Source organism: Panicum virgatum, chromosome 9K, assembly GCF_016808335.1.
Source record: "Panicum virgatum strain AP13 chromosome 9K, P.virgatum_v5, whole genome shotgun sequence".
Lineage (NCBI taxonomy): Eukaryota > Viridiplantae > Streptophyta > Magnoliopsida > Poales > Poaceae > Panicum > Panicum virgatum.
Genome location: NC_053144.1, coordinates 7266956 through 7533490, shown reverse-complemented (window position 1 = coordinate 7533490; position 266535 = coordinate 7266956). Strand labels below are relative to the sequence as shown.

Genomic DNA, 266535 nt, shown 5'->3' with positions numbered 1-266535 from the left:
ACCCCATCTGTCTATATATTAATACAGCCAAGCAAAAAGAAGAAGAAAAGGAGAGAGAAAAGATTCGTCTCATCCCAGTTCCTTGCCTGGTCAGCTTGGTACCTAACCTGAGCCTGTGGGTTATGGCAATGCTGGGCATTACCTGAAAGGAGAGATGTGCCGAACCGTAAGTCCGTAACCACCAGCTTTCGAATTCGGCGTTGTATGGATTTGGAGAGTTACCCAGTGGGCCAGTCAAGACCCAAGAGTGCATTTTGGCAACGATCATCATGCTCCACTAGACGACCAGTCAGAGGATCGGAGCTGCACAGCACAGAGCAACCTGAAGAGGCCAACGCCTGGCGTCGCACTCGCACGCCAGGAAGATGCGTCGAACTGTCGAAGACCAGCGCAGACGCGAGACAGCCACGCGTGTTGGTCCCTCTCACTCTCTGCAATCGCCGGCCGCGCCGATAAGCATCGACGGTGAACGGGGCACCACGCGACACGGCGGCGAGTCGATCGGCGACAACCGGCTGCGGCCACGACCACGCCGACGGCTCCATCGTTTACATCGCTCACACGAGCGGCGCGCTACAAGAACCGGACGCTGCCGGGTGCGAGCAAACCGGACCGGCCGCCGCCTGTGCCATTATTGATTTATATCTCACAAAAGTTCAGTTCTTGTTTCTCTGCATGCATCCCTACACCGTTGTTATCTCTTGCCCTGAAATGTTGAACAATCTGAAGACACGCACTTGGCAAATACCACTTCCTCAGATTCAGTACTTCAGTTCAGACCCTACAATTCGAACTTCAGTTTTTTTTTAAAAAAAAACTAATTAAGTTTCTGGTTCAGGTTCTTATAATGGCCAGATAGCAACAGAAGAAACTACAACAGTAACGGTGCTTTGAGACAGAAGAAGTGGAGAAATGGATCTTATGAAATTTGACGACTGTGAAAATGGAAAAAACTTATGATTCTCGGTTGACACCTGGTGGGATACAGAAACCATTTCCTGAAAAAAAAATATAACGATGATAGTGCCTACTATTTATATTAAGCAAGCGTACGTCTTGAAAGCAATAAAAGAAACCAAGAACAATCCAACAAAGGTGATTCAGAGGAAACAGCTCGTGCAGCTACCATCGTAACCCTAGAAGAGCATTACGTAGAGTTCAATGCAGATGCAGTACCACTTGATTTTTCAGGTCCTCAAAATGTGAATTTTCCATTTTATATGCACATAACAATCTGTGTTTGATGACTGTTTATATAGATCAAATGAATGGTTAGAGAAGTATATTTATCGCTAGACACAATATTAACTAAGCTAATCTAAATTGCACACCAGCCGAGAAGATGGTGTTGGTAACCATGGACAAAAGATGAACATGGTCACAAGGCAAGCATGGAGAACATTAAAATTATAGTTAATAGTTTCAATCCCAAGCTAACTGGTACAAGACAACTGATAAGCAAAGTATGAGGCCACCAGATGTTAAACATAAGACATTATTAGATCAAGATACAAATCCTTAAGTACTAGGTCTGACCAGATCAGTCACAACTGATCCTGAAGCACACATATTGTTGATGTCCAATCACACACCAATTCAGAACTTAAGCATGCAACTGTCGTTGCTACATCATTGATAGTGGCCATCACTTGCCAACAACCATTACCGCCATCAGTTGCTACCCAAAATTTGCCAAAGACCCATAGTAGCGAACAATTCAGGAACACATTTTACAACCATAGTACTAAGCTAGATCCCAATATTTTCTGCTGCTAAAGCTCACCTAAACCCTATAGCTAGATCCACATGATACTCCACTGACCATGATCAGGTCATTTGCGAATGAGGCGGACAAGTGACTCTTCATACCACCCGAGATTATGTAGTTCGCCTTCCATGTGCATAGCCTTCTGAAACTGACACAACATCTTAGGCACTATGACACTATACATGTGCTCCGCTTGATCTGCGACTACTGCCTGTTGTGGTGGCGGTGGTTGAGTTCCTGCTGTCCCAGCCGCCACGAGCTTCTTTGATGCTGCAAGCTTCTCTGAAGCTGCTATCGCTGCCACTAAACCTACTTGCCGACTCCAAATGTCAACAGAGTCATCTTTTACAAAATGAGCCTGGCCATGGTTGAGATTCTTCTTAGATCTGTCAATCCTGTTCTTCATGCCACACTGAATCTTGTTTATGATTCTTCTGTACTTTACATTGTCCAGAGCCTGAATTATCATCAGCCGGTTATACATCACAACAAACACAGAATATTTCATTGCTTCATTGTCATGGCAAATATGGAACTTAATCAGAAAATATTTTTTGCGCTTGAAGTTCCTCATCAGCGATATTAGGTTCTCGGTGTCAACAGGCAGTCCAACTAGTAAACCATCAAAATATACAGCGTGCTCGATCATATTGGCCCCTGCTTCCATGTCCTTCCACCTCATCTGCCCTCCGAGCTTCTTCAACTTATTCATGAGGTGTATTTCTCCTTTAAGAGCACCGAGACGAGTAATACCAAAATCTGAAGCATCAAATTGCCCATCCAGTGTCCAACCATGGTTATGGAGATCACATAGCCAATGCACAATGGCAGTGGTGGTGTGTCTAGCAGGATCAGAGGATTTGACATACTTCCTGGTATCACCTGGTATGGAAATTTCCATCACAGGTACTTTGGAAGCGACAAATGATAGCAACTTCTCACGCTTTTCGATTCTGGGAACAATAAAAAATAATACCCTGATATCAGCCTGCGCAATAGATCACCATAAGAAATATATGGAGGATCATACATTCATACTTACTGGGATAATCTGAGTAGCAGCAGGACGAACTGGAAGAATCTGAGTAGCAGCAGGACCAATTGGAGAACATGGCAACACCTAAAATAAATGGAAGCACAGTTTAATGTGAATTTCATAACAGAATCCCCCCCCCCCCTCTTCGTAATTTGATTTTGAATAGTGTAACCTGTACAATTAAATAAAATTAACAAGAAATTTCGGTGTTCATACGACATTACTGTGATGAACTTCAAGACCGCAACTTTTTTTTCTCCCTCTTAATTTAAGATTCAATTCAACCTAACAAGCGGACTAAGGGAATACTGTAACCAATTAACACTAAAACCTACTCGAATCGCCTAGTAGTACAACAGTACACTTAAATAAAATTAACAGATATGGCTGGTATCGATCGACATTACCACCGAGGGGGCCCTCAAGCCACAGCCACGCCTGCGCTTGAACCGACCGCGCTGCGGCGAGGACGTCATTCTCCCGAAAACGAGACGGCGGGGAAGGGAGAAGGGGCTGCGATGGTAGGTACGGCGGCAGAGGGATTGGGAAGCGTGGGTGCCTGCGGTAGAGACGGCGACGGCTGAGCGCGGCGCGACCTAATTACCGTAGTATGGCTCCCCAGGACTGGCGGCGAGGAGAGAGGAAGGGGAGTGGTGGGTTTAATGGGCCGGTATTCAGGAGATGCGTATCCACCAGTGGCCACAGGCCGGCCCACGGTGTTTCGCGCACGTGAGGTGTACAAACGAAAAATCAAATCGGCTAGAAGAGAACTTTTTCATTGTTTTCAGTAATGTTCGTATTAAAAATGCTTGATTTAAGTGAAAAAATGGCTAAAACACTAACCGATAGCTCTTCTGGTCATAGCAACTGTTGTTTTTGCCAGCGGTCGCTAGCCCAGTTGGGTGGGCGACGCGCTCGGCATCGTGCCGGCCGCAGCTCGAGTCCCCGTGGGGGCAGAATTGTTGGCCACAGCACAGGTCTAAGGCCGGTGGCGTAGTTTAACTGTAGTTTAACTGCGCGTTGAAAAAAATCTCCTTGCCCACTCCACTTTAAAGCACAGGTCTAAGGCCGGTGGTGTAGTTTAACTGCGCGTTGAAAAAAATCTGCTTGCCCACTCACTCCACTTTAAAGCACAGGTCTAAGGCCGGTGTTGAAAAAAATCTCCTTGTCCACTCCACTTTAAAGCACATGTCCCTTGCCCACTCCACTTTAAAGCACAGGTCTAAGGCCGGTGGTGTAGTTTAACTGCGCGCCGGTGGTGTAGTTTAACTGCCCACTCCACTTTAAAGCACAGGTCTAAGGCCGGTGGTGTAGTTTAACTGCGCGCCGGTGGTGTAGTTTAACTGCGCGTTGAAAAAAATCTGCTTGCCCACTCACTCCACTTTAAAGCACAGGTCTAAGGCCGGTGTTGAAAAAAATCTCCATGTCCACTCCACTTTAAAGCACATGTCTAAGGCCGGTGGCGTAGTTTAACTGTAGTTTAACTGCGCGTTGAAAAAAATCTCCTTGCCCACTCCACTTTAAAGCACAGGTCTAAGGCCGGTGGCGTAGTTTAACTGCGCGTTGAAAAAAATCTCCTTGCCCACTCACTCCACTTTCCTTGCCCACTCCACTTTAAAGCACAGGTCTAAGGCCGGTGACGTAGTTTAACTGCGCGTTGAAAAAAATCTCCTTGCCCACTCCACTTTAAAGCACACTGTAGTTTAACTGCGCGTTGAAAAAAATCTCATTGCCCACTCTACTTTAAAGCATAGGTCTAAGGCCGGTGGCGTAGTTTAACTGCGCGTTGAAAAAAATCTCCTTGCCCACTCCACTTTAAAGCACAGGTCTAAGGCCGGTGGCGTAGTTTAACTGCGCGTTGAAAAAATCTCCTTGCCCACTCCACTTTAAAGCACAGGTTTAAGATCGGTCCAGTCTCACACGGGCTGCGGTGCCGCTGTGTATGGCTGGAGTGGGGGTTCGGAAATTTTCTCGACCTACATGAGAAGTTGTTTTCTATCTTAATCACAATGCCTTCGGAGCGGTCTTTCCCGGCAGGTCGAGTTTTTGCAACTGTTGTTTTTGTTTTGAGAAAATCTACAACAGTACTACGTTGTAGACATAACAGTTGCCGGATGACACCATCCGACATGCCGTGTCTTCGCGTGTAAACCCACCTTCCTATACATCATCAATTTGGTTGACAGTACGGTTGGTTCCGGCCCAATAAGGGCTTTGCTTACAGTTGCCGATAGTACATCAAGACATGTGGTCGGACCCTAGTACCCTAGGGCTCACCGAACAAACGAGTGCAACACATCAAACAAACACCACTGCAATGCCAAGCACATTGAGCTTGGTTTCTTCTTGAGTCCTTGTGAAGGGCTCGGTCTAGGACATTGCCATCTATATCCTGCTAACCAATCAGCATTCAGTAAAAGCTTCCCTGCAGCGTGGCAACAGGTGCATTCAGTAGTATATGAATATGATGCAAGGGTACAGTGTGCTCACCTGATTAACTTCTGGTTTTGTCGTCGCTGACAGTACGTAGTGGCACCTTGGGCGGACATCGACGTGCCCAGAGGGAAAGAGTGAAACTGTCACAGCATGATCTAACACCACCGCCCAAAAATAAGCCTCAGCTAGCGCAGCAACCTCGCCATGCCATGCCACGGCATCGCTTTAGTTTGCGCCCCCCACACGAGTTAGATCATGCTGGCAGCTTCACTCTATCTCTTGGGCACTCACCCCCCCCCCCCCCCCCCCCCCTAGAAGAGCACGCGGGAGGGAGAGCTCGAGAGATCCTCCCATGGCGCAGCAGCTCATACAGGCAGAGAGAGGATCCCACCACATGGCCGCCCGCCCGCCCGCCTGTTATAAATAGAGCCGGATCGCCGGGCGGGCAGGGATCCGGCACATGGGGGTGGCCGAGGCTCGCGGTCAAGAGGGCGCGCGCCCCTAAACAATGCTCGCCCTGTCTGACGGTGACCCTGCCGCCGCTGCGAGCGCGAGGGGGATCCGAGACGCACGCGATGCCATTGCCAGCCAGCGATGCGGCCGGCGGCGAACTGGCGGCCGGCCGCGCGGGCGGCCAATCGGCGCGGGGTCAAACGGGAGGCCGGCACATGCGCGCGCCAGGAGGAGCGCGGCCCTGTGTCGTGGCGCGACGCGGGGGAGGCGAACATGGCCTTGCCTGCCGCGGGGGATTAACTGCCCCGGCTTTGTCCTCGCCTGCAAACAAATTCCGTCTCGAGAAGCCAAACCGCGAGTTTTTAAAAACGGCGTGGACTGAAGTGGAGGGATTGCTCCATGCAGAGATGCACGATAGTCCAAGATCAGGCCTCTGCGCCTCTGCAGACCGGAGGTGCTGCTTAAAACATATTCCAGTGTTCAACCAAAGCAAAATAAAGGGTTGTCGCTCAAGGATGATAAATAATACACAACGCCAGAGTCTTTCAGATCCCTGAACTAAGTCGTATCAAGACAATCGTGTAACGCTCAACTCAAGTCCAACTTCTCATCGGCTGAAAAAAAAAACAAAGAACTGCAATGGACGTCTCGTGTTTCAGTTTCAATGCAATGGATGGTGACAATCTCACAACGCCTATAGACAATCAACACTGGTATAAAATTGTAGAGCACAGCCTGACTGCAAGATAGTAAAAGTTCCCCAACAGCTGACGCCGAAAATGGCGTGTGAAGATCAAAACAAATAACCTCACGAAACAGTAACTCAACTCAGCAGTCTATTGTTACATACACGGACGACCGGTCATCGGTGGACTTACAGTTGTACAAATAAATAAACAAATAAATGAAAATGCACATACAGAAGGCTGATGCAGCAGTCTAGCAGACAAATGCCTTGGACCTAAATTAATAACTCAAGACACCATCAAATGACGATAATAATAATGATATGGAAAAAAATGGACACATACAATGATACAAGATCAGATGACTAGAACAGGTGAACCCGTGCCGCTACAAAACTGACCGGCTCTGGAGGAGCTCTGGCGACCAAAGTTGCTGGTTTGGTCCACTCTTCATGTTCAGCCTGCCAGCCACCTGAACAGAAACTAACGGAGCAGCAAAGTGGCCATTGTGCTGGTTAGAGCTTGATGGTCAGATCAAATGGCCTGCGGAAAGCACCCACATTGGCTTGTCCCATTTGTTGCTCTGGTTGACTACATCATCCAGTAGATTTTGGTTCAAGATCCAAAGTGTCACCTCATGTCATAACATGTGGGTAAGGAGCACAGTGAGTTGTAAATTTGCTCAGTTTTGGGGCGCATGGATGCAGTCCCTCTGGTACACTGGTAGAAGAGATCTATCAGACGTCTCAGTTTATCTGCATGTGCATCAGATGTGATCCCTAACTTCAGCCTCGTAACTGGCTCATCCATTGTCCAGAAGGCTTCTAGTTCCTGAGTTAGCCTTGGCCTTTGTTTCTTCCTCTGAAGAGATAGTTTAGGAAGATGGTTATACATTCATATGCAATCACTAGAGCAACTACATAAACAGTACTTTGCTGCTGATGTAAAGGGGCCTTACCATTATGAGATCATATATTTCCGAGTCAGGAAGTCCCTGGTAGGGTATCCGAAGTGTAAGCAACTCCAATAAAAAGCATCCGAATGACCAGATATCTACTTCCTGCATCCAAGAAATATTTAATCAGACAACTGAGCATCTTGGGGATTTGGAAGAGATGGGGTAGATCTGTAGATGTTTGACTAGCATACTATTGCAGGTACCTAGGGGGATATGTATTAACACTAACACTGTTACTCAATTCAAATGGACCTCAATTTACTAAATTGAAGTGGATTTAGCAACGGAATCCAATAGATATGCATATACACAGGCTACCAGGAACAAACAAATGCATAATAGTTCCAATGGTCAGAGTAATGCCTGACGTATAAATAGATGTGCCCACAAGATGTATGCAAAATTTGCTACTGCAAGTTAATTGATTCTCAGTTTAGAACATATTTAAAATTGAAGCCACGTTGAAGACATTGGTATACTCAACTAAAGCATATCCATGATACATGCTGTAGAGAACACAAATATCAATAAAGTTCCCCAACAAATATGTTGAACGATTGAATAAATATTATGAATAAAAAAAAAGAATTACAAATTCTTACCAGTCCATAATGGTGCTTTTCATGCATGGCCTTAAGAACCTCTGGAGCCATCCAACAAGGTGTCCCGACACAAACATTAGGTGGATGCGTACCAAGGTGAGATATACAGCATGTATGGGACAAAGAATGCAAAGGAATGGATCTATCAAAATCAGAAAGTTTGACAACAGGTGCGCCAGCATTCCTCTTAGAATCCAGGTCAACCAAAATATTCTCACTTTTTATGTCCCGGTGAATAATAAGCTTTTTGTGCATCTCCAATAATGCACAAGAAACTTCCCGAGCAATGTAAAATGCCAGATCAATGGGTACATACTTCTTGCCCTCCTTCAGTAGCTTTGTCAAATAGCCCTAATGAGAAAATAACAGGTTCAATACCAAAGCTTATCTTAACTGATATGTTGAAAAAAAATACAGTTTCATCTGCAAGACAAATGATTCACCTTGAGAGAACCTCCATTGACATACTCCATTAATACTATTGATTGCAATATCCGGTATTCTTTATCACCATCGACTTGAACCCATTTAGATGAAAGTTGATGTCCATATATGTCCACTATGGACCTGTGCTTCCTTAATGCACCCAGCATTCTTACTTCCCCCAGAAGCTTGTATTCAAAAAGTTTAACTTCATCATTTGAGGCACTGCGAGTATCAAGATATCTTATCTGCAATTGAAAACAAAGTTAAATAACAAGACCAAACAAAATAATATCAAATAGAAGGCACCAAAGAATAAAGGTGAAAGAAAAACCTTTGCTGCAGCATCAACAGCACCAATTTTACAGTGATAGACAGTACAAGAAGCTGTAACTTCAATTTCTTTGCATGATGAGACAGATGGGAAAGAACACCGAGGAGTATAGCCCTCATCATCAAGTGCAATCTGAAGTCGACTGAGCGGTACATACCTGAAACCACATGAAGATAATGGGTTAATCAAACATAGGGTGATGATCTTGGATTCAGAAAGAACCTGCGTGTAGCATGTAATACTTGTGCTCAACGCCTCCCTGAAACAGCATGACTAATATGCATGCAACACTAGATCAGCAGACAAGATCCCCTACCACCAGGTGAACAAAATAATAAAGGATTAAAAGAGTATCTACAAGCCACTGCCAAATGAAGAATTGAAAATGTAAAATGGGCTCAGTCCCTGCCACAAAATGAATATACAGTAACTGAATGAAAACTCTGCAGGCAGACAAACAGCTGGACAGGTAAAATTTTGAATATACCCAGTGTTTTAAAGGCAACAGCTTAGCGTACAGGTGGACCCAGATCGCCTTGGGTAATAGCCACGCCTTGTCGCCTAGGCGTACCCAGCTCACCTTGGGTCAGCTTTAAATCACCGAATATACCATTCTTTTAAAGACAGGACTGCCACTCTCGTCATTTAAATCACCAGTTAAGCCACTTAAAATATATAAACCTAAAAACTGGAAATTAACTGCTTTAGAAATATGTATAATGTGGAATTTTGTACCCAAATGTAAGGCATCCTAAGGTCTCCTAAGTATAATCTCTTGGGCCCACCGGAATTAATTGAGGGAGAGAGATTGGGCCCAAGAGACCTTAGGATGCCTTACATTTGGGTACAAATTTTAAACTCTCTAATGCCTTACATTTCAGGACGGAGGGAGTGCACTTATTGCATGATGCATTCAATATAAATACAACAGATAAAAAAATGGGGGAAAATGGAAGCTACCATGATGGGTGCTTACACAGATTAAGAACAGAAAATCGCAAGATGCTCACCTGCAGAAGTACTCTGGATCCGTCTCTTCCTTTATGTTGGTGGGGTAACAAGCATCAACAATCATCCTTACCCAGCCATTCCCTTTCCTAACAGGAACAACGTTCCAAGCATGGGGGGTGTAGTCAAGATGGCCCCTCACAAGCTCGCAAGGAATCGGAGGATCCGCCCGGTCACACAAATACTGCAAATAATAGGGTTGCAATGTTCAAACCTCAGTGCAAATGAAAAATGAAACTTTGTACAGGGAGCGGGGAACTACCTTCATTAGGACAGCTCGGTGCCTACAAACGCCAAATTGCAGTGCCCCTATAGGTACAATACCCGAATTTCTTCTTTCCTTGATGATATGTATTGATCTATTACACAGACCAGTAAAATCACAGTGCCCAGACAGGGTATTGGACTGCTTACAGGCTTCATTGTTGTCGCACATGTTCCCAGCAGAACAAGTACAAACAAAAGGCTGTTCCTTCCTCAAGCTAACTATTGCTCTCCGGGTTCTCCCAAGAGAGGCGCTTCGGTCACAACCACCAAAGCAGTCAGAAACAAACAAAGCCAGCACTGATGCTCTCAGTAAATCATGGCCTGCATCTTCATCCATTTCAAAAGAGCATGGCCTTCTCAAATTAGATAGCAGTAATTGTGCTGAAGAAGCAATCACATCCAATTCTTCATCTTGTTCTCTAAGTAAAGCAAAAGAATATTAGAACATACAGCAAGAGAAAATCTGCCATACATATGAAGGGGCACTTACCTGTCCAAGAGAATAACTTCACGTGCATATAACCCAAGACTCCTTTCATACTCCTCTAATGACATGAAGGGCATATCTCGGCCTGCATCATAAAAGCCATCTGGTAGATGGTCATCTATGCTGCAAAATGATTCCACACTGTACTTATATGAAAGTTTTGAGCGCTCATCAATTGCTCGAGGGCATTTGCTCGGTTTAGGATTGTTGTCCATATCAGGGTGCCTTTTAGACTTTGAAGCAAACTTGGATGTCACTGAAGAGTTCCCTTGAGGGATCTCAACATCATGGGCAGATGAAGCTGTATCATCTAGTTCATTTTCAACATTGCCAATCCTGCCTCTGATGAAACAAGTAGGCTCAGCACTAATACAAGAATTGTCATCATGGTGAACTCTCATATTGAACCGAGGTTCCTCCTCATCATAGTGGTCCTGTAACATCATGCCACTATCTTTTGCAAGCCCATCCAATTCATCATCAACTATCGAAGATACATCTTCAGATATAGAACTCGTTTCTTTCAACGAATCCTGTACAGATGTTTCTTCATCATCATTTAAACTAGGAGGGCATTCATCTTCAGCCATGTTCACAGCCATTTCATCTATGTATTTTTCATTCAGCTTGCTCCTGCTTGACTCAAGACGCTCCTGGCGAGCTTGTTGTTGCCAGCAATCACGTCTCCTCCAGCCCTTCTTCATTTTCTGTGGGGCATGGTGTTTTAAATTTGGGGAAGCTTCTGGTTGCAAGCATAAAAGCGCAGCGTCGGAAGAACGACTTGAAATTATTGATTCTGCTAATCTGTTCGTGCTTGCTACACCTGAGTACTTCAGCTTACCACCCTTCATGCCATTCTCAACATTTCCCCTCATGTCACAGCATATCCATGAGGGAATTACATAAGAATGGGAGAGCCTATTAAACTTGAAACAGAAATTAAAGTGTTACTCTATATATTGAATTTATAAATACATCCATGATATATTAAATAGCATCAGAGAGTAAGTATAACATCACTAGTCTTAAGCTTAGCTATTACTAAAGCAAGCAATGATCCCTTGGTTCGTCAATCGGAGTCCTAATCGGAATCCAGGTGACCGTATGTTAAGGGTCCAAAACCATTTAGAATTAACGTTTGGCTAGTAGAATAGAAAAAACTGAAGCCCTCGACCGACAAGTACTATAATATTATAAAATACATATGGTGTATAATATATAAATTTTTATATGCTAATCAATATATTCATATAGCTTCCCGTAGCAACACAAGGGTATTTGCTAGAATAAACAAAAGAGCCCCCTCCCACTGCCCAGAAAACCAAGCACCCTACCATGGTTTATTTGGGGGCTAAGTACCTCCTTGGACACATTTCCCCATATATTTTCATTTGGGCTTAATGGATAGCACAAAATATGTGTAACCCACTATTGCTAAACCACAGAACAACCAATTCAGCAAAAACATGACATTTTATTCATGACTCATGAAAATAGACTTAATAAATGGATAATATACCTGAAGGTTTAAATACTGCAGTGTAAGCATAGAAACAAGTTTAACCGATCCAAGAGAAGTCAATCTGTTGTTTGATAAGTCGAGGCTTTCAAGACATCTCAAAGAGGAGATTCCTGATGGTACATTCACCAACTTATTATTGGTCACTTTGAGGAACTTCAGCGCACTCAACTCAATTATACAGTTAGGTAAGTTCTTCAGTTTGTTGAAAGAAAGGTCAAGTTCTTGGAGCTTCCTGAGGGAGCCAATCTCAGGAGGGAGGTACCTGAACATTGTGGAAAGAAAGATACAATGTCATTTCCTTCAGTTGTCTGAGAAGGATAAAATAATTAACTCAATATAACATAGGAAAGAAGTCATAACTAGAACTATTATTAGGCCCTGCTCTTCCTTATCAACAGTCTGTTCAGAGTAACCAGATGCTATGCATCAATCATCAATTCATCATAACTGAACTTATCTTGCTTACAATGTTTTACAGTCGTCTAGTCGGACCTAGTTGACATGGCACCGATAAGGTGATTAGTCGAGATTAGTCGTCGATCAGGCCGATTAGTCGAGCCTAGTCGAGCCTAGTCGTCTGTATAGTCGTCCTATCATGCTAGGACCGATATGATATGTATACTATACATTACATAGTGTATATCAAGCATGAACACCGCAATGATGGTCAGTTGGTCACTCACTTGTGAGATTTGGGTGACAGCGGGTCTGAGGCACATGCATTTGTGCATATATATACCTAAAACCTAATGGGCCTAATGCCAGCCCAGCAGCCCAACCACAGTTGACACGGCCCATTACTGCAAATCTGATCGTTTTCCTACCTAGTCGAACGACTAATCGGACGACTAGAATTCTAGTCGCTCATACCTAGTCGTTGCTCCTTATCGGTGCCAAGGGAACAATAAGCCTGACTAATCGCGACTAATCGCGATTAGTCGGACGACTGTAAAACATTGCTTGCTTATTTATTCACTAACAGTCTACAAACAAGGAAATCCACATGCTGTTAACTTTAACACAGGTTATTTAAGGGAAACATGAAAACTACTTAAATATCGAAATATTTATATTAAATTAAAGGGATAATCAAGCAGATAATAAAGTTTAGGTAAAATCTAAAACGGTTACTATGCTAGTTATGGCAAACAACCAAAATAGTAGTTCACACGAGTGAATTCTGTGAATCCAGTCAGCTACTCCAATCATTAAAACACATACTTCTGGCAACACCAGAGTCACAAAAAACATCGACTCGACTATGACCACTGATTTGTAACCAGATGAAATTTGTAGACGAACTCACCTATATAATAGGCACAAGAATCAGCACTGGAGCTTCACAGAATCAGCAGTTTGGCAAAACCAATTCTATCATTGTGTTCATATCACATAGCACTGGTGCTCATTTATCGAAGGTGCTGTGGTGCTGCCTAACAGGGATGAAACACCATTGTGTTCATAACACGCGGCATTGGTGTCCAATTAGTAAAAGGTGCTGCCTAACTGGCTCAAAACATCATCATTTACGCTCCAGAAACTAATAAGACTCTAACCTATATCCACATTCCATAAACAGATGAAACTTCACGGAGACATTTGATGGTACTTCCAGCAATTCAGAAATTTAAAGGTTCCACATTGCCTATGCTCCCATTATATTTTTCAACATTAAGGGAAATTATGGTGTAACTCAGCAAGAAACCATCTAAACCGAACTCCATCAAGTCTCCAACACAGCCAATGGGTGCTCCACCACCACTAGCGCAAAGAGGCACAACAAATAATTCACACGCACCCTACTGCATTTCAAACAAGAATAGCAGCTAGCTGCAATTCGGTAATTTTCTACTGTGATAAATTGAACAGTAGGCAGATGAATTAAAAAAACTGAAACGTGGTAAACATTGCAAGTACTATGACAAAAGCAAAGTCACAAACCATATGATCAATGATCATTCACTCTACCTAAATGAACACTTGGCAAAAGCAATCATGGTTAGCACTTAGCAGAAGGTACCTAGCATGGCAAATTCAGCCTACCCAACAGTCATTACTAATCATTGTTACCCATCCAAGCATTGCCATTTACACCATTTCCCCTAACTCGTCATGCTACTCAATAGAATACTACAAAAAAACAGCAGAGAAAAATATAAAGCAACCACATGTAAACTTGAAATCACTGGGAACGAACTGCAGCATTTACGCATATGGTAATAAAAACCATTGAGCCAGTAAACACCACGCAGGAACTGGGAATTTGAGTTAGTGGCACGTACCTAATCGAGAAGTGGCATATGGTCAGCTTGGTAAGGCACTTGAGCCCGGCAACCTCGGCCAGTATGGAGCACGAGGACGGCCTTGGCGGCACCATTGAGAGCTCGAGCTCCTTGAGCGCCCGCATCCGGCGGAGCGGCGCCCCTGAGACCCTGGGGGCCGACACCTTGACCTGCAGGCTCTCGAGCCCATCCAGCTCGCCGCTGGCGTCCGTGGGGAGCACCTCGACATCGTTGCCGAAGAACTTGAGCGACCTGAGGCCGCCTCCGCCGCCTATGGAGCGCGGGACGAGGTTGAACGTGTTGCGGTAGATGTATATCTCGCGGCCGCCGCCGGCGGGGGACGCGGGGAGGGTGGCGAGGTCCCAGACGTTGCCTGCGACGTCGGCGGCGTCGGATCTGCGGGCGGGGAGGTCCTCGGCGTCGGGCACGGAGAAGGCTGGGGCCATGGGGCGCCGCCGAACGGCGGCGGCGGGGTTTTGGGCGGCGGAGCCTAGGGTTTCGTACGGGGGAGGAGAGAAAGGGGGAGGAGAGAGAGAGAGACAGAAACGGTGGTGGGAATAAAAAGTTTTGTTTGTACAAAAAAAAAAGGAAGGGGAGAGTGCGCGGTGGGGACTGGGGGACACGACACGCGACTGCACGAGCCCGAGAAGACGGAGCAACTAAGCCCCGTTTGGTAGGGCTTCAGCTCTTCCAAAAACAGCTCCGGCTCTGACTCCTCAGATGGAGCGGCTTTTCTGGTGGAGTTGGAGCCGTTTTAGAAAATGTTTGGCAAAACAGCTTCACTTGTTAGATTGATGTATAAGCCGCGTGAAGTCACGATTTCATGGCTTCACCTTGCCTGTGTAAGCCGCCGACGGCTTCAGAACCGGCTTCACACGTAAAGCCGGTCCTGAAACAAACGTTTGGGAGGGCTTCACCTGAAGCCGCTCGTGAAGCCGCCGGTGAAGCCCTCCCAAACGGGGCCTAAGCTGCTGGGGACTCGGCGCCACGCGTTTGGCTCGGCCGAGTTTTCACGGTTCGGAATGGGCTGGTCGGTTCGGAATAGGCCTACCAGGGCGGGTTTTTTATTTTTATATTTTTTAAAAAGGTTTTTTACATAAATATATTTTCGATTTCATATTTTACAGTTTTATACCCCTATCGCCAGGCAGGGGGCCTAACGCCTGGCGGGGGGCGGCAGGGACCTACATGTAAATAAATTTTTTTTTTGCGCGGAGGCCCCTGGCGGGAGCCTGCCGCCCTCCGGCCGGGCGACCTGCCGCTCGATGGAGGGGCGGCCGGCAGCCCGCCCGCCCGGCAGAGGGGCGGTAGGCAGCCCCCAAAATATAAAAGCCGAGCTCATTCTCTCGCACCATCATTTCCTGTCCACGAAATACAATGAACGAAATTTAAATTGAACGTTAAACAAGATACCACATAAGATATTAAATTGAAGGTTTCATTCATTACAACCAAATTCTATAGAAATACGCACTGCCAACTAATTAAACAAGATATTTAGGCATACTACATACACAATATACTTAGTTTCGTATAAACAAATACATTGGAATGTGTGTCGTGCACAACTACATGCGGCGAATTCTTGTAGGTGAAGCCGACCCATCCGTTGGATTCCCGGAAGATCCAGCCTCGGCAGCAGCAGTGGGTACTGAAAGCTGTGGGCACTTCTTGTAAGTGTGACCATCCGCTCCACACAAGTTGCAACGTTTTTTCTTCATTCCAGCCTCGGACTCGTCCATTCCGTTCCGGATACGACGTGTCTGCCGTCGGCCTATGCCCCTCTTCGTAGCTAGATCAGGGATGAGCATTGGATGGAGATTTTTTTGAGTAAATGGGCCTAGAATACTGATGCCGTATATCACATGACACCAAGTCTGCGCTGCGGCTTCTTTTGTGAAATATTGAGAAACATATGACGCAGCATCTAACCCAGATACAGAACAAGCCGCGATGACATGGGAGCATGGTAAGTGATGCACCTTTGGCTTCTGGCATCGGCAGGACACCCTCCCGTCAATGGTTATCAAGACTTCTTGAATTATCCTTTGTCTGCGGACACCCTGTCCGGTCCTGTCCCTGCATAATACCTCAAATCTTTGATCCTTTGTGCCCATCGATATGACTGACTGAAATCGAGCCTTTTCAATTTTTTTCTGCATATACTCATTGACCCTTCTGCAAAAACGCCCTCCTGGATCATGAAGTAAGGAAGCGGCTGATGCGTACCGCTCCCTAAAATACCTTATATATCCATACATGATGAACTCAACAATGTCAACAAGAGGAAATCCACGAACACGACGCATTACCATATTGTAACACTCAACATGGTTGGTCGTCTCGATTCCGTAATGCCTCTTATCTGTGTCATACAGAAGTGACCACTTCTCTTTAGGCGCACCATCAATCCACTGTGAAAATGGCTTAGCATGTCCAACTACTGAATCTGTATAACGTCTCCTGCTGGATGATGAGGTCTGGCTCTTAAGCAATTCGGCGCTCATATCATCAATTATACCCCCACAAAGCATCGAACTTCCTCTGCTGATTCTGAGCGCACAATCGCTTGAACAAATTCATCAGATCCTTGTTCTTGAACCGCTCATAAAAATTTGTAACCATATGCTTCACACACCACCTACTGACAATATTTGGCCATATAGGAGGTGAAAATGGACTACCTTCTTGTAGCTGCCTTATAGCTGCAAGGAGATCTGCATGTCTATCACTGATAAGGCAAACATTAGGCCTTCCAACAACAACATGACTCTTCAGACGTTCAAGAAACCAGTACCAGCTTTTTGTATTCTCATTCTCAACAAAGGCAAAGGCGATGGGAACTATCTGCTTGTTGCAATCAATTTCGATTGCCGTCAATATTGTTCTCTTATATTTCCCTGTCAGGAAAGTGCCGTCAATACACAGAACAGGAAGGCAGTAAATGAATGCCTTCACACATGCTCCAATGCAGAAGAAAGCTCGCAGCAGAATGCTTGGCCCCCCTAACAAGCTCGGTACACTGTATGTATCAAAAGCACTTTCAGAATTTCTGTGCATAATTGCTTCAAGCATAAGAGGTAGGTTGTCATATGATGCTTCATAAGTGCCAAACCTCATCTCAAATACCTTTTGTTTAGCCCGCCAAACCTTTGCATAGCTGATCACATACTGGAAATTCTGTTCAATTTCCCTAATTATCAATGCAGACTCGTAATCCATTTTGTCGAGAATCACCATGTCGGTACCCAACGACTGGGGTACCCCTTCTTGCTGTATCTAGGCAAGAGTCTTGTAGTTATCCTTGACTACGTCCAAACAGCCGGACCCCTGTGGTCCGGAGTGCTGATCTCTCGGCGACGGTTCCGGACCTGCCTCACGACTGGGAAAGGTCCGGGAACGACGCGTGTCCCGGAAGAGGCGGACAGCCCGAACAGCCGGGGCTCCGGACCTCCCGAGGGATCCGGACCCCCGCGGAAGTCCCGGACCCCTCATAGGGTCCCGGACCCCTTGTATGGTAACCGTACCACTCGCTAAGGGAAAAAGTCGACGCCCTGCCTCGGGGTGGTCCGGAGCGACACGTGTCTACAAGCACGATATTTCAAGGCCGCTTGGTCTCCATACTAAGCCTCGTCCACCACTGCATTTATTGTGGTAGGTGGACACCCGCATTGATGCGGTGGAAGCCAAGGCGATTCTTTGATCAGGAGGCACTATTGATCGCGTGTTACCAAGATAGTGGAGCCGCAGGCGGCGCCCACGCCGCGCCTGCCAAGTCTGCCATAACAGATGGATACGACGGCTCGGCTTCACCCATTATGACGCCTACATAATAGCCTCCACAGGCTACGCCGCAAGCTACGCTCCCCCAACGGACACCTTGGTGACGGGACAAGAGAAGACCACTGTAGCGCTAGCAGAGCGTATCGGAGGAAAGATCCGTAACCACTGTACCCATCTGAATACTCTGCGTAGTATGCTGCGCAGTCACGTTGGGCCCACCCGTCGGGGCCCCAACGTCCTATGTATCCGCCCCCTTGGTCTATAAAAGGGGGCGCCCGCTAGAAGGAAGACTCAGGCTGGGGAGAACCAAGGCCCGGCAGAGGATAGACTCATACTCAACAGAGATCAAAACTTCTCCCAGTGGACGTAGGGTATTACGCTCCGGCGGCCCGAACCACTCTAGATCGTGTGTTCTTGTGTGCACGCCTCAGAGCTAGATCAGCCCAATCGCCTAGTACCTCCCCGAGTACTCCCTCTCTGGGAATAGGCGGGTGCGCTCCGCCACCCGGCTGTGGGTACCCTAGAAATCCCGCGACATTTGGCGCCGTCCGTGGGGAGGAACAGGCGCTGGCTGGATCTTCAGGCTTCTGGGGTCGTGTTCATCCTCTGCAACGACGGACAAGAAGATGAAGAGAGGCATGGTGGCACCAACGCCGCATGCTGTGGCACTGGGACGCCAGCGTCCTCGGTGCGACGGTGCACGGCAGCGGCGCCTGCTGTGCGTCGCCACTGCGACGCCTCAGAGCCGGCACGATGGTGCGCGGGGGCGACCCCTGTCGCGTGCCGCCCCGCATCATCCCAGTGTCGGCTCAAGGTTTTCTCTCAACATGGAGCCCGGAGCCGACGGCCATCCCGGAGGAAGTTGGCCGTGTCGTCCTGCCGTCGCCAGCACCGGAGATCCGCCTCAGCGTAGCTCGGTGCTGCTGCAGACAAGGCCCCGCCGCCAGGCGCGGGGGCCCCTGGCGCTAGCACCAAGGACAAGCCGGCAAGCGACCGCACCTCTCCGCGCTCCACGTCCGGTCCTTCTGCTGCGCAAGGGCGTCTTGTTTCCATCGGCAGACGACGACGGCGGTAGGAGGGCCTCTCCCACTCAAAGCCAAAGAATTTGTCTCATGCTACCTAAGCATATGACAGCTCTTAGGCAAGGAGTGGCTCCCCGAGCTCCCGAGGTGATGCTGGATGATGCAGTTCAGGCACATCTAGGGCGCCTTCGCCTCCGATGACTATGAAGAATTCAGGAGTGGCCGTACCACTTTCAACCGGAGAAGAACACGCCGTATAGCATGCAGCCGTAGGTTACTCCTAAGAAAAGATTAAGAGAGTCCTCCTTTGTAATAACGTGGCGCCTATGTGTGTGTCCAGAGCGGTCAAGGTCTGACCTTGTAAACCCGTCCTCTGGACCTATCACACAAACAGGCAAAAAGCGGTCCGGAGCGGTGGAGGTCCGACCTCGTAATACCGACCTCTGATGTATACCGTGATAACCACACTAATAAAGGAGAGTTATTTTCTTAATCTTGTCTCGCCACCACTCTAATTACATTCATTCGTTCTGATTGGCTAACCGTCTCTTCCCCCCAAACAGAGTCTTTTCTTTTGTTAGTGATCCAAGTTAAGTTGCCGGCCTGAGGTCAGGTGAGGACGCCCCTTCTAGCTGGAAGGCAGTCCGGACCCCTAAGGACCTGCTCTGGAGAAGTGGTACTCGTATCCTGGGGTAGAGGAGCTCCGCGTAGCTTAGCCTGGTAATGTACCCTAAGGTTACGTACTTCACTACCTTGTTACAAGTACTCTAGTATCCGAGACTGCTGTCTTTAGAGGTCCCAGGCTCCCTTCTAGTATAAGGCTTGGTTTCTTGCACCTTACTGTGAGGTCCGGTGACATTTTCCTTTGGTTCGTCAGCAATAATCCAAGTCCACTCCGGTGGCCCGCTCCGGCGGAGACCGCTCGCCACGGTCGACTCAAGTCCACTCCGGTGGCCCGCTCCGGCGGAGACCGCTCGCCACGGTCGACTCAAGTCCACTCCGGTGGCCCGCTCCGGCGGAGACCGCTCGCCACGGTCCTCAAGAGCCAGGTCCAGGAGGTGGTGTTGCTCCCTGAGCGGTCCGAGGTCTGTGTAGCCGCTTAGCTTGGTTCCGTACCCTAAGCCTACACCTTCATCGCCCTGCGGAGAGCACTCTAGAGCCTAAACCTGGCAACCGGTGTACCGGCCTCAGGGGTCCGGAGCACCCGCTCTTTGTATGAGCACACCAGCGTAGTCAGGTTGCGTAGAAACACATCACGATAGTGGCCCCACCCGCGGGTTCGTACCTCTCCCCAGGACTGGGGTACCCCTTCTTGCTGTATCTAGGCAAGAGTCTTGTAGTTATCCTTGACTACGTCCAAACAGCCGGACCCCTGTGGTCCGGAGTGCTGATCTCTCGGCGACGGTTCCGGACCTGCCTCACGACTGGGAAAGGTCCGGGAACGACGCGTGTCCCGGAAGAGGCGGGCAGCCCGAACAGCCGGGGCTCCGGACCTCCCGAGGGATCCGGACCCCCGCGGAAGTCCCGGACCCCTCATAGGGTCCCGGACCCCTTGTATGGTAACCGTACCACTCGCTAAGGGAAAAAGTCGACGCCCTGCCTCGGGGTGGTCCGGAGCGACACGTGTCTACAAGCACGATATTTCAAGGCCGCTTGGTCTCCATACTAAGCCTCGTCCACCACTGCATTTATTGTGGTAGGTGGACAACCGCATTGATGCGGTGGAAGCCAAGGCGATTCTTTGACCAGGAGGCACTATTGATCGCGTGTTACCAAGATAGTGGAGCCGCAGGCGGCGCCCGCGCCGCGCCTGCCAAGTCTGCCATAACAGATGGATACGACGGCTCGGCTTCACCCATTATGACGCCTACATAATAGCCTCCACAGGCTACGCCGCAAGCTACGCTCCCCCAACGGACACCTTGGTGACGGGACAAGAGAAGACCACTGTAGCGCTAGCAGAGCGTATCGGAGGAAAGATCCGTAACCACTGTACCCATCTGAATACTCTGCGTAGTATGCTGCGCAGTCACGTTGGGCCCACCCGTCGGGGCCCCAACGTCCTATGTATCCGCCCCCTTGGTCTATAAAAGGGGGCGCCCGCTAGAAGGAAGACTCAGGCTGGGGAGAACCAAGGCCCGGCAGAGGATAGACTCATACTCAACAGAGATCAAAACTTCTCCTAGTGGACGTAGGGTATTACGCTCCGGCGGCCCGAACCACTCTAGATCGTGTGTTCTTGTGTGCACGCCTCAGAGCTAGATCAGCCCAATCGCCTAGTACCTCCCCGAGTACTCCCTCTCTGGGAATAGGCGGGTGCGCTCCGCCACCCGGCTGTGGGTACCCTAGAAATCCCGCGACACACCACATACATCTTCTTAGCCACGAAAGTTAATGTGATATTACGATGATGTCCCACAACACCTGTCAATCTATAAGTATGTGGTGTAACAATTGAACATTCCCAGTGTGTCTTGAGCTTTCCCTTGTAGGCATGCACTCGCCATGTACAGTCTCTATCTGCACACATCACCTCGTATTCTTTGCTGCTAGACTTCAGTACTCTGAATTCCTTCCTCAGAGATACAGCCCAGAGCTTCACAGCATCCTTCACATCCTCAATGATACGATACTTTGCCCTTTGTACAACCTCATTCACTCTGTATTCAAACTCCGAACTCCTATTATCTTGTACCACTGGATTCCCAAAACCCTCTTCACGTCATTTATCTAGCACTGGGAAGCGCTCATCATCCTCATCGTCCGATGAGTCCCCACATTGCTCCATTATTCGCGCATCCTGGTCTGCTTTCTCCATGTCCTCCACAATTCCAGGTATTCGCTCGCCTTCATCTGCTAAACCTTGTGGTTCTGGTTCTGGTTCTGGAGCTTGCACGTTCTCTTCTTCTTTATCCTCTTCCATCTCTTCATTTCAGTCAGATGTTGTGTGTGTTGACCCTTCACCTAAATCACCGGCCTTCTGGTGAATCTGAATTATCATTGCGAGAGGTCACTCACTTTCAAGAGCTGCGTGCATGTAATGTTGATATTCTTCCGTACTACTTATAGGCGTCAACTCCCAGAAATCCCCATTAGTTTCCCAAGAAGTCAAGGTATGAACCGTAAGCAAATGGGTCTTTGGATTCACATTGAACTTTCTGTGAAGACATTTCTGTATGGATTCAAAACTCCTCTCTAGTGGTTTATCTAGACTGCACTGTCTTCTTTCTAATGCTGATAGATTTACTCCATAGGAATCATGAGTAATTCTATAGAAGTCACCGTAATGAACTTGAAACGCCACCTTGCTCGACATATCTGGCCATCCAAAGACTTTATTTTAATTAATCCAATATCTAGAAACATGGTATGGCTTTAATTATAACCACTAATACGAACTCTAAGTGCTTGCAATAATAAAAAATACTAATCATAGAATTAAACATACAAAAAAATTTCAATGAGAAAGTTGAGAAATATTAGTTACCTGCGGTTCGAATCCAAAATCCGGCAGGGCTTCGCCGGTGGAATTACCTCCCTCACCCCTCCTCTCTCCCTCTCCCCTCTCTGGATCTCGTGGGCAGAAAATGAGGGTGCGAGGGAAGGGGCTCAGCTTTTATATTTGGGGGGAGCCTGCCGCCCTCCTGCCGGGCGGGCGGGCGGGCTGCCTGCCGCCCCTCCACCGGGCGGCAGGTGCCTGCCGCCCCGAGGGGGGGCGGTAGGCTCCCGCCAGGGGCCTCCGCGCAAAAAAAATATATTTATTTACATGTAAGTCCCTGCCGTCCCCCGCCACCCTCCTGCCGGGCGGTAGGGGTACAAAACTGTAAAATGTGAAACCGAAAATATATTTATGTAAAAAATGTTTTAAAAAAATATAAAAATAAAAAAGCCGCCCTACCAGGAAATGTATGAATTTGGCGCCAAGCCCAATATTCGTAATGGCCCTCGGCCCCCGGACCAAATTAGGCAGCCCATCGCTGGATTGATTTTTTTTTTTTGCCGGGATCAAGATCCACGACAGCAGGTTTGTTTTTTCACTGCTGTTTTTTTTTCTTTTAGGTAAACCAAGAAATGTCGTGATGCCAACAGTGTGTACAGAACCAACAGTAACACTTCCAACGTGTTGTAACGGAGACACATGTTCAGGTAACGAATGCCGCATGTAGAGAGAGATGTGATAAAAATGCCCCCAGAGTACCAGCATCACGAAGGTAAAAACACGCAGCTTTGCAAAATCACAGTACCAAATGGAGCCTCTTATTCAGCTTTATTGAAACATGGGAGATAGATTTTGCAGATACATCTACCACCACCTGGGACACTCCGTATGATTAGTATCAGCACCAAGACAACGTAGATAAAACGCGATCTGAGGGTCTCACAGCGTTCAACAAATGCGTAAGAGACGTAGCAGAACTCAGCGTCTCAGCGGTTCATCAGATACACCGACGACATCCCAAAGATGCCGGGGAAAGACGATGGAAGAAGCCGGCGGTCAGAACTGGTTCGACCAGTCAGCGGCGCTGCCGACGCGGGGGATGCTGGCGTCCTGCTTCTTCTTGGCCTCACTGTCGACCTTGAAGGTGGAGCCGCACATCTGGCCCTGGCTGTCCACGCGCGGCACGGCCTTGACCTCGTGCAGTGGGTGCTCGTAGCTCTGCAGCCCGCCGGAGGTGGTGTAGAAGCAACCTAAGAGTACGGACATGGACGATGAGTTGGTGATCACGGAGGCGTCACATTGCAGAGTTCAACCGAACTCTCATTTCTGAAGGTGCGAGCATGAATGGATCAAATGCTGTTCTGGTGTTGTAGTTACCTTTGGGGAATGGCGCAAACGAGTTGCCGCAGCCGGTCTTGAGTAGCCCAGCATCGTCAGAGAATACGAGGTGGTCCTCAGAGTCGACGCCCCAGAAGAAGGGAATGCTGCCATCAGCATCCTGCATTCGGGCAATTGCAACTCAAGGATCAAGTCACTGGCAACGATGCAGCAAATGTATGGTTCAAGAAGAAGAGATGGTTGGATTGCAAAGGCGAACTTACAGCGGCAACGAAGGTGGACTTTGACAGCGTGTCGTACAAGATGAACGCGAACTTTCCACTTAGATCTCTCACGACCTGGCTGGCAGGGACGGGACCCCTGTCCCTCAGGGTTCTGTAGGCCTCGATGAGGATGGTCACCTCGTTCGCAGTCTTGCTCAGGCCGTAGTGCTGCTTCAGGTTTGCAATGTTCTCAATGTGCCCTTGGAACAGGCAGAAGATGTCATTCACAGCACCAAACAACCTGGACAGGATAACAAGACAGAGAGTCAAGTAAATCAGTAAATGTAATTAAAGAAATTATGTGACAGATAGTACCAGATAACAAAAGAATTATTGGGATCAATCACGATTCAAGACAAGTGCATTTTTAATGATCTTGTCCAAAAGAAATTCTATTTTCTCGAAAGGTCCAAAAGAAATTCTAGGGGATGCAGTTGATGAAATTCCTATACAAGCCTGAATGAAACCCTTATTTTTCCCATAGTTTTGACTTCCATCACTACACCAAAGCATGACGCTCAAAAAACAACAGGCTTATGTTATTTTTCATATTGTACATGCCCATATAAGTCATTCCTATTTTGTATCTGAAAAGCTATGCGGGCTAATGATAGGATAGCCAAGTAGAATGCACTTTGAGTTAGTTTAAAGGGACTCAACCCCCAACCTGTCCACTATCATTTTTCATTTGCTGGAGAAGACGTGTTACTACCTAATAAGAAACATTACCAGTCGCCATCAACCCCGTTTGAGCTGACAAGGAACAAATGCTTACAAATGTCAATTTGACATGTAATTCACTTGTGTCAACAAGACATAGGCATGGTATTGGCCATCCTACCTCAGCAATACCTATTTGTTATATGTTTTGAATACTATGACAGATACGATGTTAAAATAGCAGATGTAACACATAGAAACAGTGCAAAAGAAAGATATAGAAACACAGAAGGTTCAACCAAAGTTCCCATACACATACCCAACCCACCCCCACCCCACAATAATTAACTTGTTTATCTTTACATTGGATAACAATCATACATGCCTGATAAGATGATTGGACTCTAAAATCATATTTATTTTTTAATAAACCAGTCTCATAATTCACTGCTAACAGTTTGAACTAAAGGGCTCAGGATAATTTTTTTGAAGGCTTGGCTCAGGATAATATAAACATCAATCTCTCAGCAACTTTAAAAAGAAGAACTATTTACTAGAAGTACAGACATCCTAAATGTGTAAATGGTCATATGATGTGACTGTGAATACACTGAGAATTAGGGAATTTTTTCTTCCTTGTCTCGTTGCTGCAAGCTGGATTGTTCAACTTCATCTCAGGAAACTAATATCATTCCTTAATTGGTTCCAAGTGTTACGTTGAAAATCCAATCTAGCACAGCCAATTTTACCTGATAAACATCACTATGTAAATGAAAGCAGACTTAAAATACAGCTATAAATAAGGCGTAGGTGGGTATGAATAAGGAAAAACTTGATGCAAAACCTGGCATTGAGCTAATTTTTCTATGCACAGAATCAACTAACTCAACTGGCCAAATATTTTTATAATCATAAACAGACAATACATCAAACGAAGAAACTAACTCTGCCACAATCTTATTCTTTTTCTTGAGTTTACTAAATTTCGCTTGATTTAAATCACAAGAAAGGACCAAACGAACAAACCACTGTGTTCATCACAGACGGTGCTGATTTGCTCAGGGGAAAAAGAACAAAAAACCTGCTGACTCGACCAACATTTTTATCAGATCTAGCCACAAGCGCTGACCTTCCATTGCGGCGTAAAACACTCCAGATTTACCCGAGAAACGCTAGAGTTAAACAATATATAACCCTCACGAAAACAAAATCTAAACATAAGTATCCATCGTCTGTTACATCCTTGCTAAGAGGAAGTGCAAACCAACTTGAACCCCGCCACACCACAAAAACACGCACACGAATAAATCTCCTCTGGAATCTGCACCGAAAGCACCAACAGGACTGATCGAAGCCCCCATATCGTTAGCTAGCCACAAGCAACCACGGCAAAACAAGATCTCCAAACATTCCAACTGAAACCTGAAAAATTTCCAACCCGTTCCAACCTCTGCGAAGCGGCCACACATCACCGAATCTCGGGGCGAAGTACACAAACACCGCATTTCCGCATCACCGAAGGCATCACAATTCACAAGCACATACTTCGGCAAGGACGCGAGCACGGGCTGGGTGGGCACAGCACCTGGGGACGAGGGGGCTCTGGTTGGCCGCCGAGTATGCCAGCGCGCCGGAGGGGCCCAGGCTGACGGTGACGGCGCCGTCGTGCGCGGCGGAGAAGCCCTTCATCAGCGCGCCCACGCCGCCGGCCGCGGCAGCGGTAGCGCCGGCCACCGGCGGGCTGCGGAGGCCCTCCGGGCACTTGGCCACCGTGGGATCGAACACCGCCAGCATCTTCGCCCCCGTCCGATGCGACCTCTCCCTCCTCTCCTCGCTTTCCGTGCGCTGTCCTCTTCCGAGTTCCGATACTCTTTCTTGCTCGTCTGTTGCTGGACACGGAAACGCAAACGCTGAATACCACAAGCGCCCACCAGTCAACATATATAGAACTTTTCGTGTCCCCATTTTGCCCTTCGGTCGGTTGGTGGGATATTTTGTTTCTTGTTTTTTTTTCTTTTGCAGAAAAAATAGTTTCTTTCATTTCCAGGGGGCATGAGTGACTGCAGAATGTATTTTTATTCAATTTTTTGCAAGAGTACCTACCACAGACTCCAGCAATTTGGTCTCGAGGAATTTGGACAGGCCGAATCGTGAGATGCAAAAGTGGTGGCAACTCATTGTAGAATCCGGCTAATTTGCATTAGAAATGCCCATGTAATGGGACGGTTTCCGACCAATCACATTTCAGGGTAGTTTGGTCAATTAGCTGGAACAAATGGTCCATTGTGCTTATCCGGTTATGCTTTCTATATTCCACGATATGCTGATGTGTCAAATCGTACTATAACCACTATTATCCTACTACTAAAGTCTCATTAGCACATGCAGAGATATAACCACCGTCTCATTCATCGTGCCCCTCAGGTCTCGACACCGTCCATTCGATCGATGCATTTCTGATTTCCCCCAGTTGATTTCCTCGACTAGTCCTACCTCTATCACAGGCTAAACCAGAGCTCTGATAAATTTTGCCAGATTTTTACATGGGAACGCGGTGTATGATTCTCGTGTTTGTCCTTATCCGGTTATAAACGTTCAACATCCCACCGCACGCTGACGTGGAGATGGGGAAGGCGACCGACGCGCTGTCCTGTATTCTTGTGGATAGAATTACCTTTTTTTTCTCGGTCAATGGCCATCAAAATCGCAGAGGCATGTGCGGATGTCGGGATGTGCCGCTGTTGAAGCGGACTAGCTTGGCCATCGCGCCTGGTGCCTCTACCACCTGTCCACAGCTGATAGGAACTGCCATTCTGCCAGTGAAAGATCGTCGTGTTTGGTATACGAACTAGATCCATTCGTCATTTCGCCCCTCGCGACAACATTAGGTTAATAAATGAATAAGCATAGGATCATGTGATCGTGAATCCTAGCGATGATACGACTGCCAATCCCAGTCAGTCAGATCCAATGTAGCCGGTCTAGATGAACCCCGGGAAGCGCGGATCTCTATGGGACGCGCCGAATGACCTCGGGAAAGTACCTTGGCCGATTGACAAAAATCCCTTTGTTAATCCGTGGACGATTGCCTGCGCGACGAAAATTTCCCACTGATCAGCAGCAGCTGCTCCAAATTGTACTCCCAACGGAACTACGAATCGGGCGCATCGCTTTGTTCAACAAAACTCTTTGCGTGCAATGTATGTGCAGGTCCAAATGACCTGATCGAACACAAGGGTGCTAAAATTACACCCAGTCAAAGAATGGACAACACCACTTCAAGGAGGAGAGGAGAGAGAATGAACCTAACACCCCTTTCCTTCGCTTCCGCAACCCCAAGCAAGACATCGTGACAATACATCATCATCGTCCGCCTCAACCGGCACCACCAAAATTACCCTGTACAAACTTTACAAACACTGGCACCTACAACCCCCCACATGAATCCTTTTCTCCTCAAAAAACAAGAAGAGAAGGTACAGCCATCTCATAATTCACAGTATATGATTATGATGCCAGCGCAGCGACGCCTCAATGGCCTCACCCATTCATCCTTTCAGTGTGTCTCTGTTGCACTTCCCTCTAGCCCGAGTCAATTGTATGGCCGGGTCATGGGCATCCAAGGAAACCTTCATATACCATCATGGTAGGGGCACGCCGATCTGAGCTCTTTTCTCAATGCACGTCTATACCCATTCATTTCTGGATGAGAAAGAAATCAGGGATATAATTTAATCAGCGCTTTCAATATGTGCAGATGAATCCTATATTTGTCTGTCGCTATGAACCCTTAAAACTGTCGTCTTTCAATGACCAGGAAAGTAAGTGACCTCCGGCATCACCACTCAGAAGCTGTTTCAGGTCTGGTGGTATGCAAAGGGCAGTGACAGGGTGCTTGTGTGACTTGAGCACTTTCTGCAGAAGTAGTCTATACTCTGGTGTTTGGCCATTCAGGCTAAGCCCGCCAGAAGTGACTGCAGGCGATTTGCTCTTGCTATTTACTGCCTCATCAGACGAGCAGTGCACCATTTTCCATACCTTAACAGCGCCACTTTGATGACCTGTCACATACCAGTTTGTGTCTTGCCAGTCTGAGTGTGTCGTGCTTGCCACAGATAAGATGAGGTCAGAAGGAAGCTGGGATGTGTTCACCACAGCAAGGCAGTCCCCATTGATGCTCCAAACAGCAAAAAGAACACCAGCACCAGTCAGAATCTCACCAGTGAGGTTGTTCACATGTAGGGCAGATACTGATGCTGGGAACCTTGGTAGCTGCTTCACAAATACCAAGCTTGTCAGGTCCCACAAAATCACAGAACAGTCATCAGAGCCTGACACAATTAATGAGTAAGGCTGGCTGACATAGACACAAGTTATCTTGCCCGTGTGAGCACACAAAGCCTTCTCCATTCTCAGGAGACGGCGTATGCCATCCTTAACAAATCTCCACACTGCAACAACTCCGTCATCACCACCTGTGGTGAGAATATTGCCATCATGGCTCACTCCAGTGCACTGGATTTGACTACCACCATGAAGGTTTTCATGTGTGGACAAAAGTCTATCCTGATCATATGTTAATATTCTCAAGCTGCGGTCAGGGAATCCCCAGGAAATGTATTCACTGTAAGTTACTGGCTTGAGCAAGCTGTTAGCTGCGGCAATTAGGATCTTATCGTTGTAGGAGACAATTTGGGACACTGAAGATGCTGTCTTGCGAATCTCTTGTTGTGTAAGATAGGAGCTGTACCGTAGAGGATGAGGAGGGACTTTCCTGTCAGTCCGTCTCTGTGGATGTGGTTTTTGGAATAACTGTTTTGGGGTCTGACCAAAATGGTTGATTTGTGCCAATATTGAAGCCTTCATGGTAGGATCTGATACTGCATCTATGTCGACACTCCCTTCATATGTGTAGTGATAGAAGACATTGACAGCATCTTCAGCTGCCTGCCATATATAAAAATAAAATAATATAAAAATCATGTCAGTAAACAAGTGATACTATCAAATGAACAACAATGACATGCCCTACAGAAATACCCTCTGTTTCACGTTACAAGACACTATGTGCTTGCAAAAACCAAAAAGTAGAGAAAACTCCCAACATGATATGCAGTAAACATTGATCAAAATTGCATCTCAGAGCCCATGCAAAGTAAACTAGGGATCATATAATATGAAGCAGATTGATTGATTAACTCATTATTCCTGCTCAAGACCCCAGATTGGAAACAAAACTAGGCACACTTTAAGAAAGGTCAGAGGGCACACAATTAGATATGTATTGTGCTCACCAATCCTGCGTGTTCAAGATGATACAAAAAAGAGAAGATGCTGTCCTTGTTTCGAAACAAAACATATTTGTGATGTGATGATTAGAGAGAGTAACAGCAAAACCACTAGGGACAAAATTCAAATGCAGAAACCAGAGATGCTTAATACCTTTCCTCTCTGCTTATATCCAAAAATAAGGTCAATCCAATGATGTAGATTCTCAGATACATAATCTGACTCCAATGCTTCCCGATGCTTCCTAATGAATTCTCTGACACTGCCTTTAGCCCAAGGTGGCAGAACAACATCGCCAACCTGAAAGCATCATTAAAGAAGTTACATGCTTACCTCCAACCAACCTGAGCTTTCCGGAATCGTTACATCTAATCTAGTGCAAAGATTAGGGCATGCAATTTTGTGAAAGTATACCTTCTCTCCTGATTGCTTCTCGCCCAGGTCCAGATTAAACCGGTTTTCCAAAAATTCAGGCAAATAATAGAACTCAGGGATCAGTTCTTTCACATCTGATGTGTTGCTTTTGCCAGCAGCGCTTACCCATGTATCTTTCACACTGTTGAATAAACGGTCTGCATGGTCAAATTGTCCACCCTGCAATTTCTGATTTTCTGTGCTAAAAGGAGGCAACCTTAAGAGATAGAAAAGGACAATCCCAGCACTTGAATAATGAGAACCATAATGAAACTTTGGTACATCTGGATCATCCCAGCTATCATATCTGAAAGGAACCAAAGAATGAATTTCAGTCGAGAGTTGGACAGACGCTAGCGTTTAGCAAAGTTGAAAATGCTTGTTTTTAATGAAAGAGAAACAAAAGTATACAAATTGATGCTAGATGAACCAACCTCTTCCGGAATTCCTCTTCTCCTTCCTCTGTTTGACATCCCATAGGTTTATCAAGCTTGCGAAATGTCTGTGGATTCCTTAGATCTAAAGTATCGCTCTCATAATCTGCAAGAACCCATGGAAATACTGGGTACTGTGTGAGATCACTGTAACCTCGACCGGCCAGTGTATTTAGATGCATGAGATATTGGAAGTTTGTAATTTCTCCACTCTGCCATCTTTTAGAAAATGATTTTGCCATGACTTTAAAAAGACGGCTCCCCTCACCAGTGTCCTGTTTTGAGGATGCCGATATGGTTGTGTCCAACCTGTGGAAAGGCATGTTTTCTTCAATTATTAATAAAGTCCTCATGCTCAAGAAATCTAATGTTAAGTAATAGCAATAAAAATACAACTGCAAATAGTTCACTGAAAATGCAGAAGATCAAGGAAACCTCTTCATTATTAACTGCATGGGACATGCAGAAGAACAGATAGCAAACAAAAAAATCTAGTATCACTGAATTAGATCTTATTATGGTGTTGTTCCAAAAGTAACAACACTGTGATAATGAAAAGCATAATTCATATGTAGTTTTTTGGTGAAAATAGGCAGCCAGTTTCTAGCAAATCAAGACTCATAATTCTAATAAAGAAAACTAGCAAGCAAGGCAAAAAAACACACAAGCTGAAAATCAAGTCATGAACCTTTGGGAAGTAGGAATATACTCGTCATTTACAAACTGTCCTAAATGCCAGAACTTATGACAACAACTGACAAAAAAGTAACTTCACTCGCATTGAAGCATGAATTATAATTCCTCTGGACCCCTACTCTGGAGCATGATGTCATGAATTGCTACCTATTATCTTTCATGCCATTATAGTTCTATAGATAGCCAATTGATTGTTCTGAATTCATTTTAATTCTTGTAGAAAGTGTTATCAAATCTTACTGCCATGCATTCACATGGTATCTTATTGAGCATGTGTAACTGCAACAGATTAAGAATACGTACATGCTATTCCGCGGGAGATTCATGGCAACCAGATTTTTGAAAACTTCTTCCCTCTCCTTCTTGTGGAAAACTAGAAGCTCATTGCAACCATCCATGCTGAAAATTTCTATTGCAACAGGACGGAGCTGGTAATCACGTTTTAGTAGCTCGTGAACACTATCAAGCTTCCACATATGCCATGGATGAGGCAGGTTGCTGCTGCTGCAAAGATTCTCCTTACCCCAAGCACCTCCATTATATGCCCATGCTCTGCCACCAAGTAAGACATTTGCTGTCGCACCCCACGTGGAAGGTGATTTCAGGTGAGATTCACTGCTTCCCATTATATCCTTGTTCACACCTAAAGCTTGATCAATGACAGAGAGCTCATCCTCACTGCCCTTTTCACAAATGCAATTGGAATCATCAATGTAGAAGTTCTCGATAATGTATAAGCAAAGTTCTCCAATTAGAAATATTCCGTCATGCTTATCAAGACCTGCAACCCGTTCACAGTTGTATTTATGCCTTATTTTCTCATAGGGTTCCAGATAAGGTCTGATAAGATATTCACCATTGTCAAACAACTCCTTTTCTGATTTATCCTCCGAAGTTCTCGTATCAGTACCCTTTACTGAAGGTGCCCTCCTTGGCGAACTAAGTTCAGATTTTCCATGGTGACTCTCTGTCATGTGAAAAGAAAGGGAACTTGATTTTGCTCCAAATTCTGTAGCAGAATGAAGGCTCTGTTCATTAATGCTGCTTTTGTCATCAGCCCAGCCAATCGGAGCTGAAATTGTGCTTCCTCCTTTGAATATGTCATCATCATCCTTGAATGATGCAAATTCAGCAGCATCAAGATCCTTCTGCTCAGTGTCATAAGGCAAAAGATTCAAGCCTGACATTGTATCTGACCCAGATGTCATCAACAAATCTGCATCCTCTCTACTGGTCATCTTAGCATCATCCGATCCAAGGTTGCTGGTTAGAACATTCTGAATAGTATCTATCTTAAATTTTGAGTGTTCAAGTTTCTTCCGCATTCTATATGGTCCTTCAACAGCACATAGCTGCCATGCAGGTTCTGTGGATGATTGCCGCATGGGGAAAATACCTCTCTCATGAACAAGTTCTTGGAGCTGGCTTTGCCACTCGCTTTCTCCATGCAATATCCATCCGTATTTATCTTGACGAATTGCTCTTAGCTCTGTAGACATCACATCACGAACCAAATCAAGATTATACCTCCGCTCATTTATCTGTTCCCAGTGCCTGACATCTAGTTTTGCAGATTCCCGAGATTTCCGTCCCATCTCTTTCTTGCGCCTGACTTCCATTCCTTTTATTCGTACACCAGGAAATTTTGCTGAGCCCGTAATATATTGAACCCACATTATTAGTGCACACTGGTCCAACACTTTACTTATTGTCTGCTGAGAACTCTGGAGCCATTCAAAAAACATTGAGGTACTTCCAGTGAGCAATTTGTCAAGTCCTCCATGAAGGATGTCCAGTTGCTGCCCTTGGTTAGGCTTGCAAACTAGCAGGTCCTCAAGAGATTGGCGACGATGCACCACCAAGTATTTAAGTAAATCAACCGCCAAGTTTTGAGCAGTCGATCTCTTGTCATGGAGAAGTGCCATTAAATTTATGCAGAAACAACACATTAGATCAGTATCAACATTGCTTGGGCAGATCACCAGTCTCTTATTGGCAATTAGAAGCTGAAGAACTGTACAAATATTGACAGAAAAATCTTCCTGATTATGTTTAGAAGCTAAACTCCTCCCAGTTTCTGTTAGGAATGCAAGATTTGCAAGTAGATCATCTTCCCCCATACTTTTAAGGAATGTTGGGAGGAAACAGAACATTATCATCCGGTTTGTGTTCTTCAATATGGCATGGATGTAGGGATCGAGTTGCCTGCTTCCTCGAGCAATGGACAAAATACCTTTACCTGGAGGCACAGCATCTTCGATACGGCCATCTTTGTTAGCAAGCTGCAACATGGACATTAAGAATTCTAGTGTCTGTAGTACCCTGAGTGGGGTTGGAAAGCAGCCCATGTACACGCGGTCAACTATCATCCAGCAAAGTGGATCCAAATTAACAGACCAGCGGCTTTTGTCAAGTTTCTTCCCATCTTCTTCATCATCAAGCAAGAGCTTTCTTTCAAGGAAGTTCATTAATCTGCTTAGGCACAAACCTTGAAAAACAAGAGCAGAGTCGATATCAACAAATAAGGGTACGGACTCCAGAAGGGTCTCAATAAAAAGTGCTGCTTTAAACTGATCTGAGATAATGTCAGCAAGGATTTGAGCAACAAAATCTAGAACAGCAGTTGCTCCTGCAGAGCATGGGCCACCCCCATAACCTAAATCATCTATGTCAAGCAAAAGCTTGGAACTGATTGGGAAAAGGGTATTCACGGCAGGCGAACTCTGAATACTGCTCTTCGGATCTGGGGATGAGTCCAGGTCTATCCCGGATATAGATGAAGCCATGGATGGAGATGCTGTCAGGTGTCTACCATCACTATACGATCCTGCACTGCCAGGCCAAGATGTGAATGGAGCTATTGGAGATGTAGAAGGGGTACTGGCTGCTCTGTGGGTTGATCTCTCGGATAAAACAGGGGATCCAACATTATTCATGGAAACCGAGTTGGGTGAATCAGTTACTTGGTGGGATTCAGCAATACCATTTGAACTGGGTGCTGTGATCCGTCCTTGATCATGAGTATTATTAAACATTTGGGTTGCTTCACCATTTAAAATCTTAGTACTGAGCTCCTGATTCGAAGAATCATCTCCTTTTACTTCAGCAGTTTCAAAGGAGTTTGGCATGCTGGTACTTTCTGAACTGGAACTCTTCTGCTCCTGAGGAAAACTTGTAACACTCATCGTTTTGGCAGATTGTTCCTGTTCCTGTGGTAAACTTGGAAAGGCGTCCTTTGAACTTCCATTGTCATCGTCATGAACATTCTTCTCATCGGTTGCAGCAGTTGTAAGATCTTTTGCCATCCTCAGGGCACAATCAGACCTACATAACCAAAACAAGGCTTGATATAAACGTCTATGCGCTAAATGACATGATATATTGCTGTGGGAAAAAAATAGTAGCATGATATATGCGCATTGACACATTGTACAAACCTTACACAAGAGAAATATAAATCAATACAGTTCTCTAGGAAATCATGTCGCCTGCAAACAGCAGAGAATGGTGGGCACATCTTTGCCAGATCAACCATGAACCTCAATATTGAAGTAGCAACAGCAGGTGCTGCTGCTTCACCACCCATTAACCTTGCTGCATATGTCTTATGCATCAGAGCTTCTCCTTGAAGGTCACCTCCCATGTCTGATGTGGACTCATCGAGATCAGCAACCAAGGTTCCATTAAGATGTGAAAGATTGTGATTCTCATGTGCAAGCATAGATTTCATTATCAAGGAATCAAATGTAGCTTTTGCCATTGCAATTATAGTATCCAATAGATCCACAAACTTCAATTCTCCGTAGTTTCCATCACTAGGCATGAGAGCATGGAAATCAAGCATGCGGACCTCTGGTACTCGAGGATAAACAGGCTTCCCGAACACCAAACAAAACAATATATAGTATATTTCTGGAGAATCGTGAAAGCTTGGAAGCACATGATTCAACCCTTGAAAACCCCCACTTGCACGAAACTTCAGAGCAAATGTAGTTGATGACGTAAGGCAAACTCCTAAAAGAGTTGTAATCCATCTCATACTAGTTGGATGTACAGCTTCATCAAGGAAATATGTGACCAGTCTGGACGAGACAACTTTATGCCATTGTTCCATCAATTCTTCAGCATTTATGGTTACTTGTAGATCAATAAGCATTTCCAATAACATGTTCCTCACAATAACATGCTTTCCCATAGCCTCCCGCACAATCTGGCGGTTTGGTGTAAGCTCTGGAGGATCAAATGTCATTATTATGAATCTAACAACAAGTTCCAGCTCAGAAGCTAGAAAACCATCCTCCAGGATGACACCTAGTAGCACAACTAGCTTCTCCAGCACAGGAATTTCAACATCACCACGTTGTAAAGTAACAAGAAGATGCTGAACAAGATTAATCCGGCGCAGTATTGTAAGGTTGTGATTTCGGAACCAATGCATGGATACCATCCTCTCGAGAAATCCAAGAAGAGTTATTTGCACAGATATAGGAGCAGCAACCCATATAGTCCAGTCCAAGAGAACGTGTTCAACCATATCAGCATTTGACAAGACTATGAATTCAGAAGTCTCGCCAGCTATGTCAGCATTTTCCAGCTCAGACAAGTGGCTAAATGAATCCTTTTGTACTGAAAAGTCATCTAGATCCCCATGAGATCCACCAGAAGACACATCATCGCCAAACTTGGGTAAGGTAAGATCATCAAGGCTGGCGTCCGGGGACATCCCAGATGCATAGCTTGCTGTTCGATTTATCTTTGATTTCTGCGGCTCAGGAAAGGAAGCCTCACATGCAGCAATACGGAAGAAGATATCAAGAGATTGCATATCAAATAGTGACATTCTCCTATGCAAAAAAAGTGCAAGAAGATGATAACCCCTCAAGGCCTGCATGTTTTTTACATTTTGATGGCTCTGCTGAAGAGATAATGCAAGCAGCTCCAGTGCCATATGCAGCATGTCCCTAGATTCAGCAGCTTCAACAAGAGCAAGCACAACAGGGATCCCACCAACTGTTTGAACAGTGTCACCAATTGTGCACTGATTGCAGATGTAAACAGCACCACTTAGACGTCCATATCTTGGTATACCTGTCCATATGAGCAGCTCATTGAATTATGGCATATTCCAATTTAAAGAAAAAGTTAAATCAAATAGCTAGACGACATTACACACCTCCTATTGGGGACGCAGCAGCAGAAGTTGGATCAACAAGGTTCAGCAACGAAAGGGTCCCAGATGCTCGAAAAGCATCTGATGAAGTTCCATCGAATGCAAATATTAGCTTCCTTCCAGATAATTGTAAGGAGAGATTTCTTAACCGTTCCATGTCCCAAACAATTCCACTGCTCTCAAGTCTAGAGTTTCCTTGTTTCATCGAACTGTCAACACGCTGGCTACTTGAAGATGTGGGTACCTCCACTTCTAATGAATCCAGGATTGCCATTACCTCTCCACCACAGGCCCAATTTGGGACAAATCTCAGAAGATCAGTGTCTTGGAACAACCCTCGATACCCTTGTCCAAGAATGTACATGAAACAAATGCTCCCGGGTGTCAAGACCTCCTCAAAAAGATAACAACACCGGAGCCGCCATGACAAGTCAGAAACTTTCCCACGAATAGTAGGTGTGCCAAGTGTTACTTGCAAAGATTTACCAAATGGGGATGGTGAATATCCAAGCTTCCCGGTGTGCCTCAGCTTTCCATCAAGATACAGGCTAGCCACACTTGCTTGGAAAAGGCCAGCTAGTGCATTTGGTTTACTATGGACAACAGCAAGATGATGCCATTTTCCTTCTTCCATTTCAATGCCAGGAAATGATAATGAACTTGAATTGCCCGTAGATATAGTAAAAACGCCATTATCATTAAGATAAAGTTCAGCATACAGAGTGTTGGCATCATCCACTGCACCCACAGAAAATATACGCATAACATGCCCACTCCTTTTACCATAGGCCCCTTTAGATGTTTTCTCTGCTTCCTTCGGCTGGCATTTAAAGAAGTTCTGAAATTGGAACCAGCAAACAAAAGAGTACCCAGAAACAGGCGGCCATGTTCTTTCTCCTAATGAAACTTGAATAGATGCGTGACCGGCTTTGCTCATGTCCATTTCAATAAAAGGAGCTAGAGACATGTTTCCTTCTCTGACGTCTTCCATTTGAATTAATTTGTCCATCATATTAACAAAAAGATGACCAGAACGCTTCACTTTCAGCTGAAGAATATATCTCACAAGAAGCCTTAGCTCAGAGGAGGACAACCTGGAACATAAAAGAGTAATCATGTACCACAAAACAAGAAGACGAAATTGTTGCAATGAAAATGTAATGGATGTAACTGACCTGTAGGCACCTAGAAGTTCAACAATTCTCAAGGCATGATTAAGAATAGGAGAGGAACCCTCCAAAAATGGGCTGATTGTCTCAAGTAGCAGGCCAACACATCCTATGTAATGAAAGAGTAACAAAAATATAAGGTGTCCTTGTCAAAATGAGTCAAAAGAAAAGGGTAACCAGAGTATTTTTTGCACATACCAACAGAAGTTAAATTCTCCTGGTTGAAGGGGCCAGCATTTGCTAGCTTCTCAATGAATCTCAGCAACTCAAGTTGAACTTTAGGTGTAAATACCAGCAAAGAACGGATCAACACAACTACTGCACTAGCATTGTACACGCGCTCCTTGTCAAGCCTTGAAAGTCCAAATGATGCTGCAGACAAGAAGCTCGATTCATCCTCTGAGGTTTCAGATGAAATGCACTCTACCTGCAGGTTACTCGTGGGTGGAAGGACAATCTCAAGTGCAAGCTCAAGCAAAAGCAAAATAACTTGTTTTTCACAATCCACACAGAGCAGCCCAGACTCAGAGACGAGATCATAGAAAGTGTTTGACGAAAGGATTGTATGCAGTTTTATCCTATTAACAAAATTGTTGCATACAGCAGCTGTCATTGCTCGCAATAGAAAACCAAAGATCTTCATATGAGTATGTAAAGATGATTCAGTCTCTTCATTTTCGCTGTCATTCTGGAAACTATGCAGCGTTGTCAATAGCAGGGAAAATCCAGTGGCTTCTCCAAAAATTCTTTGTGCTGAACTATTCGCCCCAAGAATGCGCCACAAAGCACCAAATGTATCACACTTTGCATCATTATCAAGCTTGAATTGAGAACCTGATGACGTTGATACCATCCCACTCTTCAAGATTTCAATCAGTGATCCTATTTCTTCTGGATGAGCCTGAAAACAGAGTATTCATATGTAAAGTTTAAGTCAAGTTCACATGCATGCCACTACTGCTGCTAAAAAACTCATTAGGCGTGATTAGAAATATACGGTGAGCACAGGAAAATGAAGTCTGTCGACTTGAACATGCGCTCCACCAAGACTCGTAAATTAGGAAATTTAAAATATAGGCCCCTAAACTAAAAAAGTTTCAGAAGAAAATTGGTATGTTGTTTTCATGGGATAGTCAGCTACAAACACAAACCTGAAGAGAATCTTCAATTATCAGGCATGACAATAGTCGTAATACACCAGATCTGTGGCTTTCGGATACCAAGAAAGGAAGAATGATGTTGACACCATTGGATGATCGGAATGATTGCTGGTTAGGCTCAGCTCTTTTCAGCAGATAAAAAAGACAATCCCATGCAACAATAATTGTTCCTTCATCTTCAAACATGGGAAATTTTGCGGAACTAGAAGCCATTAACTTTGGCGAAAGAATTGCATCTTTGTTGTTCACCGTCTTCTGAAAATTACTTGCATTAGACATCCTCTCTGTAGAGTCATTGGCCTTTTTGTGCTGCTCATCTCCAAAGAAAAGCTTGTTTTGCTTCAAGTCATCTAACAGTACCCCCAAGACACCAACTTCTCTGAGAACTTTCTTGTACTGCTGATCAAAGGAGAGGAGCTTTACAAAGAACGAAAGCACCATATGCTTAAGACTGGTAGAAATTGGTTGTTGCAATAAGCAACAGAGTGACAATAACTCCTGCTCCGGAATGCAGTTTACGACCGTGACAGCATATTCCAAAAATTTTAAAATGACCTCTTGTAGTGCTGCAGGGAAGCTGCCCATGTTTAGGATAAAAAGAGGAACAGTACGAAGTTGTTGGCACAGCTTGTAGTTTTCAAGATGGCTCGAGAAAATCTTGAACATTCTATTGAGAACTTCAGCTTGCACTTCCAAGTTGTCAGCCTTCAGAAAAATATCTTGCAGCATCTGAATGGCATCAAGATCTTTTACCTTGGGGCTACTAACTTCCATCACCTCATCAAATTTGTCAGCAGATGGAGTTCGGCTTCTGTTGTGCCCTGTTCCTTTCGTGTGAGAAGATTTCAAACTTTTACCACCACCATTTTCAGAGGGTCCAATTTGTGACAAATTTACTAGAACATCAAGCAACCTAGACAACTGAGGTGAAAGGTCACATGAGAATACATCTTGTTCTAATCTGTGAGAAGGATCAAATCCATGCACTCCAGTTACTAACTTGGATGAGGATTGGAGAGTCTGGTTTTTGTGTAAGCTACAAAGTGTAAGAGCAAATTGAACAAGGAACTGGTAACCATGAGCATTGTGTATGTCTTCCCTGAGCCTTATGGACCCAGACTCTGCAAAGTAAACCAAATATTAAAATATTAGCCCAAGACAAGAGTTATAATTCAATTTGCACAGCAACAAAGCATTTAGTCCCAAGCAAATCAGGATAGAGTGGGAACCCAACCAGAACATAGACCAAAAAGGGTATTTAATTTGTAAACATTGAAAAATATTGAATTCAAAGCATCTCCTCTGAGAAGAAATACATCTGAGTGGCAAAGTTTGTCAGTACTTACCAGGCCTGTAAGACAACTCAACACATTCCAGTAACAAATCCACAATGCCCATGGTGTAAGCAGCATCACCACTTTGAGGATTGAAATCCTTCACGGCCATAAGAAGTACTTTAATCTAAAAGACATGATGGAGATGGGTCAATGAGATTGAACAGAAATATACGCACAAGAATAAATGCTTTCCAAGAAATAATACAAGGAAAGCTGCCACAAGATGGCATCCCAACACTCCAATGGGAAGGGGTCAAATGCTCAATCCTGGCATGATGCCAGCACCAACCTAAAAAAAAGATTGGAAAAAGGAGAGAAAACAGAACTTTGGTGGCCCAGTTACAAAGGTTTAGCTGGGGGTCCAAAAATGATCGCCCCGAAGTCTGAAAGAATGCCTAATGAAATACTAAGATGCTTCAATGAAGCTTTCCTGCTCTTTAAGAGTCTACTGTCATAACAATAAGAGATAACAGCTAGACATTTTAGTTCTGTGTGATGATCAAATAACTAAGGATGCAATGCTACGTGTTGTTACTCTCGTGCCAATAGATCAAACTAAACCCAAGAACAGGACAGCATTCATCGACAATAAAGAACAGATAGATAATGTACCAATTGGTGCTTCCTGATGTACTTGGCAGAAGCCCCATTGTCATTTGCAAGAAGAAGACCAAGAACCTGTTCAGTTATGAACATAACATATTTAGGAACTGTGATGCAGCAGAAACATGACCCTTCAAAACATGATGGTATCTCATCTCAAATTACCTGCATCGCATGGCGATGAAGCTGAATTGTGTGAAGGGGAACAATACCATCCCTGAATTGGGAAAATACAGTGAGTGAACCATTTGCAACCATGTGGAAGAGAACTTGTAAGGCATCATCTTCAATTAAACTTGGTGCAGCAGATTGATGGCTCGCAAGTGCTTTCATTATATGTATTACGCTCCCCTCAATCTCCATACAACAGAAACAAGAAGAGAAATCAAAACCCATTTTGACAAGGATAAAATGAGGGCAAGACATATAGTCACCGTATAATGCATATGAACATGAAGCAAAAGACTTGTAATAATACAGATGGATATAGTTCAATGGTGAAACACAAAGCTCAGCCAACCCTATGTTAAACAATTTATGATTTTGTGTATCTCAACAATAAAGTCTTGCAAAGTAAGTCCTGTTACCATGAGAACCAGAAGAGTGGCATTACCTCAAGCCGCCGTGATTGTGTAGGATCCAAATTTTTGCTTTTCTCAATTTTTGATCCTGCTTCGTGAACAGGAGAGGTACTTGGGGAGTACTCACTGGGACTCAATAGAGAATTGAGGATATATATAAGGCAGCACAAAATACCAGAGTCCAACAGAGGCTGCTTATCATTAGTCTGTAACCAATAAATTAAACATGACAAGAGATGCTTGTTAGCTTTAAACATTTCATAGTTGTGTTTCATATTGGATACATAACAGTTTCAAAAAAAAATATTGGATACAGAATATAAGACACAGTGAGCAAGTCCGTATAGTAGCTAAGTACATTTTTATCCATGAGCCACGTGACACCCACCCCCAATACTACCCATTGCATGCATTAATTTGTGAAGTACTACAGACGTTGCATTGAAAGAAAATATAATATATGAACAACAAACTCTGTTTTGATCACATTATAGCAATTGTACTAACCTCTGTCACAAGTACTTCGACTGCATACAACAGGTTTGATCCTGGACATATACCAAGCTGGATTTGTGGAAAGAAAATTGTTATAGGAGAGGGTATTGCCACATGGAATCCGGAAATTGCACCATATAAACAAATACAAGAACATACCTCTGTGATTTCTGAAAAAAATCCAATAACATCAGCAACATGCAGTGCTCTTCCTTTGCTGTGGATTCTTAGTTTCTCCACATCGGTAACAAAAGCTCTTCCAATAACAAAAGAAAAAACATGTGCTTCTACTAACCTGTAGAAATTATGAAGGAAAGAAACAAATGGCCAATATTCAGTTTTTTACATAGACAGTAGATACAAACTCACCAAAATAAGTGCAATGTAACAACATAAATTATTGAAGTAGTGTGTGCAATTGTAAAGAGTCATACTTTGCAACTAATTGCACTACACTAGAATGCTGCTTGACTAGCCTACAGAAGACATCTACAGCCAAATTTAAGGCCCTTTCTTTCGCCTGCAGCAGGAAAAAAAAAACAGAACACAATGTCAAGGTAAGAACCAGCTCACAAGGGGTGATTATTGATTTATGGTGAGAAAAATAAAAACAAGTGTTATTGTACCTTTTCAGAGCTGGAAGAGCGAAATTCCTCCCAGAACCTCCTGAAGTCTGATTCCAATTCATTTTTCCCCCTGAGTACAAGAGAAGGAATGTTAAGATGGAAAACATGGAGAAATTTTGCAGCATGTGATTTACTTGAAACATTAGAATCAAAATCCTAATAAATATTTGAAATGAAGAATGCAAATTCTTGATTTGATTGCTGTAAGCTAGAATACAAGAACATAACTATGGAGCATATATTGCCATGTGAGAGTGCATATAGTACCATGGGATCCACATATCCATACACGTACATGAATTAGCTTGCAGAGATTGGCAGCAAACTAAAAAAGTAAACTAGAAACCTATCGTATAAGAGGTACAACTTCTGTTATCAGGCCCAAATGCTGTACCCTTTCCAAGAGAATATAGCTGATAACATAGTACGTGTTCCTCTATCGAGCGATTATAGAGTTAGTTCAGGAAATGGATAGTACAGTGGCAAGTGCATGAATGATCAAGTGTCATGGTGTTTCACAAAGCACTGCAGCATTGCCAATAAGAAAATGAACAATCAGGAATCGTAATTTCTGAACCAAAAATTAAGCATGTATGGCTTATAAACCTCCATTCCACAGTAAACTAGATAATTTATTATATACATATGATCTCTATGAAATGGGTCCAAAGCAGCTAATCATGTAACTACACACTGATAACGTAGCAACCCTCGTCAGCCATTGTCCAGCCAATACGAGTACCTGTGCAGCAGGAGGTCGTGGAGAATGCTAACCATTATCTTCGCATATCAATATGTGGATCCCATGTTATCGAGCATCGCCTAAGAAGAGTGACAAGTGTGACCCAAAACCAATTTGAGTTCATGCCTGGAAGGTCAACCATGGAGGCGATTTTCTTAATACGACAAATGATGGAGAGATATAGGGAGCAGAAGAAGGACTTGCACATGGTCTTCATTGACCTCGAGAAGGCATATGACAAAGTACCGAGAAATATCATGTGGTGGGCCTTGGAGAAGCACAAAGTCCCAACTAAGTACATTACCCTCATTAAGGATATGTACAAGGATGCGACGACGTTTGTCCGGACATGTGATGGCAACACCACTGACTTTCCTATTAACATAGGCCTACACCAGGGGTCAGCATTGAGCCCTTATTTATTTGCTTTAGTGATGGATGAGATCACAAGGGATATATAAGGTGAGATCCCTTGGTGTATGCTCTTTGCTGATGATGTGGTGCTAGTTGACGAGAATAGGGCAGGGGTTAATAGGAAGTTAGAGCTGTGGAGACGTATGTTAGAGTCGAAAGGGTTCAGACTTAGTAGGACCAAGACCGAGTACATGATGTGCGATTTCAGCGCGACTAGGCATGAGGGGGGAGACGTTAGTCTAGATGGGCAAGTGGTGGTCCAGAAGGATACTTTTCGGTATTTAGTATCGGTGCTACAAAAGGATGGCGACATTAATGAAGATGTTAGGCATAGAATTTTAGCTGGCTGGTTGAAATGGCGGCAAGCTTCTACCATCCTTTGTGACAAGAGGGTGCCACAAAAGCTAAAAGGCAAATTCTATAGGACAGCAATTCATCCGACGATGTTATACGGTGCTGAATGTTGGCCTACAAAAAGGCGACATGTCCAGCAACTGAGTGTAGCAGAGATGCGGATGTTGCGGTGGTTTTGCGGGCACACAAGAAGGGATAGAGTCTGGAACGAAGTTATTCGGGATATGGTCGGGGTGGCACCAATTGAGGAGAAACTTACCCAGCATCGGCTGAGATGGTTTGGACATGTCCAACGAAGGCCTCCTGAGGCGCCGGTGCGTAATGGGGTTCTTGAGCGGGTCGATAATGTAAAGAGGGGTAGAGGTAGACCTAAACTGACGTGAGATGAGTCGGTTAAGAGAGACATTAAGGATTGGAATATCTCTAAAGAGATAGCTTTGAATAGGAGCGCTTGGAGACTAGCTATCAATGTGCCTGAACATTGAACTTATTTCTTTCGGGTTTCATCTCTAGCCTACCACAACTTGCTTGGGAAAAAAGGCTATGTTGTTGTTGTTGTAGTAGTAATAACAACTATGATCCTAGCAGGACATTCATTATAAGTATCTAGCTAGCTAGCACATGAAATCTAACAAAAAAATAAAGAAGGCATAAGTATTCCCTAGCTGTGCAGTAACTCAAGAAAAAACATAGAGCACAGTCAATCAAACTTCACAACACCTTTGAAAGGTAGCTGCCACAATAATCCTACAGCATCCCACTCCAAACATCAAACGGCAAATCAAGCGACTTATCAAGTTAACCCCAGTCGTGATGACTAAAAATTGCACTTTCTCTACTACGATAAATGCAAAAAAACCAGAGTTCTGTTGTTCTGCAAAAGCACATGCAAAAGAAGAAACCAAAAAGGACAAAGACCATAGCCTTCAGACATAGAAATCCTACCACTGACTATGCAGCTAACGACTCACGCAACCACCGTCCTAGAACGGCATCATTCCTTGCGAAGGCACCGTCATAGTCTGCCATCGGCACAAGAGCAATACAAAAAAAAAAGAAAGAAAAAATTACAGCTCTATCGCCAAGCTCAGAGCTAAAAAGCCATTCAAGCGTATTAATCCTACAGGTCAAAACGTCAATATGACGCATAATCCCGCATCTACCAACCAAATCACCAAACAGGAACCAAGTACGCGCAGATGAAACGGAAAAGCAAGCATCTGAGATCGAACGTTCCCCGAATCCAAATCTGATCGCCATTGCTAAACCCGGAAAGCTAGAGCAACGGGATCGCATCGGAGCTGGCTATGCATCGCCGGATTCGATTCAGGCAACCCGAGACCAGTTGGGCGTTTGAATCGGCTAGCGGGACACACCTGGCTGGGGACGCGGCGGCGGAGGGCGAGCTCCCGGCCGCCGCGTCGAAGCCGCCCTCGTCCCCGCCGGTGGAGGCGGAGCTGAGCCTCGGGGTGGCGAGGTCCTGGTCCGCCTGCTGGCGATGAAGCGGCGACCCCGGCGGCGGCGGGGGCGGGGGCGGGGGCTGCTGCTCCTGCTGCTGGCCGGCGGCGAAGACAACCTTACTGAGCAATGAGGACCATTTCATGGTGCCGACCCCTCATCCGGCGCGCAGATCCCGGCCGGATCCTGCCGATTCGCCGGAATTCCGACGCGATTCCCCGCCTCCCCTTGTTTCTCCGAATAAAATTTTATTCACGTTGTTCCTCGCCTCCGCCTCCCGCTCGTCGCCTCCGACCTCCTATTTTTGCTGTCGTCTGTTGCTTGTGTTTTCTCTGCCTCGCTCGTTTCCTTTTTTGTTTCCTCTTTTTCACCCACGCGCCTCTACGCCTTCTCTCTCACCTCTCTTCAACCTCGCCGCGACGCCGCCTCTCTTCTCTGCGTGCTCTGCTCCGTCTATTCGGGTTTGCAACCTGTGAGCGTGTCCTCTGGTTGTTGCTTTGTTGCCTGGTTGCTTGCTATGCTTTCCTTGGACTTTTTTTATTTCTTTTCTCTTTTTTATTATTTATTTTAAGTTTGTTTCTTGTAGATAACATCGTAACAACAATACTATTACCTTGTCCGACTACTGAGGCTGTGTTTAGTTTCCCCAAAATTTTCAAATTTTCCGTCACATCGAAACATTAAATATTGCAAATGATGCATGCATAAAATACTAATTATGGGTAAACAAAATAATTTATTGCACAGTTTGAATGTACGTTACGAGATGAATCTTTTGAGCCTAGTTAGTCCATGATAGGACAATATTTACCACATACAAATAAAAAGTGCTACAATATTTTTCAGTTTCACTTTTCGCAAACTTTTCGCATCTAAACACAGTCTGACTTTTTTTTGGTGAGTGTTTACTTTTTATCTTTACGACTTTGCTACGGTAGAGCTATATTGCTCCTGGCTCCAACCGTGACGTTTTTACCCCTTTGGTGCGAGTGTCATGTTAGGTGTTCGCTGTAAGGTGGAAAATTAGGAATGGTCGCATTGGCAAATAAAATAAAAGATAATTGTTGATGGATAAAGTAGTTTGTTTACCTTTTGGTTTTCTAAATGCTACGTTTTTTTTCAAAGAACTTTGGTTGATATATCTGGTCGATGTAGAGCATCACTTATAAAAATGATACTTAAAAATAGTTTGAAGTGACTCAAACATAGCTTCTTCAACACAGTTATCTGGTGTTGGCACCGAAGTTGAAAAGAAATAAGGGCGCATAGACCCGTTTCTTTTCACCAGTCTTAATATAGATAGAGTTATCGAATGATGGGAATAAGGAAGCAAGAGATTTCTCACCAATTCTACCTTACTTTTAGGTTAATCATCAGCACTCATTTTGATCTCAAACCTAGATTGGATGTCATTACTCTTCTATCTAAATCTGTGACACTTGAGTAGTGGTGACGTGGATCGCCGAAGAAGAAACGAGGTTGTTCCATGCACTCCCCCAAAAGGAAAAATCAAGCAGTGGATGGTTCTAAAGCTATAAGTGGGGTTGGAGCGGCAAAATCAATTTCTAGTATCAGCATAACATGTGTGGAACTAGGTAGTAATAGTATGGAGGGGTTCGAAGTGGTGCCAAACCCTATTCCAGCACGACGGAGAGGCGAGGAGTAGTTTTGGAGCTGTGGCTGCTGTGCTGAATGCGGCGCTGACTATACATTGAGGTATAAGAAATATAAGGTAGTCGCTCCTTTTAGGTAAATAATAAGATCAATATTTTTAGGTAAATGTTCCAATGTGCTTCCCTTTCCTCTTAATATCTTGATGAATCTATCGTATGCGTAAAAGGATCCTTTTCGAAATATGAGACATCAACCCACTTATAAGAATTCTATATGAAGAAACAAACATGTGGCATGTGTGATTCTTGGGTTACCAATATTAATTATACTGTAAGAAGGTTTTAAAAGGTTTTAAAGTTTGTGTACACGTCATCCAATTCAAATATATCACATCCCTTGCGAGCATAAAATTTCCCATTACCTATGCAATATCTCTATCATTGCCACTAAAATTAACTCAATTATGATGGTGAATAAAAGATCAAATTGGTTATGTATATGTTTCTTCTTTTACTAATAGAGTAATGATTTCGGTGGCAGTGGTTCTTAATATTTATTTATTCCACTAACAGATAAGAATCTATTTTTATTCGAGTAGAGGAAGGACATACACCACTAGAAATGTAATTGATTGTTTTGGTGGCAGATTAGTTATTTCAGTAACTTTGGATGGCATGTAGGGATTCATTCCAAATATTCACTCACATTCGAGTGACGCCATCACAAGAAAATCCATTTGATATGCAACTAGTAGAAAGTTGGATATCATTTAAAGAAAAGTTGGACATCCGTCACTAGAAAAAAAAGCATTGATTGTTAGGGATTATCCTTAAATTCTGTCAAAACTCTCTGTGACGAACTCGTCGCTAGCTCGCACGTTCGCCGAGAGAGCTCGCTCTCACGCGCGCTCTGCCCGAGCGTCTGTCGTCCGTCTCAATCTCCTGCCCAAATCGCCAGCCCGTTGCGGGTGGCCTAAGAGCGAGGGCAATGATTCTGCCGGCTAGCCAGCGAAATAAAGCTCCAGCGTGGCTAGGTAGCAGCGTTGGGAGCTGCGCAGCAGCACATGACCTCTGCAACGCATACAACTAATGGGATAGCTGTTCGCCCGCTTCAAGCCAGCGTCTCGCCAGACGCTTAGGCTGCCCGCATTGGGCTCTGTAAGCGATACGCAACGCAGCTTACAGAGCCGATTTAGAGAGAAAAACGCTGCAGCGGGGCGCGCTACCTCGCTCTCTATGGTTGCGGGCGAGACTCCGCTCTCCAAACCCAGCGCAGATAGCGGCCGCGCGCTACGCCGCCACCGTGGCGCGGGTCCCACACCGTCCCGCGGCCTCGCTGCGTCCGCCCCGCTCGCCGCACCACCGCGGCCGCCCCTGCTCGCCGAGCCGCGCGAGCTCGGTCCGCACGCCGGGCCGCGCGAAGGTCGCCCCGCCGCGGGCCTCCACCGCCGCCGCCCCTGTTCGAGCTCGCGCCGTCCCGCCCCGAGCCGCCATGGCCCCGCATGGAAGGGGGGAGGCGCCGCAGAGGAAGGAGAGAAGGTGACGAGGGCGGAGAGAGTGCGGGGCAGGGGAGGAGAGGGAAGGCCCGGCCGCGGCGAGCTCGGCCGCCGCCCTGCGCGGAGCTCCCCGGCGCCGAATCCGGGCCGCCGAGCTCGAGCCGTGCCGTCCAAGCAGGCGAGCTCGAGGGCCACTGCAGCTCGGCCGCGAGGAGGAGTCGCGGCGAGGTGGGCGCCATGGCCCCGCGCGGGAGGGAGGGCGCGCGCCACCGTGGGGGAGCTCGCCAGGGAGGGAGAGGGAGGGAGGGAGGCCGCCGCCCTGCCTCGCCGCGCAGGCCCGCCCCGGGCCGAGCAACCCCGCCGCCGGGGGCAGGGGTAGGGACGGGCGTCCGCCCCCCGCGCGCGGAGCGCGGCCAGAGATGAGGAGGCGGCGGCCGCGAGGAGTGGGGCGCAGGCGCGGAGGAGGACGCGTCGGCGAGGCAGCCCGCCTGCGCCGCCGAGCTCGCCTGCGGCACCGTCCCGCCCGCCCGCCCGAGCGAGCCGCGTCCAGCACGCGAGTTGAGGGAGCAGAAGGGGAGGCTGCGGCGTGGACTGCCCCCTTCGCCGGCCTGCTGGCCACGCCGCCGCGGCCGTCGGGCGCCCCGTTCCCCCCGTTGCTGCCCCGCCGCCTTCGCGGAGCTCGCCGCCGCTCCGGGAGCCCTGGAGGCCGCCATGGCCGCGGCCTCGCCCTGCAGTGGCCGCGCGCTCCTCCGCCGCGGGGGGCCGTGGCGAGGGAGGGAGGAGGGCCGCCGGCGGGTGAGCAGCAGGGGGCCCTCCGAGCTCTGCCAGCCACGGGCGCGGGGAGGGCCGCCGGGGAAGGCCGGCGCCGCCCACTCGCCGCGGAGGAGAAGCAGGGGAGGAGAGAGACATGGGGAGAGGGAGTGGATGGGTGGGAGATAAGGTTGGGTGGGTCCCACTCGTCAGGGATAGTAGAAGAGGTGGGTGGAATAGATTTGAGTAGAAAATGTAGATGACTAGGATATAGAGAGTGAGATATAGAGAGTGAACGAGCGCGGAGAAACTGAACGTAGAGTAGAGAATCTCGATTACCAGGATGGAATATTCTTTTTAGAGAGTGAATTTAGAGAGTGACGAGTGCGGAGAGCCTTACTCGGCATTCTCTCTTATTTTCTTCCTCTGCCGGCAGGGATTCAGCCGGTTTGCAGCTATCCACGATACTTGCTCTAAAGACTATGGCGGGCTTCGTTAAAGTACCGGACTAAAACAAGCGCCTAGAGGGGCGTGGCGAGCCATGCTGTGGCGTGGCGGACGTTGGCCGCCAACCAAACACCCCCAATGAGAAATTGAGAAGCATTGCATGGGCATTCTTTGTGCTAGGGAGTGCTAGAAAACTTTGACCGCTAATTACGGTGTTAAATAAAGTCAGTTTACAAAACCAACTCAACGATCCCTGCGCTAGGAACCCTGAAGAATCTAATGAGACTTTTGACCGCGTGATTAGAGGATGATTATTGTAGCTAATTATTAATTAATTACCGTCATTAGATTCGTCGCGAAAAGTTATACTCATTCCTAAAAAGATTTTTGCAAATAGACTTCATTTAGTATTCTATGCATGCGAAATTTTTTTCTGAGCTTGTGGGCGCTAGCAAGTCTAGTGTGAACCCAACCGGGGCCCATTTGGCTTTGCTACGAGAAGCAAAAAGTTCGGCCGCCCGGAGCCCCGGGCGTCCTGTCCCGGTCCCTGCAGCTCACCATGTCGGACCGTCCGGTCTGTCCCACGTGGCGCCCCAGGGTCAGACGTGCGGGCCTCTCCCTCGCACACCGCCAAACGGGCCCCACCCCGAGCCACCCGCTCCTTGGCTTCACCACCATCGGCGCAGCGGCGCGGGCAGGACCCGCTCCTCCCCGCCCCCACCAAATCTTATCCGCCCCGCCGCGCGCCCGCGCCCGCCCGCGAATCTCAAAGCGCACGGTGGCGGCGCTCCCCCACGGCCGAGGCCGGGCGCGCGTGTTCCGCGGCGACGCAGGGGATCGGGATGCGGGGATCCCCGTCGCTCGCGCGTGACGTCGCAGGCGTGGAGACGAAGGGTGGCGGTGGGTCCCTCGCTGGTCCGTGTCATCAGTGTCACGCGGAGGTGGCCAAGCCGCTCCCCCTGATTTTTGAATTGGAAGTTTGGGGCTTGGATTATTATTAAGCCAGGGGAGAGGCTGCCGATTAGTCGGTAAATTACTCCCAGCCGGCGGTCGCCGTCGCCGCCGGGCGACTCCGGCAAACATGGACAGCGATGTCTCGTAACATGCACTGATCCCGTCCTCCGTGGCTCCGTGCTGCCTCGATGCCATGTTCGTCTCCTTTTGTTTACCAAGTAGTACGGGCAAAAAGGCATTTTACTCTTTTTTTTGCGAAACAAAAAGGCCTTTTACTTGTACGCGTTACCTCCATTCCTAATTTGAATTCGAGTACTTTTACCCACGCAGTGTCAATTTTAAATTGACGGTCGCGGCGCACATGGCGGCAATAATTTTGCAGTGACGGCGAAGCGAGTACTCGTCTCCGACCCACGAGCACGCACGGCGGCCCCGGCAGGTCCGGTCCGGTCTGGTCGAGCATAATCTGGCTATAGGCTAGTGTAGCTGCTACCGCGACCAACATGATCCGCGGCCTGCTCTGTTAAGAGGCCGCAATGATTCCGGGGCCGTGACCGGTGACCCCGCCCGAGCCCCCCGACCGGAAATCCGTGTGAACCCACGGTGCGCGCGCACGCAGGCCAGCGACGACGCCGCCGGCTGGTGCGGACGACGCGCGTGGACGTACTCCAATGCCCGCGCCGCGGACGCAAGACGGCGACGGAGCCCGAATTCTATTTGCAACCTGGCTGGTCGATCGCGTAGGCACGGCCCCAGCATATCCGATCGATCCAGGCCAGTTCCTCGTTACGAGCCTTTGACACGGTCCTTGGATGGATCGAGCCCCGGCCGATCGGCTACACAAGCAGCAAGGCCTTTTCTTACTCGTTTGGGTGGGGTACATGGGATCCGACGACATGCGTGCAGCCGTGCAGGCCACATCTTCAGGGGAGCGTTTCGGGGCCGGCGATTTTCCCGAGAGTTGTCTGAGCGATTAGGAAAATGGAGGAGAGGGATCCGGGTCGCGACAAGGATCTAGCGAGCTCGCCTTTCGCCCGGTACGTGCGCGCACGGACCGTGTCCGGCGCCCCGCTCGCGCGCGCATGATGAAATGCGCATGCCCGGCCACTTCGGAAGTTCAGAGACATGATTTATTGCTGTCAGGTTTTAGAGCTTGAAGTTTTTTTTAAAAAAAAATATCAGCATGCATAGTCAACCCATAATGATGGATAAGCTGTCGATGCCAGACCAGGGTTTAATTATCCGACCGGTGACCGGTAACTGCCGGCCTCCGGTTCCGGTATACCGGTCCGGTTTGGCCGGTTACCGGTCGGAACCGGTCAAATCCAAATTTGAATTCAAACTTCCCAGTTCAACCGGTTCCGACCGGTATACCGGCCGGTTTGGCTGGTAACCGGCCGGTTTGACTGGTAACCGGTCAAATTCAATTTTTTTTCTTTTTTAGTTTAAATTCAAATGCCGCAAAGTATACTAAATAAATGTTTGTATAACATATTTTAGTCTAAATGAACCCTCCAACTCTCTTTTGTACTATTTTTACATTGTATTTGTATACTTTTGTATGCACGTTTTTTTGTTTAACTTCAAATCCCCGCAAACTATACTAAATGAACGATTTTTTGAGAAAATTTGACACCATTAGATTCATCGCACCTTGAAATATTTTTAGAATTTTTTTTGGAAATTTTTCATTTTATTGAATTCAAATTTAAATTTTGAATTTGGACCGGTTTCATACCGGACCAAACCGGAACCGGTCCGGACCGGTTTGACCGGTTACCGATCAAACCGGACTGGTTACCGACGGTTTGGTTAACCCTGTGTGCCAGACAGTCTAGGAACAAAGGACGGACGCTCAGCTCTTCTGATCGAGCTTGGGCATTTCTACTAGTACTCTAGTCACTATGCACCCTGGAGAGGGAGCGACGAGAGCGCTCCAGCTCTCCGCGGGCGACACGTGCCCGCAAGAGGCAAAACCGACGCGGGCCGTCGATTTGCAGCTCCCGCCTTCGCTGCGTGCCGCACCGCCTTGCCTGCTTGTGGGGCCTACCGGGGGCGAGGCATGGATTTGCCGCCGCCGCCAGTCTGCCGTGCCGCGAGAGCGAGAGAGAGAGGAAGGGAGAGCTCCGCCCGCGCCAGGGCAAGAGCAGAGCCGAGGAGCCGCGCCGAGGACGTGCCTCCGTTGCTCCCCCGCCGCCACCGCCCGCCGCTGGATGCCTCCACCGCCGGCCGCGCCGTGCCGCCCGAGCTCCGCCCGCAGGGGAAGGGGGAGGCAGGGAAGGAGAGGAACGCCGGACGCCGCCGCAGATCCACGCCGTGGAGCGAGGCCCGCCGCGCGCCGACCCGCCCCGTCGCAGCTCCGTTCGCCGCCGCAGCTCCGCACGCCTTCGCCGTGGCCGCGGCGCCCTCCCCGCCGCCTTCCCCTGCTCGCCATGCTGCCGCGAAGCACGCCGCGCCCGGCCGGCCCGGCTCGCCACGCCGTGCACGGCCGCCGGCTCGCCGCACCGCCGCAGCCCGCCCGCGCGCGTGCACCGCAGCAGGCAGGGACGGGCAGTGACCACCGGCGGCCCGTGCGTGCCTGCCTGGGCCGGGACGGGTGGCCGGCCGGAAGCCCGCGCACGGAGCGCCGCCTTGCTTCCGTGGCCACCCCACCGCGGCCCGCACGCCAGGGCCGCCGTAGGCGAGGGGCCGTGGCCGAGCTCGAGGGGGGCAGTGGCCTCCACCGTCATGGCCCCGTCGGAGGAGCTGGCCGAGAGGGGCCGCGCCCGCCATGCGCGCGAGGTGAAGGACGGCGCTGCTTGTCCCACGCAGGGATGCAGGAGAAGGGGCGCGGGGGTGCGGAGAGGGAGGAGGGGGCGAAGGAGGAAGGCTGGTGCAAGATGCAGGGGCGGCGGGGCGGCGGGGAATGCAGGGGAGGGCGAACGACGGAGGTAGGGAGGCAGCAGAGAGAGAATGGGGAAGGGAGGGGGCCAGCGCAATTAACGAAATCAATGATCGATCTCAGTTGCTCTCCTCACCTATACGGACCCACAAGCAATTAATGCCACCTTCCCCATCCGCTTATCTCAAGCGTTGTATTCCTTTTTCTTTTTCCTACCGCTAATTTCCGCATCTCTATCTCTCTGATTCTCCACATGCTGGAGGATGCGGCAGCTTCTCTTTCTCTTTTTTTCACCTTTATGTTGTGTTTCCGAGATATTCTTTAAGCAAATATTTTGCAAAAGTATGCTGAAAATTTATCTCCATAATTTGTATTTTCTACAATCTATGTGGCAAACTTATGCATCAAAATTATGTGAGAAATTTTTATAATAACTTTTACATGAAAGTTAGGTCCAAGATTATCCTTTACCAAGTAGGCTGCAAAAAGTTATACGTAAAAATTGTATGTGCTGTGAAAGTTGTGTTCAAAAATTATCCTATAAAAAGTTGATTGGAAAAAATTATGGGTAAAAGTTATGCACATCATAAAACATGTGCTAAAAAATTATCATCTGATATTTATGCTGGAAAATATGATCTAATAGTTATATGGAAGAAGTTATATATACATAAGTTATAACTTTCTGAAAATAGAAAGTGGTGGATAAAAAACTTTTGCAAATAAGGAAAATCCAACTATTTGAAATTGAGCGCTCGGAGCTCTCCTGGCGCGAGCTCGCCGATTAGCACACGCCGGGGGCCAGTGGGGTGGGGGGTTAAAAAAACTGACATGTGAGCCCTACACCTGGTTGTTGATATAGAGGATGGGATAGAGAATGAACGGATGCAGTAAAACTGGACGTAGAAATTTAGATGACCAGGAATATATATTCCTTTTAAAGGGTGAATTTAGATTGTGATGAGTGCGCACATCCAACTCTGTATGCCCCTGTTGACATGGCACTGCCCCCCTGGTCCCCTCCTTGGGCCCATTTCTTCAAAAAAATTTGCCAAACATGTATTTATTTATTTTTATTCTTACTCCTATACACCGTGGGATTGGTGGCCTGTGAGTGCTTGGAGATTGTGGACGTGACATGTGTCCGGAGAACAATCAGTCCATTGCCCATACGTGGAGACAATCAGCCCAATCCCCCGGTGGGAGGAAGCCCGACGCGAGGCATAGATTTGGCATTCGCTCCTTTCGGCCTATACGCAACAATCAGTCAATTGCCACGCCCTTCAGCGTACCTTTTTTCCTGCTCTATATGCATAGGTAACCCTCAAAGCATTAACCATTTTGCTACACATTTTCAAGTGGGCGTGGCGTAGCGCGCGGTTGACCTAGTACAAGTACAGTCTGCGTACGATTCATGCTGCGTCAGAGCGGAGCACATCCTGGCCCAGTGGCCTGGACCGGCAAGTAGGCACGAGGCAGCGGCGTGCGGCGTGAGCTCGGATTCGGCTCCACCGCTCCAGCCAGACCTGTTCGCCTCACGGCACCTCGCCAGGTCGCCGCCGGGAAACATCGTTGCGCGCGGCGTTCGCGTTCAGAATCCCAGATCCCGGAAGCTGCTGAACCCAGCGGCGTCAGGCGTGGATGAAATCTCGTGCGTCTGAACGACTGAATCCACGTGCATCCGCACGGCGGATTCATTCCAAAAGATGTCTACCTGACAAGAGCAATATTGCTGCCACGTTTTACCCAGAAGAATCTGTCAAATACTGGATGAGCATGCGCCGACGTGCAACATCGTCGTGCTTATTCGTCTGGACCGGTTCCAAATTTGACCCTTCGTGGTAGATCACCAGCAGGTTCTAGTAAAAGACTGAAAGTTGAACTGATACACCAACACCACCTCTGAAGAAGGCCTGAACCAGGGGGTAGTTAGACATGGAGCAAATCATCACGGCCATTTGCTTTCGTTGATGAGCACGGCAGCGTGCGCTGAACCATAGCAGCCGCACAATTTTTCACAATTTAGAGTGTAACTTTTTTCCGTGCCTTGGAAAGTTGGACAAGGCGACCGAGGCGCAAATTTTGGGCATGAAGCATGTGTCTTTTTTTTTCTTTCCAGGTGCAGGAAGGACTCGAGATACTAACCGCAAAAATCACATGTGCAATATCATATATATACTTTTATGTTGTTTAATGTGCAGATATTGGAGAAGTTCCTATCACAATTTATAGACATGCTCTGAATTTGTAGGTTGATGATACTATTAATTCATTAGGGGGTTTTTCAAGAATTGACAATTCAGATGCACATGCCTTGGGTATATTGACATGCGGGACCGGTCTGGCCAGTCGGACTCCAATAATCACTGTCACCTCCAGGTACAATGCTGAGTACATCTGTGCATGCAACTTTGCCATGGGCACTATAGCAGTTTTCCTTTTATATTGTGCTCCAATATAGTAAGAGTTAGTACTATGCCTCTGTTCGCTGTGCTGTGGCTGGTGCTGATTTGTTGTAAGAGAAAAGTACTGCTGACTGGCTGGTGGCTGCTGACTGATGCTGGTTTAATATGAGAGAAAAATACTGTTGGCTAGAAGCAGCAAATAGAGTCATGTTTAGTTAGACATGTTAAAGGTTGGTGCATCCATCACCATTTGCGCTATTCCAAGGTCCCACCACGGAAGTGGAGCTATGCTTTTCCCCACTGGCTTCAGCATCGATTGGGGATGAACGATGATGATGCATGACAGGAGCCAGAAAAAGTCCGGCCGGGAAGTTTTCGACGGGGGCGGAAGTCGCGGAAAATAAAGCGAGACAGCCAAATGGCAAAGTCAAGGCCACTCTGACCAATCCGGGTGGATCTGCACTGAACTATCTGACAATCTGCGTTGACCAACCACAATGTATATAGACTAAGTAGTTTATATTGACAGCTTTTGTGTAAATAGTCTATTGTTATTGTTGTTGCCACAATGTATATGCATCTGTCATGATGGAATCTGGAGTGAGAGAGAAGGAGGCGGAAGAGAGAATAATATTTGTTTATTTCTTATGGGTAGTACATAGCACTATGAGTACCTTTTGTTATGGACTGCTATATTGACCACTTCTACAATGTTTCAGCTAGTTTTTAATAAATATTTTAATACTATGGGCTGTCCTATGGCAAACATTGTGGTTGCTCGGCCTTTGTTTTTTCGGCATCCTCCAATAGTGACAAGTGAGCTAAGATTAAAGTATAATATTTTATCTAGGTGGAACAGAAAGAAATAAAAACTATTTACTAATCAAGAGTGAGGTGGTGGAGTACCTGCATCATCTTAGTGTCGGAAACTGGCCGCATGGGTGAAATTACACGTATATCTGGCGCCTATCCCGCAAAAGGACGCACGTGCATGAACATTTAAGTTTTGATTTTGTAAGCCAAATAATCCATCAAAACAATTGGTTACATATCTTTAATCCAAGGCATCAACAAACCATTAGATGAATTAGATCCGCGATGAAGCCTCATGTCATCACTAGCCTCAATTTCTCTTCGCAAAAGTGTGACAGGCGCTTAAAATAATTTTTTTTGAAAGACCCAGGCGCTTAATAAAATAATTCGTTTGTTACTTTGCAGCCTTTCAAGCCTATCGTTTACTGCAACTACCAGTACATCATGCTTAACCGACCTGTTGAAGTCCTTGTGCGTAGATCGACGGGCCAAACATTCTTCCCCAAGCAACGTCGTCACAGGATTTGGAACCTGCTGTCCGTGGTCGTTGATAGCACACCGATATCTACGCATGTGATCACCGTTAGGTGGGTGAACACGAGGGGAGAGCGATCTCCGTGGCGACACGTCGGGCGTTCTGGAGATCTTTTTCCTTTTGTCCGTTCAAGTGTTGTTGTTGGAAAATGATCACAGGAGGTCGGCTCCCCAAGGCCTCGCGTATCATCTAGATGGCTTTCTTAATCAAGCAATCAATTGCATCATTCCTCTGAGGCTCTAACTACTGGGTACTGAAAAACCCATGAAAAGAATTGCCTTTTATTCGATGTTTCTCTACAAATATCTCTGTCTCAGTTATTTTCCAAAGAAAAGGGGATTGATTTTCAAAAAAAAAGAAAGAAAAGAAAAGGGGATCATTCCATTATACAAATATATCTGTCTCAGTTTTTCCCCCAAAGAAAATGATTCCATGAATGTTTTAGTAATAAAATAAATGTGTGTACATGCATATGACATGTACAGTACCAGTACAGTCCAATCATGATCGACATGGAGAGAAGTGGTCGAGTGGAGGAGCTGTAACTGTAAGGCTCTCCGCACTCGTCGTACTCCAAATTCACTCTCTAAATAGAATATTCTATTTTAGTCATCAATATTCTCTTATCTATATTCAGTTTCTTCGCACTCATCCATTCTCTATATCACTCTCTATACTAACTACCAGCCGCGGGATCCACACGTCAGATTTTTTATCTCTTTCTTTTTACCCTTTCCATTCTCTCTCTCCTCCTCCCATTCTCTCTCCTCTCCCCGCGCGCATCTGGACCTCGGTGCCCCGGCGACCTCGCGGCGGCACAGGGCCCCTACCCCCCAGCGACGCCCGCCCTGCCCCCCGGCGAGCGGCCTGGCCTCCCTCGCATCCCATGGCCGGCGAGCGGCCTGGCCTCCCTCGCCGAGCGGCCACGGTGCGCGCGGGCTCCGCTCTTCTCGGCCTCCACGCCTCCACCCAGGCGGCAGAGGAGCCATGGCAGGGCGGTCAGTGCGCCGCGCGGCAGAGCGACCGCGGCGAGGCGGGGCCATCGCCGGCGCTCCTCCTCCCACTCCCGCTCCGGCGACCAGATCCAGGCGCCGCCAGTGGAGGGGCCACGGTGGGCGGAACGGCCGCGGCGTGCACGAGCCGCGACGGCGGGCGGGCCGAGCGGCCACGAGGCTCCTCTCCTGTCTTGCGCCCGGCCTCGAGCTCCGTGGCCGGGGCTCTCGCCGCGGGGCGCCCCTCCCCTGGCGAGCAGGCGGGCGGCGCGGCCGGCCGAGCGGGGCCTCCCCTGTGAGCGGTGTCGGCCCGCGCCGCCCCTCCCCTGCGAGCTCCGCGGCCAGGGGCAAGCTGCAGCATGGAGCTCGCGGCGCTCGCCATGGCCATGCCCCCTCCTTCTCCATTCCTCTCCCATGGCGCCATGGCGGCCTCGGCTGGTGCGGCGAGCGGCCCGGGCAGGCTCGCGGCAAGGCGGGCCTGCTCGAGCTCGGAGGCCATGGCGGGCCTTGAGCTCGGGCCGCGGCGGCACCCTCGAGCTGTGGCCGCGCGCGCGAGGAACGGCCCCGGCCCCGGCCCCGGCGGGGACCAGGGGCACGGCGCCGTGGAGGAGTAGCTGGGGCCGGATCCGCGTGGGCCCGCGGTCCGGCTCGAGCTCGGCGGCGGCCATGGCCCTCAAGCTCCGAAGACGGCCGAGACAGGAAGGCCCTCCTCCCTCCCATGGCGGACATCGACCTCCCGGTCACGGCGGAGGCCCGCGCGCGATGGTGCAGCCATTGCGCGCGTTCGCCCCGGCTCGTGCCGCCGGCGGGTGGGCCGGCGACCTCGAGCTCCGCCTCGCCACCTCTCTCTGTTTTTCTCCGTCCTGCTCTCTCTCTATCTCTCCCTGCTCGGGTGGTTGGAAGGAATGGCGTGAGGTGCCGGGGCCCGCACCACGTCGGTGCGTTGCGGACGAGCGCTACCTGTGCTCGATTTGGCGAGCGGAGTCTCACCCGCAACGATACAGAGCGATGTAGCGCGCCCCGCTGCAGCTTCTTTCTCTGTAAATAGGTAATGCACAGTAGTGGAGTACCGCATACAGAGCCCCGCTGCGAGCAGCCTAAGGCGCTGCATCTCGAGGGCGAAAAAGGGGCAGCCTTGTCATGGAGCGTTTGTCTCTCGATACCGGTCAACAGTGTTTCGTATACGTTGAGCAGCACCTTCACTCCGTTCGCTGTGCTGTGGCTGGTGGCTGGTGCTAATTTAATATGAGAGAAAAATACTGCTGGCTGGCTGGTGCTGGTTTGGTGTGAGAGAAAAATAGTGTTGGCTGAATACGTCTCATCTTTTGACTGGGGCGTGCTAACGATCGATCATGAACAGTTGCTGCTGTAGCCTTTAGAGCTAGACAGTTGGCCGGTACTGCACAGAGATTGGGTCAAAAGGTGTGGTTTGGATAAACTGAATCGATCAGCTGGAGAAAGCAAACAAAAAAAGAAAAGGAAAGGAAAATCTTTTTGTTTGGCCAAAAAACGTTTTCAAATTAGGAACTTTGGAACAAACTTTTCTTGCTAATAGATTGCGTGCCATTTGCCAGACCCGTAAAACTACTATCATGAGGCACTAAACGAGCCATATAAGGATAAAATAGTCTTGTTATGGAGCAGTGTTTATCCTGGACCCGATCGAAATCTAAGCTCGGTCAATGGGGTGCTTGCAGCGCGAGCTAGCACCTCGTCACGCTTGACCGGAGCATGGTCTGATCATGATGGACTGACTCTTGCTTTGATGCCTGCGGAGTTAGTATCGCACACGCGCGTGTCCACAGATCGGGTCAGAGCTCACGAATAACCGGACGCTTTGGATACTATGTAAACCGGGTCAATCGGACAGGAGGCAAGATATAACAATTCTTTTCAAAAAAAATTACCCGAAACGCCGGTTGGCTTGAAACTTTTCATCAAATATAAAATCTTCCAGAGGACGCTGGAGTGACTTTTCTTGCTTAATCTGTCCCCCACGATGAATGTTCTGGCAAATAGATGTTTGTAGACGTGAAAACTAGTTTTTCTAGCGCTAATTTAGCAAGACTCATCGCCCGTTTTGTGGGCTGCTAGAAGCTAAAGCGCTCGAAATAACCATGGGCTGCGAGTGGAGCTGGCCTGATTAACGGCCCACGAGATGTTTCCTTCACGTAACGGCCCATGAGTATTTGCTCACGTAACGGCCCGTCGTTGCAGCGTTGCTCCAACCCTGCCTCAGTGGCCTCGCCGCCATTTGACCACTTGTCTTTTTCTTTTTTTCGGGAAGACCACTTGTTTTCTCGTGGGAGACGCGTACATCGGTAGTACATGCGACTTCTTCCTCTATTTTCTTTTGCTGCAATCGATTCATATTTCATTACGATTTTGTCTACAAGAGTTGTAGCAGTACTAGGATTTGGGGCTAATCATAATTTAGGGAGTTATATCGTCCGATTGGTATCGCCAAAAAAACCCGCATCCCGCTAGCCCCCCCTCTCCGTCCGATTGGTATCCACAAACTGAACCGCAACCCCGCTAACTCCCAGTTGTCCCGTTGCGTCCCGCCGATCTCCTCGTCTTCTTTCGTCTTCCTCGAGCCCTAAAACCCCAATGGACACCACCATCTTCTCCAGGAAGCTGAAGCGGCACAAGGGCGGGAGAGCCGATCACGGTGGCGCCGAGGGGCGAAGCGTAGAGGGATCGGACCTGATCAGCCGCCTCCCGGACTGCATCATCTTCTGTAGGAAGCCGAAGCGCAGGAGGGGCGGCGGAGCCGATCGTGGCGGCGCCGAGGATTGCAGCGCCAAGGAGGGGCCGGATCTGATCAGCCGCCTCCCGGACTGCATCCTCGGCACCATCGTCTCCCTCCTGGACACCGAGGAGGGCGCCCGCACAGCCATCCTCTCCCGCCGCTGGCGCCACATCTGGCGCTCGGCGGCGCCGCTCAACCTCGACGACTGCCTCCAGGACTTCTACATGGACTCCCAACGCGCCCAGGTCATCTCCCACATCCTCGCTACTCACCGTGGTCCCGCTCGGCGCCTCGCCTTGAGATTCCACGGAACTCCCCGCGCTCTCAGTCACTACGACGATTGGTTCCCCCTTCCGATATTCGACGGGCTGCAGGAACTGGTCCTCCGCTTCCCTCTCGCCGTCGACCACCCCAAAATGTCCGCCTCTGCGCTGCGCTTCGCCTCGCTCCGCGTGCTGGATATCTATAACTGTACCTTCCCGGTGAGCGGCACCGCGCCCTCCTTCCCCTGCCTGGCCTACCTCTCTCTCCGTCAGGTAGGCATCACCGAGGAGTTCCTCCAAGGCATGATCTCTAATAGCCCTGGGATTGATGCTATGGTGCTGGACACTAATTTTGGCCACCGCCGGCTGTGCCTCTCCATGCCGAGGCTGAGGTACCTGACCGTGTCGGTCAGGTGCTTTGATAGGAGGGAGGAGGTTGAGCTGGATGATCTCGTCATCCAGGATGCTTCAAGCCTGGAACGGCTATTGCTGCATGAGGCGAATTATGGTCCATCTGTGAGGATCACTGGGGCGACAAAACTCAAGATGCTAGGATACCTTGGAACTGGCTTTCCCATTATTCAGCTTGGCGATTCAATCTTCAAGGTAAGATCTATGCGTATTTTCCCTGCAAGTTCTTGAATAAAAAAAGGGGCAACAGTGGCAGATTGATTCGATGATGCAACATTTCAAATGGCACAGATTTAGAAAAGTAGGACGCATCCATTATAATTTGTAATGTAAATGCATGAATTTCGTTGTAGTCGAACTATATCATTAAACCTTTGTAGTTGAGCATATCATTAAACTTTGCAAATGGCATGTCACAAGTTATGCCACTACAATTATATTTCAAGTACTCTTCCCAGGAAGTATACACCAGTTCGTGTGAAACATGTTTAATGCAGGGCATGGTTCCTGTCAGCTTGGTGGAGCAGTTCTCCACTGTGACAATATTAGCATTAGAGATGCCTGAACCGAAGTTGACGGTTGTTCTCGACTACTTAAGATGTTTTCCTTGCCTGGAGAAGCTCAACATCAAGGTGCCCGTTGCAAAGTCATTTGTGCATAGTTTTGCTGTTTGATTCTATTATTTGCTGGCTTTCTAATATATATATATATATCTCATTTTTAGTTTAATGTGAACATATGGACGAGTTTGGAGCCTGGTCTGCCCAATGATCCATTTGCTCCTATCAAGTGCCTTGACCACAGCCTGGAGACCATTTTGCTGCAATCATATGATGGACTGAAGACACATGTTGAATTCACCAAGTTTTTCGTCAAGAGAGCAAAGGTCCTTAGGGTCATGAAGTTCTGTTGCAGAAGATTGTGTACAACAAGATGGATTCAAAACCAGCATAGGCGGCTCAATTTGGAGAGAAGAGCTTCAAGGCGTGCTCGGTTTGCTTTTGTAAGTCAGTGCGACTTGCCCCTAACTTTTTGGTTGGATGAGGGCTTCTCTAGAGATGATCCCTTCATAGAAACCATTGGATGAGGGCTTCCAATGGAAAGCAATGATTGGCGAGTTCTCCATTCCATTACATGAAGCAGTGAGGATTCTGGAATGCAGAGCATGAAATCACCATGAAGATGATGTTTAAAATCTTTATTTATGTAGTCATGCAGTTCTAAGATGGGTTGATTTAAGTTGTGTTAGGCCGTTAAATCTATTTATGCAGTGTGGGTGTGTATGGACGTGAGTGTGGTGTGCGTGTGGTAACTGTGTTCGTTTCTGGGATGTTTTGTACTTGGTACATGTGCTTTTATTATCATTTGTTAGACCCTGGCTCCATACATCCTGTAATCTCCTGTTACGAGGCATGATCAGGGGCCATTTGGTTCCCTTCTGGAATTGTTCTAAAAGAGAATCTTGCATGCACGGAGTACTGAATGATGTCTATTTGCAAAACCTTTTTATAGATGGGTGCACTTTGCGCGATGAATCTAATGAGTCAAATTAATCCATGATTGGCTAACTATCCTCTAATGATGCATCTTAGAAAATCTAATTGTCTATTTGCAAAGCCTGGAACGGCTATTGCTGCATGAGGAGAATTATGGTCCATCGGTGAGGATCACTGGGGCGACAAAACTCAAGATGCTAGGATACCTTGGAACTGGCTTTCCCGTTATTCAGTTTGGTGATTCAATCTTCAAGGTAAGATCTACGCGTAATTTCCCTGCCAGTGGCAGATTGATTCGATGAAGCAACATTTCCAAATGGCACAGATTTAGAAAATGAGTAGGATGCATCCATTAGTATTTGTAACGTAAATGCATGAATTTCGTTGGAGGCGAACCATATCATTAAACCTTTGTAGTCGAACATATCATTAAATTTTGTAAATGACATGTCACAACTTATGCCACTACTCTTACATTTCCTGATACACCAGTTCATGTGAAACATATTTGATGCAGAGCATGGTTCCTGTCAGTTTGGTGGATCAGTTCTCCACTGTGACAATATTAGCATTAGAAATGCCTGAACCGAATTTGAAGGTTGTCATTGACTACTTAAGATGTTTTCCTTGCCTGGAGAAGCTCAACATCAAGGTGCTTGTTGCAAAGTCATTTGTGCATAGTTTTGCTGTTTGGTTTTATTATACACTGGCTTTTTAATATATTTGTCTCATTTTCAGTTTAATGTGAACATATGGACGAGTTTGGAGCCTGGTCTGCACAGGGATCCATTTGCTTCTATCAAGTGCCTTGACCACAGCCTGGAGACCATTGTGCTGCAATCATATGATGGACTGAAGACACATGTTGAATTTGCCAAGTTTTTTGTCATGGGAGCAAAGGTCCTTAGTGTCATGAAGTTCTGTTGCCGCAGAGTGTGTACAACAAGATGGATTCAAAACCAGCAGACTGCTCAATTTGGAGAGAAGAGCTTCAAGGCGTGCTCGGTTTGCTTTTGTAAGTGAGTACGACTTGCCCCTAATTTTTTGGTTGGATGAGGGCTTCTCTAGAGATGATCCCTTCATAGAAACCATGTGATCGGTGTCCAATCAAAAGCATTGATTGGCGAGTTCTCCATTCGATTACATGAAGTAGTAATGATTCTGGAACGCAGAGCATGCCATCACCATGAAGATGATATCGAAAACCTTTACTTATGGAGTCATGCAGTTGTAAGATGAGTTGATTTGAGTCGTGTTAGGCCCTTAAACCGATTTCAATGTGGGTGCGTATGGACACGAGTGTAATGTGCGTGTGGTAAGAACCTGTGTTTGTTTCTGGGGTGTTTTGTACTCGTTACATATGCTTTTGTTGTCATTTGTTAGACCCTGGTTACATACATCCTGTAATCTCCTGTTTCGAGGCATGATCAGTAGCTGAAAAACTCGTGACAGGGTGCTTCTGGCTTCCAACTTTTGAGTGCATTTGATTGCGTAAAACTCGTCAGAGTCCACAGCGGCTACTTAAAACATTTCTTGGTTATACTTATGAGATAAAAACCAGCTTAAAATGGTTAAAACTAAAACTATTAGTTTTATGAGAATCACTTCTATCTAGTTTCGCAAAACCAGTTATCTCCTATCCCTAATGCCCTATCCATGCTCTGAACAAAGTGACAAACACAGCTATCTGTCATCCGATTCTGACAGACGGCAAGCTTGAAACCGGGGACAGACGGCGGCGAACGTCTGCTCAGGGGGCGTTATCTTCGCCCCTCGGCACAGGGCAGACCTAGCTGACCCCATCTACATCCCGGCCGGGGATAGGCTGTTCGCTCTAGTTTCTGGCTCCTTCGAGCTGCTCAGGCCGCCGCCACTGGAACACCCTGGTGTTTCACCTTGACACGGCGGCGCCGCACTTTGTGTGGAAACGACTCGGCAAGTGGGTGCTACCTTTCAATGGCTGCTCGCACTTTGATTGCGAGCTGGACGAATTTGTTGGTCTTTCCCAATGACGGAGACACCCTCGGCCACCTCTGCTCCTCCGACATGGCCAGTTCTGACGACACCGGCGAGGGGCGTTGTCCAGCCCGGCGTGGAAGCTCGGCAAAGAGAAGCTGTTCAGTGAAGACCCGGCCGAGAAGCACGAAGGTGCCACCCTCCTCTACATGGGAGGCAAGAGCAGATTCTGCCTCGTCCAGTGCATCTCCATCGACGATGACTGCGTCGATGAGGAGGTGCAGGAGCAACAGGTGCCCATCCCACGGCGTCATCTACTTCGATTGACCACGTTTTCTCTCAAATATGACAAGAATGGAGACATAACAACCGGCAAGAGCCGCCGGGTTCGATACTACAAAGTGCTTAAAGCATCTACTGGGTTCCTGCTCAAAAATCCGATGGCGTTCTGGCTGTAGTATCATGCCCCATTGTAATATGAAATTTCATAATTTTGTCGTTCAAGTGTGAACTATTGCATTCAATGTATCAGCCAAGATTGTGCAGATGCATTTGTGATGACATTTTACAGCACTTCGATCTTTGGAACAATATGGACTGAATGTTACTAGCTACATATGCAAAATGTCTCTTTTAACCATCTTGATCCGTAGAGCATGCTTTTGTTTATCTTATTTGATTAGCCTAAATACCTGCTATCTTCACACATTGTTCTCTGAACATTGGCTCTGAATGTGTGTGTTCTTGATGGTTATATTCTGAATATGTTTGTTCTCAATGGTTTAATTTGTGAATGCTCACATTGCTGTGCAGCCTGTGCTGAATTCAGATTTGGATCCAAAGAGTTTTTGTTTAGCTGAGTTGTCAGATCTGGGTTTGATTGATTTTAATTTTACAACGGATCTGATTTCGAATTGCAGGGATCAAAGGTGCGCAGCAGCACCTTCAGAAGAAACCAAGGAAGAAACAGGACACCTTTACCTGCTCTTTGAAGGATTGGTTGTGGCCTTGTGGTTGTGGGGATGCAACATCCGCAAGGTAAACTTGTCCGACTCCGATTCCGACTAGATCGGCGCCGCCGCGCCGCGTGCCGTATCAGGCGAGGGCGCTGTGCCAAGATGCTTGTTTCATTTGACGACGTTCTCTCAGCTATGACAAGAATGGAGACCTGATAGACTGGCAAGAACTGGTACGACGTGCCTAATAAAGCATCGACAGGGTTCCTCCTTGAGAGTCCTGTGGCATTTTAGCTGTAAATTAAATGCTAAATCATCTCCTGATAATGGGTTCCTACGTTTCTTTCAGATGTGAATGTGTTGCTTTTTTAGACTTTAATGTGTACATTGTGATTCATGAATGCGATTGATGCTTCACTATGTTTTCATGTGTGCTCAGTTTGCAGCGACAACTAGGGCCCAAGCATCAGCCATGACAATTTTTTCTGAAGGTAAGGAGCTTCTCTAATTTAACTTATACAGCAAGCTTAAGTTGCAAACACTAATGCATCGGGGGAGGTGCTCTAGCCAGCCAGCATAAGCTAATCTTTTTAATCTTTTTTTCTTTTGCGTGGTGTTATTTGGACATGTTATCTGCTCAAATTCTCTGGACAGTCTGGCTGTCTGTGTGTTCTGAATGTATGCAGGTCGTTGGCCATGAAAGCAGCCAGATGAGATATACACTTGAAAAGAAAGAAGATGATATGCCTCCGCATCAAATCAGTTCTTTATGTATTTAAGCTTTGTCGTTAAACATCAGGGTTTTCTACAGTTACAACGGCTCACTTGCTGAACAAAATTGTGAACATCTGAATGTTGTTCAGTGCTCAGCTCATTTTGTTTGAGAGTACAGTTACTTCAGTCGAGTGATTTTGGTTTGGGATTCAATCGATTTTTTTACCAATCTAATCATGCCACGTAGGGGGGTAAATAGAGTGATAATCAAACAAGATTCAGTTGATTCAACCAGCGTCAACTAGAAAATTGATACTACTTGCTAGCGGCGGACGGCAGACTGCACAGCCGAGCAGTAATGGCTGAGCAGCGAAAGGGTCTCGTTGTATTAGCTGAGAGGTTGGAATACAACTTTTTTTTTTTTTGAGGGGAGGTTGGAATATAACTGATGTGCTGAGGATTAACTTATGAGCCAGCTGCAACAACAGCAACAGCAACAAAAATACAAAGAAAGGCCACAGATAAAACAACAACTGTAGCCTTCAAAGATCTCAATCATGACAGGAAAAAATAACAATCGAGAATGGGCCGTCCCTTGTCTTATTGGGCTGCATTGCGCAATCATTTCAATTTTTCTGTCGAGACAAGAGAAGGCTGGACCGGTTCCCACCACAGTCCACAAACCATTAAACCGGGCCATCTTGCAGAAGATTCAGCGAGCGCGACGGGCCGATGGCTCCCATCCTCGCGCTCCCCCGCCGCTCGCCTCGCCAGTCGTTTTTTATTGTGGTCCCCAAGTTTTTTCTTCCCTTACATTTTTCACGCCAATTTTTAGCCACTTAACCCCTCCACGTATCTATATATTTCCACGTCGCCTCGGCTCCACCTTCCCCTTCCTCCCGTCCTCTTGTATGTTCAGCCTGGCGCCAAGCTTCCGGCCGCTGCCCTTCGGGAGGTAAAGCCTGCTGCTCCGTCTCCCTCTCCCTCTCGCTCGTGATTGGATCGTTTCAGTTAGGGCCTGGGACCTTGTTTATGTAGGTGGGTTCCTTGTTTGGGTTAGGGTTTGTGAGCTACAATCTTCGGTTTTGTTTGGTTGGGTTGGCTATTGCCATTTTTTGATTTACCAGTACTGACTGTTTCCCCCTTGCCAACCATGAATTGCTTCTGTATGCGCACACGCAAATTTTCAGGGCTAATATGTAATGCAGTGATGGTCCTCTGATATGAAGTACTGCCTAGTGAAATAATCCTAATGCGCAGATATGGAGTATTCTTTATTTTTAATCTTTTTATTGACTATTTGTGGGTTGTTAAAGGCAATTATCTTGTATCAAAGATATTCAAAAGTTTATTTTGAAATCGTGATTAGGCATGATAGTTCGTTGTTTGAACTTGGTTTGTGAAACAATTGCCGCAACATTTTGTAACATACCTTGTTCTTGCCAAGTCACATGGATCTTTTGGTTAAATTATTTTGAGTGTTACTGGTGGCGTCATAACACTTCCCACTTGGTCCGTTCTTCACCAATATATTCCATTATCATTGCCTTTTTCCCTCAAACTTAATAAGATGTGTGAGAAATATTACCTATATATGCCATCGAGAAATAGTACCTTCATCAATATATTCCTTTGATCTTTTTTGTTTTTTGGACACATAACTCATATACCACTAAAGACTGGGCACCTAGCTGATTGCTGCTGCTATTATAGCATAATTTGAGAAAGAAGATTCAGTAACTGATTGAAACATACTCTGTAGCAGGTTGAATCGCCTGCACTTCTGAAGTCCTCTCCTATTTTTTTAGAAATGTGCTGATCACTTGGAGTCTGATGAGCACTCAGTCATGCTGATGCTACGTGGAACAGTTCCATTTGTGAGGCCCGGTACTTGCTGGGACCTAAAAAAACAGTGTGAAAAGAGTGTTTCTGTTTTACGTTGTAAATTAGGATGCAGTGTGGTTTACAATTCAGTGGAAGGTCATCATCAACAGAAGCCACACATTGTTCATAGCTTTACTAGAGTGAGCCATCACCTGTGTAAAAGCTTAAAAGAAAGAACTACAAGGCACTGGCTGGTATTCATTGTCCTCCATTTCATGATTTCGGTCGCTACTTCTTTTTCCTCTTAAGCATTTTGTTGTATGCAGCATCAATTCCATGTTAATGCTTCATCAGATGATGACTTCCGCTCGACACGTAATATAGCAATCAGTCTATTCAAGCGGTACAAGAATGTTATTGATCGAGGAAGTGGAGATAACCTAAAAGTATGGATTCTTGTTGGAATCTTCACAGTACTTATTTGCATATGTTTATATGCACTAACAGTTACTGTGACTATCAATGTTATCAGGAATTCATCAGTGCTGGAGTTAATGCATATACCCTAGGGTGTACGGATGAGGGGCTTAGAAAGGAACTTATGGATATAGAATATTCTAGTCTTGAGATTGAAGGCTTAGGGTCCTGTGGTGGAAACAGATTGAAGTTCAAAGTCCACTCGTTTGAGGTCAGCATACTCCAATTAATATGAATTGCATCATTTAATTTACCATCGTTGTTTAATATAGTCTACTGTCTGCCTGTTTGTCTTACATTTACACTGTATGCTTTATAGTCAAGCCAAGCAGTTTTGCTTTGATCTTGTTACTTCAACAAAAACTGTGCTTTTATTCGTTCACGCAATATCTTTATTTTTGTTAATTTTTCAAATCAGTAGATGAAGTCCACTAGTTCTCATTGGCAAGATATGAAGCTTGATATAAGGTATCATGGAGTCCAGTAGAGAGCATGTTTATCATGTAAATTTACCCCACAAGATCTTCTGTAGTGTCATTATTTGCCTCCGTGACACTATTTTATGCAGATTCGTGAATGCATTCTGTGGCTCAGTATAGTATTCATCACAATACTCTGCACACCGCAACCAACAGTTATCAGGTGGTCTCCTACCCCGCCTGTGTCAGCTGACGTGTTGCATCAGTGGAAAGGATTTTGTGCTCTAATCGCAAATGCTTACTATGTCAAAGGAATGGCATGGTAAGAGCAGTTCCGGTCAGCAGCGTTCTTCTTATATCTCAGAATCTCATACATGTCACTAAAACTGATGCTGCAGGTTACCGGTGAAAATCTTGCAGATGGAACAGATGGCTGTCACAGGAACTTCAGAGAAACCATCAGTAGTTGCTAGCCGGATGCAGTTAGTTTTCAGCACATTAGAGGTTTGTAGCAGTGTTGCCAACATGTGCACCTAGCTTAAAGTTGAAATTCTCATTGTCACTGATTTTGTGGATTCACTATGCAGGAAGTTAGCCCACAGTGGCCAAGAGTTTGATTAAGTGAAAGCAATTCGATCAAACAAAGGTCTTCAGTTTTATCCTGACTAAACGAATGTCCCCGTCCAAGTTTAATGGTGTAAAGAATGATAGTGCTCCATGTTCGTTTGAACTCAAATGTCAAAACACACGGATGCACATCAAAGAAAAATGTTCATGTACTTATTGTAAAGTATTCGATAATACAAGTACGGAAACTTCTATCTTCATCTACATATTATAAATATCCCTTGCTGCTGTAGAAGAGGTAGAGTGAACACTGACGTATTAGTATTACCTGTTAGTGCCGTGTGCCCGTGTGTTACGTGCCTGTCCACTTTGGATTCGAGTTGCGTGAATTCTCCCCTCAAAATATACCAATCATTTTGCAGCAACATTTTGTCTAGTTGAAAGTGTGATTAGTTTATGGAGAAAATAAACCGTCCTGTGCATGTTTACAGTTGGTGGTCTCGTCCGGATTTAGCAGTATAAAGTCTTCCGACATTAATTTCTCTTTAAATAATGTACTATGATAATCAATATTTCTGATCTGAGATGTGAACAGAGCCACCCTCCTATTGTAAGGAAAGATTAATTATGGATCACAGAATGACATAGAATCAGGATCTGTACCAGGACAACAGGTTTCACGACAATCCTCTGAAGATTAATTATGGATCTATGTTCAAAACAAATGCACTTCACATCTCACAAGAGTTGCTAAAAGTACATGATAGATTAAAAAGTTTTGCTTATAGACTAAAAAAAGAAGAAAAGAGGGTGCAGAGCTATAATTTGTCAAACTGACAGAAAATGTTTTCCCGTTCCAACCATTAGCTGCTTCCATTGACGCCTTCAAAGTAGAGTTGTATCCTACACTCTGTTGTATGCCACATTTTTACTGAACAAGCGGCGGATGTAGACGACTTGCAATGCGCTAGCTGCCATGAAAGCTAGGTACTCCGCCATTGTGTAGAACATCACACGATTTCGCGTGCTCTCGTTTGCTGGATCCAATCGAGTCAGGAAATTAACTTCGCGTTGTCATAAATGGTAACAATAAGCAAGTGAGAAGACAAAGAGAAGAAAATATATATTCACCATATCCTATCCTCTGCTATGTAAATAGTGGTTTGTTACCTAGATTTTATCAATATCTCAGCAGAAGGCATGTTGTTGGCTTTGAACTAAAAAGGAAAACTAAAGAGGCGGGCAAAACAGAACATGTTGAATAGTTTCTCTAAGCAAAGATTATCACCTCTCCACACTGAGGAATGCATTGATTGAGGAAAAGTAAGCTCAATACCAAGTCAAAGATATTAGTTGTGCTCTAATGTATTAAAAAATGTCAGCATGAATGTGTTCTAACTTCTAACTGCCCTAGGGCCCTTTCTTTCTGTTAGCACTGCTGTTATTTTTTAAAAGAGAAAAAACATAAACTCTATAATGAGCTGCTAAACATTTCAGAGTTGTAATAAGAGCACATGCAAGTCCATTGAGCTTACTGTGTCGGTGACGAGCTTCACGTGCTTTTAGGTACTTCTGCTCAGCAGTGACGGATTCCAATGCTTCCTTCAGCTCCGCAATTTTAACGTTAATAGGGTCCAAGTGCTCTGCAACAGAAATGAAACATTGCTTATATTGCAGTGCTAACATGTTAAAACTGAATGAATGACACATAGCTCTGAACTAAAGGTCACAGAGCCAATCAGATTGATAGCTGTCCAAAATTTGCAAATTGGTTTAATTTTCACAGAATATGCAAGCGCTGAGAAGTTTGTGATACAAAGGCAGTACACTAACCATCTTTTGCCAGATTGTGTTCATTGGGTATGTGCCCAACATGAATGTAGAAAGAAACAGTTTCAGGTGCCCCATATGGGTTATGGAAGCAAAACTTGTACATGCCACCCCTTGGAGCTTTAAACTCAAATTTATCACCAGATTTCCCCTTCAACGTATGTACAGTGTTGCCACCTGGTGAAGTTACCTGCATTCGTCGAAGCGAAAAAATAATATAGAGCATCAAAAGAGATGGCCAAGAGATCACTTGTGTAATAGAAATAAGTAATTCATTACCCACACATTACAGTGCAGTATAGCACAATGGAAATACTATGTGCTAATGCCATATCAGTTTTAGAAGCACGAATAGTATTATTAAGCACCATGAAGACACGAGCATAACAAAATAACCAATTGAAAGTGGATGAGTAAGATCAATCAGACATTCCCAAAAGTAACAAACATCATTTGCCTTGTTAGGAGTAAGGGGCAACAGGTAGCTGACTGTATATGGCATAGAGCCAACCTGCAGCTCAGCCACAGGAGCACTCCAAGATAAAACCAGGGCAACAAATGTCTACACTGGTCCTACAATTAATGAAACACATTCGAAAACCACATGAGGTTTCATTCGGTGGAGTTGATAGAGTTTACTGAGACTGTGAGATATTAAAACCTCGGTGATTTGATTTCATCTATGAAACTAACATTAAGGTTAAACAACTTCAATTTTCCTCGCATAAATCATGTGCATGAATGATCAACTTTAGTTAGTATTGTACCAATTCAATTAGCTTTTGTCATGCAATCAGATTTTCAAATAATTTTACTGAATAGTGAGTATCTTCCACGGAAACAATATACTACTTTGCTGAACTGAAAATTGAAGAGATAAATGGTTTCCTCTTCTACTCAAGGCATTTTAAGAACTTTTCAGTGGTAAGTTTGCGAAAGCAGTGCACAGAAGGATACATCTGGAACCTCAACAATAGAAGGACCAGATGGCCAAATATGGGCAAATGAAAAGGGATAGGGGAAAACTCCAAATTTTTAGTATAGTGCCATGAAACTACTGCTAGCAGGGAAAAAAAATAGTCCAAAGCTTGCTTGTAAATGAAGAGAATCAAGAGCTGACCCTTTATCTGTTAATAAAGTATAGAAATACCTTGCTTGTATGGAAGGTAAAACTAATCAGATTAAGTGGGCAGGAAGTATACAAATCAATTTGCAGTATCTGCACAATGTCTACTCAATCGAATCATAAGAAATAGATAGGAAATGATAAATTTATTAGCATGAATTGCCGCAGACACAATCAAGAAGCAGAACGCACAGACAGAGCCAAGGAATCCCCAGCTGACAATGGAACTGTAAATAGGCCTTCTGCTTGATGCTTTCAACAGGGCAGACGTGAAATTGGCATAAAATTTTACCAAACAACCAACAATCCGAACCGATATTGTGCACTCTCAGGTCACAATACAGCTGCAGTAGACCATACAACTAAACGGTGGCAATCCCCTGAAATTCCCCCCAAAAGGTCTGAATTTTGCACCAAATCAACTCCTAAGCAGTGAGCACTCCTAATTCATCAAGCTAAACTATAACAACAATATGCCAGTGATAAGGAAATACTCTAGATCGCCAAAGTTTGTACGGAAACTAAGAGATCGCGTGAGGGGATGACGACTGACGAAGCCTCCCGATCCCCAATTAAACCCACCGGATGGGCAGATCCCTACAAAAACCAACCCATAAACCCATCCGAATCACGGTCCTCCTATCCAATCTAACCGCGCAGGAGCTGAGGGCGCTAGGGGGGCGAGGGGATCGGGCGGGTACCGTGAGGTCGATGCCGGGGTGGTCGGAGCTCCAGAAGATGTCGTGGTCGACGACGACGAAGTTCCCGGACACGGTGTCGCCCTCGTAGGGCACGAACTCGTGGATGCACTCGGTGTCGGTCACGGTCACCGACAGCGCGTCCGCCCGCCGCGCCGCCGCCAGGACCGCCGCCAGCGCCACTACCAGCAGCGCCGCTGGGCGCCACCTCGCCATCGCTAATCTCCTAGCAGCACCACTGCTCTCGGCGTGGGGATCAGGCCTCGGGCCTCTCGGCGGGGGAGGCGACGGCGAGCTCCGCGCGTGCACGGCGGGGCGGTGAGGGGGAAGCCGGGACGCGACGGGTTCACGGGAGCGGAGATGGCGACGGGGAGGCGGTGCCGTGGTTTTGCAATAAAGGACCCTGCGAATCGCGTAATCGCGCGAGCTCGAAACGGGTTCGTGCCCGCCTGCGTGCCCATGTGGGTGCGATTGGCTGCCCATGTCCTGACGTGGCACGGGTCATGGGCCGTGCTCGAGCCGGGGTCAACACAGAGAAGGCGCAGTAAATTGCAATGGGCCCATCGTGTTCAGACTTGGGCCGAATTTTGAGTCCGGGCTTCATCGAAGCCTATGTTTCCCCTTCATCCGACGGCGATCCGGTTGCACGAGATGACGAGAGAGAATCACGTGGTGAGCGTCTGCAACTCTGCATCTCCACCTCCAGCCTCCAGCAGACTCTGAAAATGAGTGTCTTGGCTTCCCGTAAAGAATACGTGAATAATTTTGAGTTTTTGTACTCTAGAAATTTCGTTATTATTTGATAATTAATATTCAATTATAGACTAATTAAGTTTAAAAGATTCGTCTCGCCGTTTATAGTTAAACTGTGTAATGTGTTATTTTTTAACTGCATTAAATGTTCTATGCATATGTCTGAAGATTCGATGTGATAAGTACTATTGAAAAAATTTCAGAAACTAAACATGGCCGCAATAGCTAGTTGCATGTGCTCTCTTCCGCTGCTGGAATTTTTTTTAAAAAAAATCTTCCGGTGCAGAAATGATGCTTTTGCATACTGCCTGCATCATTGTACCTGACCTTATCAGATGCTGGACTTTGTCACACTGCTTGGTCTACCCGCAAAAAGAAAAGAAAGATTATTTTGGTCCATGCAGCATCATAGTTTATTTTGGTCTACCCGCAAAAAGAAAAGAAATATTATTTTGGTCATTGGCCTTGGCTCATTGCAAAATACAGTAATAACATGGTAATGTACGTGATCTTTGATCTCAAAGTTGCTTTCTTTAAGGAACAGAGAAAACAGATGTCCTGCTGAAAACCATGGAGCTCAATGGTAATAGCTAGTACTAGCTACGTAGTCTGCTGATGTGAAAGTGAGAGATGAAAGAAAAGACTATTTTATACTGTTGGACCCACACGCTCCTCTCACATATTCTTGGACAACGTGAAATAGACTAACTATTTACTCGTCGCCAGTAACTACTTTTTTTTCTATTTTTTTATTACCACGTCAGATCTAGCTAATTAAATAGCTAGTCATTGCGGACGCTCTTATTATCGATGAGACATGATCCTTCATTCCTTGGTGCGCAAAAAACTGTCAGCAGTTGGAGGAACATCAGAACGAGACAAGACAGACATCCTTTCAGACAGGCAACGGGTGTGTTCAGACAGGCAACGGGTGTGTTTAGTTCCACCCGGTAAACGCAAAAAAGCTGTAAACGCATTAAAGTGAAAAGAAATTTTACTAATTTGAAGTCCTAAATGAAGTCTATTTATAAAACTTTTTGCATGGATGGGCTGTAAATCGCGAGACGAATCTAATGAGCCTACTTAATCCATAATTTGCAACAGTGATGCTACAGTAACCATCCGCTAATTATTGATTAATCATGGATTAATTAGCATCATTAGATTCGTCTCGTGATTTACAACCCATCTGTGCAAAAAGTTTTGTAAATAGACTTCATTTAGTGCTTCAAATTGAGAAGATTCGAAACGCAAATTTTTTTTGCGTTTACAGCACACCGAACTAAACACGGCCTTACTCCAGGAAAGATATGCATAACAGGAAAAGGGTTTGGCTGTGTTTAGATTCTGAAAATTGACACTGTTTCGAATTTAAAAGTAGTGTAGTACTTTTCGTTTGTTTGTGATAAATATTATCCTACCATGGAGTAACTAGACTCAAAAGATTCGTCTCGAAATATACATTTAACCTATGAAATTAGTTATTTTTATTTACCTACATTTCATACTCCATGCATACATCTATTAGTACATTTAATGATTCGATGTGATAGAAATTTTAGAATTTTAAGTCAAATTCTGGGATCTAAACACAGCCTTTGTCATGCTACTGAATGGGACTATGGGAGAGCACCGTCAACCCCATTTGGAAAGTGCCTTTGCTTCATCCGGATCTAGTCGGAACCTACTTGCCACTGATAGGCCGTGTTTAGTTCCGTTGCAAAAAAAATTTTGCAAAAAAATCTTACTAATTTAAAGTACTAAATGAAATCTATTTACAAAATTTTTTGCACAGATGGTTTGTAAATCGCGAGACGAATCTAATAATACTAATTAAGTAGGCTCATTAGATTCGTCTCGCGATTTACAACCCATCTATACAAAAAGTTTTATAAATAGACTTCATTTAGTACTCCATACATATGTCGAAATATTAGATGTGACGTTTTTTTTTGCGTTTACGGAGTTTAAGGGGTCGGATCTAAACAGGGCCATAGTAGGCCTACTGGAACTTCGAGAAGCTTCGCAGCCTGACGAGCTTCCTGAACATTCCTTCCTTGGCAACTGGCCAACCGCTTTTGCCACTTGCGCAGCCCGCGACACAAAAGTCAGTCAGGCGAAGGATAAACTAAACCCTACTTGCACCGCCCACCTGGATGCTTCCATAGTGGGTTCTGGAATGTTCTGGAACTTTCACTTGCCGCTGGGGCTCCCCGGGTTCGGGTTCAGGTGGTAGATGCTCTGCACGAGCACTTCCACGTCGTTGTCCACGCCGGCGCCGCCGCCCTCCCGGTCCTTCTCCTCCAGGCCGAGGTTCAGCAGCTCCACCCAGAAGCTCTCCGTGTCCTTCCCGCCGCCGCCGACGATGTCGTCCCGCCGGCCCTCGTCGTCGTCTGGCTCAGCCACGCCGTTCACGCCGACCGGGAGGTCGGAAATGTAGTCGCCCACCGCCGCCTCCGCGGCGGCGCTGCTGCTGCTGCTCTCGCCGTCGCGTGGGAGGTACTCGATGGGCCGGCGGCGTTTCTTGGAGAGCGCGTCCTCGAGCTCCCTCCGGCGGCCGGCCAGCCCCTGGCGGTCGACCAGCATCCGGAGGAAGCTCGGGTTCTTCATGGCGCGCGCCAGGAACACCGTCATCTGCTGCTGCTTCTGCTCCGCCGTGGTGATCCGCTCCTCCATGGCCTGCATCTGCGCGCGCGTCGCCTGCTGCTCGTGCCGCAGCTTCACCACCTCCGCGAGCAGGATCCCCTTATCGCGCTGCAGCCGTTGCACCTCGCCGTCGAGCCCGAACTGCCCCACCTCCAGGCACGCTGCCGGCGGCTGCCCCTGCCCCTGCTGCGCCGACGGGCTCGACGGCGGGCGCCGGCGCTTGATCGTCTTGAGGAGCTCCCTCTTGCCCCGGAGGAAGCCCTCGTTAGCGAACTCCCACCTGTCCGGATCAACCTTCCTGAACCCCTGCAGTGCAAGAACGAGCCCACGAATGCAATTCAGGTGGGGATAATGCTCTCCCCCCGGTGACCTTTCAAAAAAAAAAAATAGTGCCGTCGATCGATCGCCATTGATGACGGGAGCGTTGAACAACGGGGACAGGAGCAGACTTACGTATGTGTTGAGCTGGCGGACGAAGCTGGAGAAGTTACTGTGCTTGAAATAGCGCGGGAGGATAACGTTGGCGAAGGCGTTGGCATCCCAGACGACGAAGCTGTGGCCGGCGAACCCCCAGGAGATGACGGTGTCGGTGTTGGGGTCGTCCACGACGTCGTAGGTCTTGGTCAGGAACGGAGTAGGCCCCACCTCGCCGAGCCCTTCCATCGGCCGGGGCAGCTCCGGCACGCCAACAGCCCAGGAGGACGACGACGACGCCCCCGCTGCCGGAGCGCCCGCCGCCGAAGCGCCGGTGAAGTCGAAATCGAAGTCAAACTCTTCCTCCTTCACAATGCCGTGGAAGGGATCCATGGCGGCACCCACCAACCAACAACAATCGCGATCGAGCAATGGCAGGAGAGAGCTCCACTTAACGGAGGAGAGGAAAGGAATCCCGGGCGAATCAAGAACAGGTCAAAAGGAGGCGATCTTTGGTTGAGAAAACTAGCCCCACTGAACTAGCTCAATCTGAAAATGGCCTTCCTGAATGTCAAAGACCGGAAGAATTCGAGGACCACCAAACGAAAAGGGGGGGGGGGGGGGGATTTTCAGTGGGCCTCAAACGCTTGCAATAACCTGGGCACCTCCCCTCCGTTAGCTGACCCAAATTACAGAGCTCAACTGAAGCCTTCGCAAATCGAAAAAGGGAAGAAATGAGTGCAGAAATGCAGCTGCGAGCCTGCAAGAAGCAGAGCTTGGCAGAGACGAGGAGGAAGAAGAGAACCCGGATGAGAGCGACGCTGCATGAACAGAGGGAGACAGAGTGAAGGACCAGGGGCCGAAAGCACAGTCCCCTTTCGAGCCGAGCCGAGTTGAGTCGGCGGCGTCGCTCTCCCTTTGTACTTGCGCGGGGGTGTGGCGCGCGCGCGATACGCGTGAGCAGAGCTCGCCGGGACCGGAGGACCAGTAGGCAGGTACACGCGGCCGCCACGCCAACTTATACGCCCCGGCGGGAGACCCCCACGTAACCCGCGGTCGGCGCCGAACGTTCCAGACGGTTCTGGAAGGGAAGGGGGCTTCGGCGCCCGCCTCGCTGCGGGGCGCGTTTAGTTTAATCGGGTCGGGGCGGAAGCGCGGTGACGTGGCGGCGAAAGTTCGCGAAGGCGCGGCGGAGAGTTCTGGAAGCGTCCGCCCCATCCCCTCCATTCCCCATTCGGCATCCCGAGCTTTGTTTATTGCCGGTGCGCTGACGCTTTTGCTCTGGCCGAACCCGTGGGCGCGACGCGTGGGACCAGCCGGGTCGTGGGAGGGAGGGAGACGACGCTGACGCTGGTTGGCTGCGCGCCTGCGCCGTCGCCCCGAGCGTGTGCGCGCGGAGCCGCGGATTGGACGAGAGGGATGCTTGATGTCGGATGTGACGCCGGGCAGGTGGGGCCTGGCCTTGTCTGAAAGGAAAGGGAATTGCCGAATTGGGCCTAGCCTAGATGCCGGCCGAACAGGTCGAGATGGAAAATCGAACAGTTTTCAGAGAGAGAGATGGAAATCGAGCCCACTCAGAATCAAGAGTACCCGTCACATCATATGTTCAGATATATGCATGGAACATTAAATATAATTGAAAAAAAACTAATTACATAATCTAACTATTTATTTGTCAAGTAACAACGAAATGTACTATAATACCAAAATCAACAACTTTTCACCAACTAAACAGAACCTCAATAACAAGACAAAAGGGACATCCAGATAAAAGTAGGCCTTACCGAACTGAAAACCATTTTACTCCATCCATTCTCTTTTGATAGTCTCATTTCCAAAATTAAAATATTCACAAATGATAGTCCTATTTGCTCTTAATAAGGACCATGGCAACAAATAGCACTAGTAACGAGAAGTTTCTAGCAAAGGCATTGGAGGACTAGCAAAAAAACCTTATGTTACATTAATTAGATGATAAGCAAGATTGCTTTTTCTTAGTCATTGTGTTGAGGAAAAGTAGGACTATCAATAGAGAATGAAGGGAGTATTTTCTAGCCTTATTAATACAGCAGCAACACCAGAATTTTGTGCAAAAACGAAACTACTTGATGGGGCCCTCTTGTAGTTGTGGCAACCCTGAGGCCCTCGCCTGCGCGAGATCATGGATCAGCCGGTGGATGTCGCGCCACGATGAGCCGTTCTCATCGACAGCCCCGCGTGCTCGCCCCGCCAGCTCCCGCGCCCTGGACTCCACCTCGTCGCGCTGCGCTCCGCTCTCCATGAACCCGGCCACGGCACGCGCGATGGCCTCCGCCGGCACAGTCGTCTCCGCCTCCCCGGCCCTCTCGCCGCGCGTGCCGCCGTCCCACACGCGCGCCCCGAACGCGGCCACCCCGGTCACCAGCCGCTCGTTGATGAACTGCTCGAACACCAGCGGCCACGTGAGCACCGGCACGCCGGCGGACGCGGCCTCGAGGACCGAGTTCCAGCCACAGTGCGTCAGGAACGCGCCGACTGACGGGTGGGCCAGCACCGCCACCTGCGGGGCCCACCCCCGGACGACCATTCCCCGGCCGGCGATGCGCTGTTCCCACCCCTCCGACGCCCATCGGCCGTCGTCGGAGTCGTCGGAGCGGACGACCCACAGGAATGGCTGGTTCGATGCCTCGAGCCCCAGGGCGAGCTCCCTGCTCTGGGTCGCTGAGAAGTGGGCCCAGCTCCCAAAGCAGACGTACACCACCGACCGGTTCGGTTTGGTGGACAGCCAGCTCAGGCAGTCTACGTTACTGTCGCCGCCACGGTGCACGGTGGAGCACGACGGCTGGGCTAGGGGCCCGACGAAGTAGGCGCGGCGGGCGTCGACACGGCTGAACTCCTCGCAATAAGGCTGCTCAAGGTCGACGAAGGTGTTGACGATGACGCCGAAGCCAGCGAGCTGGGACGCCTTGATCTGCTCCCACGACTTGGAGAGGTGGTCATCCTGGACCAAGAAGCTCGGGAGCTCCGACACCGGGATCGTGATCTCCTTCCCGGGCAAGCCCGGCACGGACACCACCGTCCCAGGCGCGGAGCTGATCCGGATGATGTCGGGGCGCATCTTGAACAGGTTGTTCATGGCGAGCTGCGGGAAGACGCCGACGGGGTGGAACGTGAGGCGCGGCACGCCGAGCTCGGCGGCGACCACGGTGGTCCACCAGAACGGCACGTCGGACACGATGGCGTCGGGGCGGTGCTCCCGGAGCAGCGACTCGTGGGACGCCTGCACCAGCTCCATGGCGCGGTACACCCGCCACGCGTCGCGCGCGGGGGCGGTGGCGAGGCACTCGACCCCGTCCCCGAGGCCGACGTCCGGGAACGGGTGGCGCAGCACGCGCACGGCGTGCCCGGTGGCCGCGGCGCGCGCCACCGTGGGCGCGATCACTGCCGCGTTGGCCGGCGTCACGACCATGGTGGCCTCCACCTCCCCCGGGCGCGCCGCGGCCATGAGGCACGCCAGGTCGGTCTGCGGGATGAGGTGCCCCCTCGCGAAGGAGGGCAGGAAGAACACCCTCAGCCTCCGGCCCGCGCCCGCGCCCGACGCAGCGGCGGCGTCCCCGTCGTCGCGCGCGGTGGCCATGGAGACTGCAGGACACTCGGCATGCAGCGCGACGTGTGGAAGGCTAGGACGAACGGCGTCGAGTGTCTCAGCGCCCGTTTGTCCCCTGCGACGCGCTCCGATGTCCGATACTCCCGTACAGATGCATGGCTAGTAGCTTCTTGTTTTCCTGCGCGTGTCGTTCTGATCCGATCTTGTTCGCCAAGCCACCAAGAATAGCATGCATGGCGAAGGCGAATCGTTCCGTGGTCCATGTCGGGTGGTTGCGCTCGCCGCCGACCGTGCTGTGGGGTTGAGAAGTGGGGACCATGTGCACAGGTCCGATCCGATGGCATGACATCGCCATCGCTGATGGTGAGGTGGACAGGGGATTAGCGCATCCATGCTTGCAATGAAGAGTACAGACATTGGACGGTTTGGAGGTATCGTCCGTTTCAGGGCAAGCGTTACAGTTGCAATAGCAGCGTCCATCACACACATGCATAGGGAAAGGGTACATCGAAAGATTCGAAACCAAACAAACACGAAGTGCAGAACGTGGAAAAAGATCAGGGACCTCGCAAAAAAAAAAAGAGCAAGTTCAGGGGAACCAGCAGCTGCCGCGCAGGGGGATTCTTCTGCTTGTTCCGTCGTGGCACCAGCCCGGCCCTAGGCCTCTTTTCCGGCCTTGGCCCCGAACACCACCTGGGCGCCGTGCCGGAGCACCTCGCCATCGCCGCAGACCCTGGCCGTCGCCTCCGCAGGCAGCGTCACCACCACGTCCCGCGCCTCACCGCCCTCGGCCGCGGGGAGGACGATCACCAGCCCCTCGCCGGCGGCCCCGCCCACGCGGCACGACACGCGCGCGGGGGGCGCGCCGGCCTCGAACTCCGCGCCGTACATGGGCACGTGGTCCAGCGCCACGCACGTCAGCTCCGGCCCGTACATCTGGAACGGCCCGGTGGGGCCGCCCTCCTGCTGCTGCTGCCGCGCGTGGAGCCACTCCACGGCGCGCCACAGATCCTCCTCCGGCACGCCGGCCACGTGCGCGTCCAGCGCCGCCGCGACGGCGGGCAGCCCCGAGGCGAGGTCGGCGCGCGCGCGCGTGAAGTGGACGACGCTGCCGTAGTACCCCCACGGCAGCGGCGCGTACATCCGCTTGCGGAAGTCCAGCGCCAGCGTGAGCTCCCGCTCCCCGTCCGCGGCGCCGGTGATCCGGAGCCAGAACAGCGCGGCGAGCGCCGCGAACGGGGTGGTCCCGGGCTCGAGGGAGGAGAGCAGCGCGCGCACCGCGGGCGCCGGGAAGTGGAACGTGGCGGAGGACATGGGGGCGGCATCGGCGCCGGCCGGGGAGGCGGCGCTGGACTTGTCGGCGAGCAGAGGCGGGGGCGGGGGTGGCGAGGTCGGGGAGACCTCGAACGCCGGCGCGTGGAGGAAGGGCGGGTAGGTGCTGGTGGTCCGGCGGTGCGCGGCGGCCCAGGCCTGGAAGAAGAGCGCGGCGGCGGTGGGGTCGTTGTGGATGTGGGTGCAGCTCAGCCCCAGCGCGTACGACTTGTCCGCGAACTCCGTCAGCTGCATCCATACGCATCACCACCACGGTAAATTATAAGCAACAAATGATGCATCACGATCACAATGGTCAAAGAAAGGATCGATTTCGTGGCCCTAAAATGCATCTGCATCTCTGCATATGGTGGGACTGGAACCAGTCAGTCAATCAGTGATGCAGGCATGTGACGCATTCAATTGACGGCCCGAAGTGGATAGCCGTACATGGCTCCCAAGTCCGAGCACAAGCCATTTAATTCTGGAGCTGTACGAAATTAGTAAGTGTCACTGCATCACTAATTCACAATCACACCAAACTCAACTGCTGATCAAGAGCAACCAATGCAAACCGTTCAGAGCTTCAGACTACCAGACGCTCGTGCTGCCTCTGCCTATACTCCTACTTGCCGTTTAGCTGTAGTTCACCAAATTCCACCAATCAAAACCAAACAAACCACCAAGCAAAGCAGGTCATCAGTTGTACCTGGACGTAGAACGGCGACCAGATGTAAGGCTCCGGTCCCATGGGCTCGTAGTAGAGGAGATCCATCTCCTCGTCGCCGGTGGCCGTGGCGAGCCACTCGTCGAGCGTGGCCGCCGCCCTGGCGTCCACCATGCGCACGCCGGCGTCGTTGCACTTGACGACCCACCCGCGCTGCGCAGGCTCGGCCTCCGCGGGGGCCCCCTCGCCTCCTTCGCGGCGCGTGAGCCGGCCGGTCATGGCCGGGTACAGCGACAGCGCCTCGGAGAGCGACTCCTTGAGCGGCTCCCGGTCCAGGCCCGGCGCGGCGCGGCAGTAGAGCACCACGTGCACCGTGTGGCACTCCATGGCGTTGTCCAGCGGCGACAGCGTGTGCGTCTTGCCCGGCCGCACGGGGGTCACCGACGCCGCCGTGGACTTGGCGAACCGCGTCACGCGGCTGCCCGGCCCCGTCGCCAGCCCCGCCGCCACCGCCGCCGCCGCCGCAGGCATCGCCGATCCGCGCGCGCTACAGAGAGCTCGCCGGGTGTAGGTTTTCGCTTGCTGGTGAGATCTCACTACCGCTCGAGCTCTTTGCGGGAAGGATTGGGCTGAGGATGGCTGGATGGGGGAGATTTAAGGAGGGATCTGGTGGGCAGGGTTTAGCTGCTGGTAGTTGAGCGCATTAACGAACTTTTGAATTCGGAGAACACGTGGCAGCCGGCAAATGGATGGGTAGTATTACAGTGTCAGAGAGGTTGGTGGGTGGTAGGGCGTCCGTTGTTAGGATGGCGTCCTGGGCTTCAATTTATTAGAGCCGGCTGCGTGCGCGGCCAAACGCCTGCTTCGGCGCCCACTGCACGCTGCAGGTAGAAACCATTACAATGCGGAAAAATGATAAAATATGTTGAAACTGAATCACGTATATCACATAAATACTAAACCAAATCGACAAAATATGATTCTAAAGTAGTATAATTATATTTGGTACAGAATTATTACTGTTATAGAATTAAATATACATTTCACAAAGCAACATACTAATAACATACTAATAAAATACTCCTTCCCAAAAAAAAGTAATCTATTGCAACGTTTAACACTGACTCATGGTTCTCTTGGCCCAATGACCCTGTAATTTGCAAGAAGTTAGCGAGAGGAGAAAATCCTTGCTCTCGACATATGACACTGCAGTACTGACACCGTCCGAACTAGCATAAGAAATGAAGCAAAAACATGGCAACCACAAAGTGATGTAGCGCGAATATTCTAATCGAACGATCATGAGCAAGAGCAATAAGCCCGAATCGCAAATAGAATACAGAATTAGTTGATATTATGCAGAGATCACGTTGTTGCACCGCAAATTTACCCTCAAGAGCGAACATATGCCACACAAACACAAAATAAACACCGCCGTTGTCATCGACATCGTCCCTGTCGTCTTCTTTCACTTCACCGCCACCGCCCTCGCCTCCATCTCACCTCCTGTTTCTCAGGCACCACCACCGCCACCGACGACTTCTTCGCCGCCCTTGCACCGCTGAGCCCAGATTCTCAGTAGATATCCAACTAGTAAAACTGCAAACAGTCACCACGCGACTATGATAATCTTCCTTCTGTTCAAATGACCAGCGAGAGGATCAAATAACCGCCCGGCCATCTCACAGGCAGCATGACCCGTCATCACCCCGGGAACTCTTCCTTGCACCGACGAGATGAGAGGGACACGATGGTGAGAAGGATTCCCTCTTGTCGACATGTCAAGAGGAAGGAGATGGTGGTGGGGAGGAATCCATCCCCGCGTCATGCGTCGAGGATGGAGAACAAAGTCAACACGGTACTTCATCGTCTGGATATCTTGTCGGTTCGTAGGGCGGGGCATGCTTGAACCCCTGCGGGTTAGAACGTTTAGCGGTCAGTTTTCCAGAGGCTAAGAGAAGACTATAGCGAGATATAGCTCCCGCTAATCTCATTTAGCAGTTTTGCAAATTGAGTAATTAAGTTTAGAATTTATATATTCATAATATCAAATTAAACATATACAGATCACAAAGTTTATTACATAATAAATTGAGGTATATCTATAGCTTCATTCCCTCATTACATCACCGATGAAATACTAAGTTTTGTAAATGATGAAAGGTCAATACTGTTGAAAATAGCAATGCATACTTTTGAGAAGCATCTAGAAGATTAGAGAGTTATGTATAAACCATGATTGCAGTGCTTCATGATGAAATGTGGAATACTCTAGAAACTAGATATTTGTATGGTTAGATAAGCATTAGAAAAATTCTATAGCTAGATATTTTTGTAGGAAGTGTGTAGAAGATGGACACATCACAAAACCATATGAGCGGGGTGCTTCCATCTCCTCTTACCATACTAAGGTTGTCATGTAGAGTAGTGTTATGGTAGGATAGCCACATAAAAAATGTAAGAGTCTTATGTTATTTTAATAAGTTATGGTGAATAAAGATTTGAGTTCTCAAATAGAGTTGGTCTCTTATACTAATGCCTAGGCAGTGGCGAAGCTAGGGGGTGCTGTGGGTGCTCCAGACTCCCTACTCCCTTGGAGCCCATGGAGCCCTCCCAAAGTCCCCCCAATAATTTTCAACCATGATGATGAAGAGGAAGAAGAAAACAAGGAGGAGGAAGAAGAAAAAGAGAGAAGAGAGGATGAAGAAGAGGAAAATAAGCCCCCCCCCCCTAAATTTAGATCCTAGATTCGCCACTGTGCCTAGGTGTAGAAGATTTTTTTTGGTTTAGTGTCCGTGGAAGAAGTGGTATCACACTACTTAGTGCCACTTCTCGAAAGTCGGTGTCAAATTAGAGGCACTAATTTCTTGACTAATTCTAAACTAACAATAAATAAAGACCAATTATATGATCTAGTTGATTAAAAACCCTTAATTTAGCGAATATAGCGGGCTATTAGCAGATTTAGCCTTTTTGAGCTAAAAATGGACGGCCACCTTGACGCTTTCCTGTTGATGCGCGGCCACCTCCTGCTGGTTCTCCATCAGAATCTTGACCATGAATGCCCCAAGCTGATCAGAGAAGAAGCAGAAAAACACCCCCAAAATGGCATCGTACCCCAAAATGCGAAAAAAATCACCTCGCGTCAGCGGAGGATCTGACCACCGCCTCCTGACGATGGATCGAAGAACGAATCAGGGAATAGGGGGAATGGGCATTCCCGTTCGCCGACGACTATGCTCCTGGTTCTCCATCGTGTAGGAGTATATAGTGTTAGCGCGGCCGCCTAGTCCCTAGTCTTTAGGATCTCACGGTTAGCTAGCCGTTTGAAGTTCAAACCCCCCGCGCCAGCTCCCGCACGCCGCGCACCGCGACGAATCCGCGGGAGGGGGGAGGCGCGAGTGGGACTGGGAGCCTCGGAAGCCAGATCACGAACCGCTTTTGATGGCTCCATGTGCAGAGGAAGAAGCGGAGAGACAAACGGCTAGGAGAGATTATCGAAGGGGGTGCACACATCAACATCCTGATAAAATACTGTTATTACTGTTACACTTGGCATAGAATTACCACTGTTACAGAACTAAATATACATTTCACAAAACAACATACTGATAAAATACTGTATCGCAACGTTTAACACTGGCTTCTCGTTCTCTTGGCCCAATGGCCCTGTAATTTGCAAGAAGTCAGCGAGGGAAAATCCTTGCTCTCGACATATGACACTGCAGTACTGGACACCGTCCGAACTAGCATAAGAAATAAAGCAAAACATGGCAACGAACAAAGTGATGTATAGCTCGCCTCCATCCCCACCCTCTCCCAGTTCTCGAGCATCGCCACCGCCACGGACTACCTCTCTGCCGCCCCTGCGCCGCTGAGCCCAGATTCTCCGCAGATATCCGACCTGTAAAACTGCGAACACCCACCACGCGATGATCGTGATAATCTTCCTTCTGTTCAAATGACCAGCAAGAGGATTAAACAAGCGCTCGGCCATGTCACGGGCAGCATAACCGTCATCGGCCCCCGGGAACTCTTCCTTTCCCCGACGGGCCGAGTGGGACACGATAGTGAGAAGGATTCCATCTCGCCGGCATGTCGAGAGCAGGGAGCGGGTGGTGGTGGGGAGGAATCCGTCCCCGCGTTGGGTGTCGGGGATGGAGAACGGAGTCAAGTCGATACTTCATCGTCTCGATATCTTGTCGGTTCGTAGGCGGGGCATGCTTGAACCCTTGCTTGACAACTCTAGCCATCCTCGAAAACCCCGCCGATAGCTTGGACCCGCTGGCGGCGGCCATCTGCAGAAATGGAGCAAAAGCTTGGTTGAGAAGAGGGAGGAGGATTGGAGGAAACCGACTTGGTGCGAGAGGGGAGAAACCCTACCGTGCCGAGAAGGGGGGACACGAGGGAGGGAGGAAGAGTTCGCTGCGTGGCGTGGCGCTGCGAGGGCGATGCGTTGCCGCTATTTTTTGCCAGCTTGCTCGCTCACGAGTCGTGACAAAACTAATCAGCAACTCCCAAATGTCTATGGATGTTCGAAACTGAAAGTAAACTTGGGCCGGGCCATTTGTGAACTTGAGGCGCACGAAAAGTCAATGCACAGTTGTTCGAGACCTTGGGCTAGGTGAGATGTACGTGTGGTGGGCTCCAATTGCGTTATGTGGGGTGGCGTCGCTGGGCCTGTGCCCTTCATGCCACACGCCAGCCGAAAGGAGAGGATATCTGACTACCCTGAGGGCTTGTTTGTTTTCAAGAGACTTCTTTTAGTCCATATTATATTAAAAGGAATTTTACTATTTTGAAATATCAAATAAAATCTGTTTATAAATATTTTTTGACAGCCGAGTGCTGATTCGCGAGACGAATCTAATAAGCCTAAGTAATCCATAATTTGCTACAGTGCCATCCACTAATTATGAATTAATATACATCATTAGATTTGTCTCACAGTTTAGCCTCAGGGTTCTACGGTTAGTTTTATAATTAAACTTTATCTAATATTTCTAAATACTAAGATTCTCTTTGATGTGACATGGACTAAAGTTTAGCCCCTGGAACCAAACAACCCCTGAGTTCCGAACCCTTTTCTACTTTGCCCGTGCATCTGTGCGCTTTAAAGCCATCACAATTTGGGAACCCGCCGCCGGTTTGCCGTCGTCCGCCGTCACGATCTACACAACAGGTGAGTTGAGCAACTAATTGACTTTTCTGAATCTTCAAGGGCGTCTTCCTGTTTACCGTTTAGAAGGCACAAGGGTGGGACGGATCTAAATCCTGTATTTTTACTGTAAATTTGAAATAAATCTCAATAGTTTCTGAAGTAAACCCCTCTCTTTGGATTGGATTTCAACATTCGATTGAAATTAGAATAGTCACTTAAGATCTGATACCGGTGCACCGGATATGCACCGTAGGGCAGTCCTCGACGAATTGAAAAGACTAGCAGAGTCAGTGTGCTTGTTTTCTACTCCGTATATTCCAAGTCGACTCGAGATGGGAAATTTTAGTAGTTCGTGAATTAGCAGGATAGGGAACACTAGCCCACATCAAAAAAGCCATTTACAAATTACCGTCAAAATTCGCTCGCTCCGACTCTTCCCCTTGCTACAGGAGAGAGAGAGGCGGAAGGGGCGAGACCTCGGTTTCCAGCGTCGATCCGCCCGATTCCCCTCGCCGGAGGCCGCTCCGGCGGCAGTACGGCAGGGGAATCGGGTGGATCGGCGGCCGGCACAGGTTAGCTTCTAGTATTATTAGGTGGTAGGACTAGGTAGCTAGGGTTGCTGGTGGAGCGACCGTTGCTGCCTTCGCTCGTCTGCGGGTGGAGGTGGAGAAGCTCGATCCATGGCGGCGTATTTTGCTTCCAACGGCCTTTGGGCTGTTGGTGTGCGGTGTCTACCTGTGCTGCGTGACCGGCGGCGGTGTTGAAGACAGAGGCGGCGAGTTCGTCTGCTTCGCCTGTTTCTTCTCCGTCTTTGTTGGTGGCAGCATGTGGTGCGGGTTTCCCAGCGGCGCTCGGATGAGAGAGACGATGTCGTGTTCGTGGAATAAGGTACTCCGGGCTTCTCTCTTCTTCGCCGTTGCGAGCTCCGGCGGCGTTGCGTCTGTGAGTTTGGGCTTCTCAAGCCTTTGTACAGGAGTCTGCGTCGCCTTCTTTGGGTTTGTTGTCCGTCGTGGTGTCGCTGGGGTTGGGTTGCTCCTCTGGTCTTCTCGGTTCGTGGTTGCCAGCAGATTTGGGTCCGATTCGATGGAGCCGACGGCTGTGTTCTACTACCGAGTACCTCTTGCAGCTTACCAAGGTTGGAAGTCCGCTCTTCGAGTTGGAAAGGTGGTGTTTGGCGTGTCGAGATGGGGAGCTTGCTGCTTGGCGGAGCTTCGGCGGCGACGAATCCTGAGGAAGAAGAGAGACAGTAGTGGTAGGGACCTTTTCTGTAATTTCTCAGAGTCCTTTGTGTAAGAAGGGTTTGTACTGTGCCTTTATTATCAATATAGTTACAGGCCTTTCTCGCAAAAGAAAAAAAAGCCATTTACACTTAGCCAAATTCCATGATATTTCCAATATAATGTTGTTAACCCCGAGAATATCTTAGCAAAGCAGGTGCTCGAAGCTCGATTATCCTGAAGATTCAGGATGCCTCGAGCTGGGGAAGTGGGGGTCCATGGGCATATTCGCTGCCAAAAGTTGTCGCCGAGCTGGGTTGCGTCTCCTGCAGCGTCGTGGCATGCTACATCGAACGGGAGTACCTCAAAGGACAGGAGCTCATAAATCTTCCGGAGTTCATAGCCCGTGGAGTGACTATTTTAGGGTCATATGCTTGGATGAAAAGCTGAAGAGGATGCACGGGACGACTGGCGGGACCATAGGCTTTTTCTTGAATGGTGTGGACCGTAGAAACCGAAATAGATGATCATGTGCTGATTTGGATCGGAAGTGGACGAGAGAGATACCGGTTCAGAAATCATATTGTCTATTACTTTTAATCATTTGGAAATACATAACAATAACTGTGTGTTTTAAATGGCTGGCGTGTATTAGAGCCTGTTTGGTAAAGCTCCATCTGGTTATGATTCTATGGAAACTGATTCTCTGATAAAAGTAATTCTGTGACTGAAAACTTTTAAAATTAGGATGGAGAATCACTTTACAGAATTATGTGAAACTACTTTTTTTTAGCTCCGAGCCTCTCAATTTATTTTACAAAATCACTTCACAAAATCAGCTGAGAATCACTTCTCTCTGAATTTTTTTTTGGCTGAGCTCCTGATGTATTAAGGAGAGAATTAACTCTAGAAGCTTTGCCAAACGTGCTCTTAGTAAAAAAAGGAATTACATAACTGTATAGTTCTCTTAACTTTTCTTTCAGTTGAATCAGACTCTATCACACTGTGGCCTGTTTGGATTTTAGGGTGTAAAGATTTACCCCGAGGTACATTTGCCCCTAACTAATTTAATCCATGGGATGTTTGGATTTAGGGGTAAAATGGGATAAAAAATGGTTGCAAATAGCAATTAATGCCTCTAATTTACTCAGTTTTACTTCAATTTGACATCCTCCAAGGGGTAAAGGGGTAAAGAGGGAGCAAATGGAGTAAATGGATACATTACACTACATGTTTGGATTTTTAGGTGTAAATGGGGGAAAAGCACTCAATTCATTTCACGCTTTATAGTGTTTAAGGTCTTTTTTTTTTGAGCAGATCACGAGAGCTTTATTAAATCACAGCAGGATTACAATCGGACCCAATCGCTTCCAAGAGACGCAGAGGGAAGCTATCTAGCCACACTAGCTCAGGTTCTAGCAACGATGGCAAGCTTGCACACACATGTGCTGCCCCGTTACCTTCCCTGTGTACAAAGGAAAATTCTATAGAAATAAAAGACCTGCTGAGCTCTTGGATCTCGCCAGAGACCATAGACTGCGCTTCGACCACCAGTGCCTTCTCGCATCAAGTTGAACAAAGATAGGTTGTCACATTCCAAGATAACTCTACCCAAGCTTTGTTGTGACGCCAGTTTAAGTCCATCCCTCGCTGCTGGGCACTCTGCAGTTAGTGCGTCCGCTATATGGGAGTATCGTTTCGCCGAAGCTGCGATCAAAATCCCATCTGCATCACGGATGATAGCACCTGAAGCTCCAATCGCCGAGGAGGCCTGGAATGCTGCATCGGTATTCACCTTAGTCCAACCATGCGGGGGTCTCTTCCACGAGCTCCGGCGAGGTTGCCCTGCTGGCCTCAATGAGTTCTCGGCCTGCAGGACAATTAAGTCTTCAACCATAGATGCCACATGGTGTACTGCTGCCCTTGGATTCCACCTGGTCTTGCCGTGTTTTCGTGCATTCCGACCCGACCAAAGTGACCACGCACCGCAGACAATCAGTGCTGCCTCGCTTGCAGAGCATAGTTCTCCCGACAGAACATCCCTTGTCCAAGTCTCCGGATGTAACACCGGCACTTTATACCCAGTAAACTCTTGCGCCGATCTCCAGAATTGACGTGCGACGGTACATGTTAGAGCCACATGATACAAGGACTCACCCGGCTCGCCACATACCTCGCAGTGATCCTCACGCTCTATGTGCCTTCTTCTGAGCTCCCTTTTGGTTGGCAAGAAATTGTTCAATGCACGCCACCAGAAAATCCGAACCTTTGGTGGTACTTTCAAACGCCAAAGAGTTGTCCACCATAGGGAATTGTCAGACGAGCCCACTGCATTTTCTGCCAACGACTCCTTCTGATCCTGATCAGCTTTCAATCTTCTGTAGCATGACCGGACCGAGTACCATCCATTCCTTTCATCTGCCCAAGCAATCATGTCCTCTTGCATCCTTATTCCCGGCCTCACTTTTAGAATTTCTTCTGCATCATGAGGGGTAAAGGGATCATGAACTAGCTGTTCATTCCATGATCGAGTTCCTGGTTCGAACAGTTCATGCACCCATTCTACATTCACCCCCTCCTGTCTCACCAATGGTTTCATGGATCGCAGACCCCCAATCCAATTATCTGACCATCTATTGATAGTATCACCAGGCCCAATTCTCTTTATCAGGCCTTTTTTCAACGCTTCTCTACCCCACAGAATAGCTCGCCATGTTCAGAGCTTCTCTTCTTTCTTGTGGCCGAGAGAAAATCCCCATGAGGGTAATACTTCCCTTTCAAAACTCTAGCACATAATGAGTCTGGTCTCATCATCAGTTGCCATCCCTGCTTCCCCAGCAGAGCTTGGTTAAACAGTGGCAAATCTCCGAAACCCATTCCACCATCAGCTTTAGTTCTAGTTAGTTTCGACCACCGCTGCCAGTGTATCTTATGGCTGTCAATAGAGCTGCCCCACCAATAATTGGTGATGTACTTCCTCATCTTCTTGCATACGTTTGCAGGCAGTTTGAAACAGCTCATTGGGTAAGTCGGCACTGCCTGTGCATTGGACTTTAGGAGAACCTCCCTCCCTGCACAGCTCAAGCTCCTCTCTCCCCAGCCATTAACAAAGTTACGGATCCTATCCGGGACATAGTCAAAAACACCATCCGTTACCTTGCCAATTGTCGTTGGCAACCCAAGATATCTTTCCCCCAACGCCTCAGTGGGTATTTGTAGAGATTGATGCACCTCCGCCTTAGCTGCATCATCACAATTGGCACTAAAAACACAGCCGATTTTTGTTTGTTCACCAATTGGCCAGAACCTCGATTGTAAAGATCCAAAATTTCCGTAATCCTGTCAGCCCCTCTTTTTGATGCTTGTGTGAAAATTAGACAATCATCAGCAAAAAGCAAATGCGAAATCCATGGGGCATGACAGCTTACCCTCACCCCCCCCCCCTTGATATGAATTGGGGGCCTCTTGCTTTTAGCATGCTGGTCAGGCCTTCCGCACACAGCAGGAATAAGTACGGTGAGATAGGGTCACCTTGTCGAATCCCCCGAGTTGGTTTGAAGCATGGTGAGAAAGTGCCATTAACCTTTACCGGGAAGGTTACAGAAGTCACACACCTCATCACTAAATTACACCAGCTTACTGGGAAGCCCATTGCCTCCATAATATCATGCAAAAACCTCCACTCCACACGATCATATGCTTTTGCCATGTCCAATTTGATAGCACAAGCTCCAGTTTTCCCTTTCTTGTTGCGTAAATAGTGAATGCACTCATACGCGATGAGTACATTGTCAGTAATAAGTCTGCCCGGGACGAAGGCACTTTGCTCCAGTGATATGACATCATCCTGCACCTGCCTTAACCTGTTGGCCATTGTCTTTGAGCAGATTTTGTAAATAACATTGCACAGAGAAATAGGCCGGAATTGAGTTAATTCTTGCGGGTTAGCTACCTTCGGAATCAAGACCAAGATCGTTCTATTAATTACCTCCGGCATGTCTCCCCCATTAAGAAAACCAAGAACTGCTTGTGTAATATCATTTTTTACCAGCTCCCAGTGTTTCTGGAAAAAACCTGCCGTGAAACCGTCCTCCCCCGGAGCTTTCCCAGGTTTCATTTGGAAGATGGCCACTTTAATCTCATCTGCAGTAAAAGGCCTCTCGAGCATCTCCCCCATATGGGCCGAGACCTTGCGCGGGACGTATTGGCACACCAGGTCCGGCTGCAGCTGCTCTTGTGCTGTGAACAAATCCCTGAAAAAATCAGAGGCCATCTGCTCCAAGACGCCCTGGTCCGTAGCCAGCGAACCATCTGACGTCTTTAGGAATTATAGGAGATGCCTCGAGCTGGATTTTTTTTTTTGAGAATTTCCTCGAGCTGGATGGAGATCGATAATTCGATGCGTTACCTCGCCTGCAGCATTGTGTGGGCTGGGCTGAAGCCCTGCTGATGCCGTAACGATGAACCCACACATATACCGGGCTGGTGTCCTGAGAACTACTGCCCAGGGGCTAGCTTCTGATGACGACTCAAAGCGACTTCCGACTTCCGAGTCGGCTAATGTGCCGCTGTCTACGACTACGAGTCTACGAGTTTATATATCTCGCCGAATCCTCACGAACCGGAGGCGGCTAAGGATCTCGCTATTTGGATTTGGGGAAGAAGACGTCGTTGTCTTGAACTCGATCTGCTGCCGGACGCCGCATGCAGGCCGTCGGCGCTGTCGGTGGCGACCGGACTCCCTTCTTGGGTATCTACTCCCCATCTCATTTGGATTTTGGAATACTAGGAAGTAGTGGCACTGTCTCTTCCTATCTTTCCTCTGTGTGATGTCTTTGATCTAGGCACAGTTGTTTTCTACCCTCCTCGACGCATGCTTTTACGTTGGAGGTGCCCATCTCATTAGCAATAAAGGTTGCTTTCTTCAGTCTGGTTTTAACATGACAATTGATAGCTTATTGAAGAGAAAATAAAGATAAAAAGAATACCGTTTGACGATCTTTTTTTTTATACCTCAAACGTCCCAAAGGAGTATATTTTGCAGCCACACATCCTAATACAATTTACCCCCCTTATAATGTCTACAGGTGATCAAGGTAAACAAGGTTTAGGATGCCTCGAATCGCGGATCCAGATGCAAATTCGCTGCATAAAGTCGCTTGTGAGCTTGCGTTTTTGTGTAGTGCCATTGCGGTGTGCTATTTTCAACGAGAGTACATCAGGCCTGGAAGACCAGAATTTCTCCCTAAGCTCATGGAATTTGGAGTCGCGATGTTAGGAGCTTGGGCTTTTGACTATAGCTGTGTATATCTAGTGCTTGATGCAATTGATTCGCCAAACGCGCGGCGCTGGCGCGGTAGGATATGATATACGTATGTATAGATATCCATAAATATATTATGTATCTAATTTCAGACACCAAATGTCGGGTACCATAATTATGGACACCCTAATCATGAGCTGAAACGACCCAAAAAAATGCAAAACACAACCAAACACTTGGCCCAAATCCTCTTCAGGTACGAGAAGCCCGAGTACTCACTCAGTCCACGGCCCAGCACCACGGTACGACCCCTCCGAGGCCTCACCAGTCGAGGAGCCAACTCCGCCTCGCTTGAGAGCTTCCCACCGAGGCCCCCCTCCCCCTGAGGCGCAGGCAATCTCCGCCTCGCTCGAGACCCCCCTCGGCAGAATGGAGCTGCGGCTCAACCGCTCGATGGGATGGGCGCATTTATTGATCAACCACCCTGCGGCATAGAGCGAAATAAGACGACGGCAGACGGTGTCAGCCACAATGTCGCACAGCGGACGTGACTGGCGTCCCATCCGCCTGACTCTATCACTGCACCACTGATCCTGGTGTGGTGCGGAGCGCTGTGCGGACTTGTCTGACACAGCCCTGCCACTATGCCACCTGCCCTTAGTACTTCCTCTTCTGCAGAATCCTCGGCAGGCATGGACGGCGACCCTCGGACGCAGTACGGCCCTTGACCAGGGCAAGACCACCGTCTGCGGCACCCTCGACACCCCGCCTTGTCAAACGCGGAGCACATCACGCCTCCACAGCCATCGCCACGCCGTCTACTGGCGCCACAGGGTAGGGACATGACCCAGGCATGGTCAAGGACTTACAAAAACGACAACCACGCCCGGCGCCATGCCCCACAGTGCTCAGTAACAGAAACCGTTGGCTGCTCACCCCCGATCCAGGGAGTAAGGGATGACCCTAGAAATCACGCACGCATGTAATCCGTCCCTCCTTGAGTCTATAAAAAGGAGAAGGACCACACATTCGGACGTACAAAGACATACACAAACACTCGCACTCACTTCACCCGATATTGGCACTTGCCTCGATCAGTACCACCACACCCACCACACCCAGGGACTTGGGAGCTTCCCTCCCTCTCCCGCATAAGCTTGTATCCTGTACTACAAGCACTCCGGTGCAAGTAATACAGTGCATCCTTCTCTGCTGGACGTACGGCCTCATCGGCCGGAATCAGAATAAATCTGGTGTCGCTGTATTTTTTTTGCAGCAACCATCTAGGGACTGGGACACGCAGCATCTTTACTAGTTGGTGCTAGACCGCGAGGTCCGAACACCCACACCAAATGACTTTTTGTATTAATAATCAATTTAGGGTTTTTTTGGAAGAGTTATAGTTAAGTGCTAAACTTTATTTTCTCTGCTTTTATTTACACATGTAGTATTAGGTTTATCTTAAGTCAAATTTTATTTACCACTGCAACTTAAAAGATAAGTTCAACCAAGAAACACTATGTTCGGTGTACTGGTGGTGGTGGCTGGTGCTGGAGTGGTGTGAGAGAAAAATACGGTTGGCTGACTGGTGGCTAGAGGTTGGTACTGGAGCTATGTGAGAGGAAAATACTGTTGGCTGGCTGGAGGAACCAAACAGCGAACAGAGTGAAAGAAACATCAGTCGATCGAAACGACGCAATTCCCAATTTGAACCGTTTGATTGCTAACTTCGTCCATCCTTGTTCAAGGAAAAAACGAATTCGTTAATGTCATCATAGGCAGCAGACTCAGTAGTCAGCAGTGCATTCGGCTAATCATGCTTTGCTTCGGCCAGAGAAATCCCAATGGGATGAGGCTGCTCTGCTGGACGCGCGGAAAAGCGCCGGCAAACCCCAGAAGAAAACGGAACAGCCGCGCTGCGGCGATGCCCCCGCCGCCGAGCCAAAGCAACGCATCTCTCCCGAGCCCGTTCTCCTCTCCTCTCCTCTCCCGTCGACCCCCACCCTCCTGCCCTCCAGACGCCACCAGACGGAGGGCGACGTGACTAGAATGCGGATCGCGCGCGTGGGGCCACGCGTCAGCCACTGTCCCCGCCGCGTCGGACCGCACCGCTCCGTCCGAGGACGGAATCCTCGCGAACGTTCAGCCCCTCTCCCGCGCCATCCACCGCTCTCCGCCATTGGCCCATTCCCCCCGCCTCCTTAAGACCTCCCCCGCCCGGCGAGCCCCCCACCGCAGCAGCCACCGCTTAACGACAGCGACCGAGAAGAAGAAGCCGCCTGCTCCGAGCGCAGCGCTAGCGACCCGCGGCGTGCCCGTGCACCGCCGAGAAATTAAAAGGAGAGGGAGAAACCGCAGGGGAGGGGGAGGATGTACTTCCGGCCGCCGCCCAAGGGGCCCGAGTGGTACGCCGGCGATGCGGAAGCGGGGCAGGCGGCGCGGCCGCTGTACCCGCTGATGCTCGAGGACCCGCGCCTGCGGTGGGCCTTCATCCGGAAGGTGTACAGCATCCTCTCCATCCAGATGCTGCTCACCGTCGCCGTCGCCGCCATCGTCGTCTACGTCCGCCCCGTCGCGCACTTCTTCGTCTCCACGCCCGGCGGGTTCGGGCTCTACATCTTTCTCATCATCCTCCCGTTCATCGGTACGAAACATTAACAAACTCCGATTCGATTTCGTTCAGTGGATGGATTAATTTCGTCGTCCTCTCTTCAAGGAATGTCCCTAACAGCAGATTCGAATTCGATCTCGGTGCAGTGTTGTGCCCGCTGTACTACTACTACCAGCACCACCCGGTGAACCTGCTGCTGCTGGGCGTCTTCACCATCGCCATCAGCTTCGCCGTCGGCCTCACCTGCGCCTTCACCAAGGGGGAGGTGGTCCTCGAGTCGGCCATCCTCACGTCGGTGGTGGTGGTGAGCCTGACGGCCTACACCTTCTGGGCAGCCAGGCGCGGCCACGACTTCAGCTTCCTGGGCCCCTTCCTCTTCGCCGCCGTCATGATCCTCATGGTGTTCGCGCTCATCCAGCTCTTCTTCCCGCTCGGGCGCGCCTCGCTCATGGTCTACGGCGGCCTGGCGGCGCTCATCTTCTGCGGCTACATCATCTACGACACCGACAACCTCATCAAGCGCTACTCCTACGACGAGTACGTCTGGGCCGCCGTCGCGCTCTACCTCGACGTCATCAACCTCTTCCTCTCCCTCCTCACGCTCTTCAGGGCAGCGGATTCGTGAGCACGCCACGCCACGGCTGGCATACAGCGAGAGGAGGGGATCTTGGAGTGCGCCTTGCCTTGTCCTTCCTTGCCTGTCTCTGAATCTGATTTCTGCCTGAATTCCCCAGTACAGTGAAATAATTTGTTTTTGGCTATGTGATTTGCTTTGCTTGCAAAGATTGTTCAATGGAATATAACCAACCCCGTTGTTCAATGGAATATAACCAACCCCGTGTTTAGTTGCCAAATTCAAAGTTCTAAATTTTTTTCCGACACCTCTATATGGAGACTTAAATCTAGAAAAAAACGCATTGCACAGTTTGTCTGTAAATCGCGAGACGAATCTAATGAACCTGAACCTAATTAGGTCGTAATTAGGCGCAAAATTGCTACATTAAACAATCTCTAATAATGTATTAATTACGACAGATTAATTAGGTTTATTAGATTCGTTTCGCGATTTACAGACGAATTCTGTAATTAATTTTGTGATTAATCTATATTTAATATTTTAAATGTAAAAAGATGCTCCCAAGTTTCTAACTGGCGTACAATCTGCCATCTCATCGCTCTCTCCCCTCTCTCTCTCAAAAACAACAATATGGTCTCGTCCTTGATTTTCTTTCTTTTCGTGCATGAAAATAAATCTATCAATTAGTAAATATTAGAGACATAATTTATAATTTTATTCCGGAATGTAGACTGAAAATGCAAGTCATTCATATCCACCGCGCAAAGCAAAGCATGAATGCGATGAGGCTTGTATGGAAGCTTCCGGTTCTTTCTGGTCAGTGCTAGAGAGCAAAAACCATAGCCCGTGTGGCGGCAAACAGCCAAACAGTGCACAGAGACGAAACTGAGCCGACCCAGTGGACCCGATCTGGCCGCTCAAGTTTACAATACTCGGGCCGTGGCCCAGTAGCAGCTCTCATTTATTCTTTTATTTGGAAAAGAAAAAGGAACGTGTGAACGCGTCTCAGCCCTTGATCCTCGCGCCCGCCAACTAACTCATATCTCTCCGTGATTCCATCCCGTTTATTCACTCTAGACCCATGCACATTTTTCTTTTTTTTTTCAAATAAACTCGTCTCTTTTAGCGTAGCTTTTCCTCGATCGATCAAGAAGACGGCTAATCCCATCAGCCTTCTCCTTGATTTTATTTTAGCACAGTCCTTAATTATTCATTTTTCCTAATTGATTTTTTTCTTCTTCCGTTTAACCTGTTTTTATCCACAGCTGATCTATTCTTTGTTTTTCTTCCGTCTCTTCACCTGCTTTTTTTTTTGAAAAGGATGTTTCTTTGCCTGTTTGCGTGTGTTCGTTGTATTTCTGGGATTTTTACCATCTGATTACTTGAGAAATATTGACGATTTAATTTTCTCAAGCTGATCGACATGGTTGATAAATAGCATGCATCCTCGCTCAAAATTTGGTGCTGCTAAACGAGTCGCATCCAAGTATTTGGTCCCCGATTAAAACGAGGTGCAGTCAGATCTGTCTCCATGCATCAGAAAGAGATCTTGCACGCAAGCAGGGAGGGCGCATTGATTTAATTGGTGAAGGAGAGGAGACCATCACCCCGATTCCCCATCTGATCAAGCGACGTGCCCGATCGCAATGGCCGGCGGCGCTGCTCGCGGCCGCAGGCACAGCTTCGGCGGAAGCAGCAGCAGCGCCGCCGGCGCCAGCGGCGGCGGCGGCGACGTGTTCGTGAGGGCCGGGGCCGACAACGAGGTGTACGTGCGGGCGGACATGATCGACCTCAAGACCCTGGACATGCAGCTGGAGAGGACGCGGTCGCAGGCGTGGATGGAGCACCAGCGGTCGCAGCGGTCGGCGTCGCCGCTGCCGGAGCCGCTGCTGCTCGAGTGGGAGATCGACCTCGCCAAGCTCGACATCCAGAACCAGATCGCGCACGGCACCTTCGGCGTCGTCTACCGCGGCACCTACGACGGCCTCGACGTCGCAGGTACGTTTGTTTTGTTCATGCGGGGCGCGCGCGCGCGCACAATGTACGATCGATGAGTGGCGGCGTCTTCCCCCTAGATTTGTTCGATGTGATGAAACCTAGCTGCGCTGTCAGCCATAGCCTTCCGGCTATTTGTGAGAGATCCTGCCGATGAGACCTCGCCGGCCGGCGTCAAAGGGTGCCGCCACTCCATCGTGATTTCATTTTATTTTTCTCTCGTGTAGCCGGCGATTTATTGATGTTCAATGGTGTTTGGTTCCGCTCCAGGAAGAATGTTTTAGAATTTATTGATGGCCCAAGTTTTAGATGTTTGACCGGATCTTTGTCAAAGCGCCAAGTATTTTTTACTAGAGATATCTTGGCTCAGCTATAATTATGGTGGAATCATCAGTAGCAATGCTGTCTCCGTTCAGTAGTGGAGAAACAGGGTGGAGGACAGAGTACGAGAGCGAACGAGACACTCGCTTGTGTGCGGAGCAAAGTTTAGAAAAGAGCAAAGATGAATAATTAACAGAAGGAGCAGGAAGATACAACACTAGTTGGATTTTGATCCGAGGGCCAAATATTTGGATGCGAGTAGGGAAAATGCCATCCAGGCGTCTCGGAACTCTGAAGAACAGGGACTGAAAAAAAGGGGCGCCATTATTCTCCATTCAGATTTCGTCCCGCATTCTCACAAGAAATATATACTGTATCGCTAACGCATTGTTTCTGTATGTCTATGTATGCAGTGAAGGTGCTCGACTGGGGCCACAACGGGCAGGAGTCGTCGGCGAAGCACCGCGCGGCCTTCGAGAAGGAGGTCGCCGTCTGGCAGAAGCTTGACCACCCCAACGTCACCAAAGTACACACCGCATCTTCAGAGGGTCGCGCGCGCGCCCTTGTCCATCCTGCTGAAACATCTGAATTATCCCTGTTGCCTCTGAAACCTGTCTGCAGTTCGTGGGCGCGTCGATGGGCACCTCCCAGCTGAAGATCCCCAAGAAGGGCGGCGGGCGCGCCGTGCCCAAGGAGTGCTGCGTGGTGGTGGTCGAGTTCCAGCACGGCGGCACTCTGAAGACGCTGCTCTACAACCACCGCGACAAGAAGCTGTCCTACAAGAAGGTTGTCCACCTCGCGCTCGACCTCGCCAGAGGGTGAGTAGTACTAGCGTACGTTAATTCTGCTAGCTGCAGGCTGATGGGAATTACCTTAATTATATTGAATTTGATGCGCGCAGGCTGAGCTATCTGCACTCGAAGCGGATCATGCACCGCGACGTGAAGGCGGAGAACATGCTACTGGACCGGAAGCGGACGCTCAAGATCGCCGACTTCGGGGTGGCGCGCGTGGAGGCGCCGAGCTGCGAGGTGACGGGGCAGACGGGCACGCTCGGGTACATGGCGCCGGAGGTGCTGCAGGGGAAGCCCTACGACCACAAGTGCGACGTCTACAGCTTCGGCATCCTGCTCTGGGAGACTTACTGCTGCGCCATAGCCTACCCCAACTACAGCCTCGCCGACATCTCCTACCACGTCGTCAAGCTAGTGCGTTCCTTTATTTGCAGTTGCTGCAACAACTCGATCGATTCTGATTTCTAATCCAATGTGCCGCCGCACGCCTATGCGCAGGGCATCCGGCCGGACATCCCACGGTGTTGCCCTCGGGCGATGTCGGACCAGGGTTCACGTATCCGACCGGTGACCGGTAACCGCCGGCCTCCGGTTCCGGTATACCGGTCCGGTTTGGCCGGTTACCGGTCGGAACCGGTGGAATTCAAATTTGAATTCAAACTTCCCCGTTCAACCGGTTCCGATCGGTATGCCGGTCGGTTAGACCGGTATACCGGCCGGTTTGGCCGGTATACCGGCCGGTTTGGATGGTAACCGGCCGGTTTGACTGGTACAGGTCAAATTCAAATTTTTTTCTTTTTTTTTTTAAATTCAAATGCCCACAAAGTATACTAAATAAATGTTTGTACAACATATTTTAGTCTAAATGAATCCTCCAACTCTTTTTTATACTACTTTTACATTGTATTTGTATACTTTCGTATGCACGTTTTTTTTATTTAACTTATAAATTCCGCAAACCATACTAAATGAACGAATTTTTGAGAAAATTTGACACCATTAGATTCATCACACCTTGAAATATTTTTAGGAATTTTTTGAGAATTTTTCATTTTTTTGAATTCAAATTCAAAATTTGAATTTGGACCGGTTGGGAACCGGTCGGAACCGGAACCGGTCCGGACCGGTTTGACCGGTTACCGGTCAAACCGGACCGGTTCCCACCGGTAAGGTTAACCATGTGTCGGACATCATGATGCGGTGCTGGGACGGGAACCCGGACAACCGGCCGGAGATGTCGGAGGTGGTGGCGCTGCTGGAGAAGATCGACACCGGCAGCGGCAAGGGTGGCATGACGCCCATCGACGACCACGTCGCGCAGGGCTGCTCCTGCTTCGGCTTCAACCGCAGCGCTTAGGCTGATGGCTCTCATCAGCTAGCTCGCCTCATCAATTAATTAAGCTAATAATTGAGCAACAACAATCCCACTCGTCGGCCGGCGCCGATCGAGTACAGTGCCGTGGAATGGGGTAGCCTGTAGGTTTTTTCGGGCATGGAACCTGTGCTTGCGTATGGCAACTGTGATTGGGCCATTAGAAATTACTTGCTTAAAAAGTTACAAAACATGATCCAAGCTATCAGAGACTCTTCAGTTGCTCAGTGAGTTATAGATTTAGGAGTCAAATTATTCCAAACTATATCAGACTCTTCAGTTGCTCAGGCTTAAAAAGAAGAGGAAAGACAGCCGGTGTTAGAGGAGTGTCATGCACTTGAGTGCCTTGTTATGGAAGTCTTCGCGTCGAATGGATGGCCATTTGGTAATCGGATTGCCTGTGTTTAAGCACGTTTTAGTCTCTTTTTTTGCTACTCGGTTTCGTTTCTTTCGAACGCATTGTGCGGTGTGGTTGTGCTTTCGAACAGTTATATGTATCAATCGATACAGAGACTAAAACATGCTTAATATATTCCCTTATATAAAAAATACATGATCCAATGGGCATGAAATTTTACTACAGCTCAAACATATAATGAATTAATTGGACCACAAAAACTATATATATGAATTAATTTTTTAAAAATATATATCTAATAGTGCAACAAATTTTTTTACTAAATTATATCATATTATTTCCTCACCTACTCATGTGGAGTCCAGAAAACTGGATTTTCTATTTTACGATTGTTTATCATCTACTATATTTTTTTCAAATATTCAGTCAAAATACATATAAAAGAAAATGAGAAAAAACACCAAAAGAAAATAGCCAGCAGGAGGTCACGTGTCTCGTGAGTCCGAGAAGTTCATTCCGACGGTTTCATTGTAGATTCGGCCCAGAGTTTAGAGGGGTTTAGGGTTTGACCTGCCCGTCTGGTTCAAGAACCCAGACGACGTGGTCCTTGCGCCGGGTTGGGCAGCGACGGCGAAGAGAGACTGCTACTGGTAGTACCAGGCCTCCGTCGATCCTCGCCGGCTGTCCTGCATCCCATAAAGAAGCCGAGTTTGAGGCTGACCTCGACGGGGTTTTAGTTTGCAAAAAGTAGGGTGAAAAGTTACTGTAGCACGTTTCGTTGTTACTTGACAAATAATGTCCAATCATGAATTAATTAGGCTTAAAAGATTCATCTCGTGCTAATCAGTTAGACTGTGTAATTAGTTATTTTTTTCAACTATATTTAATATTTCATGCATGTGTCGAAAGATTTGATGTGACGGTACTGCAGAAAAAATTTTGGGAACTAAACGGGGCGTTAGCCGAATTCTGAGCTCCCGGTTCGCATCTCCCGAAGCTATCGTGATTGCCATGGACTGTTGCCACGTCAGGGTGTCAGGACGCCTTGTTGACAAGATCCAGCACAGGTTCAGCAGCGATTGGGTGGCCGCGTTCCGCTTCTTCATGTATAACTTTGATGTCCAGACCTTTTTAGAAAATCTTTTCAGTGAAATTGTTGTTAGGCCTCCTCCAACAGTAACAGTAGGCACCGGTGACGTCGCTGGGGCGGCACAGTAAAAGCAAGCCTCGGGTCGCATGCCTGTGAGGGGAGAGCCTTGTCGCTGGGCGGGGAGCGCGTCGCTAGAGAGAGGTGTACGCACTATTCATTGATTAGAAAAATAATTTAGCCGGTGATACCGTCTACCGATGGAGGAGGCTTAGAGAAGTTTTGAACAAACTTTTAGGCATAACTTATTCTTTTTAATTTTTAGAATAATTTTTTAATGATAATCTTACATCTAGGGGTGGTAATGGGCCATGATCCTAGTGGCCTCTTCACAGTCCAACAAGCCCCTTAAATTTTTTAGTTCAAAATTGTATATGATTATGGCCCGGCCCTTTTAAGACCTGGCCCTTAAATTTTCTAGTTCAAAATGTTGGGTCATTTACCACCCCTACTTACATCACAAGTTCATATGAGACTAGTGCCAAGTTCATATGAGACTAGTGCCAACGAAGTTTACCGGTAAAATTATACTACTCACTCTGTTCGGCTGGTTGTGGCTTGTGGGTAGTGGCTGGTGCTGATTCGTTGTAAGAGAAAAGTACTGCTGACTGGTTGGTGGCTGGTGCTGGTTTGGTGTAAGAGAAAAATACTGTAGGCTGGTTGCAGCGAAGTGACTCAAAACTTCTCCGCATAATCTTTCTAACCTAACTTTTATAAATAACTTATACAAGTAATCAACGTCATCATAAATACACAACTTATTCTGCACAACTTTGCGCATAACTCTATCTAGAAAAACTTTTCAATCACATGAATTTATTAGCCATCTAGCTAATTATTCTAGCTAATGATTGTGGCTACCACGTGTGAGAAGTAAAAATGAAGGGAAAGAAAAGAAAATGAACCTTAAATACGTGGAAAGAAATCATTAAGATGGACCTTAAAGCGGTGCGTGTCACGCACGTCGCGCGCCAGCAGCAGCTCTGGCGAGCGATCGCTTTGCGACGCCGAACCTGCGACCCACGCCGCGGCCACTGGTATTCGGCCGTCTCCTCCTTCACTCGACACCCCTCGGGTGCGGCTGCAGGCCTCCTCGATCGGCGGCGGCCGCCTGCCTGCTGGTTTTTGGTCGTTCCCTCGCGCCCCGCACGCGGCGTCGGCGTCACGGGCACGGGCACGGGCACGGGCAGGGAGAGGGACCGGAACGCGGCGGCCCTGCGCCTTCTCCTCCGCTTCTCAGTTCTCACACCACCTCATCTCCGAACTGGTCCAGCAACTTGGGCCCGCGCGCAGGTCAATTGGTGAAAGCCAACAAGCGAGCGATTCCGCTTGTTCCCGCGCCGTGGCGTCTGGCATCGCTGGGGCGGGCCCCTGTTGCCGCCATGTCCGTTTCCCAGGATGCATGCACCAGCCCCACGCTCCGAGGCACAACTAGTGTGCATGGCTGCGCTTCCGCTCTGTTTAGTCTGAATCTGGCCCGTGATTTGAGTCGGTTTTCCCGGCTCGTGCGTCCTCAGCACCACTGGTTAGCGCTTGCTTCCACTGCTAGCTGCTGCTCGCATCCTCTCCTCCGCGAGGTGCGGCCGCCATGACGAAGGCTAGAGCAAACATAGGGGTTTCTGTGCTTAATGGTGTGACTGGATAAAAATGGTAGTAACAAGTGGTACTCTGAGTGTGAAAGTTAACAATGTGACAGGCAATTACTTTAAGAGTGGCAAAGGGCTGAGGCGGACCCCCCCCCCCCCCCTTGTTCAACATAGCTGCCGACACGCTCTCCAAAATGATCAGGCCCAGGAAAACCACCTGATCATGGGGCTGGTCCCTCAATATGTGGATGGAGGGATAGCCATTCTACAATACGCCGACGACACGATTCTGTGTTTACAAGAGGATGAGGAGAATGCAAGAAACATGAAGTTCCTTTTGTATATGTATGAGCAGATGTCGGGATTGAAAATCAATTTTGAAAAGAGTGAAGTGTTGACAACCTCAGATGATGACCAGAAAGCTTTGTTATATTTAGATGTGTTCAATTGCTCCACTGGACATTGGCCTATCAAATACTTGGGAGTCCAAGTTTCTGGCTCAAGGCTACATGTGATGGACTGGATGAAACTAGAGGAGAAAATTATAAAACGCTTGGATGGCTGGCAAGGCAGTGCCTTATCTATTGGGGGTAGACTTACTCTGATCAACTCTTGTTTGAGCAGTATCTCCATTTATAGCATGTCAATGTACTTGCTCCCTAAAACTGTTTGTAAAAGAATTGATAAAACTATTCTTTTGGGGGGGGGGGGCTTGAAAAGGAAATACCATTTGGTTAAATGAGAGAAAATCATTAATCCCAAAAGAAAAGGAGGCCTAGGGATACACGACCTCAGGAAGTTGAACCAAAGTTTGTTGTGCAAATGGTGGTGGAAATTAGAGAATAAGGAGGGAATGTGGCAGAAGGTTGCTGAGAAAAAATATGTTAAAAATAATACTATTACTTCTTTGAAGTTTAAAGCAACAAATTCTCCTGTTTGGAAAGATCTGCTGAGGGTTAAAGATATCTATCTAAGAGGGCGAAGATTTAAAATTGGAAATGGTAGGAGTGCAGATTTTTGGCGTGACCGGTGGTGCGGGTCTATTGCTCTGATTGCGAAGTTCCCTGAGCTTTTCGACATCTGTAATGAACAATCGGGTTCAGTTTACGAGTTTGCTGCCAAGGGATGGCGATTGACATTTAGAAGATGGTTGGACGAGAGACTGCCAGTACAGATAAGGAAGCTGAGAGACCTGACGGCTACTGCCCTGTCACAAGAACCTGACTCCCCCTGTTGGATTTGGGAGAAATCTGAGAGATTCACAGTCAAATCCACGTACTCGCACTTATGTTCTGATGCTGTGGAAGAGCCGAATAATCAGACCTGGAAGGCAAAAGCTCCTCTTAAAATCAAAATTTTTATGTGGTTATGCCAACAGAATGCCATCTTGACAAAAGATAACTTATCAAAAAAGAATTGGCATGGGGATCAACATTGTTGTTTCTGCCAAGGTGGGGAATCAATTATCCATCTGTTTTTTGACTGCCCCCTTGCGAGATATGTCTGGAGCCTAGTGGCTTATGTCGTGGGTGCGAGCTGTCGGCCTAATTCGTTTGAACAGTTCTGGTTTTGGGCAGCAATTTATTTGCCAAACCATAAACACTTCCACTTTGTTGGTTTGTCCGCAATTTGCTGGGCGATTTGGAGAGCAAGAAATCTTATATGCTTTGAACAAAAGAAAATCAAATCACCTACTGAGATTGTCTGTTCGGCATCCTCGTTTATTGATTACTGGGCAGGACTACAGAAGCTGGAAGATCAAGCGGGACTGGAGGCGGGAGCAAGCGTACTCAAAGAGGCGGCGCTTTATTTCCATCCAAAAGAGGCGTCCCCAAGGGATACTGGCGTGATGCTTCTCCACTGATGACGCTGTGAAGCTAAGGGTTACTGGCGAGGTCCCTCTCCTCTGAAGACGCTGTGAAGCTCTTTTGGTGTCGTATCTTTTGTTCCTGGCGTTGAACCTTGCTGGGGTGTTGAAAGTAATCGGCTGGGGAGGGGGTGAATTATGCACTCTAAAACTTTAATCTATGACTCCAACTAATTTGTACAAAAATTTAACAAACTATCTAGATATGCAACTATGGTTCTTCTAGTATGAAATCATCCCAAAAAGAATTTAGCACATATAGCCAACTCTCTATCTGGATTTTTACTATGCTTTGCCACTTCGACGGTGAATTGGACTCGTCATCTTGATAGTGAATTGGACATGTTGAATTTCATGGGACCTAAAATCTCCTACAAGTATGATCTCACAATCTCGTTAGTCCCATTAACTATGTTGTCACTCAATCACCAAAATCACAAACAATGGTCTAAATGGAACCATATTCCTTTACAGGTGTTAGCTGGAGTTTGTTCATTGTTACTGGGAGCGCTTGTTTCGCCGGGATTTCGTTTATTGCGGTTCTGTCCTTTTCGGTTTCTCCTTCGGTCGGTCGTAATGCAGTACTTGTTGACTCTGTAATTTCGTTGCGCAAGTAATGAAATTCGGGCAGAGGCCCAGGGAGGCCAAGTTTGCTCCCACTGATCCACGCAGATAAACACTCAAGAAACAATCTGAAACTTCACTATACTGAACATGTCCACAGCCTACGGCGACGTCCAAATCCTCACCTTTTACCTGATCCAAAGTCTGAACTCCAGCTCGGTTGGTAGCGCTTGCCAGTGGGCACGTTGCCCACCAGTGTTCGAACCCCAGGTTAAACACTTGGTGTTATCACTGGGAACAGGGCTTCCCAATAATTTCTACAACTTCTCATGCGTGGAGCCACAAAGGGATTATGACGCGCCCGTCGCCTACGGAGCCTTGGAGGTTTCAGTGATCTCTAGAATGATGCGGTATTCGTATCTGTATATAATTGTAGATCTGTTTGTACACGTGTGGTGCGTGCTTGCTTGCTTGCATGAACAAATACGACTGTATCCAGATGAGAGGAGTCAAAAAAAAAAGTCTGAACTCAGACCCCCCCCCCCCCCCCCCCCCCCCCCGCAAAGATGAACAGCGAGTGCTGAACATTTTGCAGCTCGCAGCGAACGATGAGGGTCCCTCTCATCTCTTCGCCGCGCCGCTGGTCAGAAAGCGGCGCGGCAGCACGCCGGAGAGTTTGGCAGGAAATTTCTGTGCTTTTCCGGCAGCCGTTTGCATCCAGGCCAGTAGGCCACCACCGCGCATGTCGGCACGGCAACCGTAGCCTGTCATCGTCGCATGTAGGCGTGTCCGTAGCGCCCCGTCCCACCTCGTCTTCGTCTTCGTCCTCGTCCGCATGATTCCCGCCACACCCCGAGTCTCCCATCCTCTCCCGTCGCGCGTTGACTTCACTTCACTGCCGCTGATGCGATACGACGACCTCGCCTCGGCGCCCGTCTTTATAAGCTCGCCGGAGTCCACACTTCACACTCGATCAACGATCATATGGCGGTTTGGAGAGGATCAGTAAAAATTGGAAGTGGAATGGCATTCTGTAAGAACGATTGCCATCGCACTCCAGTGCCCAATGTCGTTGCAGCAGCGCTGCTAGTAGTAGCGGTGCTGGTCCGGGCGGCGCCGGCGGCCGCCGTCACCGATGTGTCGGTGGCCGTGCATCTCGAGGCGTTGCTGGAGTTCAAGAAGGGCGTCGTGGCGGACCCGCTCGGCGCGCTGTCCAACTGGACGGTGGGGGCCGGCCATGCCGCCGGCGGCGGCTTCCCGCCGCACTGCAACTGGACCGGCGTGGACTGCGACGTCGCCGGCCACGTCACGTCCATCCAGCTCCTGGAGACCGGGCTCCGGGGCACGCTCACGCCCTTCCTCGGCAACATCTCCACTCTCCAGGTCCTCGACCTCACCTCGAACCGCTTCGCCGGCGCCGTGCCGCCGCAGCTCGGCCGCCTCGGCGAGCTCGAGCAGCTCTTCCTCTACGACAACAGCTTCACCGGAGGCATCCCCGCCGAGTTCGGCGACCTGGGCAGCCTGCAGATACTGGACCTCGGCAACAACACGCTCCACGGCGCCATCCCCGGCCGCCTCTGCGGCTGCTCGGCGATGTGGGCGTTCGTCGCGGGGAACAACAACCTCACCGGCGCGCTTCCTGACTGCATCGGCGACCTGTCCAATCTCAAGATTTTGGTCATCTTCCACAACGATCTCGACGGCGAGCTGCCGCCGTCCTTCGCGAAGCTCACGCTGATGGAGAGGTTGGAACTCGGCGAAAACCAGTTCTCCGGCTCGATTGGCTGGCTCGCCAACTTCACCAACCTCAAGATTCTCGACACGCCTGACAACCGGTTCTCCGGCGCCATCCCGCCGGATCTCGGCCGGTGCAAGAACCTGACGATGCTCAACATGTACAGCAACCGGTTCACCGGCGCGATCCCAAGCGAGCTCGGGGAGCTCACGAACCTCGAGGAGCTGCGGCTGTTCGACAACGCGCTGTCGTCGGAGATCCCCCGCTCGCTCGGGCGATGCGCGTCTCTGCAGTTGCTCCAGCTGTCGATGAACCAGCTCATCGGCCCCATCCCGACCGAGCTCGGCGACCTACGGTCGCTTCGGGATCTGAGGCTCCAGATCAACAGGCTCACCGGAAGAGTGCCGGCATCGCTGACGAATCTCGTCAACCTGACATACCTGACCTTCAGTTCCAACTCCCTGTCCGGCCCTCTACCGGAGAACATTGGGTCACTCCGGAATCTTCAGCAACTGTTCATTCATAACAACTCGCTCTCCGGCCCAATTCCGGCGAGCATAGCCAACTGCACGTTGCTGTCGAACGCGAGCATGGGTTTCAACGAGTTCTCCGGCCAACTGCCTTCCGGCCTTGGCCGCCTACAGAACCTCATGTATTTGACTATTCATAAAAACAAGCTGTCCGGCGGCATACCGGAGGATCTGTTCGACTCCAGCAGTCTGCTGACGCTAAGCCTGGCGTATAACAACTTCACCGGCGGCCTGAGCCCTCGGATCGCCCGGCTCGGCGAGCTCAGGCGGCTGCAGCTGCAGGGGAACGGTCTGCTGGGTGCGATACCGGAGGAGATCGGCAACCTGACGAAGCTCATCAGCCTGGAGCTCGGGAGGAACAGCTTCTCCGGGCGCGTCCCGGCGAGCATCTCCAACGCTACGTCCCTCCAGAAGCTCGACCTGCTGCAGAACCGCCTCGGCGGCGCGCTGCCCGACGAAATCTTCGAGCTGCGGAACCTCACCTACCTCAGCGTCGCGTCCAACAGGTTCGTCGGCCCGATCCCCGGCGCCGTGTCCAACCTCCGGTCTCTGTCCTACCTTGACCTGTCGGGCAACGCGCTCAACGGCACGGTCCCCGCCGCGCTGGGCCGCCTCGACCAGCTGCTCACGCTGGACCTCTCCCACAACCGCCTCGCCGGCGACATCCCCGGCGAGGTGATCGCGAAAATGAGCACCATGCAGATGTACCTCAACCTCTCCAACAACATGTTCACCGGCCCGATACCGCTGGAGATCGGCGGCCTCACGATGGTCCAGGCCATCGATCTGTCCAACAACCGGCTCTCCGGCGGCGTCCCGGCGACGCTCGCCGGATGCAAGAACCTCTATTCGCTCGACCTCTCCGCCAACAACCTCACCGGCGCCCTCCCGGCAGGCCTCTTCCCTCAGCTCGACGTTCTCACAAGCCTGAACATCTCCGGCAACGACATCGACGGGGAGATCCCTGCCAACATCGGCGCGCTGAAGCACATACAGACGCTGGACGTGTCGAGGAACGCGCTCACCGGGGCTATACCGGCGGCGCTGGCGAACCTGACGAGCCTGAGGTCGCTGAACCTCTCGTCGAACCAGCTCGAGGGCCCCGTCCCGGACGCCGGCGTGTTCCGGAATATGAGCGTGTCGAGCCTGCAGGGCAATCCCGGGCTCTGCGGCTGGAAGCTTCTGGCTCCCTGCCACCACGCTGGGAAGCAGGGTTTCTCGAGGAAGGGGCTCGTGATCCTGGTGGTGCTGCTTGTGCTCGCCGTGCTGCTGCTCTCGCTGGTTCTGATAACTCTGCTCCTTGGCTACCGGAGGTACAAGAAGAAGTTAGCCGCTAACGGCGCCGCTAGTTTCTCGGAGAACTTCGTCGTGCCGGAGCTGAGGAAGTTCAGCCACGGCGAGCTGGAGGCGGCCACCGGCTCGTTCGACGAAGGCAGCGTCATCGGGAGCAGCAACCTGAGCACGGTCTACAAGGGCGTGCTCGCCGACGGCAAAGTGGTCGCCGTGAAGCGGCTCAACCTGGCGCAGTTCCCGGCCAAGTCCGACAAGTCCTTCCTCACCGAGCTCGCGACGCTGAGCCGCCTGAGGCACAAGAACCTGGCGCGAGTGGTCGGGTACGCGTGCGAGCCCGGCAGGATCAAGGCGCTGGTGCTCGAGTACATGGACAACGGCGACCTCGACGGCGCGATACACGGCCCGGGCCGGGACGCGCGGCGGTGGACGGTGCCGGAGCGGCTGCGCGTGTGCGTCTCGGCGGCGCACGGGCTGGTGTACCTGCACACCGGGTACGACTTCCCCGTCGTGCACTGCGACGTCAAGCCGTCGAACGTGCTGCTGGACGGCGAGTGGGAGGCGCGCGTCAGCGACTTCGGCGCGGCGAGGATGCTCGGCGTCCACCTGACGGGCGCCGCCGCGGCGCAATCGGCGACGTCGTCGGCGTTCCGGGGCACCGTCGGCTACATGGCACCAGGTAATCTACATCTACACGGCGTTCTAGCACGATGTCATTGCATCTCGCTAAAGAAAGTTGTTGACACGTCTGCTAAAATTGTTGTTCCCTGTGCTGTGTATCCTGCTACGCAGAATTCGCGTACATGAGCACGGCCTCGCCGAAGGCAGACGTGTTCAGCTTCGGCGTCCTGATGATGGAGCTCTTCACCAAGCGGAGGCCGACCGGGACGATCGAGGAGGGCGGCGTGCCGCTGACGCTGCAGCAGTACGTGGACAACGCGCTCTCGAGGGGGCCTGACGGCGTGCTCGACGTCCTGGACCCGGACATGAAGGTGGCCACCGAGGGCGACCTGTCCACGGCGGCGGACGTGCTGAGCCTGGCCCTGTCGTGCGCCGCGTTCGAGCCGGCGGACCGGCCTGACATGGACAGCGTGCTTTCAGCCTTGCTCAAGATAAGCAAGGTCTGCGGACAAGACTAGCTACTCAAATTGCCGTTGGATACCCACTGCCCTTACCTAAATTCGTACCCGTTATATTTAAGTAGAGTATGAGTTAAACATAATAAAGTATAATTAGGGTATATCTGGATAATTCCCGTTTTACCCACGATACCTATTACTCAGTTTTTTTTCTATTCTCTTATGTTCCGTAGCTCTGCTCTTGACGTGCGCCCACGTATGTGTAGCTACACTGTTTTGCATATAGAACTGCCGATTATACTGAGTCATCTCCAATAAATTTCAACCAATTTTGATAAAATTTTAAATTGTGAACGCAAAGTTTTATTTTCAGAGTCCCACTCTTGACGTGGGGCCCACATATAGGTCTAGCTACACTGCTTTACACAGAATAGCTGCCGGTCATACTAAGTCATCTCCAACAAATTTGAGTCAATTTCGATAAAATTTTATAGTGTGAACGCGATATTTTATTTCTAGGGTCTGGCTCTTAAAAGTAGCTTCCGGTCATACTGAGTTATCTCCAACAAATTTCCGTCAATTTTGATAAAATTTTGTAGTGTGAACGTGAAGTTTTATTTTTAGAGTTTATGTATGTGCCGCACACATTCGATGTGATAGTTTTGAAATTTTGAATCTAAACTAGTTATAATTTGATGGGTCAATTAAGTTTAATCTTATCGCAAAAAAAATTAAGTTTAATCTATCAAATCATAACGGCACATCCCATAAATTGGCGCAGAGCTAAGCATCGCGATTCGCGAGGCACCACCGGACGGGGCCCACAGGACCACGCCCAGCCGCCGGCCACCCCTGGCAATAGTCGCTCGAGCCAAGCTTCCTCCACAGGAGCCGCATTCCGCCGCGCGGAGCGACACCCCACCGCAGAGCTCGCCCCGCGGGGCCGCACGCCGCCGAAGAGCTCGCTCCGCGCGTGCCTCGGTGGAGGAGATCGACAAATCGCCTGGAAGTCGCAGGCTGGGTATTGAATCTCTGGGAGAAGTGTTTGGAGTTGGCCTATTGGTGGGTCCGCCACTCTACCTCAAAGCGTGGTTCGGTTGCGCACGCGAGGTGCTCGACGGTTTGCCTCCTGGTTTTCGCGCTGAAGCATGCGCCTGAGTTTGCGGGTTCCAGGCGAACCTCTGCGAGGATTCGCGCTGCACAGTGGAAAGCGCGTGGCGTCGTGCTTTTCTTCCGCGGGGTTCGACCTGCCCGACTGGTTCAAGAACCCAGACGACGGTGGTCCTTGCGCCGGGTTCGGCGGCGACGGCGATGACGACTTTGTGCTCCCGGCCAAATCAGAAACCTTGGAGGAGCGAAGAGAGACTGCTACTGGTAGTGGAACCAGACCTCTGTCGATCCTCGCTGGCTGTCCTGCATCCCATGAAGAAGCCGAGTTTGAAGCTGACCTCGATGAGGTTAGCCGAATTCTGAGCTCCCGGTTCGCATCTCCCGAAGCCATCGTGATTGCCATGGACTGTTGCCACGTCAGGGTGTCAGGACGCCTTGTTGACAAGATCCTGCACAGGTTCAGCAGCGATTGGGTGGCCGCGTTCGGCTTCTTCATGTGGGCAGGCACCCAGGATGGCTACCGCCATTGTGCCGATTCATATGACTCGATGGTGGACATACTTGGCAAGTTCAAGCAGTTCGATTTGATGTGTGGTTTGATCAGCCAGATGCACGAGGTCGGGGGCTTGGTGTCGCTCGGGACCATGACAAAGGTGATGAGGAGGCTCTGTGGGGCCAACCGATGGAGCGACGCCATTGATGCTTTCCACAAAATGGACCAGTTTGGGGTGGCAAAGGACACAAAGGCCATGAATGTGCTATTGGACACATTGTGCAAGGAGAGGAGCGCGAAGCGTGCCATGGGTGCCTTCCAACAGTTGACAGGGACAATACCTCCTGACGAGAGTAGCTTCAACACATTGGTCCATGGCTGGTGCAAAGCGAGGATGATGAAGGAGGCTCGCAAGACAATGAAAGAAATGGAGGAGCATGGTTTTAATCCTTCAGTGGTAACTTACACAAGCCTCATAGAAGCATACTGCATGGAGAAAGATTTTCAGACAGTTGACAATATCTTGGGTGAGATGCGGCGGAGAGGATGCCGTCCAAATATCATCACATACACAATTGTGATGCACGCGCTAGGGAAGGCTGGGAGAACACAAGAAGCTCTGGATACTTTCGAGAAGGTGAAGCAGGATGCATGCACCCCAGATGCTTCATTCTACAACTCTCTGATATACATACTTGGCAGAGCTGGAAGGTTTCTAGATGCAAATTTTGTGGTCGCAGAAATGCACAGAACTGGTATATCACCCAACGTGACTACGTTCAACACCCTGATTTCTGCTGCCTGTGACCACTCTCACGCCGAGAATGCGCTGAAGCTATTGGTTCAGATGGAGGAGCAGTCATGCAAGCCGGACATCAAGACGTACACCCCCTTGCTGAAGCTGTGCTGCAGAAGGCAGTGGGTGAGGACGCTTCTGTTCCTGATATGCCATATGTTCAGGAAGGACATCACCCCTGATTTCAGCACCTACACGTTGCTGGTGAACTGGCTGTGCCGAAATGGGAAGCTTGTGCAGTCTTGCTTGTTCTTGGAGGAGATGGTGTTGAAAGGTTTTGCCCCGAAGGAGGAGACATTTGATCTTGTGCTGGACAAGCTGGAGAAGACGAACTTGCATTCAGCAATGAGAAAGATTCAGCTTCTCAGGGTGCAGGTAGCAGGTAATAGGCGTAAGAGCAATGAGACAAGATGGTGAGGGTAGACAACATTGTGCTGCATTGTCAAACGCTTGTGAACATCGTGAATGTTGGAATATGTGAAAAAAAAGGAACCCAGTAATGTAACAGTGATGAACTGATGATCATGAAGTTAATTTTTCTAGAACAGGATCTTGATAAATAAAATGAGTAATGACCCACCAATTTATCCTTGCATCTATGCTCAAATTGTAGTAAAGAAAAAAGAATATAACTTCAACAAAGTAGGTTCATCACGATTCACGAGCCATCATTTAATTGAGCAAGTAAATGTGAAATGCCCAATTCATTAAGATCCGCATATATACATCAAAAGGAATAAGAATCATTCACCGGAGAACAGCACAGGCACAAAATAAATGGCGCACATCTGCCAACGACAACATAGACATTTTGCGTTAGGAATCATTCCTTTTCATCATGAGATGCGACACTGCCCCTTTGTGTCTCACAAAATGGAGAAACAAAGACGTAACTATCCATTTCTCTTTACAGGGTTACAAGTTACAACCACACTGCAGCTACTTTATTACTCCTAAACTTCAGCTACTTTTAGAACTCAGACTACCATGTACAAGTTAATACAATTTCGTACGATATGTAAGCAGCCTGTCTCACAAGTGGCTTTGCCATGCCTCCATTTTTTTAACTTACAAACTACAGTATAGAGTGTATTCCATAGTATGGTGGATGGAGAATGTGTAACATGACCAGCCAAATTGACTGCTTAAATGGGTGCGGTAGTCCAAGAATCTCTGTCATCCAAAGCGGTGTTTCGTTCCTCGATTATGATTCGATAACCAATCAGAAAGGCTGAACATGCTCTGGAGGGCTGCTCAAAATGTGGTCTGAACGTGGTGCGACCCTATTCTTCCAGGCCTTTTATTTGGGTCTTGCATCAACTTCTTGAAAGTATTTGTGCCTGTTCATGGAACTCAAGATGGTTATGTCAGGAAAAAGCTGTTCATAAAACAAGAGAGGGATGGGTTATTATGATTCAATGTATGAGCACTATCTTGGGAGGAAAATAAAATGGAAAATTTAGCAGATGCGGCTTTTGAAGAGCGTATGATAAGGTCAAGATGCATTGAAGACCATAGAATCGAACATGAATGGTGCACACATCTTGTGATACAGCACTACAGCCTATGATGTGTTCTGCCTCTAAATGTAAGATGCATCCTGTTTCGTTTGGACAAGCCTTTGACCAACTATTACTATATGAATATATAAGATTTGGACAAAAAATTTGTATCATTACATTTGTACTCAAAAGTATGAACTTAAGATTTTGTATCACAAAAAATATCATATCAACAGAGTAACTGTTAGTCAAAGGCTTGTCCCAATGAAACAAAATACGCTTGCAATCCTGGACAGAGGAAGTATATGAGGGTGGAGTGAATTGGTTAAAAGATGCCACTAGCACAGTCATCCCAGACATTATTGAAAATAATACCAGACATTTCTAGAGATTAAAGATATCATACATTTGCGACGCATCATATTTCCGAAGCAGCTTTTGTGGACCACCCAAAAACTTTCTTCGTCCTTGTGGCTGCCATCCTGACCTTTCCAGATATTCTTCGATCAACCTGATAATACCAGCGATGAGAAATCCACTGAATTGATATATCGAATGGAAAAAAAAGGAGAGAGCTCTAGAAGGAACTAAGCACTTACATGCTACAGATTGACTTTTGGGAAGCGGCCACTTCACGATCTGGAAAGGAATCCTCCACTCTGAAGCTTAACCACACATACAACTCTAATACCTGAGGTGATCACCACAAGAAATGGAGATCATCTCACTGAATTAAATCCCACTGTTGGTCCAGTGATAAAGCCCCCCCTCTCCCCCACTCTAACACCTGGGTTTTAGGGTCGGAGTGGCTAGAGGGGGTGGTCTAAGTTGGTATCAAAGCCAGGTCCCGGGTTCGAAACCCACCGGCCACGCATTTCTTCCGCTGCGCGATTTCCCCTGCGGGGTTCGCTGAGACCAGCAGCCAGCAGCCACAGGCGCGGCGCGGCGCGGCTCGCTCGCCGTAGGGGGAATGTTGGTCCAGTGATAAAGCCCCCCCTCTCCCCCACTCTAACACCTGGGTTTTAGGGTCGGAGTGGCTAGAGGGGGTGGTCTAAGTCCCACAAATGAAATTATGGATCCACATTCAGCACTTCCATTCAGTATTAGGCTACCCTAAGATTCTTCATACTAGCAGCTATATGAATTAATTACAGTTAACTTTTGTACCCGGTATATATCAATGCTTAGACTGCTCAACATATTTATTGTTATTTTGGATATAATGCATAAGAATAACTTGACAAATATACCATGTTTGGATCAAATTTGAAATTTCTAATCCAAATTCGAATTGCATTGGTACCAACAAAAACAAGACTTCAATTTCTGGATAATGCCTGTCAAGATTTTATGTTTCCTTCCTCTAGCATAGATTGAACTTGCAATATGATCTTTTTTTTAACACCTTTTTTTTAACACCTGCAATATGATTTTTTTTGTGAGAATACATGCAATAGATTGAAGATTGTTTAAGAAACAGTAGATAATGTTCAAAACTTCAAGTCCATGTTAACTGCATTTGAAGAATATAAAGTTGAAGAACAAAGGAATTTGCATTCAGAAGAATGTTGACAAAACATATGGCAGTATTGACTATGGACTGACAAGTAACTAACAGTATCTAAGAAAAATTTAGGTGAAAATAACCTTGTGAACTGATTCAAGCTCCTTCAGTTGATTGTGTGTTTTAGGAACCTGCAATGTTCCAGGTGTAAATATCTCTTTGAGTCGAACGGTGCCTTTCCTTGCATAATTTTCAGCGAACTGCACATTGAAGAAATTAGAAAGACTCTGTCCTAATTCCACAAAAATATAGCAAGGAAAAATAGTAGGATAGAAAAGCTTGCCTGAACTAATCCCTGGACAGATATATCATCACGCGTGTCCACTGGACTGCAATACAAGTGTCAGAAAATAATTAGATAACATTATTTCACAAGAGTTGTGGAGCAAGACAATTCAAAAGGCATAACACATGAAATGGGATAGGTTGGAATCATATAACCGTAATGCAGATCACCTGATACAGAAGAGGTATTTATCATACAACCCAAGAGGTAAATCATCAACAATAGCAGCAACCTTCTGTTAAAATGAAAGAACAATAATCCTTAACAGAATATTACACCATGTAATTCAAAGAGAAAACAGTGACCCAAGAAAGTTCGCAATTCTTATAAAGATAATGCAAAATTATTGTTTTTAAGCAGGTATGCACTGAATTCCTGCCCATATGATCAGATTTTGATTTATTATAATGTTCCTTGTAGAAGATTTGATCAAATAAAGAAAAGGGGTTTATGGAAAGAATTACCAGCATATCTTCACATTCAGCAATAAAATAATCTGGAGATAGTTTAGCCTTCTCTAAGAAACGTTCCTGCAACACAACGAAAAGAAAACTAGCACATTTTCTGACCAGACAAATATCTGTAAATAAGAAAGCATAGATATACATTTAAACTAAATACGATAACAAGCTATTCAAGAGAAATACATGGACACAAATGAACTCTACTTAAATTCTTCTGAACAGGCCAACTCAAGCTGAACAGCAGAAGTCTGAACAAGTACACAGATACCTCAAAAGAAATAAATTACAGTAAAGGAAATTAAGTTCAAGCTAATGCAAAAGATTGTCTATAATCATCTGTGGTATGTGGGCGCTTTGGATGATGAGAAATAAATGAAGACATGGTGAGCAATCCATGACCATAAGGCAGGCGTCGAGCTGGGTACGTGATACTGCCTTTGACCTATGGCAAATCATGCACCCTGCCAAGGATACAACTGCTGTTCCAGGCTAAATTAGTTCCAGACTGTTGGAGTATGTGTGTGTGTTGGCCCATGAGGCTCGGCCCATCTATGAGAGATAACATTATTAGATTTTTTTTGAGAACCTAATAACCATAGGACACAGCCGCCTTCGTGGTGGTGGTGCCCGCCTCGCCTGGCACCCACACGGCGCTCCCGGAAGACCACTCGACGCCCGGCTGACCGCACCGGCACCTCCAACAGGCCACTCGGCGCCTCTCGGCGCCGCCTGTCGGCGACTCAGCGCCACCATCGGACTCGGCTGCCTCCGACAGGCCACTCGGCGCCCCCCCCCCCCCGGCGCCGCCCGTCGGCGACTCAGCGCCACCCGCTGGTTCTCCGGCCACCACTCGGCGTCTTCGGTCGACCATCCTGCGTCGCACGGGCTGCCACCCTCGGCGTTCGATCCTCGTCGTGCTGCCGCTCGACCCGACTTCGCGCCTCCTGCCGCTCGAGCGCGGACACCGCCGCCGATGTCGCTGAAGGAAGACGTCTTCGCCACCCCTGTCTTGAGCGCGACCTTGCTGCAAGTTTGCGCCGTCGCCACCCTTGTCCTGAGCGCGACCTGGCTGCACCTTGCACCGTCTACCATCTGCACCTGAGCGCGACCCGCTGCTGAGCTCGGCAAGAAGCTGCTGAGTTCGTGTCCTCGGGCGCCCCACGACACTTCGGATCTGCGCTCTCCTCCACGGCTTCGAGCCTTCGACCACGACTACGACCACCTCGACTTCGGCTACCTCGGCATTAAGGGGCTATCATCTACATAAGTCTCCAGTCGAAGCATTAGCACTGCTACGACTGCGGGGGGGGGGGGGGGGGTATTGTCCCCGAGTTTACTTTCTTTCATGTCCAGTCTTGAACTCCGCTGCGCCGATAGTTCAGACTGTGGGGGGTGTTGGAGTGTGTGTGTTGGCCCATGAGGCCCGGCCCATCTATGAGGCTCATGTAATGTCTACTATATATCCCACCCCTCTAGGGTTTGGGTAATACACTGGACCATTAATCCTCTAGCTCAGACAAACTACTAGTGAAACATTTTCTGCTGACTAATACTGGCTATGAATATCCAAAGTCAATATAATTTGTGTGGAGCCATTTTACCATATAACATAGCAAGAGATTGTTTGTTTAGCTTACCAGTATAGGGTGAAAAAAGTCAGTTCCATGCAATCGCGAATATAAAGCTAACAAATCGAATGTAGGGAAAAGTCCAGCACGCTGCAGAAAAGCCATGTCAGTATATGTGGTTGTTTGTGCTATTTATTATCTATAGAACTTTTTGCTGCCTTCATAGTGCTGGAAATCAATTTACTGAGAATAATGAGAGATCACCTCTATAATGGGGGAAGGCGACTTCAAAGATGAGTGCAGCAATGGGAGATCTTCAGCGTCTAGACAGGTCACTTCTCCAACTGGGAACTTAGACCCATATCTCCCAGCCCTGCCTACAAAAAGGTCAAGACACGTAAAATGTGCACAAACTGCAGCTCAAAAGCCTGTGGATCAAGGGCAAACAAAAGAGTGAAAAGGGAACTACTGGGGGTAAAGATGATAAGAAGAAAAGTTAATACCAGCAATCTGTTTGATTTCAGATATAGTTAGTTCCCTGAAGTTGAAGCCGTCAAACTTCATCATTGTAGAAAAAATAATTCTGGAAATGTTCAGATTAAGACCCATTCCAATAGCATCACTAGCTACTAGCACATTAAGGTCACTGGTATCATCGTTGAACATTGTTGCCTGCAAGCTTAAGCAATAGGTTAGTTCCCTCATTTTGACATAGAAATTATCATGGCACCACAAAGAATAATTCACAAACGACCAGAAAGGTTACTTTCACTGCAACCAAGACTACAACCATGAATAGAGAAATTTTAAAATCCTGGTCAAATCTATGAGCTTGTGGGCTGTGAGGTTAATCATGCAAACTGAGAAAAAAAGTGGTTGGCTGTTTTCCTTGCCCAGCATCAGTGATAGATCATATTGTACAATGTTTATTGAGAACTACGACAATAGCATCTTAGACATGCTACTATGCATGTAAATATATGGGAGATGTGGCATCAATGAGGAAGAAGATATAGTAGTATGATACTAAATACCGAAATACAAAATGTACCTGCTTTGTCCGAGTTTCTGGTGGCAATGAGCCATAGACTACAGAGCAAAGATGTTTTCCCTCCATTTCAATTCTTTTCTGAGTGCATGAAAAATTGCAACATTTAGCTGAAACTTGATATACACTTCATCTACTGGGAAAATACATTTTAATGATCTCATAAAAATTCTAATCTGTTGTCCATATCCTTGTACATTGGATCTGCTCCAGGCTAAATTAGTTCGTAGGTTTTTTTATTGTAGATGGCTGTGGATTTGCATTATCAGTTTCACGACATCACTTATCTGTTAGTATTCAATTGGCAAGTATTATGAAAAAGAATAAGGTAAGAGAACATATTTCAAGGGTTGCTAAATAGAAACAACTATCCTCAGATCAGATTTCGCCAAGTTATCTTTTCTTTACTGATTTTCATTTTTATTTTTCAAGAAATTTAGAGGGAGATTCTACATTTATTCTCTTATATATATGGAATACAAACAAATACTATGTAGGAGTATGATACAGAGCAATGCTGCAAGGGCCAGTTTAAGTGTTCAACAATACCAACCTTGAGACTATAAATCCCACGTCTCGAGAATGTTACAAAACAATCTCCTGCCTTGATGTTAGAGAAAGATCCAAGTGGAGACTTCAGAGGAACCAAAGGAGATAGTCTCTCATAATATTGAACCTGCTCAACAACAAATAATATGTAAATAAGGATATTTGATAGATGACAAAATGCCGTAGATGCTTGCAGCTTGCATCAGTACTTCAGCATTATCTAATAAAATAAAACTATGCAGAAAATTCATTTAGGCAACAGAGAACAAATTGATTTTGAGCAAAGCCCTCTCAAATCCATTTAGGATATTCTTTGCAAGTATAAAACAACAACATCACATAGCATATCACCAACAAAAGCTGCATAAGAATGCATGTAATATTTAATCAGAACATTCAACATTTTTTGAGTATTAACCATCAATATCTTTATGAATACTTAGATCAGGTATGAAAATGATAGCACTGTGGATGATGTTATCCACGAAAAATGATATTCAAATATATAATATGCATACATGAGAACTCCAGAAACTTGTTGCATATCTTAAGTCAAAGTGAAGAAAATTTGAAAATCTTAATCTTCAAGGCAGCTAATGCTTGCAAGAGATGGGATACTGATATTGTTGATTTTTTTTTCATCTTATAGTAGGTAACCGCATTATATCTCTTTCCCTTGTACAAAAATTAACTGTGCCATAACAGAAAAAAATTCTGACTTCATAATGGTACTATATTGGCTGAGCAACACAGCAGCTAATACACTTCGAATTCTCAACTACCATATATGGAAAAGAACTAAATAAAATATAATATATTAGTATGCAGTAGCACCGTAGCAGTAGTATACATTCTGTTAGTTCATCTAAATTACCGTAACTAAATCACCAGTAGCTTCAAGAATTCGCTGAATAAGGGGAACAGCAGCTGGGTCACCGCAAACATGAAGTTCATCTGAACAAAGCCCCAGAAGTGCACGTGTGAACGAAAATCCCCTTGATTTACAGCCAACCATCTATTCCATGAAAGAAGACAAGATTAAAAAGATGGGGGATATTCCAAAGAACTCTATGTTGACAGTGGGAAGCACAGTTGATTAGATCATTTACTTTTTCTAAAAAAAAATCTATTCCATGAATCTCTAGCTTCCTCTCCGCAGCATGAATACACCTCCATAACCTAGCAGTCTACAAACTCATTCACTTTAAGTACCTGGATTTCATCAATAACAGCACACTGATACTCAGTCGTCACATCAGCCATCTCGACTGTCACTGAGGTGTGCTTTGCGCCTTCAATTTCGTCCCTTTCTTGTCCAGTAATCAAGTTACAAGGGACATTAATTTTGTTTAGCCTTTGGGCTACCTCCCGTGCTAACAATCTCAGAGGTCCACAGTACACACCTATGATATTTGATGACAATTCTGAGCAACCATGGTAAAAGTAAGTTCTTTTAGTATCACTAGGTAGATCAAAATAGTACCTGAAGAGCTTGCTTCTAGTCTCTTGAGAGCATTATAAGTTTTCCCACTGTTTGTAGGACCGACATGTAAATATACATTGCGCTTCTTTTCTCGGGCTTTTGGGTACCACATATGGGGATGCCTATTATTCATGATATCATACTACTCAAATGAAGTATATATGGGGTAATAAATGAACACCTGCAGCTTTCTCCACTACATGTTATCATGCAATAAATCTTAAGATTCACATTACTCTTCAGTACAATCATTGATCCACCTCCAGAAATGTATGATCGTTCCTAGGGGGATTTAATGAACTACAATATAAGTGCATCCTTGTTATTTTCAACAGTTTTCATATTTGAAGCCACCACAATACATTAATTATTGGAGTAAATATTTTCTTTTATGATGAATAACGTCTCATGACAGCATTCCAACTGGACAGCTATTTAGAAGTCTTGAAATGGGTTATCTTGTAGATATGGTACAAATGCATGAAACTTATGTGTAACCAAACAAACAACTTGAATTTTACATGAATGAATGGAATTCAAATTGATTCTTACGTCATATCAGTCAAATCAAACTTTCCAGAGTTGTGGTAGCTCCTCCAAAATCTGGAGTTAGTAGAATTCACCACTGAATGTGGATCAGAAATGGAGAAAGGGCAGTGAACATGAACAGCTGTACAGAGTATGGAGCTTGTTAGACAGCAAGCAATTCTGGTTATATAACAACGATATAATGAACAGACCCACCAGCGGTTTTGACGCTGAAAAAAAATTGAAGTGTGAAAACAAATTTTAAAGCACATGGCAGAGTTGTACTTCCTCTGCTCTAAATTGTAGGTCGTTTCGGCAAATCTAGATACATAGATTTTGACATAGCCTATATCTAGGTGCATATCAAAATTTATGTATCTAGATTTGCCAAAGCGACCTATAATTTGGGATGGAGATGCAGCAATACTGAGGCCACAATCATGTTCCCTAGCATGGTAAATTTCTGCAAAGGTATGTTCACATCAGAAAGAAAAAAACAATGACAACCCAACAGGAAAATTATCGCCTTTTATGGCTGTTCATTTCTCCAATCAAACAATAAACATGAAAAGTGATACTACAAATTGAACTGCAAATGGAAATTATCATTGATCAGTGGACATTAGGGAGCAGAGATGGCGCGCCTGGTTTTGACATTTCATCGAGCACATGGCACACGAACCCCAACCAAAGGAACAACCAACCGACCAGCCGCTCAACAAGAAAGAAGGTACCACGAACCATTTCGGCATGAGGAGACAGCGTGGGGCGACGAGAGCACCCTCCGGCGCAGCAGGGCGGCAGCTGCCATTATACGATTATATTTATTTTATCTTCCCCCTCCCCCTCTCCCTCACTTTCCTCCGCGGCTCAGCACGGTTGAGGACTCGACGGCGGCGAGGCGCTCGGACCCGCTTGATAGCGCAGGGCGGCAGCCGGCAGGGGAGGAAACAATCAACCAATGCGCTCGTGGGGTGGGGCCGCGGGGGTCGTGAGGGTGGAGGAGGCGGCGGCCGAGGCTTTCGCCGGAAAGCGAGGCCGCGGCGGAGGAAGCGGAGACGAAAACCATGCGTGGCCGCCAAAGCCCGGAATATTCCATTCTCTCCCCAGCCCAGTTCATTTATTGGGCCTAATCCTAAGCCCGTTGACCTCGAGTCCAAGCCCAACCTTCCTTGGGCTCGGCCCACGATACCCAGCGAGTCCAAGTCCAGCTCGCGGTCCAGACGCCGTCTTCGCTTTCCTCTCTCTCTCTCTCTCTCTCCGTCGTCGTCTTCCTCTTCCCCTAGTCAATTTCCAACGAAGCCCGAAGAACCGAGCCGCCCTTGCCGAGAACTGAAGCCACCGGACGCGCGGCCTCCTCCCGCCGCCTCTGCCGCCGAAATCCGTGCGAGAATGTGAGGAACCCTTCAACTTGGAGGGTAGCTCAGTTTCTTTTTTGGTTGACGTTTGTCTGACAACGGGGGAGGCCGTGTGCGCAGGACGATGTCGGAGGCCGAGGCCGGCAGGGCGGCGATCCGGCGTGCCTTGCGCTCGCTGAAACGGAGGCACCTCGCTGAGGAAGGGGCGCACCGCCCGGCCATCGAGGCGCTCACCCGTCCCTTCGCTGTCCACGTAAGGCCGATCTCATATTCTCCTCTCCCTCCTTTTCCCAATATAATTACACTCTACTCCTTCCTTGTTTGATTGAACATTGGAGTCTGCAATCAAATGTATTTTAGTGATGGTATTGCTGAGCCTACTGGATTCAGCTGTCTGTCTCGCCGAAACGTCCCATTTTTTCTTTTTTTGGAAGAATTTTGCAGGATGTCTTTGGGTATTATTTACTTATTAAGAAAAGGTAGTTTTGTTAATTCCTTGTAGGCTTTGGAGTGGAAGGAGAAGGCTGAGAAGCATGAGTTGGAACTGCAGCAGTGCTACAAAGCGCAATCCCGGCTGTCTGAGCAGCTTGTAACCGAAATAGAAGAGGGTAAAGCATCAAAAGCGCTGCTCAAAGAGAAGGAAGCAACGGTTACAAGTTTGCAGGCTGAACTTGAGAAGACGAGGTATTAAGTGTGATTCATTTTTGCTAAGTTTGCTCGAGTTGGAGAACATGTGACTCAGTGCTTGTGCAAAGCTTTTTTGCAGCGAAGAGAATGTGCAGCTAAAGCAATCACTTGACGAAAAAACAAAAGCCTTAGATCTTCTTATTCAGGAGCACCAGGCAGTTAAAGCCGAACTTGAGCAGGCATTAACAAAACTTAAAGCTGCAGAGGATGAGAACCAGAGTCTGATTGATAGATGGATGCTAGAGAAGATGAAAGATGCCGAGAGGCTCAACGAGGTACTTTATTTTCCTTTTATTGCTAGAGATTCATGTTTCCATTATGCGAATATGTGATATCTGAAATCAGGGATTTTTCAAGCATTTTGCTTGTGGCTTGCCTGAGCAACTGGCACTGATATGATAGAGAAATTCGTTTTAGCTATTAGCAATACATAGTCTCAATAATAATCCTGTAATAACCAATGGAGAATCAGAGATTATGGCAAAAACAGGCATGTTTTCCATACCATAATGCTGCAACTGCAAGCACAATATTTCTCTCAGTAGAATTTTTTGAGTTTAGTTCAATATAATTTTGCCTTGACTGATAAAGCATTATCCTTAAAAGTGACCACCTTACAGCAGTCTTGAAATATATGCCCCTCATCTGTCTAAGACTGTACACATAGCACTAGCATAGCATGTGTAAGTGACCACCATACAGCAGTCTTTTAATATCTGCCCCTCATCTGTTTAAGACTGTACACTAGCATGTGTAAGTTATTGCTTTAACATTTGTAAAATAATTATCTAGGCCAATGCGATGTATGAGGAGATGGTTCTAAAGCTAAAGACAGCTGGAGTTGGTGGTATACAACACAATGCACAGCAAGAAGCTGATGGCATCATACGGCGTTCTGAAGCTGGTTATATGGAAACACTAATCCCATCAACATGCACAATCACTATTCGTGCTCATGATGGTGGATGTGGATCTTTGATGTTTGAGCATAACTCAGACAAGCTAATTAGTGGCGGTCAGGATCAAACTGTTAAGATATGGGGTGCATATACTGGTGCCTTGACCACCACTCTACATGGTGTCTTGGGCTCTGTTAATGATCTTGCTGTGACCAACGATAACAAGTTCGTGGTTGCTGCCTGTAGCTCCAATAAGCTGTTTGTGTGGGAAGTCAATGGGGGGCGTCCTCGTCACACTCTGACTGGTCACACGAAAAATGTTTCTTCCGTTGATGCCAGCTGGGTGAAGAGCTTTGTTGTTGCGAGTTCATCCAACGATCGTACAATCAAGATTTGGGATCTCCAGACAGGTTTCTGCAAAAGCACCATAATGTCAGCAAGCAACCCCAACTCACTAGCTTTCATTGATGGTGACATCATTTGCTCGGGTCATAGGGATGGAAATCTTCGGCTATGGGACATCCGTAGTGGGAAATGCACTACACAGATAGCTGCTCGTCTTGATGTCACCTCGGTCTGCGTGTCACGGAGCAAAAATTTTATTCTTACAAGTGGGAGAGATAACGTGCACAACCTTTTTGATGTTAGAACATTGGAGGTTTGTGGAACATTCAGGGCCACCGGTAACAGAGTGGTGGGCAGCTTTGGCAAACCCTGTATAAGCCCTGATGAAAATTGCATTGCTGCTGGTTCTTCTGATGGATCTGTTTACATATGGTCAAGATTGAAGAATGAAATGCCGACCGTCCTAGAGGGCCATTCTTCGCCAGTTCTCGCAAGTGCATGGTGTGGACTAGGACCCCTTGCCACCTCAGACAGAAATCATATTTATATCTGGTCTTGAGAGATCTAAAATGTCACTAATGACCAATCCAAGATCTGGAGTATTTCACTTCAATATGCTAGTATCTGCTCTCTTCCTTCTTGATAACACTAGTTTTCATTTGAATGACTTAGCTGGTTTCTGAACGCTGTAAATATCAAAATTAGCAGTTTGTCACAGCAACTACTTCAATTCGCCATCTGTGGAAATGCTTAGAAGGTTTTCATGGCAGGAATTTCTTGCTATTGCTGATTCAGTTTGGTGTTGTTTCAACTATAAATTTATAAACCGCCAGTCTGCTCAGCAACCATTATCCAACATTAAGGAGATATGGCATTGAATTGATTTTGGAATGGTTTCTCCTAACCACTTTTAATCTGCTTTTTTACAAGTTTACTTAATTTAATCTGTTGCATACTCTATGATCCTTTCTTGTGTTCTGTTAGGTATTCTGGACTTGCTTCAATAGCATGATATACATAGTGAAACCTGATAATTCTTAACTTTCTAAAATTATATCAGGGTGTTGCAGACAAATCTGCAGAAATTATGCACTTTTTTTGGGTGGGTGGGGGGGGGGGGGGGGCAGGTTTAATTTCTGCAACAGTTTTAGAATAGTCTTGCTTGCACCTGCTCTTGATGCAGGAGATATCAATTAAGCCACCTGTACTTGTTCTTTTCACCTGACTTAACAGAGGATTGTGGTGTGGAACGTGGAGACAGGAGCCAATGGTGCCGGTCAAAACTCAAAACCTGTACTTATGTACTGGCCTGGACGTGCATAGCACAGATACGTTTGTACATGTTTTATGTGTTCCAAAGTCCAAATTTATAACAAGACAAAAAAATCAGAAGGGTAAGCAAATCTTCTCAAGAACAAAAGCCTTACAGAAGGGAATGATAGTGAAAAATATTTGTGAATTTATGATAGATGTTGCCACAGCTTGATTATCCTCTTCCCCCCACCCCCCAGTAAAGATAAAAAAACAATTGCATTGTTGAGTTTTACAATTTTTCTTCTCTATGCGAACCTCCTCTTTCTCATAACAATGAGACGTAGGCAGGGCTTAAAAAAAAAAGAAAAAAGAAAGGTACTACTATACTGAAGCTAAAACTCATAAAAAATGCCTTGGTGCTCAAACTCATCATCAGCATCAATCCATCATCACGAATATGATGACCTGCAATAAAAGAGGGAGGTTTCAATGCCCGTCCCCCCCAGGCCACCAGCCATTCAGCTGACAGCATGAGACGTAACAGTCGCTAGAAAAATAAAATAGGCGTCGATTTCAATCCGGTCGCCGTCGCCGAAAGGAAGCTTGACAGAGAAACCGAAACACTCTCGGGGATCAGATGGCGAGCACGGGGAGCCCGGCCCCACAGGGCAGGGACACGGGTCCACGGGGATCTGCTGCAACCGCGCGCGGGGCCCTCGACGGCGACGAGGCACCGTTCAAGTGGGCGCGTACGCCCCACTGGCCCGGCCGGGGCCGATCGATGATCGATCGTGTGGTCTGGGCGAGCAGGGCTTCGCCACAAGAGGCACCAATCATTGGGCTCGTTTCCATGGGTTAATTGCCGCAAGGAACCCATCAAGGCATCAATGATTGAGGGACTCGCCTCATGGGTGGTGGATTTGCTGGGAAATGTTCTGGAGTTTTTGTCAGGATTGGAGAGGTGTTCTGAACTACTGTCAAGAACTGGAAGTGTTCTGAAGCTCCAATGTTCAGACTTCAGAGTTGATCTGCCTGTGCTGTTTGCAGACATACACCTAGTTCAGGAGTCAGGACTCAAGTAGTTTGGAGGTAAAGTTTATGATTACAAGTAGTAGTTCAGCTATCAGGAGCTAATTTACAGGTTGAGAATCTACAAGTTTCTCTAGTAAAAACATGATGGAATTTACTCAAATTCATATGGCAGCTTCAGCTCAACCTGAACAAAACGTCTAGTACATCATGCATCTCATCAACAAAACCTCTATGATCATCTGATCAGATTGAACAACCAATACAATACAGCAGCATTAAGGCTGAACTTAATAATAGCACTCAGCAGACTCAAATCTCTTTACCTAGGCATCAGGCTCCGCGCGCACCGAGATCGTTCACAGGCTCAAGAAGCCCCGGTCGCCGACCGCCGGCAGATTGATCGGCCGCGGCGAGGTCTCCGTGCCGCTCGCGTCCGCGGCGCCGGCCTCCACGACGCGGTCGCCGAAGATGTGCACCGTCCTGGGGTTCGGCCCGCGGGAGATGACGCACGTGTAGTCCTCCGACGACGGCTCCATCTCCCACGGGTCAGCCGGCGCCGGCGACGTGGCCTCGCGGCCGCTGCAGGCGCGGAGGGGCAGCCACGAGCTCTTGTTCTTGACGCCGAACTCGACGCGGCGGTCCAGGGAGCACGACCTGACCAGCAGGGACGGCGACGTCGCGGCGAGGACGATCCGCTCCGGCTGCTGGTCGCCGCAGTCCAGCACGTCCGCGAGGCCGTGCAGGCCGTTGTCCCGCCACGGCCGGCGCTTGCCGCCGCCGACGGCATCGGGGCCGGACCCGAAGGCCGCCGCCGCGTCGAGCACGGAGGTCGGGCTCATGGAGATGGCCGTCTCGGACTCGGCGTCCAGCACGGGGCTCTTGGCGAAGACGGTGCCGGCGGGCAGGGAGGAAGAGTGCGATAGCCTCGGCGAGGCGAACAGGGCACGTGCAGTGGCACTCTTGCTGCCGCCGGCGCCGGCGCCGTCGCCGTCGCATGGAGCCGTCGACGATCTCGCGAGCTGATCGGGGACGTGGCCCCGCTGCGCGCCGGCGCTGCTGTTCATCGACCTGGACCTCCTTCTCAGGATCATCTCCTGGATCTTCGATCGCAAGAACATGCCCGGAACACTGGACCAAGACCAACTGCACAGCCACAACACTCTGCACGAACAGACAACAGCACGAAAGAAGTGTCAAATCGCGATGTTCGTTTCCAGAACTGAGCTGATCAGAATTGCAGATAAACAAGTGATTTTTAACGAATTCACAAACTGATCTCGGTTCTACCTTCAGTTAGGTGAAGCAGCAGCAGCAGCTAGCAAGAACCGGCAAGTGTTGCAAGCCCCAGCGCCATGGACGAGGCCGTGAGCTTTAGTACGGAGCGCGAGGGGCAATCAAAAGCCTCAGAGTCAGAGGTGCACTCAAACGCAACTGCAAGGTCAGGGGGATAAGCAAAATGGGGGACCTCGCAAGCCTTGGCAAGACAAGACTCTCAAGGCACCTTGCAATTCAGCTCGTGCATCAGCTTGCTCGAACTAGCTAGCGTGCCTTGCTGCACCTCGAGCAAGAATTTAAGACCTCAATTGCTAGTTACCGACGACCTGGTCTAGATTCTAGAGAGGCACAATGCAGAGAGAGAGAGAGAGAGAGCAATGAGGAGGAGGGGGTTGGGAGAGTGTGGTGATCTTAAAGAGGGGCTCTCTCTCCCTCTCCTCCCCTGTGATGTCAGTGTTGGTTTGTGTGTGTGCGCTTCCAAAGGGCAGGTCCTTATCTTCATCACTGCCCATCTCTTTCCCCGCCCCGCCCTCGCAGCTCGCGAGCTCCTTGTGCCGTGTGTTACCGTCCGTCGCTGGCATCGGAGCCCATGCGCGCGGCGGTAGATTCCGGCCTCCGTTGGCCACACGGCGGGGGGCGGTACATTTGCTGTCGACCGGTGCTTGGCAAGCGCAGCGAAATCTTGTCGTCCTGCAGAACAGATGATCCAATGATTGAGTTGAGCCGATTCGTCTTTTTCGTGAAGGAATACCTCTTCTTTCTTGCGAGATCAGCAGCACAGAGAAAATGCAGGTAGATCATGCACCTGGTTAAATCACTAGTTAAATCTAGAGTAATAAAATACATATCGGTCCATAAACTTATTATGATGTACTATATAAGTCCTTGAACTCTCAAAATGTAACAGACCCTAGAACTTATCCCAATGTATCACCCGGATCTCTGTACTCTCAAAATGCATCTTCATATCGCTAAACTTGTCCTAAAGTGTCGTTTATCCTTAAATTCTCAAAATACATTATCAGACTCAAACTCATCATGTTCACCATTATAAGTTTGGAAACGAAAAATATATGTTTTAAGAGATTAGGGATCCGGATGACACTCCATGTGATAAGTTCAGGGATTTCAATATGTATATTGAGAGTTTGAGGACTTAGATGACGTACCAAGACAAGTTTGAGGATCCGAAATGCATTATGGGAGTTCGGGACAGATGACACCCCGTGACAAGGTTAGAGGCAACCAATACATTTTACTCTTAAATCTAAGTCCAAGGAACTAGCATTGTCAGTAAAGAAAGGGCCTCTCGATCAGATTTTTAAAAAGTGTTACTCAATTTATTTATTTTTTGAAAAGTGTCTGAAACACGTGACGGAAATCTCTGTTAAAAAATGCAAGGCGTATTTTATTTTTGAAAGTTAGACTTCAAACCGTTGATTTGTCAGAAAAATTCTGGAATACAAATCTAATGATGTGCTTTTTCTACACTAAACATACACGAAATCTGATTAACTATATGTAAAATATTTGCATAAAAAAACTATATGTAAAATATCCAAAGCTTGATCTTTTTTTCTTCCAAACAAAACACACAAGGAGTGTTCATTTCAAACTGTTTCTTTGGCCCGTTCGTCCACCACGGAGACAAGACAACGAGATGTATGCAAGCCGTTGCGTTGCGTTTGTTTGCATCCCCTTTTTCTGCATCGCCCTGCTGCACCAGCCTCCCGCACAAATGCGTCCTGGCGGTAGGCCTCGCCAGTGTTCACCTGCCACGTCCCCAATAACAATGACAGAAACGGCAGCATCATGAGCCATTTGACCCTACCTGATTAGGGGGCTAATGGCGCTGCAAAGAGTGTGGGTCAGAGGCGGGGCGCACAAGAGATAATAAGACAGTAACTTGGGAGAAGGACCTAACCGGAGGTGCGGATTAAATAAATCTGGGGAATATTTCTTTGTGACAGCATCTTGTGCTGTTTGGATAACTCAAGGTTCAATTCAATACGATCTGATGGGGCCCCGGCTCTAATAATCAAACTGTTGAAAACTACTCCCATAAAAGGGGAGGGTTACATAATGATCAGATTATTTTTTTGCTGAAACTATTGAGAAAATATCGTTACGACGTGTGGCTATGAATTTATGCCAGAATTTTCAAATGGTACAAGCATTGTATTCTTTTTCACGGTTCAGCAGGAAACCACAATGAATTTGGAAAATAGAATGCAATAGAAACCCACATTTAGATTTTAGAGTGAGATAAATTTCTATTAAAATGCATGCTTGTCTAGTCAAGTTCTTCAGGAAAAAAAAATTGAGAAAATTTGAGGCAAAAACACAGCTTTGTGGCGCACACGAACATCCCGGTTCACCCCTCCTAATTCACTCATGTGAAAATCATTCTTACATGCAACATACGCATGTAATTGCTTGTAACATAGTTTAAACTCTGGGCTTTCAAGACCTTGAACATTATAACCCACATACCACAATCCTCCTCGCATGCGAAAAAATAAGGTTTTTGGAAGAAAACAGTACTGCAAACCCGGTGACGCGCTCAATAACCGGACGGAGCACCATTGCCGCGGTGAAATTTTCTCCATGCCGTACCACTATGATTGTACCCCGCCAAGCCCCACCCATGCCTTCGACTGCACGGGGCCTCACTAACTGCTTGCCATAGCCAATCATTAGAGCTGACACTAGCCAATCAATCCGTGTGATTAGTTATTTGTTCATTTTATTTTTGTTTGGAGTAATTTGGTTTGCATGTTTGACAAGTGAGTGATGGGTACGACTTGAAGCATCAGCTGATTTCACAGCAATCTTTTTGGAATATTTGTTTCGCACGGCGACAAGCTCGTGATCCGAGCAGAGAGGGATGGGCGCGCATGATCAATTTAGTTTCTGGATCCAGGAGCAGTTCGTAGCAGCTGACACTGCCTCAGGATTTTCTATGCTTATTAAACATTCGTTGACACGCAAAAATCATCTGATGCGTCATAGCATCTGACTTCTTCGTCTTCTTCTTCTTCTTCTTCTTTTTCTTTTTGAGACGAAGCATCAGACTTCTTCCAGTTTTACTGCTATTTATTTTGGTACACAGCAACAGTAGTGTGACTATCTTATATTCTTATAGTATGCACGAGATGGCCGTGGGTGCTGGATAGGGAAAGCTTCTGCTTAGGTCAATGGCAGTCGGTAAAAAATTCCAGCACTTGTCCTGATAACAGCCGCCGTGAGGGCAAAAGCTTGTGGGCGGCGATGGAGTGGCACATTGGAAAGGGGGGTGGAACGGCAGGTGTAAAGAACGGCCGTTTCTCCTTTGGTGCTTGTTCCTCCAAATTAACAAACCAACCAACCCCATACCATCATCGTTGTAGAAACAGTTAACCGTCTCTCTCTCTCTCATCAGTTTTTTTTCCTCTCCAGGATTCTAAAGGGCAATCTTGGTATGTGCCTTTATTTCTCCTCCATTGACATTACCCAAAGGAGTGATAGGGAGGGATACCTAACCTGCATGCCCTCCTGACCCCTGCATTCTCATAACTGTTTTCTGCCCTCTGAAAATAGATGCATTTCTGAACCCAAACGCAGCGTATGGAAAACCACAACTACCAGGCGATGCATAGCACATTGTGAGACTAGTCTATAGTAAAAATTTTCTTATGGTGGACCATAGCACTATGGTTACCCGTAAGAAATATACAATGTTGTTCACGCCACCCCAAGTAAAGAAGCCAGTGAGGAAGAAAGCAAACAGTTGAAAGATGGCTCATTCTTTTAATAATATAGATGGAACCCATAGCTGGCTATTGACATTGTGGCGTATGCAATAGTTGAGGACTGGTTTTGCCGGATCCACTCATATTGAACGGCTGGTCCTTAAACATTGCTGCTGCCCTAAGATGATGGTTGCCGTTACAACTCCACATGCTGCAACAGTGCAGTGATTGGACATGTCTCATTTCATTTCAAACAAAAAGTCGTGAAGAAAGCAGCTAGGATAATCGCAAAGCCTGCTGTTTCTGACTTTCTGTGACCTCAACTACATTGTGCAGTGGTAGAAAGTCTCAAGGGTAAAAAAGACTTGCCTCCCTTTCGCCTTCAGCGAGAAGCCCCATCTCAAAGGGGAGAATACAACAAAAGAGAGAAAAGCATCAGCTCAAAGCGGAGAATAGACCAAGGCTGAACAGTGCTACTAGCAGTGGGTTGAAACTGAAGCTGCGCCATGGAAGCTTCATGTGGAGCTGTCGGATGAAAGAAAAAACGAGCCAATCCGCAGGCGCCTGTGAAGTTGCTGCCAAAGCAAGGCGTTCGATTTCAGCAGGGTCGCCGGGTCGTCAAATCGTGACGGTGAGCTCGGTTTGGCCTTCTGATGGAAGGGTATTAGACGTACATCTTGGACAGGCCCTGTTCATCAGATATTTCGAGTTTGTTCTGATCCGGTTTGGACTGAACTTTCCTTGTCATCCTTGTACAAATGAGTTCAAATTTTTCGCCCTTTGTCACGCAGCTCTTTCGCGCATTCGTCTCTCTCTAGAATGGACGAGGCGAGACGCAAGTACGGTTACTCACATCCAAGCTGCACTGGCATGGTTGAAAGTTGAAACCAATCAGAAGGTTGGCACTTGGCAGCATTGGGAAACCTGGCACGTAGCTTCTACGATCACCACGGCACTACCGCGGTGAATGATCATGATCACCAGCCGGACCAAACAAGATAAGCCCGTTCAGAGGATGGGCGAAGGAGCTACTTCCATGTTTCAGTTGAAGATTGCATCTGAGGGAAGAACACACAAAGGCAACCACCACCAGCCAGGCGGCCATCATGGTGTTGACCGGGCGAATTTAACTTTCTTGCGGAGAACTCTAATCCATCTGATGACCAACTCACCACCCGTGCCTGCCTTTGCATATCTATGATCGCTGGATAAGTTTTTTAGGTCAGAATATGTTCCCAAACTTGCCCTGTTTTGCCCTTTTCAATCGGGTCAAGAATCAATTCCTAGAGCCCCCCCATTGTCTGTCTTGTTTCGCCCATGAGCGAACAATGCTACACGAGCTAAGGAACCCTAGCTTAGCTAGCGCCGGTTTGGAACGTAACTGATCGTGTTGCTTGATGCAAAATTCCCTGGAAATTTATGGAAGATTCATCATCCATGCCGATCGATCACGCGTAGGCGACAAAGAGGCCGTTGGTTGTAGGGACGTACTGAGGGAGGGGGGGGGGGGGGGGCGGAAGTGCTCGTCTTGCCACGGCGAACATGGCATGTGCGGTGGCCGTTGGTTCCAGCTCGGCGGAACCACCGGACCCGTCACCGGAGCTTTCGCAAAAAGCAAAGGGAAACAGAAACCCTTTGTCCCCGCCGGCGTCACGTCGGCGATCACGTCGCGCGCCAGGGATCGGGAAGGAGACAACGGGGCCCGAATAATCCCCGCCCTCTCTTCATTGGTTGAGACCCAGGGCATCAGCCTGCTGAGATCGCGACAAACAGAGAGGCAATCAGTCACCCGAGTGCAGTTCAATCAGCCGCAACTTGACTCCTTGCAGAACCGATCCCCTGAGACCACCCGACAATTCGTGCAATTATTGGCTCGGTTAGCGTTTGATGCCATACAGATCGCAGCAGATCAAGACAAGAAGACACGAAAACTGCAGCAACTCCACTGATGCGATCAGCATCAACTACTGTTACGCTAGTACATTCGTAAGAAAGCCGCTGACAAATTTACTCTCAAAGTTGGTAATTCAATTCCTGTGTTTCAAACTAGTAATGGTACAGCACGGCATTACAAGGGAACTCTGCTATTGTCTTGTTGGATCTTGAAAACCAGAGATCGAGCTAGTTCTTGATCTTCTTGTCGTTCCTGCCCCTTTTCCTCTGCTCCCTCCTCTCTTCCGAGTAGTGCTTCTTCACCAGCATCTTATGCATAGAAACCTTCAGCGCAGCCAGCACTGAAGCTAAGACCTCTTCTTGCTTTGCAATGTCGAGGCTTCCTTGCAGCGCCAAAAGGAGCTTCTCACCGTGCGGTACTGCACTATCTTCAAGGACTGCAGGACTGTTATCGGATGATATCAGATCCTTTTGGAAGCAGGGAATGATCCTTAAACGGGTTAATAACTGGGAGGAAGCCTGGTTGGGCATGTTTGATGCACCCATGACAGTCCATAGGAGTTCTGATGAGAAGCTGGATGCTAAGCTAGTAGGAATATAGCTCTTTTCCATTGTAATCACCTGCAATGGGATAAGGTGCATTGGCTCATCAATAGGGTACAGAGAAAGCAATTGCCAAACAATTGAGATATTGAAGAGTTCTAACATAATTGAGCCACAAATACCCAAATGTTTATCGGAGTTTTACAATTAGTTACAGCATTCAATGAGACAGTCTACTTCTAGTTAATAAGAGTGTAACTGTGTATGACTACATTGCATACCAGTTGTTATAACTGCATAAGCTAAAATGCTAAATATCAGGTTTCTCAGTAAATAAAGTAGACTAAAACCATGTAAAAACTGGCATGAAAAGATGTTTTGGACCTAGAAAGTAATAGCCATCAGCACTGACCACAGACCAGTATCAACCATGTTGATGGTAATTGGTAAATCTTGTTTACAAACAAGATATTCCAGGTCATGTAAGTTATCTCAAGGCCACAAATTTTGTCTACCAATAGGCATACCTTTAGGAAAGATAACTTCTTTTCTACTACATCACATGCTAAAAGCATTACGCCATTGAAACTGCAGTATGAAAAAAGAGAACCATGTTAGAACACAATAAATACTATCACTTTCATGGGGGAAGTACCACCCCCACAAGTCAAGCTTACCTTTGAATAGCTACAGCAACCAATGAGTCACCATTACTCGGACATATATCTGCAATGGCTAGAGTGCTATCATCTGTTTCATTTGGTTCTAAGAGTTCTCCCATCTGCAAATAGTTTTAAGAAGTGTTATATACAAAAGTAATTCGAATAATGTAGAAATCTGAGAACAGAAAGATTGTATATTATGTTCTTTTGACGAAACATGCTAAGAGAGATCTTCAAGATGCTACCTTGTCTCTGACTTGGCATGTATCAAGGAGCAATCCATTTATGTAGTCCCACAGGCGAACCTTAGCAAATGAAACAACATTAGGAGAAGCTTGTTGAGAAAAAAGTAAATTTTAATATATATTAGTCACTATGTACCCACAGTTGAATCACCTCCTCCTGATATAAGAAAGCTCTGGTTTTCAGACATGCTTGTGAAGGCGATGCATGACACAAAGCTGCAAGAAGAGTCACAAACATATTAGCCATCAACTAAGCACTGAAACTTTCTATGTAAAAAATGGAACTGTAAATAATGGCATTGCGCACCACACATACTCTGTATCTCAAATTTCTATGTATATTAAAAGAACCTAAAAACAGAATAAATCTGTAAACAATGGCATTGTACACCACACGTACTCTGTATGCCCAAGGCAAAAGCACTGTATTTTGTGGGCCCCCTTTAGAGGATTCTTTGGGAATAATGTAACCTACAAAATTAATTGCAACTGATAAGAGAATAAGTCTGAAATTATGCTCCATTGATGCAGTCAGTGCAAAGAACAGAAATCATACTCGTATTTTGAAGTCCCTATCAGCAGTAGCAATGAACCTGCCATCTGGCGAAAACTTCTGCAATCCCAAGCAAATGACATAAGCATGATTAATTGTACAGGACATGAAAGGAGCAACTGAAAGCATCCGTAGGAGATACAAATCTATATCACAGGTAATATAGAATTTTAGAACTTGTTCGTACCATACTAGTGATGATACTACAGTAGTGACCAAGAATTGACACAGGTTTGTTATCAACTGAAACCTGCTCTGTACCATCTTCCCCCAACGTGACTAACCAAACAACGCCGAATTTATCTGCAAAAGTTACATACAGGTCATCGTTGCTAATAGCAACTGCACTGACCCTCTTCTCTGATGTTCTGCAAATGAATATCGCACAAAATTACATTGTCAAAAGTGTGAATGTCATAGAAAGAACTAATAATATGATGAAATTTCATAACAGAAATAAATTAACAAGCTGCTTATATAGGGATTTTCCAGTTAAATAATGTCAATTACACATATATGATCATTGCAATGGAACATATTCCATAGACTGCGGATACTGCAAACTCAAAGGTCCATTGTTCCGGAGCCAACTATGTTAGTGACATTGAGAACGGATGAACAAATTGTGCAACTTACATAGTCCGGATGCAGCGCCATGAATCAGTCTTCCAAACCTTCACAAGTTTGTCATCACCAGCGGATGCAAATAAAGCACCACTCACACTAAAGCAAATAGCTCTTATAGCGTCTGAATGAGAACGGCCGCCACAATCATGTGACAACAAAACTTGAGAACCAGCCCTGGATGCACCAAATAAATATTTATTCGCACATTCTACCAAGTGAAATGCAAAATATTGTCTCCACTTCTCACTGGAACATGTGAATTGGGCAGTACAAAACGAAGCATTCGGGAGGTGATTTCATTGACAACAATTTGCACAGCCTTACTGACAATGTTATATATATATATATATATATATATATATATATATATATATATATATATATATATATATAACAACTCTAAAGCTGGACAATGAGCAGTTAGGCTCAATTCAAAAAAAGGCACTACCACACATCCTCCATCAAAATCTACCGACAGCGTAATCAGAACACGAACTCTTTCTACATACGAGGTTCAGTGTTAATCATGAAGCAGCGATTTGAGCGAATACCGGAGAGGGTATTTACTTGAGATCAAACACGCGGAGCTCCGGCCCGATGGCGACGGCGACGGAGTTTCCGTGGGGATGGGCGGCGATAAGCGCCGGCGCGAACTCTGCGGCACCGCTCACCTCGGCCTCCTCGACAGCTGGGTCCTCCATTGCAGCAGCAGCAGCAGCAGGAGCAAGCGAGGGGGCTCGGATTCGAATCGAGCGCGAGATGGAGGCGGGGAAAGATTCAGGAGGGATTAGGGTTTACGGGAAGCTCGACCGTGGGGCCCAGATGCTAGTGTCATGAAGGTGTGTGTGAGTGCTGCTTGGTTAGTAGTAGGTTCGAGAACTGTAGAGCGGCCCAGCTCGAGCTGCAGCCCAAAGAGAAGCGATTTGTTTGTCTCGGGCCTCCATGAACATTAGCCCAGTTGGTTCTTATTATTGTCCACGTGAATATGAATCATAGCAATTTATTGTCTATAATCGCGGACTAATTAGACTCAAAATATTCACCTCGCAAGTTACAGGTAATCAGTGAAAATTGATTTTTTGTCTACATTTAATATGACATGCATATGTCTAAACATTGATGTGACTGATGTGTAAAATTTTGACGGGGAACTAAACAAGGCCTTAGAATTATTGGCAAGTAAATCCCTTTGTATCTGGGCAACGTATCAGGTGGAAACCAATCTCTTCGTGCAAACTATGAAAACTTCAATCTGAGTCATTGGATCAACATCCAAGAGGTATGGAGGATTGGGTAATTTTACAATCTAGACCCGCCCTTCGATTGGGTAATCACACTTTTACAAATTCTCCCTCCCACCTCTCTGCGCTCCTCCCCTTGGATGTTGATCTGATGGCTTAGATTGAAGTTTTCATAGTTTGCACAGAGATATTGGTTTGCACTTGATATGTTCCCTTGTATCTGACCATATATAAGGAATAATAAACATATCAAAGTATATAGACTGACAATGTGCTACTATTTAGTATCTTCAGTGCATATAATATTTTCTACTGATATTCGGCAACAATTTGTCTTGATGCTGATATTTTGGTAAGAACACGGTCATTTTGTCTAGCCATCTTGTCCATTTTGGAGCAAATTAGCGCTCTCATTTTAGAGTGGCAAAATTAATTCTCTTAGCGTCCGCATTAAATTTGAACTCATATTTGTCATCTATGGGGTCATGTATTCAATGTTCTCGTTCTCTGAACACAAACCAAACAGACCCTGTCAAACAAAGCGTTGCCTATCAATCCAAAACGATAAATAAACCGAATGGATATACTCCAAATGATAGGGAACCACACGCACGATTTGAATTCCGAACCGAACATTATAGTATATATATACACAGTCGCCCGAAAACTCTGCAGATTAATATTAGCCTGATGGATGGATACCTGTGAAGCGACATGAGACGAGAGGTGGCCTCAGGGGAGCCGTTGCGCGCGGCCGTGTGTCAGGTCAGGTCCCAGGCGCCAGGCGGTCGACCGTCGACGTCGATCAGCCAGCCAAACATGTTTTGGCGTCGTCTCGACGAGCTGGGACATCTCCGTTAGCTGCGTGTTGGCAGCCTCGTGCTGTCAGCTGGTCACGTCCAGGCACAGTGCGCCGTATCCAGAGCCCATGCCGGCAGAAAGTCCGGCGCCGGCGACGTGCCGCTAGCTACGTGCCTGACACGGGCAGGCGAAGATCATCTACAGCTCGCCGGCGTACGTGATCGATCGATATACTGTAGTCTGTAGGTGGTGGCGCGTGCGGCTTGTGATCGAGCCACGCCGACGCCGGAGCACCCGTCACCGGCGACCCCCGGCCGCCGCCGGCACCTGGGCTTGGCCGTGTCCCCGGCGGGCCCCGACCGGCGGCGGGACCCCGACACCGACGCCCGGGGCGACGCCGGCCGGCAGATCGCTAGCTTCGAGGATGGGCATGGGCGGAGCGTATGAGCACCGCGTGGTCCGTGTAGCGCCATGCCAGTGTGTGTCGCCTAGCTTGTCACTCACCGCCCCCTGATACGTGCGGTCGAGCTAGCCGACAGGAGAAATACGGTGTCTCGTCTCGTGTCGACCGATTACGGCGGGTGGATAGCGCTCGCTGCAGGATCGTGTCGGGGGGTTTCGGTGCGGCGACAGAGGCCACCGATCCTATCCGTATCTCTTTTCTGTCTCGAGGCCAACGCAATGAACCGGAGCAACCTCTACGAAGAAGATCGAGAGGAACAGCGGGCGGAGGTCGTCGTGTGCAAGGGTTTCGGTGAGCCATTGCAACCAACCTGTACATCACTGTACATGTACAGCATCTGCCAACTGCCAAGTGTCGTGGACTCATGCTGGCGCCCGTCTCGCCATCGCGGGTCGGCACTGCTCATCGATTGCCAAGCACAGTTCAGGCTTTCAGGGCATCAGGCATTGGCCTCATCTCTGAGTCGTGAACCATGGGGTTGCCCGTGCTGTCCTGCAGCTAGGTGGCTGTGGCCAGCTGCTCGGTAGCATTTGTTGGCCCTACTGAAAGTCTGAAACTGAATTACTGACAACTCGGCATGTATGGCCGGGAGTCGGCAGATGATGTTTCATTGCAGCTGCAGCAGGGTTTAATTTGCATGATGCGTGCTTGATCAATTCCGAGCTGAGGGAGGCCGTGTCGATCGGCCAACTTTTTGAAAAGTTCTGCACGTTTTGGTGAGCTAGATTCCACTGCCACCACATGCCCTTTGCTACAAGCTAACGGCGCTGAAGACATCAGCAGCAGCCTGGCCTTCCCTACGAGCAAGGGCAGAGACCACATAATTCGCTCATACTTTGACCAAGACCTAGAGTTCGTCTTTGACAAAAGACCACATAATGACGCGATCAGCAGACTAATGCGTAGGCATTCGGTACTCCTACTGCACGCAGCAGTCTTTGATGTTTCTTTCTTCTTGTTCCCTGTTGTTCAGGGCAGAGTCGATCGAGCACGCCGCTGCAGGCAGACAGGACCGTCTTGTCTCTGTACTGCACGTACTACCTGCAGAGGACTAGAGGAGCCTGACATGTTTCAGATCATCTGATGGCGCCCTCCATCTGCCAAAAAGGCCGGTCTTTCCCGGCGAAAACAATGCGGTTAATTGCGCCGGTCCTCGGACAGAGACAGGTGCCATGCAAGCATCGGTCAGGCGCTGTAGCAGAGCCGCCCCTCCCCTTCCAAAGAACCCATATAAACACGCCAAGCCAATCCAGGGGGGGAGAAGCACAAACAACGCATAGCTCCACTTCGCAAGCAAGAACTAACATCGGCCTGCGCGGCCCCAATTCTCAATTAAGTTCGCATCTTATTGGATCTATCACACGAATTCAGAAAGCTATAGCAGTCTAGGAACCGATCAGGAGCCTGAATTTGTTCGAGGTGTGCGCGCGAGTGGGTGGCCATGGAGGTGGAGGCGGTCAGCTGCGAGTGCTGCGGGCTGGAGGAGGAGTGCACGGGCGAGTACACCGCCGGCGTGCGGGCCTACTTCGGGGGCAGGTGGCTGTGCGGGCTGTGCTCGGAGAGCGTCAAGTACGAGGCCGGCAAGCGCGCGGGCGGCGCGGCGCCCGGCGTGGAGGAGGCCGTGCGCGCGCACATGGCCATCTGCCGCACGCTCAAGAGCGGCGGGCCCGCGGGCCGCGTCGCCGACGGCATGCGCCAGATGCTGCGCACCGCGTCCTGGAAGAAGGCGGCGGCGGCTACCCCGTCGCGGTCGGCGGGGGGCCAGGGCCACCACCGCTCCTCGCCGCTCTCCATCGGGCTCTGATCGTGATCGAGGCGGCGGCGGCGGTGGCGTGCTTGGCTTAAAGCCTCTCTAGCCAGGCGCTGGATCGAGATGCACTCTGTGGCTTCGGCTTCCTCTCGATCACTAGCTAGGCGCTGGTGCTAGCGAGCGTTCTTCGTCAGATCGTTCTATGTGAGCTTTGATTTTTGAACCAGTTTGTACATATGTGTAAGGAATTAAAGATCAACCACGCCTTTGAGATTATGGCTTTGGTCAATCGAGAAATCAAATGGCTTTGGTCAAATGAGCTGGTTGTTCTGGGATTAAACTCGATCGTCTGCGTCTCCTCCCGCGACGACGATGACATCGCCGGCGGCAGCTTGCACCGCACATCAGCAGCCAGCACCTGCGTCACGTGGCAATCTCTTCGCATGCTGCAGGCTAGGCGCGGAGAGCAGTGGACGCCGCGGCCGGAGTGGACCCGGTCGATCCGCCCGGCGTCGTTCTCGATGCTGGCCATGGTGTGCGAGCACGCCCTTGTTCTTCGCCCAGCCTCGGCCTAGACGGAGAGGAAACATCCGCATATTTTTCTAAGTGTGCGTTTAGTTCCCAAAAACGAAAATTTTTGGGTGTTTCATCAATATTTGACCAGATGTCGGGAGGGTTTTTCGAACACTAATTAAAAAACTAATTTCAGAACTCACTTGGAAACCGCGAGACAAATCTTTTGAGGCCTTTGACGCATCATTAGCACATGTGGGTTACTGTAGCATTTATGGCTAATCATGCCCTAATTAGACTCAAAAGATTCGTCTCGTCGTGTACATCCAAACTGTGTAATTAATTTTATTATTTAATTACATTTAGTGCTTCATACATGTGTTTCGAAAGGAAGGTGAAAATTTTTTAGAACTAAACGGCCCCTAAGGAAAATAAATCACCCTCGAACGATTTGGATTTGCTTTACACCCCGAATTGAGCCTCTTGCCACCTGGTTCCCGGATCAGCCGTTGGGCCACGTTCCGGCGGCCCTGATGGAGTGATGGTACTTATTCAATATATATATATATAGCTATCGTATCTGTTTGTTGATCCGGTCAGAATCTCTTCCGCGCGCTCGCCTCCCCACCCGGGAATCTGTCCGCTTTGAGGGAGATCGCGCTCGGTTTCTTCTCGAAACCGACGAAGTGATCGTCTCGCAACCTCTCTCAAAAGTCAAAACCAACAAGCACGGCGTTTTCATCGGTTGTTTTCAGAGTTCTCGCTCTCGACGCACATGCAGAAAAATGGTGATCCCAAGTTTTCCCGGAGACGCGCAGATAGTACAGTGCACCAATCGAGAGGAGGAGGCCTTTTTCTGTTCCTGAATCTTTTGGGAGAAATTGAAGATTCCACAGGTTTATCCTCGACTTGGTTCTCAACCACCACCAGGCCACCATGCCACCTCACCCATCTGGCCATCTCCGTTGTTTGAAACAAAATAAACATTCTTTTAGTGGCAGCTGCTTTCATACATGTGGCTAGCTATGAGCTAGACAGAGAAAGGTGGCCAAATTTTCTCGAGAAAAATATTCGTGGTCAGGTCCAAGGAAACGTCTGAAAAGATTAATGTAGGCATTCATGGAGTTTTTTTGTTATAATGAACGTCTGAAAAGCACGAGCGGATTCCATGGTAAATGATCTGTGCGCTGCAAGCCTGTCTGATCCAGATAGAAGACCTGTGCACGCTCGCTTTTGATGGCTCCAGTACTACCTTTTCAAAAAAGACGGCTCCAGTACTAATCATAGACCAGACCATACTAGAGCGCTAAAATGCTTTTTTTGACTAGAAGAAGGCCGTGCGCTCACTGCCACCTCAGGAAAAACTTTCGGAAGCACCTGTAATCGGCGACACGAAACGGGTCGTCTGAACTCTGAACAACCCGATAAAAATCGATCTGACTGAGGCTGAGCAGAGTCCTGGAGAGAGTCCAGACAGTGAGCAGGTCACTGTTCAGCACACGCAACGCATCGCCGTTGTTTAGCCCGAGGGTAAGCTAACCATTTCCCGGTCAGTCGTGAGCCATCGCTTCCTTCAGAGCAAAGTGTCTATCTGCCCGTCTAATAATAATCCCCGTCAAGCGGCAAAAGCAGCGTCGTGCCTCACTGACAGCGACAGGGACACTTGTTACTCTACTCCAGTGCGATGGATGGATGGATCGACCAAACCGAGGATCCACAGACAAAGAAACCCCGGAGGGGCCCTTCGTCCGGGTTTGCTGACACCTGCGCGCAACCTAGGAGCCGGCGGCGCCTCGGCACTGAACGGGAAGCGTAGGATATTGGCCCGACATGGCGTGGTCGGCGTCACCCTCGCTCGTCCAAGGAACCAAAGCACCGGCAGCCAGGGCCACCCTGGAGCGTCACACTCACACCTCACACGTGGTCGCCGCGGGACGCGGTGCGCCGGCCAGGCGCTGTCCTACCCCCAGTCCCCCACCCGAACCCGTCCGGCGCGACGGAGAAGAGAAACGCCAGGGGGGGGGGGGGGGGGGGGGGTTCTGGCTTTCCAGCCCCGTGCCCCCATGGACTTGGCGAGTGCGATGCGAGGCGGATGGCTCTGGTTGCGTGCACAGCCCCCGGCGGTTAGCCGTCCTCCACGCCCACACGATTTGCCTTGCCACCGCGGCGCCGCCCCGCGCCGGACGGATCGACCGGAGGCGGCCGGGGCAGAGCGCGTGCGCGTACTCCTACCCTGCCTTGTCGACGCGTGTGCGTGCGGGAAGCGTCAGTCGCAGTCGGCCAGGGGAGCGGCAGCGGCATCCCTGGCCTCAAGCAGTTTTTTTGTTTAGGAATCAGCAGATGGTTTGTGGGCCTTTTTGTACTCGCATCAAACTACTACAACTTTTTTTTTGAGAGTAAAACTACTACAACTTAATAGGCCGGCGGCCACATGATCTAACTGGACCAAGGCCCAGAAGGCCAGAACAGTTACTGGGCCGTATCTCTTGCTCAATCGGCGGCCCCCGATCCATCAATTCTTTTTTTTAATACGTGATCCATCCATTCATTTCAACACGAGTTGTTCATCCAGTTCCCGACTTCCCGTCGAGATCTGGCCCCGACTCGACCGTTGCTCGTAGATGCCGTTGCGCCGCCACGCCGCTTCAAATTGCGAACCCCACGCCTCCCTCGTCGCCGGGCCACAGCATAACGCCGATCCCAATCCACCAAGCACCCCCAACCAACCAACCAACCGACCAACCGATGGGCGACGAGAGGGGGGAGACGGATCCGCCCCCACCGGTGGCCGCGGCGCTGCCCAGGAGGGCGGCCACCGGCGGCACGCCCACCGCGTCGCGCGGCTCCAGCACGGCCTCCTCCTGCTCCTCCAACTCCCACCCGTCCGCCCCCGCCCCCGCCTCCACGGGGACGCCGCCGTCCGCCGTCGTGCCCTGGGCGGCGCGCGCGGGGGACAGCTGCTACTACCCCGGGTGCCGCAAGGACGCCAACTGCGCCTGCGAGATGTGCCTCGCCAGCATCGACGCCACGCGGGACCTGGTCCGCGCGCCCGAGGCGGCCTCCGCGCGCAGGTTCTTCGCGGGCGCCGCCGCCGCCACCAGGGGCCGGCGGCCCGCGCTCTTCTGCCGCGACCGCGGCGCCGGGGCGGGGTCCGACCTCACCGAGCCGCCGTCGACGCCGCCGATGCGGTCCACGGCCAAGTCCAGGAGGCCGCCGGGGCAGGCGGCCCGCGGGGGCGGGGCGAGGGCCGCTGGGGTTTCGCACGACTGGGCGGTCTACGCGGCCACGGTTCTTGGGTTCCTGCTCCTGCTCTGGGTCGACACGGGGCTCGTCCCGGAGGCCGCGGCGAGAGGGTTTGGACCCAAGCTGTCGCCGGAGGCCGTGGCGAGGGTGGGCGCCGACGCGCGACTCGCGCCTGGCGGCCTGGAACACAAGCTCCGCGTCCTGGAGCGCAGGGTCGGGCAGCTCGTCGGCGGCGAGAGGGCCGCCAATTGCAGCTCGCAAGACTCCGTCTGGCGACTCCTCCAGGTTCGCCATTCCTGCTGTTCTTGCGCCTCCTGACATTCTTGGTTGGTTTGGTCGAAGAGACGATCCGCTGATAAGAAAATTTGTAATTTGTCTGCGCAGAATGATCAGCACGTGTTCCGCTGGCGCTGCACGGTGTACAAGTCCGCGGCCGAGGAGGTCAACGTCTGGGGGAGCCCTCTCCGCACCTCCGGCCTCGTCCCGGCCGCGCTCTCGGCGCGGCACCTCACCCTCCTCTCCGGCGAGATCACCGAGGTAACTAATCCGCCAGCATCAAGTCCATTATTTGCCAGACCCAACGCACCATCAGGTCGCTGAACTCTCCGGCGTCTCGCATTCGCTTGCAGTGGTCCGACGGGAGGTTGTGGCCGACGGTGCGGGCGAGCAACGGCAGTTCCTGGGCCTACCGGAGGCAGAGCGCGGCGGCGGTGCGGCTGGAGCCGGAGACGTGGGTGCTGGAGTACCAGAGGAGCACGCTATTCGAGGGCACGCGGCTGATACCGGCCGCTGCGGAGCTGCTCGCGTCCAGGTGCTCGACGCTGGCGCGGCGAAGGCTGCAGTCAAAGAGGCGGCTTTTCGGTGGCGCACAGGCGAGCCCAACCTGACTGACTTGGCCTGGCCGGGGGTCGATTTGCTGTCTAGGATGCTTCTAGCTAGTTCTAGTAGATTCATGATGATTCATCTCATCTCCTGTGAGATTGATCAGGACTTCTGTGTTCTTTTGGTTGGTTGCAGTTATGTGTAGGCACACAGCCGGATCAAAACGCTGGAAATCGTTTGTCTTGAGCATTGTTAGCATTATTAATAATCGTGCTCAATCCCCTTCGATGCAGGACCCTTGGTATTTTCTCCCTATTTTTTTCTCCCTAATTTTTCAGGAATTAAAGCATTTCCTGTTGCAGCGTTCCCTTGAAATATCTTGCTGGTTCGGATGTGAGAGAATTTGTTCATTTTAGCCGTGAGATTGCTTGATAAGATCACTTTTCAACAACCAAGGGAAACGCTCTAAACGAAGCAGAAGTTTCATTTCAGACTTCAAAGAACTTTCGGTTGTTTTTCAAAGTTCTGGAAACAGACTTGCATTGTTCAGAAGATCAGGTTCAGATCCTTAATGCATTTCTAGTAGCTTGAAAAGTGCTGTTATTCCTACCAGACGTTTTAGTTTAGAAAATACAAAATTCTGAATTTGGGACTTTTTCCCTCGTACATTTCAGACTGAGGCGCTGCTGCAGGTTTTATCTCCTTTCCTGACAGCAAACTGCAAGTTTCACTCTGCTGTATTCACTCTGTTCGGCTGGCTTGTCGGCCAACCAGCCAGTAATATTTTTCTCTCACACTAAATTAGCACCAGCCAGCAGTACTTTTCTCTCATAATAAATCATCACCAGTCACATCCAGCCGAACATAGTGAATAGTATTACAAGTTCTGAATTGGAACTTATTAGGAATTTGGTGAATATGATTGATACCTCCTGGTAGCTGAGGTTTTCAGACCCTTAATGCATTAGTAGCTTGAAAAGTGCTGCTGTTCCTACCAGACGTTTTAGTTTAGAAAATACATAATTCTGAATTTGGGACTTTTTCCCTCGTACGTTTCAGACTGAGTGCCAGCTGCTGCTGGTTTCATCTCTTTTCCTAACAGCAAACTGCAAGTTCCACTCCGCTGTATTAGTATTACAAGTTCTGAATTTGGTGAATATGATTGATACCTCCTGGTAGCTGGACATAAACTCCGTATGTCTGTATATGTTAAACATGTTGCTTAACACTGTAGAATTGCCTTTCTACATGTTCATCGTTCTCGAGTAAAGGGCAATAATTTTTGTTGTGTAGGGCAGTTGCACACTCGCACTTACCTCCTGCGTCCTTTTCCTGAATTAAACTTTGCTGTAAACGTCCTAATTAATCCATGATTGATGACCTTTTGCTTCACAGCTCACGTCTGAAATATTACCCTGCCTGAATTTCTTATCGAACAACAAAGAATCATAAGCGGCAGTTGATTATCAAGGATGGATTCTCAATTTCTTTTAATAGTATGACAAAGTTCAAACAACCGGCCAGTACTTTGTACAGCTTTAAGCAATTGGATTAAAATTAATTTCACTGAAAGCTAAAGCATATCTTCCTTCATTTGCTAATTTAACAGACATACTCGGCTGCTAGGCCCAAACTTGCAAATTTCTGTAGAATTACAGCCAGTTATTCAAACTCCTGAGACATCGAGCGTAGGTACTTATTGCTGTTTTGCAGACTGTTGTTATGGAAATATGTGATCTGTACGTCTTTATGGCCTGATGCTACAGCTTTCCTACGTGCTGCCTTTCTCCACGTGGTGTACACATGATCGTAAGAGAAAAATTGCTGTTCTTCAGTGGACGTACGTGTGCGAACTACCGAATGAGGCTGTTGCAAGCTGCACCTGGTCTCTTGGGCTAAGCTAGGAAGCAAGCCACGCACTGAACTGGATGGGTCGACTCACCAAGGACACGCAGCTACGGCAAATTGGATGGATCTTACGGTCTACCACACTTAGCATAGGTTGGGTTCATGACCCTCACTATTATACTAACACGTCGGTTGAAACAATTACTTCCATTTTTTTATAAAAAAAAATCGCACATCCTATCTCTAGCTCACAATTCCAAACAGCACCAGATTACACAGCATACAAGCAACAGCTGCAAATGGCAAAATTGCCTCAATCTATCCGCCCCTTTCAAATTATTTTTCAAAACGGCACAACAGCACCATAGCAGCAGCCTCACTCTGACATTTGCACTGAAAAGGTGTTGCACCAACCTGTCAATGAGCAATATATGCTCAGCAAAACACAAGCTAAAACATTTATGATCCCATGAATCTAGTAAACTGACGCAGAAAACCTGGAGCACATATATTCAGTTCATTCAGCACATCTCACATTGAACGACTGTTCCTAAGGCAAGGCATGTCCACGGATAACCTGCGCATCCACATCACTTAACAGTTTCATCCAAACTAGACTGATGGGGCAACCCTAAAGAGGGCAACCCTAAAGAGGGCAACCCCTTGCTACGATTTATACAACGCATACAACTGCAGCACCACAACTAAATTCGATTCTGTGGTAACCTACCAATTGCGAAGTCCTGAGCTAGTTGATTTCTAACTACCTATCAGCAGCCAACCCAAAGAACTCCTTGGTGATGCTTTCTGGTGCTTTTGCAAATCCACCAGCAATTTTCAGCATGGATTTAAACTTCTCCTCCTCACGCTTTACTTGGTCCACGCGGCTTAATACATTGGCAAGCATCACACCATAATTTGAAGTGCCAGCTAAGGGTGTGGGATCCGCAAGCTGAGCTCTTTCAGACTCAAGCTGCCTATACAGACTAAGGATGCGATCTTTTTGAGAATAAAGCCTCTGTTCTGCCACCGTATGTTCCACTTCCTGAGATTTTTTCAGTTCTTGAAGGGCAAGATCTATCTCATCCTCAAATTTGACAGACATGACATTGTGATCCCCAGTAATGTACACTGGAAGATTTTCAACAGCCGTTTGGGAATCATTATCAACCAGTGGATCTATTAGATCAGGATGCCCTGGAAGTGCACCTGCTTCAGGAACTTGCAGAATCCCAAGCAAAGTCACACCAGTGGTTGGTGGAGAATTTTCTCCTGCATTGTACATATCAATAAAATAGCCCCATTATGCAAAAGAAATAAATGGGGCAACACCGCAACACATCCCAAAAGGATGGTGTTAGGTCAGTCAACCATGATTTCATCATATGACATAATTCTAATTGTGTGCAAACATGAAGAACAGTCATTTTTTCTACAGCAATGAGCCGAGCATATGTGCTAACCAAAGGAACCATACTCCCCCCATCCCATGAAGCGTGCAATTCTGAGATTCAAAAAAAAAAATCCCACAAAAGAGTGCAATCCTAGCAACAACTATCTGTCTTATCCTTTCAATATATTTTCAGGCTTTAATTTTCTGCATGTTGTAACTAACTCTATGAAAATTGAACACCACCTAATCAATGGGATTGTGAGAATTACATTAGGAAAAAAAAAACTCAGCCTGCGAAGGGTAAGGCACCATAGCCCGTGTGAGACGACCAATAGGCCAGGCCTTAAACCTGTGCTTTGACGTGGGACAGACAAGGGGATTTTTTTTTAATCCCAGCCTGAAATTTGCTCCCACGGGGAGTGGAACCTAGGACCTGAGGAGTGCTACTAGAGCCATCTAGCCAATTCAGCAAGAGACAAATTATATTAGGATTGCATTCTTCATGCCTAATAGATGGGATTGAACACCTTCCATGCCTAATCAATGCATACAAATTACTATGTGTAGCATGATCATTTGCCAATAACAATAATCTATCTGAAAAAAATAGGATTGCATTCTTCATAGGACGGAGGGAGTACATGTTAGTATATAATATCTGCAGGATATTCTCAGACAGGTTGTGTGTATGATCCCAAATTCCCAATGTTCACTAAAATCTACAAAACAGAGGTTTTAGGAATTACATAGAGCACCAAAGTTTTTTTATGTTCGAGAAAAGGAGTTGAGGTTTTTAAGAATTAAATTGAACACCAAAGGCCAAGGCACCACAACTAGGTTGAGATATTTGGACTGGCACTAAATCCTATAACAGCATTGGGGCCAAATATAGTTCTGCTCTTCCTATGATTACTCCACTCCAAAAATAAGTTTACCTGCACTTGGAGTTGCCCCGCCCTCATTGTCCTCCACTTTCCAAACTTCAACAAGGCCAACCCCAGATTTCAGCTGCATTAAGCAACAAATCAACGGTTCATGTTTTTTATTTTTATTTTTATTTTATTTTTTTAAAAGCTTCAGCCAGTGACTTTAAATTACTGAAAAGAAGGATGACTAGGGTAAACTACCACCAAAATGGATAACATGTGTTGTGTGGTATGACCAGTTCAGCAGCAATCAAAGGAGTACAAAACCATGACAACTAGAGCACTGTGCTATCAAGACATGATCAGTTACATCACAAAATCACACTATACCTTAGCCATCGCTGATCGCATATGGTTCTCCAAGCTTTTTGCTCTCATTTGTCTTGAGCCTCGCAAGAGGCATAAGCCCATATTCAGCACAGGTTCGATTTCATTCCTTGACCCGAGAGATTGGCATGTTTCCATGAGTTTCTCCACATGCATCATTAAGTTAGTTTTGTTATCACAGCGTCTGCAGTAATATTGGACATCCAAGCCTATACTTCCTCCAACAGTGCCAGCCATGTAACATCGAAGAGCACACTCAAGGTGTGCAACATGCCCACATATGTAGTTCTCTTCCACAACTGCCTCACATTTTATGCAGCTGTATCTTCCAAAAGAATAGTCAACAGTCCTGTTACAGAGAATGCAGCAGCACTCACGACAGAAACCAGGCACCGTGCAGCAAATATTACAAGCCTCTGCTGGGGATGATTCAATAAATCCTTCTCTTTCAAGGTTGCACGAGCTATTCCTAGCCTTACATGGGCCAGCTGGATCAGCCACATCAGGTTCCGGTTCATGGAGCCTCACTTGTTCAGTGACTTGTTTGGTGCCTGAAAATACTTAGGTATTAAAGTGCAGCCCAAAGCAAGCAATCTAGAAAAGAAAAGGCAGGAAACATACAAAAGCAATATATATGATGTATCTTGAGATCCATTAGCATGTAAAAGCCAGAGCAATTAGCATCTCAAGTGAAAAAATACCCACCACCCCAAAAAATGATTCGCAAAAACAACAACAATATATATGATGCATCTTGTGGTCCATTAGCATGTAAAAGCCAGGACAACTAGCATCTCAAGTGATGAAATACCCTCCACCCCAAAAAAAGGTTTACAAAAACAATATACATGGTGTATCTTGTGATCCATTAGCATGTAAAGCCAGAACAACTAGCATCTCAAGTGATGAAATACCCTAAAAAAAGGGCGTACCCAGTGCCGTAGGCTTCCCGCACTGTGCGGGGTCTGGGAAGTGATGAAATACCCTCCACCCAAAAAATGGTTTTGTATAACACCACATCAGCAGATGTAACGCTAAGCAATTTCTAGAGTACATTGATATATGAAAGAACAAAACAGGATGGAAAATTAGTTCAGATGCTTTTGATGGACTATGGATAAAAGCCCCCACCCCTCCCACTATAACACCTGGGTTTTATGGTCGGGTTGGCTAGGTGGGGCGCGTTAACATGGTACCAGAGCCGAGGTCCCGGGTTTGAACCCACCCGGCCACGCATTTCCGCTGCGCGATTTCCCCTGCGCCTCTCGTGTGCTGAGACCTGCTGCGGGCTACGCCGGGCACTAGAACCTGCTGCGGGCTACGCCGGGCTCGCACGCCGTAGGGGGAATGATGGACTATGGATAAAAGCCCCCACCCCTCCCACTATAACACCTGGGTTTTATGGTCGGGTTGGCTAGGTGGGGCGCGCTAACAGCTTCATAACAGGCAAAAGGATCAGGCCTACTGTATGCACCAGAATTTAGGGAAAACACCGCTTAATATAGGAGACGGTATCTCATAGTCACCCACGTCAGGAGCACCAGGGAAGATGGAGTCTGAGCCGATGGAGGTGGATTTGGTGATTAGTGGGGGCTGACAGGGACCGGGATAGCGCTGCTTCACTTTGCAGTGCCGCTTAAGGGAGAAGGGATTCATCGGCACCAAGAGTTGGCAGGGATAGATGGTGGAGCAGATTGGCAGCTAGGGTTTGAGGATTCTGGGATGTAAAGGATGGATTTCTAGACCACTATATATAGAAACATGATATGTCCATTGAAATGTTGTATCGCCTAAAACTTATACATGCACAAAAATACGCCCCAAACAAGTCCGCAAACAAAAACCATTAAATATCTAAATACTTCTCATATGAGATGTGAACAAAAAAGATTTTACGAAGGGGCTGAAGTCAGACATGATTTTAACTAAATTATACTGCAAGGGCACTAAATTGGATTCACCAATAAAGGTAATTGTAAAAGGATATTCAATACACAGCAACAGCAGATGTGGAAGGTGTCAGAAAATAGAGGTATCGCAAAGCATGGTTATACTACATGTTCATCTGGCCAGTTCCTCATAGACTTTTATTGTTTGCCACACATTGCATATGCAACTCGTGCCTTTTATCTTAGCATCCACTCAAATAATCGCCTTTCCAAAATGGGTGATCTTTTCCTAGGAAGAATGGAGTGATAGGTTCAGGAATGAAGTAATCCTGTGACCAACAACCATCGCCCACCAAAATACAAAAGGAAAAAAAGGGGTAGGCTATACTACAAGGAATCAAAATGAACAGGTTGCATTGTACAGTAAAAATGATATTTTGAACCGCAGACTGCAGATGACTACAGTTGCAGGACGATGATGTTCACTAAGATACTATCAATAATCCAATATATATACACCTATAAACATAAGGTCTAATATACTAAGGCCACTACAACAAAGGAAAAGGCACAGTAATATGAAACCATTAACAGAAGAAGTTATCAGTTGGTCGAAAGGAATATGGTCCTCAGGCATATTCAGAAAGTAGTATTACATGTTAACTGCTGCTAGAGAAATCAGATACAAGATCCAACAAAAACATACCTACAACACCATTTCCTATAGCTGATAGCCTGATATTGTGCAAAAGTATAGTATAGAGAATAAAAATAAAAGAAAATGCTTCCACACGCCACTACATGAATACCCTATATAGGAGCTGTAATGGCCTCACTATAAGCCACTAAAATGCTCACTACAACGGCTATGTATAAAAGCTGTAAGAACCTCAATGAACTACTATTTAAGCACTAGTTACATGACAACTAAACAACATAAAGATGCAGCATCAGGTTTGACCTTTTTGGATCCTGTATCCTTCAGCAGGGATCTTCCAGATAAACATAGAAAAGAATGTGCTAGGATCAACATCTGGAAACTTCCTCTTAACAAATTCTTCAACTTGTATTCTACTTGCAAATCCTATCTTCTTAGGAGTAGCTTCACGGAAACGCGATGGCGGCGCAAGATACCTGATCCATCACAAAAGTCAAACAGCGTATATGTACTTCATTTTCTTGGCACAGCCAATATAGAATGAATAATTTAACAGCAAAACTTGGATAGTCAAAATTACGGAATTTGTAGCTTCTATTCGTTTTTCCTCTTTACAAAGTGCTGCTAAAATTCAAATCTAACCTACAGGACACGATAGAGCATCACCTGTCAGCCCAATGGCCTGCTCCAGAAGCCCTGCTTCCCACTCTCCAGTACCATATATCTCCAGAACGTGGCCAATTTTCAGGAGCATAGGGCAAACCTTTACCATATGCATTGGCACGTACAGGTATGGCAACAATGCCATTCTCGGTTCTGCACAATTCTGACAAATCAAGTTCCAAAGGTGTCGCTACCTCATCAGGCATCTGAGGAAAAAAATAAATCATCAGCGAGGTAAAAACTTGCACAAAATTGAGCCAATATGGTGCGTACTTCCACTATGTCAATATCTCGCTAAAAATTCTTATGATAATTAAAGAAGGATAAATACTAGAAATGCAGACAACAGTCTGGATAAAGGGAACTTAATTCAGTCACCAAGTGGACCCTAATTACAATGGTCCCGATAACCATTTCACCATTTACAATTACAGAACTACGATAAGCATTTAATTAATCCTTCACTGGCTGAGTGAATGAAATCAATAGGACAATCAACATATAGAATATTTCAATCAAAAAGGGTGGAAGTGCTAGAAATTTTTGTAAGATGACGCCAGGTGACATACAGGTAGTGCTTAAACTAAACTTATATCTGTTTGAATAGAATTAGTATTTACAATGAAACCAGAAATTAGAGATAAAACATCTATCAATAAAACAAGCATATAAAAGGGCATCTAAATGACCACTAATAGTTGTGTTACTTTTTCAGTATATCAAAATAAAAGGCACCAAAATAAGCAGCGCATAAAAGTGAACCGGACGAATTGACTAGTAAAAAATAGTAAGCAAACAAACTATATACCACAATCATGCAACAACAGATACATGACGGTATCATATTTACATGTTTTTGGCGTTTGCATTAGAATCCAGTAAGCAAAAGGGCTTGATTCCACGCTTACTTGGCTCATAGCAAACTTTACATGCTAGGCAAAGTGTAGCAAGCCATATGCTCTGCCATGACCAAATTGCCCTATTACTACATGATTGCAGCATAGTTAGTAAAACAACTTGGTTCGAACCATTGGGATACGGAGACATGGTGGACCACAATTCTGATAACAAACTAAGCACTTGCCTAGAAAGAATGGCACACCTAGATTTATATGTGGCAAAACTAGGCCTCAAGTCAATATTACCAAAGCCACTTCCTTGGTCAACCAATGAGAATAATTAGAACAAACTCATACTTGATTAACAATTAACAAGGTTTAAAGATCGATACCTCACTTTTGTCCTCCATCTTATCTAAACTTTCATCAATGGCTACCTCCTGACCATTTAATGGAGTACGTTGAAGTCTCTCCTTTGGTGATTCTGTTCGCACTTTTTTCTTTGGAGTATCTTTTGGACTCTCGACAACCAGACGTTTCTCCCTGTCTTTACCAAATAACTCCATTAACCTATCATAATGATCAATTGTCTTCGTCATCCATTTTTTTGCCTCCGGTTTTCTCTACAAGAACAGAGGAAATGGTTAATGGTGGGTCAGTGACTTTCAACGTCTTTCTTTCTCAAGCAAAGAAGTCAACATTTATTCTTGACTGACTGCTAGCACAAGAACCTGGATCAACTCCCTCCAAACATTTGGGTCGGCATTGAATCTTCTGCTCTCTGGGCACCACTTAATCCGAGTATCTTCACCAAGGAGGTTCTTGCACTCGTAAAACGTTTCCTTGATATACTTGAGGCGGTTTTTGATATTGTTCCGGTCAATGGCCACCCCAAACCTTTGACCAACACCAGTGATGATGCTGTCATATGCTGCTGAGAAGAACTTGGCCTCACCCCTGTTCCCGATGGATTGCTGGTGAAGCAGCGAATCGATAAGATATTCGTTCATTCTATCCGACCAGAACACCGCATCCCGGCCTGAAGCATGGCCGGGTTTAATGTAGGACATGGGGACAACGTTGAACCCCAAAAGTCTTGGTTTAATAAACTTCACCGGCAGTTTGAGCTCCGGCTATGTTGATCCTACGCGCTGAGGAAGAATAACCTATGGAACCACAGGTACACAGATTGATTAGTAGAGCGCTATGCGGCATGCAAGTCGTCAACTGCCGAATGGAAGAATTCGAACAAAGCCAACCTGTCCCCACACCAGTTCGCACAGGCAAGCTAGGATTACTCACCAGCGAAAAGAGGAAATTAGTCAACGGCCGAATGAGCCTCCATTCCTCTTCACGACATCGAGGGAGGAGCCCCGCGGGGGCGGGAGGAGCGGCCGGCGGAGGATCAGTCGGCGTCCGGGGAGAAACGACGGTGGTTGGCGATACAGCGGCTAGTTGGGGGCGACAGCGTTAGTTGGTTCGGGTAGGGGCGTAGCCGCGTAGGGCCTACTGGATGGCGAGCCGGCTCGACTCGGCTCGTTATCTTCACGAGCTAGAAATCAGGCTCGGCTCGGTCGTTTACCAGCTCGAGCTGGCTCTTTAGCTCGTGAGCCAGCTCGAAAACATAATAGCAGCCATGGCCGCGGGGGGTCCGAGGCCGTAGGCGGCGGAGGCGGGGAGCGGATATCCTGGGGGCCGGGACAGCACCGAGGCGCGCGGTGCTGGTTGGCCGGCCGGGGAGAGCTGCAGGCGAGGGCGGGGAGGTCGGCAGGCGACGGGGCGGGGAGGTGGGCAGGCGAGGCGACGGTGCGGCGCCGGCCAGGGGCGGGCGGCCGTCGGCCCGTGCAGCACCAGCGGGTGGCGGGCGGGCGCCTTGTCGGCCGTGCGGCGCCGGCGGGCGCGGCCGTGTGGCACCGCCGCACCGGTGTTGGGATGGGCGCGGCCGGGCGGCCTGTGCGGCTCGGCGTGGGGCGGGCGTTGGCGACCGGGCGAGGGAGTCTAGGAGGCTGGGAGCCTGGTGCCTGGGAGGGGAGACTGGAAGGGAGCTAGCGACCTGTTTGGGTGATATGTTAAACTCTTGGTAAAATTAACCAGGACTCCAGGAGACACTCTTCATGTGTGGTTTTCACCACGAGACACATGTCTTTACCTGAAGATGCTATAGAATTACGGTAATTTGCTACTCAATACAATACCAAATATTTTATTTTATTTTTAATAAAAACTATTGGAATGGACTAAACTACCCTCGCTAGATACAGAGGTCGAGCTGGCTCCTTTGTAGCCAAAGAAAAAATAGGTTCACGACGACGCCCGCTCCATACGGCGGTCGATTCCGATGATGACGCCCACTTTCGGGGGAGGAGCGCGCTGTTTGAGCACGATGCAGGCCGTGAAGCCGCTGACTTTCTCACTGACGAATTGTGGGCCGAGGGCTACAGCCTGAAGGTCACGCACGCAGCGCTCCTAGCCGACTGATTTGATTTTCTGGTTTCCATCCTTGCAAATCAGCTAGTATACTTAGTTATAATTAGCTTGATTAGCTTCAATTTCTTGTATACTAGCTTTGAAACTATGATTAGAGCAGGGGCGGAGCTACGTGTACTCGTCGGTTGGCTGCAAAAGCAGTAGTGAATTACTGTTATACACTGTTCACCAAAGGAGCTGACACACTGATATTCTGTAGAGGCTGACACCGGTGGCTCCACCGGCTGGCTCCGCCCCTAGATTAGAGCTTTCCTTCCTTACGCCGCATATAAGCTCATCCAGAAACTTACGGGGAGAGCTGCAGTTTGTGCTCGACGGTGAGACAACAGAGCTCATGGCCGCCACCATCCACAACTGGATCAAGCGTCTCGTGGAGGTCGGCGAGAACGACGAGTCTCCGGCGTTTTTTTTCGCGCACAAGCCAATCGAAGTGGATAAGATGAGTACGGTAAGAGTAGGATGGCCAATAGTGTTGGATCAAATATAATGACAGAGGTAGGGTCCTAGAGTAAATTACTATGATCCAATAGTATCTTTTGACAAATCAAATATAATAACGAAGGTAGGTTCCTAGAGTAAATTACTATGATCCAATAGTATCTTTTGGCAAATCAAATATAATAATGAAGGTAGGGTCCTAGAGTAAATTAGTATGATCCAATAATATATTTTGACAAAATAAATTTTTCTAGTGGTTTGTGGCAAAAGCTGAAGAGGGTCCACCAACCATTCTTGCCTAAACTTTACACCTATAAATGATTTCCATGTGTATTTCCTTGTGCACAACAATACATCTGTACTGCAATACCACCGGGAAACACTGTTTGGTCAAGGAAAAAATGCAGAGAGTAAAGTTACTGACAGCACATGCAGCCATCCATATTCAATTACCTTGGCGGCTGTGCGGCTGTGCCATAAATTAAATGGAGCCTATTTACAATGGTTATATATGAAGTTGTACTGTGTATGTAACAACATCAAATATTGCCAACGAAGGGAGAGTGCTCATCATAAGTAACGTAAATAGTGTCTGGAGCTCTCTGTTCTTCAAGTATAGAAGGAAACAACATTGTACATCAATACTTTTCAACTTGAATTATATTGTCTATCTAGGAATACATTATATGGACGTTTACGGTCACTTACGTGCAACAAAAGATAACAAATTTGAGTGAAAAACAAGTTACAAATATGGTGTGATGGTACAGCCAAGAACTCAAAGAACACGCAGTGGTTTTGCACTGCAACAACTTTTCTGATTGTATTGCCTTGCTTCCTCATTTGTAGAAGTGATAACATGGCCTGAATGGCCGAAAACTACCGGTTGTAGTGGGCTGTAACTAAACCGGAACCTGATGATTGAGCTAACTGACTGAACAGAAAGAACTGAAAATACAAAAGGACTCGATACACATACTGATCACAGTGATATGGATTACATCCATCAAATTCAAGTGATGTGATCTGTCTAGGTTTATATCTAAAGTTCTGCACTACCCATGGATCGATCCATTCACTGATGCAGAAAAAAATAGCATCACAGCTAATCTAAGCTCCCACCACCATACAGTTCTCCCCAATCCCCATGGATCAATCCATTCATTGGTGCAGAGAATAAGCTGCAGAAAAGAAGCACATGAAGGAGGAATGATGGAGGATTAACAAAGAAATGAGAGGATGAGGAGTAGATTCGATTGGCTTGTGCAGATTTGTCTTCACTGCGGGCTTGCTCGCCGTTGATATGGATTTATTCGCCGTCGCCGTGGATCTTCTCACCGTTGTAGCAGATGCACTCGCAGGCTCCTTCGATGACCTCGCCGTCACAACTGGTGTTGATGCGCTCACAACCGCCGCAGATGTGCTCGTCGTCGAAGTCGCCCCATCTGGTTCGCCGTCACATCGCGATAGGGTCTGTTTGGCATGGCTACAACTTTAATCGCAGCGGCTCCAGTTCAAAACTCCAGTTGGACATAGTTCTAGATGGAGTTGAAACTGGCTCTATGGGGTCGACATGGAAGGTGCACTGAGCTCTAGAAAAGAAGGTTTTGAGGACAAACTGTTATTTTTACGTGCGTTGAAACTGGCTCTATGGGGTGGTCGGCATGGAAGGTGCACCCAGCTCTAGAAAAGAAGGTTTTGAGGATGAACGGTCATTTTTACATCCATTTCGATTGACTGTATCAACAATGAGATAAATTCAATGACAACAACTACTGTCGGTACCCCAGGACTGGGGGACCCCCTCTTGCTGTGCCAAGGCAAGAGTCTCGTAGTTATCCTTAACTACACCCTGACGGCCGAGCGGCCGGACCCCTGTGGTTTGAAGCCCTACTCTCCCGGAAAACGGCCCGGACCCGCTCTCCGCTCAGGAAGGGTCCGGTGATGCCACGTATCCCGGAGAAGGGAGCGCTTAGCCCGGGGCCCGGACCTCCCACAGGGTCCCGGACCCTCATATTTACTATCCGGACCTCTCAGCAGGGGGGAAACAGACGTCCCGACTTGGAGAGGTCCGGAGCCGCCACGTGTCCACAGGCACGCGCGCGACCGCGAATCTTCCTCGCAAAGACTCGCCTAGCTACCACAATCAATGAGGAGACGCAAGGGCGCCCTACCGCAGCAAAGCCCGAGGCGACTTTAACCCGGCTGTACTATTGATCGCGTATTACCAAGATGCATAGTGGAGCTGCAGGCGCCGCCCGCGCCGCGCCTGTCAGTCTTCCCAGGCGGATGGATACGACTGCTCGGCTTCACCCATTATGACGCCTACATAATAGCCTCAGCAGGCCACGCCGCAAGCTACGATACTCCAACGGGCGCCTAGCTGACGGGACAAGAGAAGACTCCCCTGAGCCAGAGGGGCAGCGGGGGGCGGAAGCATATCGGAGGAAAGATTCGTAACCACTGTAGCCATTTAAATACTCTGCGCAGTATGCGCTACAGTCACGTTGGGCCCACTTGTCGGGGCCTCAACGTTCCATGTAACCGCACCCCTTAGTCTATAAAAGGGGCGTCCGCTAGGAGAAAACTGAGGTTGGGTGAAAGCCAAGGCCCGGCAGAGGATAGATTGATACACAAGAGCAATACTTCTCCCAGTGGATGTAGGGTATTACGCTCCAGCGGCCCGAACCACTCTAAATCGTGTGTTCTTGCGTGCTCACCTCAGTACCAGATTAGCCCAATCGCCTAGTTCTTCCCCGAGTACTCCCTCACTGGGAATAGGCGGGTGCGTTCCGCCACCCGGCTGTGGGTACCCTAGAAATCCCACGACAACTACTTTTGACATACATACAAAAATTATTCATAAAAAATAAATATATTATAAGTCTATTGTCTCCAACCAAATATTTCATAAACTATAAGGAAAATTTGTTTCTACACTCGCTTGTAGCTATTCACATATGTGTATCTCATGATATAGGACGTATCTGATCCAACGAAGAGTATGTATGTGAGTATGTGTTCATACTAGAATATATATATATATATATATATATATATATATATATATATATATTGGGTATGTGACCATACATAGAGTATATGCACATACTTATTTTATATACTAATATTAAGTATAATTATAGTATATTTAAAAAATAGAGTTGCTTTTGAAATTTTTCATGCATATACCTTTGAAGTATCTTAGAATAAGTATACGAACATACTCAAAGTGATAAATGAGTATGCGGACATACACACGATGGTATACTGATGATGAGAGTAGTTATACGCGAGTGTAGAAAAAACTCGTCCAAATCATAATACAAATATACAGAATGGCAGTAATATAAATATCATCCAAAGGATCACAACTACAATATACATCATATCTTTATTCTCTCTTGTCATGCTTCCATCTGTAATGCTCCTGGAGCGCCAATCTTTCACTCCATATTAATCCAAGAGGACCAAGACTCAATATGACCAAAGCACGACATCTACTACTATTGTAGCTTGATCCAGCCCTAACAGATATCTCACTTCTCAAGAGAATCCCGTCTTTGTCACTAATGGAATAATTGTATAAAACGTGAGATTGTGAGCTAATATTAAGTCTAGAACTCAAATATGAACGGAAAAGGGCACCATTAGAAAACCTAATGGAGGTGCATTTACCCATAATCTATATGATCTTTCACCAAATCGTTGCACATGAGCGATATTTGTTTGCAATATATACCATTGCAATTTATACTCTATTGTTATTATAAAGTAACGGTACTATGGACTAAAAGCGAGAAAACCCCACGAGTTCGACCTGAGAATGCAGCACTACGTACGCTGGACACGTCGTGGCAAGTCATTCGAACCAACAGCATGCCGCCACGTCTACAGCAAGCCTGCGTGGACAGGCCACGGGAGCACCTTTCGCGCACGGCGCATTCACAACCACCGCCCATCGTACCATTAACGGCCTAGATAAACTTACGTGGCATATATAGAAATAAAATTAAAAAAAATTCTTGTAATTAAGACGCTCGAGCAGAGAGAACCCCAAAGAACAGCTCATCGCCGTCTCCGCCGAATGGCAACTTTCCCGAACCCGTCGTCGACTCTCCGAGCCGGCGCCCAGTGACCGCTTCGAGAAGCTTCCAGAAGGTCTCCCGCCATGGCTGCACCCTTCTTCTCCACGCCTTTCCAGCCCTACGTCTACCAGGTCCGCGCTCCTCCCCTCACCGGCACGATCTGATCCCTTTTTTGGCATGATGGTCTCTCGTCTTCGCGTAGGATGTGTTAGGGTTCGATTCGAGCTCGTGGGACTGGATCCGCCCGATCCACTGCTCGCGGGCACCGATTGTGTTTGCCCCGTCTGATTCGCTTTGAACTATGTGGGTTGGTTTCAGAGCCAGCAAGGATCTGTGACGGCGTTTCAGATATCCGGAGGAGATGTGCAGGTCCTGCAGGTAGTTTTCTGGTGCTCAAATCTGTTGTGCTCACTCGCAGCTTCTTTCTTCACATGAATTGAACTGTCACTCATTTGGAATTGTTTGGGGCAAATGATTTTTAGGTGATGTTGAAGTCTCAGGAGAAGTTGACTGCAAAACCAGGTAACTGAATTCAGTCCAGCTCTGCAGCTTGCCTGCTGAAGTATCTTTGTATGCGGCCTTCAATTCAAATAAAGCTAGTAAATAATGTGCAAAACTAGTCATCATGTAGAAGAAACTGTTAAGTTTTACATATCTTTGAAAACAGAAGTACGCGGCTCTAGTGTCTATTTTGTGAGTCATCTTATATTGCAGTTCTACTCAATACTTTATTTTTGGCCATAACCCAGCCTGTAATTCACAAAGGATTACCTTCTGGATGATGATTACTGTGAACGATTCGTTGCATACATATTGCGCTGTGAAAAATGTATCATACTATCATTGTTGTTTTCTTTAGGTACAATGTGCTACATGTCTGGGAACATGCAGATGGACAATAATTACTTGCCCGAAAATGATGGAGGCGTATGGCAGTGGATTTTTGGGAAAAGTGTAAGCAGCACTGTTTTCTTCAATCCTGGATCCGATGATGGATATGTCGGAATTTCTGCACCATTTCCTGGAAGGATACTGCCGGTTAGTATTTTATCTTGTAGTTTGTTAGCATCCCTCTTAGTTTCACCTTTTCTTTTGTAATGTAACTATGAGCTGCTACCCCTACCCTATCTCCCCTGCCTAAAAAGTTGATAATTTCTAATACGAAATACGTCACTATTATCCTCATACATTTACAAGTTTGAGATTGCATGTGCTAGTTGTTGAAAATTTCCACGATTGCTCTGTGGCTTGAAATTTTTGAACTGTTATTTGCCAAACAAGGATTTGTTAGTTTTCTTGTTTGATTTTAACTATCCACTTAAATAGATTTGGTAGTTTGTTATCCAGTCTTTACTAACCTTACTGGTAGGTTGTACCAATTAACAAAGTTTAAGAATACTTTTGGTTAACCTTATCCATTTAGCTGCCTCTTACCTTATACATGTCATGCATACCTGCATTTATGGCGTGTGCTCAGTGCTAGGGGCATCAGCATTATAATTGTGCATTAATGTGAATGCTTTTTTGTTATCTTAGTCTGATCACGGTTGATCGTGTTTGTTACAGGTAGATTTAGCAAACTTTGGTGGAGAACTTCTTTGCCAGGTAAGTTCTTAGCAAACTTTGCTTGAAATTCAAGATAACCTTGCTTCAAACTCGAGAACTTATGCTGAATTATCATTGCAGGCAGATGCTTTTCTGTGTTCAGTCAATGATGTATCAGTCACTAGTACAGTTGAGCCACGACCACGGAATATTGAAATTGGTGCAGAGGTTGGTTAACTATTTAGTTATATTGTTACTTTGGATATGATTCTGTACGTTTTCGGGTTTTTTCTCTATGTTTCCCTGTTAAGTTGCATAATGTAATATGAAAACCACACATTTCTCTCTCTCCAGATGATCCTTAAACAAAAGCTTAGGGGACAAGGGATGGCTTTTCTTGTTGGTGGTGGATCAGGTACAGACTGTTTAGCACTTGTGGCACATACTGAGATACATATTGGTGTTTGAAAATGTAATGTCATTCTGCACTTTAGCAATGCAAATTAGATGGATGTAAGAATTTTAGGTATTGGACTTTAAAAGACGAGTTTTAATGTTGTAAATGGTTTAGGAAACACTGCTGAAAGATGATATGGTTTGTAGTAAATTTTACATGCAACATTAGGTTGGCATGTTACATTAACAGATATAGATGTTGTTAACATACTTGCTGGGTACATCCTTTGGTAATTACATAAAATTTCTATAGCAGCAGATCAGCCACTTGGCATGAGGCCTCAGTTTGTTTTCCATGAACAAGATGCGATCTGATACCCTAATTTTTTAGTCTAGCAACTTTTCTTGACTTTGGTAACATGCGGATGGGAGATCCTCTCATTAACTGGGAAGATTTTGCTGTCAATTTTCCTAGTCATGCAGAAAATCCTTGCTCCTCGAGAGGTTATTACTGTTGATGCTGCTTGTATTGTGGCTATGACAACCACCATTAACTTCCAATTGAAGAGCCCTAACCAACTTAGAAGAGCAGTCTTTGGGGTGAGTGCCTTTTCTTCCACCCATGCTTCATGTTTCCTTGTTAATTGCTCGTGCTCAGATTTCGTTATTTTCCTTGCACTGAGAAACATCGTTGTATGCAGGGTGACAACCAACTAACAGCATCTCTCACGGGACCAGGTGTTGTTTTCATTCAGAGCCTGCCCTTCCATCGGCTCTCACAGCGGATTGCTAGGTATGAGATGCCACATTTCTATTGCACTGTTCTTGCTCACTGCCGAGTGTAAATAACTGAAAGTTTATTCTTGTATTCTCAAGCAGTAGATCAGTGGCTGGACCAAGTTTGAGGGACAACCCGAAGTTCTTCATCCAGATTGTCATGTTCTTCTTCCTGGCCTATGTCATGATTGTATCATCCATAATTCTGACAGATGTTTAGACATTTCATCAAGCTTTTGGTGTATTGGTGTACTCGTATACATGTTCTCGAAGAGTTAATGCTACCACCCCAGTGTAGATTAAGAGAAGGAAATTCACAAACTGGTGCTAGAAACCTTAGCCAAAAGTTCATCAGAAATTTTTGTAACAGTTTGGAGCAGCGAGCCCTGGACCCTGGTTACTTGGTTAGCGTGTAAAGAGTGAAAACAGCAAAATCGATTTGCACAGCATATGGTGAATATACATTAACTTATCCTCTGCTAACAGCTGCTCAGTGTTTTGAATAATTGTATTGATCTTTCAGATTGCCCTGCACTTGCGTAATGCTAAATTCCTTTTCTGCTATCAATTCTTTTGCCCGTAATTTGCAAATCATTTCAGTTAATTTGTTTCACATTTCCTAATACCGTTGTTTGAATTTTTGCAAGAGTAGCACTAGCACCTTGTTTTAGTATAGTTTGGTGATTAGATCAAAACCTTATCCGTTGACACTCACGAAGAAGGACCGTCCAATCAACGTGCAGCGGCCTCTCTCCTTTCTGCGGACGGACCTGTAATTTCGTTCCCTTTTCGGCCTTGTAATTCAGATTTTTTTTATGACAGATTTCCATTGGAAAAATATGTTGGTTTTTTGAGCCGTTGGATATGGATCTCCTCTTAACCCTAACCCAATTCTTCCCGTTACGAGTCGCAACCTAGCGGCGCGCCGAAACGGCTTCGTCGCGCACTCGCGCAGTCGCGCTCCCCCACCCACCTCATCCGCCATCCCGGCCCGGCGGCTCCACCGCCGCCGAGACGCCGCCCCGGCGACCGCTCCCAGTCCCAGGCCATGTCCTCTATAGCTGGAAGCCACAAAACCTTCGAACCCCAAAGTACTAACCCTCTAACCAGAACCGGGTTCGTCAGAGTTGGCCCTCACTGGGGAAGAATGGGAGCTCGCCGGAAAAGAAGGTTGAACGAATCTCCATTCAATAAGGTAAGATTTTTCATTTTTATTTTTTTCTCTTGATAACCAAGGCCCGCCCCCCACCCTCCCCGAGTTCAGTTTTTGATATAGAGGAGACGAATTGGATCGGGGATTTATTCGATTTGCTTTTTACAAGGGTAAGGAACAGCACCTCTATCTTCTCTTCGACGACTGGCCGAGGGGTTACAGCATCCGCAAGGTAAATCTGTCGTCCAATGTCTTCGGTTCCGGCGAACCCCCAGGTTGGCAGATGGCTGCCCGCGTCTCAGGTGGATGGGAGATGGTCTGCACCGGCGACCGGCGCCTGCCGCCGGCCATCTTCCGCTTCGAGGCACAGCGCGGGCTGCCCATGTACTTCGCCGCCGCCTTCGACTCCAAGATCTTGGCTTTGCAGCCCACAGCCCCCGGGACGGCCATGGCGCTTGCTTCTGTGCTCGAGCACCACGTCGCCATCTTCGACGTCCGCACGCGCAGCTGCCTCTTTTTCCCTCTGCCGGACCCGGAGACGTCCGGGGCCGACCCCATCTACATCCCCGCCGGCGGCAGGCTCTTTGCTCTTGCTGACGGCACCTTCGATTGGCTCGACCCGCCGCCGCTTGGCACGCCGGCCAACGGCGAGCAGGCCTGGGAGTGGTCGTGGTTCGAGATCCCCGACCCGCCGTTCAAGCGCAGGCACGTCACCTCCTACGCCGTGCACGCCGACGGGCAGACCATCTTCGTCAGCGTCAAGAAGGGCGCCTCTGCCGCGACATTCTCGTTCGAGACGGAGGAGCACGGCGGCGTCTGGCACCGCCACGGCAGGTGGGCGCTGCCGTTCACCGGCCGCGCGCACTTTGACCGCCAGCTTGACGCCTGGGTTGGGCTTTCCGGGGAGCCGGGCAGCGTCGGTCACCTCTGCGCCTGCGACGTGGTGCCCGCCATCCCCGACGCCGGCGGCAAGGGGCAGTACCCCCCAGCCGGGAAACTAAGCAAGGAGAAGCTGCTCAGCGATGACCCGACCGAGAGGCACGTCGGTGCCACCCTCGTGTACATGGGGGGAAGAAGCCAGTTTTGCCTCGTGCAGTGCGTCTCGATCGATGGCGATCGCGATCGCGCTGACGAGAGGTGTGGCTGCAACTTGGATGACGAAGACGACTCGGACGATGAGAGGAATGGCTGCCATCTGGAGAAATACTACTGCTGCGATGATGACCTACTGGGTGTCTGTGGGGTACCGCTAATTTACGGTCAACCGTACCGGAGGCTCCCGTACGGTCGATTTCCCGATAGCTTTTTTTTTCTTTCTATTTTTAGAAATTTTTTTGTCGTTTTTTGAGAAAAATAAATTCAGACAATTTTTTTATGAGTCAAAAAAATTTCAAAGTGAAAAATTACTTGGTAGAAAAAAATTCAAGAAACAAATTGGTGACATAAAAAAAATTACGAGAAAAATTTTGACAGTAGAGAAATTTATCAAATGGAAAAGAAAAAAAAAGTACATCAAAAAAATTTGTATGAAAAAAAACCAAAAAAAAAAACTGGATCGGGCAGGGGGCGGCGCTGGTGGCGAGCGCCGCCGCCCCTGCCGGCGCAGCGCGCCTCCCGCCGCGCCCCGCCGCCGCTCGCGCCGCCGGACATGGAGGGAGCGAAAGGGAGCCGCCACCGCCGGGTCCCGGTCGCCGTGGTGCCCGCCGCCGGATCCACATCCCCCGCCGCCGGATCCGGCCTCGCCAGCCTCGGATCTGCCGCCCACCACCGGCGCCGCAGCTTCGGGCCGAGCAAAGGAGGCAGGCAGGGATAGAGGAGGGCGTGCCCGCCACTGTTGCCGACGTGTGTGGAGGGAGCCGTGGCCAGCGCGCCGATGGAGGGAGCAAGGGCCGCGGCGGGGTTTGCGCCGCCTCCGGGTGAGCGGCGCGGAGGAGAGGAAGGGGAGCCGCCGCACCGCGCTGGATCTAGAGCGGCGGCCCAGGGAGGAAGGGGAGCGGGGCTCAGGGGAGGGGAGACACGCTCGGGGGGAGGAAGGGGAGCGGCGGCATCGGCCGCGGGGGAGGTGCGCGCGGCTCCAGGGAGGAAGGGGAGCGGGCTCATGGGGAGAGGAGGGAGCGCGGCTCCGGGGAGGAAGGGGGGCGGCGGCATCGGCGGGGAGGGGAGGGAGCGCAGCAGCGCCGGGGAGGAAGAGGGAATGGGGGAAGGAGAAAGGTGCGGGGAAGGAGGAAGAAAAAAATCGACCGCGAGTGAGGAAAGTTACGGTCGACCTTAAACTCAGCATCGCGGTGTCTGTGACATGGAGGAGGAGGAGGACTCTGCAGCTGACGAGATGAAGGACTGCGACCTCAAGAAGCAAGACGAGCAAGACGCGACCTCCCGGCCGCGTCGCTATTTGGTTCGTTTGACTAGTTTCACTCTGAAATATGACAAGAATGGAGACCTGACAACAGGTGGTAGCTGCCGAGTTCGATACTACAGGGTGCCAGGAGGATCGACTGTGCCTCTGCTCAGCAATCCGGTGGCATTCTGGATGTGAAAAAATCTGAGTACCATTTTGTATGGACATCACCATGTCATGAACTCATGATATCCTCTTCGAAGAACCTGGATTTGTGCTGATATCTCAATGTACTTGGAGTTTTAAGAGTAGGAGTAATGAATTCTGAGTCGGTTGGGTACATTGAAGTCTGGCTTTATTTTTATGCATGTTGTTTGCTAATGTCATGGTATCCTGATGTTCTGCCTTTTGAAATCCGCTCAGAATCACTTTGCTCTCAGTGTGCAGTTGTTTATAATCACTCACAGCAAACAACTCAGGGTGTGTTTAGTTGGTGAAAAAGTTTGGATTGTGTGTTTAGTTGGCGAAAAAGTTTGGATTTTGGTACTGTAGCACATTTCTTTGTTACTTGACAAATAATGTCAAATCATGAACTAATTAGGCTTAAAAAATTCATCTCGTGCTAATCAGTTAAACTGTGTAATTAGTTATTTTTTTCAATTATATTTAATGCTCTATACATGCATGTGTCCAAAGATTGTGTCCGTGTCCAAAGATTCAATGTGACAGGTACGGTAGAAATTTTTTTTTGCCTCAAGCCAAAAGAAACTACTCCGGTCAATCCATTTGGGAAGCTGGGCTCACTATCTCGATGAGCAGCTGGTTTAGTTCACACTGAAATCATAAAGCAATCGAGAGAAAATATCCCATCATGTTAATTCTTTTTTCAAGACGATACATCATGCATCACGTTAGCCACGTTGCTGTTCTTGTTTTGTTTTGTTTTGTTTGGTCTTTCGTTCTGTGCTTGAATTGACAGTCTTCGCTCAAGTTGGGTACCAGGCTTCTCCCAGTTGCCCATTGGAAAATCTCGCCCATTGTCGGGCAATGAACTGCGGATACATTTAACACTGAAAAAATTCTGTAAAATCATACATTATATACTGTAAATTCTGTAAAAGCAATTGAGATAATCAGGCCTGCATCCTCCTGGCTGAAAATGCTGCATCATATTATTCCTTCGTTTTAAGACGATACATCATGCATCATGCAGCTGTTCCTACTTATCGCGAGTCCTTGCCCAAAGTCGGATTCTCCAGTTCGCAGATCGCATTGAAACAGAGATAAAATCCACGAACCTCGCTACACTTCTGATACAGATGCAGTAATTTTCACATCTTTTTTACAAGACAGAACAAAGGGTACTCCTGTATTTGTAGTTGGTTTCATCCACAACCCACGGGCGCTGCACTCGTTTTCGTCCGCGGTGGACTCGGCAGCGTTGGCTACGGGCGCTCCTGGTTGAGCCTCGCCGCGGTAGTCACCGCCTCCGCGACGCCGCCCTGCGTGGTCGCCATGTCCGGCTTGTTACGTATCTCGGCGGACACGACCCTCTCGGCGTCCTCCGCCGTCGCCCCCTTGTCCGCCTGCAGCTTCTCCCTCGCGCCCTGCCCGCTCACGCGATCAAGCACGGTCACTCATTAGAGCTGTGCGAATCAGAAGACATGAGAGATCGAAGGGGGGCTGAGTAGAGTAGAGCGGACCGAGAGGACGTCGCGGAGCTTGACTTTGTCCTCGTCGCGCGGGGTGCGGGCGTTGTGGTCCGCCGCCGCCTGCGCCGCCGCGGCGACGCCCCCGGGGATGATGCCGCTGGCCCCCGTGGTGCACACCTCGGCGACCTGCACGGCCGCCGCGTCGCTCTGGTCCACCGGCTTGTCCCCGGCCGTCGCGGCCACGGCCTCCAGCGCGCGGCCGATGGTCACGGCGTCCTGGTCCAGCGCGCCCGCCGGGTGTGCCAGCCCGACCGGCGCCGGGGCCACGAACCTCGCCACCACCTGCCCGCCGACGGACTCCGCGACGACGCGGCGGCCGGCGAGCTCGGCCTCGGCGACGGTGGCGCCGGCGTCGGCGGCGGGGCCCGTGATCTGGCCCTTCCCGACGTGTCCGGTCCGCCGGTTGAGCGCGGCGGCCGACTGCAGGACGGCGGCGGGCCCGCCCTTCTGCGTTCGGCCCAGCACGGCCTCCTCCGCCGACTGCAGCAGCGCGGCGTCGCGGGGCGCCACGGGCTGCCCGGCCAGCTCTCCCGAGACGTCGAACACGTCGCCGTACTTGATGGGCTGGTCCTGCAGGACCTCGCCCTGCGCCTGCGGCGGCCGCCTCGGTTGCCCCTGGCTCATGCCGATCTCTTCCACGTACTACTACTGCTGGTTGGGTGGCTGGCTGCTACCTAATTGCTAGCTAGCGCGTCTCGCTGAGATGTGAGCTCGGCACCCGTCGCCGTGCTTTGCCATCGTGTTGGCGCGCCCTATATATACTCGATTACTCGTAGGCCGCGATCTAGAGCGGTGGCTGGGAGGCGCGCGACGGGGACACGCAATGGTGCCGCGGCTGCGTGGAGCGGCCTCCCGGGGGCGCGTCCGCGGCATGGCCGGCCGGGGTTGCCTTTGCTCGGCGCGGTGGGGTCGGCAAACCGGCAGGTGCCATCCATGCGGAGCCTTGGAGAGCGCCCGCGCTAGCAAGAACTAGAAGCAGGTGGGCGGGCGCCCTGCGCCCACGCCCTCCCGTCTCGTGTCGTCGCGCTCCGGGCTCCGCAGCGCCGCTTGCTCCTATCGCCGTGTCGCGGCAGCGCACTAGTGCGCTGTGCGCGCTTGGGGCCAACTTGCTCCTGTTGATGGCTAGTAATGGTAAGAGAGACTCCATAGGCAAAATAGCAGATTTTGAAGCTCTTCTTTACTCCCCTAAACACATCCTTTTTAAGAGCAACACGCTCGTATTAATCAATTGTAACTTTTCTAAACCCAATAGGAACATATTATCAATTCATCTAGTAAAGATATCTAGATAAAAAGAATTATTTTACTTGAGTAGTTGAGTTAATCAATTTCTGCCACAAGATAAGATATAACGCTACCATATATAGATTTACCCAATCATGCATGTCTCGCTATATAAAATCATAAACACTCAGAGCGAGCTAGCCGTTAATCGTCGAGCCATTTGAAATGAGTAACGCATAACGGTCTGTTACCTATTTATACATGCCTCCAGTATTCCTTATTACAAGCAGTTATTTTTTTTGGCACCTTAGCGAGTGTCGACCGTTAAGCCATAGATGAGTAACGTATAATAACGACATCATTTACTCATCCATGCACAATCGCGCTATATGTCGCTAAACTCCAACGGACTAAAACTCCATCCCATACAGACATGCAATCTTGAAATCGTTAAACACCGGTAGGCTAAAACCCCAGCCCCTGAAATCTACAAGTCACTAAACACCAAATAGATTAACTCCATGGTCAGGTGAAATTTCCAACCTATAAAAACCGCACGATTCAAACCATCAAAATTCTCTGTTTTGAAACAATAAACCATCTAACTTCAATCAAATCTACCCATGGGAGCAACGAATGATACACTTCCGCAGCCGTGGACTTCCAATCTTCCATCAGCTGCATTGAGGGGGCGGCAATAGCTTCTAGAGGCTGTCAAAGGCCCCACTCGCACGCACAGTAGAGGGAATCCTAGACACCAAATCGCGCATCCTTTCTCTTTAAGGGTGTGTTTAGTTCGCGAAAAGTTCGCGAAAAAGTTGTTATATCATGTTTCGGCTTTATTTGACAATTATTGTTCAATTATGGAGTAATTAGTATTAAAAGATTCGTCTCGTCATTTACAACCAAACTGTATAATTAGTTATATTTTTTAACTAGATTTAATACTCTATGCATGTATCGTAAAATTCGATGTGATGTACGTCAGTGAAAATTTTTGAGAACTTCTCGCGGAAACTAAACACAGCAAAAGCCTCGCCGGCTCGCCGGGCGGGCAGCGCAGCCACTCCAGTCTGACAACAACCAGCGGAGCTAGAAACTGGAGGGAAATTGCCAGCCCAGACCCCGAACATTCAAAAAACCCATCGTGACTCTGACCTCTCGCACCCCCCGGCACGAGCCCGGATCAAACCCCCCACACCCAACGTCTCGCCCCACCCCCACGCAGCCCGCCCGCGTCGCGCCGCGCCGCGCGGCCCCGCGGGTCAGTTACCGGTGCCCACCCAACGCGCACACTATCAACGCAGGATGATCCCAAAAACAAACAAATAAACCCCCCCCCCCCCCATCACCAGGGGGGAACGCGAGCACAGCGCCCAGGCCGCCGGTCCCTGCTCCTCCTTCCCCTTCCCAGTCTCTCCCACTGCTCGCCGCTGGATCCTCCGCCCGCCGCGGCTCCTCTCCCCCGCACCCCGCCGCGGCGCCTGCACGGAGATCCGCCCGCCGGGAGGGCGGAGGCGGGCCGGTAGCTCCCGCTCCCGCTCCCGCAGGTGAGTGGCTCGTCCGGGCCTCTTCTGCTGGGGAGGGGGGGGGGGGGGTGTGGATGGATGGATTCCCTGACTCAAGGAGTGTTTTTTTCCCCTCTTTGTTCTGGGCGGAATCCAAATCTCCCTATGCTCCCGTTCGGTTTGATGTGGAATTTTTGCGCCGGGTGGTGCCGTACTGACCCATTCCTCCGTTTGGGTGTGGTTTGATTAGGTGGTTGCTCGTCGCCGCTGGAGATTGGCAGGCGGCGCCAGTTGACGCCACTGAGCTCCGTGGTGCCGAATTCCCCAGGAAATTTGGGGGTTCCACCGAACTCCCATGCCCGAAGCCACTGTGAGTTGCTTCCCCTCCTAAATTTCACCAGGAATTATGCGTTTTTTTTTTGTCTGGGGGCTGTTTTGCTAGCTTCCTTTCTCACGGTAGGGTTGCTGGTGCATGGTCGTGGCTTCAGACTAGGTTTTTTTTTCTTCTGGGCAGCGAATTAAAGCAGCCACTTGTGGTCCATTTTGTTGCCCGTTTTGTTTTGCATTGCCCGGAATTTCCTAATCAGGTCGGGTCGGCGAAGTAGGTTTAAACTAGGGTTTAGGCTAGATCGCGCTGTTTAGTTGGATTAATATTTCGTGAACAATAGATGAGAGGGATAGCGCGGTCTGATCATCTCATGTGTTTTTTATCTTCTGCAGGGGCTTGGAATGGGCCACTTTGGCTCTAAGGGAACTCGAATGGCAGGAATGGACGAAGACACAGCAAAAGATTTGAAGAAGGTTCCTGCCTCCTTGGAGGTAAACAAGTCTTCTGGTGATGACGATCTTGGCGGAGGAGGTCATACTTTGACTGGGAGGAAAAGGAAGGATTGGACGAGGAGTTCTGCGGATGAGAATGGGACTGTGACAAAAAGGGTATTGAGGTCCGACGCCATGAGGCTGCGTGCTGAGGCTGAGACAGCCAGTGGACTGGCTGTGGAGGTTAGCAAAACGGACAGTTTGGACAAGAAACACCGTGAGGCTGCTGTGGAGGCTTGCAAAAGCGGGGTGCAGACAACACATACTTGCAATGGTGAGGAAGGCAACATATTGGTTAACGGGAATGCGAGCAATATCTTGGAAGAGTCAGCTAGGCGTCCGGAGAATAATATGGAAATGTCTGGTGTTGCTGCAACAGAATTTCCTCAAGGGGATGGCTTAGGCACTGGAGGTAGCATTGCAGAATTAGATGATAAGAGAGTCAATTCAGATGAGAAGATTTCCGCTGGAACTAATGAAGAGCAGAATGAGTCTAGAGCTGGAACAAGCAGTGTGAGTGTTGATGAGTCCCAAGCTAACAAGGTGAGCCATGGGCCTTTCCAGGGTGAGGTCATAGATTCAGTGGCTGCAAATGATGACAGCAAGAGCACAGATTTAGGAAGAATCAGCCCTACCAGCGGATTAGAATGTGTTGAGCATGAGGATACAGTGGTTTGTACCGAGGGAGTGGTACTCCGCAGCGGAGATCAGAAAGTTGAGAAGCATTCTCACATTGACGATGTATGTACAGAAACTGAGATATCTTTGACTGAAAGTGGAAGATGCACAGTAGACAACCACACTGATCTAACCGAGTCCTCTAAGCAGGATGCGAAGGGCAGCCTTACGAATGAAACCAATGATGTTTCACCACATGACATTGTCTTTACAAGGAGAAAGTCGCTATCTAAAAAAGCATGTGAGTCAAAGCAGGTGGAATGCGAAGAGGAGTTGCGATTTGAGAAACGAGTTACAAGGTCAGCTACAGTTAGACAGAGAGAAGTTTCTGGAAGCTCATGCAAAACTACTGCAAATGAGGCTACATTAGGAAGCAAAGGGAGGAAAGGGGATATTGTTGCGCACTATACAAGGAAAGTGAGCAGTACAGTATCCCCGAAACCTCACCATGCTGCGCTGGTAGAATGTAATACCGAAGCGAAGAAGCAAACAGTGAAAGGAAAGGTTGGGAATGATAATCATGCAAATGCCACAGAGAATGAGGATTCAGAAAATGAAACGAAGGTAAATTCGAAGTCACAACCACTTGTGAGAAGCATCAGCATTGTTAAGAAAACAACTGAAGCTGCTCTTTCCGCGATGGATCAGAATATCTCTGGCTCAGCCATCACTGAGAAAAATGATACGGAGCATACAGATTCTGATGGAGTTAAATCTGAAAATAAGACTCCTGTGCAGAAACCAATGATGTCTGTTGGTGCGAAGATTGTTGCTAGCAAGAAGAGGATATTGGAATCAGGGCTTGACAAAACTGCTGAAAGGTCACCAATTGCCATGCCATCCATGAAAAAGACAAGAAATGCATCTTCTGATCCAGATATAGAGCAACGAAATAAGTCTTCTGGAGAGAAGCTTGGAGGGAAGAACTGTGATTCAGGAAACAAACGTGTTCTGAGGGAACGGCAGCATCGCAGTCAAACAAAATTTTCAAGCAGATCTTCTAACCACACTAATCAAAATACTATCAAGCTGACACGGGAGCAATCTGATGATGACGAGGTCGACCGTGATACTTCCTACAGGAGAACTCATAGAGGATTTAGCCGTGATGCTCCTCCTGTTGTGCCAGAAAAACAAGAGGACTCTAGTGACTCAGAAGAAGACTTTGTCGTGAAAAAGTATCAGCAAAAAAGGAAAAAGTCTGATCGAACGGCTGGATCTAAGTTAAAGCATACTTCTGCTCCTTCCAAAGCAGGTCGTTCTGGTAGATCTGTTCCAAACTGTTCTGAATCTAACCCCTTGTCTCCTCGTGAAGAAAAGCAAAAAATAAGTGATCAGATAAAGGCCATACTTGTAGATGCTGGTTGGAAGATTGATTTGAGACCCAGAAATGGTAGAAGTTACATGGATTCTGTGTATATACCTCCTAGTGGCAAAGGATCTTACTGGTCAGTCACAAAAGCATATTATGCGTTTCGTGAAACCATGGAATCTGAGCAAAAGGACATCTCTAAAGCCCAGAGTTTATCAAAAAAATCTGTTGGTAGCCCTGGCAAAAGGCAGGCCTCTAGTTCTTCAGATTGTACTTTAACAGAGGACATCCTTAGCAAATTAAAAAGGGTTGTTGTAAACAGACGGACAACCAAAATAGAGATTCAAAGGCTGAGAAAGAAAGCGTTTAAAAAGGGTACGTCAAAGGAAAAGAAGAATAAGATTACAAATTCGAGAGGAAATGAAAGAAAAAAGCGAGGTGGCTGTGCTCTACTTGCTCGTGGATCAAATAAGGAGTCTGACAACAGTGCTGATGGTTTTGTTCCGTATGAATGGAAACGTACGATTTTCTCCTGGCTGATTGATCTGGATGTTCTATCAGTCAACACTAAGCTGAAATGTATGGATGAAAGCCACTCAGAAGTTTTACTGGAGGGTATAGTCACTAGGGATGGGATTAAGTGCAGCTGCTGTAGTAAGGTCCTTTCGGTGCTTGAATTTGTGGCCCATGCTGGTGGTGAAGTGAAGAAGCCATACAGAAACATAGTTGTAGATGGGCTCGACATTGACCTTTTGCGCTGTCTTACTAATGCATGGAATAAGCAATCTGATTCTGAAATGCAGGATTTCTTTCCTATTAGCATCGAGGGTGATGACCCCAATGATGACACATGTGGTATTTGCGGTGATGGAGGCGATTTGATCTGCTGTGATGGATGCCCCTCGACATTCCACATGAGTTGTCTAGGACTGGAGGTATATAATATTGCTTTTCAGTTTTCACATGAGTTGAGAGGCCATTTGCTTAATCATTTTTTACTAACCGTTACATTTCTTTTGATTGAATCAGCAAATTTTTCAGCATTTCATTTCATGTGCCCTTTTTTTAAAAAAAAATTGGCTGTTCCTGCATCAGGACATGATCGAAAACTTGAAATACCAATAATTGTACTTAGTTTTCTGTACTGATAGAATTGATAAATATTTTCAGTGATATGTTCTCTAATTGATATGAACTTCCAATTTTGCAGGCACTTCCCTCAGATGATTGGTGTTGTGCAAACTGCTCGTGTAAATTTTGTCATGAACATTCTAGTGATGATGCTGAAGACATTGCTGATGCTGATTCTTCGTTGCGTAGTTGTTCCCAGTGCGAAGAACAGTGTATGTGATCTCTGTTTACTATTTCTTCACAGTTCTTTCAACTTTAAAGTATTTGACAATTCTTACATCAAATTCTTATTACTATTTTCTACTGTATTTTTTATGGTTAATATTTTTTTAATACTCCATAATGACGATGTCTGCAGATCACCAAGCCTGCTCTCCTGAGATTGATTCCATAACCAGCGATTCAGATCAATCATGCAATTTATTCTGCCAACAAAGTTGCAGATTGGTATTACTTCTCTGACTCCTGTTCTTTTTCCCACCATGGCCTCTTTCTCTTCTTGATATACTACCTTATAGTTTTCTATGAGCATGATTCTTGTGATGGTATTTGCACCTTCTATTTTTACTTTGCACTCAGCCATTAAATATTTGCACAATCTTTCATCTATCAATGCTTCTTCTGTTGGGGTTCCCTTTGATTATGCTCTTTCCTTCTATGTCTGACTATCTTTACTTCATATGATATCACTATCATAAAAATGTATGGAAATTCAAATAACTGTTTTTCTTCATTTTCATGAATTCCATAATTATATGCGGCCACATATCGTAAGGCATTGTACGAATGTGATATAAATTCTTATCTAGTGGCTTGGGAATCTTGTACTTGTAATCCAACTAGTAAAAGCTTTTCTCTACTACTGGACTTCATGCTGATCTTTTGCGTTCTGAGAAGACTATTGATATTTAGTCTAAAGAAATGTCAAGTGCCAAACCACTGAGGAAATGAACACTTACTTGGTTTTTAGTCTTTTCAAAAGTGCTCTATTATATGCAATATTTTTACCATTAAGACTTCTTGTATAGCTGCCCTATATCTTCTTGTTTAATTTGTTTTTTGTTTCATTGATGTGTACCCTCCTCCCAAGCCCCACACTGTCCATTGAGTTCTCATGATATTTATAGAATCTAAAAATCATTTTTATGCGATGCAGCTGTTTGAGGAATTGCAGAATCTTCTGGGAGTCAAAAAGGATCTTGAACAAGAATTTTCATGCCGAGTTGTTCAGCGCATCCATGAAGATGTACCAGAAACAGCCATTGCTTTGGATGAAAGGGTTGAGTGTAACTCCAAGATTGCTATTGCGCTTTCGTTAATGGATGAGTGCTTTCTTCCGATTGTTGACCAGAGAACTGGCATCAACTTGATACGCAATGTTGTGTATAGCTGTGGGTATGCTTCTTTCTACCAGCTTGCAGTAGTCCATGCAAATCGTTATTAATATTTTGTCCTTTTAAGGGCGTGTTTGGATTCCTGCCATAACTTGCCATGCCACGAGTTTGGCGGCCGCACTTGGGGAAGGCTGCTGCGTGGTTTGCTACTAGCTTTGCCACAGCTTTTCACGTTGGTATTCTCGCCAGAACTTAGGCGCCGGATTTTTGTGCCACAACTTGGGCGCCGCCATCTGCGGCGTGGCAGGATGTGGCTGGCATCCAAGCGCACTCTAATTCTTTCCACCTCTCTCCTGCCCTCCCTCCCTCTATGTATTTGGCATTTTGGTGCTTGTGTTTTGGTTGTTGGGCCATTGGGATGAGCTGGTTTGGCATTATTACTGAAGTCAGTGTTCATTGTTAACTTACCATCTTTGTGTAAGGCATAACACAGGTGAATAGCCATAAATTAACCTTTAGTGCATTAAATGGATTTCCATCTTCATTATGTGAATAGCCATGAAATGTTAGGAAACAGCATGGGACCATAAGCATTTTGTGTTGTGTGTGATAATTTAGGCCAGTTTTCTCGAACATATATTCAGAGGTACATCGTAGTAAACTAATATTTACTAGCATATAATGCACATAACAACTTTGGTGCTTTTAACCACTGTTGATCTATGTAGAACCTTTGAATGCATTGTTTGTCCTGATCTAGTCCATCTATTGCATGGTCTTCTGTTATGGCCTCAGCAATAGGTGTGGCTGGGTGTCAGCTCAACTCAGACCTAATTTGACGAAGTCCCTTAATATGGTAGTATGTGACAGTTTGGCTTGCAATGGGTGCGTACCACTTGGTTCTGGTATGTGGCCTCACACATGATATAGCTCGCAAACAAATCTTCATGGAACGCTATTACTATACTGTCATGGAATATTTGCCAAATATACACCATACATAGGCGATAGCAAGCAATGGATGTAAGCATTAAAACTTCGCCTATCCATACATCAAGTATCAAACAGGATCAATATAGCATGCAATTAGTGGCATCAGGAACCCTGATATATTGCAAAAGTGATTGACTGGTGGACTAATCGCTAATGCTTAAATGGGCATAAATGTGGTTTGAGCTGGGGGGTTGGGGGGGGGGGGTGGGGGGGGGGGGGTAGTTCCGATTATGTTGATTTAGTGGCCTGAATTATTTCTTGGTAGCTGGAAAATTTTTCGGTTTCTTTATGAATTGGCTTAGTTTTTATGTACATTTACAACCCGCTTTTCTTATTGATGTTTGATTGTTCTTTGTTTTTGTCATCTCTTGCATGCAGATCAAATTTTGTGCGACTGGATTTCCGTGGATTCTATATCTTTATTTTGGAACGTGGAGATGAAATGATAGCTGCAGCATCTGTCAGGTGAGTTGTTTCCTCTTGTTCTTTTTTGCGTGCTACATCTTATGATTATCTAGGCATATATATGGAACTGAATGCTGTATCCAGAGAGATGCATATGCAAGATATCTATCGAAGCTGAATGCCAGTGCGTTGCAGCAGATGATAAGAATCATACAATGTGCTCTAGAAAACCCATAAAGATACTCCTAAAAGCAAACATACCAGGAACCATTGTTATTTGAATCAATTTATTTCTGATTTTCAAACAAAAGTGCCTTTTGGTTTAGTACCCATGTACACTAAATACACTACATGATCAGTATAACCATTTTATGTTCCAAAATTTGAAGGAAACTATATCCTTAATTACTTTCTAAAATGCCAGTGTTTTGTCATATATAATTGATTTATGGTGCTCAAAAGTCACCTGTAGTGCCATACTGCCATGGAGGCAAAAGTTTATTTTCTTCTGTTACTAATAAGATTCGAATGCTTCATTTAGAAAGGTGCATAAAATGTCTGTCAGATGAATAGATAGCTTCATAATTCATAACGCCTTTGCGTGAACTAATTATAGGATGAGTAAACATAAAGAGACATGCTTTGGCTACTTTTAGTTGGGTTTCATTCTTGAATTGCTGGAGTTTGATATGATCAATTGCTACCATCTTTTATTCTGAAACAGAATACATGGAACCAAATTAGCTGAGATGCCGTTCATTGGTACCCGGAATATGTACAGGCGTCAAGGAATGTGCCGCCGGCTTCTAGATGGAATTGAAATGGTATCTTGATATAAGCCCAGAATCCAGATCCTTGTTTGCATACTTCATGATGCTATTGCTAATGTAGGATATAGTGGTTCTTTGAAGTGCATCGAGCCCCTTAATTCTTCAGTGATAGTTCCCTTAATGTGTGCCTTTTCAAAGTTCAAACATGTGCAATCCTCGTACTTCTGTACAAGTGTGCACCTTGCCCTGTTGAGCCCATTGTGGAGTACTTATATTTTCAAAAGAATAATGGGCAGGCTATTAATAGCATATTTAACCTTTCTATGCACCTTATAGATGATAGCCATAATAGCTGTAGATTTAACTTGATATCCTGCTTAATTGAACGTTTCTGATGGTTATTGTTATTTTCTTTCATTTTTTCCATTTCAGATCCTCACATCCCTCAATGTTGAGAAGTTGATCATTCCTGCTATATCAGAACTTGTGGACACCTGGACATCTAAATTTGGTTTTAGTCCACTTGAAGATTCTGAGAAGCAAGAAGTGAAGTCTATTAGCATGCTAGTTTTTCCTGGTACAGGCCTTCTCCAAAAGCAATTGTTGCAGAAGGCTTTACCTGATGAAGACCCATGCCCCCCAGGAGGTCAGAACATATCACTTATTCATTATCGATCTCCCAGTTCCTTTGTCATCCTTTTATTTAATGGTGAGTAACCATTTATACAGCTGGTGCCATTTTGTCTGCAAACAAAAGCGGGAAACCATCTGATGTGGCCATTGGAGATTCTCTTTGCTCTGTTGCAAGTCCTGATCCCCTAGGTTCTGGGGTCACAGAGCATATGGACAGCAGCACAAATGGTGATGGTACTTGCAATGGTGATGTTTCACAACAATCTTCCCATCCTTGGTAATTGCAAGCAAAGCTTACATGTTTGTTGACGTATTGATATAGTTGTTTACGATAACTATATTCAGATAAGCAACACAGTTTAGTTTGGAATTTAAGTGAAATATATTCTGTTAGGATGATATGAAAAATATATATCTTTTTCTGGTGCCTAGAAAATATCCATAAATTTATGTTCACTGTAATCCCTCCATCTTTATATAGGTCTCATGATTTTTAATCTCTGTTGCAGATGGGTAAGCTGTGTTGCAACTTCTTGGACCAGTCAAACGGTGTGCTTGCTTCCCAAGAGAGGGTTCCCCAAGCTTACATGGACGAAGCCATGAGCGTCCATGTTCTTCGTACCTTTTGCGTTTTGACTCAGCAGTTAGCATGACACCCATCCGTTGGCAGAGAGGTTTACAGTTTTTTTGAAGATCCCTTGCAGTGGGAGCCCAGTTGTTTTCCCCAGAGATTGATGATTCGATTGACTCGTCAGCCTGGACTTCAGAATCAGCCTGTGCAGTACTGAAAAGCATTAACTCCAACCACCAAACTTCATGTGCAGCTGAAAACTCAGCGTGTAGAATGTGGATGATAGTTCTGTTCTTTCTTCCTTTCTGGTCGTTAACTCCGAGGGCCAATGGAGCCACCAAATAGTCGTAAATGTTAAATCGGTTGTTATTTAGTTGATAGTTTTATGTTTTTTTTTGCTGGCGCATTCCTGCAATCATCTCTCATTTCTGTAACATAATTCTCATGTCTGTAAGATAAACTAATGTATGCGCAAGCTAGAAATTGCCCACCTGATCTGTCATGCCAAATTGGTTGCAAATTTCCTCGCGATCCTGTGGAAGAACTAGGCTTTGCGTGCATGCACCATGCCACAATGCCCGGCTAAAATGTCTGGGCTTCATGAATGTGTGTATTGTTTGGGTGAAAAAGGAGCTTTGCACGTAAAAAAAGAATGAAATACTGGAGCAGAATAATTTCTTCCTCATCGTTGAGATGTGCACGAACAATGTTGTGGAAAGCAAAATCTACAGGTAGGCGTCTGCTGTACTGAGGTCATCGAGGATCTTGTTCCTGACATCCTGTGGGAGCGGAGCGGAGGGCCCTGCTTTGGAGTAGAACTCGGCCAGTGATCGGATCGCCTTCTCCAACGCAACGTACGACTCCTGCGGATGAGCAAGCAGGGTGAAAAATGGAGGACTAGGAATGACCACCGCAGATCGTCACGCATTGCGTACGACGTACCTCGGCGGCGACGGCCTGCTGGCCTCTCCACCCGCCCAGGAACTCCCGGATGGACTCCCTGGCGGCGTCGGCGTTCCGCCGGAACCTGGCCATGTCGCCGCCGTCGTCCTCCTCCAGCGACTCCCGGAGCGTGCGCACCACCTCCCTGGCGGCCTTGAGGTACGCCTTGGGGAGCACCTTCCCGGCCTTGGTCTTCTCGTTCGGGTCGAAGATGGACTTGATGGCGCCGAGGACGCCCTCCTCCTCGCCGCCGTTGCTCGCATCGTCCGCCCTCGCCGGCGCCGGCGCCGCCACCGCCATGCCCGCGAGGCCGAGGAGGAGGAGGGATGCGGCGTGGGCTCTCCTTGTGATCGGCAGCCTCGCTGCTCCGCCGCCTGCTCTGTGGCGCGACGGCACGCGGGAATCAATCAAACGCGAGAGCACCGCACCGAGGAGTAGGGGGGAGAGCGACGCCGACAAGGCAGGCACGTACAGGTAGGCTTCTTCCCGGTCTCCGCAGGTCGCTGCAGCTTCGGCGACGGCGACGAGCAGCAGCACTTGCTCAGCGTGGGCATCGGAGGCGGCGGAGGGGAAAGCATTGCTGATCCTAGATACGAGCTCTGGCAGAGCAACAGCAACAGGTGCCGCTCTTAGTGGCGATGGATTGATGGCATGAGCTGATCGACGCGAGCAGAGAGCGTAGCTTCGATCGTTGCTGCACCTTGTTCTTGGTTCGCCTCGAGCCTCTTCTGACAATCCAGAACCTTATCTCCAGCATTCATCAAGGCTTCTTCCTGCCATGATTGGAGCCATAAAGAAAAAAGGTTTGCGACAACCGGAAAGGCCTGGTTGGCGGATGGGCTCTCGGCCTGCACCCCAGAGCGCATGGAGCCCGCTTCGTGACAAGCCACACAAAGTACCGAACGGCCCATTAGATCCGTTTCAGTGGAATGCTAATATTCGCAAAAATCTGGATTTCAAAAAGTTTTAATGGTTTGTTGTGGAGCCATGGAATTGATCCGCAATATATAAGTGAATTGCTCCCTCCAAAAATATTCCAAGTAAGTTTTTTTTTGTGGTAAATATTCCAAGTAAGTTGAATTGTGCATTAAAATACGCGACCGCGTTGCATGATCGAGTTGGAGCTCATTTGGTTTCCATTTGTATTTTCAGTTTTGCGCGCGTGCCGGCGGCGTTCGTGCGTGTAGCGTGGTCAGGGTGGCAAGCAGGGGCAGGGTTTTCTGTCAAACACCGACGAGTCGACGCGACCGAGGGTATGGATGGCAACTGGCACATTACCCGCGGGTATGAAGGATACAGACCCGCACCCGCAATGCAAATCTCAAACCCGTACCCGCACCCGCGACCCGCGACGGGTGGAAAGCTACGCCCGTACCCGTCACCCGGGGGTACGCCCGCGAACCCGCCGCGAACCTTGGAGATCAGGCCGGCGGATGCGGGTCGCTGGGGCTCGGGCCGTCGGACGCCGGCACTCCCTGCTCGCCTCCTCCTGGGGCGCCGGCACTCCCTGCTTGCCTCCTCCAGGGGGCCTGGGGGGCGGGCGCGCACCCGAGCCGGAGCGGGCTAGCGGCGGCAGCTTGGAGGAGCGGACGCCGGCGAGCAAGCTGGCGGCGGCGCCTTGGAGGAGCGGGCTGGCTTGCAGCGGCGGCGGCGGGGGTCAGGGTCGGGCCGTCGGGGTCTCGGCGAGCGGCCGAGCGGGACCCGTTAGAGGGAGGGCTGGCGGTGCCGCCGCTTGGAGGAGCGGGCTGGCGGCGGCGGCTTGGACGAGCGCTGCTGCGCTGGCGCGGGCTGGCTAGCAGCGGCGGCGGGGGACGGGGGATGGGAGCAGGGGGCGGCGGCTGTGAAAGGGAGGCAGGGAGGGGAACGGGTAGGGGGATGGAAGGAATGAATGGAAAACCTAGAACAAGTGGTTATATAGTTGTATACGGGGTCCACGTGTCAGTTGATTTTGCGGGTTTGCGGGTTTGCGGGCACGGGTACAGCTTTTTTAAACCCGCAAAATTTTACCCGTCGGGTTCAAATACAAACCCGCACCCGTACCTGTGGGTACAAAACCAAACCCGGATCCTCGCCCTAGAGGGTTTTTACCCACGGGCACACGGGTAATTTGTACCCGTTGCCATCCATAACCGAGGGGCACACACGGCAGGACGTCGGTCTCCATCTGCCGAACGGGAGTCCCGAACCGGCGGCGCCGGCACGCCGCATGTGACCTGGCGCGGCGGCGGCGGGGAGCTTCTCGCGTCAGATTTGGCCGGAGACGCAGGTGGGAACCTGTCGAATCGAGAGGCGACGCCGCCGATTCGGAGACGCTGCGGCGGTGGTGAACTGGTGATGGACGGCCAGTCGAACGAAGCGACGGCCGAAAGGCACGAGTTCTCCTGCCCCCCGCGCTTCGCGGGACGGGACGTCCCTTTTGTCTCCCCCACCAGGCGGCCGAAAGAAGCCGCGGAAGCCACCGCCCAGCGCCCACCGGCCGCTGTCCAGAGGAGAGGAGGCCGAGCTCGTGTAGTGTAGACTCTGGGAGCGGGGCCGCACGACGGGCCAGGCTGCGGCGCGAGCTGGCCGACCCACCCACCGCTCTGGACTCTGGTACTTCGACGCTCGGAATATTTGGAATTTGGATCGACGTACCAACCGAACAGATGGATGATGATTCCTGCCGCCAGCTCGAGAGAGGCGATTTTGTGCGTCCTGGAAAGAGTTTTTTTCTTACTGTACGTGAGACAATTTAATACTAGTATTTTTAGAAAAATATTATTGGTAGTACAAGCAAGTTGCATGCTCCTATGTGTTGTGTTGGGGCTATGAAACTAAATCCCTAAACTTCATGTCTTAACTTAAACCTCCAATGACATTTCCTGCCATCTCCAAGCAAGTGTGTCCCTTTTTTCCCCTCCTACTACTCACACAAAGCACACTAGTTCACCATTTACGTCTAGCATCTTTGTCCTAATAATGCTGTTGGCCATAATTCAAAGAAATAATGATTTGTCTGATAATAGACCACGTGGGTCTAACATGCATTTTGGTTTTTTGGAGAACATGACTGTAACACCCCGGGTGTTTACACAATAATTAAATAGGTGTCTGCACAGTAATTGTGTTTGTTGCTATGCATCTTGTGCTTGAATTTGGAAAAGCCCAGGGGGCTGTCTGCAAACCCAAGACACATATGAATAGTGCCTTCAGGGACTTGTTTGCTAGGATTTGCTGTAAACTTTGAAATTCAGTATAAATTCGTAGAAAATTCGTAAAATAGCAAATATGGATGTTTTGGAATCCTCTTGAAGAGCTCTATGCAGTAGAACCATAATATGTTAGGCTTTAGTTGCAAGTTTTTGCTGTAGATTTTGATTTGTGTTACTAGGTTTATAAATACTAGTTATTTAATCTTTTTCTTATGTGATACTTGAAAACTGATATTGCTCTGAAATTTTGGTAGTAGTTTACTCTTGTTACACTAGCTTTGCTATAAAAATTTCATGATCAGTTCTTTGTTGTAGCTTTTTATTTGATTTAATCCTTGTTTAGTATACTTTATTTATGATAAATAGTTTCTGTTCTTGTTAAATCCTGAAAATATTCCTGAGTGTTCTTCTGGAGTATATTAACTTGTCCAGGAAGTTTGAGCCTTAGTTCATGGCTAGATCAGGGGCTAAAAATGAATCTTGCTAATCTGTTGTTTGTTTTATTTATTTTCTCAGAGTTATTTCGGTGTAGATAAAATCATGAAAAATTCACAGTAGATATATCATCCTTGGGTAGATCTCCTGTTAAATTTTGAGCTTCTGTTTTGATCCATTTTGATCTGTATAATTCAAGCTTGTACTAGGTGTTGCCTGCATAAATGATTTATTGTGATTAAATGGTTATATGTATTGATATGATTTTTGTAGGGTAGATTAATTTGTTCATGTTCTGTTTAGTGTAATTTTGGTAGATTTTATTACTATTTGTACTTTGAGTTGTTGATTTATTTACAAACCATGACTTAATTGTATAGGAAATCACCACCCCTCATTTTATGAAGTTAGTTAACTTCTTTTGTGCTGTTGATCATGATACCTTGTGTAGTTAAATTTGTTATTTAACTACTTTGTAAACGATTGCCCATGTTTGTTTATAATGTTGTTCTTGCATTACATATAGACACGACTGCCTTATCGGACGGGACGTACGAGTTGATCCCGGAATCTGACGGAGGTGATCTAGAAGCTCAAGTAAACACTGCGGAACTAACTGAAGCCCCGAACCAAAGTTCGGAAGAGCCTAGCGCTGAAATAGTTAGCAATTACCGAGAAGGCAAGCCCCGGACATAACCTATATTTCAAATTATTATCATTTACTGTTATTATTTACTTGTGCATTTACAGTTCTTAGGATTTGAATTGAAACCCTAGATGCATGATCCTAGGAACCTATGTACTGCACACTAGACCTGAGTTCGACTATCTGCTAAGCTTATAGGAACGGTAAAAGTCGAGTGATTGCCTGTCACTCGCGAGCTTTATAGGAATTGCTTGTTTATTTTCTGTTATCAATATAAGGACGACGGACGGGGTTGTGTTCGATATCATGTCCTATGTGAGACCCCGTCTGTGTTGATGAACTTGCTAAGGTCGCGGTGTGTGGTAGTGCTGGTTAAGTTTTTGAAAGTACTAGTCACATGCCGTAAATATGGTACGCGGCAAGCCTAGTAGCCGATTGGACCGGGGAGTGGATATACCTCCCACTCTCTCAGTAGGGATATGTTTTTATTTTATGTTGCGCAACACTACGACTTCTAGGGACAAGGTTCGGCCTTGGAGCCATGTAGTCGGGGAGAGTGGCACTATCCACAAGCCGGAAAGAAAGGTTAACGGTTGTTTGGGAATGACCCGACGGTATTCCAGACGTGTGTGCTAGGTTACCCTTGCAAGGTTGAATTTCGATTCAGAATCGTCCGCCTCTCACGATGAAATGAGACTGCTTGATCTCTTTGCCACACAGAGTAATAAGAGCAACAATATTCTTATTAATCTTGATGTTTGCTTAGAAGTTCCACCATGTTTGATTAGTAGATGCTTACATAGAATGGTTAATCAACTAGAATCTTGAAGCTAAAACTTGAAAGTAAGGACCTACTCTTTATTGCTTTTCAGCAATGGAAAACCAGAGCCTTACAAAGCCTTGCATAGTCTAGTTAAGGTGGGCTACTTATACCCGTTGTCGGTTAAGTCTTGCTGAGTATTAGAATACTCAGCCTTGCTGTTGAAACCCTTTTTCAGGTATGAGTTTTGAGGATCAGATCGCTAGCTTGACCTATCCTTGCTCGTTGCCTCCTGGCTGGTCCGTAGAGTGGGATACGTCTTCGGCCGGCAATAACTATGACGAGTGATACCATGCTTGGGCTGGCTTGGTACCATTTTGCGACGTGTTGTAGCCGTCATGTTTTACCTTCCGCTGTTTAAACTCTGAACTTACCCTTATGTTTTGTATAACTGTTTTACTTAAGTTGGTTTTGTAATAATCTTTTGAACTGGTTTGTAATCTTTAATATTCCTGTGTTGTAAAATTGTGGTTGTAATATCTCTGGACTCGCCTTCGTGCGGGGTATGCTTGTTCGATCCGAGAATCGGTGGTTGTATCGGGACGTTACCCGACAGACCAAAAATTGTTCCGTTTGAAGTGCGTTTAAGCTAATGTTGCCTTTATGGTGATGGTTTACGCACTTGAGCCGGGATAATTTAGGCGGTTCTGCCACAATGACGTATGTCATTTTTCTCCATATTGCACGTAGGGGTGGTAAAGGGCCCAACATTTTGAACTAGAAAATCTAAGGATCGGGCCCTAAAAGGGCCGGGCTCTAAACATATGTATTTTTGAACTAAAATTTTTAAGGGTTTTATTGGGCTGTGAAGAGGCCATTAGGGCCATGGCCCGTTACCACCCCCTAATTGCACGTGCAGACTGCAGCGTGCTGGTCTACAGCGCGGGTACGCTCTCCGGGGTGGCCGTAGCCCGCAGCGCCTTCCGGCCTCCTTTTCCCAGCAAAAGGGAGAGCCGAACCAGCTCACACCCGGCGACCGCCACCCCACTCCGCATCGCCCCTGCCTCCCTCTGCTCTGCACACCAGCTTGTATATTCCTTCCTCCCTACGCTTTCCATTGTTCCACCAGGCCGCGGACCGCCCCCTTTCCACCTGTTCGCGTGCGCATTCGCTCGTCAGCCAGCCACCCGCTGATCATAACCTCCTAACTCTCCCTCGCTCGCAGCTCCGATTGAGTGATCGAGCTCCCATGCGCGGTTCGTGCCGTCGGCCGACGAGGAGGAGGAGGAGCTGAATCAGCAGGCAGCCGGTGGATCGGCCGCCAGATGGTCAGTTTGTTCTTCATGTCCTTCAGCTTGGTGGTAGTAGCTAGCTAGTTGATTCTGCCTGGTGCTGTGGAGAAGTGATTTGTTCCTTTTTGCTGCCTTGATCACGCAGGGGACACCGGTGAACATCATCGTCGGCTCGCACGTGTGGCTGGAGGACCCCAGCGAAGCCTGGGTCGACGGCGTCGTCACCGAGATCAAAGGCCGCGACGCCACCATCGCCACCACCAATGGCAAAACGGTGCGTTCTCCGCCACCCCATTCAACTCTCGGTTTGTTTCTTCTTTTTCACCGATGCAACCGGGTAGCAGCAGCCAGCAGCAGCAGTCCTTGAAAATTCACGTGCCCACTCCGCGTGCGCTGTGTGATCGAGATCAAAGGAGTTGAGCCTGTGAGATTTGAAACTGTTCGGTGCGAATCGGATGGGCTCATTGATAGCAGAAAAAGGAGACAATGGCTACTCACTGCAACTCACCGAGAGAGAATGGCCCAAAATGTTCAGAACCGATGGCAAATTGTAGTTTAACAAGGCAACAGCAGATGCCTGCCAATCATTTGTCAAATTGCCTGATTGGGCCAGTAACTGCGAGATGATGTCGATGTTCGTTGCAATTGATTTCCGTTGCTAATTAATACTCCCTCCGTTCCAAAAATGTAGGTCGTTTTGACTTTTTTAGATTCTTATATTTTGCTATGTACCTAGACATATGTTATATCTAAATGCATAGTAAAAATTATGAATCTAAAAAAGCCAAAACGACCTATATTTTGGAACGGATGAAGTATGTAGTAAGATTGGAGCACTTGGTTTCAGGTTGTGGCGAGCCTTGGGAGCATATACCCCAAGGACACGGAGGCGCCGCCTTCGGGAGTGGACGACATGACGAAGCTGGCGTACCTCCACGAGCCAGGGGTCCTGCACAACCTCTCTTGCCGGTACGGCCTTAACGAGATATACGTGAGTACCTGCCGTCCAGAAACCTTTGTGGCAATCTTCTTCTTCTTCCTGTCCAGAGAACACTGTGTTCCAGGCTTTCAGCGAGCTGACAATGTTAAACAACCTGACAGACCTACACCGGGAACATCTTGATTGCGGTGAACCCTTTCCAGAGACTGCCTCATCTGTATGACGTTCACATGATGGAGCAGTACAAGGGCGCCACCTTTGGGGAGCTCAGCCCCCATCTCTTTGCGATCGCAGATGCCTGTTACAGGTCTGTGTGTTCGGTTACTGCAGTCATATAATCTGTAGACAGTAACACTTCAGGGTCTGAAGTTTGATCGGCTTCTTCTTCCTTGTTGGTGGCAACAATTTCAGGGCGCTGATCAATGATCACGGGAGCCAGTCCATCTTGGTGAGTGGTGAGAGTGGTGCTGGTAAGACGGAAACGACGAAGATGCTCATGAGGTACCTTGCATTCATGGGAGGAAGGTCTGGTACGGAGGGGCGTACTGTTGAGCAACAGGTTCTAGAGGTAGGAAAAAACTGGTCCCTTTTTCACGTTTTTTTCTCCTCTTTGATCTCAGTGTCCGTACTAACTCCCTTTCTTGTTGTACTGTGCACGTAGTCTAACCCAGTACTGGAAGCATTTGGTAATGCGAAGACAGTAAAGAACAATAACTCAAGGTGGACTCTTGAATCAGTAACTGCAACTGCACTTTGACAATATGGTATATTTTGGATTTTAGAATTAACATGTCAAATTTTTCAGTCGCTTTGGAAAGTTTGTTGAAATTCAATTCGACAAGTATGGGAAGATATCTGGGGCTGCTGTTCGCACATATCTCCTTGAACGATCACGAGTATGTCAGGTCTCTGATCCTGAGAGGAACTACCATTGCTTTTACATGCTTTGTAACGCACCCCCTGAGGTAATTCTCAAGAACCAAAATCCAACCTCTAGTTTCTGCTTGGTTAAAGTGACCAGCAACCAACTTATTCAGAATGATCAACTGATTGCAGGATGTAAAAAGATTTAAGGTGGGAGACCCAAGATCATTCCATTACTTAAACCAAACGAACTGCTATGAAGTAGCAAATGTGGATGATGCAAGAGAATACATAGAAACCAGAAATGCAATGGATATTGTTGGCATTGATCAAGATGAACAGGTACTCCATATAAGAAGAATTGTCTAGCATAGAAAATACATTCTGATGCGAGAAATAATTTATCCTTTTCACTGCTCAAGGATGCAATCTTCAGAGTAGTAGCGGCAATCCTTCACTTAGGGAATATTGACTTCTCCAAAGGGAAGGAAATTGATTCATCCAAGTTGAGAGATGATAAATCAGTCCATCACCTGAAAACAGTCGCAGAACTGCTTATGTAAGTCCAATATCTTTATTTTCTTTTCGGGTCCATATCTTTCTGGTATGCTAAGCATAAAGTTGTTGTCAGGTGTGACGAGAAGGCCCTTGAAGACTCCCTTTGCCAGCGAGTCATTGTAACACCTGATGGAAATATCACGAAACCCCTCGATCCAGATTCTGCTGCATTAAGCCGTGATGCCTTAGCAAAGACGGTATATTCAAGATTGTTTGACTGGTAAGAATGTTCATGAATGCATTAAAAAGAAGAAAAATATCAAGTACTACTAGTGTTAGCTGCCAGCTATATGTAAAGGCTACAGACTGAAAGATGCGGTCTGAATGTTCAGTTACCACTTCAGACTTGTACCAGCATCACCTGTACTGGAGGTCATCTAATTATCTAGGAGTAAACAACTAGGCGATTTTCTTATTTTGGCTGACAGGATTGTAGACAAGATCAATAACTCAATTGGTCAGGATCCAGACGCGACCAATATAATAGGTGTGCTTGATATCTATGGATTCGAGAGCTTCAAGATTAACAGGTTTGCTGTTAGTAGTTTAGTACTGTTTGGTTCCACTGCAAGTATGAATTTGGATTGTTTTTTAGCTTCATACTAGTTTTGAGTACCTGAAAAATCTGAAACACGATACAAATTCTACTCACCTGACAGTTTTGAGCAGCTATGTATCAATTTGACAAACGAGAAGTTGCAGCAGCACTTCAACCAGGTTAGACAAGATTTGAAGATACTAACAGAATAATTAATAAATAGCCGATGTGTACGGATATATCTAACGCGAGTTCCTTTTGCAGCATGTGTTTAAGATGGAGCAAGAGGAATACACAAGGGAGGAAATAGACTGGAGCTATGTTGAATTTGTAGACAATCAGGATGTGCTGGACCTGATTGAGAAGGTAATTTCTGGGAACATACCAGAAGTAGTATATGTACTACTTCTATAAAAGAGTTAAATATTAAATGATCAATAACCCTTGAACATTGCATGCAGAAACCTGGAGGAATAATTGCTCTTCTGGATGAGGCATGGTATGATTTGTGTTGTGGTCTTTTCACCCTACAGAAGTTATTTCTAATGGAATTTAGAGAATATTAATCTGAGAAACTGTCTATGTAGCCTCATGTGCAACTGACATAATCCTAAAAGCATTCTTCAATGTATTTTGTTGTCACCAAATATTAACATAGGATATGGCCATAAAAAAATTAACATAGGATAGTTTTCCTAGTGAAAATATTCCATAGCATGCAATTTGAAGGAAAAATATAAGGATGTGGCATATGTTGTTCATGCAGCATGTTTCCAAAGTCCACGCATGAAACATTTGCCCAAAAGATGTACCAAACATACAAGGCACATAAGCGCTTCAGCAAGCCCAAACTTGCTCGCACCGCCTTTACAATCAACCACTACGCAGGAGATGTAAGCAACCATTCAGTTACGATATGAAATATACAATCTACCAACTATGAGTTTTAACAAGCTGTTCAACTAACAGGTCACATATCAAGCAGATCAGTTCCTTGATAAAAACAAAGACTATGTGGTAGCTGAACACCAAGCTCTACTAAATTCTTCAAGGTGCCCTTTTGTTGCAAATCTCTTTCCTCCATTACCTGAGGAGACTTCTAAACAGTCCAAATTCTCTTCAATCGGTGCTCGCTTTAAGGTGTGTCATATTGGAGCTAGATCTCTATGTTTGTCTTTTGAATGGCTAGTAACCTTTTAACTGTAATATATGCAGCAACAACTTCAATCCCTCATGGAAACACTGAGTACAACAGAACCTCACTACATTAGATGTGTGAAGCCTAATACTGTACTGAAACCAGGCATCTTTGAGAATTTCAACGTCTTGAATCAATTGAGATGTGGGGTATGTACGTGGAATTTGTTCTACTATGTTTACTCTGCAACCATGATTTCATGTTTTGTGTCTTGATTGGTTCGACATTTGCACATTGTCATGGTACAGGGTGTTCTGGAAGCAATCAGGATCAGCTGTGCTGGCTATCCAACAAAGAGGACATTTGATGAGTTCATTGATCGGTTTGGAATGCTTGCACCAGAGCTTGTGGACAGGTATGAATGCTCTAGCTGGGTTCTAACTAGACGATATACTTAGGGGTGAAACTCTTGGTGAATTATGCCAATCAAATATACTCTGATTTTTCTGAAGAAGGTTTAACTGAGTTCAATTCTTTTTCAGCTCTGATGAGAAGGCCGCCTGTGCAGCAATATGTGATAGAATGGGTTTGAAAGGATATCAGGTAGCCTATGTCAATGGGTGAATACGGGAGAGAAAACAATCTTATACAACATATATTTTTTGTATGACCTCACTTGTGACCTTCTTTATATCAGATAGGGAAAACAAAGGTATTCTTAAGAGCTGGTCAGATGGCAGAGTTGGATGCTCGAAGAGCAGAAGTATTGGCCAATGCTGCGCGACTAATCCAGAGGCGTATAAAGACACATCTTATGCGAAAGGAATTTGTCAACTTACGAAAAGCCTCAGTTCAATCTCAGAAGTTCTGGAGAGGTATTTCTTCACTACTTTGAGCACTTTGTGCCCTTAAGGCCAGTAAAGCTGGTCTTACCTGAAACTGACATATAATGTAATCAAATCCTGCAGCACGACTAGCTAGAAAGCTTTTTGAGTATATGAGAAGAGATGCTGCTTCAATTAGGATACAAAAGCATGCACGTAGCCATTCTGCCAGAAAAGTGTACCGTCAAGTATATGAATCAGCTATAGTAATACAGACAGGACTACGGGCAATGGCAGCTCGCAATGAACACAGGTTCCGAAGAGAGACCAAGGCTTCCATAATTATCCAGGTTCGCGCTGCAATGGTGATCATGATTTGTAGTTAGTTTTCATAAGAAACTATAATCAGCTGCTTTATGAATCACAGACTCGATGGCGCCAACACAAAGCTTATGTTGCTTATAAGCAGCAAAAGAGAGCTTCATTGATTCTTCAGTGCTTGTGGAGGGCACGTGTCGCAAGAAAGGAACTTCGGAAACTGAGAATGGTTTGTCTAATTTCACATGTGAAACAGAAGTACACCATTCATCATTAGTGCATAGTAAAGTAAGCATAACTATGTAAACAGGAAGCAAGAGAGACTGGCGCACTCAAAGAAGCTAAAGACAAGCTTGAAAAGAGAGTAGAAGAACTTACATGGCGGTTAGATGTTGAAAAGCGTTTGAGGGTAATTCACCTGGATCAATATTGCAGTTTATGTAGTGTTTAGTTGTCTACTTGGTCCCAAATGAGTTTTTTTTTAACTATCTCTTGCTGGTAGACTGACCTTGAAGAAGCCAAGGGCCAAGAAATTGGAAAGTTGCAATCTGCTTTGCAAGAAATGCAAGAAAAGATTGAGGAAGCCCATGCAGCAGTGGTAAAGGAGAAAGAAGCCGCGAAGTTAGCAATTGAACAGGCACCACCAAAGATAGTAGAAGTGCCAGTTGTGGACACTGAAAAAGTTGAGCAGTTGACAAGTAAAAATAAAGAACTTGAGGTAATCATCAATCAATCCCCAATAAATTCCACATTTTTATTCAGACATAAGATTCATAATTTGATCCTTTAGAAAAATTCACACATCAACTATTGGATCCAGGATGAACTAAGTACATTTAGACAGAAGGCTGAAGATCTTGAAAATAAGCTTCTTGAGATGCAAAAACGGTCTGATGAATTGTCACAGGAGACACAAGAACGAGAATCCAAAGTTAATCAACTTCAAGAGATGATCGAAAGGTATTAATGTTTTTTCTGGTTTGGTGAAATTAACTTGTATCAATTACAAGCTCTACCCATACATTATCTCTACTACATGCTGCAGGCTAGAAACAAGTTTATCCAATATGGAATCTGAAAACCAGGTTCTACGGCAACAATCTTTGGTCGTTGCAACAGCAGATGAGGATAAATCAAAACAGATAGAGAGGTACATTCTTCAATATGCATACCTTCATTCGCACCCTTTTTTTTCTGGAGATTCACATCCTATGAGAGCCTCACAAGTTAAAAAATGGTCTGTTTAGACTGGAAAGCAAGATTGCCATCTTGGAGTCGGAGATCCAGTTGCTCCACAGTAATTCGGCGCTTGCTGTTCAGGCCGTGGTCACCCCTGCAATGAATCAGACATCAGTAATGGAGGTAAATCCCCTTGAAGCTAACTTTAGGAAAACACTACTTTGGAACTTTTATTGCTACTTGATAACTAAAAGATTTGCGCTGAATTTTATGTCAGAACCTCATTCATAAGGAAATTGACAATGGACACCAGCTTGAAGAAGCTAAAATAGTCAATGTATGTGCTAAGTTTTACCTGGCAAACATATTATAATATAATGCATAATCTCATTCAGATATCTTATTGACATGGGTACATATGCTCTGCATGCAGGAGCATGTGGTTGTTCCTCCTGTAAAGAATCTAAGCAAACAAAAATCACTGACGGATCGACAACAAGTATGTTCACTGCTTTATTATCTTAGAAAATATTAATCTCAGTCATGATGTGTAGTGAATACTGATGTCTCGCCAATTGTTCTTCCTTCACACTTACACAGGAAAATCATGATGCCCTGATTAAAAGTCTGGTAGAAGACAGGAGATTTGATGACAAAAAATCAGCTGCAGCATGCATTGTCTACAAATCACTCCTGCACTGGCGTTCATTTGAAGCAGAGAAGACTAACATATTTGATCGAATCATCCAAACAATTAGGTCATCAGTTGAGGTTGTTACTCCCATAAATACTCAGACCACTTTCCCTTTTCCGTGGTGTAAGAACCACCAATGCTGGCGAGCAAGTTGTGGAGAAACTCATCACCTGAATTTAATTTATAGGGTGCTGAAAGTTCTGGAGAGCTAGCTTATTGGTTGTCAACTACATCAACTCTCCTCTACTTATTACAAAATACCCTCAAAGCTAGTAGTTCATCGAGTAAAGGATCGAATCGCAGCCGGACTGCAACAGGCAGCCTGTTTAGTAGAATGGTGCTGGTAAGTTCTCCATCCAGACTTCTGTTTTGCATGAATAAAGGTTTTTATCTGAGATTGCAACATCAAGTTTGCCAGGGTCCCCATAATACAGGCCATTGGTAGACTGGTAGAGGCGTAGAGCACAATGCTGAGATGGTTAAGGCCACAGTTCGAACCCTAATGCTCTTTTAGAGATATAATGTGTTGTTTCCTATGTATTTTTTTTCTGAGACGTCAAGATTTCAGTAGCCAACTTTCATCAAGTACCATGGACTGATATTCACATTGTAAACATGAGCTTACATTCTGAATATTCCATTTTCAGAGTGCCCGGACATCATCATCAGGATTAGGCATAACTAGTGGATATGGTGGAATGGTAGGAAGGCCTGACACTGCATCAATGGTAGAAGCAAAGTATCCAGCACTTCGGTTCAAGCAACAGTTAACAGCATACGTTGAGAAGATATATGGGATAATTAGAGATAACCTGAAGAAAGAAATAAGCCCATTCTTGACTCTATGCATACAGGTACAACAAATAAGTCATTTTCGTGACCAGGCCGCAGGGCAATACAGTTTTCTAACACTTATTGACCTTCATAGGCTCCAAGAGCTAATCGTGTGAGACCATCTCGTGGTTCACTAAAAAGTATACACTCTAATGCACTATCAAGGCAAGCATCAAGTGTACATTGGCAAAGCATAGTTAAGTGCCTGGATAATACACTGGAAACAATGAAAAATAACCATGTGAGTCCAATCTTAATATTTCAGCCACCTTACAGTCAGGGAAGTACAGAAATGCATTACTCAATTCAATTTTAATTTTGTAGGTACCTCCGATGATAATAAAGAAAACATTTAGTCAAGTATATGCATACTTGAATGTGCAACTCTTCAATAGGTATTACTATATACTATACCCTTAACTATTCTTTAATAGTTGACTGCACAAGCTCATATAAGACACCAATACATCTTTGGTATATACTTTACATGGTTGATTCTGGACTGTATGAAACCTCTACCTTTTTGTTTAGTTTGCTACTTCGTCGGGAATGCTGCTCATTTAGCAATGGGGAATTCTTAAAGGCTGGCTTACAAGAACTGGAGCAATGGTGCTCTAGAACAACTGAAGAGGTGAAGATTTCCCCCTTTTTTATTGGGTAATTTCAGCAAGACAATAATGGTAATCAGCAAGAGAGAGCTAATCTATCGCTGTAATGCAGTATGCAGGGGCATCTTGGGATGAACTGCAACACATAAGGCAGGCAGTTGGGTCCCTGGTATGCCTGAAACCATGCAGTTATTCACAGACATCGTAGTTTCATCTGTCTACTACTCTACTCATTAAATGAATTCATATTACAGGTTCTGCATCAGAAGTCACACAAAACCCTGGAGGAAATCACGAATGAGCTTTGCCCTGTAAGTTGTAAACAAGAAATCTTATAATACAAACACTTGGATTAATTTTGCAAGCTGTAAGTATGAAAATTTTGCATGTTTTCTGCAGATTTTGAGCATAACTCAAATATATCGCATAGCAACAATGTTCTGGGACGACAAATATGGTGCACAAGGTCTATCTCAAGAGGTAAGTGCTTATCTGCTAACTTCACATTGTTTGATGTGTATGCAATCCTAAACGCGTTCCCCTCCCTGGATGCGTGAAATACATCTGCGTGTTGCAAAAGAGAACATCTTAACAAGAGCAAACATTACTTCAGGTCATTGGAAAGATGAGAACGATGACAACAGATGACACGATAACTACTCCAAATAGTTCTTTCCTGCTAGATGATGATTCAAGGTATATTCAGTAGTTCAGTACTAAGATGTGAATATGCAGTTGATTTCCTAACTGAAAGTCTGAAACCACAATGGTGCCATTGCTCTGACGCCCAAAATGTACTAAAATGCAGCATACCTATATCCTTGGACGATATAGCACATCTGATGCTTGACATCGACCCAATAGATGTGGAACCGCCGCCACTACTGAGGCAAAACTCGCAGTTTCACTTCCTTCTGCAGCAGCACACAGACTGATTTCTACAAAGAAAGACAAATTGGTAAAGCTATTTGTAAAGTTGCTAAGGACTGAATGATTTTTTTATAGGAGTGCACATATTGAGTTGCGTTTTCTTTTTTTTTTCATTTCAAAATTTTGGGTGGGAATGTTTACAGGAAAGAGGAATATAGGAGATCCTGATGCAAATTCTTTTCATTGTTTTGATTGTTTGGAAACAGAAAAAATACTGTAATTATTTGAGAAAGTGTATAAATGAAAGTATATATATTTGCACCAAATCACATTCAATGCAAACATATTCCTGATCTGCTCGTGAGCTAATCATCAATGCAGTACACCCATGACCCATGTGATGGTTGAGACGTTAACTAGTACTATCCAAACGAACCAACCTTCCAGCATCTAGCCAGGATCTGGAATATAAGCAAATCATGTACCTTCATATCTGCCAACATGATTCAGGTTTCTTAAATAACAGCACAGGTCATTATTCCCCCTCTGCATTTCTTAAATAGCTTTCCAAACCATATCCCCAATCTCGCTGAACGAAATGGCTCCGGGCCAGGGGGACGGCTGTGTTACCTGACGGCGACGGATGAGGGCCTGAAAGCCCCGAGCAGCGCTCCCTCCCCAAACGCTTCCCTTTCTCTTCTCCGTGGAGTTGGTCCCAGCGGATGGGCGTCGGAGAAAACAGAGCGGGGGCAGCGCCGCGCGTTTTGGTCTGGGATGGCGAGAGTTGGCCGTGAAATCGAGATGCGGACAGGGACAGCCGCCGCCTCCGAACTAGGAACGGACGGACCTGACTTTAGTCACCTGCACACCCGTGCGGCCGTGCAGGCCGTAGCGAGCCGTTCAGAGTTCAGAACTTGAGACTGTCCGTCCCATCCGTTTCTCATACACTGCGTATCTCTGAATTCTGAAACTCTTGTATGCTTTGTTTCTCTCCGCTTCAGTGATGCAATCTGCACTTGATCCGAAGCACCTACCGGTCATGTCCTCCAGTCCGGTGAATCTAGAGCCAACCATGTCTCCCATTTCCTCTACGCTCACGACAGAGCAGAAAGGCCAACCGGATCTTCATTCATCAGGGTGCAGCACTGGTCTTGTTCTAGGGCTGCTGTACACCAGCATGGCCGATTCCCTCATGGGAACTCCAGGGCATTTCATTTTCTTCCCGGCACGTGAATCTCCTCTGTGTACTGTACAGGCCACACGTCATCCTAGTGGTCGTGGGTTGGACCCCGTGGAGGAACGCGACGCTTGAAAAGGGACCTGTGGGCTGTGGCCGGATATTTTCGCCGGCTTGATGCCACTGCCAAGCCAGCGCCGCCTCAGCGTCCCAGCTCCCAGGAGCAGATAGAAACCGAAGAAAACGAGCGCACGTCGGCCGTCGGCCGCCAAGATATTTGCCGTGCAGCCACTGGGTCGCGTCCGGCCGGGCCCCAGAAGGAGATGGGGACACGAGCAGACTGCAGAGCAAGCCAAAGAGCGCCGGCAAAAACCATACCCGGGCGGTGCCTGAATTAGTAAAAAAAAAGGGCAACCGGGGCCACCGTCCTTATCGATAGCCAGTGCAGTGCCGGCCTAGCGAATAACTCGTACCAACAGCAAGGAAAAAAATAATTTATAAAAATTATAGAGAACATATCAGGTGATCCACATTTAAATTTGTATAGTTTCCACAAATATATTAGTTTACACCTGATATATTCTCTTTATTATATATTAAAAAAAATAAATGCAGTTCAAAAAGAAAGGAACTAACTAGAGTTAAAAAATTATCATTATTCTATTATAAAGGGAAAACATAAATAAATCCGAGTTACGGACCTAATTTTTTTTATTTGATAATCTTAATTGGTTCAAAATTATAAACTATTCATACCAAACACACAAGGTACGAGGGGCGTACCGTTGAATCAGCCACTGATCACTCTTAACGATTTATATGCCATGCTTTCTTCCGTGGTCCTAATTACACAACTACTCCGTTTATGTGTTCTCACTAGTGTCTTTGAGGGAAATAAATGTGTACGGTTGGGTTTACAAACCGTGCGCTTGGCTCCTGCCTCCTGGTAACACACAAGTGGACGTGGAAGAGCCGATTATTAGCCGTGCTCCGGACACGAGGAGAGGATAAGGCCCCGCGAGAGCCGAGAGATTTTTCATCAAGCAACGAGACCGCTTCCAGATTTTTTTTTTTTTTGAGAAACGAGACCGCTTCCAGATAAGAACAAAGCTTTATTTATGGAGAGAAGAAGAAGAAAAGCCTCGCAACGAGGTCCACACCCGCAGAGAGAGCATGGGCCTGAATGCCTGATTGGGCCGTGGGCTGGCCCAAGGCAGCCTAGGGTTTCTCCCTTCCTGGTAAAGGAAAGCAGTTCAAACGATTTGAGAGATTGGGCACCGACTTCCTGAACCTGTGTGCAGTACGGAGTACCCGGAGCGGAGGACGGCAAGTCACCGCTTGCTTCCGGAATCGCTAAAACCTCTGTGCTCGAGGGCCGCCGCCTCCTCTCTCCCGTCTGTGGCGGCTATCCCCACCCGTCTTCCTCTCCCCCCTCTCCTAGTTGGCTAGGGTTTATCCTCTGCCCCCGCCTCTCCCCACCACCATAAACAATTTTGTTGCCGAATTGCGCCTCCTATCCCGTCGTGCGCCTCTCGGCCCGCGCCGCCCCTGCCCCCGACAGCCGCCGCCATCGGCCCGGCCTGCGGATCCGCGGGTGCACCTCCTAGACGGCCGGCTCGGCCGCCGCTGCCCCGGACTCCTCCCGCTGCTACCGCCCCAAGCTCGCCGTCCTCGACGTCTGCACCCACCCCTTCCATCGACGCCCCACAATCAAAAAAAAAGAAGAAGAAGAAGCTGAAGGATCTGCCATGGCGACTGTTGCTCCTGCCCCGACCGTGGCAGACCGTATCCTTTCTTAGTTTGATCTGTGTGGTCTCGGAGTAATATATGATCATTTTTACTCATGTTTGTAATTGAAAAAAATTAAACTATCCTTTAATTCGTCGTGTGAGTTGTATGATTGAACTGTGAGGCGCTTGGTTGAATTCGATATTCTTCCTTGATTCGTGAGTTGCAGAGGCCACCAATCTCATGCAGAAGCTGTCTCTGGAGAGCAAGAAGGATGGCTCCAGCGCTGCCAAAAAGGTAGCTCTCTGGGCAGTTTTGGGTGGTTTTTGTTTTGTAAAAATCTTCTTAGTCGAAGGAGGGGATTCACTAATAATAATACTAATAAGAACAAATCATGCCTTCCTAATTTGTACAATTGTAGCCTTCTGGGTTGCCATATGGATCTGCCAACGCTGGAGATGCACAGAGTGCTGCTTCCCAGGTGGACAGGTCGATAACTCCTCTACTGCAAGAGGCCATGGATCCTAACTTCTTCTACCAGCCCAGTGGATATGCCTCTCCAGCCTATTACTATCCTAGTGGTACATAAACCTGTGCTCCTTGTCATCGCAAACCTTGGTAGGTGGCTAAGCTCAATGATTGCAATGTTTAATTCTTGTATCCTGGTTGGCCAGGTTATGATGGCTCAGCCAATGAGTGGGACTCAAGGTATGCTGGTCATGAAGGAATGGAGATGCCCCCTGTAAGTTAACATTTGTGTTGACTGTGCCATTATCTCAACTAGGTGTACTTTTGGATTTAAGATACATTTGGATTATGTGCTTTCACCTTCACTAGGAAGCTAAGAACAAATATTGAGTGGCATGTGTACAAACATTCAGAGTTCAGACTGTTAATTCTGAATTTTGGTGAATCGCTTATTTACTCTTGTGGACAGCATAAGAGGTGAAGTTGATTCTTTTATTTTTCTTTTCTGTTGAACAAATGTAGCAGAGTGTGTACGGCGACATGTACCATGGATATGGCTATGCTCCATACGGCCCATATCCTTCGGGTTCTCCTGTACCAAGTGCTGGGCATGATGTCCAGTCATATGTCTCTCAGCAATATCAGTACCCGACTCAATATTATCAGCCACCAACCTCAGCGAATTCAACCCATGTTGTAAATGGCGCCAGTTCTCAACCTGAACTGCCTTCTGTTGTCAGTCAACAGACACGTGTTTTGGTAGATGCAACAAAAGCAAGTGCAAATGGTATGCCGAGTGCTAACAACAGCTCGCTGCCACATAAGCAGACCCACCTGAATGTTCCAGTAGCGAATAATGGTTCATATGGAAGAGGACCTATGCAAGGTGGTGGACCTTCTGCAAGCAATTATGGTCACAGCGGTCTTCGTTCTCCAGCTCAATGGTACGATGGGCCAGTTTACTCAAATGGGCATCAAAGACCAACTGCCAGTTCTACATCTTACCGTTCCAATTCATCTTCTGTGAGAAATCAGAGCCAGCGTCCAACAACAAACCTCACGGTGTGTTCTCCAAACAAATCATTTCCATAATATTGTTTTTCAGAGTTTCATTTCAATTAACTATGTCTGGCAATCAATGACTCTCTTAAAGCTTGCTCTCACATATCCTTGATAATGAAATGTACAACCGTGCACATAACAATGCGCCACATCTGCATATTTGGATTATTATGGCAAGTACGCAGTGTCCTTGAATAAAGCTTAGCTGGTAGTTTTGTTTATTTCCAGGGTATGCATGCGCAGATGCCTTCGTCTGGGATGGGTCTGACCTCACCTAGCTATCCTTCTAGGATGTGCCCCGACAACAGATTATTTGGACAGTATGGTCAGTATGGAAACACGCTGAAAGGTGGGCTTGGTTTCGGATCAAATGTGTATAACTCAAGAAACAATGGAAGGTGGGGAGTCGTAGATACCAAATATAAGCCTAGAGGGCGTGCACCTTTTGGTTTTGCTGGTGAGAATCAAGATGGCTTTACCGAGCTGAACAGAGGACCAAGATCTGGTGGTTTCAAGCACCAAAAACAGTTTGGGCCTACTGTCACTATTGTTGTGAAGGGCCAGGCCCTCCCTTCACCTGGAAAACAGAACAGCACTCTTCCAGACAAAGGCCAATATAACCAGGAAGGGTTTCCTGTAGCCTACAAGGATGCAAAAATTTTCGTTATCAAATCATATAGTGAAGATGATGTGCACAAGAGTATTAAATACAATGTGTGGGCTAGCACTCCTAATGGAAATAAGAAGCTTGATGCTGGATACCGAGAGGCTCAGGAGAAATCCAGTGACTGCCCAGTGTTCTTGTTTTTCTCTGTAAGTCTTCTGCATGTTTCCCTATCATTACCTGTTCTTTGTCATTCCCTGTTTGATCTTGATCTTCGCCCTTAGGTGAACACAAGTGGTCAGTTTGTTGGTGTTGCTGAAATGGTTGGCCCTGTTGACTTCGATAAGACTGTGGAGTATTGGCAACAAGACAAGTGGAATGGTTGTTTTCCACTCAAGTGGCACATAGTCAAGGATGTGCCCAACAACATCTTGAAGCACATTACGCTGGATAACAATGATAATAAGCCTGTTACAAACAGCCGCGACACACAAGAGGTATATTTTTCTGAAAGTCCTTCGATACTGTAGTGGCAAATTACATCATGATGCAACTGGGGGTACTGCAAAGATAATGTTTTAGTGTCTTTTCTGGATTTTTTAAAAAAATAGGGCTTTATCCCGGGTGGGGGTGGGGGTGGGGGGTTATTTATCTATAGTTATAAGCTAGGCTGCATGGTTGCCCATAATGTTATTTTGCAATTCGCAGTGAATTGGTTCTTAAGAATGATTTAAGAGGATGGTTATAATTTATCTTTTGGGCAGCCTACTTACAATAGCGACCCATGTTGTCCATAATGCTGCAGGTTAAGCTTGAGCAAGGTCTTGAAATGTTGAAGATTTTCAAAGAACATGTTAGCAAAACCTCAATTTTGGACGATTTTGGTTTTTACGAGAATCGCCAAAAATTGATGCAGGAAAAGAGAGCAAAGCAGCAATCGCTTCAAGGGCAGGCAAGTACTGAGACTGTTATAGTGTTATTATTATTATTAATTTATTATTATTCTGTGGTTATGTATGGATTGAAATGATTGGTTCTGATGACACCATATTGTTTGCATTGGCCAGATGAGCGATGTTTCTCGAGAGAAAGACAAGGATGCAACTGATGGCAAACCAGGGGCACAGAAAAATGTATTGAGTAAGGATGGCGCTCTTGCTGAGGAAGTGGCAAATGCCTCCAAACCTGTAGCTGAAAGTGGCATATCAAATGGCAACTAATCCACACCCGTTGCCTTGGCTGGCAAACGATCTTGCAAATGCTGCAGGTTTTGTGGTATCTTCAAATTGTTAAGATATATTAATTACTGCCTGAAGCATGGACCTGGTTTGGTACTGGAGTTCGTTAGCTGGGGCTTATCATGGGAGTGAGTCAGTTTTACTTCAATTTTCTGTTTAGTTGTGTGCTAGGTCTCTTACATACCCTATGACATTGGGTTTGTTGTAACCCTTGCATTTTTTTTTTTGGCCTTTCTCTTAGCTCTATTTTTGTTAGCGAAGCAGCCGATTTCTATACTTCTGGAGAACATTAAGGTAGTTTTTTGCGTGTCGTGGTATTGCTGGAGAGTAATAAAACAAGACTGTGTGGATGCCTTTTATGTTCATGTAGTGCATACTTACTCTTGGTGGATGCTATTGCTAAGTTGCAGTGGGGGATATGTTGGTCTCGTGTGTTTATGCAGGTCATGTTCACAAGATGGGAACGAGTATTATGTACGGGTGCAGCAAGTGAGACTTGTTTACTTGTTTCGATAAGACCTCTCGTTGCAGGAACACTATCGCTGTGCCGATCGCGGAACGGCACTCCCCGCTCGGCTGCTTCGCCGTGCCGGAAGCCTGTGGCGCGGCTTCTAGTCTGGTGTCCTCGATCGCCAGCCGTGGCCGCCCGTGGGTGGACGGACAGGCGACGGTGCATCGCTACGCCCAGGCTCAGGAATTTTTAGCGAAGCAACGATTATTTGTTCACTGGATTCTCCCAATGAAAGGCTCTACCACTTTTACTTTCACATTTTTTTTATCGGAAACGAAAACGTGACTGCAATAAAATTCTCCTCACTCGTGTCGTGGTTAGGGATGAAAACGGTCGGAAACGGTTGGCGAAAGACTCTACCACTTTTACTTTCACATTTTTTTTATCAGAAACGAAAGCGGTACGGTATTTTCGGTAACGAAAACGGCGCTGGTATTCCGGTAATTTCGAAAACGGAAATATATGGTCGAGAATACATCGATAACGGTCGAAACCCATCAAAACGGTATTTAAAAAACGATAAACATATCAAACAATAAAGCATAACATTAACTATATGACTTGACACATCTCATATGCAAGTAGTGAAGATTCGATTAAGATATTAATCCAAATATCGAACCAATCTGTGATAACTGACACATAGTAGCATGCACGATATATGGCACAAAGTTGCACACAACAACATAGTAATACATGATCATTAACCATATTCAAATAGAGACTTAAACATATACTAGCATGCCATTAAGAATAGTACTAGTGCAGGGCCGCAGATATAGCAGGGAAGCCCGAGAGCTATTGGGCCGAGAAAATATGTGTTGGGCTGGACTTCAAATACGGTAGGATCCCTAAAATACGGTAATATCGGCGGTAAATTACCGCATAAATACAGTAATTTTCGAAAACGACCGGTAGAGACTGAAATAATTTTTGCTTTCAATTTCGGATAAAAATACCATTTTCGTTTCTGTATTTTCGGTAGCCGTTTTCATTTTCATTTACACCAGAATCACGGTAAAATCTCGAAAACGGTTCCGGTAATCGAAAATTTTCGTTTTTGTTTTCAACCCTAGTCGTGGTTTTTTTTTGTTGAGGGGGTACAACCCTAGTCGTGGTGTGCGCACAAGATTGCAACAATTCGGCCATGGCAAAAGGGGCCCAGCAGGGCACAAGTTCAGGCCCACGAGACCGGCCCACCCCGCGCTTCAGCCCACGAGACCGGCCCACCCCGTAGACGAAAACGAATTATTGATGCAAGAACTAGGAATTTCTCTGTCGAGCTCGCCGCGAATTTCAGGAGCCTCCTGCGAAACCCTAGTCCGGTAGTCCCCAAATCACCAAGCCCGGAGCCGCGGGATCCGCCCGCACATCGTCGGCCGGCATGGCGATCGCCCGCACCGGCGTGTACGTCGATGACTACCTCGAGTGTGAGACTCGCTCCCGTTTCACGGATTGTCGAATCTGTTACCGCCTCCGATTGCGCGTGCTTACCGGTTGGTTTTGTGTTTGGAATCGTGCAGACTCGAGCACCTTGGCCGGCGACCTGCAGAGGATCCTCTCCACCATGCGCGAGCTCGACGACAGGGCACATGGTGATGGTTTCTCTCCATTTCTTTTTTTAAAAAAAAAAAGAATTCTGTTTGTATTTTTGCTTCTCTTCTGTTTGCTTAGTGTCCTTTGATTCTAAGTTGCATTTTCGTGAACTATAGGTGGAATGTAAGCACTGGTTACTGCTTGGTATGATGATATTTGGATGATTGCTTTTGCTTAAGTTTCTCTTCTTATGGTTTTGTGTTTCAGGCATTATGGGTCAGACCAAAGAGCAGATAAAGTATCTCCTGGGAGTATCGTCCCATGGGTATGACAGGTCAAACATGGATGATGATGAGTCAGAGAGGATGAAGAAGGATATAGAAGCTAGTCAGGACAATGCTCTGAGTCTCTGCACCGAGAAAGTGTTGCTGGCACGCCAAGCTTATGACCTGGTACTGCCTCCTTGCTGTCATTTCCCTGAATTTCAATGTTATCAATCAACTTGTGCCGCAATATATCTATTTCATGTAAGCTACTTATCTTAGTTGATGTTTAATATCTTATACCTTATACCCCAATCAGCTCTAACATTTTGTTCTGAACTCCAAAATTACTGAAGAGTATATGTTTGTACTGGTACAAATTGAAATAAATTCTATAGTCAAGTTTGGTAACCACTGATATGCTCTGAGTTTCTACAGTTATAAGTTGCACAAATTCGAATGCAAGTAGTAACCGAATTTATAGAAAATGATAAGCAAGATAAAATTAAATTTGAATATGTTATGAAAATCCTGGTGCGATTCATATTGTTTGATATGCCACCATATATCTAAGGTTAAATGTTTAGAATCATAACATGTGTTATACCCATATATGGAGGTAAACCGATTTTGGGTACATATGTTATACCCGAAACATCTATCCATTTAGAATCCTCCTCGCATTTGACTGGTGAGTTCAATGGATGCTAATACTCCTGAGTTTGATTCACAATTGGAGGATTTTTGTCTTAACATTTTTTTGAGTCACTTGCTTTGTGTGGATAGCTAATTGTAAGCACCTTGGCCATTATTGTACAGATAGAGAGCCATATCAAACGCCTTGATGAAGACCTGGGCCAGTTTGCAGAAGATTTAAAGCATGGTATTAGCAATCATGGCAGATTCTAGACATTATTGTGGGATGCCATTCTTAGTTATTTGTCAAACAAATTATTGATCTCTCCCTCTCAATTGCAGAAGGAAAGTTACCTCCAGATGAACCTCCTGTCCTTCCTCCAGTTCCAGTGGTTAGCAGAGATGAGAAAAGGAGGCTTGGTTTTAGTACACCTCAACCATCAAAGAAATTTAGAGAGAGGGAGTGGGACAGGGAAAGGGGTATGGACTTTGATTTAATGCCCCCTCCAGGTAGCAGCAAGAAAGCAGGTACATCTATGGATGTGGATCAAATGATTGATCCAAATGAACCGACGTATTGTATATGCCACCAGGTGAGTTTTGAAACAATAGAGCTCTTAATATTTCCTGGAACTTATATTTGCATCTTATCTAATTTTTTAACCAAATGCTCGCTGAATAAAATTCTTATTCATCATTGGTATTTCAGGTTTCATATGGTGATATGATTGCCTGTGACAATGAGAATGTAAGTCGTTTTGGTGCCACATAATCATGACTCATGAGTTATTTGTCAGAGTTAAATTATAGTTTCATTTACATTATAAGCTTGTCAGACCTCAGATAAGGCTTAAAACTTTTGCAGAGGTGGTTTTGCTGGGACTTTAAGACTTCTTTCTTTTCATTTCAGACAACACAATTTAGCGTTCAGTTCAATATACTTTGTTGCAGTTTGTGGTTTTCTCTACTTGTCGCCATTCAGAGTTGCAGACTAAGGATTTTGCTCATTACTTTACTCTTATGGCTAGGATATAATATTGGCTTGTTCTTGTATATTATAGAGCATATTGCGGTTCACATACTGTAGAATTCATTAATTGCAATAAAGTTCTCACAGCATTTTATCCCCTGTTCAATTGCTTGCTAGTTACATAGGCCATTTTTTGTCATTGAGTTATCATGACACGGTAAACCAGATAAAGGCACCTACACATATACCAAAATTTTACTTTCCCAAACTTTTTGTCAACAAACGACGCTCATATAGCAGCATGTGTGGAATGTGGTGTACGACTCTTCAAGATCACTGAAACAGCAAACATCGTTATAAACCAAAATTGAACTTCTCCAACCTTTTTGCCAACAAATCATGGTCATATGTGTATGACTTTTTGCAATCATACATAAAGCCTAAAGTTAAATAGTATGGTTTCCAAACATTGCTGCTAAAGAAACATCCAGCAGGTTTCTGCCAACCAAATTTTACAATTAGAATCCACAATTTTCATGCTTTCACATTTGAAACACCAATATTATGGTACAATTTTTTTTTCTTGTGTGAAAGCTACCTATCTCCGCTAAATGCTAATTGCTAATTCTTTTACCTTCACTCAACAGTGTGAAGGAGGCGAATGGTTTCACTACACGTGTGTGGGTCTCACTCCAGAAACAAGATTCAAGGGAAAATGGTTTTGCCCGACATGCAGGAATCTTCAATGAGGGTTCTCCTACGTTGGTAAGATGCATACCAGTAACAATTACTTTATAAGCAAATCCTTGTTACAATTCATGTTCCTATACAGTATCTTAGATTTTAAAACCCTGTATGCTGTTGCTTTCTGTACAGTCTTTCCTATCGTAGATTTTAAAACCCTGTAGGCTGTTCCTTTAGTAGTCTTTCCTCATTACAAAGATTTCCTACCATTGGACAATTAACTGTTCGTATTAACTCCAAATTTCTGTGGTTCTTCGCATCTTCCATTTCTGTTTGCATATATTGCGTGGGAACTATCTCAAAACTGACAAAGCTTCCTACAGCTCAACTCTAGAATTAAACTTGATTAGAGGTCCTGTCAACTAATGGCAATTATATACTAGCATCTAGGGATGTAAATGGTACGGATATTTTCCGACCGTATTCGAATTCGATCCGGTCTGGAAGGGTTTTTATCCGTCCGTATCCGATTCCGAGTATCCAATATCCATAACCAATCCGTATCCGAATGCTCAAAAGTTACATTTTTATGATGTCGATATCCATTACAATCCTATCCGGCAAATACTAACACTGTCCGTATCCGACTCCGTATTCGAACACAAATATGAAAACAAATACAATATTAGTAATATCCGTCCGTATCCGATCCGTTTACATCCCTACTAGCATCCATGTAATATCGTGAATTGCATTCAAAGCTAGTCCCCTGTCTTTATCAAAAGAAAAAAAAAGGTACCCTGTACGATATTACTATGATCGCCAACAAAGCTATTAGGGAAAGATTTGGCAGGATTTCTTTTCTGAACCAACTAACACATCAATATTTTCTCAACAGTGTGTTTGCTCTACTGCGTCAAGGACGCAAATGGTTCCTTGTGTGTTGGCCTGAAACCTGAATTGTGAATGAAGGGGTAATGGTTTATGCCCAACATACAGGATCTTCTACCCGAGGTGTTCCAAAGTTGGTAGGGTGCAAAACTTACCACAACTTGGAGCTGGAGCTTAAAGTGAGTTTAGCATTGGAGGCTTCTTCATCTTTTGGTAATGTACATGTTTGGCTGGAATGGGGATTTTCCTTGTTCCGGATAACTTATGGGATTTAGAAATGTTTGTAGTTGTGATAAGCAATGTTTGTAGTTGTGAATTTGTGATAAGCAACACTGTTGTTCCTTGGTGCTGTTGACCACATTGCAACTTAGAATCATCACATTGGACATCTGTTGCAATTTAGCGGGTTTAGACAAGATTAATGTTCTTAGCCCCTCGGTTCGCATTCTGTTATGAGCATTTCACTATGAGCAGGATTCCTAGCAGCTGTATACCAATAACCACTGTGGTTGCTACAGGCCTACAGGCTACATAATCCACCTGTTAGACATCCTTGTCTTGCCAAGCCGCATCTGTTACTTTTATTGTAATGCTCCAGGGTCATTTGTTCTCCCAGTGTCACTGGTTCCCATGTATTAGTTTGATATGAAACACTATGTTCTCTGCAGTGAGTCAGTGACAACATTGCAACCTGGCATTGTCATTAATCAACATCAAATAATAATTCTACTTTTGATCATTGTAATCAGCATATTGACAGCATCCATTTCCAGTATCCTCGTCTGTCGTTTCACATTTGTTGCCCCGGTGAACGATGGTGAGCCTAGGCATTGGGGTTGCGCAGGTATTGAGCCCCCTGCCACGTGTCCCCGGGCCCCAGCACCACGGGCTCCAGCATGGCAGGCCCTACGGTCACGTAGGCGTACTTGCCGTACCACTGGTACTGGGACCCTGGGCTGAACACGTACAGCTCCTCGAAGCCCCTCCTGTGCAAGCGGACGGAGTTCCTCCTGCCCTGCAGTTCACGTCCAAGAAACTCGCATCAGTGATCAGTCTCCCGGCCCTGCTTCTCTAATCAACCGAGAATAGATAGATCAGTGAACGCCGAAGCTCTCGAGGTGTCTCGTACCCTGTCAATGATGGTGAAGTCCCTGGGCGCGTGGCTGTAGATGCGGCACATCGCGTCCGTCATGTGCTTGTAGTCGTCGTCCTCCTCGCCGTCGGGCTGGTCGTCGTCCGCTGCGCCGCGGTCCCAGCCGCCGCCCGCGAGGATCATGTCGAAGCCCCTGTTCGCCCATCGGTGCCGGGCCGACCCTGCGGCGGCCCTGTAGTCCGGCGGGATGATGCTGAACTCCGACAGCGCGGGCTCGACGCTGCGGTAGTCGGAGCCCTGGAGCCCCAGCGCATAGGTGGCGTCCGGGGTGCTCACGCGCAGGTGGTTCGACACGCCGCACGACAGCGCCATCGGCGCCGGCGCGGTGTTGGTCACCGCGAGCTCCGTGGCCAGCGCCTCCGGGTGTAGCGTCACCACGCACCTCGCCGCGGCCGCGCCCCCCGGCGCCGCCGACACGAGCTCGATCTGCAAGGAAACGCGCCGCGTCAGTGACCTGACCTCGCTCGATGCACCATGCAGGCGTCCCGTGATCAGATTCTGTGGTGGCGGCGCCGGTGCGCGCGTACCTCGATGGAGGTCGTGGGGTTCCCCCGGACGTCGCGGAGCGACCACGCCCCGCTCGGCGACCGCCCGCCGTCGCCGCCGGCGCAGCGGAGGTCCACGGACACGCCGCCGCGGATGGCGGCCCGGCCGCCGGGGCCCTCGGCGACGTTCGTGTGGAGCACCTCCGTGACGGTGCCGTGCCACATGGCGGGCTTGTAGGACGTGACGAGCCCGCTGGGGAGCAGCAGGTGCGCCACGCTGCCGTTGCGCAGCGCCATCTTGACGGCGCAGCTGGCGCCAACGGGCTCGAAGCCCACGCCGTGCCCGGCGAACTCAGCGGCCAGGTACTCCACGTTGACGGGGGCGGGGAAGGGACCCGCCGCTTCTTCCGCCGCCGTCGCCGGCGACAACGCGCGCACCTGAGGAGCTGCTGAACTCACAGGCCGCGCCATCTGGCCGCCGCCGCCTAGCTTGGGGGAGAGGCACATGGCGATATGCTTCCGTGAGCTGGTGAGAGGGGTTGGAGTGGCATGGGGAGCTGCAGTGGGCGCAGGAGCGCAGAAGGGCGCCATGGCCAGCAGCAGCTACTGGTGAATGGTGACTGGTGAGTGGCAGTGTAACCTTATCTGCAAGTGTGTCGCTGAAGTCTGCTTTAGACTGACAGGCCAAACAAAGGTTGGGGAAGGGTAGGGAAATATCTCTTTGTTGGATATTTGTACTTTTCAGTAGGATATTTTCAAGCTGGTTCTACTTTTTATTTTGCAGCATGCCAACCACTTTTTTTTTTGAAGAATGCATGCCAACCACTTTCGGTGACAAAATTCTCGACCTACTGCAAAATTTCAGGTGGAGCTTGTCTGCAATGTAAATTTCACATAAACAGAATGCACGTGAACGTATAATTTTTTTATGCGTGTTGGGAATTGGGATACAAAGTTTATTTCGGTTTTGAAAACGCTACAGCTTTGCTAGATTTTTTGTTTTGTTTTGCAAGAGGCATTTGGATTTTGGAGGTAACATATGTAGAGGCAAAAACCAGGGCATTTCAAAACTTGTAGTAATTGGGAGTTTTAGAAACTTCACTCCAAAGCTCTTTTTAATTTTAGTGCCTTTGGCTTCTGAATTTACAGCTTTTTTAACATCATGGTTTTTTTTAAAACTACAAATCCAAACAGGTTATCCCACGTTTTAATCAGTACGTTTGTTACCCTGTCTTAGGGTTTGTTGACATGTTTAGGCCAGCTGATGTGCCCCTATTACCCTGCTCATTATTCTGAGCCTGTGCTATTTTGCTATCAGGGCTGGTGGTCCAGCTCGCCTCCCTCACTTCCTGTCCAGACCTATCATATTTTTTTTAGATAATGGAAAACATCCGGCTTCAAAACCTCTTTATGAAGAGGCATCAGTCCAAAATTATTACATGACATATAAAATTTAAACACGAAATGGTCCAACATTATTGACCAATGCGTAAAATAAACGACCATCCATGGGATGCGAAGAACTTCATGGATCTTGACTCTAGATCTTGACATGCTTTGACAATCTCATCCTTTCTGTCATCAGTGCGCTGCAACCGAGCCCAAAACCGGAGCCAATGCGTCCCTCTGGAAAGATCTATAAAGCCTGCAAAGCCTATTATATACTACTACAAAGCCTGCAAATGATCATAATAGATTAATGACAAAAGTATTATATTCGTTCTAATCTTTACAGAAATTTCTGCTCCCGAAGTTAGGCTTTAGCTAGGTCACATCTCCTTTCCATCTCCTCTCTAGAACGTTCTTTGGGCATAATCTGATTTTTGTACTTGCCATGGCGACCATACCTAAGGTTAGTCAAGCTTAATTGAGTTAGCCATATGCCACGGCTGTAGCGACTGGCAAGACCGCAGACCCATGTTCCACGACTCAAAAAGCATTGCAAGATACTTTTGTACTAGCCAAGGTAGAATAAATTTTTGAGTGACACATACTTTCTTGGATCATAAATGCTTCGCACCTTGATTTTTTATAGAAATCGACTTTTATTTTTTACTACTATTTTTCTTATTAAAATATATTTATAATATTGTTGAATGTGGTGTTATAAAGTTTTTGAGATGAATCTTCACATGTTATTGAGATGAATGTGGTGTTATAAAGTCTTGAAAATCATTGGCGGTTGGAATTTTTTTTAAAAATTGTTTGGGTTCTAGTAAAAAAATGGAATATTTTTGACAAGATGGAATAAAGCTTTTACGTGTTTACCAGAACAAAAGTAGTTAGAGATTAGCATTGGACATACATTAATGAAATGGAGTACAAAACTAAGCTTGAACCATTGCAACAGCCGCTCAAATAAAAGAAATAATATAATTGAGACCACACGTGTCACTTTCTTTTAAAACTAATTTTGTGCGTAGAGAATAAATTCGTGAATACTACTACCGAATTATATTGAGTGAATTGAATGAAGGATTCAAACTTGTTGTGAAATTTTATATATGTCTATGAACTTTGAAAATGCATATCAGCATATGCATATCCTTAAAATGCTAAATGTGCCATCCAAATATAAAATACCCAAAATAGTTATCTGGTTGTTGATGCAACATATCGGTGTGGAGATCTCATATTGACAAATTAAGACCATAGGGGTATCTTAATCACTTTTAGATGTAAATGACATATTTGACAAGTGTTAGAGAACCAAATGACACCACCACAAGTTTTTTAGATCACAAATTAAAGGACCACCGGTGTATTTAACTCTTATATATTCGTTACATAACCAAACAATATTTCTTACCACCACAAGTAAACTAAATATCCATTGGACACCAAACGTTGTTGCCACTCGCCAATGTATCGCATTAGAACACGAAAATCATGCTAAATTCTGAAGCACATTTTTTTTATTCGTCACCCAATCGTTCCTTAAATAATGCGATAGGTGGTTGCATAACCTTCAGAATCAGTGCAGATTCACGGAACACATTAGGTAGTCTGTCCTCTCACATAAAAAAAAATAAAAGTCAGTTGGTTAATTTAAAAGATTAATAATACCAATTAGTAATAATAGTGCTGGCAATTTTTTCAGCAATGCCCTCGATCATCTCGCTTTTTACATATCGGCCCCGCTAATAACAAAGTGGCGCTCGTGGCTTGGAGTTGGAGGAGGCAAAAGGAAGGAAGCGCAGCGGGGAGCGCCAGACGGACGGAGCCGCGCGCCACCGCCACTAGAAAAGCCAGCGCCCAAAACCCTAGCTCCCGCGCGCCACTGCGCAGATCTAGGGCTCCCGCGCGATGGCGGAGGCGGAAGCCGGGGGGTCGTCGTCGAGGCGGCGGATGGAGGATGAGGAGGGGATGGCGGCCGCGGCGGCGATGGAGGCGGATGCGGGGGCGGGGGACAGGCGGAGGGGGGAGGAGGAGGATGGAGAGGACGAGGAGGGCGAGAGCAGCGACTACACGTCGGAGGACGAGGGCACCGAGGACTACCGGCGCGGCGGGTACCACGCCGTCCGCGTAGGCGACTCCTTCAAGCAGGGAGCCTACGTCGTGCAGTCCAAGCTCGGATGGGGCCACTTCTCCACCGTCTGGCTCGCCTGGGACACCGCCCACTCGGTTCGTGCCCTATCCCCTTTCTCGACATTTCTTCGTATTCAATTTAAATGATTCGTGTTGTCGGCAGTATGCAACAAGGGTCGATCTGTATGCGGTTTATCTAGTTTCCTGTGGCAGTTTGCATGTGCTCATCAACTGTTCGTTCTTTTGATGTAGAGGATACTAGAATGGATAAATTCGCTGCTCATAATTGATAACTACTGTTCCATTCGCCATTCCTGCTAATTCTTGACAAAAACTTTGATTTATTTATTTCTTGCTGTCTAAGGATTCAGACCACATCTGTCTAATGCTTCTGAATTCGTTGATTTTATGTGCAGAGATATGTGGCGTTGAAGGTGCAGAAGAGCGCTCAGCACTACACAGAGGCAGCCATGGACGAGATCAAGATCTTGAAGCAGATTGCTGATGGTGATCCTGATGACTCCAAATGTGTTGTTAAGCTCCTTGACCACTTCAAGCACTCAGGCCCTAATGGCAACCATGTGTGCATGGTGTTTGAGTTTCTTGGTGATAACTTGTTGACCCTGATAAAGTACACGAACTATCGTGGAATTCCCCTTCCGATGGTCAAGGAGATATGCCGCCATGTGCTCATCGGCCTCGACTACCTCCACCGCACGCTTTCTATTATTCACACTGACCTTAAGCCTGAGAATATATTGCTTGTGTCTACCATTGACCCCTCAAAGGACCCCCGAAAGTCAGGTGTGCCCTTGGTTCTGCCTTCTGCAAAGACAGAAGAGCCAACTCCAAAGGTGCCTGCACCACCAGCAAATGGTGGCCTCTCCAAGAACCAGAAGAAGAAGATCCGGAAGAAAGCCAAACGTGCAGCTGCTGCAACTTCAGAAGGGAGTAGTGCTGTGGCATCTGCTGACACAGATGGGTCAGACGACAGAGATCTGGGCACAGCAAATGAGGGAAGTCCTAGCCAGGATGGAGCTAAGAAGCGGGCAAAAGGAGATAGACAGGGTAGCAAAGGGGCTAAGAAGAAAATGGCAATGGAGGCTGATCTAAAGTGCAAGCTTGTGGACTTTGGAAATGCATGTTGGACATACAAGCAGTTCACAAGTGACATTCAAACGAGGCAGTATAGATGTCCTGAGGTTATACTTGGTTCCAAGTACTCTACATCTGCTGACCTATGGTCCTTTGCGTGCATCTGCTTCGAGCTTGCCACAGGGGATGTGCTTTTTGATCCACATAGTGGTGACAATTTCGACCGAGATGAGGTACATCTATTTGTTTTCATTGCCCTGAATTCAACAATTTACATACACTTCATATTCATATCTAGATAAAATTAATATTACCTGGCAAACAGTACCCACTGTACCCTTAAATAAAAGGTAGTTCTCGATAGGTCAAGAAAAGCCTTCTATGCCAAGACTTGCACTGAATGGATATTGTTGACCTAAAATTCTAATTACAAAGACCTGTAGTTGTGCTGAAATATCATAATCAATCATTGAACTAGAAGTGATTAACATATGTTCTGAAGTACTCCTTTATTGTTACATTGTTTAACTTTGGTTTCAACTAGCTCTCCTTTTTGTGATAAACTATGATAATCAAATATGAATCTGGTGTTTTCTTTTAACTATGCAACCAACATGTTCTCTATAGTCTTTTTGCTGCATAGTTTTTGATTTTGTCCTGTATTTCTCATGTTTATATGCATATGTGTAAATACTTATCTTTCATGTACATACCTTTGGTGATGTCTGTATTCTGTAATGACATGTCTTTTTGTAACTTTGCATTGCCACCACTTTGCATATGCGGATTACCAACACAAATATCCTTTCTTTGTGAGTTGGTCATGATAGGAGATGATAACTTTAGTGGTGGTGTATATTCATCTTTTGCTTTTTCATACTTTTTTTTTGAATAATAGGTTCAGCTTTTTCATACTATGTGTGCACAAATCTAAAATTCCAAACAAATTAGAATGGGGCAGCCTATATTCGTTTGCTTAAGACTGACAGTAACTGTGATATCGATGCATTTTGTCAATATTGGCATGGCATGAACAACCACATAACACACTTCTACATGACACTTTTCATTTTTACAAGGCACAGTTTGACTGTCTAAGTTCATGTTTTGACCAACAATTAGCCCAATAATATGAGTTATGTTCTACAAAATTGATATTTGATAGTTGATACTATTGTGTATTCAAAAGTATTAGTTAATGACTACAATTTTGTAATTATTAATAAAACAATATATGAAAATTTTGTGGTCAAAGATTCATTTTGCATAGTCTAACTACAGCCTGTAAAAATGAAAGAAGGGAATATTCTTCTACAATACTGTGTACCTTCATTGATTTTCCATCAGAACTACCTCCAGCGTTTTCTGTAGCAGTGTACCACCTCTGTTGTTTTTGGGTAACCATCATAAATGATGCATTGGTGATAGATAGTTTCGAGAAAGTGATGACTTTCATATTCAAATCGCTTTTGTGGAAGAACAGCAAAGTTGATGTCTAAAGAACAGACTACAAAAGAGTGGTAAACGAACTAAGATAATAAGGTGACAGACTGACAGCTAGAAACTGTTGTTTCCTTTTTCCAATTTCTGCTGACAGTGCGGTGTGTTATTAGTCCCTCTTGGCTCTTGTGTTTTTGCCACACCCTGAATAAGCTGGGCGAGAATTTTCTTTGCTATTTCTTGAGTCCTGGTAACAAGAATTGATATGTGAACAGCAAATCTTTCTTTTTAATTTTTATGTGATATACTGTAAATGGTCTTGGACCTCATGGATTGGTACAAGGTGAAATTTTAATTTGTTTGGATTGAGCTAAAAGTTTGACGCATTTATCATGTAGTTTATTCTAGTTAATTACCCTCTGCTATTTTTCATGGGGATCAACTGCTGATTATTTCTTGTAAAAAACTACATCAAGATTATTTATTTAAACAGTATTTTGCATGTTCCAAGATTGTGCCCTCAGTATACATTTTTCTGAGAAAATGATCTGACTTATTCCCTTCCCAATGGAATTACATCCTGAGCTATCCTACCTAATGCAGGATCACCTTGCACTGATGATGGAGCTACTAGGAATGATGCCTCGCAAGGTAAAAGGAAGTTTCAACTTTCTGTTTCTGTAGTTTTTTCAAGATGTTGATAGTGCTCTTCATTTTGATATGTGACAAGAACTCTGTTTGTTTCCTAGATTGCCCTGGGTGGTCGGTACTCACGCGAGTTCTTCAATCGGTATGGGGATCTGAGGCACATTAGACGCTTGCGTTTCTGGCCTCTCAACAAGGTGCTGATGGAGAAGTACGAGTTTACTGAGAAAAACGCAAATGACATGGCTGATTTTCTTGTACCGATACTTGATTTTGTCCCTGAGAAGCGCCCTACAGCTGCTCAATTGCTTCAGCATCCATGGCTTGGTGCTGGCCCCCACCGAAAGCAACCTGCAACCCTGCCAGACTCTACACAGAGTTCAGCTGATGGTGTTTCAGAGAAGCAAAGGAAAGAGAATGAAGAAAGAGATGCAATGGCTGTAGAGCTGGGGAACATTGCCATAGATGGTGCCTTGTCATTGAGGGCAGTGAACGATCCTCAAGCAAGCATGAATAAAGCAACTGCTACCCCTTCTAAGAAGTGAGATGCTGTTGATTTTACAACCTCGGTTCTTCCTGTGTTGGAAGCTGGTGTTTCTCTAGGTTTGAAATATGTTAGGATAGTTACCCAGGGAAAAGAAGAGTAGGCAAAACATTTCGTTGTATGAGGTTGGATGGACAAGGTTAGATTTGTTGGGGCTGCAGAGGCCCTTGACTTTTGTTTTTCTTCCTGAGAACATATTCTTTTGTACAATTAGAATCTGCAATTTTTTAAGTCGTCTAGGAGTGAGAGGACTGTGAACAAAGATCATTTTTACCTATATTACTTCCTGTGGAAGCCTGGTGCTTTCTGGCAGGGTTTTGCTGGGAACCATCTGAAAGCAGGTGCCTGAGACATACATGTTGAAACTTTGGGTCATCGCATATGGAATTGCATCCGAGCCGTCATCTAAGGCCAATATCGTACGTAGCACCGGGTATTGGACCGGCGGACTTTTCAGTTCACGGTTTGATTGGTGTGTCCAACCAGTCTTTTGTGTCGATCCTTGGAGAATCCTTGAAGATGGGACATACTCCGTATACATGAAGCAAGAAAAAAGGCAGCAGAATGATAAATGTTCTTACTGGTTTGACATTGGCATACGTCAAAGTGAACTTAAATAATGGGAGAAGACCAACAAAAAAAAGGAGAAGACCAACAAAATAAAAGAAAAGAAAAGGCCACACCACCTAGAAGAGCAAGGAGTCTTCAGTCAGGACAAACTCCAGATGGCCAGGTCCATGCACTTGATGATATTTCTACCCAGATGGTGATGACATTTATGATTATATTTCTAAGTCAATCGTTCTCAGGAAACATTCCCATCCAACATGGTGTGTAGGGAAAAGGCAGTAGTATACGATCAGTGGTGTCGCGTCGGTCTATTGCTAAGGTGCTCTTCGAGCTATCTAAATGATAGGCGATCCCCCTGCTGAATGAAAGGTGCAGGAAGATAACCTCCTTGAAAGGATGGAATCCGAGGAACTCTCTGCATATGCTGCCCCGCCGCCATCTTTTCTCCCAACTGTCATCGGCGTCATCATCTGCATTGCAGGAGCCGCTCCCAGCAGTCCCGTCCTCGACGTCAGAGCTCCACGCCAACTGCCCTTGGTCGCCGTCGTCGTAGTAGCGCGCCGTGGTCCTCTTGGTCGAGGTCCAGCAGGCGCCATGGCCCGTCGCCGTTGCGTTCCTGGTAGCTCCTCCATGGTTGCAGGAGGGGCTCCAGGTTCTTGTCACACCTCAGCACCCACGCCGGCTGGCGGTAGCACGACTCGTCGAGGTACCAAACTTGAAGCCGGTAGGAGATGACCAACGCAAAGTACACACCGGCTTTGGATTTCCCTAGATAAAATTTAGAGTACTTGTTGGCACCCATGGCCATGGGTTGCTTGATCAGGTGGTATGTGCCACTCGACGGGTTTATTCTAGAAGAAGAAGAAGAAGATTAGCGAGCAAGAAGGTGGCACCAAATTAAACCGGAATTTCCATTTGGATGCAGTGGTCGTTACGACGTTACCTCATCACAACTCCGTACTGGCACTGCACGTACAGCCTTCCCCGCCAGAAGGTGCAGCAATAGTCATCGTTATCGAACAGATCGTGCGACTGGACGTCGGCGACCGTCGCCATGGGATGATGGCCACCATCATGTCCTTGTTCCCGTACGAAGCTTCTCTCCTCCCAGAGCCCCGTCCTCGACGAGAAGGCGTGCAGGACGAGCGGCGAGGGCGGCCACTCCGATTGCTTCAGCAGCGGGCTCAACGTCGTGTGGCTGCGACCGGGAAGCTCGGGGATCAAGAACACCTCGTAGTGCGGCAACACGGCTGGATCGAACGCGAGGCGCCTTTCGTAGTAGAACTCCGGCACGTGCGGCGGCGGAGGCTCTGGCAGGCGCGCCCACTCCCCGGTGGCGGGGTTCATCACGGCTTCGTGGAGCAGGAGCAGGCCGTTGCAGTGACCGCACAGGTCGATGTCGAGCACGCTCTGGTCGTCGGCTCCGAAGAAGCTGTCGAGGTCGCCGCAGATCGCGGGGCCCGTCCAGGGCCGGGAGAAGAAGGGCGGGAAGCAGGTGCTGCTGACCAAGAGGAAGATGCCCCCCAGCGAGAGCGGCAAGAGGTCCGCGCGCAGCAGGCGGCGGCCGTCGACGACGGCGCGCCAGGACCTGCAGACGCCGCGGGACAAGGCGAGGTCGCGCGGCGCCAGGTGGCCGAGAACGTCCGCCAGGAGGCCGTCGGGCAGGTGGTCGCCCATCTCTCTCCGAGCGATCGCGGCTAGCTGCTCCCGGCGGCCTTGGGCTGGCTCATCGGGAGAAGTTCAATCCGAGATTAAGAACTCGAATTGGGTGGGGGAGAAGTTCAATCTGAGATTAATTAAGAACTCGAACGAGATAAGTTTGCCATCGACACGACTGCACACGATCTTATCGGAAAGGGGGTGGGGGTGGGGGATGTCGCTGAAACATCACTGGAATAGTACACGGAGAATCAATCAGCGGGTTCTACAGAGATTCAGGCGCCGGTGAAGTCTGGAGCATTTCAGGGACTACCTCGAGCAGATACGTGAACAATCCGCCGAGGAAGAAGATGAACACGAAGGCGAGCACGATCTTGGCGACGTAGGCTGAAGTGCTGCTCCTCGCCGTCTCCCTAGCGACGGAATCCGTGTCAGCGCGCGGCGGCGCGGGGTGGATCCCGGGCGCGTCCTGCGCGGTGACGGTCTGCAGCCGCCAGCCGCGGCCGTAGTCGGCGAGGGCCGCGCTGGGGCCGAAGCTGACGGGCTCCTCGCCGTCCCGGACGGCCTCGACGTGCAGCGCCGGCGGGGCTCCGGGCTCGAGCTTGCGGTTGATGGCGTGCAGCGCGTACCGGGCCGTCGTCCCCGCCGCGAACCGCCGGACCTTGCCGGAGCTCCGGCACGTCACCTCCAGGAACTGCCGACAGGTACAGAGACGCGCGCGCGGGTGTCAAAATCGCATGCTCGGGAAAGAGAATTCCTTCCGCTCTGGGAAAGGCGGGCGGACAAGCCTTTGCCGGGGTACATGGTTGCCCGGCTGGAAGGAGAGCGGATTTACCAGCGGCGGCGGAGCCGGAGGGCCGCCAGCGCCGTCCTTGCCCGGCAGCTCCGCGTCTTCAGGCTGCTGCCCCCGCCGCTCCATCGCCGCACGCGCGCTGTCTCGTCCCGCTGCGGGGGCCGGCGCTGCTGCCGCCGCCCTCCGCACCTCGTCTCGGATTTGTGACGGGGGAGAGGTGGTGCGAAAAAGTGGTGTCGCGTGGCCTGGTCTCTGGTTGACTTTACTTTTGGTGCTGGGTGGTGGGCGGCTTGGCCCAAACGGTTTGGCTCGTTGGTGGACGTCAGCATGTAGGCTCGTCCGCAGTTTTTCCCCCTCTGAACTACTGAAGATGTACGTGCCACACACACGTATTTAATCTTTTTTCTATCAAACAACGATATAGGTGGCCAAATGGGCCAGGCCCATCGGGCTGGCACGGGCACGGCACTGCATAGCACGGCCTAATAGCGGCCCGGCCTGATGGCCTTAGTGCTCGGGCCGTGCCCGTGCCTGCTAGCGGGCCGTGCCTGGGCCGCCGCGCCGGGCCGCAGCACTAGCACGGGCCCGGCACGGATAATGGGCCAGCACGACGCGGCCTGTTGATTTTCTACCGTGGGATGTATTTAGATGAATACCAGCCCTTGGATCAAAACCCTATGTAAAAAACACCCCTCTCCCTCACAGCCGCCGCTCCCTCTCGGTCTTCCGACTCGCGCCGCACGGTGGACTCCTCCGACTCCCTCTTCCCGTTCCTCCTCTTCCAGCCACGGCAGCTCCGGCGGCGACAGCCTTCTCGTGTAGGCGGCCGACGGCTCATTCGCGGTGGCGACAGCCTTCATCCGCGGCGGCGACGGTCTTCTCGCGCTGCGGCCGACGACCTCATCCACGGCAGCGAGACCTTATGATGCAGGCGGCCGACGGCCCCGTTCGCGGCGGCGACCGGCGGCCTCCTCCGCGGCGGCCGTGTGGGTCACCGTGCCCATCAGCACGGCACGGCACGATGAAGCCCTGCCGTGCCCGGGCCGCGTCCTCGGCACGGCGGCACTACGCGGCACGGCATGGCAGTGCCGCCGTGCTCCGTCGTGCTCGTGCTGTGCCGTGCGGCCCGTTTGGCCACCTATAAACAACGATGACATTTATTTTTTTTCAAAAATAATACATATATTTATTTTTCTTTCATAAAACAATGGTATCAATGCAAAGGAAAGTAATACGTGGGTACAAGAGGTGGTAGATGAATACTTGGTGTAAAAAGAATTAGGATTTTGGTGGAAATATTTTCCTTCTATCAATTTTGTGGATCTACACCTCCTTTCGTCAAACATTTGGCTTGACAAGTGGAACCTCCGTGTGGGGTATAGTAAGTCTAATTTCGATGAGAAAGAATTTTAATTGTTTCAACTTTTATAGTATAGATACGCAAGAGAGCTGCGAGCCTACGAGCACTATGACCGTATACCTTTTCTGTACACAACATGTTGGATGCGAATGTTCCATATGAACGATTAATTCAGAAACTCCATCTCAAATCTAAGGATGTACTACTACTACTGCTGATCAAGCAGCCGTTACGTTTGGTACGGATGAAATTGCCGACAGTGGTGGCCCCTTTCAAAAGGGCTGCACATAGGGTTCGATACTCAACAGTATGCAAAGTTTCTCAAGAATGTGAAACAGATAACCACGCACCTCTTTTTTTTTCTTCTTGCTAAAGAGCGAATTGATCAAAACAATAAAAGGTCATCAAGACTTATTTTGCTCATTTTTACACATTACAATTTCGCTATTCTTTCCCTTTTGGTAGTGTACAACATTAACCAGAAAGCAGCTGAAAACCTATAGTCTAACAAAATTTCTTGGGTTCTGAAGAAAAAAATAAAGGCACTGTTTGTATTGCTGTGTGATCAATAGTATTTTCTTAGCATGGACAGGACGCCATGATTGCTTTGTGTGCAAGTCCCTCTTGGCTCTTGAAGATCACGTGAATTACCAGGGCAAAAGCGTCCCCCATGATTGCTTTGTATGCAAGTTCCTCTTGGCTCTTGAAGAACATAACTCCCACTGAAAAAACATCCCGATATCACCAATTCTGTAACTGTGAAGCTACACTCTTCACCACTGGGTGATAATTTGTGTGCAAGTACTTCTTGGCATTCTCTGAACCAGGCTGCCCCAGCCATTCATCATATAATCTTTTCGTGATAGGGTTATCAAAAGGATTGGAAATGGATACCTGGTACAGAAGGTACACAATTAGCGTAAGTGCATATAACTGGCATAAAGTAAACAGTTCCTGAACTGTTGGCAAATGACAGGTAGGAAAACACTCAGCAGTTATAACTTATTTCCCACTTGAGGATAAAATTATGGCACCAAAGTGGAGCATACAAAGCACAGTATCCAAAAAGAAAGAAGAATAAATAACATGGAATAAATGGTCTGTAAGTTCAGAATTTTTCAGCCATCCAAGCTACTTGAGATGGAATAGCAGTTCTAAAAGTTGAATAGACAGACGGTTTAACTTTCCCTCTATCGAAACCTGAGTGGGGTAAAATCACAGTACGAGTAGCACGCTGGAGCAAGCTAGAGACATTAAACAATGAAGCAGCCAAAAGCAAATAAAAGTATACTAAAATACAAGTATAGAAGAGAATATAACAGAATACAAGCTGATAATCTATTCTAATATTAAAAATTTTAAGTGATGACTAGGGTCTTGGGTTATATCAATTATCAACTATAATGTCTCCTGCATGAATGTGGATTAGTTTAAGCCAGGTCAAGAAAAAAGACACACCACACAGATAAGCACGTTTGTTGTAAACTGCATGAAATGTAGGATTTAAGGTAGTAGCATACATCTTGTGTGTACACACTCTCCAATTGCTGGATAAGTTCCTTGGCAGATTGGCCTTGAACAGGCTTTATTTGGCCTCCCCCATTCAGGCATCCTGCAGAACAGTAACAAATGTATCATAGAGGATATCAGATGCGACACATCTGAACGTGTTTATTGAGACTTACAAGTAGCATGCAAAGGCATGCCACAATTAAGTACCTGAAGGGCACGCCATAACTTCAATAAAGTGGTATTCACATTTTCCCATTTTAATCTTCCTAACAATATTCTGCAGGTTCCTGAACCCATAACAAAGTGCAAACTTCAACACAGGTTTGCCCTCCACCTGCTAGCACAAGTAGCATTTGCTAAATGTTATACACATATTCCACGATTTCAGTCTAGTTAGGCAAAAGAAATCAATGGCCTTCTGCAACCCATCATGGGAATGAGTTTACCTCCAATATAATCTCACGAAAATCTGAATTTCGCATGATTCTGAAATCAAGAGGACCCTCAATTTCTCTCTTGTTGATTGCACGTGCTGCATGACGAAAGACTGTTTCAGCATAACCCCCAGAACCTCCAGAAACCCCATATAGATTGCCCTCCTCATCAACATTTGTTAGCCTGGGTTATAATGAGGCAACTTATATGTCAATACCGAGATAAATTAATCCGAACAAACAAAAAGAACTATGGTATATTATGGTAGTAAAGTACAAGATAATTCCATAGATTTTTTACTCAATGTGATTGAAATAAAGTAAGCTTAAATTTCTAGACAGAAGCAGCAGCCAAGCAGATTATGACTAATTGATACTCCTGCCCTTGACAAGACATTTGATGTGTAAGGAGCTATAGGCACAGAACAAAACACCAAGGACATGGACTTACAATCTGTCCAAGGAAGATTCCTCTAGTGTCTTGAAATCGATAGATTTGGACTGCACAAACACATAAATCATAATGAGTATCCCCTGGTGTTTCATATCCATTATACAAGCAAGAATAAGAACTGCATTAGCAACCTGTATCAAGTCTAACACTTCACCAGTTGTCAGTACTGAATCCACCTCTGTGACTTCTTTATCATCTACTGAGAAAATGAAATCATCCCGGACGGCTTCTAGCTTCTTATCATAGCATGGCATCACAGTAACATGATGGACATCATATGGCCTACATACCCAAATAAAGAAAAGATAAAAAGTCAATACCAGAAAGTAACAGTATATACAGGTAACTGTTTCAAAATAATTAGTGATATTCCGCAGAAAGACGACACTAGCCTACTCAACAGAAGACAAGAAGATTGTGTTTGAACCTAATCCTTTTGGCCTTGATACAAACTTCCACCATTACTGAGGCAGAGCTATATGAGTTGCTTTTTCCTAAGCTGAAGTGGACTCGGTCGATGGCTCTAAGCTTATGAAAGGGGAGGATGAACCACACCAGTGAGCCTATGCTATTCCTGACAAATTTTTAGGGTTAGGGTTTCCTGAATCAAAAATTACAATGGTCCGGGGAAGCATGCAGTCAACTCTTATTAACTCGTATATCAACATTCTTTCTATAAAATTTGGATTACCCACACAATAAATCATCTGTTAATGATTGACATTAAAACAAATACATCACCTATTGTATTATAGCTTTTTGGAAACATAGTACTGCCAGATGTAACGTAAACACCCTAGAAGTTGAAGAGAATTTATGTGGCTGCATCACCTAGTTACAAGATCTATCTAGAGAAGAGGCAAGAAACTCACTTGAGACCTAGTTTTTCAACCACATGGTTCTTAATGGCTGCACCAATCGCTTGTTGAGGGCTCTTTACAGATGAAATATAAGGTAAGATGTATGAACCAAGAGTCTTTTCCGCATAGCATATCCAACCTGCAAAAGGAAGAGGATGTGACACTCACATATCTGTGAACAAATCCTGTACTTATTTCTAAAGGAAATGCAGAAAAGATAGATTACATAAGTATTATGCAACATCACAGCATTTTGAACCCAAAGTACATTACATAAGTATTCACATGTCATGTTAAGTATTCACATGTCATGTTCCCAACCAAACAAAAAAGTTACCTGGGCATGCAGATGAAATCATTGGAAGATTGGCTCCAGTTTCTTGGCCACAAGATGATTGTTTTTTCTGATAACGTGATACAAATTCATTGCACGCTTCAATAAGGGATAGATCTCGACTTGAGCTTGTGTCATAAACGGCCTTTACACCCATCGACTTGAACAAAGCTGTAAGTTTTCTGAGAACCTGAAATTAAAGGAGTTACATTCTGCTTTAGTTGTCATAATTAATGTGCAACCTTACAGTACTTTTTGACAAAAATGACTTGTGGGAAACGTTTATTAAGAGCATATGAGACGGTGAAGCTTCTGACAGGGGAATGGATATGGGAAACCCATGTAATTACCTGCGATTGAGAAATACCAAAGAATGCAGCTAGTGATGCTCTTGACTGGGGAGACACTGATACAATAACAGCTTTACCAGAGTTTATGCGAGCAATGAAGTCACCCAAGCTTTGCTTCTCCAGCATAACCGTCTCTGCTGATGTTATACAACCACTAAGATAAAAATGTAACAGTCAGCATTCATTGAATTTGATCAGATTACTTATTTTAGAACTGATTTGATGAGTGAAAAAAGAAAAGAAAAAGAAACCTGCATGCCAGACAGTCTTTTAGTGAAATCTTGACTGCTTCCTCTGGGGGCTTTGTGCTCACAACATTTTCCTTTTGTTTGATCTGTAAAATTCTCAGTGTCAGGAATACGGAAAATGGCTCAGAAAGGTGGTAGATGAGGAATTGCTTTATGAGGTTCCAATGGTGCAGACATGAAGCTGATTATTAGCAGAAATGTACAGAGGTATATACATAGCACTTTCAAAGTGGTGCGTTGTGCCGTTGTGCTCAAAATATTTGGAAGGTCTCATTCGGTAGGCTGACATTTTTCCTAGCATCTGATAAAAATAAAGCTAGAAATTTCTTTTTGCCTAGAAGCAAAGTATGGAGATGCTGTGCTACCAGAGTCAATTATGCAACAAGCAGGGGCAAGTGCTGTGCTCAAGGATCGAGCATGGTACAAATTTACCTAGCTTCCTTTTGCACCTATATAGCAGATATTGAACTTTATGATTGCTTGTACATGCAAAAACATGGAGTACTAGGTAATCCTTCAGTGCAAAACTATAGGATCAAGGTATTTGGTATACACAGTGCCTACGAAGAACACACTTAGCATGACAGAACGAACATGAGTATTTCTGATCATCTGAAGATCCCATGTCAATTGTCAGTTCATTACAGGCCATAATTTGATTCATGCACACTGAAGCACATATAAGGCATCATTGGACAAAATAACACTTTATGCTATAATTATCAATCTACAATATAAATTTTGAAGAAAAAGCACATTAATAATTAAGAGTTTAACTGTAGCTAACACACTTTCGTCCTTCGTATTTTATTGCACAGAAGCAAACATGAGAAGACAAATTAATTTCATTTCCTGTCCCTACTTTTTTTTTTGTTATTTGTCATGTCCTTGCCTGCCGAGCACTGCCTACTACTCGACACCACTACATAATCATATTGAAAATATTGGTCGCGCACATAACCGTCCAGAGTTTCAAACAAGTATGGTGGGTGAGCTGAAACTGCACTCAGCTGGCACAGAAGTCGCGGACACGAGGACTAGGGTAAACAACGAAACCTGGCGGAGGGAGCGGCATCAGTACCTGGAGGCGGCGGGAGGAGGAGGAGCTCTTGTTAAGAGAGATGATGCAGTCCTGCGAGGGGGCGATGAAGTCGTTGAGATCCGACGCCTGCAGCGCCGGCGAGAACCTGCTCGACGACATCGCGGGGCGGGCGGCCCCCCACAACTGGCTCCCGGAGCGTTCGGGGTTGTTCGTCTCCGCCGCCGCGACGAGTGGAATCAATCCGCTCTGCGTAGATTGAGGACGAGCGGCGGGGCGCCGGCCAAGCCGTATGGCTCAGCTACGCGGCGGCGGCTGCCTCCCTGAGAAGCACGGGAGACGCGAGGCGAGGCGAAGGTAGGGTATATGGAGGGTGGGAAGTAGGCAGGCGGCGCAGCCGTGGAGGTAGCTGGCGGCGGGGCGGCGAGGAGCGGCGGTGGATTGGTTTCAGGCGGCGACACGGTTAGGCGAGGAGGAAAGGAGGGCTTCGTGTTGTTTCGGGCTTCTGGTTCGAGCAATCGAGCTGGTTGGTCAAACAGGAGGCCGCACGACTGAGGAAAATGGCAAGCGGCAAAACGGAAACGTCGCTCCGGTAAATTTAACCCTTTTTTGTTGGTGAGGAACTTAAAAAATGAATGCCCTAAAAAAACTTAAAAAAATGAATGAACTACAAAACGCAGTTTGAACAGAAAAATCGACTGTATTTACTCTGGCTCTCTGGCTGATACCTATCATTCGCACAACTCCAAATTTTCAGATAGGCTCTTAGATTCTAGAAGGCAGCGTTATCTTCTTTGGGCGAGAAATGGAGAAGTGTGTCATCTTAGAATAATGATGATAAACCAACTCGGATGATGTCGTGGTTCCGATAAGATAAGATGTGGAGGACAAGACTGATATCGATTCCTCCTCGCTGTAAAGTGTAAACAACTCTTCGAAAAATAAGCAGGATCAGATAGAGCCAACCAAGTAGCCAACTACCTAGCACTATGCTATTCCCCATGGCTCCCTACAAATTGGAGCGGAGAAAGTGACCGGGGAGAGCCTGGTCCCCTCGGCTGGAGGGAGAAATAAACAAAGCACGCACGCGTCACGGGTGACCTCGACCTCGAGAATGCGTGATCGTGCCGGGCGAGCACCACGGACCGCACACGAGCGCCCCGCTTGCGCCTGGGGCGGGGCGTCGCGGCGGCACCAGCAGAAACCGGCACGGGATCGGGCAACCGAGTGGCCTCGGATCACGCTCTGTATATTCGTGTGATGCCATTCAAAAGAATCTAGTTTACTAGATGATACATAACAAAATGAAGTGCCCTGAAACTGCAACGTTGGACGACAGCCTTGCGATCATCACACGGTTCATCGTTTGAGAAGCTGTCGAACCCCAAGAGTTCAGGCACTTCTTCTACCACATTCTTCGTCACATTGATGGGAAACACGACACCTCAACTATATATTGCTCATTCGTGTAATAACATAACGAATCTGATGTTTTCCTCTCTCCTTTTCTTTTCTGTGCGTGTGTGGGCGACAACATACACCAGAATCTTTACCCAAGAAAAATCACCGTTTCCTAGAGCTATTCTTCGAGTGCCGCCTCGGCCTCGTGAGCAGCTTGAGCATGCTGTCGGTCAGGTCCAGCGGCGAGTCGTCGTCGCCCTCGTCCTGCGGCTTCACGCCGGAGGTCTGCGTCAGCCACCCGAGCGCCTCGATGGCGGCGTCCCGCTCCGCCAGCTGCTTGTTCCGCTTCGGCTTCCCCACGAACTGCATCCCCTTGAACTCCACCACGGCCCGGAACTCGTTCGTCTTGAGGTGCTTCGTCTTGTACTTGGGCGGGGTGTGCCCCGCGCGCATCAGCAGCATCTGCAGCAGGCTCTTGGGGTTCATCCCGTCCTTGATCAGGCTGCTCTTGCCCTCCTCCTCGGGCCCCCGGAGCCTCGCCCGGCTCGTCTCGCGCCCGAACACGAACCGGCCCTCGCATAGGTCGCCGGCGGCGAGCTCCTGTGCTGCGTACAGGATGTACTTGCCTTCATTGTGGATGTCAAAGTTCGGGTCTTCAAGCTGGAGTTGAAAACATTGTCAGATCACACAACAAAGTACTACATATACCAGCTAGACAAGGTTTGCTGGAAACAAGCACAGACCAGTGCTCACGTACTGTCAAGTTTTCTACTGTACTCATAATATGTGAACGAAAAACACCGGAAATGCCTAATGAAAATCAACCAAATTCCATTGAGATGCAAACTTCGCTGAGTGCATGACTCACCTTCTGTTGTATAAGTTTATCAAGTTCTTCTTTAAGTTGCAGGTAGCATTCAGAGAGGCTGGGATCCATAAAGAAATCAATGTAGCCATCGAGCATCTTCAAGTGCCCAGCCTATAACATATAAAAGTTAAAAGATAATCCATACAGCAAACTGCACGGTAACATAAGCACAAAATTACATGAGAAAACAATCAAGGCAAGACAACATACCATGCTTCCTTTTGTGACAGCACCACCAAATAAGATCAGTATGGAGTCTGATACTCCAGTTGAATCACGGATGAAGACAGCATTCACCTTCACCTTCTCACCAAAAACCAACCATGGATACGGGATGGTCTGGTACTTTGCATTCACTGAATTCTGAATTAAGAATAATGCCAAAAATTCAGTTTCATAATGATAGTAACAGTTTAGTATCTCTTAAGTATCTAAACAAGGCAGCACGAGCCCCCTTCAATGGTACAATAGCATAAGATAACAGGGGCAGTTTCATAATTAGCTTTTAAACAGGGCAGTACAGAATTTTGGAGACCTCTTGGTATGCACTTACAGCATAAAGAAGAACTTGGCCATCATCCATGGTCTTAAATGACATTGAGCTTTCTCGATGCTGCAAAGGCAAGATAGAGAAATGAGTTTTACTGTCAAGTCCAGCCTCTATCAAAATAGAAATCTACACAGTATAAGTGTCAATAGCTATTTACCACAACAGACGCTATCCCAGGGAAAAGCCCAGAACATATGATACCACGGACCAATGATTGATTATGGCTCAAACTGTTATTTACATTCGCATCAGTGTCTATCAAACCAGAATCCTTTAAAATATAGCTGAATTGCTTCCTAAGTGAGTGAATAGCTTGTAGTGTTTGAGCAGAAAGGAAATTTCTCCAGCAGTATTCATAAGCAGACCCTTCTCTCTCTGCATCCTTCCATCCTTCATAAGCCCGAACAAGGGCCATATGATCACTATAATCCTTTGATGAGAATCTTGATTTCGCTGTTCCTGCCAGCTAAAATATAAAGTACAATATCAAGTTCTTTAAAAGTACGATATAAAAAAACCCTCATCTGCATAATAAGATTATTGCTCAACAGAAAATACCACAATGCATTTTTCAGTACTAAATCATCCTTAATCTTTCTCATTAAACTTTTTAAAAAACAAAGATTCAATTCATAACCAATATCAGTCACTGATATAAAGTCCAACATTGGAAATCAAAGGCTTACATCCTTCTTGTCCTGTGGCAACAGGAAAGGGTCCCGAACACTCAGTCCAGCAACTACAGTAAGTACAGGGTCTATGCAGCGAAAAACTGCACCCATTATAAGCATCTTTCCCAATTTTGGATCAACGGGAAGCATGGAAAGGTATCGCCCTACAAAGTTTCATAAAAAAATTTTATCTTTCAGTGCTAAAATGTTGCTGCAGACTTCAGTTCTTGCAGGGAAGTAACAGATAAGGCATACCAAGATCAGTGAGGTTCTCATTTCCATCTAATGCACCAATCATCTTCAGGAATTCCACAGCATTTTGGACCTACATATTTATCAAGTGTAAGTGGAAAGGGTTGAAAATCTAAAGAAGGATCCTTTACAACCTACTTAAAACATTTATTCTTTAGATGCTGTGTACATGCCCATAAAAGAGTTAGTTAATGTGCCATTAATCCAATGGACACAAAACCAAAGAGACAAAAAAAAAGAGGAAATGTCAAAATATCAAAGCACGATTTAAACACATACAGCTAGTGGTTCAGGAGGTTGCAGAGCAGCTGATAAAAATTCCCCAATGCTGCCAACTTGCAAACTTTTTATCTGCAAACATAATGAATTCAAAGGAGTTCTAAGAAGCTCCGGAAGCTGATAGTCTGCAAATGCATCATACACACATCTAGGATAGAGATGATAACATTCTCCAGGTTGCACACGGCCAGCTCTACCCCTCCTCTGCATTAAGATAATGGAAAGACTATGAGAATCATCATGATTCGCAAATATGAATGGTTGGTACTGCAAATATGGTACCATTTGTGATCATATATGTATCAAGTGAAAAGTTTACTTTGTCGATCCTAATCAGTGACAAGTTTATATTGGCTACTGAAACAGGATAAAAGGACACCTTGACTCAAGACATATTGTGAGAGAAAGAGACACATAAAGGTGGTTGGTTGGTAAGTAATTAAGGATCATTGTAACTAAACAAACTAAATAGCATTCTCCAGATGTCAAGGCTGAATAAATAAGTCTTATGGTCTGGATGTTACAAATGGAGCAAAGTTCTTTTAGTTGGGATTTTAATACAGAAGCTTCAGATTTGAATTAAAGACAGGATCTTCTAGTGAAAGATGAGACAACAAAACAGAAGCTAAGCATTCACCTGGCGGGCGGAAGCTTTTGAAATCCATGAGGGGAGTAAGCAGGGGGTATTGTTTAACGCATCGTATGTGGTTTCCTTTGCTTTGCCACAATCCACAACAAAAACGATATCATTTATTGTAATACTTGCTTCTGCCATGTTTGTGGCTAGGACTACCTTCCGGACATTAGGAGGTGGCTTCTCAAATATTAGCCTCTGCGACCAACAAGATACAAACATACATAAAAATAAGCCTTGTGTATGAGATGCGTTTAGGCAATATATGCATCAGATTTAGTGACATGATTGTAGTAGTATAAAGAACATCACTATGATAAACCAGATTAAAACAATTACCTGCTCAGCAGTAGCCATAGAACCATGGCATGCAAGCAGCAAAACCCTATTTGGATCACCTAACAATGGATGTGCTTTCAGTTGATCCTTCAAGCAACTAATATCATCCCATCCGGTCATGAAAACTAAAACAGCACCAGGTCGCTCTTTGCGACATATGTGGCACAGAACAGCCTCTATGAGGTTGAACCCAATGCAGTCAGGATTCCAATTTGCTAGAGAATCTCGCGTTCTGGAACCATATGTTTCGAAGCTTGAATTTTTCAGGGCATCCTGCATAGTACATTACTATTATCTGAATAGTGTTGAGCAGGGACATTCATAGTTTTGAAAAAGTACCTCAACAAGTGTAGTAATTTGATTTTTCCTTTTTCTGGGCAGCAGCTGTCTTTGAGTTTTCCAGACTTTATCTTGGCCATAATCATCAAGTTGATTGCTTGAGGTCAACCTGTAGCCTGACCTCTCCAATATATCTTCCAGAAAATGTGCCCTCACTGGATGTGTGAATCCCTGAATTAGCATTCGAGAAAACAAAATAGTGAAAGATCAGAACGGCTTCATCAAAGTTAACGAAGGATGGAAAAGAACAGTTTATACAGTATTTGAGTGATTTCGGTACAAAAACACAGTAACTCACAGGAATGTGGATAGTTGGGGCTCCTCCAAAATAACTTGAGAATAGTTCCGCATTTAGAGTAGCACTCATCAATATCAACCTCAAATCACGGCGCCTTGATAATAGATCTTTCAGTACAATCAACAGGAAATCTACAAAACCAGTGCAATAATAAAGTAATGTTATGATCTGAACATAGATAGAACCTCAGAGGGGGGAAGGGAGCAATACCAGTATGGTATCTAACCTTCATTCATGCCCCTTTCATGTATTTCATCAACAAATACATGAGTCACACCATTCAAGTTTCGGTCACTCAGCAATCGTCTTAGTAAAATGCCACTGGTGCAGAAAAGCAAATGTGTGTCCTTTCCCTTAATTCCTTCCAATCGAACTTTATAGCCAACCTATTAAAAAAGCTAGTATCGTATGCAAATACAATGGAGAGAATCTAGTAAGGACTTTTGTCCTTATTCCTTACACATATTACAGATGAGTTACAGTAGTGGAGTTGACAAAAACAATTGAACTTACCGATTCACCGAGGCTCTCTCCTCTCTCAGTGGATACTCTTTCTGCAACTGCCATTGCAGATATTCTTCGTGGCTGCGTACAAATTATGTTACAGAAGGCCCCTCGGCCAGACTCTATTTCCGACTCCAATACAAATTGAGGCAGCTGTGTTGTTTTACCACATCCTGTCTCCCCAGAAATTACTATGACCTGGCATTGCACAGGGGTGCCAGAGAAATAACAGGAAAAGGGGTTAATAATGATGGTTTCAAAGGATTCGTATGGGACTATGGGCTCGTAGTCATAGATGGTCTCTAGGACATTTTTCAAGCTTGCATACCTGATTCCGTGCAATGGCTGCTAGAAGTCTTTCTTTTTCCTTGTATGCTGGAAGTGATTTCCGAAGCTCAAGCATCTTAAAACCTTCTGGTGATTCCTGTTTCACAAGCACGTCACAAAATTGTTACAAACAGCAAGCATAGAGCTATGCATGCTGCAGGAGGCTTTTGTAGACTACTCATGTCTTTCCCTAAGATGAATACAGAATTACAAAGCATATGAAACATGTCCCACCTGCCAACTTCTCTGAAAATTACGCATCCGAATGCTCTTCCTCTGAAGTATCTTCTCCATGACTGACCTATCAAGCAGAGAATCATGCTGCTCGTCCAGGTTCACATTATCAGCTTTCTCAGCCACCTCAGAACTAATTCCCGTGTTGCCACCACTTTTATCCAGTGACAAGAGTGTACGATCTAGATGCTCCTGAACAAGTCCTTCAACTCTCCTCTGCAAGCTCAGTGGGATCACCACCTGTTTGTTTTGCACACAAGAATAAATAACAAATCATTAATACCCTTAAGCACTAGCAATTTGAAGTGCAAGTAAGACATACGATCTTGCCACTGAATTGCATATACAAACCTCTCTTTGCGGTCGCTTGTCATCCAGGTCCGGCCTGTAGTTAGGCAGTGGGACCTTGCTCGCGACGATGACCCTCCCGTACATTTCACTGCCATTCCACACCCCCACCAAAATAACATTCACATCACCAAGTTTCAATTCCTTTTCCAACAAGCGCGTGGAGAATTGATAGCCAGAAGCTGAGAAATGACAGCAGGAAACCTGTAGAGCCCCATCCTCTTGGCGAGGTTGGCGATCGGGTCATAGTCGCGGCGGTCCCTCCGGTCCCTGGAGATGATCTCCTGCTCCTCGGTGTTGCGCTGCAGCATGCTCAGCTTCCATCTCCACTCGTCGATGTTCGCCACCGACGACGACGGCTGCACGGGGCGATCAGAAGTCATTGCGAGCCAGCGAACAAACAGTGAAAACCAGTCACGCAAAGGTATCATCCACGCGCCTAGCGGCGGTGGATGTAGCACGAACCCGGAGGTCCTCGTACTCGTGGTCGTACTCGTCGTCGGAGAACTGCTCCACGGCGCGGCCCCCGCTCGGGAAGCTGCAGAGGGAGCGGCGGGAGAAGCCATTGAGGCGGTGGGGATGGAGGAGGAGAGCCGCGAGAGTGGCTGGCGGCGGGCGGCTGGGTGCGTTGGGAAGCGGGACGAGGAGGATGCCCAGACCGCGGCGCAGGCTGCGGCGCATGCTACCCTTTGCTTGCTAGCTCTATTGCGGCGGCGGCATGGCAGGGTAGGAGCTCAGGGAGGCGACGCCGGCGTTGGGGAAGGGCAAAATTTGCCACAAGACACCGTTAAAAACTTGCTTTTGCCAGGAGCCCCTAAAAAATACTATCTTTGTCGGAGGACACTGGAAAATCAGGGACATTTGCTCAGAGACACGACATGCACTATTATATTAAATTTAATTAGAAAATGACGGGAAATGATAATTTTACCCTTATTACCTTATCCTCTCCCTCTCCAAGCGACCGACCCCTTTCCTCTGCAAAACCAATGCGCTGCTGGGCGTGGGGCGGCCGGACGATAAGAGCGGGCGGCGACGCTCCCACGCGTGGCTGGCGAAGCGGCGACAGGAGCGGACGGCGGCGAGAGCTCCCCGCGCGGGCTGCGGAGGGGCGGAGCGGTGGTGGAGCTCCCCGCTTGGTTGGAGGACCTCTCCCTGCACGCGGCGGCGGAGCTCCCGCACAGCGGTGGGGCGCGCCTTGATTCAAGGGGCGGCGGAGCTCGCGGCTCCTGGCCACTGTCGTCGGGGTTGGCAGCTGGGACGGGGCACCGCCGGAGTGGTGCGCCAGTACTCCTGTGCCACGTGAGGGAGGAGATGGCCTCCGCGGTGCTGCGCTCCAGGGAGGGCTAAGCACCGAGAGGGTCTGCGCGCCGGGGGGGCTAAGCACGGAGAGGGTCTACGCGCCGGGGAGGGCAACCGCCGGGCGTGGCCGCCGTCGGGGAGGGGCCAGCCCCTGTGGAAGCTGTGCGTGCGTGCGTTGGTTTTGCAGAGGAGGAAAGAGGCCTTGGAGAGGAAGAGGATAAAGGCAGCTAGGGTAAAATTGTCATTTTCCGTCACTTTTTAATTAAATTGAATATAATAGTGCATGTAGTGTCTCTGAGCAAATGCTTTTGGTTTTTCGGTGTACTCCGACAAAGGTATAATTTTTTAGTGGCTCCTGGCAAAAGCGAACCTTTAACGGTGTCTTGTGGCAAATTTTGCCTTGGGGAAGGAGAGGATGGGTAGTCACGCCCGGTGGTGGGCTGGGCTTGTCCTAGCCCTTGAGATTTGGGCTGAAAGATCTGTGCTCTCTCGTGGACTTTGGGGTCTTAGCATGTCCAAATGGGCTATTCAGCTCTCTTGGGCCTGTTGGACCAAAATAATCATCGAGTGTTATTACTCTTCGATTCTTCATCACTAAGCAAATGTTCTTACTGTTTCTCGAGTGTAATTGACAACAAGCAATGTGTTATGTGTACGACAGGTAGACAGATACAAAGGCATGAATATAATATGAATTCATTTAGCATATAAGTGTTTAAAGAGATCATGTTGACATACCATAAGCTTATAGGCAAAAAAAAAAAAAAACTTCTCCTAGGTCCCAAAGAGTTATCATCTTGTTGGCTTGTTGCACGCCTTAAACGTATGAAAAGAGTTGTGGCTAACTTTCAGATGATGCTACAAAACATAAACATCCTTTCCTTTGCCGTATGCACATGAAAAGAGGTATGCATCATTTCACATGATGCTACGTAAATAGCTTTTTCTACGTGTAAGCACCTTTCTCTAAACATTCCGTTGTAAATGTTCTAATACGCGCATGCCTCTACCATTAGGCTAAATTTGTGCTGATGAAAGTGCCAATATTTAGGCCAAGGATAGGATATTCACCTGCCGAATTTTCAATTTCAGCCGGGTCCTCAAGTTTTATACGTTACTACTTGATATCGATAGGAGCTAAAAAAACAACTCGATGTTTGTCTATAGCTTGGTGACCCTGGTTACTCCTGGCAATGGATTGGATTAGATCCAAATCCAATTGGACTTTTGCTCTTGGATTCAACTGGATTTGGATCCACTTGGATATGGATATCCATTTGCTTTAGATCAATTAGGATTGAATTCTATTGGATAGAGAAAAAAGAGAATAATCCAAATCCTATTGAACTGAGCAGACTACCATGTACGCATATGTCTCTATCCCCAGCCATCGCGCCGCCCGCGCGTCGCTCCTCCGCCGCCGCGCAGAGCTCTTCGAGCTGCCGTGCATCCCTCTCCCGCCGCCATCGCGCGTCGCTCCCGGGTGCCGCGCGGAGCACTCCCGGCCGCTGCATGGAGCTATCCCGGCCGCCGCGCAGAGCTATCCCGGCCGCCGCGCGGAGCTATCACGGTCACCGTGCGTCGCTCTCCTTGCCGCCGTGGGGAACTCACCCGGCCGCCGAGCCTCACTCCCTTGCCGCCGTGAGGAGCTCTCCCGGCCGCCATACCTGGCCGGCGACGAACCCTCCCCCACCCCGGCCCCAGAGTCACCTGCGATGTGCTGCGTCATGGAGGATGGAGCTGTGCCTGTTCGTCCGTGAACTCTGGATAAACCAAGGAAGAAGATAACGATTCATTGTTTGGGCCTTTGAGCAGTTGGGCCGGCCTCAGCCCATCACAAGCCCGTCACACCGTATGAACTATGAAGACTGAAGTTTGACAAACCCACATGCTTGCTTGAATATTGGATTATATGGATGGATTTGGATTAAGTAGAGTTGGGTTGGATTGGATTGGATGTTGGAGACTAATTATTAGAATTGAGTTGGATGGATGCTTATTTTAGTTGGATTTCAATTGGATTTCTCTATTTGGATGTTGGATGTCAGTCCAATCCCAGGAGTAACCCTGGTCTTAGGAAGTTTACCATTGACCAAGTAAACTACTGAAAACTGAGACAATGACACGTCAATACACAGCAGAAGCAAGTAGAGATGGGCATGGGCTCATGTCAAAGGTCAAAATTATTAGTCGTTTTGCTTTTTCTATTGTATAAATTTATTATGGGTCTAAATAAATGTTATGTCTACGTGCATAAATCTATATATTAAAAAAATCGAAACAACTAATAATTTATCAGGAAGCAAGTGCCATAGAATAGAATAGAATGTTGCTCGGGGTTTGGGCTGGGGACCACCCAACAGTTAGCGAGGGGCCACCCCACATGCATCATGCAAATGTGCAAATCTTTTGGCACCATTACACTAGAAAGCGACCGGGGGTGCCACATGACCCCGGGCCGAGCCGGCCCAGCGGGCCTAACGACCAGTGCTTCCACCTAATCGCCGTCGTCCGTGACGCGGCCCCCGAATCAAATCAACGGCCCCACGCGCGCGCGCGGGAGGCTCATCCGGTCCCACGGCCCAGAACGAGCTGGGCCCGGTTTTACCCACTGATTGGCTGGACCAGTCGCTGCCCAGGCATTTATTGGTCAATATTCAATTACTGCCTTCGGAATAAAAAAGCAATTTTACAGGTCAGGAGAGATGGCGCCGTCGCGAAGCAAAACTCAGCAGCCAGCATGTCGCCCAAGTACGACCCCATCGCAAGATTACCTTTCTGCCCCTGGACCCTCTGCCTTGCGATGCGCGCCTGGCGGGGGCTGGTGGTGAGGGTAGAAGGGACATTTGCGTAGATGATTAGGAAAGGAGGAGATGTTTCGTTTTCGCTTATTAATTTCCCTCGGCCACCGAGGCCGCGAACAGCTCAAGAAAAGTAGCAGCAGCAACCCGCGGCGGCGACGAGTAACCAACCGGGCCACGCCATTGCCAGTCGCCCGGCCGCCTACGAGCCCTGCCTCGCGCCCTTGCCCGGCCACCGCGCCTTCCTTCTCCCTCCCGCTGCGGGTTCTCTCGCGCAGCCCGAATCCGCGGGGTGGTTTCTGTTTCTTTGACCGCTTCTTCTGAGTTCTTTCTCGGCGGCGCGCCATGGAGGTGAGCCGTTTATTGGTTTTCTTGTTGGATTGCGTCGGCGGTTTGTGTTGGGGATTGGAGAGGGTGGTGTCGGTGATGAAGATGGATTGTGATGGTTTCGCGCGGTCGGTTTCGCTTGCAGGAGACGGGGAAGAGGGTGGTGAGGACCGTGCGGGTGCGGAACATCTCAGATCTGGCGACAGAGCGGGAGGTGCGCGAGTTCTTCTCCTTTTCCGGTGAAATCGAACACGTCGACATCAGATTGTGAGCGCCTCTTGATTTCTTTCTTCGTCCTTTTCTTTTTGCCGCTGATTCTTTGATGTTTTACTAGCGGTTTTTCCTTTTTGGCTTGTAATTTGAACTGCATTACAATTTTAGCCTCTGTCTGGTGGTTGCAGTGACGGTACGGGGAGGACGGCCTACGTGACATTCAAAGATCCCAAAGCCCTCGAGATTGCCCTTCTCCTATCGGTATGGCTTGCGCATCTATTGCCCTGACCTGTTTTTTTTCTGGTTATTTTGGTTGTGGTGCTTATATAATTCGTATTCTGAATGATGTAGTGTGTGGGGGACTGCCATTATTAATAGCCAAGTAGGTACGTGTGTCTGTTAGCCTGTTACGTTTGGGGTTATACAGGTGCCGCAATAAGCCAAAATTTGTGTCAGTTGCGATCAATATGATAGCATGTAGGGATTGAGAAAAAAGTTAAAAGTATGCACGACCTGTTCTGGTGTACAGTTCGTATCAATTACGAAGAAAGAAATATAAAATTTTCCAAAGTTCTAAAGAACGCTAAACGCTAGGCGAACGTTTGTCTATGGTTTAGAGTTTTTTGTGATTAAACGTAGATTGAACATGATTAAACGTGTGTTGTGATTAAACGACACTGTGATTAAACGTAACGTTTGGCCACCGTTCAATGTTTAATCAAGATTAAACGACGTTTAAAAACGTTTTTTAGAACACTGAAATTTTCTTATTTTCTATACAGGATTTGGTTATTCACTCAGGCCTTGTTTTGACTTGAGTTTGTAACAGAATTTGAGCATCCATGCACATGCTGAATTCTTGAATGGTCTTTTTTACAATTAAACAAATATCAGTTTGATTATTTAAATTTCTTTGACCATAAGCCATGTGCTTCATGCACTGGCAATCAAATGATGGATGGGGGATCCTCAGGTCGTCTGTGAGATCCTAAGGAGGCCAACGAAGATTGATGAATAAGCAATGAGAATAAAGATATTGAGTATTTTATTGGCTGCTTGAATTGACACAGTTTGTGGGCAACATAAATTATAGTTTTACAATGTAATCTTTGACTGTATGAATCTATTCAGTGTAAGAAATAAGCATGTCCATTAATTATTTATTTCCAGCATGCATACAATGATACAAGTCTGCGTCTGTGCATCAATTGTAAAATGACAATCTAAACTTCAAATAGCCCTGCTGCAGTGGAGAAAAGTCTTCCTGTTTGTGTGTTTTCTGAGTCAAATACAACACATTGTTTACTTCTCTCTATCATGCATCTCATCATGTTATCTAGATTGATTTGCAGCATTTTGTAAAACAAAGAAACATTGCTTACATTTGTTTCTTTTCATGTTACCATGGAACAATATCAATATCATGTAATTTGTCTTTTTCAGGGAGCAACAATTGTGGATCAAGTTGTGAACATAGCCCCAGCTGAAGATTACATCTACATCCCAGTTACTGAACAGGTATACAATTGAGTACCTTATGTTACATAAATTTAATTAGTTGCTATTGATCATTATTTTTATAAAGATATCAATTTTGAAAATTATGCAGCAACTTTTGGTCAATGAGGTGACAAGTACAAGTTCAGCTCCTAATGCAGAATTGGAGTACTCCTCTCCAGAGGTACCTTTAATTGCCAATGCATTTTTTTAGTTTTTTCTCCCTGGTAGTTAGATCATGAGCCTTCCACAGTGGCTGTGGCAGACTGAAAAAAGGGGTCTCTTGTAAGAAGTGGTTGTAGGGATGAATGCTGATGAAGTGCCAACATCTTGCACATTTTTACTGAATAGTGACTAGATATCTGAAACCAAAATAAATAAACTGGAACCTATGCGCATATATGTTATTTGAGTTGTTTTATGATGTTGCAAGGTTCCAGTTAAAAAATATCAACTGTTGATTAACAGGGTTATTTTAGTTATCATTTTGTTATGCTAAGTGTATTATCATCCTGTCTCATGTTATTTCATACAAAGTGTATTATGCTGGCAGTTATTAATTCGAATGTTCTCTTGTCTTGCCAAATAGGCCAATGCCAGCCCCAATAGCCATATCTATGTGAGCAAGGCTCATGATGTCATGACAAATGTGATTGCAAAGGGTTCAGCAATGAGACAAGATGCTGTGAACAAGGCTAAAGCATTTGATGAGAAACATCAGTTGAGAGCTAATGCATCAGCAAGCATCAATTCCTTTGATAAGCGTGTTGGCCTTTCGCAGAAGATAAACAATGGGATATCAGTTGTCAATGAAAAGGTGAAATCGGTAGACCAAAGGTTACATGTTTCTGACAAAACAATGGCTGCTTTGCTGGCTGCAGAGCGTAAGCTTAATGATACAGGCTCTGCTGTGAAAACCAACAGGTCTGTTCTCGTACATGCTTTTATGCTCAAATAATACGCTGTATATGGATTAGAATGTACTCTTTCATTATTATTACCCACACGCTTTATGCTCATGGGTTTCTGAAGTTTTTCACTGCTGATTTCTTCTATTGTTCTGTCCAACTTGCAGGTATGTGTCTGCTGGAACGAGCTGGCTGAATGGTGCTTTTAGCAAGGTCGCCAAGGCTGGTCATGTCGCTGGCTCAAGAACCAGAGAGAAGTTCCAATTAGCAGTGACAAATCTAACAGCCAAAGTAAGTGGTAACTGATAATTAGGACTGTTGCTTACTAAGTCAGTATATACATTATAGTAAAGCATGCCATATAGCTTCAGATTACGGAAATATGTAATTTTGGTAGCTAAGCATCGTTGTTTCACAATCATGGCTGGCGTTGCACAATTCATTCAATCACTGGACATTCACTTTGCCCAAAACATGATTAACAGAACAGCATATATGCACGTATGTAGTAGACCCAATCCTGATTCTTATCACGAGGTATTGCCAGGTGACCATGTCACTGGCTCTTAATATGCTAAATAAAATTGTGACCTTGAGAACAAATAATAAGGTCAAAGTAGAAATAACCAAATTAAATTTAAGAGTGCTGGAACAGTTTGTCAGTTTTGCTCAGGAGTTTCGTATAACCATGCCCTTGTATGTCATATTATGTGTGAAAGATTTGCAAATTCTGAAGTTGCAAGATATTACCTTAAGCTAATCGCATGGGGCCACAGATCAAGGAAAAATCATATAACTCTATGAAAAAAATGCTTAATTCATAGTGCAATAGCCAATTGATCTAGTGTGCTCCATTTATGAAGCTTACTGATTTATATATTTTGCATAATCTTAAGGAACTTTTTTTGTTTTCCTGAAATAGGGCCCTGCCGTTGTTGCTTGAGCTTGCTTTGGTGGTTATGGAAGCTCTTCTTCCTGAGGAAAATCTATTGGAAGTCCTTGAGCAAGCATCTCCCTTTGATTGCGTGGACAGTGTGGACAGTAACTGTATTTCACTTTTGTCTTGGCCTTTTTCCTTGGGTAGGCTATTGAGTAAATCTTCTGAGGTTTGGTATATAGAGGAGCTCAGATTTTGGTATTTTTAGAACACTTCATTCTTTTAGTGTTGATGTTAAATTGATTATAGGTGATAGTGATATTGTATTGACTTGGTGTGGATTCTGATCGTCATTGATTCCTATTCTTATGTGATTCTCACAAAACTGTTGCTCCAACTGAGAAGTTTAAACTCAGCTTCTGGCATTGTGATGCTCATCGGTTTTGATGTTCTTTGGTTCTTGATGTGCCATATTTGAATTAATAAGAATTATGCATTGACATGAGATCTCTGTTGAACTCTCCAGCTGTAAATAGGTAGTGCTATATATAGGTTTGACACTGGCGACTTTTGTAATGGAAGCTTATATGTTGTCTACACATGGCATATACCGATATGTTGTTGACCCAGTCCAAATGAGTATAATCGACTGACTGGATGGCATCCAAGAAGCCAAACTGGCAATCTTGCGTGATACAATGGAATTAATGGGAAAAGTTCTTATGCGCTGATCTTCATCAGAAACTCCGCCATTTGCACACAGGACAACCTTGTGAGTTGAGTTGGTGTTAGTCACATTCACAGCCATTACCTTCACTCAGGCTTACTTTTTCAGAGCAAGACTGCTTCAAGCATTTGGTTCTTGGTCGAGCCAGACTGCGATCTGTGTCCTCCAGGCAGTAAATACAACAGGTTTGCGGCGTCAGATCGTTATATAAAACACACCCAGCTGGTACCCAAAAAAAAATCACGGCCTTGAACAAGAGATCAAGCGCTAATTGTGGCGAAATGGTTTCACTGCAGCAGGGAAAACCACCCATGAACGCGGACAGATTCAGCATCCAGCCAGCCACACAGCAGAATCTCGTCGTCCAAACTGTCTGAAGAATCTGCACATCTCCCGCTCCTCCCTCTCAGCAGTCAGACCTTTTCGCCCCTCCATGCCCGCCCATATAGCTCTCGCCCCTTTCCACTTGGCCTCTGTTGATCTCTCCTCGCGAGCGCTAAACCGGCGAGACTGATCGCCGGCAGCCGAGATGGCGACGGAGGCCGCGCCGGAGTGGCTTGACAAGGGCGACAACGCGTGGCAGCTGGCGGCGGCGACGCTGGTGGGGCTGCAGAGCGTGCCGGGGCTGGTGATCCTCTACGGCAGCATCGTCAAGAAGAAGTGGGCCGTCAACTCGGCCTTCATGGCGCTCTACGCCTTCGCCGCCACCTTCGTCTGCTGGAGCCTCTGGGCCTTCCGCATGTCCTTCGGCGACCGCCTCCTCCCCTTCGTCGGCCGCCCCGACTTCGCCGCGCTCGGCCAGGCCTTCCTCACCCAGCAGGGCTTCGCCGGCGCCTACCCGGCCGCCACGCTCCTCTTCTTCCAGTTCGTCTTCGCCGCCATCACGCTCATCCTCATCGCCGGCTCGCTCCTCGGCCGCGTCAACTTCCGGGCCTGGATGCTCTTCGTGCCGCTCTGGCTCACCTTCTCCTACACCATCGGGGCGTTCAGCCTCTGGAGCCCCAACGGGTTCCTCTTCAAGGCCGGCGTCATGGACTTCGCCGGCGGATACGTCATCCACCTCTCATCCGGCATCGCCGGCTTCACCGCCGCCTACTGGGTACGTGCTTTACATCACTCAATTATGCATGTCATGCGTATGCATGCACGAGTTGGCAGCTTAATTACAATTACAATCATCAATGGGCGGCAGGTCGGTCCGAGGTCGGCCAAGGACAGGGAGGCGTTCCCGCCGAACAACATCCTCCTGACGCTCGCCGGCGCTGGGCTGCTGTGGATGGGGTGGACGGGGTTCAACGGCGGCGCGCCGTACGCCGCCAACATTGACGCGTCGGTCGCCGTCGCGAACACGCATCTGTGCACGGCCACCAGCCTCCTGGTGTGGCTCTGCCTCGACTGCCTCGTCTTCGGGCGCCCCTCCGTGATCGGCGCCGTGCAGGGCATGATCACCGGCCTCGTGTGCATCACCCCCGCCGCGGGGCTGGTCCAGGGCTGGGCGGCGATGCTCATGGGCGTCGCCTCCGGGAGCGTGCCCTGGTGCACCATGATGGTGCTGCACAGGCGGAGCCGGCTCCTGAAGCGCGTCGACGACACGCTCGCCGTGCTCCACACGCACGGCGTCGCCGGCAGCCTCGGCGGCGTGCTGACGGGGGTCCTCGCGGAGCCGCGCCTCTGCCGCCTCTTCTTCGGCGACGACCCCCGGTACGTGGGCCTCGCGTACGCGGTCAGGGACGGGCGCGCCGCCGCGGGGCTCCGGCAGCTGGGGATGCAGCTGGCCGGGATCGCCTTCGTCGCGGCGCTCAACGTCGCCGTGACGAGCGCGGTGTGCCTGGCCGTCGGGCTGCTCGTGCCGCTCCGGCTCGGCGAGGAGCAGCTGGCGGCCGGCGACGACGCGATCCACGGGGAGGACGCGTACGCGGTGTGGGGCGACGGCGAGACGTACGAGCAGTCGGTGCACGGGAGCCACGGGTACCCCCTGACGGCCAATCCCGTGGCGTCCAAAGCCGACGAGATGATATGATCTGATCATCATTGCCACGGTTCAAGTGTGTTTGTATAGTGATGGGTAGTCCTCGCTTCCGAACCTTATATTAGGCGCTTTTTTATAGTGTGTTGAAATATCAAAGAGGATTGTGCCAATGCAATAGTAGTCAGCTTTCTAGCTTCTTGCCCTTGCCTCTCTTTCTAGCATTAGTTAGTATACACAGGCACGGAAGTACTGCACCTTGGCATGAGCCATGCAATTGATCAGAGTTTCCGATCTCTAATGCTATTTTGTTGTGTTGTTGTGTATGAAAACCTTGTATGTATGGCAGTGCATGTGCTTGTTGCAGGACAATTACATCGAAACCGTTGTAACTGTGTTGTCGCATCAGTGATTGAGTTGCAATGTACTGGCTACAGAGCATCTCAGTTTTATTGTTCTTGCTCCGTGCGAGCGAGCTGGACTTCCTTCCCCATATATAGAATGAATCCGGCCGTTAGAATAGGATCAGAAATTCAGGGTAGAACGCAATACTAGGTTGTATACCTATGGAGTATCATGTGAAATTTATTTCCTTTTTTAGAGAAATACATCGAAGTGATTGTGTATCCATATTAGTTTCTAGTATTTCTAAAAATATACACCACTGCCTATCCGAACTGATGAAAACGTCTCCCCTGCCCTATCCTGATCCTCCATTTACGGCCTACTCCTACCCGGAATCCAATCGCGCCGTCGGACGCTACTTGTGCTGCTAGCAATCGATCTGACAGGCTGTCATAGGGACCTCCTCCCGTGGGCCTTCTCCCGTAGGGCTTCCCCTTCTCTTTGTTAGCAACATCACAAGGTAATATTACAAAATAATATTAACATTCATGATTGCAAACATCACAAGGTAATATTTTCAGAGTGTTCAACTTGTTAGCAATATCACAAGGTAATATTAACATTCATGATTGCAAACGTATATAAGCCAGCAATTATTTTTTTCTAGCATTATTTTTTTCTCACCATACAATTTGTGCTTTATAAGTCAAGTTCAAAACTTGTCATACAATTTTTTAATAAGTTATGTACGATGACATAAATTATATACACAAGGTTTCAGACAACTCGCACATCAAAAGTTGCGTATCATAAGTTATGCATCATAAGTTTCACAAGTCATGAATCATAAGTCTCACATCACAAATTGTGCATCATAAGTCCGCATCATAAGTTGTGTATCACAAGTTATGCAACAATTTAGAAACAAATTATGCAAACATAAGTTATGAACGCACAGCATCAAGTTCTGGTTCACATCATAAAAGTTATATGTAAAAGTTGTATGTATCGTAAAATTATGATACAAATTTATCTCTTAGAAGACGTGTGCAAAAATTTATACGTAAAATTTGTATTTAGACATTATAATTTTTCAGAAAAAATAATGTGGACAAAAAACCTTTCCAAAAAAGGAAATAAAACTGCTGTCTGAAATCTCGCGCTGCCAACCCTCCTAGCACGCGCGCGCTAATTAGCTTGCCCCCCTACTCCTACTCCACTCGCCGTGCAAATCCATCCCGCAATCCTCTCGATCGGCCAGCCAGGCAGCCACGGAAGGAAAGGATCAAAGGAAGACCAACCCCTGCTAGAGTCCCGGTCTTTCAGCTGATCGCCATGGAGCGGATCAGCTTCGGTTCGTTGCAACCGTCGGCGAAGGATAAGCATCGCGCTCGTGCGCCCTCCGCTATAAATCCCAGTCCCGCGCCGCCTCGGCCAGCTCCTCCTGTCCGGTCTCCTTCCAGCTCTGCAGTCCAAGAGCCCCTGCGAGTTCAGTGTGTTCCCGTGCTCACGAATCGTCGTCGGTTTCTGCTTCTTCGACGTCGCGCATTGTAACGTGTGTTGCTTGTGCATGCAGGAATGAGGTCGAGCCGGTTCGTTTCTTCCACGATGGCGCGCTCGCCGGCGGCCGCCGCGGTGGCGTGCCTCCTGGTGGCCGCCGTCCTCCTGCCGGCAGCGGCGGCGGAGAAGGCCAAGGCGGAGTACGTCAAGTACAAGGACCCGAAGCAGCCCATCAACGAGCGCGTGGACGACCTCCTCAGCCGGATGACGCTGGAGGAGAAGATCGGCCAGATGTCGCAGATCGAGCGGGCCAACGCGACCACCGAGGTCATCGAAAAGTACTTCGTCGGTCAGTCGCCGCCGCCGCCGCCGTGCTGTGCTGCTGTTGTCTGAACTAGCTAGCTAGTGTGCATTCGCGTCGGCGTGACATAATGAACATGACGGGGGGTGCGCGCGTGCAGGTAGCGTGCTGAGCGGCGGCGGCAGCGTGCCGTCGGAGAAGGCGACGGCGTCCGTGTGGCAGAAGATGGTCACCGCGATGCAGAAGGCGGCGCTCAAGACCCGGCTGGGCATCCCCATCCTCTACGGCATCGACGCCGTCCACGGCAACAACAACGTCTACAACGCCACCATCTTCCCCCACAACGTCGGCCTCGGCGCCACCAGGGACCCCAACCTGGTGAAGCGGATCGGGGACGCCACGGCGCACGAGGCCAGGGCCACCGGCATCCCCTACACCTTCGCGCCATGCGTCGCGGTATCCTTCTCTTCTTACTGTCGAGATCATGATCAAGTCGATCGAGTGATCATGAACTGAAGCACACATCATAATGCCAGGTGTGCCGTGACCCGCGGTGGGGCCGGTGCTACGAGAGCTACAGCGAGGACACGAGGCTGGTGCAGCTGATGACCTCCAGCATGGTGACCGGGCTGCAGGGCGACGTGCCCTCCAAGCACCCCAAGGGCGTCCCCTTCGTGGGCGGGGCCAAGAAGGTGGCCGGGTGCGCCAAGCACTTCGTCGGCGACGGCGGCACGCAGCGCGGCGTCAACGAGAACAACACGGTGCTGAGCTTCCACGACCTGATGCGCATCCACATGCCGCCCTACGACAACGCCGTCATCAAGGGCATCTCCACCGTCATGATCTCCTACTCCAGCTTCAACGGGGTAAAGATGCACGAGAACAAGTTCCTCATCACCGACACGCTCAAGAACAAGATGAACTTCCGGGGCTTCGTCATCACCGACTGGCAGGCCGTGGACCGCATCACCAACCCGCCGCACAAGCACTACTACCACTCCATCGAGGAGACCATCCACGCCGGCATCGACATGGTGATGATCCCCTACGACTACCCGGAGTTCGTCGCCGACGTGGTGAAGCAGGTGAAGGCCGGGCAGATCAAGCTGGACCGCGTCAACGACGCCGTCAGCCGGATCCTCCGGGTCAAGTTCACCATGGGCCTCTTCGAGGACCCGCTCCCGGACCCGCGCCTCGCCAAGGAGCTCGGCTCCAAGGAGCACCGCGCGATCGCGCGCGAGGCCGTCCGCAAGTCCCTCGTCCTGCTCAAGAACAGCAAGAAGGGCCAGAAAGAGGGGATGCTGCCGCTGTCCAAGAACGCCAAGAAGGTCCTCGTCGCCGGCAGCCACGCGCACGACCTGGGCAACCAGTGCGGCGGCTGGACCATCAAGTGGCAGGGCGAGAGCGGCAACAGCCTCACCGGCGCCGGCGCCACCATCCTGGAGGCGATCAAGAAGGCGGTGAGCAAGAACACCACGGTGGACTACGTGGAGCGCCCGGACAAGGACGACCTGGCCAAGGGCGCCGGCGAGTACGACTACGCGGTGGTCGCGGTGGGCGAGCCGCCGTACGCGGAGACGGCCGGCGACAACCAGAACCTGACCATCCCGTCGCCGGGGCCCGAGGTGATCAAGGACGTGTGCGAGCTCGTCAAGTGCGTGGTGCTCGTCGTGTCGGGCCGGCCGCTGGTGGTGCAGCCGTACGTGGACTACATGGACGCGCTCGTCGCCGCCTGGCTGCCGGGGACGGAGGGGCAGGGCGTCGCCGACGTGCTGTTCGGGGACTACGGGTTCACGGGGAAGCTGCCGCGGACGTGGTTCAAGTCGGTGGACCAGCTGCCGATGAACTACGGCGACAAGCGCTACGACCCGCTGTTCCCGTTCGGCTTCGGGATCACCACCAAGGCCGCGGGCCACGATTAGATTATCTTTTTTTCTTTTATATTACTTCTCGTGTTATTATTATTTCGGTGTCGTGCTAGTTAGTGGGAACGGAAAATAATTACAAAGCTAGGTGTGTAAGTTAGGAAAGATTGGAGAAAAGAATAAGAAATTGGTTTGGAGCTTAGAGCGATGTGGCACTCTCCTCTGTTTCCAGTTAGCTCTGCAATTCGAGGTCACGTCCATGCCCCCTGTACAACAACACTATTGAACCAAATATTTCACGTTTTTCCATCGCTGATGGCGGCCATCAACCACGTCTAAAAGCACATTCTAAACGGGCAAAAGGCCCGTTTGTTAGAGAGTATTTGGATCCGGCGACTAATTTTTAGTCCGTGTTACATCGAATGTTTGGATGCCAATTAGGGAAACTAAACATGCACAAATTATAAAATTGATTGCGTAAATGGAGACTAATTCACGAGATGAATTTATCCAACCTAATTAATCCATCATTAGGTTTTTTATCGAATACGCAAGAGAGCTGCACATCTTTGTATTAAGAAGAAGAATAGAGCGCGAGAATTACATGCATGAACAACCAAAAAGAACAAGCGTTGAGACGTAATTTACGTAACAAACAAACAACCTAACTTACGTGCACCAGCGTCGATCCATCATTAGTTCATTTTTACTGTAGCACAACATTGTCAAATCATAGATTAATTAGTCTTAATAGATTGTTCTCGCGAATTAGCCTTCATTTACGCAATTAGTTTTGTAATACCATGAGCTTTATGATGATTCACTTCATTTACATATCTGTGTCAACATCGTGTGAGATATTGATTATTCATGTTCCGACTAGGATTCCGATTGATTTGTCCAAGTTCCGATTAGAATTTGGATTGATTATCCGGACTCCGATTAGGATTCCAATTGACAACCAAGAAAACATTACTTTTTTTTAGAAATACCAAGAAAACATTACTTGCTTTAGAACAACACTATTGGATCACACATTGCACGTTTTTCCATCGCTGATTGTGGCCATCAACCACGCGTGACACCAAATTCTAAAACGGCCCTGTTGTTAGCTGTGACTTGCGAGCTGTGACCCTGCATCAGACGCCTGCTGGGCCACACCCATAAGGGTTCGTTACCCTGCCTGGTTGGCCTGTCCCACTCCACCACCACCACCGCCTTTTGGACCAACCACCAAACGACGGAAGAGGCCCACTTTTGGCGGGCCACGCCGCGCCTGATGCCAGGCTTTCCGGCGGCCTTTGCAACCTGGAATGTTCTCCTGGTCCCCCGGGACTCGCCGCCGGAGCATCTCGCTGCCGCCGCGCCGGGCGTGGCGTGTAATCTAGCGCTTAGATCCACGCCACGCGTGCGTGGCTGGCTGCTAACGCGGGTGGAGTGCATCTGTAGTAGTACGAGTACATGACAACCCGGTGGCTGACAAAGGCCCCGCTCCCTTGTCGCGATCCCGGCGATGAGCAATGATGGAGCAAAGCCGCCTGCTCTTTGTTTTCTCTCCGGTGCATCGATCCATTGGACGGACCCAGCTGCTAGCCTGCAAAGTAAAAAAACGAAGAAGAAGAACAGTTAACAGTAGCACGGCAACCCTGCCACTCCATTTCAACGGGCAATCTTGGTTCATGCGCCGCGTCTCCGCGCGGCAGGCTTTGCTGAGTCGTCGTAGATGTAACCGGCTGGTTTTCCCCGAGCCAAATGGAAGGGATCAGTAGACCGGCATACAGCAACAATTAAGTAACCATCTCTGCTTTTTTTTTTTGGTCCACTCTCTCAGAACACGCGTTATGACTACATATTTTTTATTAAAAAGAAAAAAATGATAAAACTATAGTTAGAAAAATAAAACCACCGTGCGTGCGTGCACCCCCGCCCGCATGGCACGGCGGATTTGCGCTGGCCGTCCTTGCACGTCGCCGTACGCCGCGTTGGGTACGGCCGTATAAATATCGAGGCGCCCGCGCCCGTGGCCCCCTGGTTCACACGACCCGGTCAGCGACTATGGATGGCAACGGGCATATTACCCGCGGGTAGAGGGTTTATAGACCCGCGCCCGCGAGGCAAACCGTGTGCCCGTGCCCGCGCCCGCCACCTGTCACGGGCAAGAAGTTGTGCCCGCGCCCGTTACCCGCGGGCACACCAAACCCGCGGGCACACCCGCGCCCGCCAGCTTGGATCCGGCGACAGCTTGGGGCAAAGGCACTCCGGCGCAGCAGGAGCGACGGCGTGAGGGGTCTAGGAGGGCGGGCGGCACGTCGGGGACTTAGGGGTCGGGGTTGGCCTGGGCCATGGCCGCTCGGAGTCGAAGTCAGAGGTCTGGGCATCGGGGCATGGCCGGCCGGCGGTCGCTCAGAGTCGGAGATCGAGGCGAGGGCGACGGCTCGGTCGCTGGACCGCTCCTCCGCTCGAGCAAATCGGGGTCGCGTCGTCGGGGCGGCTGGCGGTGGCCACCTCGGGAGGCCCGAAGGGGCGGCGGCGGTGGGGAGGACGAGCGGCGGCGGTGGGGAGGGTTGGAGGGGCGGCGGCGCCGCGGTGGGCATCGGGGTCGGGGCCAAGGGCGTCGCGGCAAGGGCGACGGGCGGGGCGACGGGCGTCGGGGGTGGGGATGGGGGAGGGGGCGGGGGCGATGGGCATCAGGGTCACCGCCTGTCCGCCTCGCTGAGTCGAGGACTCGGGGTGGGGTGGCGGCGGCTGGGAGAAGGGGGCCGTGAGGGGGATTCGGTGATGGAATGAGTGGAACCCTAGAATGCTTGCTTATATACTTGTATATGAGACCCACATGTCAGGTGTTGTTGCGGGTTTACGGGTAGAGTGGCACGGGTACGATTTTTTCAAACCCGCAAAAATTTACTCGTCGGGTTCAAGTACAAACCCGCACCCATGCTCATGGGCACAAACACAAACCCGGATCCTCACCCTAGCGGGTTTCTGCCCGCGGGCACACGGGTAATTCATACCCGTTGCCATCCATACCAGCGACCAACCAAACACTCGGCAGTCGCGACTCCTCAAGATCACACGCGCGACGCCGGGTTCGCCGGGTGCCGACTGCCGAGAGGCCCCGGACCCGGAGAGGTCGAGCTCTGGGTGGTACCGTGAGATCTGGGCGCGCTGGCTTCAGAGGACAAGAGCACGGCACGGGACGGGACGGGGCCGCCGCTGCCGGGCTGCCGTGCGATCCCGTGCAACGGGGGTCTTCTGTGGTCGGCCTGTTTACTGTGCCACTGACTACACTCGGTGCGGCCATAGCTGGACGGGGGGCCCGGCACCTGCATGTGCGGCTGTTACTTCACCTCTTCACCTAACAGGTGCGCACTGCATGCTGCTGTCACTGCTCGTGAAGTGCTCGTGCTCGCATTATAGTACTTCTCCCTCGTTCCGTTTCATCTACCCTTTCGTCGTTCCCACCGCATTTTTGTTCCCGTTCCGTGTCGTGCTGCGACGTAACTTCGCACAAGTTTTTAACTGTTGAGAGCCAGAGCCTGCAAAAGGTTACTGGCTACTTGCCTTGATCCCAGCAGCATGCACGGGTTTCTTTACGGGTGAGCGCCTGCGACAGGTGACCACTTGCCTGCAACCCCTGACAAACACCACCTAAACTTCGTGACCTGTTGGCTGTGATCATCACAGACGTGACGACGGACTCGTCGCCCTCGTGCAGTTACTGTTCTCGGTTTATCAGAGAGAGACTGACTCGTGATCTGGATCTCTGTCACTCATGCAGACATGCAGTGCAGCAGCGCGCTAACGTGATCTGGATCTCACGATCTGGAGTAACTTTTTGACGTGCACAGGTGTGTATGGGGACGGATGCAGATAATGAGATGAGATAAGGCGTCGGTTGAGCCTAAGGGTGCTAGCCCAAGCGGCAACAGCAGCTGAACGGCATCCAGCAGGTCGCGAATTCGAACACTTGTTGAAGCCTTCACTGTGCTTGCCGCGAAGCATGGCTGTCTTGCGCATGGGCCACAGTTTGGAGGGTTTTTCGCAGTCTGAAGAAGCTGAGTTATTTCCTCTTAATGAAAAATAATAGGATCCGTTCAACCCGGCCGCGTTTTTTTCTTATAAGGCGTCCGTTGAGTAGGGGTGGGACAGTGGACACGTGCTGTGACGCGTCGTTATTATGGCCCCAAAGCGTCCGCTGTTCTATACTATTCCTCTTTTGCGGCGCTGCAACCACTGACAGTTGCAGTCAGCTCCTAGCGCATCCGCTGCCGTGATTCCTTTTCCGGAGATCAGATCGTCTCGTCAGGGAGAACAACACATCCTCTGACGATTTCGCGGTCGCGTCGCGTCACTGGGATTTCAGATCGGACTAGGGGGGCCAATTCAACTTGCGTTTGTGTACGCCGGGCTGTCGGGACAACGATCGGGGGAGAAGATCGCGTGCATTTCGGCGTCAGTCGCGGCGACAATCAGCGCCCGTGCGCCGCCGGGCGCCCAAAATTTCCCGCGCGGGCGACGTGGTTTCGTGCCATCGGCAGGAGCCCCGAGCGTTGCCAGCCTGGTGCAGTGCAGGAAGAGAGGGTAGCGTACGAGACTACCACGAGGAGCATTGATGAGAGCAGCGGGCCACCGAAGGAGCCTCATCCGTTTAATTTTTTGGTTTTGGGAAAAACCGAAAAAGACGCCGTCGTTCGGGCTGGAAATTCCGATCCGCGTCGAGAGCAGAGCAGCAGCTCACTTACTGCTAATACTCGACCGTTGGTTAGCATAAGCCGACACCTGCAGCGTGGCAACGTCTCTGTATGTGGAGTAACCACTAATTAATCCCGCACCGTACCGTGTTAACCCGACCGCTAATCTCGTTGGCGTACGAGTACAGATTTGTTTAAGGCAGCTGGAGTGGTGTAGTTTACGGGGTACGCTCCGCGCCAGGAAGACGTATGCCGGGGAAAGAAAAGAACAAACGGGAAGGTGTCGCGAGTCCCAAGCCCAGATCACGCTTCACGCACACACGTCCACCCGGACATGTGAAAAAAGCCAAACCATCATGTTTACTACACAAAATTCCCACTTACAAGTGGGGCCCGATCCCGACGATTGACCTGTGGGCCCATTGCCCAGTGACACGTACGGTAAATCTTCACGTGAGTGCGGGGCTGGCCGGTGGCCCCCGCCGCGGCCCGACCGTCCGCGGTCGCCGGCCTTGGTCGCAGTAGATTCTCTGGTGGCCGGTGAAAAAAAAAGCTGCCGAGTAAAGGCTGGGAGGGACGAGCCCAATAAAGCCTCGTCACTCGTCGCCAGCCTCCCCCCGTCCCGCCCAGTGCCAGCCGCCGCGGCCAGTGCCAGCCAGCCTCCCCCGTGCGCTAGCTGTGCGCGGGCTCGCTCGCCGCTCCGCCGCCCGGTAACCGGTGAGCAATCCTCCTTGTATTTTCGTTCACCTCTCCTCTTCTTCTTCCTCCTCCCGCTTCCTCTCCATCCCGTCACTACTGCACTGCGCCGCACACGCGTCAGTTTGGGTGGGGGGAAGGGGACGGAGGCGGCTTTCCGGGGCCTTCCGGGCTCGCCAGCCGCCGCCGCCACCGACCCCAAAGAGGCCTCAAAGGCTGAAGAAATCTCTTGTCGGCGGATGTGGATTGGCGAACCCCCCGCCCTGTCTGGTTTGCGTCTTGGGCTGTAATCTAGTGTGATGATGGGAGGGATCAGTAGTGTAGCGCCCACCCATCCATGGTGTCGCACTACATGTCATGCCATGGCTTCGACGTTTGTGGAGTGGTAGTGGATAGTGACCTGCTCGCCACCTCGTCCTCTGATGCCAGCCTCGCTCGCATAGGCAGCCGCCGAGGCGCGGATGGATATGCGCGCTGCACGCCTGGGATCCTTCTGAATTTCTGATACGAGTAATCGGGCTTGCGTGCACGCTGCCTAATTGCCAATGGGCAGCCTGTTGAAAATATCTCTTTATCTTTTTTTAATAAAAAAGAAATCCTTGGATGCCATTCCAAGTCCAAGATTCTCTTAATTTAATCTTTCCTTTTCCGAGAACGTCCTATTTAATCTAGAATTTCCCCAAGTGGTTAGCCCGTCCCATTCTGCCGTTCCACGGTCTGCAGTCTGAACCTGGCGATGCAGAGCAAGAAGAGTAGAAGGCTTGGCGTGCTGAGACCTCCACCGCGTCGTAGCATACTGCATACCACCTCTTCTGGTCCGGCGTCCCTGTCGTGGAGATGAAACAATTCGACGCCGGCCCGGCCAGTCGAGTATTTATTAGTGTCTCGTAGACGAGCTGCCCCTGGCGCATGCACACTAGATTACTGTGCCGCCCAATATCCAAGCTTGGTGGGCAGAGTGGTCAGTGGGAGACGGATTGGATGATCGCAACTTGGACTAATGAATAGCGATGGCCAGGCCGATTAATCACGGCCGCTGATCTTATCCACAGCGACATTATCCCAACTGATTGATGCCGCTCATGGTGCTGCGAGCGCGAGCTGAGTAGTGGAGGTGGAGCTGGAGGGATCGTTATGCTCGGCGGTCGCTATCGAGTATCGACAGCTCCTCACGGCCACCCCCCAACTAATCATTAATCAAGGCCATGATTTCTTTCCATTTCTTTTGAATCTGTTGCCTTGCCATCCTCATGTCGGCGTGCCGTGGGCCACTGGCCGACTCATTCACTGGTGCTTATAAGAAGAATCGGGGTTTCCATTTCTTTGAGTACATTCTCACCTTTCCCAGGCAGCAACCGTAAGCTGTGGAGGAAGAAAGAACCTTTGTGCGGTGCTTTCTTGCAGGAAATATTCCTGCCTTTTGTGTTTGCGGTCGTGCTCATGCTCATGCGGGGTGCTAGTTCCTCACTTTGAGTACATTGTGAGGTATTGGTTGATCTAGCTTCTGAAAGAGTCTTATGCCCATGATGCGGCAGTGCCCATAATTTATTCTGTTCATACTGCATAGGGCATGCTTGGCTTCATCACGCCCTTTCTTTTATGCCGGCTCAGTTCAATCAATCAACGTTAGGTAGCATTGGGTTTGTTTTCCCTATAAACTTGCTGGGTTTCAGCAACTTTACACGGTTTTGGACAAAGAAATGGGGAAACCTTACCTGGTTCCAAGTTATCTGCTCCCTTTGTGCCTATTTTCTTATTTATGATGGTTGCAGCAGCATCTTGACCTGGTCTAATATTAGAATTTTATGGTTTCTTTTTTTTTCAAACAAGAGACTTGTACTATAGTAACACCTTTTTTTTTGGATAAGTTTCGTTGAATGTTAACTCATCTGCTTGAAATCCTTTTCCCAGGTCTATATATAGGTGGTTCGTGGTGATCAGAGCCACACAGGCAAGATGGCGACCTTTCACAAGATCACCCTTGTTCTCATATTCTGCCTGGTAACCTTGGGGAGATCAGAGTATCTCAAGTACAAGGATCCGAAGCAGCCTGTTGCTGTTCGTGTCAAGGATCTGCTTAGTCGGATGACTCTTGCTGAAAAGATTGGCCAGATGACCCAAATTGAGCTGAAAAATGCCACAGCCGATGTATTGGCTAAGTTCTTCATAGGTATGCCAGCCAGACTATTCTACCACTAAGAAAATGAAAAAGGCGACAGACCGGTAAGTATGAGTTTGACATTGCTGTGCTGTTTTGCAGGCAGTGTACTTAGTGGTGGAGGCACTGTGCCTGCTCCTCAAGCATCTGCTCAGGCTTGGGCCTCCACGGTGACTGAGCTGCAAAAGGGCGCTCTTTCCACCAGCCTTGGCATTCCGTTCATCTATGGTATAGATGCGGTGCATGGTCACAACAATGCCTACAAAGCTACTATCTTCCCCCACAACGTTGGTCTTGGAGCTACTAGGTACTGGCAGCATCTACTTGTCATATACCTCCAATATGCTAGATTGATATAACTGTGAAGCATCTGTCTGGTATGTATTATTATGTTGACCTGTGCCGTATATTGTTCCAGGGACCCTGATCTTGTCAAGAGAATAGGAGAAGCAACAGCTCTTGAAGTTAGAGCTACTGGAATTCAATATGTCTTTGCTCCCTGTATTGCGGTAATAGTCAATTCCTCCTGTTGAGTTTGTCAATGGCTCGATGTTTCATTTCAGTTGTAAATGTGCCTTTTTTTGTTATGCTTGTGAGCTCATTTCTGTAGCTTACGTGATATATTTCCAGGTTTGTAGAGATCCAAGATGGGGACGCTGCTACGAGAGCTACAGTGAGGACCCGAAGATTGTCCAGTCAATGACCTCACTCATCTCTGGTTTGCAAGGCGAAGTACCGGCGAATGACGTGGGAAGACCATATGTTGCTGGAAGGTAAAATACGCCAAAGAGATAATAGGGATTATCTTCTTTTGTCCAACTTGAGCCTCCTGTTTAAAAGTGGGAAGTAGTGTTAGATTACAATTTTACAAGGCTGAACTGAATATGTTTTTTTTGTCATACTCTGCAGTAAGAATGTTGCTGCTTGTGCAAAGCACTACGTTGGTGATGGTGGCACATATCTGGGAATCAACGAGAACAACACAATCATCGACACACACGGACTGCTGAGCATCCATATGCCTCCTTACTATAATTCTATTATCCGAGGCGTCTCCACTGTCATGGTCTCATACTCAAGCTGGAACGGGAAAAAAATGCACGCAAACCATTTCCTAGTCACTGATTTTCTCAAGAACAAGCTCAAGTTTAGGGTCAGTTGCTCATTACAAAGGCTGAAGATTTTTCTGTTTATATATTTTCTTCAGCTACATAATCAGATTGCAACTCTTCTGAAAACAGGGTTTTGTGATTTCTGACTGGGAAGGCATTGACCGCATCACTGATCCTCCTCACGCTAACTATTCCTACTCCATTGAGGCTGGAGTTGGTGCTGGTATTGACATGGTGAGGATAAGATAATTGAATCATGTAGTTTTATTTTTATTATAAGGAATAGCAAAGCACAAGCCTTATGATTAGTCCATTCGACCTTTCTTTTCTTTGAATTAGAAATGATAGGTAGAACTTATTTATCGTTATTTGGGAGTGGCTACTTGCCTGTCCCCTGCTGACCATGCCCTGAACAATTACATGCAGATCATGGTTCCATACAAATACCCAGAATTCATTGATGATCTCACAACACAAGTTCAGAACAAGGTCATCCCCATGAGCAGAATCGACGACGCGGTTTACAGAATTCTCCGAGTCAAGTTCAGCATGGGTCTATTTGAGAGCCCTTACCCCGATCCCAGCCTTGCCGGCGAACTCGGGAAGCAAGTGAGTTCTGAAAACCTCGTGGTCTTACTGTCTTACTCTGAAATTGGAACATTTCATACATGTAGTGTGGTTGGTTACTGATGGATTCCCTTCCATCTTGATAGGAACACCGGGACTTGGCACGTGAAGCCGTCAGGAAATCCCTGGTGCTTCTGAAAAATGGAAAGTCCTCCTACACTCCGCTGCTGCCCCTCCCGAAGAAGGCCGGTAAGATCCTGGTCGCCGGTAGCCATGCCGACAACTTGGGCAACCAGTGCGGAGGATGGACAATCAGCTGGCAAGGACAGCCCGGCAACAACATCACTGCCGGTGAGTGGCGCCTCCTTCTCCGTTCTGCTCGCTGCTACTCTACTGTGCCGTTCAGACTTTCAGCCAAGGATTCCTGAACAACGATTTGCAATGGAACAGGCACGACGATCCTCTCTGGAATCAAGGCCGCCGTTGACCCCAGCACGCAGGTGGTCTACTCCGAGAGCCCGGACAGCACCGTGCTCGCCGACAAGTACGACTACGCGGTGGTGGTGGTCGGTGAGCCGCCGTACGCGGAGACCCAGGGCGACAACCTGAACCTGACGATCCCGGCGCCGGGGCCGAGCGTGATCCAGTCGGTGTGCAAGGCCACCAAGTGCGTGGTGGTCCTCATCTCCGGCCGGCCGCTGGTGGTGGAGCCGTACCTGGGCGACATGGACGCGTTCGTGGCGGCGTGGCTGCCGGGCTCCGAGGGCCAGGGCGTCGCCGACGTGCTGTTCGGGGACTACGGGTTCACGGGGAAGCTGTCGCGGACGTGGTTCAAGTCAGTGGACCAGCTGCCGATGAACGTGGGCGACGCGCACTACGACCCGCTCTTCCCGTTCGGCTTCGGGCTCACCACCAAGGCCGCGAAATGAGCGTGATCTGTGGGCCGTGAGGGTTTCGAATTGGTTGGTTGGTGGGGAGGGATTGATTTGGGTTCGCCACACATTGTGTTGGGCTTGCGGGTAATAACAGTGAGTGAGTGCGTGCATTCTTCTTGAATCTTGAGGCGGTTGTTGTTGATGTTAGCTTCGGTTGTTTGGGATTTGGGAATGAACAGCAAGATCAGGCTCACCGTGAGGCACGCAATTTGGGTTCCTTGTGCTGAGTTTCTTGTCTTGTTCTCTCGGCGTCTTCGTGCTCGTCTCCGCGTGCGAAAGCAAAAAAAATGACATGTCGTGTAGCAAAAAAAGAAAAGACAGCGACGACCTTGCTGCAGCTTCAGCTCCGTGGCGTCCCTTTCAGAAACGGAACAGCTCGTTATCGCTGGCCGGCGGCAGGCTCGGCGCCTCGGCCGGTGGAAATCTCTTAACAACGGAGATCAGTCAAACGCCTCACGCGGACCTGTAAATTTGTTCCAATTCTGATCTGTAAATTTTAAATCAGTATCAACAAATCATAGATCAATTACTGTTTTCAGTAGAGTTATGCTGGTTTCTGATCACAAATCTAATTAGATAACCATTAGTCCAATTACATCAAAATCCCAGGCCATCAGCAGCCCAAAGACCAAAAGTGAAAGGCTCACCTCTCACATACCTGATTCGCTGCTTGCCTGCTTGAATCGGATTCTCAATCCAGAGCGTTGCTGTCGACCCCACTCGCCGATTCAACCCTGGCCCAGTGGCGTTTCTCGAATTGTTTTCTGTTGCTCTGCGCCAATTCTGTCAGAAGCAGCAGCACTCTGGCCCTCTGCAATGCCGAGGAATTGGCAAAGATTCAGAGCCCCCTCGACTGAGCTTGGGTGCGCCGTGCGCGCCATGATCAGCAGCGGTGTTCAGCTCGTTTGCCGGCTGCCCCCAGCCGAACGACCCGGAGGAAGAAGCTTGGTCGGGGACGGACGACCCAAGGTACGGCCGGAATGAAGCAGGAGTAGGCACCGGGATAGCGGTCGCAAAGCCAGGAAGGATCGCCATTCGCCATGGGACGGCCGGAGCGCGGCGATGCTCGGGCGAGCCGCGGCGTTCCACGTGACGGGAGGCAGGGGGTGGACGGTATTTGGAATACCGTCCACCCCCCGGGGGCCTACGAGCCGTCCGATCGGACTCGTGCGGTCCGAATTCAACGCCACTCAGCAGCCGTCTTCTCAGGGACGGTATCTGACTGACCCACTGGGACTCTGGGAGGGCAGCGGGTCAGCCGGCGCGGGGGAAGCGGATCGCCAGCTCCTTTGGGTTGGTGGGCGAAGATCGACGGCGACCCGACGCGTGTTCGCGGCCGTCAGGCTCCGCCGGGCTTGGTTCTGTCACCGCCGCCGGCGGCGGCGGCGGGAGCTCTCTCCGGGAGCGATCTCTGAGACAATGCTGCAGCCAGTAGCTCCGCCGGGAAGCCGAGACGATCAGCAGGCTGCTGAGCCAGCTCCACGCCGTGCCGCCCTAGTGGCAGCGTGGCGCCCTAGTGGCAGCGTGCTGCGCGGATCATGCGGCGGCGACCGGAGACGAGAAGGCGCGCGCCCTAGTGGCAGCGTGGCGCAGTCGTATGGTGCCGCGCGCGAGTCGAGAGGTGCTGGGCTTCTGGGCCGCGAGGAGCGAGCGGTCTCTGGGCTTCTTGACGCGCGGGCCGTAGCTAGCGAGCCACGGTTATGCCGGCCCAGCGTGGCTTTGCAACTGCGTGCCAAGCTTACTGCAGCATGGCGCGGGATGGTAATTTTCCAAGGAGTTGCAAGCCATCGTGTCACATGGGGAAAGGCATCGTAGCCTCGTAGGTCAAGAACCTGAGCTACTCTTCTCCCTCTCCTCCTCCTCCTCCTTTTTCTTCTTCACATTGCTTTCAAGGTTAATTTTTTTTAAAGGCTAGCTCTGGTCCCAAATTATAGTTTTAACTCATCTTCCGTAGCTTTCGGGCAACGTCCTTTTTGAGTACGCAAACACGCTTATCCCGATAGATGTACGTTTGTCTGCCTCCTACTGAACAGACAAGTCACGGCACGCGACCACCATCAACCAGCTCCCACTTAGCCGTGCTGCGAGTCATTTGCGTGCCGTGAAATACGTGTATATATCGATCTATCAGGAATTCAGGATTACGCCACGCGAGCTGGTGGATTAGCATGCAGGTCTATCCACTCATCTCGCAGCTCCGTCCACTCCAGCAAATTATAAAGGATACAGCCAGCTGGCTGGCGCAATCAAGCCGCATGGATAATGTACACTGGCCTATACACCGTCACCGTCGTCATCTGATTATCCATTGTCACCCGCCTTTTTTTTTCTTATACTGAAAGCCGAGAAGGACGAGCCGGGAGATGCCTGTCCTCCGGAAACCCTATACGCATCGATCTTACGTGACGCGTGCGGTCCGGGGTAGATCGAGGGGGGGAAAGTAACGCAGCAGCACAAGAACGTCGGCGTCGTCGATCCTACGGAGTTTGGCACCTCTGAACGTGCTGCTGCGTCCTGATCGTCGTGCCCAAGCGCGATGACGCGTGAATACAGAAGATGATGGGGGCCGGAATGGACTATATCCTGCTGCCTGGCTCTTTACCCAGTTTGCCAGTGTGCTGTCCCGATGAGCTTTGCCATTCGGTCCCGCGGAAGTGCAGATCGAGGAGAAGTTTTAATTTTCGTGTACCCAACGAGTGGTACCTCTGAACGCCGTGCCCCCTTAGGGAAACGGGTAGGCTACGCTAGCATCACTACCGCATAAATCCAAGATACTTGCGAGTAGAAGATCATAGATCGTTACCACTAGACGCGCAGCGCAGCGGAAGAAGTCGCGCGTCGATGTAGAGGAAGTAGTCGATCACGTCCCACGAACCGAGCTCCTCGTACTTGATCCCAGCAGCCGATCAGCGCAGCAGTCGCAGCAGCGCCTCCACGGAGTCCACACGTACGGGGATGAAACGCCGGGCGTCGGTGTGCTAGCACCGCACGCACGGCAAGGGCGGCGGCCGAGAGAGAGGGAGGGGCGGCGACTAGGGAGGTGGCGCGGCTCAGGTCATCGCCCCCCTAGCCCCTCCCTCATATATATAGGGCGTACTAATGGGCTTCTATCTCATAGGCCCATTAGTAACCCTAATCCCTCTTGGATCAATATCCACTTGGGCCTTTAAACCGTATTGTGATGATGGGCTCTTGGCCATATCACCAACAATTTCCCACTTGCACTAGAGACAATCATACATGCAAGCTTTCCAACATTCCAAACCCCTTAAGTGTGTGACCCGTTAGGTTCATGTGTAGGTGGTCGTGATCGGAAATCATTTCCGAATCACAAGTCAATAGCGGCACCTAGCAGGGCATAGTGACTCACAAATACACATAAAGATCATATCGGCCGAACCATAGATATACTCATACACCGATCCCTTTGCCACACGATACCAGTCAAGCTCAAAGCGAGATGCGTGCCACCTTTGTGATAGCTCGACCATTCTCTCGATCTAATAGTGGATTCTATTCATAACTAACCTTTAGTCATCATGATTAACTCTTTAATCACTTTGGCATGGCCATGCACTTTCAAATCCAACTATCTCGAGGGGCCCAGAGATATCTCTCCCGTTATCTAGGAGAGGCAAATTCCATCTTGATCCGCTCACATCCCATTCCATGTTTCATGACATACCTGTAAGCTGCTTTTGTAACTACCCAGTCACGGAGTAGCGTTTAGCAGCCCCAAGATGCACCACTACACACAGTGAGAAACAATGGTGATCTCAGGTCTAAGGATTCAGTAGGTATAACACTCAAGAACAACTGATGGCACATACAAAATAACAATCCCAACATTGTCTTGGAGTGGGTCAATCCAACACCATGTTCACCAACATGTGTCCACATCATTAATCCGATATCTCCATATCCATGATCCGTGAAACATGATCATCAATTAATGCATGTGCTAGTCTCAACGTCGTTGTTGTCCCACACAACGACATAAACTAGGGATAATTTAGAATCATATCATTTTCAACAAAGAGTTTCACGAACAAGTCACATACTTGATAATCAATGTAAAATAATCATCCATGGAACAAATAATAATTATTTATCATTACATAAACATACTCATGACACAAAATCTCCCACGCACACTAGAATCACTGATGTAAGTATCTAATACCCATAGATCTCATGTGCGCCTCATGCTTTGATTGTGGGAGAGGCTTCGTCAACGGATCAGCAACGTTTGAATCCGTGTGCACCTTGCAAACCTTCACATCACCTCTCTCAACAAAGTTACGGATGAGGTGATACTTTCGCAGTATATGTCTGGATTTCTTAGTTGTTCTAGGCTCCTTTGATAGTGCAACGGCACCACTATTATCACAATAGAGGTCCACTGGACTGGAGGCACTAGGAACAACACCCAAGTCAGAAACAAACTTTCTGACCCAAACAGCTTCTTTTGCAGCTTCGGAAGCTGCAATATACTCGGCCTCTGTCGTCGAATCAGCCACCGTATCTTGCTTGGAACTCTTCCAGCTCACTGCCCCACCATTGAGGCAGAAAACAAAACCGGATTGCGATTTGGAGTCATCTTTGTCTGTTTGAAAACTAGCATCGGTGTAACCCTTTACAAGGAGCTCATCTTCGCCTCCAAATATTAGGAACATATCCTTAGTTCTTC

General features: G+C 47.6%; 39 protein-coding genes and 1 long non-coding RNA gene across 65 annotated transcripts; 20 read left to right on the top strand and 20 right to left on the bottom strand.

The window, feature by feature from the left end:
- Nucleotides 1-1394: 1394 nt before the first annotated feature.
- LOC120649801 lies at nt 1395-3459 on the bottom strand. 2 transcript variants are annotated; one of them, XR_005665376.1, is made up of 3 exons: nt 3212-3459; nt 2811-2888; nt 1395-2721 (listed from the first exon to the last, which is right to left on the bottom strand). XR_005665376.1 is itself a non-coding variant. In XM_039926697.1 (3 exons), exons 1-3 carry the CDS (start codon nt 3278-3280, stop codon nt 1833-1835), a joined length of 1071 nt encoding a protein of 356 aa, XP_039782631.1. In that variant the 5' UTR covers nt 3281-3451; the 3' UTR covers nt 1456-1832. The 2 variants fall into 2 exon arrangements, 1 of the variants encoding a protein (XP_039782631.1); XM_039926697.1 differs by having other exon boundaries at nt 1456-2756; nt 3212-3451.
- A 2983-nt stretch (nt 3460-6442) lies between these two features.
- Nucleotides 6443-14849, bottom strand: LOC120649800. Its single transcript, XM_039926696.1, has 10 exons — nt 14263-14849; nt 11978-12242; nt 10462-11384; nt 9967-10390; nt 9707-9888; nt 8697-8853; nt 8383-8610; nt 7940-8290; nt 7338-7439; nt 6443-7240 (listed from the first exon to the last, which is right to left on the bottom strand). The coding sequence occupies exons 1-10, from the start codon at nt 14706-14708 to the stop codon at nt 7010-7012; spliced, it is 3309 nt and encodes a 1102-aa protein (XP_039782630.1). The 5' UTR covers nt 14709-14849; the 3' UTR covers nt 6443-7009.
- An 8450-nt stretch (nt 14850-23299) lies between these two features.
- LOC120649799 (stem-specific protein TSJT1-like) lies at nt 23300-26688 on the bottom strand. Its single transcript, XM_039926695.1, has 4 exons — nt 26353-26688; nt 24108-24348; nt 23884-24004; nt 23300-23756 (listed from the first exon to the last, which is right to left on the bottom strand). Exons 1-4 carry the CDS (start codon nt 26559-26561, stop codon nt 23563-23565), a joined length of 765 nt encoding a protein of 254 aa, XP_039782629.1. The 5' UTR covers nt 26562-26688; the 3' UTR covers nt 23300-23562.
- A 1267-nt stretch (nt 26689-27955) lies between these two features.
- On the bottom strand, nt 27956-46196 carry LOC120649798 (protein SPIRRIG-like). The gene is made up of 19 exons (XM_039926694.1): nt 45628-46196; nt 42742-42811; nt 42550-42635; nt 42275-42410; nt 42128-42184; nt 41653-41826; nt 41205-41396; nt 41049-41114; nt 40446-40560; nt 39091-40220; nt 38138-38840; nt 37946-38048; nt 36774-37864; nt 35038-36688; nt 31904-34924; nt 30905-31213; nt 30471-30777; nt 30210-30356; nt 27956-29714 (listed from the first exon to the last, which is right to left on the bottom strand). Exons 1-19 carry the CDS (start codon nt 45852-45854, stop codon nt 28548-28550), a joined length of 10752 nt encoding a protein of 3583 aa, XP_039782628.1. The 5' UTR covers nt 45855-46196; the 3' UTR covers nt 27956-28547.
- A 14994-nt stretch (nt 46197-61190) lies between these two features.
- Nucleotides 61191-64914, top strand: LOC120649794 (F-box/FBD/LRR-repeat protein At1g13570-like). Of its 2 annotated transcripts, none has more exons than XM_039926686.1 (3): nt 61191-62216; nt 64035-64169; nt 64256-64914. In XM_039926686.1, the coding sequence occupies exons 1-3, from the start codon at nt 61206-61208 to the stop codon at nt 64538-64540; spliced, it is 1431 nt and encodes a 476-aa protein (XP_039782620.1). In that variant the 5' UTR covers nt 61191-61205; the 3' UTR covers nt 64541-64914. The 2 variants fall into 2 exon arrangements, with proteins under 2 accessions (XP_039782620.1, XP_039782618.1); XM_039926684.1 differs by lacking the exons at nt 64035-64169; nt 64256-64914 and adding exons at nt 62519-62653; nt 62746-63499.
- Nucleotides 64915-67951: 3037 nt separating this feature from the next.
- Nucleotides 67952-70764, top strand: LOC120649795. Of its 10 annotated transcripts, none has more exons than XR_005665374.1 (8): nt 67957-68098; nt 68906-69221; nt 69294-69413; nt 69500-69655; nt 69863-69912; nt 70013-70185; nt 70262-70367; nt 70451-70757. XR_005665374.1 is itself a non-coding variant. In XM_039926687.1 (7 exons), the coding sequence occupies exons 2-7, from the start codon at nt 68991-68993 to the stop codon at nt 70478-70480; spliced, it is 816 nt and encodes a 271-aa protein (XP_039782621.1). In that variant the 5' UTR covers nt 67952-68098; nt 68909-68990; the 3' UTR covers nt 70481-70757. The 10 variants fall into 10 exon arrangements, 5 of the variants coding, with proteins under 5 accessions (XP_039782621.1, XP_039782622.1, XP_039782625.1 ...); XR_005665373.1 differs by having other exon boundaries at nt 67958-68098; nt 69866-69912; XR_005665375.1 differs by having other exon boundaries at nt 68038-68098; nt 68909-69221.
- A 331-nt stretch (nt 70765-71095) lies between these two features.
- On the bottom strand, nt 71096-74527 carry LOC120649797 (transmembrane emp24 domain-containing protein p24beta3-like). The gene is made up of 4 exons (XM_039926692.1): nt 74088-74527; nt 72264-72450; nt 71966-72073; nt 71096-71467 (listed from the first exon to the last, which is right to left on the bottom strand). Exons 1-4 carry the CDS (start codon nt 74298-74300, stop codon nt 71334-71336), a joined length of 642 nt encoding a protein of 213 aa, XP_039782626.1. The 5' UTR covers nt 74301-74527; the 3' UTR covers nt 71096-71333.
- Nucleotides 74528-76983: 2456 nt separating this feature from the next.
- Nucleotides 76984-78913, bottom strand: LOC120649793 (heat stress transcription factor A-2a-like). The gene is made up of 2 exons (XM_039926683.1): nt 77937-78913; nt 76984-77789 (listed from the first exon to the last, which is right to left on the bottom strand). Exons 1-2 carry the CDS (start codon nt 78288-78290, stop codon nt 77031-77033), a joined length of 1113 nt encoding a protein of 370 aa, XP_039782617.1. The 5' UTR covers nt 78291-78913; the 3' UTR covers nt 76984-77030.
- Nucleotides 78914-79998: 1085 nt separating this feature from the next.
- LOC120647670 (scopoletin glucosyltransferase-like) lies at nt 79999-81513 on the bottom strand. The gene has a single exon (XM_039924540.1). It carries the CDS (start codon nt 81511-81513, stop codon nt 79999-80001), a length of 1515 nt encoding a protein of 504 aa, XP_039780474.1.
- A 350-nt stretch (nt 81514-81863) lies between these two features.
- On the bottom strand, nt 81864-84101 carry LOC120649792 (protein ECERIFERUM 26-like). Its single transcript, XM_039926682.1, has 2 exons — nt 83504-84101; nt 81864-83043 (listed from the first exon to the last, which is right to left on the bottom strand). The coding sequence occupies exons 1-2, from the start codon at nt 83990-83992 to the stop codon at nt 82141-82143; spliced, it is 1392 nt and encodes a 463-aa protein (XP_039782616.1). The 5' UTR covers nt 83993-84101; the 3' UTR covers nt 81864-82140.
- Nucleotides 84102-97198: 13097 nt separating this feature from the next.
- On the top strand, nt 97199-98533 carry LOC120649791 (protein LIFEGUARD 2-like). Its single transcript, XM_039926680.1, has 2 exons — nt 97199-97746; nt 97860-98533. The coding sequence occupies exons 1-2, from the start codon at nt 97473-97475 to the stop codon at nt 98336-98338; spliced, it is 753 nt and encodes a 250-aa protein (XP_039782614.1). The 5' UTR covers nt 97199-97472; the 3' UTR covers nt 98339-98533.
- Nucleotides 98534-99072: 539 nt separating this feature from the next.
- Nucleotides 99073-102977, top strand: LOC120647669 (serine/threonine-protein kinase STY13-like). The gene is made up of 7 exons (XM_039924539.1): nt 99073-99106; nt 99920-100288; nt 101020-101132; nt 101228-101424; nt 101508-101814; nt 101899-101938; nt 102582-102977. The coding sequence occupies exons 1-7, from the start codon at nt 99073-99075 to the stop codon at nt 102755-102757; spliced, it is 1236 nt and encodes a 411-aa protein (XP_039780473.1). The 3' UTR covers nt 102758-102977.
- Nucleotides 102978-109145: 6168 nt separating this feature from the next.
- Nucleotides 109146-113100, top strand: LOC120649790 (LRR receptor-like serine/threonine-protein kinase FLS2). Its single transcript, XM_039926679.1, has 2 exons — nt 109146-112528; nt 112642-113100. Exons 1-2 carry the CDS (start codon nt 109279-109281, stop codon nt 112986-112988), a joined length of 3597 nt encoding a protein of 1198 aa, XP_039782613.1. The 5' UTR covers nt 109146-109278; the 3' UTR covers nt 112989-113100.
- Nucleotides 113101-113729: 629 nt separating this feature from the next.
- Nucleotides 113730-115910, top strand: LOC120649789 (pentatricopeptide repeat-containing protein At3g22670, mitochondrial-like). Its single transcript, XM_039926678.1, has one exon. The coding sequence runs from the start codon at nt 114077-114079 to the stop codon at nt 115742-115744; it is 1668 nt and encodes a 555-aa protein (XP_039782612.1). The 5' UTR covers nt 113730-114076; the 3' UTR covers nt 115745-115910.
- A 261-nt stretch (nt 115911-116171) lies between these two features.
- LOC120649786 (ATP-dependent RNA helicase SUV3, mitochondrial-like) lies at nt 116172-125413 on the bottom strand. 3 transcript variants are annotated; one of them, XM_039926674.1, is made up of 17 exons: nt 125061-125412; nt 124344-124461; nt 123792-123913; nt 123521-123711; nt 123183-123323; nt 122313-122435; nt 121763-121840; nt 121215-121383; nt 120976-121088; nt 120781-120861; nt 119144-119209; nt 118850-118914; nt 118677-118722; nt 118477-118593; nt 117429-117520; nt 117236-117340; nt 116172-116667 (listed from the first exon to the last, which is right to left on the bottom strand). In XM_039926674.1, exons 1-17 carry the CDS (start codon nt 125128-125130, stop codon nt 116628-116630), a joined length of 1737 nt encoding a protein of 578 aa, XP_039782608.1. In that variant the 5' UTR covers nt 125131-125412; the 3' UTR covers nt 116172-116627. The 3 variants fall into 3 exon arrangements, with proteins under 3 accessions (XP_039782608.1, XP_039782610.1, XP_039782609.1); XM_039926676.1 differs by lacking the exons at nt 116172-116667; nt 117236-117340; nt 117429-117520 and adding an exon at nt 117760-118248 and having other exon boundaries at nt 125061-125413; XM_039926675.1 differs by lacking the exons at nt 116172-116667; nt 117236-117340; nt 117429-117520 and adding an exon at nt 117760-118234 and having other exon boundaries at nt 125061-125413.
- A 143-nt stretch (nt 125414-125556) lies between these two features.
- LOC120649787 (autophagy-related protein 16-like) lies at nt 125557-128402 on the top strand. The gene is made up of 5 exons (XM_039926677.1): nt 125557-125713; nt 125798-125930; nt 126180-126361; nt 126444-126639; nt 127157-128402. Coding segments are annotated over exons 1-5 (1524 nt in total). The 5' UTR covers nt 125557-125711; the 3' UTR covers nt 128168-128402.
- A 1524-nt stretch (nt 128403-129926) lies between these two features.
- On the bottom strand, nt 129927-131648 carry LOC120649785 (FCS-Like Zinc finger 8-like). Its single transcript, XM_039926673.1, has 2 exons — nt 131182-131648; nt 129927-131055 (listed from the first exon to the last, which is right to left on the bottom strand). Exon 2 carries the CDS (start codon nt 131010-131012, stop codon nt 130251-130253), a length of 762 nt encoding a protein of 253 aa, XP_039782607.1. The 5' UTR covers nt 131013-131055; nt 131182-131648; the 3' UTR covers nt 129927-130250.
- Nucleotides 131649-136821: 5173 nt separating this feature from the next.
- LOC120649784 (tRNA (guanine-N(7)-)-methyltransferase non-catalytic subunit wdr4-like) lies at nt 136822-140260 on the bottom strand. The gene is made up of 10 exons (XM_039926672.1): nt 139991-140260; nt 139433-139597; nt 138984-139164; nt 138800-138856; nt 138644-138714; nt 138384-138459; nt 138244-138303; nt 138014-138117; nt 137864-137924; nt 136822-137414 (listed from the first exon to the last, which is right to left on the bottom strand). The coding sequence occupies exons 1-10, from the start codon at nt 140122-140124 to the stop codon at nt 137022-137024; spliced, it is 1302 nt and encodes a 433-aa protein (XP_039782606.1). The 5' UTR covers nt 140125-140260; the 3' UTR covers nt 136822-137021.
- Nucleotides 140261-143195: 2935 nt separating this feature from the next.
- Nucleotides 143196-143975, top strand: LOC120648491. The gene has a single exon (XM_039925258.1). It carries the CDS (start codon nt 143370-143372, stop codon nt 143730-143732), a length of 363 nt encoding a protein of 120 aa, XP_039781192.1. The 5' UTR covers nt 143196-143369; the 3' UTR covers nt 143733-143975.
- Nucleotides 143976-146758: 2783 nt separating this feature from the next.
- LOC120649783 lies at nt 146759-148548 on the top strand. The gene is made up of 3 exons (XM_039926671.1): nt 146759-147719; nt 147819-147971; nt 148064-148548. The coding sequence occupies exons 1-3, from the start codon at nt 146937-146939 to the stop codon at nt 148319-148321; spliced, it is 1194 nt and encodes a 397-aa protein (XP_039782605.1). The 5' UTR covers nt 146759-146936; the 3' UTR covers nt 148322-148548.
- A 2030-nt stretch (nt 148549-150578) lies between these two features.
- On the bottom strand, nt 150579-158284 carry LOC120649782. Its single transcript, XM_039926670.1, has 8 exons — nt 158102-158284; nt 157531-157965; nt 157192-157422; nt 155964-156166; nt 155601-155773; nt 152754-153301; nt 152433-152505; nt 150579-151376 (listed from the first exon to the last, which is right to left on the bottom strand). Exons 2-8 carry the CDS (start codon nt 157867-157869, stop codon nt 150868-150870), a joined length of 2076 nt encoding a protein of 691 aa, XP_039782604.1. The 5' UTR covers nt 157870-157965; nt 158102-158284; the 3' UTR covers nt 150579-150867.
- A 5466-nt stretch (nt 158285-163750) lies between these two features.
- Nucleotides 163751-167064, top strand: LOC120649781. 2 transcript variants are annotated; one of them, XM_039926667.1, is made up of 10 exons: nt 163751-163943; nt 164131-164190; nt 164295-164334; nt 164672-164850; nt 165379-165417; nt 165499-165585; nt 165712-165772; nt 166229-166353; nt 166455-166546; nt 166630-167064. In XM_039926667.1, exons 1-10 carry the CDS (start codon nt 163896-163898, stop codon nt 166748-166750), a joined length of 852 nt encoding a protein of 283 aa, XP_039782601.1. In that variant the 5' UTR covers nt 163751-163895; the 3' UTR covers nt 166751-167064. The 2 variants fall into 2 exon arrangements, with proteins under 2 accessions (XP_039782601.1, XP_039782602.1); XM_039926668.1 differs by having other exon boundaries at nt 163752-163943; nt 166633-167064.
- A 356-nt stretch (nt 167065-167420) lies between these two features.
- On the top strand, nt 167421-170368 carry LOC120649780. Its single transcript, XM_039926666.1, has 3 exons — nt 167421-167725; nt 167853-168914; nt 169968-170368. Exons 1-3 carry the CDS (start codon nt 167579-167581, stop codon nt 170217-170219), a joined length of 1461 nt encoding a protein of 486 aa, XP_039782600.1. The 5' UTR covers nt 167421-167578; the 3' UTR covers nt 170220-170368.
- Nucleotides 170369-171165: 797 nt separating this feature from the next.
- LOC120648490 (late embryogenesis abundant protein D-34-like) lies at nt 171166-172443 on the bottom strand. Its single transcript, XM_039925257.1, has 2 exons — nt 171725-172443; nt 171166-171628 (listed from the first exon to the last, which is right to left on the bottom strand). The coding sequence occupies exons 1-2, from the start codon at nt 172355-172357 to the stop codon at nt 171467-171469; spliced, it is 795 nt and encodes a 264-aa protein (XP_039781191.1). The 5' UTR covers nt 172358-172443; the 3' UTR covers nt 171166-171466.
- Nucleotides 172444-174296: 1853 nt separating this feature from the next.
- LOC120649777 lies at nt 174297-183631 on the top strand. 4 transcript variants are annotated; one of them, XM_039926660.1, is made up of 11 exons: nt 174299-174507; nt 174716-174835; nt 175186-178209; nt 178485-178617; nt 178764-178852; nt 179562-179800; nt 181111-181197; nt 181862-181961; nt 182340-182553; nt 182637-182817; nt 183050-183631. In XM_039926660.1, coding segments are annotated over exons 2-11 (4083 nt in total). In that variant the 5' UTR covers nt 174299-174507; nt 174716-174820; the 3' UTR covers nt 183051-183631. The 4 variants fall into 4 exon arrangements, with proteins under 4 accessions (XP_039782597.1, XP_039782594.1, XP_039782596.1 ...); XM_039926662.1 differs by having other exon boundaries at nt 182637-182786; nt 183050-183601; XM_039926661.1 differs by having other exon boundaries at nt 174319-174493; nt 174714-174835.
- Nucleotides 183632-183678: 47 nt separating this feature from the next.
- On the bottom strand, nt 183679-184846 carry LOC120649778 (photosystem II D1 precursor processing protein PSB27-H2, chloroplastic-like). 2 transcript variants are annotated; one of them, XM_039926664.1, is made up of 3 exons: nt 184526-184846; nt 184054-184427; nt 183679-183974 (listed from the first exon to the last, which is right to left on the bottom strand). In XM_039926664.1, exons 1-3 carry the CDS (start codon nt 184629-184631, stop codon nt 183837-183839), a joined length of 618 nt encoding a protein of 205 aa, XP_039782598.1. In that variant the 5' UTR covers nt 184632-184846; the 3' UTR covers nt 183679-183836. The 2 variants fall into 2 exon arrangements, with proteins under 2 accessions (XP_039782598.1, XP_039782599.1); XM_039926665.1 differs by having other exon boundaries at nt 184054-184432; nt 184526-184839.
- A 5264-nt stretch (nt 184847-190110) lies between these two features.
- Nucleotides 190111-200086, top strand: LOC120649774 (myosin-12-like). Its single transcript, XM_039926656.1, has 40 exons — nt 190111-190413; nt 190523-190651; nt 191225-191368; nt 191479-191624; nt 191729-191885; nt 191979-192037; nt 192123-192282; nt 192374-192523; nt 192604-192740; nt 192813-192959; nt 193168-193269; nt 193399-193456; nt 193542-193643; nt 193739-193776; nt 194044-194170; nt 194247-194417; nt 194493-194624; nt 194724-194830; nt 194958-195018; nt 195113-195290; nt 195384-195589; nt 195667-195786; nt 195868-195966; nt 196060-196275; nt 196378-196517; nt 196603-196707; nt 196805-196919; nt 197014-197073; nt 197170-197235; nt 197337-197507; nt 197618-197773; nt 198078-198284; nt 198359-198505; nt 198589-198659; nt 198796-198895; nt 198985-199041; nt 199127-199183; nt 199272-199352; nt 199486-199568; nt 199681-200086. Exons 1-40 carry the CDS (start codon nt 190411-190413, stop codon nt 199805-199807), a joined length of 4692 nt encoding a protein of 1563 aa, XP_039782590.1. The 5' UTR covers nt 190111-190410; the 3' UTR covers nt 199808-200086.
- LOC120649776 lies at nt 192476-200925 on the bottom strand. 5 transcript variants are annotated; one of them, XR_005665367.1, is made up of 7 exons: nt 200373-200923; nt 199686-199810; nt 196730-199436; nt 196066-196231; nt 195936-195975; nt 195482-195596; nt 192507-195354 (listed from the first exon to the last, which is right to left on the bottom strand). It is a non-coding gene; the product is annotated as an uncharacterized LOC120649776 (long non-coding RNA). The 5 variants fall into 5 exon arrangements; XR_005665369.1 differs by lacking the exon at nt 192507-195354 and adding an exon at nt 200183-200235 and having other exon boundaries at nt 195390-195596; nt 200373-200925; XR_005665370.1 differs by lacking the exon at nt 192507-195354 and having other exon boundaries at nt 195390-195596; nt 196730-196890; nt 197092-199436; nt 200373-200925.
- Nucleotides 200926-202217: 1292 nt separating this feature from the next.
- Nucleotides 202218-206384, top strand: LOC120649775 (YTH domain-containing protein ECT4-like). 2 transcript variants are annotated; one of them, XM_039926659.1, is made up of 9 exons: nt 202218-202704; nt 202877-202944; nt 203069-203228; nt 203322-203389; nt 203641-204177; nt 204406-204990; nt 205066-205278; nt 205587-205733; nt 205849-206384. In XM_039926659.1, the coding sequence occupies exons 1-9, from the start codon at nt 202668-202670 to the stop codon at nt 205999-206001; spliced, it is 1968 nt and encodes a 655-aa protein (XP_039782593.1). In that variant the 5' UTR covers nt 202218-202667; the 3' UTR covers nt 206002-206384. The 2 variants fall into 2 exon arrangements, with proteins under 2 accessions (XP_039782593.1, XP_039782591.1); XM_039926657.1 differs by having other exon boundaries at nt 203638-204177.
- A 1410-nt stretch (nt 206385-207794) lies between these two features.
- Nucleotides 207795-211952, top strand: LOC120649773 (PHD finger protein ING2-like). 2 transcript variants are annotated; one of them, XM_039926655.1, is made up of 8 exons: nt 207795-207960; nt 208054-208125; nt 208334-208518; nt 209149-209212; nt 209308-209558; nt 209675-209713; nt 210583-210700; nt 211619-211952. In XM_039926655.1, exons 1-7 carry the CDS (start codon nt 207915-207917, stop codon nt 210682-210684), a joined length of 759 nt encoding a protein of 252 aa, XP_039782589.1. In that variant the 5' UTR covers nt 207795-207914; the 3' UTR covers nt 210685-210700; nt 211619-211952. The 2 variants fall into 2 exon arrangements, with proteins under 2 accessions (XP_039782589.1, XP_039782588.1); XM_039926654.1 differs by having other exon boundaries at nt 211516-211952.
- Nucleotides 211953-212145: 193 nt separating this feature from the next.
- Nucleotides 212146-213850, bottom strand: LOC120649772 (protein NDH-DEPENDENT CYCLIC ELECTRON FLOW 5-like). Its single transcript, XM_039926653.1, has 3 exons — nt 213191-213850; nt 212640-213089; nt 212146-212525 (listed from the first exon to the last, which is right to left on the bottom strand). Exons 1-3 carry the CDS (start codon nt 213737-213739, stop codon nt 212334-212336), a joined length of 1191 nt encoding a protein of 396 aa, XP_039782587.1. The 5' UTR covers nt 213740-213850; the 3' UTR covers nt 212146-212333.
- A 2604-nt stretch (nt 213851-216454) lies between these two features.
- LOC120649769 (SRSF protein kinase 2-like) lies at nt 216455-220727 on the top strand. The gene is made up of 4 exons (XM_039926649.1): nt 216455-216772; nt 217093-218004; nt 219815-219862; nt 219961-220727. Exons 1-4 carry the CDS (start codon nt 216455-216457, stop codon nt 220399-220401), a joined length of 1719 nt encoding a protein of 572 aa, XP_039782583.1. The 3' UTR covers nt 220402-220727.
- Nucleotides 220728-220965: 238 nt separating this feature from the next.
- On the bottom strand, nt 220966-222730 carry LOC120649770. Its single transcript, XM_039926651.1, has 2 exons — nt 221914-222730; nt 220966-221821 (listed from the first exon to the last, which is right to left on the bottom strand). Exons 1-2 carry the CDS (start codon nt 222645-222647, stop codon nt 221482-221484), a joined length of 1074 nt encoding a protein of 357 aa, XP_039782585.1. The 5' UTR covers nt 222648-222730; the 3' UTR covers nt 220966-221481.
- Nucleotides 222731-222746: 16 nt separating this feature from the next.
- Nucleotides 222747-223675, bottom strand: LOC120649771. Its single transcript, XM_039926652.1, has 2 exons — nt 223465-223675; nt 222747-223323 (listed from the first exon to the last, which is right to left on the bottom strand). Exons 1-2 carry the CDS (start codon nt 223546-223548, stop codon nt 222895-222897), a joined length of 513 nt encoding a protein of 170 aa, XP_039782586.1. The 5' UTR covers nt 223549-223675; the 3' UTR covers nt 222747-222894.
- A 1488-nt stretch (nt 223676-225163) lies between these two features.
- LOC120649768 (protein NAR1-like) lies at nt 225164-230710 on the bottom strand. Its single transcript, XM_039926648.1, has 11 exons — nt 230056-230710; nt 228978-229060; nt 228727-228880; nt 228380-228566; nt 228055-228181; nt 227314-227464; nt 227180-227229; nt 226741-226912; nt 226502-226628; nt 226303-226394; nt 225164-225676 (listed from the first exon to the last, which is right to left on the bottom strand). Exons 1-11 carry the CDS (start codon nt 230173-230175, stop codon nt 225524-225526), a joined length of 1416 nt encoding a protein of 471 aa, XP_039782582.1. The 5' UTR covers nt 230176-230710; the 3' UTR covers nt 225164-225523.
- Nucleotides 230711-231485: 775 nt separating this feature from the next.
- On the bottom strand, nt 231486-238837 carry LOC120649767 (DExH-box ATP-dependent RNA helicase DExH3-like). Its single transcript, XM_039926647.1, has 20 exons — nt 238770-238837; nt 237523-237821; nt 237262-237416; nt 237061-237148; nt 236710-236949; nt 236477-236572; nt 236158-236346; nt 235871-236030; nt 235645-235775; nt 235347-235517; nt 235008-235280; nt 234672-234866; nt 234035-234238; nt 233759-233828; nt 233519-233667; nt 232990-233298; nt 232836-232895; nt 232493-232645; nt 232283-232393; nt 231486-232074 (listed from the first exon to the last, which is right to left on the bottom strand). Exons 2-20 carry the CDS (start codon nt 237736-237738, stop codon nt 231577-231579), a joined length of 3468 nt encoding a protein of 1155 aa, XP_039782581.1. The 5' UTR covers nt 237739-237821; nt 238770-238837; the 3' UTR covers nt 231486-231576.
- Nucleotides 238838-241282: 2445 nt separating this feature from the next.
- On the top strand, nt 241283-245417 carry LOC120649764 (binding partner of ACD11 1-like). Its single transcript, XM_039926646.1, has 8 exons — nt 241283-241511; nt 241633-241754; nt 241889-241961; nt 243144-243218; nt 243310-243381; nt 243787-244121; nt 244273-244396; nt 245028-245417. Exons 1-8 carry the CDS (start codon nt 241506-241508, stop codon nt 245046-245048), a joined length of 828 nt encoding a protein of 275 aa, XP_039782580.1. The 5' UTR covers nt 241283-241505; the 3' UTR covers nt 245049-245417.
- Nucleotides 245418-245578: 161 nt separating this feature from the next.
- On the top strand, nt 245579-247877 carry LOC120649763 (putative ammonium transporter 4 member 1). Its single transcript, XM_039926645.1, has 2 exons — nt 245579-246808; nt 246902-247877. Exons 1-2 carry the CDS (start codon nt 246239-246241, stop codon nt 247727-247729), a joined length of 1398 nt encoding a protein of 465 aa, XP_039782579.1. The 5' UTR covers nt 245579-246238; the 3' UTR covers nt 247730-247877.
- A 1603-nt stretch (nt 247878-249480) lies between these two features.
- LOC120649762 (beta-glucosidase BoGH3B-like) lies at nt 249481-251894 on the top strand. The gene is made up of 3 exons (XM_039926644.1): nt 249481-249869; nt 249982-250277; nt 250358-251894. The coding sequence occupies exons 1-3, from the start codon at nt 249599-249601 to the stop codon at nt 251741-251743; spliced, it is 1953 nt and encodes a 650-aa protein (XP_039782578.1). The 5' UTR covers nt 249481-249598; the 3' UTR covers nt 251744-251894.
- A 5045-nt stretch (nt 251895-256939) lies between these two features.
- Nucleotides 256940-262072, top strand: LOC120649761 (beta-glucosidase BoGH3B-like). Of its 2 annotated transcripts, none has more exons than XM_039926643.1 (10): nt 256940-257094; nt 258985-259243; nt 259334-259538; nt 259650-259740; nt 259862-260004; nt 260141-260384; nt 260473-260577; nt 260770-260952; nt 261057-261261; nt 261361-262072. In XM_039926643.1, the coding sequence occupies exons 2-10, from the start codon at nt 259030-259032 to the stop codon at nt 261837-261839; spliced, it is 1869 nt and encodes a 622-aa protein (XP_039782577.1). In that variant the 5' UTR covers nt 256940-257094; nt 258985-259029; the 3' UTR covers nt 261840-262072. The 2 variants fall into 2 exon arrangements, with proteins under 2 accessions (XP_039782577.1, XP_039782576.1); XM_039926642.1 differs by lacking the exon at nt 256940-257094 and adding an exon at nt 258161-258558.
- The last annotated feature ends 4463 nt before the right edge of the window (nt 262073-266535 follow it).

Excerpts from the sequence above, each read along its gene's own strand:
- LOC120649801 (XM_039926697.1), bottom strand. The coding sequence starts at position 3,280 with ATGACGTCCTCGCCGCAGCGCGGTCGGTTCAAGCGCAGGCGTGGCTGT. Across the intron at positions 2,889-3,211 it reads GCTTGAGGGCCCCCTCGGTG|GTGTTGCCATGTTCTCCAAT; the intron begins GTAATGTCGATC and ends CATTTATTTTAG. Across the intron at positions 2,757-2,810 it reads CTGCTACTCAGATTATCCCA|GCTGATATCAGGGTATTATT; the intron begins GTAAGTATGAAT and ends TCTATTGCGCAG.
- LOC120649800 (XM_039926696.1), bottom strand. The coding sequence starts at position 14,708 with ATGGCCCCAGCCTTCTCCGTGCCCGACGCCGAGGACCTCCCCGCCCGC. Across the intron at positions 8,854-9,706 it reads GATCCAGAGTACTTCTGCAG|GTATGTACCGCTCAGTCGAC; the intron begins GTGAGCATCTTG and ends ATGTGGTTTCAG. Across the intron at positions 7,241-7,337 it reads AAATATATGATCTCATAATG|AGGAAGAAACAAAGGCCAAG; the intron begins GTAAGGCCCCTT and ends CTATCTCTTCAG.
- LOC120649799 (XM_039926695.1), bottom strand. The coding sequence starts at position 26,561 with ATGCTGGCGGTGTTCGATCCCACGGTGGCCAAGTGCCCGGAGGGCCTC. Across the intron at positions 24,005-24,107 it reads AGTCCACCTTCGTTGCCGCT|GATGCTGATGGCAGCATTCC; the intron begins GTAAGTTCGCCT and ends GCCCGAATGCAG. Across the intron at positions 23,757-23,883 it reads GTTTGCGCCATTCCCCAAAG|GTTGCTTCTACACCACCTCC; the intron begins GTAACTACAACA and ends CCGTACTCTTAG.
- LOC120649798 (XM_039926694.1), bottom strand. The coding sequence starts at position 45,854 with ATGAAATGGTCCTCATTGCTCAGTAAGGTTGTCTTCGCCGCCGGCCAG. Across the intron at positions 42,636-42,741 it reads GCTCTTCCAGCTCTGAAAAG|GCGAAAGAAAGGGCCTTAAA; the intron begins GTACAATAACAC and ends TTCCTGCTGCAG. Across the intron at positions 30,778-30,904 it reads GAAGAGGAATTCCGGAAGAG|ATATGATAGCTGGGATGATC; the intron begins GTTGGTTCATCT and ends GGTTCCTTTCAG.
- LOC120649794 (XM_039926684.1), top strand. The coding sequence starts at position 61,206 with ATGGACACCACCATCTTCTCCAGGAAGCTGAAGCGGCACAAGGGCGGG. Across the intron at positions 62,217-62,518 it reads TTGGCGATTCAATCTTCAAG|GGCATGGTTCCTGTCAGCTT; the intron begins GTAAGATCTATG and ends TGTTTAATGCAG. Across the intron at positions 62,654-62,745 it reads TGGAGAAGCTCAACATCAAG|TTTAATGTGAACATATGGAC; the intron begins GTGCCCGTTGCA and ends TCTCATTTTTAG.
- LOC120649795 (XM_039926687.1), top strand. The coding sequence starts at position 68,991 with ATGCTGATGCTACGTGGAACAGTTCCATTTGTGAGGCCCGGTACTTGC. Across the intron at positions 69,222-69,293 it reads GAACTACAAGGCACTGGCTG|CATCAATTCCATGTTAATGC; the intron begins GTATTCATTGTC and ends TGTTGTATGCAG. Across the intron at positions 70,186-70,261 it reads TATGTCAAAGGAATGGCATG|GTTACCGGTGAAAATCTTGC; the intron begins GTAAGAGCAGTT and ends CTGATGCTGCAG.
- LOC120649797 (XM_039926692.1), bottom strand. The coding sequence starts at position 74,300 with ATGGCGAGGTGGCGCCCAGCGGCGCTGCTGGTAGTGGCGCTGGCGGCG. Across the intron at positions 72,451-74,087 it reads ACCCCGGCATCGACCTCACG|GTAACTTCACCAGGTGGCAA; the intron begins GTACCCGCCCGA and ends CGACGAATGCAG. Across the intron at positions 71,468-71,965 it reads TGAAGCTCGTCACCGACACA|CAAACGAGAGCACGCGAAAT; the intron begins GTAAGCTCAATG and ends GATTGGATCCAG.
- LOC120649793 (XM_039926683.1), bottom strand. The coding sequence starts at position 78,290 with ATGGATCCCTTCCACGGCATTGTGAAGGAGGAAGAGTTTGACTTCGAT. Across the intron at positions 77,790-77,936 it reads TCCGCCAGCTCAACACATAC|GGGTTCAGGAAGGTTGATCC; the intron begins GTAAGTCTGCTC and ends CTTGCACTGCAG.
- LOC120647670 (XM_039924540.1), bottom strand. The coding sequence starts at position 81,513 with ATGGCCACCGCGCGCGACGACGGGGACGCCGCCGCTGCGTCGGGCGCG.
- LOC120649792 (XM_039926682.1), bottom strand. The coding sequence starts at position 83,992 with ATGCCTGCGGCGGCGGCGGCGGTGGCGGCGGGGCTGGCGACGGGGCCG. Across the intron at positions 83,044-83,503 it reads GGTCGCCGTTCTACGTCCAG|CTGACGGAGTTCGCGGACAA; the intron begins GTACAACTGATG and ends GTATGGATGCAG.
- LOC120649791 (XM_039926680.1), top strand. The coding sequence starts at position 97,473 with ATGTACTTCCGGCCGCCGCCCAAGGGGCCCGAGTGGTACGCCGGCGAT. Across the intron at positions 97,747-97,859 it reads CATCATCCTCCCGTTCATCG|TGTTGTGCCCGCTGTACTAC; the intron begins GTACGAAACATT and ends ATCTCGGTGCAG.
- LOC120647669 (XM_039924539.1), top strand. The coding sequence starts at position 99,073 with ATGAGGCTTGTATGGAAGCTTCCGGTTCTTTCTG. Across the intron at positions 99,107-99,919 it reads GAAGCTTCCGGTTCTTTCTG|CGACGTGCCCGATCGCAATG; the intron begins GTCAGTGCTAGA and ends CATCTGATCAAG. Across the intron at positions 100,289-101,019 it reads CGACGGCCTCGACGTCGCAG|TGAAGGTGCTCGACTGGGGC; the intron begins GTACGTTTGTTT and ends CTATGTATGCAG.
- LOC120649790 (XM_039926679.1), top strand. The coding sequence starts at position 109,279 with ATGGCGGTTTGGAGAGGATCAGTAAAAATTGGAAGTGGAATGGCATTC. Across the intron at positions 112,529-112,641 it reads CGTCGGCTACATGGCACCAG|AATTCGCGTACATGAGCACG; the intron begins GTAATCTACATC and ends CCTGCTACGCAG.
- LOC120649789 (XM_039926678.1), top strand. The coding sequence starts at position 114,077 with ATGCGCCTGAGTTTGCGGGTTCCAGGCGAACCTCTGCGAGGATTCGCG.
- LOC120649786 (XM_039926674.1), bottom strand. The coding sequence starts at position 125,130 with ATGGCAGCTGCCGCCCTGCTGCGCCGGAGGGTGCTCTCGTCGCCCCAC. Across the intron at positions 121,841-122,312 it reads GTGGGATTTATAGTCTCAAG|AAAAGAATTGAAATGGAGGG; the intron begins GTTGGTATTGTT and ends TCATGCACTCAG. Across the intron at positions 121,384-121,762 it reads CAGAAACTCGGACAAAGCAG|GCAACAATGTTCAACGATGA; the intron begins GTACATTTTGTA and ends TTAAGCTTGCAG.
- LOC120649787 (XM_039926677.1), top strand. Across the intron at positions 125,931-126,179 it reads CCCGTCCCTTCGCTGTCCAC|GCTTTGGAGTGGAAGGAGAA; the intron begins GTAAGGCCGATC and ends AATTCCTTGTAG. Across the intron at positions 126,640-127,156 it reads ATGCCGAGAGGCTCAACGAG|GCCAATGCGATGTATGAGGA; the intron begins GTACTTTATTTT and ends ATAATTATCTAG.
- LOC120649785 (XM_039926673.1), bottom strand. The coding sequence starts at position 131,012 with ATGTTCTTGCGATCGAAGATCCAGGAGATGATCCTGAGAAGGAGGTCC.
- LOC120649784 (XM_039926672.1), bottom strand. The coding sequence starts at position 140,124 with ATGGAGGACCCAGCTGTCGAGGAGGCCGAGGTGAGCGGTGCCGCAGAG. Across the intron at positions 138,857-138,983 it reads GTAGTATCATCACTAGTATG|AAGTTTTCGCCAGATGGCAG; the intron begins GTACGAACAAGT and ends TTGGGATTGCAG. Across the intron at positions 138,118-138,243 it reads CATGCCAAGTCAGAGACAAG|ATGGGAGAACTCTTAGAACC; the intron begins GTAGCATCTTGA and ends AACTATTTGCAG.
- LOC120648491 (XM_039925258.1), top strand. The coding sequence starts at position 143,370 with ATGGAGGTGGAGGCGGTCAGCTGCGAGTGCTGCGGGCTGGAGGAGGAG.
- LOC120649783 (XM_039926671.1), top strand. The coding sequence starts at position 146,937 with ATGGGCGACGAGAGGGGGGAGACGGATCCGCCCCCACCGGTGGCCGCG. Across the intron at positions 147,720-147,818 it reads CCGTCTGGCGACTCCTCCAG|AATGATCAGCACGTGTTCCG; the intron begins GTTCGCCATTCC and ends TTGTCTGCGCAG. Across the intron at positions 147,972-148,063 it reads TCTCCGGCGAGATCACCGAG|TGGTCCGACGGGAGGTTGTG; the intron begins GTAACTAATCCG and ends ATTCGCTTGCAG.
- LOC120649782 (XM_039926670.1), bottom strand. The coding sequence starts at position 157,869 with ATGTCCTACATTAAACCCGGCCATGCTTCAGGCCGGGATGCGGTGTTC. Across the intron at positions 155,774-155,963 it reads GCAGGCCATTGGGCTGACAG|GTATCTTGCGCCGCCATCGC; the intron begins GTGATGCTCTAT and ends GTGATGGATCAG. Across the intron at positions 151,377-152,432 it reads CGGGGCAACTCCAAGTGCAG|GAGAAAATTCTCCACCAACC; the intron begins GTAAACTTATTT and ends TGTACAATGCAG.
- LOC120649781 (XM_039926667.1), top strand. The coding sequence starts at position 163,896 with ATGGCTGCACCCTTCTTCTCCACGCCTTTCCAGCCCTACGTCTACCAG. Across the intron at positions 164,851-165,378 it reads TTCCTGGAAGGATACTGCCG|GTAGATTTAGCAAACTTTGG; the intron begins GTTAGTATTTTA and ends TGTTTGTTACAG. Across the intron at positions 165,773-166,228 it reads TCTTGTTGGTGGTGGATCAG|TCATGCAGAAAATCCTTGCT; the intron begins GTACAGACTGTT and ends CAATTTTCCTAG.
- LOC120649780 (XM_039926666.1), top strand. The coding sequence starts at position 167,579 with ATGTCCTCTATAGCTGGAAGCCACAAAACCTTCGAACCCCAAAGTACT. Across the intron at positions 167,726-167,852 it reads ACGAATCTCCATTCAATAAG|GGTAAGGAACAGCACCTCTA; the intron begins GTAAGATTTTTC and ends GCTTTTTACAAG. Across the intron at positions 168,915-169,967 it reads GCTGCGATGATGACCTACTG|GGTGTCTGTGACATGGAGGA; the intron begins GGTGTCTGTGGG and ends ACTCAGCATCGC.
- LOC120648490 (XM_039925257.1), bottom strand. The coding sequence starts at position 172,357 with ATGAGCCAGGGGCAACCGAGGCGGCCGCCGCAGGCGCAGGGCGAGGTC. Across the intron at positions 171,629-171,724 it reads AGCTCCGCGACGTCCTCTCG|GGCGCGAGGGAGAAGCTGCA; the intron begins GTCCGCTCTACT and ends GTGAGCGGGCAG.
- LOC120649777 (XM_039926660.1), top strand. Across the intron at positions 179,801-181,110 it reads AATGTTGTGTATAGCTGTGG|ATCAAATTTTGTGCGACTGG; the intron begins GTATGCTTCTTT and ends TCTTGCATGCAG. Across the intron at positions 181,962-182,339 it reads TTCTAGATGGAATTGAAATG|ATCCTCACATCCCTCAATGT; the intron begins GTATCTTGATAT and ends TTTCCATTTCAG.
- LOC120649778 (XM_039926664.1), bottom strand. The coding sequence starts at position 184,631 with ATGCTTTCCCCTCCGCCGCCTCCGATGCCCACGCTGAGCAAGTGCTGC. Across the intron at positions 184,428-184,525 it reads GACCGGGAAGAAGCCTACCT|GCGGCGGAGCAGCGAGGCTG; the intron begins GTACGTGCCTGC and ends GCCACAGAGCAG. Across the intron at positions 183,975-184,053 it reads AGCAGGCCGTCGCCGCCGAG|GAGTCGTACGTTGCGTTGGA; the intron begins GTACGTCGTACG and ends GCTCATCCGCAG.
- LOC120649774 (XM_039926656.1), top strand. Across the intron at positions 191,886-191,978 it reads TTGAGCAACAGGTTCTAGAG|TCTAACCCAGTACTGGAAGC; the intron begins GTAGGAAAAAAC and ends CTGTGCACGTAG. Across the intron at positions 195,967-196,059 it reads ATGTTGAAAAGCGTTTGAGG|ACTGACCTTGAAGAAGCCAA; the intron begins GTAATTCACCTG and ends TCTTGCTGGTAG.
- LOC120649775 (XM_039926657.1), top strand. The coding sequence starts at position 202,668 with ATGGCGACTGTTGCTCCTGCCCCGACCGTGGCAGACC. Across the intron at positions 203,229-203,321 it reads AGCCTATTACTATCCTAGTG|GTTATGATGGCTCAGCCAAT; the intron begins GTACATAAACCT and ends CTGGTTGGCCAG. Across the intron at positions 204,178-204,405 it reads GTCCAACAACAAACCTCACG|GGTATGCATGCGCAGATGCC; the intron begins GTGTGTTCTCCA and ends GTTTATTTCCAG.
- LOC120649773 (XM_039926655.1), top strand. The coding sequence starts at position 207,915 with ATGGCGATCGCCCGCACCGGCGTGTACGTCGATGACTACCTCGAGT. Across the intron at positions 208,519-209,148 it reads CACGCCAAGCTTATGACCTG|ATAGAGAGCCATATCAAACG; the intron begins GTACTGCCTCCT and ends ATTATTGTACAG. Across the intron at positions 209,714-210,582 it reads TTGCCTGTGACAATGAGAAT|TGTGAAGGAGGCGAATGGTT; the intron begins GTAAGTCGTTTT and ends TTCACTCAACAG.
- LOC120649772 (XM_039926653.1), bottom strand. The coding sequence starts at position 213,739 with ATGGCGCCCTTCTGCGCTCCTGCGCCCACTGCAGCTCCCCATGCCACT. Across the intron at positions 213,090-213,190 it reads ACCCCACGACCTCCATCGAG|ATCGAGCTCGTGTCGGCGGC; the intron begins GTACGCGCGCAC and ends GTTTCCTTGCAG. Across the intron at positions 212,526-212,639 it reads ACTTCACCATCATTGACAGG|GGCAGGAGGAACTCCGTCCG; the intron begins GTACGAGACACC and ends CGTGAACTGCAG.
- LOC120649769 (XM_039926649.1), top strand. The coding sequence starts at position 216,455 with ATGGCGGAGGCGGAAGCCGGGGGGTCGTCGTCGAGGCGGCGGATGGAG. Across the intron at positions 216,773-217,092 it reads CCTGGGACACCGCCCACTCG|AGATATGTGGCGTTGAAGGT; the intron begins GTTCGTGCCCTA and ends TTTTATGTGCAG. Across the intron at positions 219,863-219,960 it reads TAGGAATGATGCCTCGCAAG|ATTGCCCTGGGTGGTCGGTA; the intron begins GTAAAAGGAAGT and ends TTTGTTTCCTAG.
- LOC120649770 (XM_039926651.1), bottom strand. The coding sequence starts at position 222,647 with ATGGGCGACCACCTGCCCGACGGCCTCCTGGCGGACGTTCTCGGCCAC. Across the intron at positions 221,822-221,913 it reads CAGTACGGAGTTGTGATGAG|AATAAACCCGTCGAGTGGCA; the intron begins GTAACGTCGTAA and ends TTCTTCTTCTAG.
- LOC120649771 (XM_039926652.1), bottom strand. The coding sequence starts at position 223,548 with ATGGAGCGGCGGGGGCAGCAGCCTGAAGACGCGGAGCTGCCGGGCAAG. Across the intron at positions 223,324-223,464 it reads CTCCGGCTCCGCCGCCGCTG|TTCCTGGAGGTGACGTGCCG; the intron begins GTAAATCCGCTC and ends ACCTGTCGGCAG.
- LOC120649768 (XM_039926648.1), bottom strand. The coding sequence starts at position 230,175 with ATGTCGTCGAGCAGGTTCTCGCCGGCGCTGCAGGCGTCGGATCTCAAC. Across the intron at positions 228,182-228,379 it reads GATTTCATCTGCATGCCCAG|GTTGGATATGCTATGCGGAA; the intron begins GTAACTTTTTTG and ends TTCCTTTTGCAG. Across the intron at positions 226,913-227,179 it reads GAATCTTCCTTGGACAGATT|GCTAACAAATGTTGATGAGG; the intron begins GTAAGTCCATGT and ends ATTATAACCCAG.
- LOC120649767 (XM_039926647.1), bottom strand. The coding sequence starts at position 237,738 with ATGCGCCGCAGCCTGCGCCGCGGTCTGGGCATCCTCCTCGTCCCGCTT. Across the intron at positions 233,299-233,518 it reads TGCCACAGGACAAGAAGGAT|CTGGCAGGAACAGCGAAATC; the intron begins GTAAGCCTTTGA and ends TTTATATTTTAG. Across the intron at positions 232,896-232,989 it reads CTGGGATAGCGTCTGTTGTG|CATCGAGAAAGCTCAATGTC; the intron begins GTAAATAGCTAT and ends TTGCCTTTGCAG.
- LOC120649764 (XM_039926646.1), top strand. Across the intron at positions 241,962-243,143 it reads AGATTGCCCTTCTCCTATCG|GGAGCAACAATTGTGGATCA; the intron begins GTATGGCTTGCG and ends TGTCTTTTTCAG. Across the intron at positions 244,397-245,027 it reads TGACAAATCTAACAGCCAAA|GGCCCTGCCGTTGTTGCTTG; the intron begins GTAAGTGGTAAC and ends TTCCTGAAATAG.
- LOC120649763 (XM_039926645.1), top strand. The coding sequence starts at position 246,239 with ATGGCGACGGAGGCCGCGCCGGAGTGGCTTGACAAGGGCGACAACGCG. Across the intron at positions 246,809-246,901 it reads GCTTCACCGCCGCCTACTGG|GTCGGTCCGAGGTCGGCCAA; the intron begins GTACGTGCTTTA and ends AATGGGCGGCAG.
- LOC120649762 (XM_039926644.1), top strand. The coding sequence starts at position 249,599 with ATGAGGTCGAGCCGGTTCGTTTCTTCCACGATGGCGCGCTCGCCGGCG. Across the intron at positions 249,870-249,981 it reads CATCGAAAAGTACTTCGTCG|GTAGCGTGCTGAGCGGCGGC; the intron begins GTCAGTCGCCGC and ends GCGCGCGTGCAG. Across the intron at positions 250,278-250,357 it reads CCTTCGCGCCATGCGTCGCG|GTGTGCCGTGACCCGCGGTG; the intron begins GTATCCTTCTCT and ends TCATAATGCCAG.
- LOC120649761 (XM_039926643.1), top strand. The coding sequence starts at position 259,030 with ATGGCGACCTTTCACAAGATCACCCTTGTTCTCATATTCTGCCTGGTA. Across the intron at positions 259,539-259,649 it reads GTTGGTCTTGGAGCTACTAG|GGACCCTGATCTTGTCAAGA; the intron begins GTACTGGCAGCA and ends ATATTGTTCCAG. Across the intron at positions 259,741-259,861 it reads TCTTTGCTCCCTGTATTGCG|GTTTGTAGAGATCCAAGATG; the intron begins GTAATAGTCAAT and ends ATATATTTCCAG.